The following is a 288,358-nucleotide window of genomic DNA, read 5'->3' as shown; positions in this document are numbered from 1 at the left end:
CAGTGTAAATGGTCCCGATGCTTCCTGCTAGTCGGTGGAGTGCTTTTTCTAGGGCATAGAGCTCACAGACCTGAGCTGACCAGGTTGGTGGCAATCTGCCCTTTTCTAGCACACACATTTGGTGTCCATCGACCACTGAATAGCCAGAGCATCGCTTTCCATCCACCACTCGAGATGACCCGTCAATGAAGAGGATTTCCCCTTCATTGAGGGGACAGTCCACCAGGTCCTCTCTGACTTTTGTTTGGATGTCAATTATCTCAATGCAATTGTGTTCAATTTCTTTTTCTGATGGGGTCCCATAAAGAAATTGAGCTGGATTTTGGTGTGTACACACAACTAACCTCAGGTGGTCTGAGTGCATGAGAATGGCTTCATATTTGACTATTCTTGGGTCAGTTAACCACTCTGCAGCCCTGTGAGCTAAAATGGTTTTGATTGAGTGTGGTGTATGCACTGTCAAGTCTCCACCAAAAATGAGTTTTTGACTCTCCGAGACCAGAACAGCTGCTGCGGCGATGGACTGGATGCAGACGGGCCATCCTCTGGACACTGGATCTAGTAATTTGGAAAGAAAAGCAACCGGCTTCCTGACTCCTCCCCACTCCTGGGTCAAGACGCCATAGGCAACTCCCTTCTCCACATTAACAAATAGATCGAAGGGTTTTTCTAGTGAAGGAAGGCTTAAAACAGGTGCTTTTGTTAATTTCTCTTTCAGATTTTGTAATTTTTGTGTATCTGAATTAGTCCAATTAAAAGGTTCTTCTTCTATTAGTTTTTCATATAAAAATTTGGCAGATTGTGAATACTGATCAATCCACAGTCTGCAGTATCCAAATAGGCCTAATAATTGCCGGATTTCTCGTTTTGAAGTTGGAGGTGGTAGATTTAGGATTCCTTCTACTCTTTCAGCACTGAGTTTTTTTGTGCCATGGCCAATTAGATGTCCCAAATACTTCACCTCCTGTAGCACAAATTGTAATTTAGGTTTTGACACCCTCAGCCCGTTCCTCCCTAGAAAATTCAGTAACTGAATTGTAGCAGTTCTTACCGTAGACTCCTGTTCCCCAGAGAGGAGCAGGTCGTCTACGTACTGAGTTACCTGAATCCCTTCGGGTGGAGAAAAGGAACTTAGCAAATCTTCTAGCGCCTGGCCAAAGAGTGTGGGTGCCTCGGTGTACCCTTGAGGCAGGCGAGTCCAGCGCAGCTGCTGCCTCCGTCCAGTGTCTGGATCCTCCCAGGTAAATGCAAAGATGTCTCTGCAATGAGAATCTAGAGGACATGACCAGAAAGCATCTTTAAGGTCAATAACAGAGAACCAGGCATGTGCTGGGGGTACCCGACTCAGGAGTGTATAGGGGTCCTGCACCAGTGGGTACCTGGTTTGGACTCTCTTATTGACCTCACGCAGATCTTGTACAAGCCGGAATGACTTATCTGGTTTCTGGACAGCCAAAATTGGAGTGTTGTAACTGGATTTGCAGGTCTCAAGAATTCCATCTTGTAATAAGTCCATGATAACAGGCTTCAGGCCCTTTCTTTTGTCCTTGGAGAGGGGATATTGTGGTACACGTACTGGCTGGCTATTTGGGAGCAACTCAATTGTTAGAGGTGTGATGTCCATTTTTCCCCGGTTGCCAGGTTTGGCCCACACTACCGGGTCAATGTGTTGCTCATCTACTAAAGATAAAACAAACAATTTAGTGGTCATTTTTCCACCCTGCGGTACCACCCCAACCCTCAGAGGTATTTGGAAGTCACGTCCTAAAAGATTGATCCCAGCTTGAGGTAGGTATAGCACATCCCCTGTATGGGTACGTCCTTGTATGGAAAGGGTTACATTTTTAATTACAGGAACAGCAAAGCTTTCACCATTAGCACCATATATATCTAATGTATCTTGAGAAATAAAACATCCTGGAGGTGTTTCAGTGACACAGGTTCTTTCAGCACCTGTGTCCACTAAAAACTCCACTTGTTGTCTCTGGGGTCCAGCTTCTAATTTTATCAAGGGCTCTTTAAGATGTTTTTGCCCCAGAGAATAAAGCCCCTGACCCCTTCAGTTGTTCAAAATTTGTCCCTCCATTTGAAGGACTCCTTGATCTCTCTGCTTTTTAAAACAGTACCACTGCCCGTGGCCTGGTTTATTACAGTATGTGCAAATTAACCTCTCAGGTCTTTGAACAATTGGGGTAGATTGTTTATTGCAAACACAAACCTGTGGCTGTTGCTGAGAGCAGATTTGGGTTTGCTGTTGTGGGATGCCCCTTTGGGAAGTTCTTTGTGTAGGAGGATTGTGGATTGGAGCATTAGTACTGTTATTCATTATTCGGCTTTTAGCCTTCATCCTCTCTTCATCCCTCCTAACAAAGACTTTTTGGGCTTCCTCCAGTAATTCATCTAGTTCCCTCTCTGGCCATTTTTCCAATTTTTCCAATTTTTTTCTGATGTCAGGCCAGGAGTGAAGCACAAAATGTACCTTTAGCATAGTTTTGCCTCCCTCACTGTCTAAGTCAATGACAGAATAAAGTTGAATGTTATTCCTTAACCGAGCCATCCAAGCTGTTGGGGACTCATCCTTTTCCTGTTCCCCACAAAATGCTTTTTTCATATTATTAACTCGAGGAACAGCTTCTCTAATCCCTTTTATAATTAAATTTCTGTAGTCTTTCATGTTCCTCCTGCCCTCTTCTGAATTTGGGTTCCATTCAGGGTCTGTTAGTGGTAATTTTTGTTCTCCAATTGGGCCTTGATTAGAATTATTTTCTCTGTCCCAGACTGTCACTCCTGCAGCTCTAATCAATTTTCTTTCCTCAATGGTGAATAAGGAGTGAAGGATGGATTGTATCTCTCCCCAATTATAAATATTAGGGCCGAGGAATTGATCAAATTGGTCAGCTAGACCAATGGGGTCAGCCATCAGGCTTTTCATTTCCTTTTTAAATTCCCGTACCTCAGATGAAGCTAGAGGTACAACTACATAACCAATTCCTCCTTGAGCATTTCCCATGGGTACCTCCCTAAGAGGTAAAATTTTAGACTCATGGGGAGTGCTAAGGCAGGTGGGACAGTCAGGTGTTTTAAATGATTTCTTTCTAGTGCAAGATGCTGGGCCATCCTGGCTAGAAGAAATCCTTTGTCCGGTTGTCTTTTTGTGAGAGCAGGAAGGAACAGAATTTTCTTTTTCACTTTCATTCTCATTTTCTGAGTCCCTTTCGATTGGGTGGCTTGAGGAAGGAAGGACCCTTTCTTGTTCAATTTGGACCCTCCTTTCTGGAGGAGTTACTGGAGGAAGGTAGTCTAGGGGGTCCCACTTTGGTTTATTTAATTTAGGTTTTTGCTTTTCCTTCTGTTTGTGTTCTTCTGCAATGGAAAAAATTTGGTTTGAATTTTTATTAAGTCCAATTGAATTAGATTTAGTTTCCTCTTCCAATTCTAATTTTTTGCTTTGGTCTTCATTTTGTTTTTGCCAATAATTTAACCAAATTTTAGCATAGTCTAATTCATCAGAATGTTTTGGAGCTTTGTAATGTACATAAGAATGCAAAGCCTCACAAAGCCATTTTTCAGAAGACCCATACTTGGGCCATCTGAGTCCATCTTTGTTAATTTTATGTTTTGGCCACTTAAAAACACAGTACCTAATCATTTGACACTGGTCTTTTTCTTTAGTTAAAAGATTTTCTTCCCACTTTAGGAGCATTTGCCCTAACGGACTGTCTGGGAAGATTTTGTATTTCTTCATTAGGTCTTTCTTTTTGCTATTCGCTTGTCCCATTTTGTTACTGGGAAGCAAACAAGTAGCTAGTGCAGAAGGAAAATTTTTTTTTTTTTTTTTTTTTTTCTAATTAAATAAACCAAAGTATTGTATTATATAAAACAATTAAAATATTGCATAAGGAAATAATATTACAAAATAACCTAAATTCAATACACTATCACAATAAAAAAATGATAATAAAGTTATAAGCATAAAATACAATACAACTAATATAGAGAAAAGCAAGCAGGGTTAGTAGATATATAAGGGAATGAATGATGGCGAATCTGTGGGAAAATTAAATATGGTAGGCTGGTGAGAAACAAATATGTTGCAAGAAAATATTAATTTTAATTATAAAAAGAATAATTAGTGAATATTTAAATTGGTTAAAGTATAACTGAAATTTAGATAGTTTTATACATATATACTTAGAATTTAAGAAACAAGAGTTGTCTTTATTAGCAAAGGAGAGATAAATTTAAAATATTTATAATCGAATTAAAGGAAAAAGATTATAATGAATAACACAAACAGTAATTCAAAATATCAAAGTAGTGTCTTATGATTAAAGCAGATAAAGCAAATTACAACTACAATCCAATAACCCAAACACTCCAAACTAACAGGAAGTATAAAGGTGCTAGATAGCACTGACCAGAAGAGTGCAGCTAAAACAAGTTCACACATGCACTTAGAACAGCAAAAGGGGTGCAGTTCAAATTAAAAGGACACAAAATGGCGGCCGACCACGTGGCGGCCCGAAATTTCAAAATGGCGGCCGACCACGTGGAAACCCGAAATTTCAAAATGGCGGCCGACCACGCGGCGGCGCGAAATTTCAAAATGGCGGCCGACCACGCGGCAGCCCGAAATTTCAAAATGGCGGCCGACCACGCGGCGGCGCGAAATTTCAAAATGGCGGCCGACCACGCGGCAGCCCGAAATTTCAAAATGGCCGCCGACCACGCGGCGAAAAGAAAAAGAGAGGGGTTTAAAATGAGGTTTCTCCTCAGTTCTAGACCCGAGGAGACTGAGACACTAATAAAAATGAATTTGGGGCTGCGCACACCCCTAAAACGTGGAAACCTCCCCCCAGAAAGGCTGATCACCACACTCGATCTTCCCCTCTGTGTCTCTAAAGGGGTGATCCCTCGTGGTGCCCTTAAAAATGAACCCTTTCAAGCACACTCACACACACACTGGGGGCGGCCAACCCCCCCACACACTCTCTCACAAAAGGAATTCCACTCGGAGGTTCCCCAAAAACTAATAGCCCTTAAAAAGGGTAAGTCCCTAACTAAGTTCCCTTTAAGAAGGGTTCAAGCCTTACCACAAGTCTTTCTCCACCGGAGGTGTCCTTTCTCTGCTGCAGTAATCCTTGTGGGAGCCCAGAAAATCCAAGGAGAAAAAAAAAACAAAAAAATCGCAAAAATTCAAAAATAGTAAAATTAACCAAAATACCTGGATTTTAGGGTAAAAATAGGCTCCCGGACGAGTCCCCAAAAGAGTTGTGAGGAATGAGACAACTCTTTGTAGAAATTAAAACAATTTATTAAAACAGAAAAATTGAAAAATTGCAAAAAAAAAAAAACTAACAAAATATAAAAATTTTGGATCCTGATGGCTCGAGAGATATGCCCCAGGAGCGCAGGGATTCAGGAGCTTTAGGCTTAAGACAGCTCTGAACCTCAGGTAGAGAAAAAAATAAACTTGCAGTTTAGGCTGGTCAAAAAGAAATCTATTTCTAAAAGCCCCTAGAAAGGGGTAGGCTTCTCCAGCACTGCCTTAGCAAGCTGGAGAGGAAGGGAAAAAGAGTGGGCGTGTCTTTTGGATTCCTTTTATAGCTTTTGCTCCGCCCACAGTCCGCCCACAGCCCACCCACAGTCCACCCCCCTGGTTCAAGGCGGTTGGTGTTTTCCCCTTGACAGACCACCTCTGTCCACCAATGGCTCCTCCTGGTCAGAGGGGTGATATTAGTTGAGATAAGGGTCATGTGCTTATGGGGGGCTGGGCTGTTTGTTGCAACTGGGGTTTTTTTAAAATCTGCCTTGAAACCAAGATACAAGTAAAACATAAAAATACATCCAACACATCTTAAAACACTTGTAAAGGTATACAGTAAACACAGGAAGACCATAAAAACTTGATTAGTGTACCTGGACTGATGGATTGATTTTAACATTCAATTTAAAAATATTAAGCTCAAATTAATTAAAGCACTTAATATGCAAAGACCAAGCACAAATAGGGATTTCATGTATGACACTTAACCCTTTTAACTATATAAATACATGCATGACCCGAATTATATACATATATACATGCTGATACTGATACAAGTACAGAGCCATGGGTAGTGCACCCTAAAACAAGGTCCCCTTGAGGTATGCATCGGGTCTCTCCATCCCTTTGCATCACCCACCAGGTGCAACCTGGTCCCTGCGCGAAAACAACCCCACGGATGGGTTTGTCTTCGCTCAAGGCAGAATTAACCCAAACAGTTTTTCCAAGCATACCTCTCATGAGCACCACTGGAACCTTATCTCCATCTGTTGTTTGTAGGGGTTCGGATTGAGCAGGGCCTGCTGGGCTGGTGGAGCCTCGGGTGTTAACTAACCAGGTGGCTCTTGCTAAATGCACCACCCAGTCCCCCCACCCAGTGCTTTCAAGGTGGTTTTAAGCAGTCCATTACACCGCTCAACCTTCCCAGCTGCTGGTGCATGGTAAGGGATGTGGCACACCCACTCAATGCCATGTTCTCTAGCCCAGGTGTTTATAAGGCTGTTCTTGAAATGAGTCCCATTGTCAGACTTGATTCTCTCAGGGGTACCATGCCTCCAAAGGACTTGCTTTTCAAGGCCCAGGATGGTGTTCCGGGCATTAGCGTGAGGCACAGGGTCGGTCTCCAGCCATCCTGTGGTGGCTTCTACCATTGTGAGCACATAGCACTTACCTTGGCGTGTTTGAGGCAGTGTGATGTAATCAATCTGCCAGGCCTCCCCATACTTGTATTTGGACCATCGCCCACCATACCACAGGGGCTTCACCCGCTTGGCCTGCTTGATCGCAGCGCATGTCTCACAATCATGGATCACCTGGGAGATACTGTCCATGGTTAGATCCACCCCTCGGTCTCGTGCCCACTTATAGGTGGCATCTCGGCCCTGATGGCCTGAGGCATCATGGGCCCATCGAGCTAGGAACAACTCTCCTTTATGTTGCCAATCCAAGTCTATCTGGGACACCTCTAATTTCACGGCCCGATCTACCTGTTTGTTGTTACGATGTTCCTCATTAGCCCAGCACTTAGTGACGTGAGCATCTACATGACGGACCTTCACGGATAGCTTCTCTACCCAAGTGGCAATGCCTTTCCACTCCTCAGCAGCCCAGATTGGTTTTCCTCTGAGCTGCCAGTTTGCCTTATTCCACCTTTCCAGCCAACCCCACAGAGCATTGGCTACCATCCATGAATCAGTGTAGAGGGAGAGCTTTGGCCACTCCTCTCTTTCACCTATGTCCAGAGCTAATTGAACAGCTTTGATTTCAGCAAATTGGCTCAATCCACCTTCTCCTTCAGTAGCCTGTGCAACTTGTCGTGTAGGGCTCCATACAGCGGCTTTCCATCTCCAGCTAGCGTCTACAATTCGGCAGGAACCATCAGTGAAGAGGGTGTATTGTCTTTCACTCTTGGGTAGATCGTTATATGGTGGGGCTTCTTCGGCACTGTGGCAGGTTGGGTTTGAAACCGGGCGGAAACACCAATTTAGTGTAGTGGTTTGGTCTAAAATACTCATTACTGTTTATCTTCTGTGAGATAAGAATTAGGAGAAATGCAAAGCAGGCACCAACTTGAAAGAATATAAAGAAGTTTATTAACAGACCTAAAAGAAGAAAAGAAAAAAAAATTATACCACCTTTAGAACTCTCCTCCTCCCCCCACCTTCCTCCCTTCTCCCACTGACAATGTAAAGACAACCCTTAAGATGTTCAGTCTGTTTACCACTTCCATAATAACCTTGTTCAGTCCATTTAGAAAGAGAAGTCTCTTCTTGCTCGTGCAATGAAAACAGTATCACAACGAGACAGCCGCCCACTTCCAAATATTGTTCAGTCCATTTAGGAAGAGGAGTCTCTCTGCTTGCGATGTGAGTCCCTTCCCCCGACTTGCAGCTTTTCCCGCAACTGCTTTCGAGGGTCCACTCTTGAAAGTTTTCTGGGGTACAATTTTAAGGTTGAGCTGTTCAGAAACAAAGAAAACAGAGGCCCTTCTCCTTCCCTGGGAGCAAAGGGTCATCTTCATCTTTAAGACTATCTCTGGAAGCATCTCTAGGAATTGAGGTTTTTCTCCTTTCCTCTTTGGAGCAAAAGTCCTCATCTGGTTCATCTCTCTCTGTCCAAACTTCTCATGAAATTACAGCTGCGGCAGCATCTGCCTATTGCTTACGAGTTGAACACTCCACCCCCCATATCTTCATGAAATTACAACGGGATACTCTGATATATCATAGCTTCACAACAGACTTTCAGCTTTAAGCATCTCCTCTCTCTCTTCCCTCAGGTTTTCAGCTCTTCACAGCAATAAAAGGGTTAATCTCACCTCAGCCTTGCAGCTGGAATGTGGCTTATCGCTGTCGGTCACCTGACCTCTGCCGGACAGAGGTGCCGCTTTGCTGAATCTCGGCCGCAGTGGAGGGGGGGCGGTTCCGAGCCGCTCCAGCTGCCCACGGCAAGGCAGTGGGGGGGGTTCCATGGCTGGAACAGGCCCATGGCTCCAGGCTGGCTGTGGCCCGGCCCGGCCTGGCCCAAGCAGGGCCTGGCCGGGCCTGCTGGCCCCCGCACTGGGCCTGCAGCCACCTGTGCCAGCGCCGGAAACGAGAGAGAGCTGGGGTGGGAGTTTGTCTATTCTTAAGTGTGGATCACAGAGGCGGTCACAACTTTAAGTGGCTTAAAGAATTGTCCATATTCAAACTGGCCAGCTGATAGGTTCTATCAGGTCCCAGAGGAAGCTGTAAGCACCCCTTAGCAAGGATATCCCTTCCGGGACTATGCTTGCTAACCTATGACAGGCACGTTCCACCTCCTCCTCTTCTTCTTCAGAAGATAATCCAAAAGTCTCACCTTCTGGCCAGTTCGTAATTATTTCCAAGATCCCAGGGCGACTTGGGTTTCCAATTCGGGCGCGCTGCGTGATGAGGGCGATCCATTTGCTCCAAGTAGCATCAGTGGCGTGATGCATGGAAGGAACCTTTCCCTTGAACATCCACCCCAGCACTGGAAGTCGGGGTGCCAGGAGGAGTTGTGCCCTTGTGCTGATTACTTCTGAGGCAGCTTGGACTCCTTCATAGGCGGCCAAGATTTCCTTCTCTGTGGGAGTGTAGTTGGCTTCAGACCCTCTGTAGCTCCAGCTCCAGAATCCCAGTGGTCGGCCATGAGTCTCGCCAGGCACCTTCTGCCAGAGGCTCCAGGACAGGCCATTGTTCCCGGCTGCAGAGTAGAGCACATTCTTCACCTCTGGTCCTGTCCTGACTGGGCCAAGGGCTACCGCATGAGCGATTGGCACTTGTTGCTCTTCCACTTTCAGGAGCCCAACTGCAGAAGGATTCTCTGATTGTCCAGGCAGGGTGTTCAATTGCCTAATGCCCTCTGCCTCCACAGCAGCAATCCAAATGCCCACCTGAGTCCTTTTGGGTCTTTGTAATAGCCATTCTGGAGGATGTCTATGCCCTGAATACACGGGGCGTCTGCGCCGGTCACAATCGGATCCTTTTCCCACTCCTTCCCAGTCAGACTCACCTCAGCTTCCAAAAGGGTCAACTGCTGTGATCCCCCAGTCACCCCAGCGATGGATACAGGTTCTGCCCCCACATGTCCTGATGGCATTAAAGTATACTGTGCCCCAGTATCAACCAATGCATCATATTTTTGTGGCTCTGATGTGCCAGGCCATCGAATCCACACCGTCCAGAAAACGCGGTTCTCCCGTGCCTCTTCCTGGCTAGAGGCAGGGCCCCCCTAGCCCTGGTTATCATTGTTTCCCTGGGCGTACATGCTCGAGGTCCCTTCAAGGGGATCCAACATATCATCCTCCCTTCTGTAATACCTGGCAGCTCGGTCACGGGAGGCTGAGGCTACTTTCACCTTAGCGGAACCCCGTCGGTTAGTGCCTCCCTCCTTGAGTTCACACACCCTCGCTGCCAGGAGAGAGGTGGGTTTCCCATCCCACCTTCTCATGTCTTCCCCATGCTCACACAGGAAAAACCACAGCTCAGCTCATGGGGTGTACCCTCTCTCTCTAGCAGGGGGACATTGGGCTCTGACTTGGGGCCCTGTGACTCGCACTGGTGCCACACTGACCTTCCTCATCTCCTCCCTTATCTCCTTTATCTCCTCTTTGAGGTCCTGGACCACAGCAGAGACATGAGCTTTCAGCGGACCATTGACCATACTGTCATAATTCCTGAGCTTGTTGGCAACAGAGCCCACTGTTTCTCGGGTATTGTCAGCATCAATCGTTGCAATGAAGGTGGTGTATTGCAATGGCCCTAGCCTTGCCAGGTTCCACATCATCTGTCCTGGGCACCTGACCTTATCGGGGTCATTACCGTGCTGTCCATCCCTCCCAAATAGTACCTCTAATACTGCCACCTCTCTTAGCTGTTGGATCCCTTCCTCGAGTGTCTTCCACTGCATTCTATGATGGTACTCTTGCATTCTTTCTTTATGAATGAACCTTTCTCTCACACTCATTAAGAGCCGCTCCCAGAGAGAAAGGGACCCTGGCTCCCACACAAATATCTGGTTCACACCTGGGTCCTGGGTCAACGATCCCAGATACCTTGCCTCACCACTATCCAGTTGCACACTTGTGCCCATAAGGTCCCAAACCCGAAGCAGCCAGGTGGTATAAGGGTCACGCCCCCTTCGCACAATGTTGTCTCGCATACTACGGAGACTGTCGTACGACAGGGACTCAGTAATGATTTCAGGCTCTGGCTCTCCTGCTGGTTGGGAGGGCCCTGGTTCCCCATCATCATTAACTGGTCGTGCTGATTTGGTCTTACACTTCCTCCTTTGCACAGGGGCGACTGCTGCTGGCTGTGGTTGTCCTTGTGGTTCAGCTGAAACCTGGATGGTTGTAACATCTGTGGGTTCCACTGCTGCACCATCGGACTCACCCTCTTTGGGGCAGGGAGAGGGTTTTTCACTAGCTGATGAGGTGTATTCCCTTAGCAATTGGCATATCTCCTGGCGCACCTGGCCCATCTCCTGGCACATCTCCATGCGCACCTGGCCCATCTCCTGGCATATCCCCTGGCTCACCTGGTCCATCCGCTGGCACATCTCCTGCATCCCTTTCGCCAGTACCCCCACCCAGTTCGGGTAGTCCATTTCTGAGGTGGGCTGTTGGGCGGTATCAGGCTGTGGGGCAGGGTCACTAGTGTCTGGGGCCGTGTCAGGCTCTGGGGCTGAATCAGTCTCTGGGGTAGGATCTCTAGTGTCTGGGGCCGTGTCAGGTTCTGGGGCAGGATCAGGCTCTGGGGTAGGATCTCTAGTGTCTGGGGTTGTGTCAGGTTCTGGGGCAGGATCAGGCTCTGGGGTAGGATCTCTAGTGTCTGGGGTTGTGTCAGGTTCTGGGGCAGGATCAGGCTCTGGGGTAGGATCTCTAGTGTCTGGGGTTGTGTCAGGTTCTGGGGCAGGATCAGGCTCTGGAGTAGGATCTCTAGTCTCTGGGGCTGGTGTCTGGGTAGTTATCCAAGCCAATCTCGACTTATCCTTGAGTGCTAAATAGAGTAGGCCTACCAGCAGCAGATGGTTAGTATTCAGAGGGAATATAGACCCTTCGAAAATTGATGGGGTGGGTCCAAAGAACTGGTTGAGGGGTTGGGGGAAAACTTCCCCTGGTGTCATTTCCTCACAGAAGGTACCATTGTTGGCATAACCCCAAAAACATGAGCTCAGTGTGTGATAGCCGTTTATCCACGTGTCCACATTCCAGAGGAAGTTCAAAACCCATGAATTCCTCACCTTCTCGACCCATAGTGCAAACTGGATAAGAGCAATGGCAGCCTTAGTCAGAGGACCCATATTCAAGTAAGGAGCTGCAAAGGGGAAGAATATAGCCACGGCCACATGCCACCCGAACCAGGGTAAACTAGACCACATAGTGCTGCCTAAAAAGATTCCTATATCCAGCACACAAAATTAAGTTATCCAGGAACTGTTATTCCTTTTTCACCTCTCTCTCTTAATGCCCTCAGGCCTCACGGTTGGGCGCCAAGATCTGTCTCGGTTTTGAAAGACAGGTGTCTGCTAAGGAAGGCAGAAGCCTCCCTTGAAGTGGCAGATATAACCCCTGCCGTTGTGTCCTCTGGGAACTGTTCCCACTCAGCCCGGTCAGCTCGGGACACAGCAGGCAACGGGGGCCAGCCTCTGATATCGGAGTGGTCAAAGGTCTGGCTCGTGGGTCCTTCCAAGGGACCGCGGCGATAAAGGCAGACGGCGGAGGAAAGGGGGCAGGCTCAGAGTTGGGTTAAATCCAGAAAGTTTATTGGTCCTCCGAACGGGGGGACCTCAACCACCAGGGGTGCCCAACCCAGAGCACCTGCAGATCGCGCGCCAGGGCATTTTATGGCGGGGGGGGCATGGGGGGGGGGGTGTACAGAACAACCAACCAGGGAAGAGAAGGGTGCGGCAAGCAGAACGAGGGACACATAAGGGAACCAACTATAACAGGGGAAGGGAGGGACTCCTTTCCCAGGACTAATCACCTGGCCCCCCGGCTAGAACTTTCCAGAAGCCCGGGAGGGGTGGCAGAGTGACAGACAGGGTCCTGGGAGGAGATAAAAATGACAGACAGGGTGATTTAAATAAAACGGGGCGGGTGCCAACTGGGGTACACCAAACTTACAGAACATAGGGGGGAGACCCGGACTGAACTAAACAAACACACTCCCATATCTCCTCCTTTTTTGTTTTTTTTAAGATGACATGAATCCGGGTTGGGGACAGTACTCTGAGTCTGGGTACTGGTCCCCGAATCACGTCATCTCCGGTGTCTCCAAACTAAAACACAACTTAGAAAAATAAGGTTAAAACTGGGGATAGCAACTGGGATAAACTTGGGGCTTAGGGGTCAGAGAGGCACACGACTAACCTACCCCGGTCTTGGGGGGTATTTGATCTCCCTTCCTGACGGTCTGGGAGATACACGGTTTCACCCACTTTGATGGGATCCACCTAGGGCCCTCGGGGGTGGATACACATGCGTACCCTTTCCCCCAGGTAACTAGTTCATAAGGCCCTTGTATCTCCCTAGTCTCCGGGTCTTTAACCCACACCGGAGGCCTTTCTTTCATTTGCAACTGCTGAGACCACCCAAAGTGCCGCACGATTGGTGGGTTCAGGTTCTCAAAGGCACAGTTGAGGAAATTCAGGGTGAACAATGCCTTTGAGAGCCTGACAGCAGGTGACTCTAGCTTTTTGGAGGAGCACTGGCGCTGGAGCATTCTTTTGATGTTTTGGTGGGCCCTCTCTACAATGGCTTGACCTGTTGGGGAATAGGGGATGCCAGTCTTGTGTTCTATTCCCCATTGCTGCAGGAAGCTCCTGAACTCCTTGGAGGTATACGCTGGGCCATTGTCCGTTTTGATGACTTTGGGGATGCCCAGGGTAGCGAATTCCTGCACTAGGTGCTTTTGGACATTGCTAGCCTTTTCCCCTGTGTGGGCAGAGGCAAAAACTGCTCCCGAGAAGGTATCAATTGACACATGTACGTACTTCATTCTGCCGAATGAAGCAACATGTGTCACGTCCATCTGCCAGACTTCACAGCTGTTAAGTCCACGGGGGTTTGCACCAGTACTAATGGCAGGAAGAGCTAGCTGGTGGCATTCTGGACATGCAGCCACAATCGCCCTGGCCTGGCCGTGCTTTAGATTGAATTGACGAACCAGGGCAGGAGCGTTCTGATGGAACAGCTGATGGCTGATTTTGGCCTGCTCAAACACGTTTGGAGTCGGGGCCATCGCAGCTGGCGCAGCGAGGGCATCTGCCCTCCTGTTGCCTTCTGCGATGAACCCGGGCAGGTCCGTGTGTGACCTGACGTGCATCACGTAAAATGGTTGCTCTCGGTGGGAGACCAGGTTTATTAACTTTGAGAGCAACTCATACAAGGCCATGTTGGAGACTTCACGCAAAATGGCGTGCTCGGCTCTGGAGACTACCCCTGCAACATATGCAGAGTCTGTTACCAAATTTAGGGGTTCGGGGAACCTTTCGAAAGCCCTGACGACTGCGTCCAACTCAGCAACCTGGGGCGATCCTTCCACCTCTTTGATGTCAGTCTCCCACCGCTGAGTTTGGGGGTTTTTCCAAGCCACCACGGACTTATGGGACCCGGACGCGTCAGTAAAAACTGTCAAGGCCTTTAAAGGTTCTTTGCTCCGAACACTTTTTGTATTTAATTCTAATTGAATCTCCAAATTGAAAATTTTGTGGGCTGGCCTATGCAAGGAAATTTGGCCTGTGTAGCCCTCCAGAGCAAACTGCAATGCTTCACAATCTTGAAGCAGACTCTCCAACATCGCCTTAGTAATTTGGCCCGTTTTTGTCCTAATTGGCACGTGGATGCAGTCGAAGTCACATCCTGATAACTCTCTGATCCGGATCCTAGCCTTCCGGATCAGTTCAGCCATCAGCTCTTGTGGCTGTGTCATCCTCTTGGACCGATGATGGCTGAGAAATACCCACTCTATGATTAAGAGGGGATCCCTCCGGTCCTGGTCCTTTTTACTCTTCTTTTTGTTGTCTTCCCATTGGAAGACAATCCCGTGCAAGTGTGGCAGGTTACCCAGGATGATGAATTTGAATGGCAAGTCAGGCCTATACCTGCTTGCCTGCCTGGTGGACATTAGATGTTGCACCCTCTCCAGAGCTGTTTGCGCCTCTGGCGTAAGTGTCCGGGGAGAACTAAGCTCCTCTCCCCCTTTTAGTAAATCAAAAAGGGGGGCTAGGTCTTCGTTGGACAGACCCAGCCACGGCCTCACCCAATTTAAAGACCCACACAGCTGGTGGACATCTGCCAGAGTCTTGATGTTAGTATTGATAGCCAATTTTTGCGGCACAATGGTCCGCTTGGTAATTTCTAGGCCCAGGTACTTCCAAGGTGGCATCCGTTGAATCTTTTCCTCTTGAAGCTCGAACCCTGCAGCAACCAATGCATTGATTGTCAGGTTGAGCACACTGGCAAGCATGTCATTGTCGGGGGCACACAAGAGGACATCATCCATATAATGGAAGATGATGGCCTCTTTTGCTGCTGCGCGAACTGGGGCAAGCAAGGAAGAGACATACCATTGGCAGATGGTCGGGCTGTTCTTCATACCCTGTGGCAACACCTTCCAATGGTATCTTTTCCTTGGGGCTTCTCGATTGATAACAGGAATCGAGAAGGCAAAACGCGGGGCATCGTCATGGTGCAGGGGAATTTGGAAAAAGCAGTCTTTAATATTAATTACTGCCAGATTCCAATTTTGAGGGAGCATCGTTGGGGATGGCATCCCTGGTTGGAGAGAGCCCATGTCTTCGATAACATTGTTAATTTGACGAAGGTCCTGCAGGAGCCGCGATTTGACTTTGTTAGGCTTTTTGATAACAAAGACAGGGGAATTCCAGGGGCTGTTGGATTCCACGATATCCCCCTTTTCAAGTTGCTCATCCATGAGCTTCTCGAGCGCCTTCAACTTCTCACCATGGAGCGACCACTGTTCTACCCAAACGGGCTGATCAGTTTTCCAATTTAATTTTTGAGTAGGGCGCTCTTCAGTGGCCACAACCCAAAAATTTTTCGGGGGGTCAGGTAGGTCAATTGTGACTCCCCACTGCTGCATGAGGTCTCTCCCCAAGAGGGGTTCCTTGTAGTCTAATACGAACGGACGTATGTTTGCCAATTGTCCGCTCGGTCCCTTGATTTGCACGATGCTCTTTGATTGTCTAGCCAATTGAATGCCCCCAACACCTTGCACGTGTCCAGCCATGTTCTGCAGTTCCCAATGTGCCGGCCATTCTCGTGTGGGAATGATCGTCACATCTGCCCCTGTGTCCAGAAGCCCTCTGAGGTGCAGGACTTCCTCCCCTCCCTTGACTTCGCAGCCTACCCGAGGCTTCTCTGTCCCTATTACATGTGTGGCACACACCGTTGGGGGTGGCCTTTCTACAGGGATAGCCTGGGCGACTGTCTGCCCTCTGGGCAGGAACAGAGGTGGGTGGACACAGCGCAGCCAGAGAACGGGTCCTTTGGGACTAGATGTCATTAGTCCCGGAGCGACTTCGATCTCTTGTGGTGTGCAGGTAACATCTCCGACTATGACATACCTGTCAGGGCCTTGGTCTCCTGCCCACAGCTCACCACCAGTGCTCACCGGTGCGGTATGCCACTCACTGGTCTTTAGGTGGAGCGGTGTCAACAGCTGCAACCTGAAAGAACCATCAGAAAAAGAAGTCAAGTCTGGTTGTAAGGTCGTGTCCAGTATTTTGGTCTCTAAGTTCTCCCTCCCCCTTGCGTCCCGTCCCTTTTTTGTCTTCACGCGGGGCGGGCACGCGCTCCCCATTCAGTTTTTTCGTTGCAGTTGGCCCTCCTGTCCCCCAGGTTCATGTTCTTTTTTAAATTGCTGGAACTGCCACTTGAGAGGGCAGTCCCTTGTCCAATGTCCAGGCCGGTCGCATAAGAAGCAGGTGTTTCTGGCCTGCGGGGTTCGCCTGTGGCTGTTCATGGTTGGAGGTGGTTTGGTGTTCGGGCCCGTAGTCCTCCTCTGGTCCGCTGCAGGGCGATGCGTTGCTGTTCCCATTGAAGCCATTCCTCTGGGCCACTGTCTCTCCGAGCTGGCAGGTTGCAGGTGTGGTGCCTTTGCAGCACAAACTTCTAACATGTCCTGTATGGTTGGCGGGGGGTCCAGGGGGAGGCTCAGGATGGCTGCCTTGCACTGAGGGTTAGCATTCACCATGGCCATCTCTGCAATGACCTCTTCCCTGGCCGCCGGCTGCTTAACCTGCAACTCTACAGCTCGGGTTAGTCTCTCCACAAACTTCAGGAATGACTCGGTGGGTTCCCGCTGGACTTGCGAGTAAGATTCTACAGGCATATCAGGCCTCAGACCAAGGAATGCCTTACTGGCCGCTTCCTTGATCTGTTGCAGAACCTCCAAAGGCAAGCCTTGAGCCTGCTTTGGTGCCAGAGCCCAATCCCCTTCGCCGCTCAGATGGTCCAATGTAAGCCCCTGATTGTCGGCATCAACGCCCATATCAGAACCTTGCAAGAGCGCTGGAAGGAGTCTGCGGAGCTCCCTTTCCCATGCTGCTTTCCAGAGCAGAAACTCTGCTGAGGAAAGCAGGCATGAGAAAAGCTGACGTAGATCAAAAGGTGTCATGACTGCTCCAGATAGACTTGCCTTTAAAAGGCCACGGAAATATCCGCTTTCTCTCCCAAACTCCTTCTGCGCTTTGCAGAGTTCCTTTATTGTTTGGTGGGAGAGGGGTTCCCAGCTGACATGGGTTGTTCCTCCTCTCCGGGACCTGTGATAATAAACCGGAGCGGCGGAGGGAATGGGATCCAGTTCCGGGTTCCGGTCCTCGGGCCCCCCCCCTTCCGGCCAGACACCGTGGGAACCAGAAGGACAGGCGTGGGAACCAGAAGCAGGAAGTGGGTGGCAGCCGGGCATGGAGCCGCGATTTCTGGGGGCGGAGCACGGGGGCGTGCACTGGTGGCAGGTAGGAGGGGTAAGAGGGGTGGATCCAACTTGGGAGTAGGAGGGGTCGGGGCGAAAGGGGTTGGGACTCGGGAGAAAGGGATTTCTGGTGGAAAAGCGCGGGGGAAGGCAAGAGGGGGTTCCTTCCACGTGGCGCCCGCCATCTTGTCTTCCTCGGGCAGGGAGGGCATTTTCTAAACTGTCTGGATCACTAAACTGAACTCAGGGTCTGATAACTGGGGAAGTCGGGGAACGGGATAAGCCTAGGGCAGTCTGGCCGGGACTGTCCGAGCGGGGACTCCGAGAACCCCGAGGAAAGCCAGGGAGACGGTAGCAGCCCTGCGCATTGCGGGTTGCTCTCCTCAGGATGCCCGTTTGAGGGGACACGGGTTTGGGAGACGGGTTAGGGGTAACAACTGGGGAATTCGGGGTTGTTTGTCCTTCCCTCTCCCTTTTTTTAGCTAACGCCGATCGAATCTGCAAATACAGAAAAGAGAAATCTTTCTCTTTGGCAGAATTCGATCGTGCTAGCTTCTCTCCCGCGGCATTCCAAAAAGGAATGGTCAAAACCGTATCCTGAGAGCACTGAGGGAAGTGCAGAAACAGCCACCGAATAAACCGTTTTAAACATCCCTTTGAAAAACTTATCCCCCCCCCCTGAAGGAGTCCCGCAACTTGGAGAAATGCCTCCTTCTGTGCTGTGGAGAGTTTAGCGCCCATAGCCGACAGCACAGCGTCTGGAGCTGAATCTTTAAAGCCTAGAACGCCGGTCTCCCAAAAACCAACCGGAGACAAGCGAACCGCGCTTGTTCCGGGGCTGCGCAGCCTACATTCGGCTCTTCGAGAGCCGGGGACCGTCCTGCGTTCGGCTCTTCGAGAGCCGGGGACACTGGTCCCTCCGAAAGCCTTTACCGGCTTTGAGGCAAGTTTTTCCCCCCCCGGGGAAAAATACTTACCTGACTGGCGTCCAGGTTAGCTCCAAACGGCTGATTCCTCCGCCGAGAATGACATCGCGGCGCGGCGAAGCTACCGTCCTCACCCCCAGTAACGCAGTTCACTAAAACGGAGCGTACTGCAGCTGGGGTAGCTTGACGTCCCGAGGACGCACTTGCCAAAACAATCAGTCCCTTCTGTGGGGTCCGATGGAACGAGGAACCACACGCTCGGGCGCCACGCTGTCTTTGCGGCCCGATGGAACGGCAGCCCCACGCTTGGGCGCCAAATTGCCATTGTGTCCTCTGGGAACAGTTCCCACTCAGCCCGGTCAGCTCGGGACACAGCAGGCAACGGGGGCCAGCCTCTGATATCGGAGTGGTCAAAGGTCTGGCTCGTGGGTCCTTCCAAGGGACCGCGGCAATAAAGGCAGATGGCGGAGGAAAGGGGGCAGGCTCAGAGTTGGGTTAAATCCAGAAAGTTTATTGGTCCTCCGAACGGGGGGACCTCAACCACCAGGGGTGCCCAACCCAGAGCACCTGCAGATCGCGCGCCAGGGCATTTTATGGCGGGGGGGGCATGGGGGGGGGGGTGTACAGAACAACCAACCAGGGAAGGGAAGGGTGCGGCAAGCAGAACGAGGGACACATAAGGGAACCAACTATAACAGGGGAAGGGAGGGACTCCTTTCCCAGGACTAATCACCTGGCCCCCCGGCTAGAACTTTCCAGAAGCCCGGGAGGGGTGGCAGAGTGACAGACAGGGTCCTGGGAGGAGATAAAAATGACAGACAGGGTGATTTAAATAAAACAGGGGGGGGTGCCAACTGGGGTACACCAAACTTACAGAACATCGGGGGGAGACCCGGACTGAACTAAACAAACACACTCCCACAAACCCCTTTCCCTCTGAGTTATTATAATTTAGAAATCAGGGGCCTTTAGGCAAAGATGTGGGAAATAGGAATAACAGTTCTTTACTATATATATATATAGATATATAACCAGTCAAACAAAACAACAACAACAACTATGACAGTAACAGCAAACACAAACCCAGTCCCAGCCTTCTCAGCTGTCAGGCTATTTCCCCTTGGGTGCAGTTCCGCTCGCAGCCGGCAGGGATCGCTGGCGGCTCCCGGTGAGCAGGGAAGGTGCGATGGTTCCCCCGCGGCTGCAGGGGGCGCTCCGGAGCGAGCTCGGGGAGCACGCAGCACTGGTGGCCTGGGACCCCGGGGAAGGGTGGAGCAAAAGCTTCACAAACCCCTGGGCAGCCGATCCCGGACTCTCGGAAACAGCAGGCTGGAACAGCAGGCTGGAGTGGCAGGCACAAACACAAATCCCGGGTGGCAGACAAGATGTATCCAAAAGGGGAACCTCCCAGAGGTCCAGGCAGGCAGGGCGAGCACGGCTACAGCGTAGTGAAGGCTCGAAGCAGCAGCGGGGCAGGGCGGCCACAGCCCAGGCTCCAGCAGGGCAGGGAAAGCAGCTTTGGGATCCCGGCGTTGTTTCCAGCAGGAAGAAAAAAACGGCAGAAAAAAGGAACCAGCAGCTCCTCTCTCTGGGGCTCCTCTCTCCAGACGAGAGAGAACTGAACTCACAACCAGGTGAAAACAAAAGCCTGGCCCGGCCCTTTTGTCTTTTCTTAACTACCGCCATTTATCTCCTAGCAACAGGCATATGGGAAAAAATTCCTTTAACAGAAAAAAACTAGGACTAAACTAAAACCCCAACACTGCGCCACTCTCTGGGGGAGTGACTGCATCGGAGAGCAATTCCCCCTCCTTGCACCCCGGCGGAAGTTTCCTGACAAAGGCCGACCATCGGCATGAGTATGGGATCTAGAATAGTCCAAGCAATGCCCTGGCCTGCCACACCTCTTGCACTGGGGGATCGGTGTGTTTTCTTTTTGGCTCGGCTTAGGCCGCTTCCGTTTCTTCACCTGTTTTGGTGGCTTTGGTTCACGACCAGAAGATGTGTGAGCAGGCTGCAGGAACGCAGCCAAAGCAGACCTTTTCTGGTTCCCAGATCCCACCTTAGCACAGGCTTCGACCATGTCTGTTACCTCAGGATCCCCTGGTAAGGCATCTATGATTTTTCTGCACTCCTCGTTTGCGTTATCTCTCACTAACTGCCTTAACAACGACTGTCTTAACCCGTCATCCTCAACCTGCTTCTCAAGAGAAGCAGCGACTTTCTCTACAAAAGAGAGGAATGACTCTGATTTCCCTTGAGCTATTTCAGTATATCGCTTTCTGGGTGCAGACAACTCTATGGTTTTCAACAGGGCAGCCATGCCGACCTGCTGAGCTTGCTGCAGGATGCTAGAGGACAAGGTACCCTGTAGGCTGGGATCAGAGAAGGGACCAGTCCCCATCAAAGCATCCACTCTTGCTGTCCGTCTAGGATCAGCAGCAGGGAGCTGCATATTCCCTAATGCAGTCTTGCCGGCCAGCTTTCTCCGGGTTTTCTCAAAAACTGTAAATTGTACAGGTTGAAATAGAATTTGACCTAAGTGTCTGATATCAAATGGAGAAAGCAAATCTGTATTTATCACCCTTATTATCTGCATAACCTCAGCAGAACCTAGCCCATATTGTGCCACCTTGGATTGGAGGTCCTGGGCAACTTTCCAAGCAATTACCTCATGCTTGTCATGCTCCCCTGAATCTGGGAGAGCCTTATACAGTGGGAAAGCTTGGATCTCCCCTTTAGGGGAAGCACTACCATCCTGAACTTCTGGCACAGCCTGTGGATGGAGTGTAACAGCTCCCCGGTTATCCCCAGAATCCTCAGATCTATTTGGCATTCCAAGGATTTCTAATAACCTCCAGTCACCCTCCTCCAATGCTCGCATCTTAAGGGACTCTAAGAAGCGATTATAATGCGTCGGACGCACTGTTACTGTGCAGTCCTGAAAGGTCCAGGGGCGAGACTGGCGCAGCCTTTTCCTTCACCGCATGGCTACAGACACCTGACGACCTGGGGCCAGAACCTCATCTGCCTCACTGCCTGACGAGGAATCATCAGGCAAAGGCAACTTTGGGGTGCTGGAAGTGAACAGAAATGTACGTGGAGGGGCACTTTGGCTAAGTTCGCTAGAGGCAGAACAGACAGGACAGACTACAGCTGCTCTCGGCGCCTCTGCCTCTGGCACAGCAGCTGCGTTCGGCGCGGTCGCCACTGGCCCGTTCTCGGCGGTCGTGCTGGGTGCTGCCGCCCCTGCCCGCTGCTCCGCAGCTGCCATCTCTGGCTGCGTCTCTGCAGCCGCCTCCGCGTCTGGGTCTTCCCGCGGCTGCGACGCTTCCAGGTTCACCGCCGGCAGCGCCATTTCTTGGCTCGGAGCCGCATCTCCCGCAGATGGCGGGGTGGGCGCGGGCGGCACGGGCTGTGCCGGTGGGGGGATCGTGGGCGGCACGGGCGGCGTGGCCGGCGCGGGCTCAGGCATCTGCCGGTCTAACAGGCTGAGCAGGTCCTCCATCCTTCGGGATAGGTTCAGTAGCTCTGTCAGCAAAGGCAGATGCTGCATTAAGAGGTCGATGGCTTGGTTCTGCGACTGTGCAGAACAGTCCAGCGCCAGGGAGGGCAGCGGACCACACCCAGGGAGTCTAGGTGCACGCACGCCCCGCGCTACGCCGGCTAAGAAGTTAGATCCAGGTCCATACGGAACCGAGCTAGGAGCCTCTCTGGGCATCCAAGTGGCTAAGCCGCTGATCTGCGGCCCTGGATAAGCCATGGCCGCCGCCCAGCCGAACGGCAAGGCAGGCTGTGTGCCCTCCCGCTGCCCCGACCCCTCCGCCTCTGGCAGCGCGGGGTCTCTGGGGGCTGCAGAGTCCTGCGATTGTGCAGGGTGAGCCGGCGCAGGCTCTGCCTGTGGAGCCGGGGGGGGTTTTCCGAATCCACCATCATTTGCCCCGGAAGCCCAGTCAACGGGGTCCCCGTCGGACATTCCTCCGTCACTCATCATCGAGATAGGCGATCCAGCCCTGCTGTCACAGTCAAGATCTGTCAGCAGAATAAATAACGAACGCCAGGTTTTGTATAATTCTAACGCTGTTGGGCTCCCAGTCGGGAGCTCCTGTTGGACAGCGCATCCGAGTTCCTGCCATAAGGCAAAGTCCAGGGCACTATCTCTGTCCATGGAAATCCCTTTTAAAGTAGCCCAGTCTAATAATTCCCGAACTGAGTTCTCAGGAATGGAGGTGCGCAATATGCTAAACACACCTTTCCAGACTATGACCGCAGCGTCATTCTGTGAGCCGCTGTTCTCCATTTCTCAGTTCTGTCGGACCTCCTGGTCCCGGGGGGGAAGGGGAACAGCGTACCTCTAGAGGAATTCGGCTTGGTTCGCAGCAGCAGGACATGTCAGAGAGTGCAGATCACGTCGGGCAGCACCAAATATTACCGCTGGCCTGGTTCCTACGGTATATCACCGTGTCCTGCAGCCATAGGGAGGAGGAGGAGGAGAAGATCCAGCAGGCAGGAATTGTGCAGCAAGATTGATCTATTTAATTATTTTACAAACTCTTTTATAGACTTTTTTCTTCTTAGTCTAATTGGACAAAGGGCCAACCACCCCTTGGGGATGATTGGCTAAATCCTAAAACATCCATTGTCAAAATATTTTTCTACTATAACATAAACAAGACTTTTCAAGGTTGCAGGTGTCTTGGTTGCTTACATTCCCTGCTACCTCTTCTGTGAGAGAGAAAAGTCTCTCACGGACTTAGAAAATAGCAAGAAAATCCTCGCTAACAGCATTTTTGTACCTACACAAGGGGATTTGATTTTTTGCTGAGAACCGCCTATAATGTTGAATTGTATAATATTGATTGCTGAATGACACTGCCACTGTGTGCCATAACTACCATGGACAATAAGGATCAATTGCTCCAGATACACCAGTCATGAGCTCCTGATGCAGCTTGCAACCAGCCAACAGCACACCAGCCCTCCTCCTCTGGAAGGCATCCAGGACAGATAGAACCCACAGTCATGGACTAAATGAACTCAACAGACATCTTGGAGGGATGGCCATTAACTATGGAAATGATATCTGTGCTTGTATGTATGTGTAGTTTTATATATATATATGGGTGTGTGTGTGTGTATGTGTATATGTATAGTTGAAGGTATAGGATCTGGGCATGAACTAGATGGTATAGAATAAGGGATGGATAATGTCCTGGTACCAGCCAGGACAGGGTTAATTTTTGCAGTAGCCAGGAGGGGGCATGGGTAAGACCCAGAGGTTATTCTATACCACCTCAAGTTATTGCCAGGGGCAGGGGGAATGGAATCTCTTCTGCAGAGAAGGGGTTCCTTCTGGTCGAGTAAGTGTGGCACTGGTTCCGAGCCAGAAGGAGCGATCAAGGTGGTGTGGCTGAAGTCAGGTCAAGTTCTGTTGCGGTTCCTCCCCCCTGGCGTGGGGTCTGGGGGGAGGGGGACCCTGGGGTGGAGGCACGGGGTCTCCCTACTCCCTGGTCAACCTCGTTCCCCATTGGTTGTTTCGTGTTCCCCTGCCTGGGAAGACCCTGGTTGTCCCGTGATTGCTACAGTTCCTCGGCAGTCCACGGCCATGCGGCTGGAAAATAAACACCTCTGAAAACATCTACCAAGAATCGGTCCATATTTCTTTTCCACGGGCCTCGTTGTCTTATACAAGTTGCAGTAATTTCCTGCTGCAAAATGGTAGAGAATGTGGGCAAAACAATCCCTTGGAGACAGCGCCTGTGAAATAACTGAAATTCTGAAGACCCCCGAAAATTCGTGAGTAAAGGACACTCTGGGTCTCTCTCTTCTCGCCTTGGTTTGGCTGTTCTCTCTGGAATATGGAGAAATCTTGGGAAGTGTGGCTGTCTAAGCTGCAGGAAGAAATGTATCTAGAAGTTAAAGGAATCCTGGCACAGCAAAACAGGAAACGCTCTGGAAGATCTAGAACATTTTTTTGACTGGCTTTTCAAAAATTTCTTTTATATTTCTCCTGACTTACTTTTTGATATTAATCCTCCTGGAATTGGTACCTTGGATTTTTGGTCTGAGATCTTGGGTGAGAGATTGGCTCAATCAAAACATGGACTACTGATAGAACTTCTCAGTGCATCTCCTGTAATCAGTGAAGCTCTTCAGGAGCATTTGCATGGCCCCATTACCTCTGTGGCGGAAGATGACCGTCATCACATGGCTGGGTGGGACCATGCAGCGGCCATCCCAAGGGCGCATGACTGCAGCCACAGAGTCTCCTCTACCCATGCCGGTGGACATGCCTGCGCTGGATACGCCCAGCCCCCTCGGGAGCCCGCGCCTTATCACGGACCCCATCCCTGTCTCGGAGTCCCCTGCTGCACAACCGCGAATGAGAGAGAGAGATGCCGCAGGCGCTGCGGATGCCGTGGGTCACGTGCAGCAGAGAGGCGACCCCCGTGAGCAGCCAGAGACGGGGGGGTCAGAGTGGAAACCTGCTCCGAGCACACGGCTCAGAGAGCTTTGTAGAGTGAGATGCGGATGTTTCCATAGCGACACAAGAAGCCGCGCAGTGCAGCACGGAGCCGAAGCAGCTCCGCTCAGAGGGCGAGGAGCAGCAGCAACATGGGCGCCTGACTGAGACGTTGGAGTCGGTGAGGCAGCAGCCTCGCAGGACCAGCAGCCACGACACAGACACAAGTACGTAATAGGAGAAGTTCTAGCAATGAAAATCACAAGAATTGTGAAATGGTAGAATGTCAAAAACAACTATGGCTTTATAACGAGATGCAACAATGAGATGCGACAACAAGGAAGATGTATTCATCCATAGAACTGCCATTAAAAGGAATAACCCTGAAAAATACCTCCAAAGTGTAGGAGATGGAGAAGTTGTACAATTTGACATAGTTCAAGGAAGAAAAGGCCCACAGGCAGCCCACGTGACAGGGCCTAGGGGTATTCCAGTCAAAGGCAGCCGTTATACACAAAATTATAAACAATATCCATCCCAGCAACTTCCCTACCTGCAGCCTACTTTCCCCTTCTACCCTATACCCAATATAAACCCTTTCCTAAGTTTACCCCCTCCCCAATTTATCCCTAATCCATTTTTCACCCCATGGCTTCCCTATACAATTCCCTTTCCCTACAACTCCTCTCTGCTGCCAAGGGGGGGATGAAAAAGGGGAGGGAAGAAATTAACTATTTTTGTTTAGAGTTCCAACAGGTACAAATGGAAGAAACCTTCTCCTGCCTCAGTTTCCCCACAAAGTATGCTCAGACAGTCCTGTCTAAGCTGTTCCAGAGAAAAAATCTGTTTGGACATTGAGAGACTCAGGAGGGTGGCTTGTTTTCTTTTGAAACTGTTCTTGTTATCTTATGTTTATCCAGTTGTTTCCAATGTAAAGTTTTAAATCTCTTTTAGTTAAAACAAAAGGGTGAAGTGTTAGAGAATGGTTAGAGGAGCAAGGACATGGCTCATTGATAGAATTATTAGATCAATAATCCAACTGTACAAGTAAAAAGGCCTGTGTGAGAAACCAGGCTGGGAACCAGAAGGGAGTTTTTGAGAGGTGCAGCTGTGCTGATAAGATGGACCATCCCTAAGAAGGGAGGAAGATCTTTGATCTCTCAAGACAAAACATAAACAATAAGAAGCTTGCCAAATGTAGTCTTTTATTTAACCCAATTATGTAGAAGTCAGAATGTGCTTTTATAAGTTTCAACTAATTAAAGAACTGATAAGCTTGTATTCAATACTCTATATAAGTGCCATTGTATTGCTAATAAATGGAGCTTGCTTATATCAATCGTATCGGTTGCCTGCAATGTCTCTCCTCACCTAAGTCGTCAATTCATTTTGCAACAGTGAAGTGTTGGGGTTCCTCCCCCCTGGCGTGGGGTCTGGGGGGAGGGGGACCCTGGGGTGGAGGCACAGGGTCTCCCTACTCCCTGGTCAACCTCATTCCCCATTGGTTGTTTCGTGTTCCCCTGCCCGGGAGGACCCTGGTTGTCCCGTGATTGCTACAGTTCCTCGGCAGTCCACGGCCACGTGGCTGGAAAATAAACACCTCTGAAAACATCTACCAAGAATCAGTCCATATTTCTTTTTAATGGGCCCCGCTGTCTTATACATTGTGCTAGTTTGAAAACAAACCAGTGGGAGGCACCAAGTCAGAATAACAATTTAATGGAAATTAAAGGAAAGGCAAAGAAAGTAAAAGAAAACACTGACAGAGTCAAGATACAACCTGAGTCCCTGTTAGGCAGGGTCGTGATAGCAGTCTGGTAGAATGGTGGCTGCAGTCCTCTGAGGTGGTAATCCTGTGGTAGAAGGGGTCTGCTCTTCCTCAGAAAGTCCAGTGGTGGCTACATAGCTCCTGTCCTCTGGAAATCCAGTGGAAAGAGTGTCTCTGGTTTTCAGAGTCCCAGATTATATCCACGATGGGATGCTTGGTTCCTCCCTCTGGGTGGAGCATCTCACAATGGGGTAATGAGTCATGAGGCCAAGTGTTGATTAGGCTCATTACCAGAAGATAGTCTGGAGGCAGTTATCTCTGAGTCATGCAGCAGGACAATGATGGGCCATTAACAGCAAGATAGTCTGGGGGGAGGAGGCAAGGAAACACTGCCCCACCTGATTTCCACAGCTCATGAGGATGGTAATAGAATACACCTCAACCCAGGACATACATGTTGCAAGAATCCCCACTCCAACAAAGTTCTGGGGTGAGCATTTTTGCATGTGAATCATTCTGTTTTGTACACTTTTGTTAATATTTTTGCTGTTGCTGCTACTGTTTGTTTTCTTATCTCATTGCTGATTCCAGTAAATTGTTCTTATCGCAACCAGTGATCTTTGCCTTTTGTGCCTCTCGTTCTCCTCTCCAGCTGCCTCAGGGGAGGGGGAGCATGGGAGTGAGCGAGTGGCACATGATTTCAGTGGGAGCACTTCATTGGAGAATATCATTCCTAAACCACAACACACAGGTTTAGAGAAAAGGAAGAGTAAAAGAGAGAAAACTTGGAGTTTGACATAAAAATTATTTAAGAAGCAAAGAAAAAGTAGAAAAAAATAAAAGCGATACAAAGGCATCACCACCTTCCACAGGTCGACCAATGCCCAGACAGTTCCAAGGCAAAAGATGAATAACCTCCCTAAATCTCCTCTTTTCCCTTTTTATTGCTGAGCATGATGTTATAAGGCATGGAATCTCCCTTTGGTTTCTTTGGGTCATCTGCTTTGTTGTGTCCACTCCTAACCTCTTGCACAAATCCGTAGTCTATTCACTGAGGGGACAGAGTGAGAACCAGAGAAGGCCTTGATGCTTTGCAAACACCATTCAGCTATAGCTAAAACATTAGTGTGTTTTAGTCACAAATCTAAAACAAAGCACCCTATGAGCTGCTCTGAAGAAAATTCACTCTATGCCAGACAAACCCAGTACCTGCACATACTTCCTTTCTTTAGTGCTTGCCCCCCCCATGCTAGCTTAGCTTTGTCTCTCTCTCTTTCATGTGCTCTCTTGCATTTGTTTTCTCTTGCATGCTCTTCCTTGCCTGTCTCTTACGTGTTCTCTCACATGCTCTCTCATGCTCTCTTGCATGTGTGCTCTTTCTCAAACGTACTGTTCTGCATTGTCTCTCATGTTCCCTCTTCACACACGTGCTTCCTTGCATGTGCTGTGTTCCATCTTTCTTCCTCTTTCCCCTCCCTTGCATGTGCCAGCTCTCTTGCATGAGTTTCTGCTCTCTCACATGCTCTCTCCTGCATGCTCTCTACCCTGTTTGCTCTCATGTGCTCTCTTTCATGTGCTCTTGCATGTCTCCCATGCTGTTCATGGCTGTGGCGGCAACAAACTCCCCTTGTGAGAGATGATGCTGGTTTGGTTTTTGCTTTTTTTCTTTTATATGTTCTCTGTATTCTTCACACATATATTTGTAGCTCTGTAGCCTATTGTATTAGTAGCTAGTTTTCCCAGTAATTTTCCATGACCTTTCCCTAGGCAGAAAGACAAAACAAATTCCAGAGCTCCAAGCCCCGGGGGGTACAAGGCCCCTATGCTATCTTGGTTCTTCCTGGCTACCAAGGTTGAGAACAACTCTTCAAGATACCTTTTCAGGGACAAAGTACAGCTAGTGCTGAGGGGGGGGGTTCCAGAGAAGGGGCTTTGACACTATTGTGCCATAAATTGAGTCTCTCCTGATGGGAGAGAATTTGCTGAAAGTCCTTGCAAGGAGTTTAAAAGATAAAGCGAGACGTCTTCTGTAGTTTCAATGCTTCTGGATAGTTGTTTATTAAGTCTTATCAGAGGAACTGAGCCACTAGCGTGACCCAGGTACAGCATGGAAGGAGGAAAAGTAGGAGTGAGAGCGAGAAAGACCAATTATCAAGATTTACACAGCCTTTTAAAGACATTTTAACCATAGTTACTAAAAATGTACATTATTTTTACTTTCTTACCAATTATTTAGTAATACGACTAGGAACTGTGGAATTTTCTATCCAATCAATCCAAACTACTTTTACTGCAAAATATGGAGTAATAGAAGAAGGAGAAGAAGGTCTAGAGAACAACAACAATCCTCCATTTTGATATTTTTTACTCTTATCTATTTACTATAAAGAGAAGCCTAAAACCTCTAAGTTTTTCACCATATGACAATCTTACATAGTAGTCTGTTGGGAAATGGTTAGAGGATCAGGGACATGGATCATTGATAGAATTATGGGATCAATAAAAGAACTATAGAAGCAATAGGCCTGCAAGCAAAGGTTAGTGTGAGAAACTGTCTGCATGAGAAAAATCCCTGTGTGAGAAACAGGCCTGGGAAACAAAAAGGGAGTTTTGAAGCTTTGCAGCTGTGCTGATAAGATGTGCTGACTGGGAGAGAAGGGAGGATGAACTCTGAATTCTTTTAATCATAACATAACTGTAGAAGCTTGCCAATGTAAGTCAAATTATGTAGAAGTAGAAATGCGCTTTGATAAGTTTTAAGCCACTTAAGAGTTAACAAGCTGGGATACTATATAAGTGCCTCTGGATTGCTAATAAACGGAGCTTGGTTTTATCAACCATATTGGTATGGACTGCAATTCCTCCCCCCGCCGGAGTCCACGGACCTCAATTCCAACAGTAGTCTATCACCTAATTCACACCACTGTATTTTCTAGTTGTTGTCTGACTGTTGGTAATTTTTTCCAAGGTTTGAAGCTAAAACAGTGTTGTTCAGGGGGGTAAAAACCCTTAAAAACAGGCAGAGAAATATTCTCGGCACTCTGGGTTCCTACAGGGCTTGACCTGGGGGGGGGATTGCATCACCACTTGTCCTCCTAATTGGTGCCTTTTATTAATTATGCTGATTTGCTGAACTTATAAAAACTGTATTCACCCTGTGTGAGTGGGCTTTTGTGGACATTCTCCATAACTTCCCCTGGAGGCTGCCAAATAAAGATCCAGTTTTAAATTACCTGCTATACTAAAATTATCTCGAGTTTCATTTCTAGGTGTAAAAAGGCAACAGGGACATCACATAGTAGGAGTCAAAGGTGCACGAGGGAAATAGCAAATTTGTAGGTTAGATTTGATGCACTTCAATTCCTCACTAGTGTGTGATTGATATGTTTTCCCCTCCTCTGTTGTTTTTTTCTTTTGGTAGCTAAAGGAATACATTCAGGTGTTGGATCAGGAAGATACATGTATGTGGAGTTACAGAGGAAGCCACTGCTGCATTGCATGCCTGGATGGAAGGCCACGGGGGCAAGGATGCTGAGAAGCGTGGAAGAATGTTGACCACACAAGATTCAAAAACAGGAAAGGCATCCTGTTTTCTAGCCGATGGTCCTGAGAAAAGAATAACAAACTGTCAAGATGACAGATTTATTAGGGAACTGTAACTGGCTTTAGGAGGGCAACTAAAAACAGCCTTGTCACAGTTGAGACACGACACTCACGAATCACACACACCAACTCCGTTCAGAAGGCAAAAAACATCTTTAATTCCACAAAGCCTCTTTTATACAGTTTCTTGGCACTCGTGCTGTGTCCCCATTAGCTTCTACGTTAACACCCTACAAAACTACTGGTTACTTGCAACTAACACCCATCTAAAACAATCTAAAGCAAATAACAGCCTCCCTAGAGCAAGTTGTGCTTTCTATATCTGTTGTTTTGGATTCTTGCTTCTGTTGATGTTAAAACTTCTCAGGGGTACAAGCCAAATTCTCAAGGGTACAGAGTAATTGTGCTCAAATCAATGTCTGTGAAACTTTCTGAGCAGCTTGTCCGTTTCCACACAGCTTCTCAAGCTAAAAAGTAGAAATGCTGTCTAACTTTACAATAAACCAGATTCACTTGCTTCAGCTTGTCTCTCACATTCATATGCCACAAATGGTGCCCGAACAACAGGGACTTCATTACTTCTGACATGATCCAGTCTGGTGGCGTACCCTGACCGAACCAATGGTGGGTGTGTTCAGCTGATCACCAAGGAGCTCCTTTCATCACTGGCTATAGAACAGGTTAGCCTTTGCGAGCGGTTGGGAAGCATTTCTTATAATGGGGCAAAGTGCAACGAAAGACCAAAAACTGCATAAAGACTGTCTGTTGTGCATTACCAGGGAACAAGGATATAAACTCCAACCCCAAAGACTTATACAGCTACTTATATGGGTCAGACAATTTTGTCCCTGGTACCCATCAGATGGCTCCTATGACCTTACTCACTGGCAAAAGGTCCATGAATGTTTACAAACCCACCAAATTACTCATCACAATGTCTACCCTCATGATATTATTACTTGGCATATGGTATACTCTGCTTTGCAACAGTTTAAGGAAGCGGATTGTGTCCTTGCAGATGGTCCCCCTGCACCCCCATCAGATATTGTCATTTTTGTTAATGAGACTTCACCTGAGAAGAATGATCCTGAGAGAGAAGATCCTTTTGATCCTGGCCCAGTTGACCCTGAACAAGAACCAGATTTATATCCTCCTCTAGCTCCAGTATGTGCTATGGCAGCAGCTTCTCCTAGAGTGGAAGAAATATTACAAACAGCAGGCAAAAAAGCTGTGGCAAATATTTCACAAACTCGACCACCTTATGCCACCTCTTATTCCTCTAGCGACTATGATGAGGAAACAATGCCACCTATAGGACCTGAACCAGAAAGATTTATACAGAAATGCTGACTACGGGCTTTGGAGGAGGGTGATACTGAATTTTTTTCAAGCAATGCCTGTCATATATTGCAATTAAAACACACATCATGGACAATTGTCCTATGAAATGGAAAAGGAACTGAGGAAATCGGTGAAGGAAGATGTGTGGTGATATGTTTACCCACTGCTTTTCTAATCCCATATTGTTCCCCCCACTTTCCCCTGCCCCTAGCCCTGGACACTCCCTTGGGCTCTCCCTATTGGTTCCTGTACCCCAACTCCACCCATGTACTGCCCTTGAGCCCCTGAAAAAAAGCTCCTGCGCCCGGATCATGAGGTCTCTCTGACTCTGGGGATCACCGGGACAAGATGTAACTATTAAAGGTCCTCTGAAACCCTTATGGAGAGACCCTTCTCGCCTCCTTCGCCATCACTGTGTTGTAGAGCTGATAGCTGCTGGAGCAAAACTGCGGAGCCGTCCAAAATGGACTACAGGAGGACAGAATGGCTGTCCTGTCCTAAGAAGCCCTGCTGAGCTCCCATATTACCGCTGGCCTGGGTCCTAGGGTATATCACCGTGTCCCGCAGCCATAGGGAGGAGGAGGAGAGAAGATCCAACCGGCAGGAATTGTGCAGCAAGATTGATTTATTTAATTATTTTACAAACTCTTTTATAGACTTTTTTCTTCTTAGTCTAATTGGACAAAGGACCAGCCACCCCTTGGGGGTGATTGGCTAAATCCTAAAACATCCATTGTCAAAATATTTTTCTACTATACCATAAACAAGACTTTTCAAGGTTGCAGGTGGCTTGGTTGTTTACATTCCCTGCTACCTCTTCTGTGAGAGAGAAAAGTCTCTCACGGACTTAGAAAATAGCAAGAAAATCCTTGCTAGCGGCATTTTTGTATCTACACTCCCAGGGAAAGCTGCAGCTTGCTAAACTAAATCTAGCACTACAACAAAGATGGTTTACAATCCTCTTTTACTATGAATTTATTAGATACAATTGTGGAATCACATACTATGTTACCAGTGGATTGGAAATCTCTTTTTAAAACAATATTAACAGGAGGGCGATACTCTGTCTGGTGGACGGAATTTGTAGATTTGTCTCAAATTCAGGTGTTGAATAATGGTAATCAACAACCACCAATCAATATAATGGCCCCCCAACTTTCTGGTACGAGCATGTATGCTACTGCCCGTGCACAGTTACAAATTCTCCCATAGGCATAGGAACAAGCTACTGTTATCGCTCTGCGTGCACTACGAAAAGCACCTGATACAAAAAAATTAGACTCCAATTTGGCTGCTGTTTGGCAGGGTCCTCAGGAACCATATATTACCTTGATTGATTGATTGCAATCAGCCATTAGGTGGCAAATTGATATGCAGGAAGCAGCTGATGCTGTCTTAAAATCTCTTGCTTATGAAAATGCTAACAATGACTGTAAAAAAGCCCGGGACCCGATACATAACTATGTTGATGTTGAACTTTCTGATTATATCAAGGCATGTGCTAATATCAGCTCCGAACAATTTAAAGAAGAACTGATTGCTACTGCAATAGCCCAACAACTGCAAGTGGCCAGAGCAGCTATTAAGTGCTTTGAATGAGGGAAAGAGGGCCACATTAGAAAACAATGCCCGAAGGGACAAAAAGGCAATAAAAAGCCCAACAAACCTTGTCCTCCCTGACAAAAAGGGTTTCATTGGAGCAATCAATGCTGGTCTAAATATGACAAAGACTGCAACCCTCTCCCAAAGCAGGGAAACTCGAAAGGGGGCACACAGTCTGGTGCTCCCAATCCAATGGGACCCCACTCAAACTCCAATACAAGCACAAACCTTGCAAGGGGCACCCCCAGGAGTGCTGGCTTCGAGCTGGCCGTCAGCGCTACAACAGTCCTAAATGATACCTCTGTTCATCTGCTGCCCACCTCTGTGTATGGGCCATTGCCATTTCAAAAACATGCTTTACTCCTGGGACACTCCTCTACCACCTGCAGAGGACTCATTGAATCCCAGGAATCATTGATGCCGACTATAAAGGGGAAATTAAAATCATGGCTTGGACTCCCAATCCTCCCTGTACAATGGCACAGGGAAGCCTATTGGCACAATTAATACCGCTGCCAGCAATTCCCTGTTCAGCACAGATCTTACAGCAACAACACAATGCAGGAGGATTTGGGAGCACAGGTACTCCACAAATATATTGGTCAAAAATCATAGGGGTACAACAACCATTACTCACTTGTCAAATAGAATCTAAGTCTTTTACAGGTTTAGTCGACACTGGTGCAGATGTTTCCATCATAGCCCGAAAGGAGTCGCCTCCTGAGTGGCCTCTGGCACCTTCAACTGTGATGGTAGCAGGAGCCGGTGGACAACAAATTCCCTGGCAATCAGCAAAAGAACTGCAGATCATCGGACCAGAGGGCACGACTGCCACCTTGTGGCCATATGTACTACCAAGCCCAGACCCTTTGTGGGGGCAAGACCTAATGACGCAATGGGGTTTGATCATTTCAACATATTTTTTATAGGGGCCACCCATGAAATGCTGCTGCTCAAACTAACTTGGCTCACAAGTAAACCTGTTTGGGTAGATCAGTCACCCCTCAAAGGCGAGCAGCTTCATCAAGCCCAAATCCTCATACAAGAACAATTTCTTTTGGGTCACATAGTCCCTTCCACCAGCCCATGGAATACACCTATTTTTGTTATTCCTAAGAAACTGGGAAAGTGGAGGCTTTTACAGGATCTCAGGGCAGTCAATGCAGTCATGTTACCTATGGGGGCATTACAACCAGGAATACCTAACCCCACAATGATTCCAGAACATTGGGAACTAGCGATAATTGACTTAAAAGACTGCTTTTTTACAATTCCTTTGCATCCTGACAACATACCTTAATTTGCCTTTTCTTTACCATCTGTCAATCATGAGACCCCTATGGAACGATACCACTGGGTTGTGCTACCTCAAGGTATGAAAAACAGTCCTACTACCTGTCAATTCGTGGTTCACTCAGTGACACAACCAGTACGGCAAAAAATACCCATCTGTTTTGATGTATCACTACATGGACGATATTTTAATTGCTTCCGACAGCTCTTCATTGTTACATGATTGCCTCGCTGCTTTAAAAATAATGCTTACCAGCAGAGGCTTGTGCATAGCTACAGAAAAAATCCAAACAGAACCTCCTTGGAAATACCGGGTGTCATAGGTTAGCAAGCATAGTCCCGGAAGGGATGTCCTTGCTGAGGGGTGCTTACAGCTTCCTCTGGGACCTGATAGAACCTATCAGCTGGCCAGTTTGAATATGGACAATTCTTTAAGCCACTTAAAGTTGTGACCGCCTCTGTGATACACACTTAAGAACAGACAAACTCCCCCCCAAGCTCGCTCTCATTTCTGGCGCTGGGACAGGTGGCTGCAGGCCCTGTGGGGGGGGCCAGCAGGCCCGACCAGGCCCTGCTTGGGCCAGGCCGGGCCAGGCCACAGCCAGCCTGGAGCCATGGGCCTGTTCCAGCCATGGAACCCCCCCACTGCCTTGTCGTGGGCAGCCAGAAAGGCTCGGCACCCCCCCCCCCCCCCCCCTCCACTGGGGCCAAGATTTCAGCAAAGCGGCACCTCTGTCCAGCAGAGGTCAGGTGACCAACAGCGATAAGCCACACAGCTGCAAGGCTGAGGTGAGATTAACCCTTTTATTGCTGTGAAGAGCTGAAAACCTGAGGGAAGAGAGAGAGGAAATGCTTAAAGCTGTAAGTCTGTTGTGAAGCTATGATATATCAGAGTATCCTGTTGTAATTTCATGAAGATATGGGGGGTGGAGTGTTCAACTCGTAAGCAATAGGCAGATGCTGACGCAGCTGTAATTTCATGAGAAGTTTGGTCAGAGAGAGATGAACCAGATGAACCAGATGAGGACTTTTGCTCCAAATGCGAAAGGAGAAAACCTCAGTTCCTAAAGATGCTCCCAGAGATAGTCTTAAAGATGAAGATGACCCTTTGCTCCCAGGGAAGGAGAAGGGCCTCTGTTTTTTCGTTTCTGAACGGCTCAACCTTAAAATTGTACGCCAAAAAACTTCAAGAGTGGACCCTCAAAAGCAGTTGCAGGAAAAGCTGCAAGTCGGGGGAAGGGACTCACATCGCGAGCAGAGAGACTCCTCTTCCTAAATGGACTGAACAATATTTGGAAGTGGGTGGCTGTCTCGTTGTGATACTGTTTTCATAGCATGAGCAAAAAGAGACTTCTCTTTCTAAATGGACTGAACAAGGTTATTATGGAAGTGATAAACAGACTGAACATCTTAAGGGTTGTCTTTTTACATTGTCAGTGGGAGAAGGGAGGAAGGTGGGGGGAGGAGGAGAGTTCTGAAGGTGGTATAATTTTTTTGGTTTTTTTTCTTTTCTTCTTTTAGGTCTGTTAATAAACTTCTTTATACTCTTTTCAAGTTGGTGCCTGCTTTGCATTTCTCCTAATTCATATCTCACGGAAGAGAAACAGTAATGAGTATTTTAGACCAAACCACTACACCTGGGCTCTAAATTATTAGAAGCAACAATCACCCCACAGCCAGTAACTTTAAAAACCCACATACGCACATTGACTGTTTTGAAAAAGCTATTAGGCACCATTAATTGGATTCACCTTTTATTAGGAATCACCACAGAAGAATTATCCCCTCTATTTCAATTGTTAAAAGCTGACCCACATTCTTCTTCCCCTAGGCAGTTAACAAAGATTGCCTGAGAGGCTTTGGCACATGTAAGTGACAAAATTATTAAAACCTTTGCCACACGTCGGAACCCAAATTTGCCTTTGCGATTGTTCCTAATTCTACAATCTTTTCAACCTTATGCTCTTATTGGTCAATGTGATGTACAGGAACATCGTGTCTGACTATTAGAATGAATTTTTCTGCCACACACTTTTGCAAAAACTATAGCCACTCAACTTGAGACACTTATTCGACTGCTGTCGATGGGACTACTCTGATGTCAGAGCCTGACAGGACATGATCCAGCAGTAATACATCTTCTTATTACAGTGACAGAATTAGAGAATCTATTCAGGGATTCAGTCATTTCAAATTGCCCTTGCTGACTATGATGGACAGTTTATCCACTCGATGCCTTGACATGCACTGTTGTGCAATCCTTCAAAGAACTTCCCTTCCAACTGCCTATCCCTGATGCAAAAACTGTTTTCACTGATGAATCAGGAAAAACACATAAAGCTGTCACCCTGTGGAAAAAGGATATGGGACAGTGGGAACATTCGATAACCTTTCAACCTGGATCAACCCAATTAGTCAAACTGGTGGCTGTGGTAGAAGCATTTTGCCTTTTTTCACAGGAACCTAATAACATTCTTTGTGATTCCCTTTATGTTACAGGAATCAGTGAGAGAATTGAGCATTCATTTCTGAAGGAAGTCTCTAACAAATATCTTTTTGTGTTATTAACCACTTTATACAACCTTTTACTTCACAGGTCTCACAAATATTACATTCTGTACCCTAGGTCACATATCACTCTGCCTGGACCTATAAGTAGAGGGTAATGCGACAGTGGATGTTCTCACCAGGACAGTCACTATGCCACAAAAGTTAGGGCAGGCAAAAATTTCTCATGATTTCTATCATCAAAATGCCCAAGCACTGGCAAAACAATTTGGTTTAACTTTGTCACAAGCATGGGATGCAGTGAATACTTGCTCACAGTGTCAACAGACTCTTTGCCACAGATGTTAGGTACAAACCCATGAGGGCTGAAACCTAATGACATTTGGCAAACAGATGTAGCACACATATAGAGCTTTGGGACTTTTAAATATGTCCATGTTTTCATTGATACCTTTTCAGGATTCATAGTAGCAACAATACACAAGGGTGAGAAATCAAGAGATGCCACCTGACATTGGCTACATGCTTTTACTATGATGGGAATCCCTCAACAGATAAAAACAGATAACAGACCCACATATACATCTCATAAAACACAAGAATTTTTCCACACTTGGGGTATCAAAGGCGTTGCAGGTATTGCCCATTCTCCAACAGGCCAAGCGATAGTGGAAAGGGCACATTATACATTGAAAAACATGCTACAGAAACAAAAAATGGGGAACCTGGTAGTTATGCTCCCTCAAGAGCAGCTTGACAAAGCAACCTATGTTTTAATTTTTTTGACTCTCTCCACTAGAGATGACCTAACAGCACATCAGAGACTCCTAGGTCAGACCGCTGATGGAGAAGGAGTTCACCCAGAACTTACATTCAAAGATGTACATAGCAGTCAGTGGAAAGGTCCAGTTTCACTGTTAGCTTGGGGGAGAGGTTACAGATGTGTTTCTCTACCCACAGGACCATATTGGCTCCCAGCGAGATGCATCAAACCCAGCCAAGGACAACCATGAATTGTGTTGTCTTTCTACTGCTATACTGCCATCAAGTGGTGGAAGGAGGAATCTACTGGGCACATATTCTTGAGCCATCATTGTTCCGCCCTCTGACCTGGTGGGATCCAGAGCCTCCCCTCAGCAACAATGGAACAGAATGGGTAAGAGGAACTTGGCTTCCTCCCCTAGATCAGGATATTGTAGATACGTATATTAGCAATGCTACTTATGTTACTGATTTACCACCTATATGCTTAATGTGGAATCAAACAAGTACCTCTTTACCTTGTGTGAGTGACCGAGACACGGACCCAGACCAGCAGGGAATCCGAATCGTTTATTCAAAAGAAACAAGATGGTTTTAGACACTTTTTCAAGGCACAGTATTTCCTTACATAGTAATTCTCACTATGTGACCTATCCCATGTTGCCGCGTCAGCAACACGCTTTCTAAATGTCCTTCTATGGGGTGATCACGCAGTGTTCACCCATCTGTCAGCTTCCAGCAGGCTTCTCTCCATAGGGGTCTGCCGCCTGACACCTCCTCCCCCCAGGGTCTGGCAGAGACAAGCCTCTCTGTGCTGCCATGTGTTCCTTTGTACTGCCATGTGCTTGTTTGTGCTGCCATGTGCTTCTGCAGCTCAATTCTATCTTCTCTCTCCCCACAACCTTGTGCTAATTCTTCTATGCAATTTCATTTAATATATGTACACTCGGAGAATGCAAGAAAATTGACTGCTATTATATTGCCAACCATTCTATCTCCAACAAATCTGTGGATGCCACTCTACCTCATTTCCCCAAATGTAATTTTATACCCATTTCCAATATACAGCATTTGGAATGGACATCATGTATAGGACAACAGCCACAAAATCAATTCTTACAGTATGGGAGGGTAATTGATTGGGAGCCAGATGGTATCCTTAGAGAAAATGGGACCAATACAACCATTCTCCCATCCCAAAAGGCGAACTGCAGTATTGTTTGGCATGATGGTGGGATGGCCAGACCATTAATTCAATATTATTTAGGTAATAATCAATCCCATGTGTATAAACATTTGTGGAAAATGTTGTTACCTGCTTTTGGCAATAGGATATACCAAGTAAAATTGAATGGGAGTGCTACAATTGCCAATTTAATGTTGCTGAAGGACCAATTACTAATGACTTGTACTTCACACCTGTATGCTTTTGCTTTAGCTAATGATTTTTTGATATAGAAATAGTTTGTATTTTTAATCGCTGATTCTTTTGTTTTCAAATCATGTGTAACTTATGAGGATATGCGTAATTATTCTGTCCTTTTTCCGTTTAAAAGAAGATCTGAAATTTGGGTACCTGTAAATCTGACTCGGACTTGGGAAGGACAAGATGGTCTTTCACAATTGGCTCGACTATTCCAAGAGGAAATCCAAATGAGTAAGAAATGGGTTTGCAAATTTCTGGGTTGGCTAATGTTGGGGTTTTAGGAGTTCTCCTGTGTCGCTGGTTGGGTTTGTAACCGGGCAGAAACACCAATTTAGTGTAGTGGTTTGGTCTAAAATACTCATTACTGTTTATCTTCTGTGAGATAAGAATTAGGAGAAATGCAAAGCAGGCACCAACTTGAAAGAATATAAAGAAGTTTATTAACAGACCTAAAAGAAGAAAAGAAAAAAAACCAAAAAAATTATACCACCTTCAGAACTCTCCTCCTCCCCCCACCTTCCTCCCTTCTCCCACTGACAATGTAAAAAGACAACCCTTAAGATGTTCAGTCTGTTACCACTTCCATAATAACCTTGTTCAGTCCATTTAGAAAGAGAAGTCTCTTCTTGCTCGTGCAATGAAAACAGTATCACAATGAGACAGCCACCCACTTCCAAATATTGTTCAGTCCATTTAGGAAGAGGAGTCTCTCTGCTCGCGATGTGAGTCCCTTCCCCCGACTTGCAGCTTTTCCTGCAACTGCTTTCGAGGGTCCACTCTTGAAGTTTTTTGGGGTACAATTTTAAGGTTGAGCCATTCAGAAACAAAAAAAAAAAAGAGGCCCTTCTCCTTCCCTGGGAGCAAAGGGTCTTCCTCATCTTCATCTTTAAGACTATCTCTGGAAGCATCTCTAGGAACTGAGGTTTTTCTCCCTTCCTCTTTGGAGCAAAAGTCCTCATCTGATTCATCTGGTTCATCTCTCTCTGACCAAACTTCTCATGAAATTACAGCTGCGTCAGCATCTGCCTATTGCTTACGAGTTGAACACTCCACCCCCCATATCTTCATGAAATTACAACAGGATACTCTGATATATCATAGCTTCACAACAGACTTTCAGCTTTCAGCATCTCCTCTCTCTCTTCCCTCAGGTTTTCAGCTCTTCACAGCAATAAAAGGGTTAATCTCACCTCAGCCTTGCAGCTGTGTGGCTTATCGCTGTCGGTCACCTGACCTCTGCCGGACAGAGGTGCCGCTTTGCTGAATCTCGGCCGCAGTGGAGAGGGGGGGGAAGCCAAGCTGCACCAGCTGCCCACGGCAAGACAGTGAGGGGGGGCTCCATGGCTGGGACAGGCCCATGGCTCCAGGCTGGCCGTGGCCCGGCCCGGCCTGGCCCAAGCTGGGCCTGGCCGGGCCTGCTGGTCCCCACCCACAGGGCAGCCACCTGTCCCAGCGCCGGAAACGAGAGAGCTTGGGGGGGAGTTTGTCTATTCTTAAGTGTGTATCACAGAGGCGGTCACAACTTTAAGTGGCTTAAAGAATTGTCCATATTCAAACTGGCCAGCTGATAGGTTCTATCAGGTCCCAGAGGAAGCTGTAAGCACCCCTTAGCAAGGATATCCCTTCCGGGACTATGCTTGCTAACCTATGACATCCTGGTTTTTTTCTCTTAAAGAATTTTCCCCGTACATGTTGCTAGGAGATAATAACAATTGGATACTTAAGAGAGATAAAAGACCTGGCCACAGCTTGGGGAAGGGGTCCAGCTGGCTACTTTCTTTTGCCTGGGGTTTTCTCGTGTAAGGCAGAGAGGCTGCGAGATCTGGACTGGGAAAATGGGTTGGGTGGAGCCCCTAGCTCTCTTGTTCTCTTGGCGTTCGGAGGGGAGAATTCATCACCACTGGGGGGTTCTGCCTTCTGCTGCCTTTCTTCTACCACAAGTGGAGCTTGCTCGCTGGAGCAGCTGTTGCATTGGGACCCTATTTAACACCCTACCTCACTAAAAGAGGGACTTTTTCACCGTCTGCTCGGGTGCCTCAGGGGAAAAACCCCGGGATCCTGAGCCTGCTTTTCCCTACCATGCTGGGAGCTGGGCTGCCTCTGCCCTGCCCTTGCCGTTCCTTTTCCACTGCTCTGAGTCTTCGCTACACTGTAGCTCCTCACCTCCTGCCTGCCGAGACATCCCAGGCTTCCCACTACAGCTGTGGAGTTTGATACATCTCGTCTACCACCTGGGATTTTGTGCTCATTCCTGCTGTTCCAGTTTGCTGCTCCCAAGAGTCCTACTGAGGCACCAGGATTGTCTGTCCCAGGGGGGTTTGTGAAGCCAGCCTTTCTTCCATCCCTTCCCAGCTCGCCCAAGCCGCCATTTCCGTGTGCTCCCCTAGCTCACACCAGAGCGCCCGCTGCAGCTGTAGGAGAATCATCGCACCTGCCCTGCCTACTGGGAGCCACCAGCGCCCCTGCAGGCTGCGACCATCACTACACCAAAGGGGAAAGTGCCTGACAGCCGAGAAGGCTGTCACTGGGTTTCTGGTTTTGTTTGTTGTTACTGCCATAGTTATTGTTGTTTGCTTGCCTTATTTTATATATCTGCCTTAGAAAGTGCTCTTTTATGGGTAGGCGAAAGAGTTGAGGCCCAAAAAACTCTTCTATCCCTACACTGTGATTTGGAACATATCCATAATTCTTTATGTGTCACTCCTCTTCCATGGAATGACACAGAACAAAATTGGCAGACACTTAAAAACCACCTCCAGGGGGCTTTTGATAAAACTTTATTACAAGATATTCAGTCATTTCACACTCAATTAAAGGATCAACTCAGAACTTTACAAACTCCGGAGGAACAAAAAGTGTTGACAGATCTAAAAAATGATCTCTCTTGGCTAAATCCAAAAAATTGGTTTTCTGGAATAAATTTATGAGTTTGGGTTTTCATTGGATTGGGTTGTTTGGCAGTGATATCCTTTTTAATCTTTTATCTTGTTCTTTTCAACACAGACCTGTTAAAAGCACACAAAAACAAGTCATGGTTACCTTAGCCTTATCTATGACCTCAATAAAAACAGAGGGGGAAGGTGTGGAGTTACAGAGGAAACTGCCGCTGCATCACATGCCTGGACAGAAGGCTGCAGCAGCAAGAATGCTGAGAAGTGTGGAAGAATGCTGACCACACAAGATCTGAAAATAGAATCCTGTTTGCTAGCCTGTGGTCCTGAGAAAAGAACAACAAACTGTCAAGAAGATGGATTTATTGGGGAACTGTAACTGGGTTTATGCAGGCAACTAAAAACAGCTTTTCAGGCTAAAAAGTTTAAATGCTGTCTAACTTTACAATAAACCAGATTCACTTGCTTCAGCTTGTGTCTCTTGCTTTCCTACGCTACACACACTCTTTTCTGGCAAAGCAAATTAACTCATGTAAAATGAGCAGAAAGACAACAGTAGAGATTCCCTTGATAATGACAAAATTTTAGAAAATTTTTTTTAAAAGAGTCATGATTCAAAAACTGCTATTAAACTCTCGAAGAAAAGAGAAATATATAACTGTATGTCGCGGGTTGGGTTTGTAACCGGGCGGAAACACCAATTTAGTGTAGTGGTTTGGTCTAAAATACTCATTACTGTTTATCTTCTGTGAGATAAGAATTAGGAGAAATGCAAAGCAGGCACCAACTTGAATGAATATAAAGAAGTTTATTAACAGACCTAAAAGAAGAAAAGAAAAAAAAATTATACCACCTTTAGAACTCTCCTCCTCCCCCCACCTTCCTCCCGTCTCCCACTGACAATGTAAAGACAACCCTTAAGATGTTCAGTCTGTTTACCACTTCCATAATAACCTGGTTCAGTCCATTTAGAAAGAGAAGTCTCTTTTTGCTCATGCTATGAAAACAGTATCACACCGAGACAGCCACCCACTTCCAAATATTGTTCAGTCCATTCAGGAAGAGGAGTCTCTCTGCTTACGATGTGAGTCCCTTCCCCCGACTTGCAGCTTTTCCCGCAACTGCTTTTGAGGGTCCACTCTTGAAAGTTTTCTGGGGTACAATTTTAAGGTTGAGCTGTTCAGAAACAAAAAAAACAGAGGCCCTTCTCCTTCCCTGGGAGCAAAGGGTCATCTTCATCTTTAAGACTATCTCTGGAAGCATCTCTAGGAATTGAGGTTTTTCTCCTTTCCTCTTTGGAGCAAAAGTCCTCATCTGGTTCATCTGGTTCATCTCTCTCTGTCCAAACTTCTCATGAAATTACAGCTGCGTCAGCATCTGCCTATCTCAGCGCAGGTGCTTCTGCTTATGAGTTGAACACTCCACCCCCCATATCTTCATGAAATTACAACAGGATACTCTGATATATCATAGCTTCACAACAGACTTTCAGCTTTAAGCATCTCCTCTCTCTCTTCCCTCAGGTTTTCAGCTCTTCACAGCAATAAAAGGGTTAATCTCACCTCGGCCTTACAGCTGGAATGTGGCTTATCGCAGTTGGTCACCTGACCTCTGCCGAACAGAGGTGCCGCTTTGCTGAATCTCGGCCGCAGTGGAGGGGGGGATTCCGAGCCGCTCCGGCTGCCCACGGCAAGGCAGTGGGGGGGGGTTCCACGGCTGGAACAGGCCCATGGCTCCAGGCTGGCCGTGGCCCGGCCCGGCCTGGCCCAAGCAGGGCCTGGCCGGGCCTGCTGGCCCCTGCACGGGGCCTGCAGCCACCTGTGCCAGCGCCGGAAACGAGAGAGAGCTTGGGGGGGGAGTTTGTCTATTCTTAAGTGTGTATCACAGAGGCGGTCACAACTTTAAGTGGCTTAAAGAATTGTCCATATTCAAACTGGCCAGCTGATAGGTTCTATCAGGTCCCAGAGGAAGCTGTAAGCACCCCTTAGCAAGGATATCCCTTCCGGGACTATGCTTGCTAACCTATGACACTGTATTATATAACAAGTTGACACATGTGACAGACAGGATGCCATCCAGAGGGACCTGGACAAACTCGAAAAGTGGGCCCATCAAAACCTCGTGCGATTTAACAAGGCCAAGTGTAAAGTGCTGCACCTGGGTTGGGGCAAACACTGCTATCAGTACAGGCTGGGCAGAGAATGGATTGAAAACAGCCCTGCCAAGAAGGACTTGGGGGTGCTGGTGGATGAGAGTCTGGACATAACCCAGCAATGTGTGCTGGCAGCCCAGAAAGCCAATCATGTCCTGGGGTGCATCAAAAGCAGTGTGGCAAGGAGGTTGAGGGAGGGGATTCTGCCCCTCTACTCTGCTCTTGTGAGACCCCCACCTGGAGTACTGTGTCCAGCTCTAGGGTCTCCATCACAAGAAGGACATAAACCCATCAGAGTGAGACCAGAGGAGTACCATGAAGATGATCAGAAGGGTGGAGCACCTCCCCTATGAGGAAAGTTGGGATTGTTCAGCCTGGAAAAGAGAAGGCTTCAGGATGATCTTATAGAAGCCTTCCAGTACCTGAAGGGGGCCTACAAGAAGGCTGGAGAAGGACTTTTTACAAGGGCATGGTGAGAGGACAAGGAGGAATGGCTTTAAAATGAAAGAGGGGAGGTTTAGATTAGATATTGGGAAGAAATTCTTTACTGTGAGGGTGGTGAGGCACTGGAACAGGTTGCTGAGAGAAGTTGTGGATGCCCCATCCCTGGAAGTGTTCAAGGCCAGGTTGGACAGGGCTTTGAGCAACCTGGTCTAGTGGAAGGTGTCCCTGCCCATGGTGGGTTGGAGGGTGGGGTGAGACACTGAAATATTAAAGGTTAATGACTCAAACTATCAGCCATTTGCAAAAGCAGTAGGTGCTTTGCTAAGGCCAGGTTTGCACCCCCTAACCGAAGGGGAGGAGGAGAGATTTTGGGTGTGGTGGTGAAACCTCTGATCTGCACAACAGCCCAGGTGTTGCCCACCGACCACAAACACAAACCAACAGAGAGTCAGTTTATGCGGTGCTTTATTCAGGGCCCGGGGACCTGGGGACTAGTGTCCCAAATCAGGCTTCCCAAAGGCCTATCGTTTCACTCAGCTCTTTATACAGTTTCAAACATTGGCACACATACAAGATTTAATCTTCAAAGTAAAACATATATCACAAGGATTAACAATTGATAATCATACCCTAAGCCATATATCTTCATGGTTGTCTAGTCTTAGATAATGCTCAACGAGCTCCTACCACTGAAATCCCCCTTGCATGCAACATATATCAACCCAGAACAATTTACTTTTAGACAGGTTCACCATGCCCAGCTAATTCACTAACAGGTTCACCATGCCCAGCTAATTCACTATTCCTAACCTCCCCACCCAGTACATTCCATTCCTGTTTCCCCAGAGAACTATTTCTACACCTGAGGCCTTACAGCCTAGCAGAGCCTTAGCCTTACTACTTCTAAAATCCAATATCCTATCCTTTTGTAACACAGGTGCAGAGGGAGTTTGCACCCAGCACAGGAGGATGACCTTTGTTTAGCAACAAGCTGTTTTTTGAGCCACATGGGGGAGAAGGCTGATAAGAAGCAGATCCTTTGAGGTGGGATAATGCTTTTTATCATGCCAATGTCTTCCCTTACACAACTGGCTCAGGTGTAAAACTCTACCCCCAGGGGAGGTATCTTGAAATTCCCACATAGGCCTGAAGGTATTCATCCCTTCTGAGATTATATGACTGGCTCAAGTACGCTGGTGTGAGAAACAGCTGTCATGTCTTAGAAGGTGTCATAAACCATCAAAGACCTCCTTAGTGCCCCCACACTCATTTCTGGGGCCTTCCACCAGAGGACTGCGCATGATTCACAGTGTTACATCAGCCGGGTTAAAACTCCCCCCTCAGGGGAGGTATCTGGGCCTTCTTACCTGAACCCATTGAACTTTATATTGTGTGAGCTTCCCCCACCCCGACAGATCAAGACCGCAACCATCACTTCGACCAACAGGCATCTAAATTTTGGACAATGCTGTCAGGCACATGGTGTGATTCTTTGGGTGTCCTGTGCCGGGCCAGGAGTTAGACTCAATAATCTTGATGAGTCCCTTCCAACACAAACCATCCTATGATCCTATGAACTTTTCCAAACATTAATTTTAAAGATAATCTCAGAATTAAAGCCAACTACCAGTTCCCCCAGTCAATCTTATGGACTGTCATGGTAAAAAACAAAGAAACAAAAAACTAAAACCAAACAAAAACCCCGAATACTACCTTCCAGAATCATTCAGTTACCATCCACCTCCACCCAATTTGCAACCAGTCTTGTATCTTCTGTGAATTAACACTCATGGGAGTTTTCATCAACATTTCTTCACTCCACATGTAACATATGCTTTCTTCCTCAAAACATATGAGCACCTTTGTGGCCCCCAGTGCAAGGGCTTGTTCAGAGCCCTGATTAACACTTGTATTCATTTTAAACTTTAAACAAAAAATTGCAAGACAAATTAAGACAAGAGAACTACTTTTTTTTAAAAAAGAGACTAGATGTGCATTACCTGACTCATGTTAAACTGCCTCTGTATGCATTGCTAATTTACAAGAAATGAAAGGTAAGTTTTAAGAAATTCTGAGCAAATTAAATCACTTTTTGTGTGTGTGTGTGTGTAAAATAAGGACTAGCACATGTTTAAAAATAAATATAGGAATTGCTAAGAATCTCATTTTTTCCTTCCAACCCTAGATGCTAAAGGATTCTGTTTGGCAATTTCAAGACGTATGATAGCCAATATATCACCTAGTCACATAGCTACAGACCATACCCTGAACACTTTATGATATGCTGACAGGTAGGTGATAAAGCATATTCTTGTCAATGTGAAAAAATACAAAGAAAAAAGTTTGTCATTACATTTTATTTTGGTTGCATTGGAAATGTTGATTTAGGCAAGAAATGCAATTTTCACAATGCAAATAACATCCTTATCTGTTCCAACTCTTGTATTTGGTCTTGAAATTCTCTGGATCTTGCTGATCTTTTTTGATGGCAGCTTTCAGTGATGAAAATATCACTGTGCTCCCTGTAACTGCCAGATTATTAACCTCAGCAATTAAAAGGTTTGGTTTAATTTTCTCTTGTAGTTCTGTCTATAATGTGTGCAAGTCCCTCTGATGCCATGAAGATTTTTGCCTTTTCTTTTATACCCCTTTATACATTTTTACAACTTCTGTACTCTTAGTGCTTTTTGCCTACATTCTTGGACTTGTGTCATAGGTTAGCAAGCATAGTCCCGGAAGGGATATCCTTGCTAAGGGGTGCTTACAGCTTCCTCTGGGAGCTGACAGAACTTATCAGCTGGCCAGTTTGAATATGGACAATTCTTTAAGCCACTTAAAGTTGTGACCGCCTCTGTGATACACACTTAAGAATAGACAAACTCCCCCCCAAGCTCTCTCTCGTTTCCGGTGCTGGGACAGGTGGCTGCAGGCCCCGTGCGGGGGCCAGCAGACCCGGCCAGGCCCTGCTTGGGCCAGGCCGGGCCGGGCCACGGCCAGCCTGGAGCCATGGGCCTGTTCCAGCCATGGAACCCCCCCACTGCCTTGCCATGGGCGGCCAGAGAGGCTCGGAACCACCCCCCCCCCCCTCCACTGCGGCCGAGATTCAGCAAAGCGGCACCTCTGTCCGGCAGAGGTCAGGTGACCGACAGCGATAAGCCACACAGTTGCAAGGCCGAGGTGAGATTAACCCTTTTATTGCTGTGAAGAGCTGAAAACCTGAGGGAAGAGAGAGAGGAGATGCTTAAAGCTGAAATTCTGTTGTGAAGCTATGATATATCAGAGTATCCCATTGTAATTTCATGAAGATACGGGGGGTGGAGTGTTCAACTCGTAAGCAAAAGCACCTGCGCTGAGATAGGCAGATGCTGACGCAGCTGTAATTTCATGAGAAGTTTGGACAGAGAGAGATGAACCAGATGAGGACTTTTGCTCCAAATGCAAAAGGAGAAAAACCTCAATTCCTAGAGATGCTCCCAGAGATAGTCTTGAAGATAAGAAAACCCTTTGCTCCCAGGGAAGGAGAAGGGCCTCTGTTTTTTTTGTTTCTGAATGGCTCAACCTTAAAATTGTACCCCAAAAAACTTCAAGAGTGGACCCTCGAAAGCAGTTGCGGGAAAAGCTGCAAGTCGGGGGAAGGGACTCACATCGCAAGCAGAGAGACTCCTCTTCCTAAATGGACTGAACAATATTTGGAAGTGGGCGGCTGTCTCGTTGTGATACTGTTTTCATTGCACGAGCTAGAAGAGACTTCTCTTTCTAAATGGACTGAACAAGGTTATTATGGAAGTGGTAACAGACTGAACATCTTAAGGGTTGTCTTTACATTGTCAGTGGGAGAAGGGAGGAAGGTGGGGGGAGGAGGAGAGTTCTGAAGGTGGTATAAATTTTTGGTTTTTTTCTTTTCTTCTTCTAGGTCTGTTAATAAACTTCTTTATATTCTTTCAAGTTGGTGCCTGCTTTGCATTTCTCCTAATTCTTATCTCACAGAAGATAAACAGTAATGAGTATTTTAGACCAAACCACTACACTAAATTGGTGTTTCTGCCCGGTTACAAACCCAACCAGCGACAACTTGTTTGTCAAGCTAGGAGACTAAACATTTTAGAAGCTTCGTAGTTAGGGATCAGTGTGCCCCAGACCCCAAGGTCCTCTCCAGAACACATTCTGTAAACCAAGATAGAACCATCCAGGGGAAGGTTCCTTGGGGAGGGGGGCTCACTTGAGCCTCTCATTGGGGAATCTTTGATGGATATGCTAATTAGTAAGACCTGTAATGTTATACCAGATCTTTTGTGTGGTGTGCACTGCGGTGTGCATTGAGGTGTATTTGACCTGGACGTAGTGCACCTAAGGATCCTTAAAATAAATACCAAGGTAAAATCCCTTTTTCCCTTCTAACCATGTTTGACTCTTGACTTTAAGACCAGGGAAAGGCATCACCTCCCTCCTACACAGGAGGCTGTAAATTATAGGCTGTTCAATGCCAAGGTTAAGAGGATGAGATGCTTAAGGGGAAGAGGGATAAAGGAGACAATTGAGGGGATAGGGTGATACCAGATAAGAAGCTCTTCACAGTTACTGAGTCTGATCTAAGAGCAATGTAGCCCTGTACACATATCACCTGAGACAATAAGCCCCACTGCAACTACTCCAAAAGCCCTACTTTGTGTCTTGTGGGTGGAACTCTATGATGTGCTGTGGAGAGTACTAGGCATGTCTTGAGCTGGCAGTGTGCCATGCTGCATTATAAAGTGTGGAAATGCAACCCCCTTGCACTGAAACAGAGGCCTTCTTCACTCATTTGACCTGTTCCACACTGTTCAAGGAAGCACTTCGAAAGACCTTTCCAGAAATTCAAGCATTTTGGCAGAAGGGTTTTGATACATGTGTAGATCACTGACAATTAAAACAGAAATCATGACACTAAATTTAGTATTTAGCCTAAATATCTGAAAGCATGACATCTGCTAGAGAAGCAACACAGCAAAGCACAAACAGTCCAGGAAGTTCCTGAAAAGCATTGAAGACAACTTCCTGTCAGAGGTGGTGGAGGAACCAATGAGGAATAGTATGCTGCTTGACCTTATACTAAGAAAGAGGGAAGGCCTTATTGGAGATGTGAAGGTTGGGGGCAGCCTTGGCTGCAGTGACCATGAGATTGTGGAGTTCAGTATCGGGCAAGGAGGAAGCAGGGCAGCACATAAGATAGCAAACACAGACTTCAGGAGAGCTGACTTTAGCCTCCTCAGGGATCTTCTTGGAAGAATCCCATGGGAACGGACATGGCAGGGAAGGGAGGTCTAAGAGAGCTGGTCACTATTCAAGCACCACTTCCTCCAGAATCAAGAGCAACACAACCCAATGAGCAAGAAATCAGGCACAGAGGGCAAGAGACCTGCATGGATGAATAAATAACTCCTGTCACTACTCAAGCATAAGCAGGAAACACACAGGAGATAGAAGCAGGGTCAGGCCACTTGGAATGAATATAGAGAGGTTGTCAGAGTAAGTAAAAATGAGACGAGGAAGGCCAAGGCCTATCTGGAATTAAATCTGGCCAAGGATGTTAAGGACAAGAAGAGCTCCTTCAAATACAACAATAACAAAAGGAAAACTAAGGATAATGTGGACGATTTACTAAATCCAGGGGGGAGCCCGGTGACAGAGGATGGAGAGAAGGCAGAGTTACTGAACGCCATCTTTGCATCAGTCTGCACTGACAAGAACAGCCCTCAGGGATCTCTGACCCAGGAGACCAGGGTAAAGGAATGGTGGGAGGAAGACATTCCCTTGGTCAAGGAGGATTGGGTCAGAGAACACCTAGGCAAACTTGACATCCACAAGTCCATGGGCCCTGATGGGATGCATCCAGGAATGCTGAGAGAGTTGGCAGACACCATAGCGAGGCCACTCACGATCATCTTTTAAAGATCATGGAGATCAGGAGAGGTGCCTGAAGACAGGAAGAAAGCAAATGTCACCCTGGTCCTCAAAAAGGGAAAAAAGGAAGACCCAGTGTAGCGGGTTGGGTTTGTAACCGGGCAGAAACACCGATTTAATGTAGTGGTTTGGTCCAAAATACTCATTACTGTTTACCTTCTGTGAGATAAGAATTAGGAGAAATGCAAAGCAGGCACCAAACTTGAAAGAATATAAAGAAGTTTATTAACAGACCTAAAAGAAGAAAAAAAAATCATACAACACCTTCAGAACTCTTCTCCTCCCCCCACCTTCCTCCCTTCTCCAAGTGACAATGTAAAAAGACAACCCTTGAGATGTTCAGTCTGTTTATCACTTCCATAAAAACCTTGTTCAGTCCATTTAGGAAGAGGAGTCTCTCTTGCTCATGCTATGAAAACATTATCACAACGAGACAGCCACCCACTTCCAAATAACTTTGTTCAGTCCATTTAGGAAGAGCAGTCTCTCTGCTCGCATGCAAGTCCCTTACCCTAACTTGCAACTTTTCCCACAACTGCTTTCGAGGGTCCACTCTTTTGAAGTTTTTTGGGGTACAATTTTAAGGTTGAGTTGTTCAGAAACAAAAGTTCTCTTCACTCATCTCTGGGAGCATTTTATCTCTAAGAAATCTTTGGGAGCATCTCTAGGAACTGAGGTTTTCTCCTTTCCCATTTGGAGCAAAAGTCCTCATCGCTTCCATCTCTCCCTGTTCAAACTTCTCTTGAAATTACGGCTGTGTCAGTATCTGCCTATCTCAGCGCAGGTGCTTTTGCTAACAAGCAGGAGTTGAACACTCCACCCCCCACATCTTCATGAAATTACAATGGGTACTCTGACATATCATAGCTTCACAACAGAATTTCAGCTTTAAGCATCTCCTCTTTCTCTTCCCTCAGGTTTTCAGCTCTTCACAGCACTAAAAGGTTTAATCTCACCTAGGCCTTGCAGATGGAATGTTGCTTATCACTGTCAGTCACATGACCTCTGCTGGGACAGCTGAAATCTTGGCCGCAGTGGAGGGGGGGGGGGGGAAGCCGAGACGCTCTGGCTGCCCACAGCAAGGCTGTGGGGGTGTTCCGCGGGTGGAACAGGCCCATCGGATCCAGGATGGCCGTGGCCCCCCATGGCCTGGCCCGAGCAGGGCCTGGGCCAGGCCCGCTGGCCGCCCCACGGGTCCAGCAGCCACCTGTCCCAGCACCGGAAACAAGACAGAGAGGGTCTGCCTCAGAGTTTCCTATTCTTAATTGTGGATCACAGAGACGGTCACAACTTTAAGTGGCTTAAAGAATTGTCCATATTCAAACTGGCCAGCTGATAGGTTCTATCACGTCATAGAGGAAGATGTAAGCACCTCTTTGCAAGAACATCACTTCTGGGAGTATGCTTTGCTAACCTATGACACCCAGGGAGCTACAGGCCAGTCAGCCTCACCTCAGTCCCTGGAAAGGTGATGGAGCCCTCATTCTGGAGGCCATCTCTACCCACATGGAGGACAAGAAGGTGATCTGGAGCAGTCAGCATAGATTCACTAAAAGGTAATCATGCTTGACCAACCTGATTGCCTTCTACAATGAAACAACTACATGGATGGATAAGGGGAGAGCCATGGATATTGTCTACCTGGTCTTCATCAAGGCTTTTGACACTGTCTCTCACAACATCTTCATGGGCAAGCTCTGGAAGTGTGGACTGGATGAGAGGACAGTGAGGTGGGTTGAGAACTGGCTGAATGGCAGATCCCAGAGGGTTGTGATCAGTGGCACAGGGTCTAGTTGGAGGCCTGTGTTGGGGTTTTAGTTTAGTCCTAGTTTTTTCTGTTAAAGGAATTTTTCCCATATGCATGTTGCTAGGAGATAAATGGCAGTACTTAAGAGAAGATGACCATACTTAAGAAAGACAAAAGGGCCTGTCCAGACTTTTGTTTTTCACCTGGTTGTCAGCTCAGTTCGCTCTCAGCGTCTGGAGAGAGAGGCTGCAGAGAAAGGAGCTGCTGGTTCCCGTTTTCGGTGTCTTTCTCTCTGCTGGAAACAACGCCGGGATCCCAAAGCTGCTTTCCCTGCCCTGCTGGAAGCTGGGCTGTGGCCGCCCTGCCCCGCTGCTGCTTTGAGCCTTCGCTGCGTTGTAGCCGTGCTCACCCTGCCTGCCTGGAGCCCCGGGGGGTTCCCCTTTTGGATACATCTTGTCTGCCACCCAGGATTTGTGTTTGTGCCTGCCGCTCCGACCTGCCATTCCAGCCTGCTGTTCCGGGAGTCCAGGATTGGCTGCCCAGGGGTTTGTGAAGCCTTTGTTCCACCCTTCCCCGGGATCCCAGGGCACCAGAGTAGCCGCGTGTTCCCCAAGCTCGCTCCGGAGCGCCCCCTGCAGCCGCGGGGGAACCACCGCATCTACCCTGCTCACCGGGAGCCGCCAGCGATCCCTGCCGGCTGCAAGCGGAACTGCACCCGAGGGGGAGTAGCCTGACAGCCGAGAAGGCTGGGACTGGGTTTGTGTTTGCTGTTACTGTCATAGTTGTTGTTGTTTTGTTTGACTGGTTTTATATATATATATATATATAGTAAAGAACTGTTATTCCTATTTCCCACATCTTTGCCTAAAGACCCTTGATTTCAGAATTATAATAACTCAGAGGGAAAGGGGTTATATCTGCCACTTCAAGGGAGGCTTCTGCCTTCCTTAGCAGACACCTGTCTTTCAAACCGAGACAGCCTGTCACTAGTGGTGTCCCCCAGGGTTCAATACTGGGCCCAGTATTGTTTAACTTATTCATCAATGACTTGGCTAAAGAGGCAGATTCCTCCTCAGCAAGTTTGCTGACAACACAAAGCTGGGAGGAGTGGCCGATACTCCAGAATGTTTTGCAGCCCTTCAGAAGAACCTCAACAGGTTGGAGACATGAAATTCAACAAAGGGAAGTGCAGGATCCTGCACCTGAGGAGGAATAACCCCATGCACCAGCACAGGCTGGGGGCCAACCTGCTGGAAAGCAGTTCTATGGAGAAGGACCTGGGGGTCCTGGTGGACAATAAGTTGTCCATGAGCCAGCTGTGTGCCCTTTTGGCCAAGAAGGGCAATGGGATCCTGGGATGCATTAGGAAGAGCACTGCCAGCAGGTCAAGGGAGGTGATCCTGCCCCTCTACTCAGCCCTGGTGAGGCACATCTGGAGTTCTGTGTCCAGTTCTAGGCTCCCCAGTACAAGAAAGACATGGAGCTTCTGGAGCAGGTCCAGCAGAGCACTACAAAGATGATTAGGGGACTGGAGCATCTCTCTTACGAGGATAGGCTGAGGGACCTGGGCTTGTTCTGAAGTGTGCTAGTTTGTTCTGAAGACACTGTTATTTATCTGTAAACATGACATCTTCTAAAGCCAGTCTCATTTGCAGGATCAAAGAGCTGAAGAAAGGGATTAAATGTTCTACCCTGTCACAAACAGGTATTGGACAGCTGGAAATGTATCTCCAAAATGTGTCCAAAACATTCCCTCTTTGCCACCTGGGAAAAAGAGTTCTCCAAAGAAATTGAAGCTAGGCCTCCAGCATCCCTCAAATGCTACAAAGGCATGTCCTGCAGCACTCCAGCCACTGTGTTCCTTTTACCTCTATCCCCAGGGGAATCAACAAAGAACATGTTTTCAGAGGAAATCCCAGCTCATCATAGTTCCAACACACTAGCCCTACAGCTAGAACATCCCCTGAAGAAGAAAACTGATGATCTGTCTCCCCACTCTGAAAAGAACCCCACTGCAAAGGATTTCATCATCAAAAATGCTGCCATGGCAGAAACAAAAGAGAGTGGCCAGAAGTACAAGTATACACAAGACAGATCACCTGTCCACTGCCTGAAAGTCCAGACAATGCAACCTGTTCAGAAACAGCTTGTTTCTAAGAGATGATATTTCCTTTGGAGATGGAAATCTGCCTTCTGACAGCACACAGGAATGGGGAAATGCCTTTGTTAAACAGTGTGTTGAAACCTGGACAAATCTGCCTCCATTTCAGAAGGAAAGGGAAGAGCATTTATGTCCTTATCACCAGCAGTTTCAGCAGACACCTACTCTACAGCAAAAATTGAACTATCAAACTCTTGAAAGGTTTTTAATGCAATACAAGTCCAAGGAGATTCAAGTGAAGCAGGAGCTGAACCTTACTTCCACAGAAGTACAGAGCAAAGAGGGGATGCAGCTGGAAGATCTGGATGACTGATTTCAGTGAAAATTCTTTCTCACCTGCCTGCAGTCAAAAGAGTGTGAAAGGAAGAAACACCAACAAATGCAGTTAACATTAATTTTTTCCTTCATCAACAAGAACAAGGAAATGAGGAAAAGCAAAAAGGCCAAAATCAAGGGGATTTATTTTTAAAATATGCAATACCCATTCAAGAACATGAACTAGATGACAGCTGGGATTGTAGTGAGGGCAGCCCAAAGACAGGGGAATCCATTAAAAATGCAGGCTGCAGCAAAACTCCATCAGACTGGAGCTATGACTTAGCTATTGAGTCCTCTCCAAGCAATACTGCAGAAAAACCTTACTGTCTGCAAGATCCTGCTTGTAACTGGAAAAATGGCAAATATTTCCTAGCTGATCACAAACAGTACAAATCCAAACACAGATGTCTCATTTATTCCAGTGAAGTCACTTTGACTCCAGAAAAGGATGCTTCAAACCTATATGTTTCTCCTGTACCAAAATCAGGAACTCCAGAGGGCAGAGATACACCTCCAGCATGAAGAGAAGGAAGAATCCACTTTGGATAGACAAGCTGCCCTTGCAGGAGATGTAAAATGGAAAGCTTGAAAAAACTGAGTTAACCATTCCAGACTATCCAGTTGTTCCTCAGAATCCACTTCTGAGCTAATGGCCTCTCTCATGGTGTCCCTTCTTGACTACGAGGAAACAACTGATACAGAGAAAATGTCTTCTAAACAAGAGAAGCTGACCTGTGGACAAGAACATACATGGTTCCTAGAAAAGGTCTGAGGAAGAGAACTGGCAGTGTATGAGAAGCAGAGCTCTGCTGGACAGCATGCTGTACCTGGGGGAATAAATGCATTGTGGAGGAACACACTGCACCCTTCTGCATTTCCCACAAACAGGGGTCAAGTGGCTTTCACCCACTTGTTGTGATGTGAAGCTATGCTGCTGCCTTCTGGGCTTGGGTTCATCAAAGTAAGGAGTCATTCACAGTCCATTTGTTGGACACGACCTGACAGAAATACCTGCAGCTGAATCCACGGGCTCCAGGTGTGCTGGTTTTGGCTGAGATAATTTTCTTCCCAGTGGCTGGTATGGGGCTGTGTTTTGGATTTGTGCTGAACACAAGGTTGATAATATAGAGATGTTTTTGCTATTGCTGAGTGCCACTTGCACAGAGCCAAGGCCTTTTCTGCTTCTCTTACTGCCACGCTGGTGAGGAGGCTGGGGGTGCATGGGAATTTGGGAAGAGACACAGCCCAGACACATGATCCCAACTGATCAAAGGGATATTCCAGACCATATGACATCATGCTCAGTATATAAGCTGGGGGGAAGAAGAAGGAAGGAGATGTTCCAAGTTATGGCATTTGTGTTCCCAAGTGTGAGGAATGAGACAACTCTTTGTAGAAATTAAAACAATTTATTAAAACAGAAAAATTGAAAAATTGCAAAAATTAACAAAATATAAAAATTTGGGATCCTAGTGGCTCAGGAGGTATGCCCCAGGAGCGCAGGGATTCAGGAGCTTCAGGCTTAGGCAGCTCTGAACCTCAGGTAGAGAAAAAAAACTTGCAGTGCTAGGCTGGTCAAAAAGAAATATATATATATTTCTAAAGGCCCCTGAAAAGGAGTAGGTTTCTCCAGCACTGAACTTAGCAAGCTGGAGGGGAAGGGGAAATGAGAGGGCGTGTCTTTCTTTTGCTCCCTTTTATAGCTTTTGCTCCGCCCACAGTCCGCCCACAGTCCGCCCCTTTGGTTTAAGGTGATTGGTGTTTTCCCTTTGACGGATTATCTCTGTCCACCAATGGCTCCTCCTTGTCAGAGGGGTGGTATTAGTTGAGATAAGAGTCATGGAGCTTACGGGGGTATGGCTATGGGGGCTGGGCTGTTTGTTGCAACTGGGGTTTTTAAAATCTGCCTTGAAACCAAGGTACAAGTAAAACATAAAAAAATACATCCAACACATCTTAAAACACTTGTAAAAGTATACAGTAAACATAGGAAAGATAGCTCTTATGGTGTACAAGTGATAAATGTTTGAAAAGGGATTTTAACTGGGGAACTTTTAACTGGGGATTTTTACTGGGAAGGGCACAAATGAACAGCTTGGAACAAGTGAAAACCAAAATAATAAAACTTGATTTGTGTACCTGGGCTGATGGGTTAATTTTAACATTCAATTTAAAAATATTTAACTCAAAATTAATTAAAGCACTTAATATGCAAAGACCAAGCACTAATAGGGATTTTATGTATGACACCAAGTAAACATTACACATGATGAAGCCCTGCTCCACTGGCGATGGCTGAACACCTGCTTGCCCATGGGAAGTAGTGAATGAATTCCTTGCTTTGCTTGTGTGCATGGCTTTTGCTTTCCCTGTTAAACTGTCTGTATCGCAACCCACGAGTTTTTTCGCTTTTACCCTTCAGATTCTCTCCCCCATCCCACTGGGGGGGAGTGAGGGAGCAGCTGCGTGGGGCTTGGTTGACAGCTGGAGTCAAACCATGACACCAGGGAAGAGAGAGAGGGTGGTTTGTTTCTCAGTAAGTCAACATGCAAAGAATACTGAGGTGGCAGAGAGTGATGCTGATCTTAAAGATAGTACTGGTAATTGAAACAAAGAACTTTAAACCCAACAACAAAAGGTGGGTGGACTGAACATTCCTAATAACAACATTGGCCAAGGTTGGGGATGCATGGGAATTTATTCGCCAAAATATATGCCACGAGAGATGACTTCCAGAGGTTTAAATACACGACAACACCCAGAAACACATTCCCCCCCAGCCTCCAAATCCTGCCTTAGTGCATTATGTCATAAAATTCCTTCTCTAATTTAATTTTGCCATTCTTTCGTGGAGTAAGACTACTATCTAGTGTCCTTTTTTGGTAATTTTGAATAGGGGGGCTTCTCACTTCATCAGACAGTCATCATCATTTTATCCTTTAGTTGACCTTTTATGCTGGCAACTTCTGATTCATGCATGGTCTATTTCTGCTGAGTCCCAATTTTTTATCATATTGTTTTAATTACTATTAGACACTCTGTGGGATATGCCCAGCCCTTGCCCTGGAGGGATCTCTGCTGAGACAAGAGATTTCATAAACGCCCAGCAGGACTCCCTGGAAAGGCAACCACTTCTTGGGTCATGGCGAGGAAAGGTGGACCCACAATCTTTTGAGAGACCTTATGCAGATCGTTCTGTAACCCATTGGTCTGTCCCAGACCTTCTGTAACCCATTGGTCCCCCACTGATCCCCTGTATCCCTATAAAAGGAAGCCCCCTGGCTCTGTGGGAGAGAGAGCTCGTCCCTGGCTTTCCCCTTCGCCGGAGGGGACCAACAATAAAGCTACCTCTGTGCGGAACCAGCCACACGGGCCTTCTCGTCTCTCTCTGGTCTGGTTTGGCCTGGAGGTGCCCTGCAGAGCTGAGCTGAAATCACGATCTGACAATCACTAAAGAGCTGACAGCCTCTGCAAGGGCCCCTCTGCCAGCAGCTGAGAGGAAGACGCTGGGCCTCGGGAAGGCGACCCCTTTCGGGACCATCTCTCCGGACCGGTCACTTCTTCCTGGGTCAGAGCCGCTGACCCCACCCCCAGCTGTAATAACTGGCGCCCGAACAGCCTTGGACCAGCCTGAGCTGCATCTTGATCGCCAAGACAGAACCAGCCGTTCGTGTGCTGATCCTCTGAAGATAGACCTACGTTTTAGCAGGCCTTTTGGACGGGGACAGTTCAAGACCCTCACCTCCCACCAAGGACTGAAGTCCCTGAGGATCAAACTGCCAGACCACCCCTCCAGCAGACCTTTCCAGGAGCCAGCCCCACCATAAAATGGGATTTGTAAGTTTAAGTTTGGGGCTCTCCTTCTCTTGCGCGCATTTTACTTTTGGTTTGGTTTTTTTTCTCTTTTTCTGCTGAGGGAGGAACTAAGATGGGACAAAGGCAAGCTAAATCCAGCCTTTCCCAAACTGAGAGAGACCTATACCCCTTTCTTCTGACCCTTCTCTTAAAATCTGACTTTAAATTCTCTAAAGGTATTCTTTCTAAGAAAAATCTTAAATCTTTCAGTAATTGGATATCTCAAAATTTCCCTCATGCTACTACAGATTCTGTCCTTTCTGATTCATTCTGGGTCAGTGTGGGGAACAAACTGTATTCCTCTCAAGCCTCGGGAAACCTCTCTGTTTCCAAATTCATTCCTTTATTTCATTTACTGGTTAAAATGTGTTGTGGGAAAACCCCCCCTCAGCCAAACCCCTTCTCTGCCCTTCCCCCCTCCCACCCATCCCCTCCGCCTCAGGCAACGGCCAGTCAGAGCGCAGACTCGGCCAGCCGCCCGGACCCTGGCCCGGCCGGGGCGCCGGCCCCCCCACTTCCCTTCCCCAACCCCCTGTTCCCGGAGGTCCTCCCGTGCCCGCCCCCCCGCGTTCGCCCCCTCGGTTCCGCTGCCACCCCCCAGGCAGCGTGCGCGGGATCCATCCCAGACCCATCCCCCCTCCCCGGGATGGATGCCTCTGAGCCGCCCCCAGCCCCGTCTCCCTGTGCCCCTGGTATCTCGCAGCCCTCCCCGCACGACACCACCCTTCCCCCTCTCGCACCGGCCCGCGGTGCCTCCGACCCCCCCCACCCCACCGCGTCCCAGCCTCCTGCCTCATCCCTGCCACACACGGCCCTGTTCCCCCCCCACCCCTGCGCGGCGGCCCCGTCCCAGCGAGCCGCCCCGCCGCCGCTGCCCCCCCCTGCACCCACGGAGCAGCCATGGTACAACACGGGGCCGGTCCCGCAGAGCCCCGCGCACACACTGTGGGGCCCGGAACAGGCGTCACACCCCCCGCCAGCATCTGCCCCTCTCGCCGCTGGCGGAACGCAGCTATCGGCGGCACTGCCCCAGGCTATCACCCATAGACCCTGGCAGGCGCCGGCACACCCGCTCCCCCCCTCCCCAGCTGCATCTTGCGCAATCCCGGCTGATGCTCCCCCTCTCCCTGCACCCCCCCCTCCCCCTACCACGGGTTCTTGCGCAATCCCCATTCCCCCCGCTGCTGCGCTAGAGCCCACCGCCCCCCCCCCCACCCTCCTTTAGCCGCTCCCGACTCCACATGGAATTGCGAAACCGGCACTACCTGTAACCCGACCTCCCCCCAAACGACCTGCTGCTGTACAGCCTCTCCACTCCCATGCTGCCATAACAGGACCCCTTCCCATGCCTCAAACCACCCCCGACCCCCCGCTATTCCCGACCTAGGTAAAGGAAAGTCGGCATTTCAAAAACCCCGAGCTACGCCCCCTGTATCCCAGCCCCGCCCTGCCACAGCTTATCCCTCCTGTTCAGATGACAGTAGCAGCAGCTCTGACTCTGAATCGGAGGACCGGTGGGCACAGACACGCAGGGAAGCGAACCGGGAGGGAGATTGGGAATTGGCTCAGAAAATCTCAGCCTTCCCAGTCATTATAGGGAGAGGGAGGAGGGGTGGTCCAACTACAAAAACATGGGAACCTATCCCCTACAAAGAAATCAAAGAGCTTTGCAAGGCAGCAAAAGAACATGGGAGAGGGTCACATTTCTTTAGAAACTTATCGGAAGCCACTTTCTCTGCCTATACATTAGTACCACATGATATTAAAAACATTATTAACTGCATCCTTTCCCCTGCTGAATATATGTTATGGGAAAGGCATTGGAAAAGACATTTAAAAACATTGTCTGACACTTATGCTAAAGATGCAAATCTGACAGATTGGACAATAGAACAACTGGCTGGAGAAGGTGACCTCCAAAAACCCTCAGATCAAGCTACAACCTTACCTGAAGTAGCATTACAAGACATAGCTATTGCAGCTAAGACATCACTGCTCCTTACTCCTGATGATTCTGTTCCTACACAATATTTCTCTAACACCAAACAGTCAGCAAATGAAAGCTTCATTCAGTTTGTTGATCGTTTAAAAGCTAGCTTAGAAAAACAGATAGAAAGTCCAGATGGATGAAAGGAACTTTTGGGTAAACTTGCCATGGTAAATGCTAACCAACAATGTAAGAATATCTTGAGGGCCCTACCCATGGACACAGAACCCACAATAGAACAAATGATAGAAAGCTGTACACGACACACATCTGCAGAAAACACAATGACCCAAGCAGTTGTAAAGGGCATCACAGAGGGAGTTTCTGGTGCATTTGCTGCAGCAGTCTCTAAGGAGAATGCCCGCTGTTTCTATTGTGGTAAACCTGGACACTTTATAAAGGACTGCCCACAAAGGTCACCCACCCAGGACGGTCGTGCCACCTACCAAAGGCACCAGAGGCAGAAACAGCACCAGCAGCGTCCAAAAAACTGCTATCGGAGCGCGGTGTCAAGGCCCCGTGCCCAGACAACAAATCAAAGGCCATACTACCCCGCCCCAGCTGTGAACTCCACATCGGACCACTGACAGCAGACAACTGGACCTCACCTGGCACCATCATCCCAGATGATCCCAGAACACATGAGAAGGATCCAACACACGGAGCGCTACCGATCGGAACCAGGCGCCAACTGGTAACATCACTGCCATTTAACTTTGTTGACAAGCGTTTTTATCGTATTCCCACAGGAAAGTACGGACCGCAGAACGGCCCATGGGACATTCTTATCCTAAGCGATACCATCCATGGTCCAGAACAACTCTTTGTATTACCAGAGATACAAACAGTGCACCCTGGACAAGAGATTCTTGTCCAGCTTTGCTGCACGGACACACCTTTCTTTCTCCCACAGGGAACACCGATTGCTCAAGCTTTTTTACTTCCACAGAACCGCCCAGAACAGCTTCCTCTCAATCCTACAGCAATGTGGATGGAGATTGTGGGCTCAAACAAACCAACCATCTAGTGCAGCTTGTTCTGTAAAGGAGAGAGGGTCTACCGCCCAGGGATGCTGGACACCGGAGCAGATGTGACCACCATCGCCCGCTCTGAGTGGCCAGGGAATTGGGAACTGGAGCCAGTGGCAGGTATGTTCTCCAGGATTGGTGGAGTTGCAGTACCCATGAGAAGCAAACGAAATGTTGTCATTGAAGGACCTGAGGTAAGATAGCGACCACCCGACCATTCGTGGTAAGAGCCCCCATCACCCTATGGGGCAGAGACCTTCTATCTCAATGGGGTGCCACTCTTACCATTCCCAGCCAGGATTTCTGACTGGGGCCACTGAGAAACGCGTGCTGCCATCTACTCCCCCGCTCACCTGGAAGACTGACAACCCAAAATGGACAAGGCAGTGGCCCCTCGAAAAAGAAAAACTCAGCGCGCTGGAATCCCTGGTGGAAGAGCAACTTGCCAAAGGTCATATCACAGAAACCACAAGCCCTTGGAATTCCCCTGTCTTTGTACTGAAAAAGCCTGGCACAAACAAATGGAGACTACTCCATGACCTACGAAAGATCAATGAGGTCATTGAAGACATGGGCCCCCTCCAACCCGGCCTGCCATCCCCATCGATGCTGCCCGGAGACTGGCTGCTGGCCATCATCGACATAAAAGACTGTTTCTTTAACATCCCGCTCCATCCTCAGGACGCACCACGGTTCGCCTTCTCCATCCCCTCTCTTAATGATGAAGCCCCACTCAGAAGATACCATTGGCTCGTCCTCCCACAAGGCATGAAGAACAGCCCCACCATCTGCCAGTGGTACGTTGCCCACATTCTGTCCCCCATCAGGAGCCTGTTCCCAGAGGCAATCATTTACCACTACATGAATGACATACTAATCTGTGCATCAGAAAAAACTTACTTGGTCAGAACTCTTAAAAAGACAATTGAGGCCACAGAAGAAGCAGGGTTTGAGATTCGTGAGGACAAAGTGCAGCACTCCAGCCCATGGACTTTCCTCGGCCTCCAGATCCGTGAGAGAACCATCGTACCCCAGCAACTCGCCATCAAAAAGGACCCTAAAACCCTAAGGGACTTACACAGCCTGTGTGGATCCATAAATTGGATACGCCCCCTACTGGGAGTCACAACAGAAGACCTTGCTCCCCTCTTCAACCTCCTCCTCGGCAGCAAAGACTTGGACTCTCCATGCGCCCTCACACCTGAAGCCCGAGATACCATCACCAAAGTCCAGGAAGCCCTGTCTTCACGCCAAGCCCATCGCGTCGAACCCAGCCTGCCTCTCTAGTTTGCAGTCCTGGGTAAGGCTCCCCATTTCCATGGACTGATCTTCCAATGGGACCCTCAACTCAGAGACCCTTTGCTGATACTTGAATGGGTCTTCACAAGCCATCAGCCTACAAAGACATTAACCACCTTCCAAGAAGTAATGGCACATTTAATAAAAAAGGCCAGAACTCGTCTCCGCTCTCTTGCAGGGTGTGAGTTCACATGCATATACTTGCCATTGACCACTGGAGATCTAAAGCAGTTGCTCCAGACCAATGAGAGCCTCCAGTTAGCCCTAGCTAGCTACACAGGCCAAATTTCCATTCACATGCCAAAACATAGATTTTTCTACCGTGATGCAGCTTTTCATTTAATTCCAAAATTAATCCAAAGTAGAAAACCTCTTAAAGCTCTGACCGTCTTTACCGATGGGTCGGGTTCGTCACATCGGTCTGTCATGACATGGAGACAACCCAATACCCAAAAATGGGAATCTGATATCCAAATAGTAGAGGGAGCTCCACAGATTGCTGAGTTAGCAGCTGTTGTCAGAGCCTTTGAGAAGTTTAAAGATGAACCTTTTAATTTGGTCACAGATTCGGCTTATGCCACTGGCATAGCTATGAGGGCTGAACATGCTTTTCTAAAGGAGGTCTCCAACCAAAAATTATATCAATTGGTTTCTACATTAATCCATTTAATCTCACACAGAAAACAGCCTTACTACATTATGCATGTGAGGTCACACACCGACCTCCCTGGTCCCATTGCCGAAGGGAACAGGAGAGCAGATGCACTGGCCATGCCAGCAGAGACTGCAAACGTCCCTGACATCTTTGCCCAGGGAAAGTTGTCACATGCACTTTTTCACCAAAATATTCCTGCCCTCGTCAGAATGTTCAAGCTTTCAAAAGATCAAGCAAAAGCTATCATTGCAACGTGCCCGAACTGCCAGAACTACCAAATACCATCTATAGGTACCGGAGTCAACCCCCGTGGTCTGAACAGCTGCCAATTGTGGCAAACTGATGTAACACACTTCCCATCCTTTGGGAGATCCAAATACGTGCACGTATCAGTTGACACATTTTCTGGGGCAGTGTTTGCATCAGCCCATGCAGGGGAAAGTGCCGTCCATGTCATCAAGCATTTCCTCCTTGCCTTCGCCACCCTGGGAGTCCCTGAAGAAATCAAAACAGATAATGGGCCTGCCTACACCTCTCATAAGCTAAAAGATTTCTTCAACCAATGGGGAATAAAACACAAGACAGGCATACCTAGCAATCCCACAGGACAATCCATAGTAGAAAGGACCCACCAAACCCTCAAAAGAGTCCTCAACCAGCAACGGAGAGAAACAGAAATCTTGTCTCCTGTTGAAAGACTCTGTAAGGCTCTCTATGTCATTAACTTCCTAAATGGTACATCATCAGAGCCTGACCCCCCAGTATTCCACCACTTCTCAAATTCAACTCAAGCTAAGCTCACGGAGAAGCCACCAGTGCTGGTGAAGGACCCAGAATCACACCAGGTCTCTGGGCCTTTCCAATTGATTACCTGGGGGAGAGGCTACGCCTGTGTCCAGCTACCATCCGGCCCAAAGTGGTTCCCAGGAAAAAGTATTAAACCATACTTAGACCCTACAAACACTGCTACCACAAACACAAAGAACTCTCCTGAGTCAAATACAGGACCTCCCCAAAACCAGACCAGCTCTGCATGGAGACGAAAACGTCGCCGGATGCCCACCAACCAGGAAAAAGATCGTCCCACCACACGGCAGCAGATGACACAGAAAGCTGAACAAGAAGCAACAGCAAAAAGTCAAGCTGTAGGCCAGACACAGCCTGAAAAAACTGATCCTTAGTTTATATGTTATCACCCCTTGTTACCCCAAAATATCCCCTTCCCTCAACCCTTGTCAAACCTCCCTAAACACCAAAACCTCCCCTCTCACCACAGAGCTAACAAATCTTGCATATTCCCTCTCAGAAGCCCTACCCCTGCCCAAAGACGAAATGTATCTACGTGGATGCTGTCCTCACCACAGCCTCTATGACCTAAAAGTAGACAATGACCTTTTTGGTCGATGGGGAATAACGGGATGGATTGCATCTTTGATTAAGGGGGTTTTGTGGTTATTCATTGTAATTATTACTGTGTTACTTATGTTCTCTTGCCTCCTACGTTGCTGCAGAAAGGCTGCTGGGAATGCCTTTTTAATAAATACAGAAGGGGGAGTTGTGGGATATGCCCAGCCCTTGCCCTGGAGGGATCTCTGCTGAGACAAGAGATTTCATAAACGCCCAGCAGGACTCCCTGGAAAGGCAACCACTTCTTGGGTCATGGCGAGGAAAGGTGGACCCACAATCTTTTGAGAGACCTTATGCAGATCGTTCTGTAACCCATTGGTCTGTCCCAGACCTTCTGTAACCCATTGGTCCCCCACTGATCCCCTGTATCCCTATAAAAGGAAGCCCCCTGGCTCTGTGGGAGAGAGAGCTCGTCCCTGGCTTTCCCCTTCGCCGGAGGGGACCAACAATAAAGCTACCTCTGTGCGGAACCAGCCACACGGGCCTTCTCGTCTCTCTCTGGTCTGGTTTGGCCTGGAGGTGCCCTGCAGAGCTGAGCTGAAATCACGATCTGACAATCACTAAAGAGCTGACAGCCTCTGCAAGGGCCCCTCTGCCAGCAGCTGAGAGGAAGACGCTGGGCCTCGGGAAGGCGATCCCTTTCGGGACCATCTCTCCGGACCGGTCACCTCTTCCTGGGTCAGAGCCGCTGACCCCACCACCAGCTGTAATAACACTCCATCTATCTTTGGTTAAATGATAACTCATAGTTCCTCTAGCTAAACAATACTTCATTAAATGTGCTGCCCTAGCTAAACAATTCCTATTGATTAAGCTTTTTGGGGTGTATAGGTCCATGGAGTGACTCCCCACTGCAGGTGAAGCAAGGATACTCCTTAATTTTCTCAGGGTGTTTTATCATGTTCTACTGAAGCTAAACTAAACACAGATTTAAACCTAAAACAACTAAAATAAAAAAACATAAATTCTTTAGCTAACTATGATACAGCTCTTTGTAAAAATTCAGAGGACCACAAGATTCCTGCCTAAATAAAATATAACTCCTTTTCATAATTCAGAAAAATCTAACTCAAATCAAGGACCCATTGTTGAGCCCATGGCTCAAGAAATAAATGCTGATATACCTGCAAAGAGCTATTTTTCAGATGCTCCATGCTTTCTCAGTGTGGGGCATATGGATTACACAGCCCAGTTCCCCTCTCAGGAAAGCATCCTGGTGTTGCAGTCCAAGTCAGAACTGAGAAATGAGGATTTCAGTCATTCTGAAGATCCAAGCAAGTCAGCGTTCAGCAATGAGGAAATAGGGTTGCTAAAAAACAAGTTAATGCACAGTATTTTTACACAAGAGACTTTTGCTGTGGATTCAGGATCTGCAAGCAAAGATAATAAGCAAATGCAAAGAGCCCCTTAGGCAATGAGTTTGTACCTGTGAGAATTGCAGAAGCAAGAAGATAAACAACAGAAAGAAGTTGTAACAGCTGCAAAAGGGAGGATACTGGCCGATGTTTAGCAAAGAATGTGTGTACACTATAAACAACCAATAGTATTGTATTGTAGAAAAATAATAGCCAATGAACATGTAGCTAAGAAAGTGTATAAAAGAAGTTCTGTAATAAACGTGCTTTTTGCCTTTGCTCGGGGCTGAGAGTGTGTGTGCCATGACCGTCTCAACAGCAACAACTGATAATTTATCTAAAGCTTCTGAGCTGACACAGCTGGCCCAGAAACATATGACTGACAGTCAAACACTTTATGCTATAAAAGCCCCATCCCACTTTTTAACGGCGGGGGATCAGGTTGGGTTGGGTCATCTTGTCTTGTCTTGTCTTGTCTTGTCTTCTAACATATCCTTCTTGGAGTACATGTGGAGATTCCTCCCTTGAGTGGGGATGCCCCTCAAGGTCACTTCCTGAGGCTGAGCAAAAGTGATTTGTCCATGGTCATTGGTATGAGCAAGTAACATCAACCTCTACTTAATAATCGTTTTTCTAGCTTTAATATAATTGTTTCAATATTGCTTCAATCAATAGTGCCACTATATTAGTAGTTATAGATACCTATACTGTGCAGTAAATAATACTGATGAAGGCTTTTTAGCCTAATCATTATCATAATCATAATCATACTAATCAATCAAAATTTTTTATTTTATTTATATAAATATATTTGGTTTGCCATCCTTAATCTAAAGTCATATAAGGCTCAATTACATCTGTATAGTCCTTTCAACATAAACCATTGACCAAGTCTAGAACTGGATCCAGATGCACCCAAACTATTAATATTTCCCAGTGAGAGCTCCTGCCTTTCAAGTTCCTTCATCTTATCAATAAAGCCAAGCTCCATTACCAAAGTTTATTGGGTCTGGATGAGCTGGAGTTCATTTCCCCACAGCAACCCTCCCAGTGTTGTGCTTTGCATTGGGAGCTGGAAAGGTGTTGAGAACATACCAGTGTTTTGGTTACTGCTGAGCAGTGCTGGCACAGCATCAGAGCTCTCTCAACATTCTTCCCCCATCAATAGGCTAGGGGAGGGCAAGATCAGGGGGAGGGACACAACCAGGCCAGCTGACCCAAACTGACAAAAGGGATATTCCATTCCATATGACATCAGCTCAGATATAAAAGCTAAGGGAAGGAGGAGGAAAGGGGGGGGGCTTTGTTATTTATGACGTTTTCCTTCTGGAGCCATCGCTCCGCATGCTGAAGCCCTGCTTCCCGGGAAGTGGCTGAACATAGCTCACTGATGGGAAGTAGAGAATATTTTTTTTTATTTGTTTGTGTGTGCGCAACCTTTCACTTTTGCTTTAGTAAGCTGCCTTCTCTCAGCCTATGAGTAATTTTTCATCTTATTTTCTCTCCCCTGTTCAGCTGGGGAGTGATAGAGTGGCTTGGGCAATTTCCAGCTTCATGTGGCATGTTACCAGATAATATATAGAAGTTCACAAAGCAACATGAGCCATAAATGCCATTAGTTTTCTTTTTGACAGAAAAGGCAGTGATGCAAAACAATCTTTTCTTAAATTTTTTTTTTGATGTTGTGAGATTGTTCATCCTAAGTCTGTTGGTCATTGGACACCAGCCTTCCCCCCCTCTATTTATTTGCCCCTTGCAGCAAGCAATCATTTTCTGGCTAGCAGAATTATGGCAAGCTTGCCAGGCCTCCAAGCAGTGTGTGAATAATATATCCTGTAGTGTTATTTCACAACATGACCTTTCTTTGTGCAATGAAATTCACTTGGATTTCCCATATCAATTTTTCCCCTTCCACTTTCAGATGGTTGCAACTTCCCCAGCCTTGAAACTTTGGCCACAGGAGATGTTCCTGCCAAGACCAGGCACACTGAAACAAGCAGTATTTAAAGTGCATAAGAAAAATATGCTACAGCAGCTGGGCTTGGCTTCATTAACATCCTGATGTCCCTGCAAGACACAAGATACAGTGCACAAGATAGCTGAAGACCTGCCAAATAAGCTTTTGAGTGAATAATTTTCATGCGTAGCAGTTGAAGTCCCTAGCCCTGGGGATACTGACTTCTCCCAGCTTCTTAGACACTGACCTGTTAAGAGGCACCAAACTGCTCTCAGCTGGACAGCAGAGTGTTATGAGTGTATTGTGATGTTGGCTTTTTGCATGTTACTTAATGTTAGAAAAACTTTACCTAGATGATATAGAATGTCTATTGTTTATGTAGTCAAATTAGAAAAGATAGGCAGAGAAAGTCTTCACATTCCTGGAGTATCTTATCAGAGAAGAAGAAAAACCAGAAACCAGAGAGAAGAATTTATGGAGGGAGCAGAGACGGAATGGAGCCAAGGAGGAAGATAAGGCTGATGGGATGATACATAGAAACTCCAAAGAATTTATGAATCATGCATGATTGTGATGAATATGCAGTAAGAGATGTACTTTTAAAGACAATCTTTTGGATGTAGAGGTGTGCCTTTGGATCTCTGCCAAAGCACCCGGCCGTAATACCCTTTTTGCTATTGTCTCCTAGTTGTCCTTTTTATTAAACTTTCCTTAAAATTTATAAAGAGTGAACCTTGTTTTTCACAAGAGCAAGCCTTTGTGTTCCGTTATTAATACAAGCCCTACTTAAAAATAACTGCCTCCATTTCAATTTTAATCACAGTTTCATATGACTTTTTATCCATATGGCAGGTTGCTATGGCAGGTAGAGTTCGCCTCAGTCGTGGCTATATACACTGCTGGTATTTCTCATGTCAGACCTAGTGGACCTGTAGACATGCTGGAGTTGGACTGTCCCTTTGACCTGATGTGATATAATCCCTTTCATCTGCCAAGAATGGACTATTATGTCTGATGAATGTCTCAGCTCACCATTTATTTTCATGATTGCTAGATCCAATACAAGAGGTATCAGGAACAGATTTCTGTCCATTGTAAAACTGCACATAAGATGAACTGTCCCTTTACTAAACCTTTGAAAAGATAACCTGTGTAGAAGGGTGACAACAGGTATGTCCTGGAGTGATCTATAATGTTATTGTATTCCATATCTATCTGTACCCAAAAATTGTTACTGCCTCTTTAAGACCCTGCAGCCAGGGGCTGGGGGGGGGGGGGAGGGGTGCTATCCGGGCTGCTTTTTGCCACGTGGTGTTTGCTTCATGGGCTGTTTGGTCTTTGCTTTAGCAGAGGTATTTTTTTTCCTTCCCTTTTTGGGTTCTCTCTTCACTTGTTTGGGCTTTTCCCCTTGTCTCGGAGAGACTGCAGTTGGTGATTTTGGGCTGTCTTGGGGTGAATTCCACAGGCGCCCGCTTGTTGCCACTGAATGGGGCAGCCCCCGCTCCAGTCTGAGACAACTAGGGAAGCAGAGTCTTTCGTGGCAGCTTTGGGTTTGCAACTGCAGCCACTCATAGAAACTGCATTTTGCAATTAGAAACTGTTTTGAAGTGACCTTTGCAAACTCTCCCAGCAGTGGAAAAATCAGTGGAACTCAGCAACTCCAGCGGCAGAGCCCACGACTGGCAGGAGGAAGTGGCAACAGCGGCACAGACCTCACATGAGCTGGCAAGTTTTTCATCTGTCTCTAGAACTGCTCTGTAGGCTCCTGCCTTCCCGGAAGGAGTTGACATCATCTTGTCTCTTTGTTCCTGGGAGCAGCCAGTAGCCTGAGAGGAGCCATGTTGGAAGGGGAGGGTGTGATATCATCTTCCCTTTGTCCTTCAGCTACATGGCCGCCTCTGGCTGGTACCATTTTGGGAACAGATATTTCCAGCATTTTGTGTCTTTGTTCCCATGAGGTTGTGAGATTTAGCAGTTTGGTATCCAGAAGTTATTTACTAGACTGAAGAATGGAAAACACGCATTTATGTACTTCTGCAGTGCATAAAATATGCTGATTTTCTCCAACCTGCTGCTACTGTTGTTCCCAAAACTTTCATTTTGCCTTCCTCAACAGGATTTTCAGAATTTCATGACCAAGTTGTGAGGAAAGGGCAGTCAATAACTAACTCATGTAAGCACAAGTTAACTATTGGGAGACAGCAAATGTTAGTTCAGACAGCAGATGTTAATTACAAAACCTAAGAAGCCGAATTCACCCTAATCTTGTCAAGACAGAGGGGACAAGGATTATCCCAGAGAATGCTGAATCATTCCCCAAAGGACTACACATGACCAGGGAGAAAGGTGAAAAGTGCACTGTGAGGAAGACTACTGGTCTTCATCAGTGTCGTGGGTTAGCTAGCAGAGTCCCGGAAGTGATGTCCTTGCAAAGGGTTGCTTACAGCTTCCTCTAGGACCTGATAGAACCTATCAGATGGCCAGTTTGAATATGGACAATTCTTTGAGCCGCTTAAAATTGTGACCGTCTCAGTGATACACACTTAAGAATAGTAAACCCCGAGGCAGAGGCTCTCTGTCATTTCCGGCGCTGGGACAGGTGGCTGCGGGCCCCATGTGGGGGCCAGTGGGCCCGGCCCAGGCCCTGCTCAGGCCAGGCCGGGCCAGGCCACTGCCATCCTGGAGCCAACAGGCCTGTTCCACCCGCGGACCCCCCCCACAGCCTTGCTGTGGGCGGCTTGGTTCCCCCCCTCTCCACTGCGATAAGCCACATTCCAGCTGCAAGGCTGAGGTGAGATTAACCCTTTTATTGCTGTGAAGAGCTGAAAACCTGAGGGAAGAGGAAGAGGAGATGCTTAAAGCTGAAATTCTGTTGTGAAGCTATGATATATCAGAGTATCCTGTTGTAATTTCATGAAGATATGGGGGGTGGAGTGTTCAACTCGTAAGCAATAGGCAGATGCTGACGCAGCTGTAATTTCATGAGAAGTTTGGACAGAGAGAGATGAAACAGATGAACCAGATGAGGACTTTTGCTCCAAAGAGGAAGGGAGAAAAACCTCAATTCCTAGAGATGGTCCCAGAGATAGTCCTAAAGATGAAGATGAGGGAGACCCTTTGCTCCCAGGGAAGGAGAAGGGCCTCTGTTCTTAGAGATTAAATGCTCCCAGAGATGGGTGAAGAGAACTTTTGTTTCTGAACTGCTCAACCTTAAAATTGTACCCCAAAAACCTTCAAGAGTGGACCCTCGAAAGCAGTTGTGGGAAAAGCTGCAAGTTGGGGTAAGGGACTCACATGCAAGCAGAGAGACTGCTCTTCCTAAATGGACTGAACAAAGTTATTTGGAAGTGGGCGGCTGTCTCGTTGTGATAATGTTTTCATAGCATGAGCAAGAAGAGACTCCTCTTCCTAAATGGACTGAACAAGGTTATTATGGAAGTGGTAAACAGACTGAACATCTCAAGGGTTGTCTTTTTACATTGTCAGTGGGAGAAGGGAGGAAGGTGGGGGGAGGAGAAGAGTTCTGAAGGTGTGGTATGATTTTTTTCTTCTTCTTCTAGATCTGTTAATAAACTTCTTTATATTCTTTCAAGTTTGGTGCCTGCTTTGCGTTTCTCCTAATTCTTATCTCACAGAAGATAAACAGTAATGAGTATTTTGGACCAAACCACTACAATAAGAAAGACCCCCGAGGAAGAAGGAGCCTTCCTCAGTGCGACCACCAGGACACACAGCACATGTGTGACCCATATGCTAATGGTATTAATGACTTCCGAGAAATAATTTGTATAACCACACCTTTCCCAAGGAATGTGATGAATATTCATCATTTAACCCTTAATACTGTGTTGTAGGGAGCACCAGTGTGCGTGTTTGGAGGAGCGATCTCCACACACCCGGTGCGCCGAATAAAGCAAATACCCACTTCTCTGACTCCGTCTCTGAAGTGTCTCCTGGCCCGGTTGGGGCGCAATTCAGTTGGATGAAATCTTGGTACTGAAGTCAGAGTGTATCCAAATGATGCTTTCACAGCATCAGCTCTATTTAGCCTCTCCTTGAAACCTAAGTGGTATGTAACAAAAGGTTAACTGTTGCTGTTGAGACGGTCATGACACACACACTCTTGGCCCCGAGCAAAGGCAAAAAGCACATTTATTATTTACACAACTTCTTTTATACACTTTCTTAGCTACATGTTCATTGGCTATTATTTTTCTACAATACAATACTATTGGTTGTTTATAGTGTACACACATTCTTTGCTAAACATCGGCCAGTATCCTCCCTTTTGCAGCTGTTACAACTTCTTTCTGTTGTTTATCTCCTTGCTTCTGCAATTCTCACAGGTACAAACTCATTGTATCAAGGGAAATGTCTGCGAGGCCTTCAGACCAGCTGTCAGTTCCCACAGTTAACCACAAGTAATATTGTAACAAGATGTGCAGGTAAAGCAAGCAAGATAGCAGAGCAAGCAAAATAGCAAAGCAAGTGAGATAACATGTGCAAGCAAAAGCAAGATAGCAAGTTTTAATGGAACTTGCAAACTGCAAAATTAGCTAAAAACAAGTTAGAATGAAAAACAAGAAGCACAGAGCATGTGTTGAAGACAGAGGTAAAAAGTTCAAACATCAGGAAGACTACAGAAGTCTTCATCAAAAGACCACCATAAGACTGGTAACCACCACAGAAGAAACTGACGCATGCGCGAAAGCAACACTGTTATAAAACCATGACACAGCTTTATGCAAATATGAGTATGCTAATGATATGCTGTAATTATGACGTTGCGTGGAAGGACTTTTAAAATGTAACTGAAGGCTAAAGGAGATTGAGTGAGTTTTGTGGGGGAGAGATCCCCCTCACTCCCAGCGCCAAATAAACAAATAGTTTTATTTTCTTGCCTAGTTTTGGGCATCAGTTTGGGGAGCCAGGCAGAAGGAACTCTCTGCCCAGCTGCGAGGAGCTGCAGACTCCCTTGGCACGCCCCAAGAATTTCTCGGAGGGGCTCCGCACTTCACCAGCTCTCTGCAGGGGTAGACAAGGACCAACTGCAGGAAATTTAAGGTATTTGTTGATTGTTTTGAATTTTGTTTCTGGTCTTGGTTAAGTAACTCTCATAAGACGTGTGTGACAACTCATGCAGGGCGCTGTGTCATGGGTGAAATTCCCGACATTGATACATAGGGGGTTAGAGTCCCCTAAAAGGAAGTCTAATGACTAAGTATTGGGCTAGGTCTTGGAATTTTGGGTTTGATTTTTGTATCTGTCATTTTGAGTCTTGTATATAAGAGTAATGGTTCTTGTCCATGTGTCTGTTAATAAGTTTTCATTTCTTGCCTGTGTGTCTGTCAAAAGGTTTTTGGCTTATGCCACATTGTACTCTGTTACCTTGTCTGTTGTGTGGATCAGGACAGTGTAGATTGTGCAGGAGTGGACCACGTGATACTTTCATGTTTATTGCTTGTCAACATTGTAAATGCGAATACTGGTGCAGGTCGAAACAAAGATTCTTAATTTGTGGTCAGCGCAGTATCCGCAGAATAAGAGTAATGAAAGGAACACAAGTGTTAATTTTCGCTGTAAAGTGCAGGCATCTGGATAGCACCAGGAATAGGTAGCACCGACAGTAAGGAGATTGTCAAAGAGTCCATTGGGGTGTGTTTTGGCTCATTGGAAGGATTTAGGAGGGATCCCTGGAGACAAGTTAGAGAAAAGTGATTTAATTAAATATTGTAATCAATGGTGGCCACTACATAAATTAGAAAATGAGGAAAAGTGGCCTGTAAATGGAACCTTACAATATAATACTGTATTGCAATTAATGTTTTTTAAGAAGAGAGGGCAAATGGCATGAGGTAATGTACCTGGATATGTTTTTCACTCTGAGAAACAAGCCTGAGTGGCAGAGAGGGTGTGGTATTAATTTACCCCCACAAGATCCCTTAGTTTTGGCCCTAGAAAAGGATGGAGGTAAAAGAAAAATGAGAAGGTGGTGTTCTGCATGTAGTATAGGTCAGAGATGTCTTAAACTGAGACATAGAGAAGAAGAAGATAGTGAGGTTAATCTTTTAGAATTACAATCTAATCTCCTCAGGAGAGTCCCCGGGGCCCCTCAGTTATCACCTAGTGGTAGTAGATTAGAAAGTGAGAAAGGAGATGACTCAGATGACCCAGATGAGGGAATGAGCTCAGGGACTCCAGTGACAGCTCGCACTAGAAGCAAGACTAAAAATGTTTTACCAGTAATTGCTCCTTTGAGACAAGTGGTAGGTCCCACAGGAAATGCCATGAGAGTAAAAGCATCTTTTTCCACTAGTGATTTGAATAGTTAGAGAGAAGAGATTAAATATTTCCAGGAAGACCCCAGTAAAGTGGGAAAACTATTTGAGTTGATAGTCAAGAACCAGGACCCAGTTTGGGGTGATATCAATTTAATGCTGAAAGAATTAACAGAAACTGAAAAAGAATTAGCGATTAAAACAGCTAAAGCACATGTGCAGGGACAAATTTCTCGTGGAGCCCTACAGGGTAATGTGGACATTGTCTTGGGGTGACTTTATGATGTTGTATCCCATATTGCTGTTCTATGCCCAGAAATTAATTTTGTGCCTTTCTATGCCTTTAAACTGAGCCTGAGAGGGGAGAGAGAAAAAAACGAGCAAAACTTTCAAAGCAGTTTGCAGTTTGTTTTCATGTTTCAAGGACACAGAGATACAGACACCTCCCTGCGTTCTGTCCGCGAGAGGAGCAGGAGGAAGCACTGCTTGCTTTCCAGCCAGCTTTCAGCTTTCTTTTTCTCCGGAGAGACACAGAGAGTTGAACTTTTGTTTTCCTGGGACTTCGTTTTTTTCCCTTTTTCTCTGCTGGACTTTTTCAACATCAGAATACATTGGGAGGACTTTCCACTGAGGCCATGGCCCTGGAGGTGGGCCCACCCCGTCCCAGCTCCGAGGAGGAGAGAGGCTACCTATGGAAGGACTCTGAAATTTTCCCAGGTTTTTCTCTCCACAGCGAGAGGTTTTATTATTTAGCATTATTATCCTCTTCCAGTGTGTTTGTTAAATAAATAGTTTTTATCTCTTTCACTTTCCTTTGAGGAAAATTTATTTCTTCCTGAACCTGGTGGGGGAGGGGTGGTTGTAACCTGCCTTCTCTCAGAGGATATATTTCCAAATTTGTCCAAAACAGCACAAATAATTAGTGGCGCCCAACTGCAGGGCTGAAAGGAAAGTGAAAAACCTTTAGCAATTACATTTTGGTTTGAATTTACTTATTCTGTGTTGGGGTAAAGTAGTCACCATGCTGGTTGAGTTCATAATGTCTCTCTGGCTTGATGTACTCATGTCTTTCAGGTCCTTAGGCTTCATTGAGGTACTAGTGCCTTTCTGGTCCCTAGGCTTATTTGCCTATCCACAACTTGCTCCGATTTTATCCCTGATACGTAAATTTTACAGAGGAGGGGAACGAATCCAGATTTCTATTTTGCTGTGCTCTGTGATAATGATTTATAGGAAGTTAACAGAGGTACAGGCAGTTGTACAAAGTGTGTATGATATGTGGTTTCTCCATCCTAATCCCAGTCCTAGTTTCAGTAGCCTGTTTTGGGAATTTATTAGTAATTGCACCCAGTTTGTTAGAAGCGGAGGAGACGGGGTTTCCCAGTCTTTCATGTCCCTTCCCTTTAAATTTAATACATTATCTTTTGAGAATGTTCAGTATCCCCTAGATGTTAAAGAGACCACCTTCCTGGTATTTCTGGTATTTTATCTGGTAATCTTCCTCTATGTGCTTTGCAGCTTGTCTAGAATAAGAGCTCAGATTTCCAGGGTGACTGATGAGACACCTGACCCGGAGGTGAAAAATCCTGAGTGGTGTGGGGAATGGGAGGACATCGGCCAAACCCTGAAGAATTTCTCTGACCCAACAGCTTGGAATTTCCCCCTGAACAAATTCAGAAACCAGCTGAGGTGGGGAAATATCTGAAAGAGAAATACCATGACAATTCTAATAAGAAAAAGCTCATTGTAATATGTTGGGCCTTGGCATATGCCTATTGCATGCTGCTAGATACTGTAGAGCAACAGGTAAAGGTAGAGGGGCAGAAAGATAAATCAGCAGACACCCCAGTAACTCAGACTGCAGACAAACCAGACAGCAACTCCAAACCAGATGGAGAGTCTAAGCCATTGACAGTGGCTCCTGTCACGAGGAAAAAGCACACAACCAAAACTGATCGCCCAGTGAAAGATGATGATGATGCAGGGGAAGGAACCTCAAAACCATGAACTGACTCAGGCACAGAAACCATTACTGAGTCCATGTCCATAAAGAACCTTCACAGCCTAAGAAAGGACTACACCCGACAGTCTGATGAATCCGTAACAAATTGGATGGTCCGTATTTGGGATGCTGCAGGTGATGATGTGATGCTGAACGGTGCTGAAGCGAGGCATTTAGGATCCCTGTCACATGATCCAGCTATCAACCAAGAGATAATAAGGAGGGCTGAGTCTGACAGTCTCTGGAGATGGGTCGTGAATGGCGCAAGGGATAGATATCTGTGCGGAGATGATGTCTATGCAGCAAACCCAGGGGAAGACCATGGAACAAGGGATCCAGTGCCTGAGAGAACTAGGGGTGCTAGAGATTGACTTCACAGATGACCCAGGATTGAGGAGTCCAGATCGGGCCAGAGTTAATCCATATATGTGGCGAAAACTCATACAGCTTGGGCCACAAGAATATGCTTCTGCTTTAGCAATAATGAAACCAGACTATGGTGCCAATGAGCCCGTGCAGGATGTGGCAATGAAGCTCCGAGCATATGCAGATGCCATGCATGGCCCAACACATGCAAGAATCACAGCTGTGGAAACACGTATGCAGAAAGTGAAAGATAAGATAGAGAAGATGCACCAGGAACTCAAGAAGGAGATCAAAGAGGGCCTTCTCCAAATCTCTGCAGTACAGATCAGAAATTCTGATACCAAACGTTCCCCAGAGAAAGAGAAAAGGTACAACCCACGAAGTGAGCTGTGGTATTTCCTGAATGGTAGTGGGGAAGACATGAGGAGGTGGGAAGGACAACCTACTTCTGCTCTGGCAGCACGAGTGCGTGAATTGAAGGAGCGCAAGTTTCAGAAAGGAAGTTCTACCAAAAAGGAAATAGCTCCAGTTGCCAGTAGCCAAACTGCCAGAAATGATGGAAAAGACGATGACATGTCCGATTCCCATGAAGGAACCTCTAAGATGCAGGCCCAGGGAAAGAAGGATAACCAGGCATAGAAGGGCCCTGCCTCTAGCCAGGTAGAGGCCAGGGAAAACAGTGTTTTTTCGATTGTGTGGATTCGTTGGCCTGGTACATCAGAACCACAAAAATATGATGCCTTGGTTAACACTGGTGCACAGTGCACAATAATCCCATCGCAACATGTAGGGGTAGAATCTGTTTCTATTGCTGGTGTAACAGGTGTATCACAAGATTTGACCTTGGTGGAAGCTGAGGTGAGCCTGACTGGAAATGAGTGGAAGAAACATCTCATTGTGACTGGCCCAGAGGCCCCGTGCATTTTGGGCATAGACTTCCCCCAGAACAGGTATTTCAGAGACCCAAAGGGACTCAAGTGGGCTTTTGGAATAGCTGCTGTGGAGACAGAGGGCATTAAGCAATTGAACACTTTGCCTGGGCTATCAGAGAACCCATCTGCAGTAGGCCTTCTGAAGGGGGAAGAACAAAGAGTACTGTCATAGGTTAGCAAGCATAGTCCTGGAAGGTATGTCCTTGCTAAGGGGCGCTTACAGTTTCCTCTGGGACCTGATAGAACCTATCAGCTGGCCAGTTTGAATATGGACAATTCTTTAAGCCACTTAAAGTTGTGACCGCCTCTGTGATACACACTTAAGAATAGACAAACTCCCCCCCAAGGTCTCTCTCTTTTCCGGCGCTGGGACAGGTGGCTGCGGGCCCCGAGTGGGGCCCAGTGGGCCCGGCCCAGGCCCTGCTCGGGCCAGGCCGGGCCAGGCCACAGCTCCAGGATGACCCCCCCAGCAGGGCTGTGGGCAGCCAGAGTGACTCGGAACCCCCCCCGCCCCTCCACTGCGGCCAAGATTTCAGCAAAGCGGCACCTCTGTCTGGCAGAGGTCAGGTGACCGACAGCGATAAGCCACACAGCTGCAAGGCCGAGGTGAGATTAACCCTTTTATTGCTGTGAAGAGCTGAAAACCTGAGGAAAGAGGAAGAGGAGATGCTTAAAGCTGAAATTCTGTTGTGAAGCTATGATATGTCAGAGTATCCTGTTGTAATTTCATGAAGATATGGGGGGTGGAGTGTTCAACTTGTAAGCAATAGGCAGATGCTGACGCAGCTGTAATTTCATGAGAAGTTTGGACAGGGAGAGATGAACCAGATGAGGACTTTTGCTCCAAATGGGAATGGAGAAAACCTCAGTTCCTAGAGATGCTCCCAGAGATAGTCCTAAAGATGAAGATGAGGAAGATCCTTTGCTCCCAGGGAAGGAGAAGGGCCTCTGTTTTTTTTGTTTCTGAATGGCTCAACCTTAAAATTGTACCCCAAAAAACTTCCAGAGTGGACCCTCGAAAGCAGTTGCAGGAAAAGCTGCAAGTTGGGGGAAGGGACTCACATCCCGAGCAGAGAGACCTCTTCCTAAATGGACTGAACAATACTTGGAAGTGGGTGGCTGTCTCGTAATACTGTTTTCATAGCATGAGCAAGAAGAGACTTCTCTTTCTAAATGGACTTGTCTCGGTTTGAAAGACAGGTGTCTGCTAAGGAAGGCAGAAGCCTCCCTTGGAGTGGCAGATGTAACCCCTTTCCCTCTGAGTTATTATAATTTTGAAATCAAGGGTCTTTAGGCAAAGATGTGGGAAAATAGGAATAACAGTTCTTTACTATATATATATATATATATATATATATATAACTAGTCAAACAAAACAACAACTATGGCAGTAACAGCAAACACAAACCCAGTCCCAGCCTTCTCGGCTGTCAGGCTATTTCCCCTCGGGTGCAGTTCCGCTCGCAGCCGGCAGGGATCGCTGGCGGCTCCCGGTGAGCAGGGCAGGTGCGATGGTTCCCCCGCGGCTGCAGGGGGCGCTCCGGAGCGAGCTCGGGAAGCACGCGGCTGCTCTGATGCCCTGGGATCCCGGGGAAGGATGGAACAAAGGAGCTTCACAAACCGGTGGGCAGCTGGTCCCGGGTTCCCGGAAACAGCAGGCTGGACTAGTAGGCTGGAGCGGCAGGCACAAACACAAATCCCGGGTGGCAGACGAGATGTATCCAAAAGGGGAACCCCCCGGGGCTCCAGGCAGGCAGGGTAAGGACGGCTACAATGCAGCGAAGGCTCGAAACAGCAGCGGGGCAGGGCGGCCGCAGCCCAGGCTCCAGCAGGGCAGGGAAAGCAGCTTTGGGATCCCCGGTGTTGTTTCCAGCAGAAAGGAAAGACGCCGAAAACGGGAACCCGCAGCTCCTTTCTCTGCACCTTCTCCCTCCAGACGCTGAGAGCGAACTGAACTGCCCGCCAGGTGAGAACAAAAGCCTGGACGGGCCCTTTTGTCTTTCTTAAGTATGGCTATCTCCTCTCAAGTATGGCCATTTATCTCCTAGCAACATGCTATGGGAAAAAATTCCTTTAACAGAAAAAAACTAGGACTAAACTAAAACCCCAACAGGACTGAACAAGGTTATTATGGAAGTGGTAAACAGACTGAACATCTTAAGGGTTGTCTTTTTACATTGTCAGTGGGAGAAGGGAGGAAGGTGGGGGGAGGAGGAGAGTTCTGAAGGTGGTATAATTTTTTTTTCCTTCTTTTTGGTCTGTTAATAAACTTCTTTATATTCTTTCAAGTTTGGTGCCTGCTTTGCATTTCTCCTAATTCTTATCTCACAGAAGATAAACAGTAATGAGTATTTTAGACCAAACCACTACAAGTACCAATTGCCAGCTTGACTGTGCATCTCCGGCAGTGTCGGACAAATCGAGAGGCTGTGATCCCCATCCACAAGATGATCCGTGAGCTGGAGAGCCAAGGGGTGGTCAGCAAGACCCACTCACCCTTCAACAGCCCCATCTGGCCTGTGAGCAAATTGAAAGGAGAATGAAGATTGACTGTGGTCTATCGTGCCTTGAATGACGTGACTCCACCATTGAGCGCTGCCATGCTGAACATGTTGGAGCTCCAGTATGAGCTGGAGTCCAAACCAGTGAAGTGGTATGCCACTCTTAACATTGCCAATGCATTTTTCTCCATTCCTCTGGCAGCAGAGTGCAGGCCTCAGCTTGCCTTCACCTGGAGGGGCATGCAGTACACCTGGAACCAACTGCCCCAGGGGTGGAAGCACAGTCCCACCATCTGCCATGGACTGATCTAGACTGCACTAGAAAAGGGTGAGGCTCCAGAACATCTGCAATACATTGATGACATCATTGTGTGGGGGAACACGGCATCGGAGGTATTTGAGAAAGGAGAGAAAATCATCCAAATTCTCCTGGAAGCTGGTTTTGCCATCAAGAAGAGCAAAGTCAAGGGACCTGCCCAAGAGATCCAGTTCCTGGGAGTAAAGTGGCAAGATGGACGACATCAGATTCCCACAGAGGTCATCAATAAGATCACTGCAATGTCTCCACCAACCAACAAGAAGGAAATGCAAGCTTTCCTAGGTTTGTTACGTACCCTAACATAACTAGTCCATAAGTAAATGGAAACCAAGGCAGGACAAGAAGTTCTGTCACTTTCAGAAGGAGGAAGGTTATTGTTGCATTAGTTCTGTGCTTGGGACAAATACTCCAGAGCTCCTGAAAGAGGTGGCTTAAGTCACAGGCAACAAGTGGCTTAGTAGGGACTTTGTACCAAAGGTTCATCTAGTGTGTTAATAAGCATGTGGGTTCCATACTGCTGCCAACAGTTCGAAGCCAACAGCTTACCTGCTGCAAACGATGTCTGATGCACTGCAGCACAGCTGTAGAGTGCTCATCATCTGGATTTACAGAATTGATTTTTATTGGTGCCTATCCTCAGTGCTTTCACCCCGTCAGAGTGCTTATTAAAGAGAGATGGGACTATGCAATTACTCAGGATTTATTGCTTAAAATATCAAGCGAGGCATCAGTCTCGAGGCGTGAGATTTGCAATACATCAGAGTAATGGCGAATAGTCACAAGACAAAGGGCTACACAGCAGTTTATAACTTTCTAATCCAATAGGCACTTAAAACAAAACTTTGTTTTGACTTTACGACCTACCACCTGTGGAACTTCTCACCACAGTGCGGTTGTGTCTTACCCAATAGCCTGTCATATCATGTCCACACAGAGACTACTTTTACAACATCTAAATTCTTAACCTATAAAATCACATTATTATACTTAAAACCCTTCACCATAACACCCAGTGCATATTTTTACTTATAACTATAAAAATAGAGGTTTGTAGTTCTCTTGCTTAAGGTCTATAAATCTCTGTCAATTATGCCAGACCTAATCTCTTCCAGGGTTGTAAATCAAAACCACCACTAAGTGCAAGAGTCTTTACTCCTCTGTTTCCCACAGATTTTCTCATCAAAAAGGGGTCTGCTTAGAGGTAGTGGGTTTTCAGAAGCTGATAACAGTGCTTTTATGTGCAGCTGGTATTTGGTTGGGGATTAGGATTTTTCCTTTTATTTCTTTCTCTCATGGAATTTTGTCCCATCTGTTGCTAAGAAACAATAACAACTGATACTTAAGAGAACAAAATATGTAGCTGGGAGGAGGAGGAGGAGGGGGAAGGGTGCAGCTGGCTACTCTCCTTACCTGGGGGGTTTTCTCTTTGGAAGGGCAAAGATACTGAGAGATTTTTGGCCGGGTGGTGAGGGTCTGGGCTCGGGTCCTCTTGCTATTTTGCAGTCAGCATCAGAGAGGAGACAGGCTGTGGTTGCTGTGGGGAGAATTCGCCACCACTGCGAGCTCTGTCTCCTGCTGTCTTCTCCTACCATGAATGAAGCTCTGCTCGTGGGAGTGGCCTTTGCACTGGAACCTTATTAACAATCTACCTCACAAGAAAGGCCCCTCACCATCTACTTGGGTGCCTCAGGGGAAACCCCGAGACCCCGAGCCTCTCCCGGCCGTATTCGGGAGCCAGTCTGCCTCTGCCCAGCCACGCCATTTCTCTGCCACTGCTCTGGGGTTTTCACTACACTGTAGCTCCACACCCCCTTGCCTGCCGGGACTCCCCGCGGCTCCTGCAACAGCTGAGGAGTTTCTGATACATTTCATTTACTACTCCAGGATCTGCTTGTCCCTGCCGTCCCAGCTGCCCCTCCAAGGTTCCTGCTGCAACCCGTTTTCGCCATCCAGCCCACCCACCATTACCAGGTGAGGGAGATGCAACTGAACTTGCGCCAGAGTGCCCCCTGCAGCAGCGAGGGAATCATCGCACACGCCCTGCCTAGCCAGGGAGCCAACAGCGCCCCTGTCGGCTGTGACCATAACTACACCGAAGGGGAAAGTGCCTGAAAGCCAAGAGAAGGCTGTTACTGGGTTTCTGGTTTTGTTTGTTGCTGCTGCCATTGTTGTTTGTTTTCCTTGTTATACATACTAGTAAAGTGTCGCTGTTGTGTGCAGGGATGGCAAAAAATGACATGCATTCAGGTCAGAGAAGATATGGTTGAAGCCGACCGCTTAATGCCAAAAACCCATCTTTTATAGCATGGATCGCAAAAGAGAAATTACATGATTGGCCCCTGGGTTAGCCACCCACCACAGTGAGTGGCTGAGCAGTCGTTGGGGTTTTAGGAGTTCTCCTGCTTTTTTTTCTGTTAAAGGAATTTTCCCCATATGTGTTGCTGGGTACTTAAGAAAAAAAAAAGACTTAAGAAAAACAAAAGATCAAGTCACTGGGGGGGGGGGGGGGGTGCATCTGGCTACTCTTTTGTTTCACCTGGGTGTGTGGACAGTCAGTTCCCAGCGTTTAGACAGAGAGCGAGGCTGTTTGTTCGGCTGCTTTTTCCTTCTGCCAGAGAAACCCTGGGATCCCAAGTTCACCTTTCCCTGCCCCCCGGGAGCCGGGCCGTGGCTGCCCTGCCCCCGCCTTTGCTTCGAGCCTTCGCTACGTTGTAGCCATGCTCGCCCCACCTGCCAAGACCTCCAAGGGGTTCCCACCGCAGCTCCACAGTTTGGATACATCTCGTCTGCCACCAGGGATTTGTGCTCATCCCTGCCATTCCAGCCTGCTGTTCCAGCCTGCTGTTCCAGCCTGCTGTTCCTGAGGGTCCAGCCGGACACCGGGATCGGCTGCCCAGGGGTTTGTGAAGCTTTTTTTTCCATCCCTTCCCAGGATCCCAGGCCACCAGTGCTGCGTGCTCCCCAAGCTCGCTCCGGAGCGCCCCCTGCAGCCACGGGGGAACCATCACACCTGCCCTGCTCACCGGGAGCCGCCAGCGCCCCTGCCAGCTGCGACCAAAACTGCACCCGAGGGGAAAGGGCCTGAAAGCCAAGAAGTCTGGCACTGGGTTTGTGATTGTTTGCTGTTACTGCCATAGTTATTGTTGTTTGTTTGACTGGTTATACACATATAGATATATGTAAAAACAGTAAAGAACTGTTTTTCCTATTTCCCACATCTTTGCCTAAAAGCCCCTTGATTTCAAAATTATAATAACTCGGAGGGAAGGGGGTCACATCTGCCATTCCAAGGGGGGCTCCTGCCTTCCTTAGCAGAAACCTGTCTTTCAAACCAAGACAGATCTTGGTGCCCAAGGTGGGGCCTGAGGGCATTAAGAGAGAGAGGTGAAAAAGGAATAACCGTTCCTGGATAACTTAATTTTGTGTGCTGAATATAGGAACCTTGTAAGGCAGCACTATGTGGTCTAGTTTACCCTGGTTCTGGTGGCATGTGGCCGTGGCTATATTCTTCCCCTTTGCAGCTCCTTACCTAAACATGGGTCCTCTGACTAAGGCTGCCATTGCTCTTATCCAGTTTGCACTATGGGTCGAGAAGGTGAGGAATTCATGGGCTTTGAACTTCCTCCGGAATGTGGGTACATGGATAAAGGGCTATCACACACTGAGTGCATGTTTTTGGGGTTATGTTAAAAATGGTACCTTCTGTGAGGAAATGACACCAGGGGAAGTTTTCTCTCAAGCCCTCAACCAGTTAGTTGGGCCCACCGCACCAATTTTCAAAAGGTTTAGATTTCCTCTGGGTACTAACCAACTGGTGCTGGCAGGCCTACTCTACTTTGCACTCAGGGATAAGTTGAGATTGGCTTAGATAACTACCCAGACACCGGCCCCAGAGACTAGAGATCCTACCCCAGAGCCTGATCCTGCCCCGGAACCTGACACGGCCCCAGACACTAGAGATCCTACCCCGCAGCCTGATACTGCCCAACAGCCCACCTCAGAAATGGACTACCCGAACTGGGTGGGGGTGCTGGTGAAGGGGATGCAGGAGATTTGCCAGGAGATGGGCCAGGTGGGCCAGGGGATATGCCAGGTGCTACGGGAATACACCTCCTCAGCTAGTGAAAAACCCTCTCCCGGCCCCAAAGAGGATGAGTCCGATGGTGCAGCAGTGGAACCCACAGATGTTACAACCATCCAGGTTTCAGCTGAACCACAAGGACAACCACAGCCAGCAGCAGTCGCCCCTGTGCAAAGGAGGAAGTATAAGACCAAATCAGTATGACCAGTTAATGATGATGGGGAACCAGGGCCCTCCCAACCAGCAGGAGAGCCAGAGCCAGAAATCATCATTGAGTCCCTGTCGTACGACAATCTCCGTAGTATGTGAAAAGACATTGTGCGAAGGGGGTGTGAGCCTTATACATCCTGGCTGCTTCGGGTTTGGGACCTTATGGGCACAAGTGTGCAACTGGATAGTGGTGAGGCAATGTATCTGGGATTGTTGACCCAGGACCCAGGTGTGGACCAGATATTTATGAGGGGGCCAGGACCCCTTTCTCTCTGGGAGTGGCTCTTAATGAGTGTGAGAGAAAGGGTCATTCACAAAGAAAGAATGCAAGAGTACCATCATAGAATGCAGTGGAAGACACTCGAGGAAGGGATCTAGCACCTAAGAGGTGGCAGTATTAGAGGTACTCTTTGGGAGGGATGGACAGCATGATAATGACCCTGATAAGGTCAGGTGCGCAGGACAGATGATGAGGAACCTGGCAAAGCTAGTGCCACAGCAATACACCACATTCATTGAAGCAATTGATGCTGACAATAACCGAGAAACAGTGGGCTCTGTCGTCAACAAGCTCAGGAATTATGACAGTATGGTCAAGGGTCCGCTGAAATCTCAGGTCTCTGCTGTGGTCCAGGACCTCAAAGAGGAGATGAGGGAGGAAATGAGGGAGGAGATGAGGGAGGAGCTGAGGAAGATCAGTGTGGCACCAGTGCGAATCACAGGCCCCCAAGTCAGAGCCCGATGTCCCCCAGCTAGAGAGAGAGGGAACAGCCCACGATCTGAGCTGTGGTTTTTTCTGTGTGAGCATGGGGAAGAAATGAGAAGGTGGGATGGGAAACCCACTTCTGTCCTGGCAGCGCGGGTGCGTGACCTCAAGGAAAGAAGCACTAATGGAGAATGTTCAACTAAGGTGAAATTAGCTTCAGCCTCCCGTGACCGAGCTGCAAGGTATTACAGAAGGGAGGATGATATGTCGGATCCCCTTGAAGGGACCTCGAGCATGTACGCCCAGGGAAAGAATGATAACCAGGGCTAGAGGGGCCCTGCCTCTAGCCAGGAAGAGGCACGGGAGACCTGCGTTTTCTGGACGGTGTGGATCCGATGGCCTGGCCCATCAGAGCCACAAAAATATGATGCATTGGTTGATACTGGGGCACAGTGTATTTTAATGCCATCTGGACATGTGGGGGCAGAACCTGTTTCTATCGCTGGGGTGACTGGGGGATCACAGCAGTTGACCCTTTTGGAAGCTGAGGTGAGCCTGAGTGGGAAGGAGCAGCAAAAACATCCAATTGTGATGGGCCCAGAGGCCCCGTGTATTCTGGGCATAGACTTCCTCCGGAATGTCTATTACAAAGACCCAAAAGGACTCAGGTGGGCATTTGGGATTGCTGCTGTGGAGGAAGAGTGCATTAGGCAATTGAACACCCTGCCTGGACAATCAGAAAATCATTCTGCACTTGGGCTCCTGAAAGTGGAAGAGCAACGAGTGCCAATTTCCACCTCAACGGTGCACCGCCGGCAGTGTCGGACAAATCGAGAGGCTGTGATCCCCATCCACAAGATGATCCGTGAGCTGGAGAGCCAAGGGGTGGTCAGCAAGACCCACTCACCCTTCAACAGCCCCATCTGGCCTGTGAGCAAATTGAAAGGAGAATGAAGATTGACTGTGGTCTATCGTGCCTTGAATGACGTGACTCCACCATTGAGCGCTGCCATGCTGAACATGTTGGAGCTCCAGTATGAGCTGGAGTCCAAATCAGTGAAGTGGTATGCCACTCTTAACATTGCCAATGCATTTTTCTCCATTCCTCTGGCAGCAGAGTGCAGGCCTCAGCTTGCCTTCACCTGGAGGGGCATGCAGTACACCTGGAACCAACTGCCCCAGGGGTGGAAGCACAGTCCCACCATCTGCCATGGACTGATCTAGACTGCACTAGAAAAGGGTGAGGCTCCAGAACATCTGCAATACATTGATGACATCATTGTGTGGGGGAACACGGCATCGGAGGTATTTGAGAAAGGAGAGAAAATCATCCAAATTCTCCTGGAAGCTGGTTTTGCCATCAAGAAGAGCAAAGTCAAGGGACCTGCCCGAGAGATCCAGTTCCTAGGAGTAAAGTGGCAAGATGGACGACATCAGATTCCCACAGAGGTCATCAATAAGATCACAGCAATGTCCCCACCGACCAACAAGAAGGAAACACAAGCTTCTCTTAGGCGCCATAGGTTTCTGGAGAATGCACATTTCAGAGAACAGCCAGATGGCGAGCCCTCTCTACCAGGTTACCCGCAAGAAGAACGACTTCGACTGCGGCCCTGAACAGCAGCAAGCCTTTGCCCAGATCAAGCAGGAAATTGCTCATGCCGTAGCCCTTGGCGCAGTCAGGACAGGACCAGAGGTGAAGTACATGCTCTACTCTGCAGCTGGGACCCATGGTCTGTCCTGGAGCCTCTGGCAGAAGGTGTCTGGTGAGACTCGGGGCCGACCACTGGGATTTTGGAGCCGAAGCTACAGAGGGTCTGAAGCCAACTACACTCCCACAGAGAAAGAAATCTTGGCAGCTTATGAAGGAGTCCAAGATGCCTCAGAAGTAATCAGCACAGAGGCACGACTCCTCCTGGCACCCCGACTACTGGTGCTTGGTTGGATGTTCAAGGGAAAGGTTCCTTCCACGTGTCACGCCACCAATGCCACTTGGAGCAAATGGATCGCCCTCATCACTCAGCGCGCCCGTATTGGAAACCCAAGTCGCCCTGGGATCTTGGAAATAATTATGAACTGGCCAGAAGGTGAGACTTTTGGGTTATCTTCGGAAGAAGAAGAGGAGGAAGTGGCACGTGCCGAAGAAGCCCCACCATATAACGATCTATCCGAGTGTGAAAGACAATACACCCTCTTCACTGATGGTTCCTGCCGAATTGTATGTGCTAGCTGGAGATGGAAAGCCGCTGTATGGAGCCCCACACGACAAGTTGCACAAGCTACTGAAGGAGAAGGTGGATCGAGCCAATTTGCTGAAATCAAAGCTGTTCAATTAGCTCTGGACATGGGTGAAAGAGAGAAGTGGCCAAAGCTCTCCCTCTACACTGATTCATGGATGGTAGCCAATGCTCTGTGGGGTTGGCTGGAAAGGTGGAATAAGGCAAACTGGCAGCACAGAGGAAAACCAATCTGGGCTGATGAGGAGTGGAAAGGCATTGCCACTCGGGTAGAGAAGCTATCCGTGAAGGTCCGCCATGTAGATGCTCACGTCACTAAGTGCTGGGCTAATGAAGAACATCGTAACAACAAACAGGTAGATCAGGCCGCGAAAATAGAGGTGTCCCAGATAGACTTGGATTGGTAACATAAAGGAGAGTTGTTCCTAGCTCGATGGGCCCATGATGCCTCAGGCCATCAGGGCCGAGATGCCACCTATAAGTGGGCACGAGACCGAGGGGTGGATCTAACCATGGACAGTATCTCCCAGGTGATCCATGATTGTGAGACATGTGCTGCGATCAAACAGGCCAAGCAGGTGAAGCCCCTGTGGTATGGTGGGCGATGGCCCAAATACAAGTATGGAGAGGCCTGGCAGATTGATTACATCACACTGCCTCAAACACGCCAAGGTAAGCGCCATGTGCTCACAATGGTAGAAGCCACCATGGGATGGCTGGAGACCTGCCCTGTGCCTCACGCTACTGCCTGTAACACCATCCTGGGCCTTGAAAATCAAGTCCTTTGGAGGCATGGTATCCCTGAGAGAATTGAGTCTGATAATGGGACTCATTTCAAGAACGGCCTTATAAACACCTGGGCTAGAGAACATGGCACTGAGTGGGTGCACCACATCCCTTACCATGCACCAGCAGCTGGGAAGGTTGAGCGGTGTAATGGATTGCTTAAAACCACCGTGAAAGCACTGGGTGGGGGGACTTTCAAAAACTTGGAAGTGCATTTAGCAAGAGCTATAACAGCTGGGGATGGGGTCAGTGGCTCTGACCCAGGAAGAGGTGACCGGTCCGGGGATATGGTCCCAAAAGGAATCGCCTTCCCAAGGCCCGGTGTCTTCCCTTAGCTGCTGGCAGGAGGGCCCTTGCAGAGGCTGTCAGCTCTTTAGTGATTATCAGCTCGTGATTCCAGCTCAGCTCTGCAGGGCAGCCTCCAAGCCAAACCAGACCAGAGAGAGAGACGAGAGGCTCGTGTGGTTGGTTCCGCACGGAAGGTAGCTTTATTGTTGGTCCCCTCCAGCGAAGGGGAAAGCCAGGGACGAGAGCTCTCTCTGAGTCCTACAGGGGTAGAGGGCTTGCTTTTATAGGGATACAGGGGATGGGTGAAGGCCAATGGGTTACAAAGGATCTGCATAGGGTCTCCTAAAGGATTGTGGGTCTGTCTTTTCTAGCCGTGACCAAAGAAATGGTTGCCTTTCCAGGGAGTCCTGCTGGGCGTTTATGAAATCTCTTATCTCAGCAGAGATCCCTCCAGGGCAGGGGCTGGGCATACCCCACAACTCCCCCTTCTGTATTTATTAAAAAGGCATTCCCAGCAGCCTTTCTGCAGCAGTGTAGAAGGCAAGAGAACATTAGTAACACAGTAATAATTACAAAGAATACCCTCAAATCTCCCTTAATCAAAGATGCAATCCATTCTGTTATTTCCCATCGTCCAAAAAGGTCATTGACCCTGTCTAGGCTCTTATCTACTTTTAGGTCATTGAGGCAGTGGTGAGGACAGCATCAACGTAGATAAATTTCATCTACGGGCAGGGCTGGGGCTTCTGAGAGGGAATATAAGTGAGATCTGTTAGCTTTGTGGTGAGAGGGGAACTTTTGGGGTTTAGGGAGGTTTGACAAGGGTTGAGGGAAGGGGATATTTTTTGGGGTAACAAGGGGTGATAACATATAAACTAAGGATCAGTTGTTCAGGCTGTGTCTGGCCTACGGCTTGACTTTTGCCAGAGCTTCTTGTTCAGCTTTCTGGTTTTTTGCTGCCGTGTGGTGGGACAATATTTTTCCTGGTTGGTGGGCATTTGGCGACATTTTCGTCTCCATGCAGAGCTGGTCCGGTTTTGGGGAGGTCCTGTATTTGACTCAGGAGAGTTCTTGTTGGTGTTTGTAGAAGCAGTGTTTGTAGGGCCTAAGTATGGTTTTATACTTTTTCCTGGGAACCACTTCAGGCCAGATGGTAGCTGGACACAGGCGTAGCCTCTCCCCCAGGTAATCAATTGGAAAGGCCCAGAGATCTGGTGTGATTCTGGGTCCTTCACCAGCACTGGTGGTTTCTCCGTGAGCTTAGCTTGAGTTGAATTTGAGAAGTGGCAGAGTACTGGGGGGTCAGGCTCTGATGAGGTACCATTTAGGAAGTTAATGACATAGAGAGCCTTACAGAGTCTTTCAACAGGAGACAAGATTTCTGTTTCTCTCCGTTGCTGATTGAGGACTCTTTTGAGGGTTTGGTGGGTCCTTTCTACTATGGATTGTCCTGTGGGATTGCTGGGTATGCCTGTCTTGTGTTTTATTCCCCATTGGTTGAAGAAATCTTCTAACTTAGGAGAGGTGTAGGCAGGCCCATTATCTGTTTTGATTTCTTCAGGGACACCCAGGGTGGCGAAGGCAAGGAGAAAATGCTTGATGACGTGGACGGCATCTTCCCCTGCATGGGCTGAGGCAAACACTGCCCCAGAAAATGTGTCAACTGACACGTGCACATATTTGGATCTCCCAAAGGATGGGAAGTGGGTTACATCGGTTTGCCATAACTGGCAGCTGTTCAGACCACGGGGGTTGACTCTGGTACCCATAGATGGTATTTGGTAGTTCTGGCAGTTCAGACACGTTGTAATGATAGCTTTTGCTTGATCTTTTGAAAGCTTGAACATTCTGACGAGGGCAGGAATGTTTTGGTGAAAAAATGCATGTGACAACTTTCCCTGGGCAAAGATGTCAGGGACGTTTGCAGTCTCTGCTGGCATGGCCAGTGCATCTGCTCTCCTGTTCCCTTCGGCAATGGGACCAGGGAGGTCGGTGTGTGACCTCACATGCGTAATATAGTAAGGCTGTTTTCTGTGGGAGATTAAATGAATTAATGTAGAAACCAACTGGTATAATTTTTGGTTGGAGACCTTCTTTAGAAAAGCATGTTCAGCCCTCATAGCTATGCCAGTGACATAAGCCGAATCTGTGACCAAATTAAAAGGTTCATCTTTAAACTTCTCAAAGGCTCGGACAACAGCTGCTAATTCCTCAATCTGTGGAGCTCCCTCTACTATTTGGATATCAGATTCCCATTTTTGGGTATTGGGTTGTCTCCATGTCATGACAGACCGATGTGACGAACCCGACCCATCGGTAAAGACGGTCAGAGCTTTAAGAGGTTTTCTACTTTGGATTAATTTTGGAATTAAATGAAAAGCTGCATCACGGTAGAAAAATCTATGTTTTGGCATGTGAATGGAAATTTGGCCTGTGTAGCTAGCTAGGGCTAACTGGAGGCTCTCATTGGTCTGGAGCAACTGCTTTAGATCTCCAGTGGTCAATGGCAAGTATATGCATGGGAACTCACACCCTGCAAGAGAGCGGAGACGAGTTCTGGCCTTTTTTATTAAATGTGCCATTACTTCTTGGAAGGTGGTTAATGTCTTTGTAGGTTGATGGCTTGTGAAGACCCATTCAAGTATCAGCAAAGGGTCTCTGAGTTGAGGGTCCCATTGGAAGATCAGTCCATGGAAATGGGGAGCCTTACCCAGGACTGCAAACTAGAGAGGCAGGCTGGGTTCGACGCGATGGGCTTGGCGTGAAGACAGGGCTTCCTGGACTTTGGTGATGGTATCTCGGGCTTCAGGTGTGAGGGCGCATGGAGAGTCCAAGTCTTTGCTGCTGCGGAGGAGGTTGAAGAGGGGAGTGAGGTCTTCTGTTGTGACTCCCAGTAGGGGGCGTATCCAATTTATGGATCTGCACAGGCTGTGTAAGTCCCTTAGGGTTTTGGGATCCTCTTTGATGGCGAGTTGCTGGGGTACGATGGTTCTCTCACGGATCTGGAGGCCGAGGAAAGTCCATGGGCTGGAGTGCTGCACTTTGTCTACACGAATCTCAAACCCTGCTTCTTCTATGGCTTCAATTGTCTTTTTAAGAGTTCTGTCTAAGTAAGTTTTTTCTGATGCATAGATTAGTATGTCATCCATATAGTGGTAAATGATTGCTTCTGGGAACAGGCTGCTGATGGGGGACAGAATGTGGGCAACGTACCACTGGCAGATGGTCGGGCTGTTCTTCATGCCTTGTGGGAGGACGAGCCAATGGTATCTTCTGAGTGGTGCTTGTTTGTAAAGAGAGGGGATGGAGAAGGCGAACCGTGGTGCGTCCTGAGGATGGAGCGGGATGTTAAAGAAACAGTCTTTTATGCCTATGATGGCCAGCAGCCAGTCTCGGGGCAGCATCAATGGGGATGGCAGGCCGGGTTGGAGGGGGCCCATGTCTTCAATGACCTCATTGATCTTTCGTAGGTCTTGGAGTAGTCTCCATTTGTCCTTGCCGGGCTTTTTAAGCACAAAGACAGGGGAACTCCAAGGGCTTGTGGTTTCTGTGATATGACCTTTGGCAAGTTGCTCTTCCACCAGGGATTCCAGTGCGCTGAGTTTTTCTTTTTCGAGGGGCCACTGCCTTGTCCATTTTGGGTTGTCAGTCTTCCAGGTGAGCGGGGGAGTAGATGGCAGCGCGCGTTTCTCAGTGGCCCCAGTCAGAAATCCTGGCTGGGAATGGTGAGGGTGGCACCCCACTGGGATAGAAGGTCTCTGCCCCATAGAGTGATGGGGGCCCTTACCACGAATGGTCGGGTGGTCGCTATCTTGCCCTCGGGTCCTTTGATGACAACATTTCGTTTGCTCCTCATGGATACTGCAACTCCACCAATCCCGATCATACCTGCCACTGGCTCCAGTTCCCAATTCCCTGGCCACTCAGAGCAGGAGATGATGGTCACATCTGCTCCGGTGTCCAGCATTCCTGGGCGGTAGACCCTCTCTCCTTTACAGAACAAGCTGCACTCAATGGTCGGTTTGTTTGAGCCCACAATCTCTATCCACATTGCTGTAAGATTGAGAGGAAGCTGTTCTGGGCGGCTCTGTGGAAGCAAAAAAGGCTTGTGCAATGGGTGCTCCCTGTGTGAGAAAGAAAGATGTGTCTGTGCAGCAAAGCTGGACAAGAATCTCTTGTCCAGGGTGCACTGTTTGTATCTCTGGTAATACAAAGATTTGTTCTGGACCATGGACGGTATCGCATAGGATAAGAATGTCCCATGGGCCGTTCTGCGGTCCGTACTTTCCTGTGGGAATACGATAAAAACGCCTGTCAACAAAGTTAAATGGCAGTGATGTTACCAGTTGGCGCCTGGTTCCGATCGGTAGCGCTCTGTGTGTTGGATCCTTCTCATGTGTTCTGGGATCGTCTGGGATGATGGTGCCAGGTGAGGTCCAGTTGTCTGCTGTCAGTGGTCCGATGTGGAGTTTGCAGGCGGGGTGGGGTAGTATGGCCTTTGATTTGTTGTCTGGGCACGGGGCCTTGACACCGCGCTCCGATAGCAGTTTTTTGGATGCTGCTGGTGCTGTTGCTGTCTCTGGTGCCTTTGGTAGGCGGCACGACGGTCCTGGGTGGGTGACCTTTGTGGGCAGTCCTTTATAAAGTGTCCGAGTTTACCGCAATAGAAACAGCGGGCATTCTCCTTAGAGACTGCTGCAGCAAATGCACCAGAAACTCCCTCTGTGATGCCCTTTACAACTGCTTGAGTCATTGTGTTTTCTGCAGATGTGTGTCGTGTACAGCTTTCTATCATTTGTTCTATTGTGGGTTCTGTGTCCATGGGTAGGGCCCTCAAGATATTCTTACATTGTTCGTTAGCATTTACCATGGCAAGTTTACCCAAAAGTTCCTTTCGTCCATCTGGACTTTCTATCTGTTTTTCTAAGCTAGCTTTTAAACGATCAACAAACTGAATGAAGCTTTCATTTGCTGACTGTTTGGTGTTAGAGAAATATTGTGTAGGAACAGAATCATCAGGAGTAAGGAGCAGTGATGTCTTAGCTGCAATAGCTATGTCTTGTAATGCTACTTCAGATAAGGTTGTAGCTTGATCTAGGGGTTTTTGGAGGTCACCTTCTCCAGCCAGTTGTTCTATTGTCCAATTGTCTGATTTGCATCTTTAGCATAAGTATCAGACAATGTTTTTAAATGTCTTTTCCAATGCCTTTCCCATAACATATATTCGGCAGGGGAAAGGATGCAATTAATAATGTTTTTAATATCATGTGGTACTAATGTATAGGCAGAGAAAGTGGCTTCCGATAAGTTTCTAAAGAAATGTGACCCTCTCCCATGTTCTTTTGCAGCCTTGCAAAGCTCTTTGATTTCTTTGTATGGGATAGATTCCCATGTTTTTGTAGTTGGACCACCCCTCCTCCCTTTCCCTATAATGACTGGAAAGGCTGAGATTTTCTGGGCTAACTCCCAATCTCCCTCCTAGTTCACTTCCCTGCGTGTCTGTGCCCATCGATCCTCAGATTGAGAGCCAGAGCTGCTGCTACTGTCATCTGAAAAGGAGGGATAAGCTGTGGCAGGGCGGGGCCGGGATACATTTTTGCAATTCCGACTTTCCTTTAGCCAGGGCAGGCGTAGCGGGGGGTCGGGGATGGTTTGAGGGATGGGAAGGGGGTCTGTTGTGGCAGCATGGGGGTGGAGAGGTTGTGTGTCGGGGTCTCCTCCCCCCGCCATGTAGCCCTGGGAAGAGGGGCCCTGAGGGCACAGACACACGGGGCTTCCCTGCCCCTGGTCAGCCTCGTTCCCCATTAGTTGGTTTGTGTTTCCTGCGCGGGCAAGGGACCCTCGGGTCCTGACTGTAGCAGTTCCTCGGCAGAGCCCGGCCATGCGGCTGGAGAAATAAACATCTCTCTGAAACATCTAGCAAGAATCTGTCCGTATATATTTCTTCTCCACGGGACTCCTGGTTTGATATAGGCGTGTTACAGCATCCCCACTGTAACAAATGGTGGGGAATTGTGAGCAGAACGATCCCCAATCCCTAAGCGACTGATTTGTGTGAGTAAACCCTGGAAACTTTGGATCCCTCTTCTTGGTTTTGTTTTGCTATTCCATATCTAAACTATGGAGGAACCGTGGGAAGACTCTTGGCTTTCAGAGCTGCATATGGACATTTATCTTAAACTTAAAATGATTCTTGAACAACGATTTGTAAATTTTAGCTTGATTCAAGCTCAGAAAGAACTGAAACACTTCCTGGCATGGTTGTTTAAGAACTTTTTCTATGTTTCTTGGGATTTAATTCTTACCAAGGGCTTTTGGAAGACCGTTTGGACCCAGTTAATATTTGAGTCAAAATATATGCCGATGGAAGAATATTTTCGTGAATACTATTTAATTACCGAGACTGTTGAGCAATGTCAGCTGTGTCCTGGTGAAGAGAAGCCTGCCTCAGGGACCGTGCGACCCAGGCCACGTGCACCGAGCGCTCTGCGAACAGCAGCGAGACAATTCCCTAGCGCGGGCGGAGCCACGCGAGCCGCAGTGTCAGTGGCGGAACGAGGCGCGGCAGGAGCGGCGGGACCCTGCAGTGCCCGCCCGGCCCCGCGCAGCGCGTGGTGGAGCGAGCCCTGTGAACGCCCGAACGAGAGTGGCGGCGCGCGGGCGGCGGCTGGCGGCGGTGGCAGAGTGGAGCCGTGCCCAGCCGAAATGCATGCTGGAGCAGGGCGCGGGGGGGTCATCGCTCGGGGGCCCAGCCGAGATGCAGCGCCTGGCAGTGGCAACGCAGCTGAGAGCAGAGGAGGCGACGCACGGCGAACGGAGCGACCCTGGGAAGAGCGCACCGGAACCAGCAGCGCCGACAGTTCCAACACGGGAACTCCTGGTTTGATATAGGCGTGTTACAGCATCCCCACTGTAACAGTTGTGCAGCAGCAGGTCGTTTGGGGGAAGGTCGGGTTGCAGGTAGTGCCGGTTTCGCAATTCCGCGTGGAGTCAGCATGGGCTGTAGGAGGGTGTGGTGGGGCCGTGGGCTCTAGCGCAGCAGCGGAGGAGTTGGGGATTGAACAAGAACCCGTGGTAGGGGGAGGGGGGAGTGTAGGGAGAGGGGGAGCATCAGGGATTGTGCAAGATGCAGCTGGACGGGGAGAGAGTGGGTGTGCCGGCGCCTGCCAGGGTGCCAGGGCCATTGGCGGTGGGGGGAGGGGGGAGGGAGATTGTATTCTTTGGGCGGTAGCCTGAGGCGGTGCCACGGATAGCTGGGTCCCGCCAGCGGCGAGAGGGGCGGACACTTGTTCCGTGCCCCACAGTGTGTGCGTGGGGCTCTGCGGGACCGGCCCCGTGTTGTCCCATGCCTGCTGCGTGGGTGCAGGGAGGGGCAGCGGTGGTGGGGTGACTTGCTGGGACGGGGCCATCGCGCTGGGGTGGGACGCGGTGGGATGAGGGGGTCAGAGGCACTGTGAGCCGGTGCGAGAGGGGGAAGGGTGGTGTGGTGCGCGAAGGGCTGCAAAATACCAGGGGCACAGGGAGATAGGGCTGGGGGCGGCTCAGAGGCATCCATCCAGGGGAATGGGGATGGGTCTGGGATGCATCCCGTGCGCGCTGCCTGGGGGGTGGCAGCGGAACCGGGGGGGTTGGGTATGGGAGGACTGCTGGAAATAGGGGATCGGGGTAGGGAAGTGGGGGGGCCGGCGCCCCAGCCGGGGCAGGGCTGGGGTGGCAGGCGGGGACCGCCATCTGGCTGGCCATTGCAGGAGGCGGAGAGCGGGAGTGGGAGGGGGGAAGGGCAGAGAAGTGATTTGTCTGAGGGGGGGTTTTTGCACAGCACATTTTAACCAATAAATGAAATAAAGGGATGAATTTGGAAACAGAGAAGTTTCCCGTGGCTTGAGAGGAATAGAGTGTCTTCCCCACTCTGTCCTAAAACGGATCAGAAAGGACAGAGTCTGTTGTAGCGTCAGGAAAATTTCGAGATATCCAATTAGTGAAAGATTTGAGATTTTTCTTAGAAAGAACACCTTTAGAGAATTTAAAGTCGGATTTTAAGAGAAGGGTTAGAAGAAAGGGGTATAGGTCTCTCTCAGATTAGGAAAGGCTGGGTTTAGCTTGCCTATGTCCCATCTTAGTTCCTCCCTCAGCAGAAAAAAACCCCAAAATTACTTTAAGTTGTGCGCAAGAAAGAGGAGGAGAGCCCCAAGTTTAAACTTACAAATCCTGATTTCTGGTGAGGCTGGCTCCTAGAAAGGTCTGCTGGGGGGATGGTCTGGCAGTTCGATCCTCAGGGACTTCAGTCCTTGGTGGGACGCGAGGGTCTCGAACTGTCCCGGTCCAAAAGGCCTGCTAAAATGTAGGTCTATCTTCAGAGGATTAGCACACGAATGGCTGGTTGTGTCTTGGCATGGTCAAGACGCAGATCAGGCCAGGTCCGGGGTCCAATGGCTGTTCGGGCGCCAGTTATTACAGCTGGGGATGGGGTCAGGGGCTCTGACCCAGGAAGAGGTGATCGGTCGGAGGAGATGGTCCCAAAAGGAATCGCCTTCCCAAGGCCCGGTGTCTTCCCTTAGCTGCTGGCAGGAGGGCCCTTGCAGAGGCTGTCAGCTCTTTAGTGATTATCAGCTCGTGATTCCAGCTCAGCTCTGCAGGGCAGCCTCCAAGCCAAACCAGACCAGAGAGAGAGACGAGAGGCTCGTGTGGCTGGTTCCGCACGGAAGGTAGCTTTATTGTTGGTCCCCTCCGGCGAAGGGGAAAGCAAGGGACGAGACCTCTCTCTGAGTCCCACAGGGGCAGCGGGCTTGCTTTTATAGGGATACAGGGGATGGGTGAAGGCCAATGGGTTACAAAGGATCTGCATAGGGTCTCCTAAAGGATTGTGGGTCTGTCTTTTCTAGCCGTGACCAAAGAAATGGTTGCCTTTCCAGGGAGTCCTGCTGGGCGATTACGAAATCTCTTATCTCAGCAGAGATCCCTCCAGGGCAGGGGCTGGGCATACCCCACAAAGAGCCACCTGGTTAGTTAACACCCGAGGCTCCACCAGCCGAGCAGGCCCTGCTCAATCTGAACCCCTACAAACAACAGACGGGGATAAGGTTCCAGTGGTGCACATGAGAGGTATGCTTGGAAAAACTGGGTTAAGTCTGCCTAGAGCAAAGACAAACCCATCGGTGGGGTTGTCTTCGCTCAGGGACCAGGTTGCACCTGGTGGGTGATGCAAAAGGATGGAGACACCCGATGCATACCTCAAGGGGACCTTGTTTTAGGGTGAACTATCCATGGCTCTGTACTTGTATCAGTATCAGCATGTATATATGTATATAATTCAGGTGATGCATGTATTTATATGGTTACAAAGGGTAAAGTTTCATGTAACATGTTAGCATGGGAAAAATTCAGGGTGGATAACGTTGGGGTTTTAAGAGTTCTCCTGTTTTTTTTTTTCTGTTAAAGGAATTTTCCCATACATGTTGCTAGGGGGACAAATGGCTGGGTACTTAAGAAAAACAAAAGAGCTGGCTACTCCTTTGTTTCACCTGGATGTTTGGGCAGTCGGTCTCTGGCGTTCAGACAGAGAGGGAGGCTGTTTCCTTCGGCTGCTTTTTCCTTCTTCTGGAAAAGCCCCGGGATCCCAAAGCCCGCCTTCCCTGCCCTGCTGGGAGCCAGGCTGTGGCCGCCCTGCCCCGCCGTTTCTTCGAGCCTTCGCTGCGTTGTAGCCCTGCTCGCCCAGCCTGCCAAGACCTCAGGGGGGTTCTCCGTTTGGATACATCTCGTCTGCCACCAGGGATTTGTGCTCGTCTGTGCCGTTCCAGCCTGCCGTTCCAGCCTGCTGCTCCTGAGGGTCCAGCCTGACACCGGGATCTGCTGCCCAGGGGTTTGTGAAGCTTTTTTGTTCCATCCCTTCCCAGGATCCCAAGCCACCAGTGCTGCGTGCTCCCCGAGCTCGCTCCGGAGCGCCCCCTGCAGCCACGGGGGAACCATCACACCTGCCCTGCTCACCGGGAGCCGCCAGCGCCCCTGCCAGCTGCGACCAAAACTGCACCCGAGGGGAAAGGGCCTGAAAGCCAAGAAGTCTGGCACTAGGTTTGTGATTGTTTGCTGTTACTGCCATAGTTATTGTTGTTTGTTTGACTGGTTATACACATATAGATATATGTAAAAACAGTAAAGAACTGTTTTTCCTATTTCCCACATCTTTGCCTAAAAGCCCCTTGATTTCAAAATTATAATAACTCGGAGGGGGGGGGGGTCGCATCTGCCATTCCAAGGGGGGCTCCTGCCTTCCTTAGCAGACCCCTATCTTTCAAACCAAGACAAATCCCCTCAAATAAACAAAATAACGAAACAAAAAAGCCGTTTTCCAAAGTCTGATAATGTTTTTTAAACTGGAGCCATCGAGCCAATGCACAAGACTATATCTTATAAAATTTGAGATTTTATAATCAGTCTGTTCTCAGAATTTAATTTTTCTCTACTGAATGTGAGACTTGACTGAGCAATAAAGAAAAAGATTAAGCAGCCCTGGATGCGAAAATCCACCCATTCTTTGCAATAAAGGGACTACAGACATGCTTGAAGTGTTGCATACCCAAGAGATACCAAATGTGGGCTCCCAGTATGCAACAGAAACTATCAAAGCTGTTGTCAAAAATGGTAATGTTCTCTTCTCCGCTCTTAAGCTTCATACCCCGATGCTACTTTAATTCTTGTGTGAAAATCTGCTAAATAAGCATTTTAAAAGTGTCATCCCCTTCCTGTTTGATATTATACTGACAGCTGATATGAAAGGTTTTTATTTCAACTTGAGGAACGTATGTGAAAGTGTGTCATTACAGTAGTCTAAGAGATTGACAGAGCCTGGCTGTCTTGGGGTGATTTTATGATGATACTTTATTCCCTAATTATCTGCTTTATGCACAGAAATAGCTGCTGTATCTTTAAGACAGACCTGGGGCGTGGGGCGGGGAGCTTTGGGCTCCTGTTCAGTTTGGTTCAAACTCAGTCTCCGATGCTCCAGACAGCGTGGACCAGGGATGCTACATTGTTCCTTTTGTCGGATTAGTTTTTTGCTAGCTTGAAGCAAGAAGGATTTTTTCCCTTCCCCTAGCCTGGAGGCTGTACCAGGAATCCTCTCAGCAGCTTTTTGGTTTGTTTTTTTTCCCTTGAACTGTTTTGGCTTGCCTTGTTTTTCTTTTTGGCCGGTCCGGGGAGCCAGCAGGGGATCACCCCAAACCCAAGACCTCGGAGGAGCTGAACCAGCATGAGAAAGGACATTAAAATCCACCGACTTCAGCTGCTGCGATGAGGAGACCCATGCCAGAAATCCAATGGGTTCCCAGCTGCTGCGTGAACTCTTTTCTCCCCCCTTCTCAGAGACAAAGAAGGGCAGCCGCCATCTTTGCCTCTCGGCCACGCAGCGAGTTGGGGGTAGGGTGTAAGGTTCAATTTTTTTTTCCTGTGCTTTGTGGGTATCTTGCTTTGTCAATAAACAGTTTTACCTTTCTTTCACTTTCATCCCCTGGTATCCATTTCTCTCATTGGCAGAAGAAAAGGGACCTATTGAAGCCCTTTCCCTTTAGAGGAAACACTCATTCCAGGGCGTTTTCTCCTGAAATTTGCCTCCAAAACCAAAACACTGGCCATGTACAATCAAATAAATACCAAACTAAAATGGGTTCATTTTTGTATTCAGATACAACAAAGACTATTAATGCTTATGGCAGATGCTTGATACTTTATTTGAATAATTGATATAATTTAAAATAAAATTCAGTTTATTACAGAAGACTGGTAACATTTGTTTTAAAGCAAATATTTTCAAAATACCTGTAAAAATGTTTGATTGCAAAAGATTAACTGTGGCTGGGAATCAGTACAAGATCCCCTTCACACCTGGCCTGATGACATAGCTGGTATTTCAGAAGCTGTCCTCCAACCCCCAGCCACATGTAGCTGACCAGAATAGCCTGTGGCAGCAGCAAAATGACCCTTGCAACAGGTTTTGCTGCATTGCTGGCAGAAGCCTGCAGTCTCCCCAGCATGGAAAGCTGCCTAGCCACATACTGTGCAGAAAAACTGCTGACACGGGCTCTGGGGTTGGCAACCTGCACTGCCCAGGGGTATTCCAGCTGCTGCAGGAGCCACAAGGCCAGCTGAAGAAAGTCTTGAGGCATGCTCCCACTGTCTGACAGACTAGGATCTCTAAACGAAGTTACCCTCAAAACAAGGCAACAACCACAGCAGCATACCTCACCCCACCAGATCTCCGGCCTTACGCAGAGCGGGAGCTCTCAGCTGTCATGTGGATGATTGATGGCTCTTCAGCGTCAGAGTCCTTACCAAGCTCCTGCTGTCCAGAACCATCAGGAAACATCTCAGGGGGTGTCTGGCTCAAAGCACAACCACCAATTTTAGCTCTGCCTCTACACTTCTCACAAGCCTTCCCACCAAGGCACCCAGACCTCAGTATCTGGCAGCAGCTAGCACAAGAAGGCAAAACAATGTCTCATAACATACAGCCAGGTACATAAATCAGGTACATAAATCAATCTGATCCAAGAACCTAAGGAAAAGCCCTAAGGCCTCAAGTGTCACTGGGGATGCAGTCGTGTTGATTTGGCACAGGCTGGTTTTTTGGTAGCAGGGGAGGGCCACAGAAGCGGTGTAGCGGGTTGGGTTTGTAACCAGGAGGAAACACCAATTTAGTGTAGTGGTTTGGTCTAAAATACTCATTACTATTTACCTTCTGTGAGATAAGAATTAGGAGAAAAGCAAAGCAGGCACCAAACTTGAAAGAATATAAAGAAGTTTATTAACAGACCTAAAAGAAGAAAAGAAAAAAGAAAAAAAAATTATACCACCTTTAGAACTCTCCTCCTCCCCCCACCTTCCTCCCTTCTCCCACTGACAATGTAAAAAGACAACCCTTAAGATGTTCAGTCTGTTTACCACTTCCATAATAACCTTGTTCAGTCCATTTAGGAAGAGGAGTCTCTCTTGCCCATGCTATGAACACATTATCACAACGAGACAGCCGCCCACTTCCAAATAACTTTGTTCAGTCCATTTAGGAAGAGGAGTCTCTCTGCTCGCGATGTGAGTCCCTTCCCCCAACTTGCAGCTTTTCCCACAACTGCTTTCGAGGGTCCACTCTTGAAGTTTTCTGGGGTACAATTTTAAGGTTGAGTCGTTCAGAAACAAAAGTTCTCTTCACCCATCTCTGGGAGCATTTAATCTCTAAGAACAGAGGCCCTTCTCCTTCCCTGGGAGCAAAGGGTCTTCCTCATCTTCATCTTTAGGACTATCTCTGGGAGCATCTCTAGGAACTGAGGTCTTCTCCTTTCCCATTTGGAGCAAAAGTCCTCATCGCTTCCATCTCTCCCTGTCCAAACTTCTCATGAAATTACAGCTGCGTCAGCATCTGCCTATCTCAGCGCAGGTGCTTTTGCTTACGAGTTGAACACTCCACCCCCCATATCTTCATGAAATTACAATGGGATACTCTGATATATCATAGCTTCACAACAGAATTTCAGCTTTAAGCATCTCCTCTCTCTTCCCTCAGGTTTTCAGCTCTTCACAGCAATAAAAGGGTTAATCTCACCTTGGCCTTGCAGCTGGAATGTGGCTTATCGAAGTGGAGAGGGGGGGAGCTGAGCTGCTCCAGCTGCCCACTGCCCTGCTGTGGGTGGGGGGGGGGGGGGGGGTTCCTTGGGTGAAACAGGGCCCATCGGATCCAGGATGGCCATGGCCAGGCCCAAACAGGGCCTGGCCGGGCCCACTGGCCCCCCCACGGGGCCCGCAGCCACCTGTCCCAGCACCAGAAACAAGACAGAGAGTCTGCCGGGGGTTTCCTATTCTTAAGTGTGTATCACAGAGGCGGTCACAACTTTAAGTGGCTTAAAGAATTGTCCATATTCAAACTGGCCAGCTGATAGGTTCTATCAGGTCACAGAGGAAGCTGTAAGCACCCCTTTGCAAGGACACTTCCGAGACTATGCTTGCTAGCCTATGACAAGTGGCTTCTGTAAGAAGCTTCTAGAAGCTTCCACCATGTCCGACAGAGCCAATCTCTGATAGCTCTAAAGATTGACATGCTGCTGGCCCAATTAGAGAGGTTGGTAACGCCTCTGTGATGACATATTTAAGAAGAAAATCAAAACAGCCCAAGGCCAGTTTTTTCCAGGGGTGGCGAGGCGCCACCGCTGGGGCCATCTCGGTGAGGTCCACAGCAAGCCTTGCCTGCCTGGCCACCCCTAGCTAGCCACACCACAGGCAAAAGGGCAGGGGCGGTGGCGGCAGCTTCTCCTTCCCAGCACCCCGCATGAAGAGAGGCATTAAATAGTGCCAGCACTGTGGCGGCCACCACTGCCCCCCCAGTGGTGGTGGGGCCTCCTGGCTGACAGCAGAAACACGGCAAGTGACTCTCTGACGCAGAACGTAAATGAGATCAACCTCTCAGCACTACGGGATCCTGAAAAAATCTTTGAATTGGTGGAACTTGTTTGCAATAGTACCTATGGGCAGCAGTTTTTCTTCTAGTCGGAGAAGAGGAGGAAGTGAGGACATTTGAGGGAGTACAACATGGTGGCACCAAAGTCAATGGAAAAAGAGGGGGAGGAGGTGCTCCAAGCGCCGGAGCCAAGATTCCTCTGCAGGCCGTGGTGAGGACCATGGTGAACCAGGCTGTCCCACTGCAGCCCATGAAGTCCATGGGGGATGAAGAGATCCACTCGCAGCCTGTGGGAGAAGTGCTCATGCCAGAGCGGCTAGATGCCAGAGAAAGCTGCAATCCAGTGGGAAACCCGAATAGAGAGAGGGCCCCTGCTTCCAAACTAGAGCAGCCTATCCTTAGAGGACTGCACCCTGTGGACAAGTTACTCACGCCGCAGCAGCTTTGGCAAGATTGTTTGCCTGTGGGGGGAATTCATGTTGCAGCAGTTTTGGCAGGACTGCTGCTCGTGAAATTAGAGCCACGCTGGAGAAGTTCACGGAGAACTGTCTCCCATGGGAGGGACCCCACGACATAGCAGAGGACAGACTCCTCTCCCTGAGCAAACAGAAGAATATCTCGAGTGACGAACTGACCAAAACCCCCATACCATGTCTTCCTGCACTGTCAGTGGGAAGGAAGGAGGGGTTGGCAGGAATAAAGTGTTTTAAAGGCTTATTTTACTTCTCATTATCCTCCTCTGACTCTATTAATAATAAATTTACTTTATAGCTTTAAAATTGAACCTGTTTTTCCCTTAGAGTATTTTCTCCCAGTCCTCATCTCAACTCATGAGCCCTTCGTTAATTTTTTTCCCTCTTCTGTCCAGCTAAGAGCAAGAGAGGGTGAGCGAATGGCTTTCATGGATGCCTGGTGTTTGGCCAGTGTCAAACTACAACAAGTCATCATCTGTGATTCTGTGATCTCACGAGCTAGCAGCAGGGCAGAGCCCAGCCTCATACCAGTTATCAGCAGGACCTCCCCACATCCAGGCTGAGTTTTGTTCAAAACTTGACAGGAGAGAACAACAGTATTAGAGTAACTAACAATGCACAGTGCCCAAAACAACATTCAAGTCTCATTACATTGTGTCATTTATTACATGTTTCTTCAGAACTGCCTCTCCCCTAAGCCACCAGGTTAATCACCCCCAAGCTGCTCTATCATTCCCCCTCTTCAACAGAACAGGGCAGGAGAAAATACAACAAAAGACTCAAGGGCAGAGATAAGGACAGTGAGATCACTCAGCAATTACTGTCACAGGCAAAACAGACTTGACTTGAAGACATTATTCATTTTATTGCCAATCAAATCAGAGTAGACTAGTGAGAAATAAAAACAACCCTTAAAACACCCTACCCTTCTTCTCAGGCTCAACTTCACTCTCAAATTCTCTACCTCCTCCCCTCCAATCAGCTCAGGGAGGAAGGGGGTTGCAGTCAGTTCATCACATGTCATCTCTGCTTCTCCTTCCTCCTCACTCTTCCCCTGCTCCAGCATGGGGTCCCACTCATGGAGACAGTCCTCCACAAGCTTCTCCAGCATGGGTCCTTTCCACGGGGTGTAGTCCTTCAGGAACAGGCTGCTCCAGCCTGGGTCCCCCATAGGGTCCAGAAAACCTGCTCCAGTGTGAACTCCTCTCCACAGGGTCACAGGTACTGCCAGGAGCCAGCTCCAGCGTGGGCTTCCCACAGGGTCACAGCCTCCTTTGGGCATCCACCTGCTCTGGCATGGGGTCTTCCACAGGCTGCAGGATGGATATCTCCTTCACTGTGGCTGCAGGGGGACAACCTGCTTCACCATGGTCTTCACCACAGGCTGCAGCAGAATCTCTGTGCCAGCCCCTAGTGGACCTCCTCCCCCTCCTTCTTTACTGACCTTGGTGTCTGCAGAGTTTTCTCATATATTCTCAACTCTTTTTTGGCTGCTGTTCCAGTTTTTTTCCCCTTTCCAAATATGTTATCACAGAAGTTATCACCATTCCCAATTGACTCAGCTTTGGACAGCAATGGGAACATCTTGGAACCAGGTGGCATTGGCTCTAGGGGACATGAGGTAAGATTCTGGCATCTTCTCACAGAAGCCACGCCCATAGCCCCTCTTCTACCAAAACCTGGCTGTTGTAACTGCTAGACTCTGCCTAGCAGGCTGCTGCTCCCTGAGAGTTCAGCGAGGGTTTCCTAGGGCCATGCGACTAGTCGCATCCCGGAGTCCATTTCAGACAGCCTTGCGATCTGGCTCCAGCAGCTAGCAGTTACAATGCAGTGGTGGTAAAGAAGGTAGAGAAGGACCTCTCATGAGGGTTTGAGATGGCTTTAATCACATCTTGTCCCCACGATGTTCAGAGGTAGAGAGAAAATGTGGCCTGGGTGTGGGGTGGTTTTGTCAGGGGCCCAAGGGCGGTCCCTGGGCGGGGTTGGGGTACAGGAGCAAATAGGGAGAAACCGAGGGAGTGGCCAGGGCTAGGGCAGGGAACGGGGGGAACGTGTGAAATAGGAAAAGCAATGGATTAACAGATCCCCACACCTGGCCATGCAAACCTAATACAGATATAAATCCAGAAACCTCACTGACAAAGCAAGAGCAGCATCACCAGGGAAGACACAGAGGGGTACATCTTTTTGGAAGACCACCAGCTTTACAGGTATCACTTTCCATCTTTACCTCTCGGCTCTCACCTCTACAACAGTCTCCATAGGCAGAGTGGTTACTGTAGTGGGGAGACCAGAAAAACTTAACACACATTAACAAAATTGAAGAGATTATTTTATTCAGAAGTTTGGTCTAAATAGTTGTTTCATTGCTGGCAAGACTTTTTGCCCTTTCAGGATTGTCTAGTACCAGACAGATTTGTTTGGATATTAATTGTGAGAAAACTGAAACAAGCAACACAACTGAATGCTCTCAGCAGTGACAGTAAAGCAGTTCAAGTTTGATTTTCCAGCTTTTCTGATTAATCAGGAACCCCATTTCTTAATTTCAAACTGTCACATTTCTCACCTGGGAAGGAAAGCTGGACAACTGCTTTACCTGCACCCACAGAGGCAGCAGCTGCTGATCCACCAGCTGCTGAATGTCCTTCTTAGATAAGTTTTAATTTCAGTCCCAGTAATAGAAGCTGGTGAAGCTCAATACTATGGGATACGTGCAAGGCAATCTGTCCTGGTCCTATTCATCATTCATCTCCACACCTCCTAGATACTTACCAGGTACATATTTTCTCAGCATCATTTTGTTTTAAGTAAAGGTAATTAACGTAGTTGAGACCCTCACGGACAATTCCAGGACTTAACACTGGACCCAAATTACACGTTTTGGTCATATAAAGTTAACAACATAATAGAGACAAATGGCATCTCCTTCAGGATCCTGATGAACTAAAACCTCCTACTGAAAAACTTAAACTGAGGAAATGAGCCAAGTAGTTTTTCCCTGCCTAAGTTCTCAATGCTCCCAGCTCCATGCTGTAACACGAGTTTGGATCCCTAGACTTAGTTTTTGCACCACTGCAGCCATCTGCCTGGAGACTTCTGGTTGTTCTGCCCAACACACAGTATTCACATGTGCCTACAGGAGCAGGCAGCACCTGGGCAGGCAGGATCCAGCAAGTCATTCAGTTGTTGAAACCAAAGAGCATGAGAGATGGGAACCATGACACTGGGAGTTATATTGAGGATTTTATTAGTTTTTCTTCTGCAGAATCAAAATATTTAATGAATTACTTTAAAGATTCCTCAAGACTGTTGATATTTTAAGTATTTAGAACTTTGTCAAAACCAACCCCAAACCTGATTTCTAGTACTAGATGTTATTATGTAATTTTATAGAAATGTGAGAAATGGAACTAATGCAGTGAGTATATATATTTTAAAGAAAGTGCTTGAAAGGAACATCCTGCATCACACTGAGTATTATTTAAAACAAAAAGAGAACTGATTTCCTAGCAGAGCATTGCCTTAAATATCCTACAAACCTGGGGGGTTAAGAATTCTAAGCTCCAGCTCTCTGCCTTCAGGTTCAAGAACCAACATAAGTTGCAGGTCCAGATAGAATTCACAGCTTACCTGTTTCAAGGGAATTTACACACCACTCAGCATTGAATGCTCATGTCTGGCAGAAGTGTTGGATACATGGGTAAAAATAACCAAGAGGAACAGGTTCTCTATGCATAGCAACAGTTTCTGAACCAGTGTTTTACTAAGCTGCAGACTAACTTTACCCCCCCAAAATAAAATTCCATTGCACTAAAGGTCAAATTTAACCAGTTAATCTGGACTATGACACAATCAAGTAATTCAGTACAAGCAGACACCATGAAAGCAGCTTCAAAGAACCAAAGCATTCTAGTTTCAGAACCAACAATGTTCTTCTGTTCAACTCCAGTGCAAAGGTGAGTGGGAGAAATCACCCCATCTCTACCTATGTACAATTCCAGTAGAGGCCGGGCAGTCTAAACTCTCTGTGGCCAAGCTGGAAAAAAAGGAAACTTAGGAAAGGACACTTAAAAAATTTAAGTTAAGAAAGAAAGTTGGCTCTCAGTGGAAAGAGAAATGCTGGAGTGATGCACATGGGCAGGCTTGCTCAGACACTCTCCCTTATATGCAAAAAGCCAAACTCCTTGCTGAGATTAAGTCACCCTGGATGTGAAGGTGGTGAGGCTGATCCTGTTCTGTTGCATGACGAGAATCCAGGAATGTGTCTTCAGCTGGCTCCTGCACGGGCCATCAGATCTTCCAAAGCCTTATGTTGGTCATTGTTATGTAGTAATAAGACCTCCTTAATGTCTTTTAGTTCAAAGCCCATTTCTTTAAATTGATTCATTAGTTGGAGAAGCTCTGTCATCTGAAAGACACAGACAGTCCATTATTTGCAAGAGAAAAGAGGGTCAGTCCTCAGTGGAGGTTTAGCACACAGCCAGTCTTCAGTGACTGGGCACCCCATAGGGTGGATTTCTACACCCCAAGTACAGCCCATTCCAACGGTTGGAGAAAGTCTGCTCACACCACAGTAGGCAGAGCTCTGGGTGCAGTAGCCCACGGAACCTCACCTTCAGTCCTGTGTTTGCAGTCCTGCATTTCCAAAATCCTCTTCAGCAAGGGCACCAAAGCTCAGTCTGTGGGGGTGTCTCTCCCAGTAGGAAATTTATCAGCCTGGCCTAACAGACTGATTAATGTCACCCTGCTTCCCCACATCTACCAACTACTGTTCTATCTGAATTTTTTTAAAGTTACATTGACTTTGGGAACAGCACAGCAGTCCTTGATATCAAATGGCTCTTCAGATCTAGGACAAACTTGTGGGATTAGCACAAATGCTATTGGACACACTGTGTACAATACTACCAACATAAACCACAAATCCTCCCTGAATTAAAAAAAAAAAAAAAGTAACAAGAAGTGAATGACTGATCAGACTTTTATGAACCCTCTGCACTTTACAGGACCTTCGCTCCACTTTGGGGGAAGGCATGACAAATGATGACAAAACCAAACCAAAACAAAATTGGTTGAGATGGACAATCAGGAGATTAGCCATTTCTAGTTTTGGGGTTAAGCCAGTAGCAAATTCATTTACTAGACTACATCACTGCTCCCATTTTCACACTGTTCCTCTGTTCGCAAGCTCATCACCAAGTCCAAGAAAGGCAGGAAGGCATATATATGGTGTCAGTAGCGACTGACATAATCTACCTGGACTTGTGCAAAGCATTTGACACTGTCCCACACGACATCCTTGTCTCTAAACTGGAGAGACATGGATTTGATGAGTGCACCACATGGTGCATAAGGAATTGGCTGGATGGTCACACTCAAAGAGTTGCAGTCAAGGGCTCAATGTCCAAGTGGAGACCAGTGACAAGTGGTGCTCCTCAGGAGTTGGTATTGGGACTGGTGCTGTTTAACATCTTTGTCGGTGACATGGACAGGGGATTGAGCACACCCTCAGCAAGTTTCCTGATGAGACCAAGCTGTGTGGAGCAGTTGACACACTGGAGGGAAGGGATGCCATCCAGAGGGACCTTGACAGGTGGGCCTGTGCAAACCTCATGAAGTTAAACAAGTGCAAGGTCCTGCACCTGGGTCAGGGCAAACACTGGGATTAATCCAGGCTGGGGGATGAATATATTGAGAGCAGTTCTGCTGAGAAGGACTTGGGGGTGCTAGTGTATGAGAGGCTGGACACGACCCAGCAATGTGCACTTGCAGCCCAGAAAGCCAAGTGTATCCTGGGTTGCATCAAAAGCAGTGTGGGCAGCAGGTCAAGGGAGGTGATTCTCCCCCTCTACTCTGCTCTGGTGAGACTTCATCTGGAGTACTGCATCCAGATCTGGGGTCCTGTCATAGGTTAGCAAGCATAGTCCCGGAAGGGATGTCCTTGCTAAGGGGTGCTTACAGTTTCCTCTGGGACCTGAAATAACCTATCAGCTGGCCAGTTTGAATATGGACAATTCTTTAAGCCACTTAAAGTTGTGACCGCCTCTGTGATCCACACTTAAGAATAGACAAACTCCCCCCCCAAGCTCTCTCTTGTTTCTGGTGCTGGGACAGGTGGCTGCGGGGCCGGAGCGGGGCCTAGTGGGCCCAGCCCCTGCTCAGGCCAGGCCGGGTTGGGCCATGGCTCCAGGATGAGCCCCCCCCCCCCCCCCAGCAGGGCTGTGGGCAACCAGAGCGGCTCATAACCACACCCCCTCCACTGCAGCCAAGAGCCAAGATTTCAGGATTTCAGCAAAAGCGGAACCGCTGTCCAGAAGAGGTCAGGTGACCAACAGCGATAAGACACATTCCAGCTGCAAGGCCGAGGTGAGATTAACCCTTTTATTGCTGTGAAGAGCTGAAAACCTGAGGGAAGAGAGAGGAGATGCTTAAAGCTGAAATTCTGTTGTGAAGCTATGATATATCAGAGTATCCCATTGTAATTTCATGAAGATATGGGGGGTGGAGTGTTCAACTCGTAAGCAAAAGCACCTGCGCTGAGATAGGCAGATGCTGACGCAGCTGTAATTTCATGAGAAGTTTGGACAGGGAGAGATGGAAGCGATGAGGACTTTTGCTCCAAATGGGAAAGGAGAAGACCTCAGTTCCTAGAGATGCTCCCAGAGATAGTCCTAAAGATGAAGATGAGGAAGACCCTTTGCTCCCAGGGAAGGAGAAGGGCCTCTGTTCTTAGAGATTAAATGCTCCCAGAGATGGGTGAAGAGAACTTTTGTTTCTGAACGATTCAACCTTAAAATTGTACCCCAGAAAACTTCAAGAGTGGACCCTCGAAAGCAGTTGTGGGAAAAGCTGCAAGTTGGGGGAAGGGACTCACATGCAAGCAGAGAGACTCCTCTTCCTAAATGGACTGAACAAAGTTATTTGGAAGTGGGCGGCTGTCTCGTTGTGATAATGTGTTCATAGCACGGGCAAGAAGAGACTTCTCTTTCTAAATGGACTGAACAAGGTTATTATGGAAGTGGTAAACAGACTGAACATCTTAAGGGTTGTCTTTTTACATTGTCAGTGGGAGAAGGGAGGAAGGTGGGGGGAGGAGAAGAGTTCTGAAGGTGTGGTATGATTTTTCTTTTCCTCTTTTAGGTCTGTTAATAAACTTCTTTATATTCTTTCAAGGTTGGTGCCTGCTTTGCGTTTCTCCTAATTCTTATCTCACAGAAGATAAACAGTAATGAGTAGTTTGGACCAAACCACTACAGGTCCCCAGCATAAGAAAGATGTGGACCTGTTGGAACGAGTCCAGAGGAGGCCATGAAAATAATCAGAGGGCTGGAGCATCTCTCCTATGAAGACAGGCTGAGAGAGTTGGGATTGCTCAGCCTTGAGAAGAGAAGGCTCTGGGGAGAACTTTTAGCAGCCTTCCAGTACCTAAAAGGGCTACAAGAGAACTGGAGAATGATTTTTTACAAGGGCATGGAGTGATAGGACAAAGGGGCTTTAAGCTGAAAGAGGGTAGGTTTGTGTTAGATATTAGGAAGAAATGTTTTACTATGAAGGTGGTCAGACACTGGAACAGGTTACCAAGAGAAGTTGGGGCTTTGAGTACCTTCGAGGTGTCCCTGCCCATGGGGGAAGGGGGGAGGAGGGGGGGGTTGAACTAGATGATCTTTATGGCCCCTTCCAACCCAAACCATTCTATGATTCTACATCTGGGGGGTTAGGTTGCACCTCTAAAGATTTCGTATAATAATTTGACACACAACAGACAGCCAAACTTTCAAAGATCCTGCTGTCTTCTGAGCTGGCTACTCACTCCTGCCTCTGTACTTTTGGTGTTTGTAAAACAGACAAACAATGAACCAGACCCCAAAAAACATTTTCCAGCTTCTTTCAGGGAGAGCACTAACCCAATTTGCTGAGCAGCCAGGCAGATGCATTTGTACAAGGGAGAAAATTCACAGCCAGGGGATGCTGGCAGGTTTTGAAAGATAATTTGCTGCTTCTGAAATTAACTGTCTGTACCAAGCATCTCATCCACAAGAGAACTCTGGGTTCAAAACATTACAACCAGAATAAGCAGGGTCTTGAAAAAATCCTGTCTTCATAAAAATACATGCAAGTGAGAATGATAAAGTAACACAGTATAATTCTAATGCTTTAACACATATTCACTTTATCACCACAGGGATGTCCTTCAGCAGTCAATTTTGGAAACAAGGCACCATTACCACAAAAGCCAGAATTACATCAGCCAGAGGAACTGCACATTCTCTCTATTCCTGCACACATTGTGCCCTCACCTTCTCCTCTGAACACTGGTGCATTTCCAAAGCTGCTTCAACAAGAAGTGGATCAAAGCCCTTCTCACAAAGCTGTCCGTGTACAAACAGGTAATCCAAAACCTGTGGGGAATGAAGAAAAGAAACTAAGCTTGCAGAGCAGCATTTGCAGCATATGGCTGAATACCATCTTTGTACATGCAGAGGGGCTCAGCACGACTTTACCCCAGGCTTCTCCAGGGACTCAGATAAAGTCCTTCCTAGTAGATCTGAGACGGTCTTTATGCAAGAACTTGTTCAGAGAAAGCAGATGAGCCCTTCTGTCCTCCTGTGTTCTCCCACCAGCTCTGAACATCATCTTCTGCTCTAGTCAAAACACTCTCACAAGCCAATCTTTAGAAGTTTAACTGTGCTTTTTATACTACAAGTTTTTAAGATGAAACTGTGGATTCAACAGTCAAGATGTCTCAGCTTTTAGCTTCCTCTCAGCCAGCCACAAGAGCTAATGCAATCTGAAAGCATTCAGCCTTTAAAGATCAACTCAGCATACTGGTGAGTGAGCTGCAAATCCCAGCTCACATGCACAGAAACCACTGCCAATTTTCTTATCTGTCCTCAGTTTTGAGAGGTAAGGGGAAAGGTCTGATAGGTAATGCTAGGTACACGAACACAGCTTGCAAATACAGCAGGATTTAAAACCACCATCCTAAGGGACATTTTTTTCATTTCATACTACAGTTCACTCCAGCACACAGCTTAAATCGTTCTCGATGTGTAGGTAGTGGGCAAGCAGATCAGCTCCACAAGGAGTCACTGGGACGCTCTTCCTCCCCAGGCAACAGGCACAGTCCTGCCAGGCAATGCTCTGCACACAGTCCACCTAGGGTTTCCCACACAGAAAGCTTGGCCACGCTCTTCCTGCTTTAAAATGTTTGAAGTGGATCCAAGACAGAGCCATGCTTCACCCTGCAGCACTTAATGTTCAGTGACCTGGTTTTAGCAAGTGTTTGAGGCAACACATGAGGCAGGAAGCAACACAGCACACAAAAGAAAGTTGGTCAGTGGTGCCTTGCAAGAGCTTTTCAGGGATGTTGTAAGCCTGCAGGGGCAAATCCCTCTCTACATCAGCATTGCAACCCATGCTCAGAACAAGGGAAGTTGGCTGGCTTTTTGTCACACGGCACTAAGCATGGCATAGAGACATGCTAAGCTTTTGTGGTTTTGTGGCTCCTGGGAAAGCCCAGTACCTCTCCCAGCTTGACGTGGAGCTAAGAGCCCATCCCAAACTCAGTGCAGCTCTGACCCAGCACCCACAGGTATGGCTGACTCAGTCTCTCATCAGAAAAAAGTGTGGACACTCTTTTCTTTGGTTTCAGGAGCTTTTACTACCAGTTGACAACTTCTCTAGTGGTTAACATCACAGCACTTACAGGCTGCAACCCCTTGTTAGAAGAAATATATTACCCCTATACATTTTGCAAACCCAGGTTTGTTTCTCAGCAGAATCAGCATCCAATCAAGGGTTTCTTCCCCATTGCACAAGCTCTTACCTGGTCTATGTTCTCCCCCTTCTTCTTCATGGCTTTCAGGACGTCCTCAGGTGCATATCCCATGTTGACGACTGTCTCTATGCACTGCCTCTCACTAGCAGAGAGGGCCTGATGTAGTTCAGGTGCGGGATCACCTGACTGCTTTGTGCAGCTGGTATTATTGGGCACTTTAGACAGTGCAAAATTTTGGTGTGTTACCTAAAGGGGAAAATCCAGAGGCTGAGGTGGTGGTCGTCTTCTTCATCCCCACATCCTGTTTCTGGCTAGTGCAGAACCAGGATACCCCATGTAATTAATCCAAGAGGCTTTCTAGACTGCCCTTAGGAAGTTACTCACTGTTAGGATGAAACCAAGCAGTGCACAGTCTGATTCCCACCATACTTTTTTAACCCTCAAAACAACAACCGACAACTCAGATTCTTTCCAATATAGTCCCGGAAAGGGATATCCTTGCTAAGGGGTGCTTACAGCTTCCTCTGGGACCTGATAGAACCTATCAGCTGGCCAGTTTGAATATGGACAATTCTTTAAGCCACTTAAAGTTGTGACCGCCTCTGTGATACACACTTAAGAATAGACAAACTCCCCCCCAAGCTCTCTCTCGTTTCCGGCGCTGGGACAGGTGGCTGCTGGCCCCCGTGCGGGGTCCAGCAGGCCCGGCCAGGCCCTGCTTGGGCCAGGCCGGGCCGGGCCACGGCCAGCCTGGAGCCATGGGCCTGTTCCAGCCATGGAACCCCCCCCCCACTGCCTTGCCGTGGGCGGCCAGAGAGGCTCGGAACCCCCCCCTCCACTGCGGCCGAGATTCAGCAAAGCGGCACCTCTGTCCGGCAGAGGTCAGGTGACCAACTGCGATAAGCCACATTCCAGCTGCAAGGCCGAGGTGAGATTAACCCTTTTATTGCTGTGAAGAGCTGAAAACCTGAGGGAAGAGAGAGAGGAGATGCTTAAAGCTGAAAGTCTGTTGTGAAGCTATGATATAACAGAGTATCCTGTTGTAATTTCATGAAGATATGGGGGGTGGAGTGTTCAAGTCATAAGCAATAGGCAGATGCTGCCGCAGCTGTAATTTCATGAGAAGTTTGGACAGAGAGAGATGAACCAGATGAACCAGATGAGGACTTTTGCTCCAAAGAGGAAAGGAGAAAAACCTCAATTCCTAGAGATGCTTCCAGAGATAGTCTTAAAGATGAAGATGACCCTTTGCTCCCAGGGAAGGAGGAGGGCCTCTGGTTTTTTTTGTTTCTGAACAGCTCAACCTTAAAATTGTACCCCAGAAAACTTTCAAGAGTGGACCCTCGAAAGCAGTTGTGGGAAAAGCTGCAAGTCGGGGGGAAGGGACTCACATCGTAAGCAGAGAGACTCCTCTTCCTGAATGGACTGAACAATATTTGGAAGTGGGTGGCTGTCTCGGTGTGATACTGTTTTCATAGCATGAGCAAGAAGAGACTTCTCTTTCTAAATGGACTGAACAAGGTTATTATGGAAGTGGTAAACAGACTGAACATCTTAAGGGTTGTCTTTACATTGTCAGTGGGAGAAGGGAGGAAGGTGGGGGGAGGAGGAGAGTTCTAAAGGTGGTATAATTTTTTTTTCTTTTTTCTTTTCTTCTTTTAGGTCTGTTAATAAACTTCTTTATATTCATTCAAGTTGGTGCCTGCTTTGCATTTCTCCTAATTCTTATCTCACAGAAGATAAACAGTAATGAGTATTTTAGACCAAACCACTACACTAAATTGGTGTTTCCGCCCGGTTACAAACCCAACCCGCGACAAAATGGTGCTGAATGCGGGCAATTGATGAGATCTGTGAGATAAAGCTAAATTAGGAGGAATACTGGGCAAAGCAAGTATTAGGTCATAAGTTAAGTAGCATGATAGTGAGAAACTTATATTGTAATTGTACTGAACTACCTAGGGGTGGAATATAGCAGAAGTTGAATGTAATTTTGATAATAATTCTTAAATGTGTCTTCACAGAGGCGAGGGGTGGAGAATGTCATAGGTTAGCAAGCATAGTCCCGGAAGGGATATCCTTGCTAAGGGGTGCTTACAGCTTCCTCTGGGACCTGATAGAACCTATCAGCTGGCCAGTTTGAATATGGACAATTCTTTAAGCCACTTAAAGTTGTGACCGCCTCTGTGATACACACTTAAGAATAGACAAACTCCCCCCCAAGCTCTCTCTCGTTTCCGGCGCTGGGACAGGTGGCTGCTGGCCCCCGTGCGGGGTCCAGCAGGCCCGGCCAGGCCCTGCTTGGGCCAGGCCGGGCCGGGCCACGGCCAGCCTGGAGCCATGGGCCTGTTCCAGCCATGGAACCCCCCCCCCACTGCCTTGCCGTGGGCGGCCAGAGAGGCTCGGAACCCCCCCCTCCACTGCGGCCGAGATTCAGCAAAGCGGCACCTCTGTCCGGCAGAGGTCAGGTGACCAACTGCGATAAGCCACATTCCAGCTGCAAGGCCGAGGTGAGATTAACCCTTTTATTGCTGTGAAGAGCTGAAAACCTGAGGGAAGAGAGAGAGGAGATGCTTAAAGCTGAAAGTCTGTTGTGAAGCTATGATATAACAGAGTATCCTGTTGTAATTTCATGAAGATATGGGGGGTGGAGTGTTCAAGTCATAAGCAATAGGCAGATGCTGCCGCAGCTGTAATTTCATGAGAAGTTTGGACAGAGAGAGATGAACCAGATGAACCAGATGAGGACTTTTGCTCCAAAGAGGAAAGGAGAAAAACCTCAATTCCTAGAGATGCTTCCAGAGATAGTCTTAAAGATGAAGATGACCCTTTGCTCCCAGGGAAGGAGGAGGGCCTCTGGTTTTTTTTGTTTCTGAACAGCTCAACCTTAAAATTGTACCCCAGAAAACTTTCAAGAGTGGACCCTCGAAAGCAGTTGCGGGAAAAGCTGCAAGTCAGGGGGAAGGGACTCACATCGTAAGCAGAGAGACTCCTCTTCCTGAATGGACTGAACAATATTTGGAAGTGGGTGGCTGTCTCGGTGTGATACTGTTTTCATAGCATGAGCAAGAAGAGACTTCTCTTTCTAAATGGACTGAACAAGGTTATTATGGAAGTGGTAAACAGACTGAACATCTTAAGGGTTGTCTTTACATTGTCAGTGGGAGAAGGGAGGAAGGTGGGGGGAGGAGGAGAGTTCTAAAGGTGGTATAATTTTTTTTTCTTTTTTCTTTTCTTCTTTTAGGTCTGTTAATAAACTTCTTTATATTCATTCAAGTTGGTGCCTGCTTTGCATTTCTCCTAATTCTTATCTCACAGAAGATAAACAGTAATGAGTATATTAGACCAAACCACTGCAACCCTCTCCTACCAGTGGATGAAAACTTTTCAGTGCCCAACCATATGATATAGTCAAACCCTGTACCTCAGCAGAAGTATGCAGATTGCTTCCTTTACCCCAAATTTGCTCATCATCTATGATTTTCTGTACTCAAAGGAACACTACTTCTGGAGATTTTCAGAAACATGATCCAATGCAAGCACACAGGTATTTGGGAACTTACCGTAAGTATTTCTGTTTCCTTGTAGTCTGGGTGCACCTGTTGGACAACACACAAATAAGATGACTATAAACATTATGCACCAGTGAACAGAATTTGCTACAGCTGGGGAGGAAGGGTTTTATGGGAGAGATCTGGGAATAAGTCTACTATACTAGGGAGACTTGTGGTCTGATCAGGCTTCCACATGTGAGATGCAGACATTACACAGTTATGTGAAGTTATAGAATATACATCATAAGGATAATTTCTTCTTTCAGCACTCTATAAAAACAGATTATATGTCAAGAAGGATGTCTCTGTGTAAATAATTCTAAATCAATTCTAACTTGATTTTCGTTTGTATGTTTCATCCATGTAGTAAGTAATAGAGTGAACCTTGCCATCCAACTTTGTTAAATCGCACTTTTATAAATTCATATTAAAACCACTTTTGCTAATACTTTTGATGGTGATTCTTTAAGTGACCTAAATCACTTATCCACACCACCACCATATACAAGCAACATGGCACACTGGCTAAAAAGAGCATGTGATTTTTCTACCAGTGCCCAACACTTGGTCCGATTCTCAGTACACCAACAAGGCTGGATAATGTTCCTTGCTGTACACATGCTCCATTTCTGCAGAACCAGGTGGCCAGAGGGAAGAACCGACCCTCCACTTTATATTACATTACCCAAGATAACAGCAGTGCAAAGTCAGAACTCTGCCCTTTTCAATTCATCCATTTTAAAGTCTTCCTGCATTTTAAACCAAATTAAAAAAGACTGCAAGAAATTACTTTGGACCAAGGGCCTACGTTTATTGCCTTTCCTTAATACCTTAAGCCAACATAGATTGCTTGAAAGCTTGTCTACCTCTTTCAGAAAAGCCTTCTTTAGGCCCAAACTGAAAAAAGCAAGCAAACAACCAAAAAACCAAACCAAAAAACCACCACAACAAAAAAACCCTATTAATAGAAAAACAATTTTGAGAATATATGTTAGGATTTTGGCAAATTCCATCTACCGGGGGAGGGAAGAAAGGCGGGGGGGGGGGGGGGGGGGGGGGGGGGGAAGGCCTTGTTCTGCATTTCTACCCAGTTTCATCTCCAGGGTAAGAATTTATCTTCTAGGATTCAAAACCTGAGAAAGAATGTTTGTTCTGATGGACTGGTTTATGCAAGAACCTCTCCTCATGGTGGTAGAGGGGTTCAAAGCTCTTCACACATCCCCTTCCTCCAGGCACTTTTGCTAAAGCAAAAAGCAATAGAATATGGGATACACTGAAGTGAGGTTCTGGAGTAGCCCTGAAATCAGCTGGTTATCAAACTGAAGAATGATGCTTTGTTATCAATGCTGCAGCCAGGAAAACCAAAACTGCTTCTTAGACTAGGGATTCAAGAGTCCAGGACCAACTCCTCTTCCTCAGTGTACTTGAGCTTGACAACCTGTGTTTGTGGTCAGCAATTTCCAGTGGAGGAGGGAAACACCTAAAGGAATTTTGGAGGACAAAGCTAGGACTGGTCATTCAGCAGTCGTGCCCCCTTACATGTCAAACTTGCATTTCAGGGCCCTTCAAGAAGCAAGCATACATTGCTTTCAGTATGTGCTTGTACACTGCGCCTACTTTTAGGGACTTTATAGGCCAGGAGCCCTGTCCGCAGCTGGTGTGCCTGCATACATCATGCTACTGCAGCAATATATATTCTGAATGGTCTACCAGGAGTGCCCCATCCTCCTGCAACCAGATTTCTTTAAATGCATCATACTAATCAGGTCTCTGATCAGCTTTGTTTAATTCGAACCTGATGACTTCACTAATAATTTCTCCCTTCTGCTAATGCTGCAAAAAGCAAACTAGTGAGCTTCAAAAAAGAAAAAAAAACCAAACAAAAACAACCAACCAACCAAAACAACCCCCCCCCCCCCCCCCCACCATAAACACACTGAGGAGAGGGGACCACCCAGAACAGAATCAGTGCAGTCTCAGAGAAATCACAAGTTTATTTCCATCCAAAGAACCCTAGATCAAATTCACTGGTAAAGCATAAACTCCAGTGGTAACTCCAAATCCAAAGCTACAATTTCTAGTCTTGTGAGAAAAAAATGTCTATATAAAAACCACTGTGAAATACACTGGGACATATTGTTCTGAGGCTTTTTAAAAAGGACAGGCTTATTCTTGTGTAACCTTGAAGGGAGACATGCCCCTTCTGCTCCCAGTCACAGAGATGACTGTGACTTCCTTCTATCATTTTCACATTCTGAAGACTTTTGTTACATTTAATTCAATTTCAATTTCAAAATTTTGTTACATTTACAAATTGTGTCCAAGGAAGAACTGGACATGGCACTCTATGACAATATCACTCTATGTCAACTCTGGTCTAGTTGACAAGGTGGTGATCGGTCAAAGGTTAGACGATCTTAGAGGTCTTTACCAACCTAAATGATTCTGTGATTCAATTTCTTGCAACTCGGCTGTCCTTTTCCAGCCACTGGGACCATATTGTGGAAATATGAAACAAGTACATTCTGAAGTCTAGTTCTGTTGACATACCTATTTTTTGGTTTGCTACTTCCAAAGTAGAAACAGTTTCAAATGAAGATCTTTATTACTTCTCCTAATAAGACTATTTTTTGTTTGTTTATCAGTTTGTATATTTCCTTACAGCATTCTTGAGAATATACCTTCCCTCTTAATCTTTAATAAATTTTAATCCAGCATAGTGATTTGAATAGTCAAGAGTGAAAATGTGGTCATCTAGTTGTAAGTGATCTTTCATGTTAATCCCTAGAGATGTGTCATACTTCAAGGTTTCACCTCTGATCTACATACGATGATAGTCGCCTCTCAAACCTGTGATCTGTAGCAGTGAGCAGTTGCTCAGCATGCTGCTGCTTCTGCCAAAGTTTAGTATATTAAATTTGTTCTAGTGATCAATAAACAGCTGTTCTGTGCTGACAAATACACTAGTTATCAGGATACTGTAATTCACAATTAATAATGCATTTACCTAAGTCTGAAAAGAGATGAGAGGAGAGCAGCAGTGTCACTTGTTTCAGAGCACATGGTGTCACACAAAACCCTGTAGTATGTCAGTAAGACCACAGAATCACTGAAGCATCATTTACATTGGACAGAAGCAGCCAGATTATTTTAGAGCCAGCTAGAGGATTTGACCATACAGCTTTCACAAGGCTTCATGAGTACTGGTGTCCAGATCTTAGGTCCTTCGGGGAAAAAAAATAACAAGCTTGCTGATGTGCTGGTTTTGGCTGGGGTAGTTAGCTTTCTTCACAGTACCTAGTATGGGATTGTGTGCTGGAAAGACTGTTGATAACACAGAAGGGTTTTTTATTATTATTGCTGAGCAGGGCTTGCACAGTTGTATTGCCCTGCCAGTGAGGAGGATGGGGATGCACAAGAAGTTGTGAAGAGACACAGCTAGGACATCTGACCCCAAGTGACAAAAGGGATATTCCATACCCTATGACATCATGCTCAGTATATAAAGACAGGGGAAGAAGGAGAAAAGGGGGAGACATTTGGAGTGATGGCACTTGTATTCCCAAGTAATTGTTATGTGTCATTTCACAGCTGTGAAATAGCTGAACACCTGCCTACCCATGGGAAGTAGTGAATTAATTCCTTGTGTTGCTTAGCTTGTGCACACAGCTTTTGCTTTCCCTAGTAAACTGTCTTTATCTCAACTCACGAGTTTTCTAGCTTTTACCCTTCCAATTCTCTCCACAATCCCGCTGGCAGGGGAATGAGCAAACGGCTGTGTGGGGCTTGGTTGCTGGTTGGGGTTAAACCACAACAGTCCTTTTTGGCACCTAACATGGGGATCAAAGGGTTCAAGATAACAGATTTGATTGGAATGTGCTAGGTAAAATTTATAGCTGTTAGTGTTATTTATTAATTGGCAGGCTCCTGCACTTGCCATGGGCTTGCTTGCCCCACTGTATATTAGTCTAGTGCTCACTAGTGGCTGGTTTTTGCTTTTGCTGCTTGCTGTAGTGCTGTGCTGCTCATCACCTCACTGTATTCTGCCTGGGAATGTTTAGATAACAGCAATGGTGATGTGCCTGGGCTGGCAGATGGCCAGGGCACTGCTGCTGTACTGGACAGGCTGGAACTCCAGTGTGAACTCGAGTTGAAGGGACTGTGACCTATGAATGAGTTCACACAGGAGCAGAGGTCCACCTGCAGCCTGTGGAGGAGCCTCACACAGGAGCATGTGGATACCCAAAGGAGACTGTGATCCCATGAGAAGCCAGCACTGGAGCAGGCTCCTGGACGGACTCGTGGAGAGAATAGCCCATACTGGAGCAGGTTTGCTGGCAGGATTTGTGAGCCCATGAGGTACCCACAGTGGAGCAGTTTGTGAAGAACTGCAGCCCATGGAAAGGACCCACATTTGAGAAGTTCATGGAGGACTGTCTTGTAGGTACAAAAATGCTGTTAGCGAGGATTTTCTTGCTATTTTCTAAGTCCATGAGAGACTTTTCTCTCTCACAGAAGAGGTAGCAGGGAATGTAAACAACCAAGACACCTGCAACCTTGAAAAGTCTTGTTTATGGTATACTAGAAAAATATTTTGACAATGGATGTTTTAGGATTTAGCCAATCATCCCCAAGGGGTGGTTGGCCCTTTGTCCAATTAGACTAAGAAGAAAAAAGTCTATAAAAGAGTTTGTAAAATAATTAAATAGATCAATCTTGCTGCACAATTCCTGCCTGCTGGATCTTCTCCTCCTCCCTATGGCTGTGGGACACGGTGATATACCGTAGGAACCAGGCCTGCGGTAATACTGTCTCCCATGGGAGGGACCCTACGCTGCAGCAGGGAAAACAAGGATTCCTTGCAGTCCGTGGTGCAGACCATGATGAGGAAGCTGTTCCCCTGAAGCCATGGAGGACTATGATGGGGACTCTACTAATGGTGGACTAGCAGGAAACCCCTTGTTGCAGCCAGGCTGGGGACAAGGGGAGTTCATTGCCATGTTAAACACTATAACCTGGCCCAAAAGGACCAGGGGTGGAGATTGCAATGGATATACCTTTAAATTGTTGCCAGACATGATTTGTATGTTACAGGAATTACTATAACAGTGTCATGGTTTAAGCCCAGCTGGAAATTAAACACCATGCAGCCATGCGCTCAACCCCCCACTCTCCCATCCCACCCCAGTGGAATGGGGAGAAGAATCAAAGTAAAACTTGTAAGTTGAGAAAAGAAGACTTTAATAATTGAAAATAAAGTAAAATACAGCAATAATGGTGTCTTGGTTTGAAAGACAGGTGTCTGCTAAGGAAGGCAGGAGCCCCCCCTTGGAATGGCAGATGCAACCCCCCTTCCCTCCAAGTTATAATTTTGAAATCAAGGGGCTTTTAGGCAAAGATGTGGAAAATAGGAAAAACAGTTCTTTACTATTATATATCTATATGTGTATAACCAGTCAAACAAACAATAACTGTGGCAGTAACAGCAAACAATCACAAACCCAGTCCCAGCCTTCTCGGCTGTCAGGCCCTTTCCCCCTGGGTGCAGTTCTGCTCGCAGCCGGCAGGGGCGCTGGCGGCTCCCGGTGAGCAGGGCAGGTGTGATGGTTCCCCCCACGGCTGCAGGGGGCGCTCCAGAGTGAGCTCAGGGAGCACGCAGCACTGGTGGTCTGGGATCCTGGGAAGGGATGGAACAAAAGCTTCACAAACCCCTGGGCAGCCGATCCTGGTATCCGGCCAGACCCTCGGGAACAGCAGGCTGGAACGGCAGGCTGGAACGGCAGGGACGAGCACAAATCCCTGGTGGCAGACAAGATGTATCCAAATGGGGAAGCCCCTAGAGGTCTGGGCAGGCAGGGCGAGCAGGGCTACAATGTAGCAAAGGCTCGAATCAATGGCAGGGAAGGCCGGCCACAGCCCAGCTCCCAGCAGGGCAGGGAATGCGGGCTGGGGATCCTGAGGTTTTTCTCCGCAGAAGGAAAAGCAGCCAACGAGAAACAGCCTCCCTCTCCGGCAGGCAGTCAGGGACTGACTGCCCACACACCCAGGTGAAACAAAAGAGTAGCCAGATGCGCCGCAACTCTTGGCCACCTCTTTTGATTTTCTTAAGTACCCAGCCATTTGTCCCCCTAGCAACACGTATGGGGAAAATTCCTCTAACAGAAAAAAAACCAACAGGAGAGCTCCTAAAACCCCAACATTATCCAGCCCGAATTTTTCCCATACTAACATGTTACATGAAACTTAACCCTCGTAACCATATAAATACGTGCATCACCCGAATTATATACATATATATATGCAGATACTGATACAAGTACAGAGCCATGGGTAGTGCACCCGAAAACAAGGTCCCCTTGAGGTATGCATCGGGTCTCTCCATCCTTTTGCATCACCCACCAGGTGCAACCTGGTCCCTGAGCGAAGACAACCCCACCGATGGGTCTGTCTTTGCTCAAGGCAGACTTAACCCAGACAGTTTTTCCAAGCATACCACTCATGTGCACCACTGGAAACTTATCTCCGTCTGTTGTTTGTAGGGGTTCGGATTGGGCAGGGCCTGCTCGGCTGGTGGAGCCTCGGGTGTTAACTAACCAGGTGGCTCTTGCTAAATGCACCTCTCGGTTTTTGAAAGTCCCCCAGCCCAGTGCCTTCAAGGTGGTTTTAAGCAATCCATTACACCGCTCAACATTCCCAGCTGCTGGTGTATGGTAAGGGATGTGGTACACCCACTCAATGCCATGTTCTCTAGCCCAGGTGTTTATAAGGCCGTTCTTGAAATGAGTCCCATTATCAGACTTGATTCTCTCAGGGGTACCATACCTCAGAAGGACTTGCTTTTCAAGGCCCAGGATGGTGTTACAGGCAGTAGCGTGAGGCACAGGGTAGGCCTCCAGCCATCCCGTGGTGGCTTCTACCATTGTGAGCACATAGCGCTTGCCTTGGCGTGTTTGAGGCAGTGTGATGCAATCAATCTGCCAGGCCTCTCCATACTTGTATTTGGACCATCGCCCACCGTACCACAGGGGCTTCACCCGCTTGGCCTGCTTGATCGCAGCGCATGTCTCACAATCATGGATCACCTGGGAGATACTGTCCATGGTTAGATCCACCCCTCGATCTCGTGCCCACTTATAGGTGGCATCTCTGCCCTGATGGCCTGAGGCATCATGGGCCCATCGAGCTAGGAACAACTCTCCTTTATGTTGCCAATCCAAGTCTATCTGGGACACCTCTAATTTCACGGCCCGATCTACCTGTTTGTTGTTACGATGTTCTTCATTAGCCCAGCACTTAGTGACGTGAGCATCTACATGACGGACCTTCACGGATAGCTTCTCTACCCGAGTGGCAATGCCTTTCCACTCATCAGCAGCCCAGATTGGTTTTCCTCTGCGCTGCCAGTTTGCCTTATTTCACCTTTCCAGCCAACCCCACAGAGCATTGGCTACCATCCATGAATCAGTGTAGAGGTAGAGCTTTGGCCACTTCTCTCTTTCACCTATGTCCAGAGCTAATTGAACAGCTTTGATTTCAGCAAATTGGCTCGATCCACCTTCTCCTTCTGTAGCCTGTGCAACTTGTCGTGTGGGGCTCCATACAGCGGCTTTCCATTTCCGGCTAGCGCCAACAATTCAGCAGGAACCATTAGTGAAGAGAGCATATTGTCTTTCACTCACGGGTAGCTCGTTATATGGTGGGGCTTCTTCGGCATGCGTCACGGGCTCCTCTTCTTCAGAAGAAGATAGCCCAAAAGTCTCACCTTCCGGCCAGTTCGTACTTATTTCCAAGATCCCAGGGGGACTTGGGTTTCCAATTCGGGCGCGCTGCATGATGAGGGCGATCCATTTGCTCCAAGTAGCGTCAGTGGCGTGATGCGTGGAAGGAACCTTTCCCTTAAAACTCCACCCCAGCATGGGCAGTCAGGGTGCCAGGAGGAGTTGTGCCTCTGTGCCGATTATTTCTGAGGCAGCTGGGACTCCTTCATAAGCTGCCAAGATTTCCTTCTCTGTGGGAGTGTAGTTAGCTTCAGACCCTCTGTAGCTTCAGCTTCAGAATCCCAGTGGTCAGCCCCAAATCTCACCAGGCACCTTCTGCCAGAGGCTCCAGGACAGACCATGGCTCCCGGCTGCAGAGTAGAACACGTTCTTCACCTCTGGTCCTGTCCTGACTGCGCCAAGGGCTATGGCGTGAGCGATTTCTTGCTTGATCTGGGTGAAGGCTTGCTGCTGTTCAGGGCCCCAGTGGAAATCATTCTTCTTGCGGGTAACCAGGTAGAGAGGGCTCACGATCTGGCTGTACTCGGGAATGTGCATTCTCCAGAAACCTATGGCACCTAGGAAAGCTTGTGTTTCCTTCTTGCTGGTCGGTGGGGACATTGCTGTGATCTTATTGATGACGTTGGTGGGAATCTGATGACGTCCATTCTGCCACTTTACTCCAAGGAACTGGATCTCTTGGGCAGGTCCCTTGACTTTGCTCTTCTTGATGGCAAAACCAGCTTCCAGGAGAATTTGGATGATTTTCTCTCCTTTCTCAAATACCTCCGATGCCGTGTTCCGCCACACAATGATGTCATCAATGTACTGCAGATGTTCTGGGGCCGCACCCTTTTCCAGTGCAGCCTGCATCAGTCCATGGCAGATGGTGGGACTGTGCTTCCACCCCTGGGACAGTCGGTTCCAGGTGTACTGCACGCCCCTCCAGGTGAAGGCAAACTGAGGCCTGCACTCTGCTGCCAGAGGAATCGAGAAAAACGCATTAGCAATGATAATTGTGGAGTACCACTTTGCTTCTTTGGACTCCAGCTCATACTGGAGCTCCAACATGTCTGGCACAGCAGCGCTCAATGGTGGAGTCACTTCATTCAAGCCACGATAGTCCACAGTCAATCACCATTCTCCTTTCAATTTGCTCACAGGCCAGATGGGGCTGTTGAAGGGTGAGTGGGTCTTGCTGACCACCCCTTGGCTCTCTAGCCCACAGATCATCTTGTGGATGGGGATCACAGCATCTCGATTTGTCAGGTACTGCCGGCAGTGCAGTGTCAAGGTGGAAATTGGCACTTGTTGCTCTTCCACTTACAGGAGCCCAACTGCAGAAGGATTTTCTGATTGTCCAGGCAGGGTGTTCAATTGCCTAATGCCCTCTGCCTCCACAGCAGCAATCCCAAATGACCACCTGAGTCCTTTTGCGTCTTTTTAATAACCATTCCGGAGGAAGTCTATGCCCAGAATACACAGGGCCTCTGGGCCTGTCACAATTGGATGCTTTTTCCAGTCCTTCCCAGTCAGGCTCACCTCAGCTTCCAAAAGGGTCAACTGCTGTGATCCCCCGGTCACCCCAGCAATGGATACAGGTTCTGCTCCCACATGTCCCGATGGCATTAAAGTACACTGTGCCCCAATATCAACCAATGCATCATATTTTTGTGGCTCTAATGTGCCAGGCCACTGAATCCACACCGTTGTACTAGTTTGAAAACAAACCAGTGAGAGGCACCAAGTCAGAATAACAATTTAATGGAAATTAAAGGAAAGGCAAAGAAAGTAAAAGAAAACACTGACAGAGTCAAGATACAACCTGAGTCCCTATTAGGCAGGGTAGTGGTAGCAGTCTGGTGGAATGGTGGCTGCAATCCTCTGAAGTGGTGATCCTGTAGTAGAAGGGGTCTGCTCTTCCTCAGAAAGTCCAGCGGTGGCTGTGTAGCTCCTGTCCTCTGGAAATCCAGTGGAAAGAGTGTCTCTGGTGTTCAGAGTCCCAGATTATATCCACGATGGGATGCTTGGTTCCTCCCTCTGGGTGGAGCATCTCACAAAAGGGTAATGAGTCATGAGGCCAAGTGTTGATTAGGCTCGTTAACAGAAGATAGTCCGGAGGGAGTTATCTCTGAGTCATGCAGCAGGACAATGATGGGCCATTAACAGAAAGATAGTCTGGGGGAAGGAGGCAAGGAAACACTGCCCCACCTGATTTCCACAGCTCATGAGGATGGTAATAGAATACACCTCAACCCAGGACAACCGTCCAGAAAACTCGGTTCTCCTGTGCCTCTTCCTGGCTAGAGGCAGTGCCCCTCTAGCCCTGGTTATCATTCTTTCCCTGGGCGTACATGCTCGCGGTCCCTTCAAGGGGATCCGACATATCATCCTCCCTTCTGTAATACCTGGCAGCTTGGTCATGGGAGGCTGAGGCCATTTTCACCTTAGCGGAACACCCTCGGTGAGTGCTTCCCACCTTGCGTTCATGCACCCGCGCTGCCAGGACAGAAGTGGGTTTCCCAGCCCACCTTCTCATGTCTTCCCCATTGTCACACAGAAAAAACCATAGCTCAGCTCGTGGAGTGTACCCCCTCCCTCTAGCTGGGGCATGACGGGATCTGACTTGGGGGCCTGTGATTCGCACTGGTGCCACACTGATCTTCCTCAGCTCCTCCCTCATCTCCTCTTTGAGGTCCTGGACCACAGAAGAGACATGAGCTTTCAGCGGACCCTTGACTATACGGTCATAATTCCTGAGCCTGTTGGTAACAGAGCCCACTGTTTCTCGGTTATTCTCAATATCAATCGTTGCAATGATGGTGGTGTATTGCTGTGGCCCTATCTTTGCCAGGTTCCACATCATCTGTCCTGTGCACCTGACCTTATCGGGGTCATTATCATGCTGTCTATCCTTCCCAAAGAGTACCTCTAATACTGCCACCTCTTAGGTGCTAGATCCCTTCCTCGAGTGTCTTCCACTGCATTCTATGATGGTACACCTGCATTCTGTCTTTGTGAATGACCCTTTCTCTCACACTCTTTAACAGCCGCTCCCAGAGAGAAAGGGGTCCTGGCTCCCTCACAAATATCTGGTCCACACCTGGGTCCTGAGTCAACGATCCCAGATACCTTGCCTCACCACTATCCAGTTGCACACCTGTGCCCATAAGGTCCCAAACCCGAAGCAGCCAGGATGTATAAGGCTCACGCCCCTTTCGCACAATGTCGTGGTGCATACCACGGAGACTGTCGTCCGACAGGGACTCAGTGATGATTTCTGGCGGTGGCTCTCCTGCTGGTTGAGGGCCCTGGTTCCCCATCATCATTAACTGGTCGTACTGATTTGGTCTTATACTTCCTGCTTTGCACAGGGGCGACTGCTACTGGCTGTGGTTGTCCTTGTGGTTCAGCTGAAACCTGGATGGTTGTAACATCTGTGGGTTCCACTGCTGCACCATCGGACTCACCCTCTTTGGGGCAGGGAGAGGGTTTTTCACTAGCTGAGGAGGGGTAATCCCTTAGCACTTGGCATATCTCCTGGCGCACCTGGCCCACCTCCTGGCACATCCCCTGGCGCACCTGGCCCATCTCCTGCATCCCCTTCACCAGTACCTCCACCCAGCTCGGGTAGTCCATTTCTGAGGCAGGCTGTTGGGTAGTATCAGGCTGTGGGGCTGGATCTCTAGTGTCTGGGGCCGTGTCAGGCTCTGCGGCAGGATCAGGCTCTGGGGTAGGATCTCTAGTCTCTGGGGCCGGTGTCTGGGTAGTTATCCAAGCCAATCTCAACTTAGCCCTGAGTGCTAAATAGAGTAGGCCTACCAGCACCAGTTGGTTAGTACCCAGAGGAAATCTAAACCCTTTGAAAAATGGTGGGGTAAGCCCAAAGAACTGGTTGAGGGCTTGAGAGAAAACTTCCCCTGGTGTCATTTCCTCACAGAAGGTACCATTTTTAACATAACCCCAAAAACATGCACTCAGTGTGTGATAGCCCTTTATCCAAGTACCCACATTCCGGAGGAAGTTAAAAGCCCATGCATTCCTCACCTTCTCGACCCATAGCGCAAACTGTATAACAGCAATGGTAGCCTTAGTCAGAGGACCCATGTTTAGGTAAGGAGCTGCAAAGGGGAAGAATATAGCCACGACTACCTGCCACCGGAACCAGGGTAAACTAGACCACATAGTGCTGCCTTACAAGGTTCCTATATTCAGCACACAGAATTAAGTTATCCAGGAACTGTTATTCCTGTTTCACCCCTTTCTCTTAATGCCCTCAGGCTCCACCTTGGGCACCAAGATCTGTCTTCTTTTGAAAGACAGGTGTCTGCTAAGGAAGGCAGAAGCCCCCCTTGGAATGGCAGATGCAACCCCCCTTCCCTCCAAGTTATTATAATTTTGAAATCAAGGGGCTTTTAGGCAAAGATGTGGAAAATAGGAATAACAATTATTTACTATTATATATCTATATTTGTATAACTAGTCAAACAAACAACAATAACTATGGTAGTAACAGCAAAGAATCACAAACCCAGTCCCAGCCTTCTCGGCTGTCAGGCTCTTTCCCCTTGGGTGCAATTCTGCTTGCAGCCGGCAGGGGCGCTGGCGGCTCCCGGTGAGCAGGGCAGGTGCTATGGTTCCCACGCCACTGCAGGGGGCGCTGTGGAGCGAGCTCGGGGAGCACGCGGCACTGGTGCCCTGGGATCCCGGGGAGGGATGGAACAAAAAAGCTTCACAAACCCCTGGGCAGCCAATCCCAGTGTTCAGCCGGACCCTCGGGAACAGCAGGCTGGAACGGCAGGCTGGAATGGCAGGGACGAGCACAAATCCCTGGTGGCAGACAAGATGTATCCAAAGGGGGAAGCCCCTAGAGGTCTGGGCAGGCAGGGCGAGCAGGGCTACAATGTAGCAAAGGCTCGAAGCAACGGTGGGGCAGGGCAGCCACGGCCCGGCTCCCAGCAGGGCAGAGAAGGCTGGCTGGGGATCCTGAGGTTTTTCTCCGGCAGAAGGAAAAGCAGCCAACGAAAAACAGCCTCCCTCTCTGGCGTTTGGGGAGCAACTGCCCACACACCCAGGTGAAAAAAAAGAGTAGCCAGATGCTCTGCCACCTCGTAGCCACCTCTTTTGTTTTTCTTAAGTACCCAGCCGTTTGTCCCCCTAGCAACACGTATGGGGAAAATTCCTTTAACAAAAAAAAACAAAGCAGGAGAGCTCCTAAAACCCCAACAAATGGTAAATGAGTATAATAATGATAAAAAGGGAAAAAACAAGTGATGCAAATTGCGATTACTCACCACCTGCTGACTGGTGCCAGAACCCCCCTTCCTGAACCCAGATTGGCTGCCCTTCTGGGTAACTCCCCACAGTTTACATACTGGGCATGATGTTCTAAGGTGTGAAATATGCCTTTGGTCAGTTTGGGTCACCTGTCCTGGCTGTGCTCCCTCCCAGTTTCTTTTGCAAACCTCCTCACTGGCAGAGCATGAGACAAGGAAAAAAAGAAGTACTTGACTTAGGATAAACATGACTTAGCAAAAACCTAAAACATTGGTGTGTTATCAACACCATTCTCATTCTGAATCCAAAACACGTCACTGTAACAGCTGAGAAGAAATTAACTCTACTCCAGCTTAAACCAGGACAAACAGGAACCATATGAACAAATGGAGGAGAGAAGCCTTACAAGCAGCAGTGTCCTGACCTGCAGACTAAGGGAATGATATCTGTGTATTATATCAAAGAATGGGAAGGAGTGGGGTGATTAATGAGGTTGTATCGGATAGTGTAGGACCTGTACATGATGTAAATACTGTGGAATAAGGGGTGGAATGTGCTGGCTTTGACTAGGGTAGAGTTAATTTTCTTCACAGGAGCTAGTATGGACTAGTATGTTTTGGATTTGTGCAGAAAACAATGTCGATGCCATAGAAATGTTTTTGTTATTGTTGAGTAGCGTTTGCACAGCATCAAGGCCTTTTTTGCTTGTCTGCTTCTGATTGTCTCCCCAATCCTGCTGGCAGGGGAGTGATCGAGTGGCTGCATGGAGCTTGGTTGCTGGCTGGGGTCTAACCTCAACACTTACTCAAATTTCTGCTCTTATTCACAAAGACCAGCATGAAGTTAAGTGTCCCCGAAATAATTTTGGAACTTGCTACAAGTTTAAAGAAATGAAACATCAAATTCCTGTCTCAGGGCTGTACAGCAACCAACTGTAACATTAGTGATCCAAGATGATCCTCAGGACTGCTTTTAGTATCCAGAAAGCAATTCTCCCCCCCTCCTTTACAAGGAAGAAGATAAATACCAGGTTTCAGACCACCATAATTTTCATCCTTTTAAAAGGTTAGATTTTAAAATATCTCACAAAGAAAATAAATAAATTAAACATTAAAAAAAAAAAGACAATTCTTTCACTCCAGGTTAACTGCAAGCACTTTTTCTCTCCTGAATGACAAAGCACGTGTTTTTAAATCTGATTGCTTCTATTCCTTGAAAAGCCACCGCTTCCATTATTTCAAGGAAATATATAAGAAAACCTAGGAACAAATCTAGAAGAGATTTAATTCAAAACCTAAGAGCAGTTCAGAATCTTATCTTAGTTGGGTAAGACAAAATACAGGACTGTACAAAGATCTCATATGCTTAGCTCAATGGTGTGCTGTGGATACAAAAATGCTGTTAGCAAGAAATTTTCCTGCTTCTTTCTAAGCCCGTGAGATACTTTTCTCTCTAACAGAAGATATTTGCAGAAGTTCTGTAAACTATGAACACCTGCGACCTTGTAGAACTCTGTTTATGGTACAGTAGAAAAATATTTTGACAATGGATGTTTTAGGATTCTAGCCAATCACCCCAGGGGGGTGGCTGATCCTTTATCCAATTAGACTATGAAGAAAAAAGTCTATAAAAGAGTTTGTAAAATAATTAAATAAATCAATCTTGCTGCACAATTCCTGCCTGCTGGATCTTCTCCTCTCCTCCCTACGGCTGCAGGATACAGTAATAGTGTGCAACTATGAACAAGTACCAAAAAGCTGAAAGAAAAGTCACCAGAACTGGTCTAAAAATATCAGATTTAGGGGAACGTGTGAAGTAATAATCTGAGGTTCAGAACTGCCAGTATGAAGACTGGTTTAATTGATCAATTTGCAACATAAATGAAGAAGTACCACACGTGATCTACACATCTCTCCCATTAAATGAACCTAAAACCACAGGACATTTAAGAAACAACATCTCTCTCTGCACCTCCACAACTCCACATCTCCCCAGCAACCCCAACTCTAATCCACTGCGTGTTTACCATAATTGCTGTGCTTTGAGATAATTCTTCTTCTGTACAAACTGTTGACGCAGCCAGGGAAGGCAGTCTGGATGAAGAGGATAATGTTGATGTCTCCATGCCACTGTTCTCATTTAGAGCAGAAAGACCAACCATATGGTGTCCATTCAGTTCACTGGTTTTACTCTGAGCACAGGTCTGCAAAGAGCTGAGCAAAGTGCCATTGCGGAGACAGGTAGTGCTGTGGAAAGTGCTCATAAGCTTTGATGATTTTTGATCACTCTCATCGGAGTCAAGTTTAGGAAAGGACAGGGATTTGATGTTACTCACTGAAGTGATAGGGGGCAGGGAAGACAAGGACATATTTTCACAGTTTCCCAACTGTGGTAAAGTGATAAAGCCATTTGGTTTGTGAAGGGGTTTGAAGTCCAACGTAGCCCTTTCTATGGATGTCAGAACTTTCTCATCTTGCAACACAGACTCAGACTCTCCTTTGGGCAAAGTATTATCTAATAGCTGGGCAACAATTGGCCCAGTACTACCAACATGAATTTCAAGGATATTTTTTAATTCTTCCTTATCATTGATAGTTTTTAATTCCAGTTTGTCAAAAGGGTCTTCTTCACATTCAAAATCAGCTGGGTTGAAGTCTGTGTTTGGATGAGGTGGACTGAGAACCTTTTGCTTCACAGCACTGCTGTTGGCTGGTGTGGGAGTAAGAATATTATTGTGCTGCAGGCTAGCGAGGATGGGGTTAATAGGAGGAGGCATGACTTCAGGGCAAGGTCCCTCTGAGAACCCCATTTTGGTGATGTCCTCTGAAGCTGCTTTTGAGTTTGCTAGTGCTTCTTCTGCCTTGTGTTCAGCTTCTCTCTCGGCCTCTTCAATTTTTTTGATATCTTCAGCCCACTCGATTGTTTTCTTTTCCAGTGAGAAGTCATACTGGCCAGGGGTGGAGGGGAAAGGAAAGGAGAAAAAGATAAATTATATAAGGATCATAGCCACTACTTCTAAAAGCAACATAAGTAACAGAATAAGAGCTACATGAATTACCATGGACAGGCATCAATTTTTCCCAGCACCTCTTGTTTCCCAGCATATCTTGTCTGTAGGTTTACAGACTGTCAAAACTAAAAGACCTCAGAAACAATTCATTTTGTCTCTAGCACTAAAACCTGTCTATAGTCTAGATTAAAGTATCATATTTTGTCTCCCTACACTTAGTTTTGCTATAGAGCTACTGATCATCTGTTGGAGGCTAAGGTGTTTTCTTTTTTTTTTTCCTTTCTCTCAGGGAATTTTCTCCCATCTGTCACCTAAGAGGTAATAACGACCAGTACTTAAGAGAGACAAAAGGAGTGGCCAAGGTGGGGGGAAGGGGTGCAGCTGGCTGCAGCCTCTTAGCTGAGGGGCTTTTTTTTTGGAAGGGCAGAGATACCTCGAGATTTTGGCTGGAGGGTGAGGGGCTGGGCTCAGCTCCTCTCTCTCTCTCTTGCTCTCAGGATCAGAGGGGAACGGTCGAGTTGCTGCTACCGCGGGAAGAATTCGCTGCCACCGTGGAGTCCAGCCCAGCACCGCTTCTTTTTTACCGTGGGTAATCCTCTGCTTGTAAGAGCAGCTGGTGAACTGGGACCTTAGTAACACCCGATCAGACTGGAAAGGACCCTCACCATCTACTTGGGTGCCTCAGGGGAAAAACCCAGGACCGCGATCCCTTCCCCCTTCCCAGAGGGGCGCGTCTCCCCGGCTGTGTGTGGCAGATGCTATGGAGAAGCCTGGCTGCCACTGCCCAGGCCCGCTGTTTTTTGCTGCCGCCGCAGGCTTTTTTCTACACTCTAACCCAACATCCCGTGTCTGCCCGATGAGGAAGGGGCAGTCAATAACTAACTCATGTAAGCACAAGTTAACTATTGGGAGACAGCAAATGTTAGTTCAGACAGCAGATGTTAATTACAAAACCTAAGAAGCTGAATTCACCCTAATCGTGTCAAGATAGAGGGGACAAGGATTATCCCAGAGACTGCTGAATCATTCCTCAAAGGACTACGCGTGCCCAGGGAGAAAGGTGAAAAGTGCACTGTGAGGAAGACTACTGGTCTTCATCAGAAAGACCCCCGAGGAAGAAGAGGAGCCTTCCTCAGTGCGACCACCAGGACATACAGCGCATGCGTGGCCCATATGCTAATGATATTAATGACTTCTGAGAAATATATTGTATAACCACACCTGTCCCAAGGAAAGTGATGAATATTCATCATTTAACCCTTAATACTGTGTTGTGGGGAGCACTGGTGTGTGTGTTTTGGAGGAGCGATCCCCACACACCCGTCGCGCAGAATAAAGCAAATACCCACTTCTCTGACTCTGCCTCTGAAGTGTCTCCTGGCCTGGTTGCGGCGTGATTCAATCTGGCACCCCGAGATGGGACCCTCTCTGCCCAGCTGCTGGATCCATGGGTAAGCAGACCTCCCAGTCGTGACCCTGAATTTTTGGGGGGAGCTCAGCTGTCCTTTGGCTCATGGCAGGGGCAGACAAGGACCATCTGCACCAAATTAAGTTATTTGCTATTCCTTTTAAACACAGAAATACCTGCAGGTCCAGGGTTCTAGTCCCTGAGGGTGGGTTGAAAGTCCCGAGGAAGACTCGGTCTCTCAAAATTAGTCCTGGGCAAGAGGAAAAGTACTTTAAGGGGTTGGACTCCGACTTTTAAAGGGGTTGGACCCCCAGGTGTTGGACCTCACTGTGAAAGGTACCTTTAAGGGGTTGGACCCCGCTGTCATGTGCTGTTGTACTGCTATTCTTGTTTTGTCTGTTGCTATTCTGCTGCTGTGTGAGTGAGAGTGGATGAGATGTGCTGTCAAAGTGCGAAGCGAGTGAGGGGCTCTATCTGCGGTTCCGTACCCCTGGCGATGGGCTCGGCCAGAGAAAAGCAAAGCGTTTGGCAAAGAGCGAATGAGTATAAATCATATAAACTGTTGGTTTGGAATTCAACCTTACTATCCGAAGGGGGGCAGATTTTAGAGGAGAAAGATTTTAGCTATTGAATTGAAAACATCCAGACCCCCAATGCCTTTCTGATATAGCTCCATCTGATTTCCCTTTTGAAATCCTGTGTTTAGTGTATGAAAACAGTTGTGAAGCTTGTATTTGTGTGCATGTATTAATTGTGAGAGAAAGTGGTATTGTACTTCTACTAGATGGAGTGAGTGGTGTCCAAGATGCCAGAGGAGAGAGCTTGGTATCAGATTAGAAAGAGCAGGAATAAAGAACTTGGCAGAAAATTAAGGTGTAGATAATGTTAGAGTAAGGGGAGAGTGGCAGAGAATAGTGAGAAATTTGAGAGGAACTGGTTAGAAAAGTACAGCAAGTGTATGTAAGAAGAGATGAGGAAAAGGTGAAAGCAATGGCAAAGGTGATGGCAGAAGTTGTAAGAATTGTGGATATTGTGGTTAATAGATTTGGGTGTTTAGTTCCCTTTTCTGCTTGGTGTTTTGTGCGGAGCTGTAAGGCTCCTGTTATGTAGTGCTTGTGCAGAGCTGAAAGGCTCCTGTTTGGAGGGGACCCATGCCCCTCTGCCTTTTGTGTTTTGTTGTGAAAAGCCAAAATTGGCAGGTTTCAGTCCTGAGGTGAATCTGGAGCTCCTATCTTGTGGGGAACCCTCCCCTACCAGTCTGTGGTTTATTGTGGAGAACTAGAATTGGCAGATTCTAATCCTGAAGCCAATTCTGCAGCTGCAGCCTTGTGGAGATGGTGTTGTCCCTGTGCAGGCCCAGGTATTTGTCATGCAGCCTCATCTGCCGGGGCTGTAAAGAAACCTATGGGGAAAATGTTTTGCTGTCCTTCCTTGGTTAATTTGTTAGTCACCTCTCTACTCCTGGGGTGGACTTGGTAAAAAAAAACAAACTTGAGATAAGGAACAATTGGTTACTAAAAGATGATTGATTAATAAAAATGTGATTGGTTATTAAAAAAAAAAAAAAAAAAAAAGGCAACTCAAATGCCTGATTCACAGACTGCAACTCTTGCAAAACTTTTAAAAGCAGTCTCACTCCCTCCACTGAAGGATCAATTGGAAGAAACCCCACTGAAAACCTGGGGGAGACAACAAAAGTGGTGCAACAAGCACTTCATAGAATAAATACTAAAACTCCACTTGAATAAGTTAATGCAATTAAACTCTTGTTTCACTCAGACATATTTTTCATATTTTTTGGGGGGAAGTTTGTTTCTTTTCTCTTTTCTAGGAATGTCAAATGTCCCGACATCAAAGATAAAGAAAGCAGTTTGAGAGCAAGGAAACTGCTAGCAGCAAAATCACACCCAAATGTGATAACCATTGCTTCACTGTCACTTTGTGTTGGCCCCAAAAAGTTTTACTTCTTTTTTAATAATCGGTCTAGTGGGCCAAATTTTCACTTTTCTTTTATAGGAATCTACCAACACATGAGATGGAGCTGTGTGAAAACCAATGAAATGTAAAGTGTCACCATAATTGCTCGCATTGTCAGTCGGTTAATGTTTGTAATTTGTTTGTGTTTTCATTGGAAGTGACTTGGTGAGAGGTCAAATAGAAGTTAAAGCATTCTACCTATTCTTGAGTTTAATTTTTGTCTAACTTCTTTTGTCTTTTTACTGAAAAATGGTGTGGCTAAGGTCTTATAGATGTATAATTTGTCTCAGCCAATATTATCCTGAGAGTTGGTATAAGAATTTATACATATTTGACATCCTACAAATATGTTCTAACCTTCCCAGTTCTGCCTCAGAAGGCTTCAAAATTATTATAATCTGGCTAAATTTTTTGAATTTTCTAATTAGTGAATTAAAGAATCTTGACAAAACACAAGGAAATGCTACATGAGAAATGATTGAATCCCCCTTCCTAAACCAAGAGGGATACAGAAAAGCCTTCTACCAGCTCTCAAACTAATGTGCTGTTGAATCTCATGCCATATGTCTTAATAGGGTATTTTAACTTTTCCTTACCCCTCCTATTTATAGCACATTCTGCAATCTTGGTTGTAGGTGAAGAATGTGATGAAGGCAATTTATTCACTAAAATTAAAAAAGAAAAACCAAAAAACAAAAAACAAACAAACAAACAAACAAAAAAGGCTTCTTGAGGTAAAAAAAAAAAAAAAAACCAACTAAGTTTGAAAGAGAATTCATTTCATTTTTAATCCCACCAAAAGTAAAGTCACAGTTTGTAGTGTGATGTTAAATGACAAGAGTGCTATAATCTGTCTTCTGGAAAACAGAGCATAGCCCTGACATAAAGATATGTTTGCATGAGAACATTTTGTATGGAAATGTTTTGGGTGTTAGTTTTGTATCATGAAAACTAATCCTTCATAATGTATAGAATTATAAAGCAGAGTAAGAATATTATTATAATAAAAACTGTATAAAGAAGCTACAAAGAAGCGTCCTGAAGATACCTGACTAGGACTTTAAACTGTAAGTTAAACCACTAAGATTAGATAAAGGGAAAACCCACTCTTTGATCAATGCAGGCCTAGGGGAAAAAAAACCAACAAAAAAACCCCAGAAAACAAAAAAACCCAACCGACCAAACAAACAAGACTGAAAGAAAAGAAATACCTATAGATAGTAAAATAACAAATCAAGCGATCCCATTAGTAGGAGATGTTGAAATTCCAGGGAGATAAAAACAGGCTACCCCAGTGATTATTGAACTACTGGAAGGGGCACAACCAGTGTCAGTTAAACAATATCCACTAAGGCATGAAGCACAAGTAGAAATAGAACCAATAATTACTAAATTTATTGATCAGAGGTTGTTGAGAGAGTGTAGATCTTCCTACAATACCCCAATTCTACCAGTACAAAAGCCAAATGGAAGTCATTGATTAGTTCAGGACCTGAGGGGAATAAACATAATATCAAAAACACTACATCCCATAGTAGCCAATCCTTACACTTTACTCACAAAATTACAAAGTGATTGGGTGTGGTTTTCAGTTTTAAATTTAAAGGATGCTTTCTTTTGTATGCCATTAGCTGAAAGCAGTCAAGAAATTTTTGCCTTTGAATGGGAAAACCCCAAAACAGGGAGAAAGAGTCAGCTCACATAGACTGTATTGCCCCAAGAATTCAAAAATAGCCCCACGATATTTGGAGGTCAATTATCTCAAGAACTGGAAGCCTGGACACTGCCACTTAGAGAAGGTACACTCCTGCAGTACATTGATGATCTACTAATAGCAACAAGGACCTGTGAAGACTGCAAGAACTGGACCGTCAGTCTTTTAAATTTTCTGGGACTAAGTGGATATAGAGTCTCTCCTGAAAAGGCTCAGCTAGTCCTCCAGAAAGTTACATATCTGGGGTATGAACTGGCAGGAGGGGAGAGAGCCTTGGGAGACAACAGGAAGAAGGCAATTTGTCAAATGCCCTGGCCAACTGCAACCAAAGAACTGAGAACATTTCTGGGAATGACAGGATGATGTAGATTATGGATCTACAACTATGGGCTCATAGTGAAACCTTTATACCAACTCCTAAAAGAGACTGGGGGAACTCACCTATGCTGGACACCAGAGACTAATAATGCATTTGTAACTCTGAAACGTGAGTTGATGCAAGCTCCAGCATTGGGCATACCAGATGTCACTAAACCTTTTCTGTTGTTCTCACATGAGAGACAAGGACTGGCGCTGGGACTTTTGGCATAGAAGCTGGGACCATACAGAAGGCCAGTGGCTTATTTCTCTAAGCAGCTGGACGTGGTCAGCCAAGGATGGCCCGCCTGCCTGGGTGCAGTGGCAGCTGTGATCCTGAACATAGAGGAAGCTTGCAAGTTCACATTGGGACAGCAGATAACTGTTTTTGTCTATCACACAGTGTCAGCAGTGCTCACACAGAAAGGAAATCACTGGTTAACCCCATCTCGCTTTCTCAAATACCAGGCTGTCCTAGCAGAATGAGAGGATGTGAGTATCCAAGTAACTAACATCTTAAACCCAGCAGCTTACCTCCAAGGCAAAGCTACTGAGGAGCCCGTACAGCATGACTGCATCGAAACCACGGAGGCAGTTTACTCCAGCTACCCAGACCTAAAGGACTCTCCGCTAGAAAATGTGGAAAACTGGTTCACCGATGGGAGCAGTTATGTCAAGAATGGTAAGCAGCTTGCTGGGTATGCAGTTACAACCACAGACGCTGTCATTGAGGCAAAACCGTTACCTGTGGGGACATCAGCTCAAAAGGCTGAAATAATAGCCCTAACTCAAGCCTTGGCGCTCGCCGAAGGAAAACCTATCAACATTTAGACGGATTCAAGGCATGCTTTTGGGCGGTACACGCTCACGGGGCTATCTGGAAAGAAAGGGGTTTATTAACCTCACAGAAGAAAGAAATCAAGCATGCTACTGAAATCATACAGTTACTGGAAGCAGTGGTAAAACCTTCAAAAGTGGCTATAATGCATTGTAAGGGACACTCCCAGGGTAACATTATCCCTGAACTGAGAAATGCTATGGCAGACAAAACAGCAAAGGCAGTGGCTGGCGGGGATCAAATTCAAGCCCTAGCTCTAATCCCTTCTAACATCCTCATGGGTGAAAAACCCCCACCATACGACACTGATGATTTAAATTGGGTACAAGAAGGGAAGGGACAAATAGGATCTGATGGGTGGGCTAGAATAAAGGATCTCATTGTCATACCTAGAAAACTGCTAAAATTATTCATCCAAAGCAAACATTCTAAGACACATTGGGGAGTTGATGCTTTATATAACCATTTGAAGGACAAAGTGACAGCATCAAAATTAAAGGAAAGAATTGAGGACATAACTTCCACTTGTGAAATCTGTCTTAAAAACAACCCAAATACCACTGTTAGGCTAAACACAGGAACTATCACTAAAGGAGTTTTACCAAGGGATTTGTGGCAAATTGACTTTTCTGAATTACCTAGGAGGGGGGGATACAAGTGCCTTCTAGTCCTCACAGACACTTTCTCAGGTTGGCCAGAAGCTTTCCCTTGTAGGACAAATAAAGATAGAGAAGTTGTTAAAGCTTTAATACAAGAAATTATTCCACTATTTGGGGTACCCATGATGCCATGAAGATTTTTGCCTTTTCTTTTATACCCCTGCTATACCTTTTTACAACTTCTGTATTCCTAGTGCTTTTTGCCTACATTCTTGGACTTGTTTTTCAAGCTAAGAGACTAAACATTTTAGAAGCTTCGTAGTTAGGGATCAGTGTGCCCCAGACCCCAAGGTCCTCTCCAGAACACATTCTGTAAACCAAGATAGAACCATCCAGGGGAAGGTTCCTTGGGGAGGGGGGCTCACTTTAGCCTCTCATTGGGGAATCTTTGATAGATATGCTAATTAGTAAAACCTATAATGTTATACCCGATGTTGGGGAGGGGGAACGGAACAGAGAGAGAGAGACTCGGCAGGGTGCATCTCGATGCATATGACCTGGACGTGTACACCTAAGGATCCTTAAAATAAATACCAAGGTAAAATCCCTTCTCCCCTTCTAACCGTGTATGACTCTTGATTTTAAGACCAGGAAAAGGCATCACCCAGAGAAATTAATTCTGACAGAGGATCACACTTTGTAGCCCAGGTGGTGCAGGGAGTGAGGCATCTACTGGGCATACACTGGAAGTTAAATACACCATACAGGCCTCAGGCAAGTGGACAAGTAGAAAAGATGAATCACTTAATAAAGCAACAATTAGCCAAAATTTGTCAAAAAACTAATTTATATTGGTATCAGGCTCTGCCCATGGCTTTGCTAAGAATTAGGGTAAAACCACGGCTCAAAGAAAAATTAAGTCCCTTTGAAATTCTGTATGGAAGGCCCTATGGAACAAATGTGATTCACAATGACAGTGTGGCTCTGGTTGGGCAAAGCTACCTAATAGATTATGTAAAGCATTTAGGTCAAAAATTACAATCAATACGCACTACAGTTGTTAATTGTCAACCACCGCCACCTGATAAAGCTTTTCATAATGTGAAACCAGGGGATTGGGTTTATGTCAAGTCTCCTTCAAGGGATCCACTCCAGGAAAAATGGGAAGGACCTTATCAGACACTGCTGACCACTCATACAGCAATTAAAGTACAAGGAAAACTGACCCGGATCCATTATACCAGGACCAAACCTGTGCCAAAACCAGAGTGGGAGGCAAGAACAAGACCTCTGCACCTTCAACTACAAAAAATCAACACAACATGATTTGGACCATACTAGTAGGGTTGGTAATTGGGGCAGGCGCATGGGACCAGAATACATACTTTTGATTGCTCAAAGGTGTTATTGAGAATTTTAATCTGATTGCTGGATATGTTCTCAGCTGCCTGAGAATTCTGCTAGAGGCTTTCCTTTGGTTGGGGCAACATTCCCTAATACAACAACAGTCTGTGCTGCACTTAGTACTAACAGGCTTTCACATTATGTCAACATATCCCTAGATCAACTTCAGTGGAAATTAGAGTTTGAAGAGCCAATAATTGGGTCCTCACCAGTATCCTGAGTGCAGTGGTGCTGGGAAGAATCTGTACCTAAAAACTCAGGAGGGAATAAGACAGACTCCAAATGCGGGAACTTAACATTTATAGGCAGCTATCCTAACTGCTCAGAATTCTGGACCTATGGGGGGGCTAACATGTGGAATAAGAATCAAACAAGATGAGGACCAAAGCCGAAGGGTTGACCAGTGCCCACAGGGTGGGGTTGGTACTGGATATGTGGTCACAACACCTATAAAGTTTTACCCTTGGGATGGCAAGGCCGCTGTGCCATAAGACCAGTATTTCCCCACATTACTGCTGTTTCTCAACTACAAGGCTTACTCTGGACTTTTATACAGAGGACTAAACAGACATCAAACCCTTTAATAGATAGGCCCACTAGATTTCACAGCTTTGCCAGATGGTTTATACCGAGACTCGAAGTGAACTAGAGAAAGCAATAGTGAACCTTTCTGTTACTGTAGAAACCATAATGAATGCCAGTGCAGATGACATAAGAGCACAGCAAATCGAGATTTAGAGCATCTCACAATTAGCCATACAGAATAGACTTGCATTAGATTTTCTGTATGCCAAGGAAGGAGGAGTATGTACAGTTATAAATACAAGCTGTTGCAGCTATGTTGATTTAGACAAACAAATAGAAACAGATTTGCAGACAATTCTGGAAAAAACACGGACACTACATCAGATCACCTTAGATGACACTTCTTGAAGGCTTAAAGAGGTATGGGACAAACGTACACCATGGTTACCCAACTTATCCTGGCTTAAACAATTGTTTGTAACAGCTATTTGTGTTATTGCATTGTTACTTAGTGTTTGTATTAGTAGTTCCTGTTGTATGATATTATGTACTTGGAATCGTGATGCTTATGCTCAGTGGCACAAGCACAAACTTAGAAAGACGATAGAGAAGGGTTCTTACTTTAAAGACATGCAAGATTTGTAAAGAATTACAAATAACCAAAGAAAAGGGGGGATTGAGGAAGGGGCAGTCAATAGCTAACTCATGTAAGCACAGTTAACTATTGGGAGACAGCAAATGTTAGTTCAGACAGCAGATGTTAATTACAAAACCTAAGAAGCCGAATTCGCTCTAATCTTGTCAAGACAGGGGGGACAAGGATTATCCCAGAGACTGCTGAATCATTCCTCAAAGGACTACGCGTGCCCAGGGAGAAAGGTGAAAAGTGCACTGTGAGGAAGACTACTGGTCTTCATCAGAAAGACCCCCGAGGAAGAGGAGAGGCCTTCCTCAGCGCGACCACCAGGACACACAGTGCATGTGTGACCCGTATGCTAACGATATTAATGACTTCTGAGAAATAATTTGTATAACCACACCTGTCCCAAGGAAAGTGATGAATATTCATCATTTAACCCATAATACTGTGTTGTAGGGAGCACCAGTGTGTGTGTTTTGGTGGAGCAATCCCCACACACCCGGCACGCCAAATAAAGCAAATATCCACTTCTCTGACTCTGTCTCTGAAGTGTCTCCTGGCCCGGTTTCGGCGCGATTCACTGATCCCCCCCCCCGGGCTCCTGCTAATGTTGCGGAGTTTTCTGTTACATTTTGTTTGCCACCCCGTGGTGTGCCTGCCTCTGCTGTTCCAGCTGCCGGTCTGAGGTTCCTGCTACAGCCCATTTCGCTATCTGGAGGGGCACTGAGACTGGCTACCCCTGTGGGTTTGTAAAGGAAGCCCCTTTTCTATCTCTCCTGCCAATGCGCCCACCATTACCCACATGCAGAGAGGCGGCTGAGCTCGCACCACAATGCCCCCTGCAGTCGCAGGGGAATCATTGCACCTGCCCTGCTCAGAGACAACAGCGCCCCTGCTGGCTGTGACCATAACTACACCAAAGAGGAAAGTGCTTGACAGCCGAGAGAAGGCTGTTATTGGGTTTCTGTTTTTATTTGTTGCTACTGCCGTTGTGGTTGTTTGTTTGCCTTATTATACATATATATATATTAGTAAAGAACTGTTATTCCTTTTCCCATATCTTTGTCTGAAAGCCCCAAAAATTTCAAAGTTATAACAATTCGGAGGGGGGAGTCACATTTTCCTTTCTAAGGGAGGTTCCCACCTTCCTTGGCAGACACCTGTCCTTTAAACCAGGACATCATCACGAGATCAGTTTCACAGCTTTTCCACCCTCTCCCCCCCCAAGACAACAGATGTAGCAAGCCTACTAGATAGTCATACCCAGATTTGGCATCACTGAACTACCTCCTGTCCACAAGTTCCACAAGTCATTCAAGAGTACAGCAGAGTATTTTTTTCATTCAAAGACCAATACAGTATTACTCAGTTTCCCCTAATATATTTCTAAGGGACTTGATATTATAGTTTTATATCCACTAGTTTAAGAGGCATTGGTATTCTTACTTCAGTGCCAGTGGCTCACCAGCAAAGGGCATGTACTGGCTACACCAATGGTGACAACTACCTACAGTAGCAAGTTTTGATGCAGTTACTGGCATGACAGGATCTCACAAGCTTTTCTCATTTAACATCAGCTCCTTCAGGGTCAGGTTAGCACAGGAAGGCATTTTTAAGCTACTCACTATCAGTTTACTGGTTATAGTAGTGGCCTGATTGAAAGGACAACATTCTGAACAGACTAAATTTACTTAAAGCTTTCATATCTTAGTAAGAATAAACAACCTCAAATGCTCTTTAAATAACCAAAAAACGTTCAGAAAACACAGCCTACAAGTTAAGTCTACGGTATAACCTGAGATTCACAAGAAGTTATAAGATACCCTTGCCATGATAATGGCACATAACTGAACAGGAGTGTTCTTGCCATGAGACTGCTAGGTCATACAAATTCCTGTCTCTAAAGAGCAACAAACCAGCAAGGCTTGCTAGGCCTCTACTAAGCTTTTCTGGGACTTGCTATGTGTTGCACCACATCCTATCCTATAGCAGGCTCCAGTGAGATCCTGGAGACCTGTTGTCTCAACTGCACAACAGTTTTCCATTCCCTTAGCTCTAAGACTCCAAGAGACATGATACACAATTTATCAGCAAGGTGACTTTGAAAAACAAATCGCTGGCAGAAGTGCTGAGCACTACTCATTATACACTCTTTGCTATCCGAGCAGCGCTATCAGGGATTTTTTTTGTGTGTGTGTATATGGCTATATACATAGACAAAAACGGATCAAATATTTTTTTTATATTAAAAAAGGAGGTATTTCCATAAAAATATATAGCTTTGGGCAATTTTGCTTCCTTGCACTTTTATTTTTTTAACAGCTCTCACTATAGCTATAAAAAAAGTCAAATTTCACTGCAAGATGCATATTCTACATACATCCTATTATGCAGGGTGCTTCAGTCCAATTGGACATATACTTGATCCTCAGCATGGCAGGAAAATGGAGACATAGCACAATGAAGCCAGCAATAGGACATTAGTCACCTTTAGCTCTTCCACACCAGCTTAACTGGGGGAAATATGCGTATTAGGACAATCAGGTAATCATTTAATGGTTGTAATGAAAAAGCCATGATGTAGGGTAATTGAGATAGTCAGCTCTCCAGTGGATGAGTTGCAGGGCAAAAAAAACAAATTAAAAAAAAAGAAAAAAGGGAAGAAGAAAAGCAGAACTATCTGTCACAACAGAAATGAAAACAATCATCAGTTTGGACTGACCATGGAAAATCATTGATCCAAATGAGAAAATATAGTTCAATTACACTTCTTGTATCATAACCTGCATTTGGAGATTATATTTTCAACATTTATGCTAAAGCCATTGATTTTATGCTACTATGAGTTTATGGTAAGAGAGACCTGCTCCTCAAAGACTGGGAAGCCATCTGAATACCATGCTGTAACCTGTTTACGCTACATCTGGAAAAGAATTACCACTCAGAACTGCACAGAAAACAAGAACTGAAAATTTATTTATTCATCCTACTATTGTGAGAACACATAAAATATGGTTATATAAACACTTGTTACCCTCAAACAAGATTCTGCAAGTATACCATAGCATGGGTGTATCAGTTCTTAGTATTTGTGTCTTAAAAATGCTACTCAAATTCAGTCAGGGTAACATTTAGACCTATAACCACCTGTTAAGGGTTAGGCTTTTCTTTTTTTTTTTTTTTCTTTCTTTCTCTCAGGAAATTTTCTTCCCATTTGTTGCCCTGAAGATGATGAATGGATGGTACTTAAGAGACAAAAGACCTAGTTGGACATCTTGGAATTCCATTGAAATGGTCCTGGGGGAGGAGGAAGGGGTGCAGTTGCTGCAGTCTCTTAGCTGGGGAGTGACCTCTCTGGCTGGGGGGTTTCTCTTGGGAACTGCAGAGATACTGCGAGAGGTCAGGTGGGCTAACCGAAATTTGGCTGGGGGTCAGGGGCTGGGCTCAGCCCCTGCTCTCTCTGCAATCAGAGTGGAGAGTGGCCGCATGTGGTGCGAGGAGTGGGCGCCTCTCCTTCCCTAGACGGGGCTGCATTGTGGTTTGCTGCCGGGGTCTGGGGGGCTTTTTTTGCCGTTTGTACTGGCTGCCGACATCGACTGCTGCCTGATCGGACCTGCCTGCCCCTCGCTGTTTTTCTGTCGCTGCTCTGGGGTTTTTGCTAGACTTTAGCTCGACTGCCCTCCCCACGGATCCCCCTGGCCCCCACTGTTCCTGCCGCTGCACCGGGGTTATTGCTACATTTTGATTCGCTGCCCCGGGTCTGCTCGCCTCTGCTGTTCCAGCCTGCTGCTCCGAGGTTACTGCTACAGTCCAGCTTGCCACCCTGAGTGGTACTGAGACCGGCTGCTCCCCATGAGTTTTGCAAGCCATCTCCCCTCCACCCACTCGCCTGAGCTGCCATTGCCATGATGAGAGGCTGCTGATCTCGCACCACAGCGCCCCCTGCAGCCATGGGGGAATCATTGCACCTGGGCCCGCTCATGCCCTCTACCGGCTGCAAGAGAGTCACTGTAGTCGTCACCTCGCCGGGGCCCGCCAGTGCCCCTGCCGGTTGTGGTCGTAACTACACCAAAGAGGAAATTGCTTAATGGGCGCGAGAAGGCTGTTATTGGGTTTCTGTTTTGTATGTTGTTGCTGTTGTTGTTTGTTTATCTTGTTAAATATATTCTAGTAAAGAACTGTTATTCCTTTTCCCATATCTTTGCCTGAAAGTGCCGTAATTTCAAAGTTATAGTAATTTGGAGGGAAGAGAGTAATATTTTCCATTCCAGGAAGGTTCCCGCCTTCCTTGGCAAACACCTGTCTTTTAAACCAGGACTCCACAACAAAAACGCTGTACTTTTTTGAAATAGATATGCTAAAATAAACGTTATTAGGCTTTTTAAAAAGTAGAAGCTTTTTGCACAGCCTATCATATTTTTATTTTTCTATACATTCTAACAGATCTTCTGCAACTACTGCCTGGCATATGAAATGACACTACAGGACCGTCAAGACTAACATTTGAACACATGTGCAAACTGTGACTACTTGCAGTTTACAGCACCATATGTTGGGGGTCAGGGGGAAGAGAGCAGAAAGGCAAAACACATCACTTACCTGGGCTTCTCTGACAAGCTGAGAAGAATCAGGCAGGCTGAAACCAATGGGTAATCCAACCTTTGCTGGGATTTTGAATTTGTCTCCTATCTTAAATGGGACATCATCAAGATAACTGAAAGGACCTAAGATCAAAAGTAGAAATTGTATAAAAAACCTTACAAGCTTAATGCATTCAATTAAGACTCACATTTCTGGATTTGGGAGCTATTTATCTCTGATGCCCAAGCTATACCAGATGACTCAATACAAAGGAAGTTGCTTGATCAGAAAAACACATTGAATCTGTTTGGATTTCATTGCCTCAGTTTTGGGTTTTTGGTGGTGTTTTGTTTTGTTTGTTTTTAATGTTTTAGCTCATAACTACTAAAAAAAAACCCCAAATACACAACAATCCAACAACTGAATAGATTTTGAAGTCAATACACCCAATGTTTTAGCTTCCCTTGTGACAAGACTATCTCTACAAAACTGGAAGTTGAAGCTCTCTCCTGAACGCTGTATTCTGTCTCTAAAAAGATCCATCTTTTTTATCATATTCAAAACAGGCTTTAAAATAACCCAGCTTTAGAGCAGCTAAGCTAAAGTAAAATCCAAGTATTGGCATACAAGTGAGAAGTCACATTTGTACAGAAGTGGTCACAAGGGCAAAGTGGCCTAAAGTCTAGACAGTCCACTTAAACCAAAACAGTGAAACAGCTCAAGACTATTCAGCATAGCAATTCTGATTTTTGAAACAAGGCAATATAACTTAATTAGCTGTCTAATTTGTGATCACTCCAATGAGAAGCCTCAGACTTATTTCATGGTCCTCCATCTGTTCTTTATCTGCCACTCACATGATATTTTTAAAGTATTTTAGGATTAAACTCTTTCTTCAGGCATCCTGCAAACTCATAAAGCCGAATTAGAGCTCAACCACCTCCAAGCAACCAGACTATAGGTTTGCTTTCCTTGAGCTGTTGTGAAAAAGTATTAGAAAACACACAATATAAATTGCACTCACTTTCTTGGATCTCTGGTCTAAGCTTTTGGAATTACAAGCAAGGTTTCCAGCTGCATATAACAATCTGGAGCATTCCTCTAGCACTCATTTGTAACTTTGTTTTGAGTAATGCAGATCCAAAGACACATGAGTGGCATCACTAAGATGGTGTTCAGTGACTAACCTCTTGTTCAGTGAGCTGCGACTTGCCATTTTTATCTGACTGTAGCAAGGCATCTCACTCCCCACAAGAGCTTTTCTATTGTTTGTTAACCAGTCAGAAAACTCAAACAGGACAAGCTGTCTTGTAGTGAGTTATTTTGGCACCATGGGGTTAACACTGGTCTGGCATCTCCCAACTGCCAATAAACATCTTACTTTTGAAGTGAGATTTGACAAGATAACCTGAATTTCTGACTGACAGACGCTTTACAACTATAAAAGCCACACCAAAGCAGAAATGTTCTAAACATTTTCCTGGAAATGTATGGAGTTTCTCTCATGAGTGGGGACACCTATTTCATGGTTACTTTCCAAGGGATTAAGTGAAGGAATCTATGTAAGTTATTTTCATTTCAGTGGTAAGCTATGTTTGACTCCTAATCAATACTATTTCTTTTGCTAGCTTTAATATAGGTACTTTGATATAGTTTTAGTGTTTTTTATAGTTTACTGTTTTATGTTATACTATAATCTACTAGTAATTCTTTTAGTTTTATACTGTGTAGTAATTCTGATTAAGATCTTTCATCAATTATCTTTTGTCTCTTCATTTGTCTTAATAAATAATTCATTTTATATAAATATATCTGATTTGCCATCATTAGAACTTGCAGGACAGTTGCAAAACGTAAACTGTTGATAGTCTGAGGCTAAGATAAGATCCATCTGTGCTCAGGCTCCTCTCTCTGAGGAGTTTAGAAAGCAAAGGGCTCTTCTTGGCACCTCGTGACTCAGTGGCAGGGCTTCTTTAATAAACTTTGTCTGAAGCTCCCACTCCACTCATGACACTGACCCATTTTCATACACAAATGACAGTTAAGGTACTGTTTGTGTTCCTTCACTATTGAGTCATCTACAAGGCAGTCACAGGCTCCAAAAGGATAAGAAGCTTTCAAAAACAGGAACATCCTGTTAATTTGGAATTCATAGAATCATAGAATAATTCCCTGAGTTGGAAGGAACCCACAAGGATCATCAAAGTCCAACTCCTGGCCCTGCACAAGACAGCCCCAAGAATCCCACCATGTGACTGAGAGTATTGTCCAATCACTTCTTGAAGTCTGTCAGGCTTGGTGCTGTGACCACTTCCCTGGGGAGCCCGTTCCAGTGGCCAACCACCCTCTGGGTCAAGAACCTCTTTCTAATATCCAACCTAAACCTCCCCTGATACAACTTCAGGCCATTCCCTCAGGTCCTGTCACTGGGCACCAGAGAGAAGAGATCAGTGTCTGCCTCTCCTCTTCCCCTCACAAGGAAGTTGTAGACTGCAATGAGGTCTCCCCTCAGTCTCCTCTTCTCCAGGCTGAACAGACAAGTGACCTCGGCCACTCCTCATAGAGTTTCCCCTCAAGGCCCTTCACCATCTTCACAGCTCTCCTTTGGATGCTCTCTGTAGAAGGACTTCCCCTCTGCCACAGAAGAGCTTATCTGTTCTGTCTATCAGCTAGTGCATAACTCAGGGCATTTTCCCCCTCACATGAATTGGTGAGATAACCCAGGCTGGACATCTGTCCAGGAGTGAGTTATCTCTGGTGCCAGGGAGGTGAGATCCCTAGCTGACAATAAACATCTCACCTTGAGAGCAAGATGTAGGAAGATAAGCTGCTGGAATTTCTGACAGACACTTCACTTTACATACTATAAAAGCTACTCAAAACATTCACAAAGCAGAAGTCTTCTGCACACTAACATATAGGCCTGCTCTCCAAAGTTTTGATGCAAACTCTGTGGTTACTTTTCTGGGAATTGAGTGAAAGGACACTGTGTACTCCATCATCATTTCGGTGGTAAGTTACATTGACTCCTAATCTATACTATTTCTTCACTAGCTGTAATAAAAGTACCTTATCCTGCACTGTATTTGTATCTACTAGAAGTTCTTTGTTTTATCCTGTGTAGTAAGTCTGTTTAAAGTCTTCTGTCTGTTAATCTTGTCTATTCAATAAATAATTCATTTTATAATAGACCTAATTGGCCATTCTTAAGAACTTGTGAGTGAGATCAATTTGGGGTGCAGGCCGCCTCTAACAGAGCCACTGCCAGAAATCTAAGCCTAAGGCAGGACTCGTCTAAAAGCTCGTCTCCATTTGTAACACTCTCTAATAGTTTATTATCTTTCTTATACTGTGGTGACCAAAACTGCTAACAATATTCAAGGTGAGGCCACACCAGTACAGAGCAGAGCAGGACAATCCCCTCCCTTGATCAGCTGGCGATGCTTTGTCTGATGCCCCCCAGGACACGGTTGGCCCTCCTGGCTGCCAGGGCACTGATGACTCATATTCAACTTTCCGTCGACCAGGATCCCCAGGTCCTGTCCTTATGTGCTATCGTCACTTAAACTCTCATACTATGCACCAGTGTCTGGTCCCAGAGTCCTGTTGGACAAAAATGGTATTTCTTCCAGCTTTGAAACCATCAGGCCAAATAACCTACATCCTATCTGCACCATCAGGATGAAAAAGTGTTCCAGGGAGAATATAATAGTATTTTCACTGATTCTTACTGAGAAGCAAATATTCGAGCATTGCACAACACAGGGTCCAGATGGCACCTCACTGGCCACCAACACCATTATTTGCAACATGGCATCCAAATTGTATTTGAACTGGCAATTTGAGAACCTGGATATGCCAAAGCATTTGCTTATGTAGAAATAGCAACTGTGACAGCCTTTGCACTGAGAGTGATAAATCATGGCCAGGTCAGAGACCACCAGATCTCTCAACTGCTCAGAGTCTGGTGCGACTGCTGCTACTATGCCCTGCTTAGTCCCACTGGCACAAATTATGCTCTGAGCAGGATGATTCAAGTGAAGCAGGATTACCTCTATGAACCGATCTCACAGCCCAAATTACTCAAGTGTTGCAAATACTCATCTTATTAAACCTATTGACACACTAAGTGGTGTCGTTCACAACACCTCCCCTTGTAAGACACCTCCCCTTGTAGAGACTTCTTGTTTGTCTGAAATAGATACTAGCCACAGAGAATACAAACACACATTGTGGTATTTACATAGCATCACTGTTTTGGTACAGGAAAAAAACAAACAACAAAACCCACTTAGTTTCTTCCCAGTATGCTTTTTTTTTTTTTTTTAAATAATGACCACTGATTTAACCTCATCTTTAATACAACTTTGCTACAAAACCCACAAGCACACATTAAGAAACGCACCAAGTGTTTTAGGACATTTGACAACTAAAAGTCTTTTTGAAGCAAAACACTGATGGTCATAGTATTCACTTTGTTCCAGCCCAATCAGAACAGTACTAGTCTAGTGAAGTGTATTGGGTTTGCATGGCCAAGCTTTGGTAGCTGAGGGGCTACAGGGGTGGCTTCTGGGAGAAGATGTCAGAAGCTTCCTCCATGTCTGGCAGAGCCAATCCCTGGCAGCTCCAAAGACAGACATGCCACTGGTCAAGGCTGGACCAATTAGAAATGGTGGTAAGGCCTCTGTGATAACATATTTAAGAACAAAGAAAAGAAAAGTGATTGCGCAGTTGTAATTGCAGACAAAGAAGAGCAGGGTGAGAACATGTGAGAGGAACAACTATGCAGATGCCAAGGTCAGTGGAGAAGGAGGGGGAGGAGCTGCTCCAGGTGCTGGAGCTGGGATTCCTCTGCAGCCCGTGGTGAAGACCATGGTGAAGTAGCTGTGCCCCTGCAGCCCATGGAGATCCATGGGGGATGCAGAGATCCACCTGCAGCTCCTGAAGGAGCCCCATGCCGGAGCAGGGGGATGCCTGAGAGGAGGCTGTGACCCTGTGGGAGGCCCATGGAGAGAGGCACCCACACTGGAGCAGCCTGTCCTTGAAGGACTGCACCCCGTGGAAGAATGACCCACGTTGCAGCAGTTTGGGGAGGATTGTTGCCCGTGGGATGGACTCACATTGCAGCAGTTCGCAGAGATCTGTTGCTCATGAGATGGACTCACATTGGAGCAGTTCGCAGAGAACTGTCTCCTGTGGGAGGGACCCCATAGTGGTGCAGGGGAATGACTCCTTTCCCTGAGCAGTGGGAGAAACCACTGGTGATAAACGGACCATAACCACCATTCCCTGTCTCCTTGCTTGGCCGGGAAGGAGGAAAGGGTGGGGGGAAGGTGTTTTTAAGGTTTTATTTTATTTCTCATTATCCCGCTCTGATTTTGTTAGCAATAAATTCAATTAATATCTCTAATTTGAGTCTGTTTTGCCTGTGACAGTATTTGGGGAGTGATCTCTTCCAGTCTTTATCTCAACCCAGGAACCCTTTGTTAAATTTCCTCTCCCCTGTGCAGCTGTGTAGGGGAGTAAGAGAGCAGCTTTGGTGGGTGCCTGGTATCTGGCCAGCATCAACCCACTACATGAAGTTAAAATCTGATCCAGAAAGACAAGAATCCTTTTATTTTTATAAACAAATGACCCTTCTGCTTGAACACACTGATGGCTAAGAGTGCAAATTGTTTTTAATGACAAATTCTAAAGCAGTAAGAAAAACCTATGTATAGGAAGTATTATACAAGCCACTGGTGAAGAGTCACATCTTAAAGTGAAGCAATGAAAGGGGTTTTTTTAACTGTTATTTAATATGGCTGTTAGCCATTTCATCCTTCTAGCAGTTAAAAGCATATTGAGGAAGTTGAGAATAGCCCTGGCAAAATTGTACCTGTCAGTCTCATCTCTGACACCATGTACCATATGACCATTCCTGGCCCAAGGTTCCACTACAGGAGTAAGACTTTAGTATACTATGCTGGCCAATTCATAGAAGCGTCCTCCAGTTTGGTAGCTATGAGAGACTGGAGGAGGTTTCTGGCTCGAAAAATTTTGGGTGCATGTGTGTGAGGGAAGGGGCAGGTTGGGCCTTGCCTTTGGTAAGGCAATGCACTGCCCCGTATACCCCATGCCCCCCGGGGCCTGTATCCCAGCCCCACAGTGGCTGCCAATCACTATCACACCAGAGGCAATGCTCCACTCCCCACCCCTGGAGCCCCAGTCTAGCCCCAGAGTGGCCAGATAACCAGAAGTCACACCTGGGGGAAGGACCCAGGAAAGCCAAAGGGTATTTAACCTGAGACACAAGACAAGCACATGTCTTGACCCTACCTCCTCTTGGAACTTCTATTAGCTGAACACCACTGGAACTAGGAGTGGTAGCTATGTTTGGTTTTTTCTCTGTCTTACTCTTTTTCTTCTTCTAATTCCCTCTTCTTGGAATTTTGAGTAACTTAAAATCAGATGGGCTTGGAGTTTGTTAAGTTGAATGGGCTAACTTAAGGCTTTGTGTAATGTTTCATGTTGATTGAATGCTGCTCTAAACCTTTTGCCAAGGTTCTCTGATTTTCTGAAGTCGCCGGTAAAATTTTTCTTGTGTTGACCTCTTGAGAATATCTTGTTGGTATTTCTCCCATGCATGTAACTCAGAGTACATGAAAAAAAACGTAAGCCCTTTTAAATGTCTCATCAAGCGAGGATTTTGTTGTCTTACAGTAGCAAAATGGAAACATTTCAGATAAAACCAGTTACTAGTTATAAATGGGGAACAGTTTTGAAACCAAGTGGAACTTAGTTTTTGTGGTCACAAAACACACATAATTCTCAGAAACTGGAATTAAAAGCTTTCAAGTTATATAGTGACAGTGAGAATACAACAGCAATATTAACATACTGCACTTGATATAACAAACCTTTTGTGTAATAGATGAGAGCTGTATTTCTAGATGGTACTAATTACTGGAACTTAAGCTTGAACTTCCAATTATTCAAATGACGAGATCATTTGAAGTTACATGCTTAGGCATACTTATAGGTGTATGCTAAGAATACCCTCCAAAACAGGAAAAGTGTTCCTTCCTCTCCATCCATACCTTATGTTCCCATCTTCATCTCCATCTGAACACAGTCCTGAGTAGGAGCTTTAGGTGGCTCTGCTTGAGCAGGGTTTTGGACATGACCATCTCCAGAGTTCCCTTCCAACCTCAACCATTCTGTGATTCAACAACAGTCCTCTAACCTCCAATAAGCAGCTCAATAATAAGTACAAGAGATACATCAACTATATTGACTGATTTCATCGGCCTGCCAGAGACACTGAACTGATAAAAAACAGGTAGCTGTTGGACTAGATGCTTTACAGCAAGCCAAAATTCACTTGGTCAAATTAATTCTTAACAAGCCTGGAGAAAACTGAAAAAAATTGCCCTGCTAATTTCTTAAGACATAATAAGCCAAGGAAGTTGCTTTACTATTCCTCAGAAACAATACCATGACAGTGTCACTGGTATTAGGAACAGAAGGTACACAAAAGAGTAGACAAGTTAAGCAGCCAGCTTACAGCACCATTTGTTTTGATTTTGTTATTTTGAAGCCAGAAGCATGTTCCACCACATCATACTGTTTTGAGAAATATTTAAGACATTGAATTTTAGCTCTGAGCAGTGTCTTTGCTAGTCTGGTTTAGGAAGCAAAAGAGAGGGGTAAAAATAGACTCAAAAGACAAGCAGTTCAGAATGTTCATAGATAGAAGAGAACAACTGCTAAAAAGCTGGCAGATAGCAAATAAATAAATTCATTATCTTGCAGCAGGATCACTGGGCCACAAAGGAGACCATATAAAAATTAAGTTTTGATTGGCCATTTTTATTAATCCTTAACCATGTATTTAAGTGAGGCATTTCTTATTCTGTAGTTCAACTTTTTACTTGCAAGACTGAATAAAAAGCTGAAAGAAAAATGGAATTCCCCAGGACCCTCTTATCAGAAAGATTATCCAGAAAGATCAATGCTGAGTTTCTAAAAGCAGAAGTTTCTACAGCATGAAAAATTATGTTAGAAATTTCACATGAACTGCCCAGTACTGCATTGAATGATTACTGATTTGAAGAAGATACATTACATACAACAAACTGAACTTTAATGTTCCACAGAAATATTAATCCTTAAGTAAGCACATATACAGGCAAATAATTTTTATTATACCAATCATCTACATGACACTATGCATCTCAAATGTAGAAGAAATTCTTTTCTTCACTTGCCTGCTGAACCAGATTAGTCCAATTTAGGAAAAAAATTCAATGCTGAGCAAAAAGCAAGCATAGTTCTATGATATATTAAAAGCTTCACTTTCAATCCAGCTGTTCATGTGACTTCCATATAAAGAAGCTACAAATCTAGTGTCCACTTCAGCAAACATCAAATCAGTATCACAACTGCAGTTCAGCTTTGATTTTGAAGGGGGAAGTGGGGGGAAGGGGAAGGTATTATTCTGTCATGAACAAGTAGGAAACAGTCACAGACTGAATTTCAGTTTAGCCAGAGAACAGGCACGGCATCAGCAAGTACCTATGCAAGAAGGAAGGCAAGATACTTCATTTCTAACAAAAAAAAATACTCGGAAGCTAAACAGATTAGTCTCTATGGACTGTCTAGGCTGGGACATGAGTCAGCAGCAATAGTAGGATTCATCCTATTGAAGAGACAGAGACACCAAATTTCACTTACCATGACACTCAGATCCCAACTTCTTAGAAGCCATTTAGAACCTGAAAAACAATTTAAAACAGCTTTAACAACTATGCACATGTAGTACAACATAAGCCTATGCAGTTCTACACCATCTTATCTCTAGATTAAGGGACATGTTTATCCTGTTCCCAAGACAGAGAAGAAAAACTATTTTATAGCTCTGAGAATTGATTAAGTAGACAAATAATCTGGCCCAGGGGCTGACAATCTAACTGGCAAAATGAAGAAGAAAGGACAAACAGACTCAAGAAGCAGCCAGGTTGATCAGAAAGGCAGTTTTCCAGATCACAGTGCTCAGAGGCCGCTCTGTCCCAGCATCACAGAGCATACCCTGCCTCCCCTAGCATTAAGACTAGCCCTTCTTACTGGAAATACCACACTTATCCTCTTCAGTTTAATCCTCGCTGCTCTAAAAAGGGATATTATCATACTAGGTATGCAGTCAGCCAGCATGGCACTTGTCTGGACACACTGGGTAATGCACAATACAGGTATACAATAAATGGTACCATTAGGAAGATATTTTTGGATACACACAAGAAAACAATGCTAACAAGAGGCCTCATTCACTGCCCACAGAATTTTATTAACAACTTAAAATTTGGATGCAAATCCTACATGGCCAAGATGTTAAACACAGAAGCACCTAGCCAGCTTTTAACACAGAGCCAGCCTGTCCTGAGAAAGAGCTGCTCCAGGATGCTCATGATGTGTTCAATAACATAACTGGTTCTTTTGCTAGATTAGAAATACATCACAATATCTTTCTTAAGACACCACAGCATAATTCTTCAAATAAATTATTTTTTTAAGTCCTCCTTGTAGCATTATACATAACAAAGAATCAGTTGCCCTTTGTTTCTGAAGCCCTCCAGCTATATGAAATGCCCAACAGCCATTCTTCAAAAACATGAAGTTATCTGATACACCCCACCAGCAGCAGACAGCACTCAAGGCACAACGTGGAGCAGATCTAACATTCACACCCATCATTCCCCTATCAAGATCTTACTCTTAGCCTCACTGTTTCCATTGCTGATTCTAACTGCAAATGTTACCTTAAAGGGTGTCATAAGGTGAGGATTATACAGACATCTTAGCTATTCCTCCTGACAGCTGCTGACACATCTGGAGGCAAGAAGAGCCAGTTTCAAGTACTTTAGGAAAGCCCCTTTTGCTGTGCTCAAGTCCCTTTCAACATTATGTTGAAATAAATAGGTCAACCAACCATATTGGCTAATGGAAATTCAACACACAGCTAAAGCCAAAGCTGTATGAAGATTACCTGGGTGCAACCAGACTAAAACACAGTGAGCAGACACTGAGCCATGGGCAAGTGAGTCATGCTGGGCAACTCCAGGTGTACCTTGTACATAAAAGTGTCATTCTGCTCGACATTTGTTAGGTTCCTCTCAACACATCTCACCATCTCTGTCAACATTGGCATTATGTCCAAAACCAGTCCACTAAAGCCAGAGAACTGTTTTTGGCACAAGCTGGCAACTGCTTCTCAGAAGCAAAAAAACCATTGCAGTTTTGAAGACAGAAGAAAAAGGAGGTGAAACAGTGCTGAGCCTGCCACCTCAGGAAGGATATCAAGGGCAAAGCCACAAGACCACCCAGTACAGTTGCATGTCAACCACTGGAGATGAATGGGCTTTTTTAGTACCAGTGCCACAGAGGGGGAGATCAGACTGCAGACTACAGCACATGAAATAGGCTACACCTTTCAGACACAGATCACACTGTCAGACAAGCTGCTATGTTGCTAGTTCCTCTGTATGAGAGTAGCAATTAAGATGTCAACTTGATTTGTTATTATCAAAAAAGCCAGGCCACATGTGAAATCATAAAGACTTCATGTACCTCACCGGTCCTCTGTATGTCATTGGAGACTGAGGCACTGTCTGCAAGCATGTACTATAGCTGCCCATAATTCACTACTATTATAGCAGAATTGTACTTGGGAGGCCTCTACACACTTTCTTTAATTTCTCCAAGTTTGTCTTTCTTCTAGTTATTACCTCAGACTGAAAAGCAAGTGCTATTTTTCTAAAGGATTTAAAATTTTTGATGAAAGTAACCTCCTCACTTTGGCAACTCAATTGACAAGGAAGTTTTTTCAATGCAGAACCAGTTATCTACAGGCAATAGAGTTTATGCTGTCTACCTCATTTACCAGAAGCAGCTTACTCCAGACTGTACCTACATAAAGGACATTGAAAAGAAAATTCAAAGATATCATTTTTAGAATTGTAATTTATAACCCCTCTCCAGCAGGCCATTGCAAGGACATATTAAGTTTACCATCTCACACACTGATCTTGGGTAACAGAACATAAAGTTACCATGACAATATCAATTTACTCCAGGGACACTAGTAGCAATGCATAAAAATCCTGCAAAGTTCAAGATGTGCACATCTAGCATCCAAGGAGGTTTTCAGTAGTATATCAATCTGGAGCTGCATAAAGCCTTGGATGCATCCTCAGTGTCAAAATATCCCACATAAACAATAAGTATCTTGCTTTTGTTGGCAATCTTGTAGTAAAATCCTAGTGCAGACCAGGCACCTGCATTAAGTTTAAGGTACAATGGGAAAAATTATTCCTCTACCATATGCAACACCTTATTTTAACTACAGAACTAGCTAAGGCACATCAATAGCAAACTAATCATGAAATGCACCATTTCCAGAGAGACAGTCACACTGTAGATTCAGGTAGCATTTGAGTTTATATCACACCAGATCTTCCTGATGCACTGTGTGTGTGCACTTATTAAGATACCATTACTGCAGAAGGCACTGTCAGAATTGTTAAACACTGCACACAGTAACACTAGAACAGGCTGCCAGCCACATTTCATCACCTTTCAAAAAAACTTTTAGTTAAAATAGTGTCTTGCAACTAATCAGATTTGATAGGCTATTCAGGGACCACTGTTACAAGCATCTTGCTGTTGCTCTGTCTTGCTGGCTTGGAGGGGAAAAGAAAAAAAAAAAAAGATTTGCAGCCAGTTAGAAAGTTACTGATGTTGCTACTATGCTTCTGGGTCTGAACTATATTTGCTTTAGTCAAAGCTGCTACACTGTGCAGTAAAAATATGTTTACATTTGTTACTTCTCTTTTAGAAATTTAAAGGACTTGCTCCCAAAGCCTTACTCCAAATGAGCTAATGGAAGACTGCAGCCCTATCACTGTTGCCTTTGGAGAACAAAGTCCAGAAAAGGATGCTGAAGGGGATCTGTGGGAATGGCACATAGGGGAACAAATTTTGGCCTGATGCTTTACTGCATGCTTTAAATTGACAAAGAACATAAAACGCCTTTCCTGGTCTAGGGAAACAAGTTAGTTGCATAGTACTACAAGGTTTTCTTACAGTCACCTGCAAGCTCACTTCTATAAATGTAGACATCTGTGGTGGCCGGTGAGCCTACGTTACAAGGGACAGAGAGAGTTCTCCGTAAGACAAGTCCCTAGTACCAAAAGAACCTCCTCAGGTTAGGGTGACCAGAAAGACTTCTCCCAGTATGCACTGTTCTGTTATGGTAATCTACCCCAGTTCTGTGTTCATGGTTGGCTGTTGGCCGCTCCGCCCCCTTGCTACCTCATATGTTTCATACCTTAGAAGGCTTTCCCCTTCCTGTTCTCCCCATTGGCCTTTGCCCCTCACCACTCCCCCATAGCTTCCCCATTGGTCCCCATTCCCTAGTCCCGCCTTTGTACTGCCCCCATGCCCTCAGCCCCACTCCTGTACTTAAGCCTGAGTTCCTCATTGTTCTGGGTCTTTGCCTCTAGAACCCTTCACAGTGTGGAAGCAATAAACTGCTCCTATGGAAATCTATGCAAGATCCTTCCTGCCTCTTTGCCGTCGACCCATATTACTGAAGCTATCCGTGTGTTTGTGCGTGCACGCATGTGTGAGTGTATATAGCTGATCCTGCTGAGCGGCTTCGCTTTGGAGATGCCTTTTAGAGATCGCTACACCTCGCACTCCGGCACAGAAGCTGCAGAGCCAGAGATAGCGATAGACATCCTTAGCCTCATTCTCTCATTCTTGGTTCTGACTAATTCTCTGAAGAGGAGATCAGGACTGCAAGTGCCTAAAGTTATAAGCAACTTTTATGTCAGCAGCCACCAAGGCAACCTCTTCCCTTCCTGTATATTCATTTTCCACTTAACACTGAGTCAACAGGGCAACATTTTTAAAACCAAACAGTCAGAGGAACACAGCATAGCAGAGCCCAAGATGAGAGCAGAGGATCTCAAGAGTGATGATGATAGAAGGGGAGGAGGGGGACACATAAAGGGAAACAACCACAAAAACAACAACAAAAAAATACAGTTGAAGAAACAGAGAACTGACAAGACAAAACTGATGACAGAAACAACTGGCACAAAGAGAGAGATGACAAATTGGAAAGGTTTGAAGGGACAACACAGGTAACCAAGTGTCTTATCAAGACAGCCCACCTGACATGTCACCACTTAAACCTGAATGACTATTTACCTGTGCTGCCAGATAACAAGGAGAACACAGAGAAGTGTGACTGGGTGCAGGCAAGCAATACCAAAGGGAGAGTCCCATCAACAGATGAGGAAAACAATTTACTACCGTGAGAAGCTGCTAGGAAGTTGGGGTATTTTTCAATTATCATTTTATTTTGATGTTCCTTCTACTGGTGTTTCCCCTGAAGTTTATACCTACATTCCTTTCCTTCTGAAAGAGCTCTGACTGGTCAAATTGAAAGCATCCTATTGTTAACGGTACCGGAAACAGCTTTCTCAGTGATAACACAAGCCAATTTAACTATTTGTTGAGAAGAATTGGTCTTTTGTTGCTATATCCTTCATTTTTCGGTGCAAGCATGCCTAGATTCCAGACCACGTGAATTTTCCGAAGTAACTCCCACCTTCAGAAAAATGAGAAAAGTATTTCTTATGGGTCAGAGGAAATCAAAATGCCTCAAGTTATCAACTATAATCAGTTTAGCACATCTGTGATTTTCAGAGAAAAAAAATCTTGCGATTTCCATTTTCCCTGCTGTTGGGGTTTTAGGAGCTCTCCTGGATTTTTTTCTGTTAAAGGAATTTTCCCCCATACCTGTTGCTAGGGAGACAAATTGCTGGGTACTTAAGAAAAAAAAAGAGGCGCCTATGGGGGTGGGGTGCATCTGGCTACTCTTTTGTTTTACCTGGGTGTGTGGGCAGTCATTCTCCAGCGCTTGGACAGAGAGAGAGGCTGTTTCTTCGGCAGCTTTTCCTTCTGCCAGAGAAAAACCCCAGGATCCCAAGCCCGCCTTTCCCTGCCCTGCTGGGAGCTGGGCCGTGGCTGCCCTGCCCCCACCGTTGATTCGAGCCTTCACTGCGTTGTAGCCCTGCTCGCCCTGCCTGCCCAGACCTCCGGGGGATTCCCCGTTTGGATACATCTTGTCTGCTACCCGGTATTTGTGCTCGTCCCTGCTGTTCCAGCCTGCTGTTCCAGCCTGCTGTTCCTGAGGGTCTGGCCGGACACGGGGATCAGCTGCCCAGGGGTTTGTGAGGCTTTTGTTCCATCCCTTCCCGCGATCCCAAGCCGCCATTGCCAAGTGCACCCCAAGCTCGCTCTGGAGCTCTCCCTGCAGCCGCGGGGGAACCATCGCACCGGCCCTGCTCACCGGGAGCCGCCAGCGCCCCTGCCGGCTGCGAGCGAAACTGCACCCGAGGGGAAAGAGCCTGACAGCCGAGAAGGCTGGGACTGAGTTTGTGATTGTTTGCTGTTACTGCCATAGTTATTGTTGTTTGTTTGACTGGTTATACACATATAGAGATAGAATAGTAAAAAACTGTTATTCCTATTTTCCACATCTTTGCCTAAAAGCCCCTTGATTTCAAAATTATAATAACTTGGAGAGAAGGGGGGTTGCATCTGCCATTCCAAGGGGAGCTCCTGCCTTCCTTAGCAGAAACCTGTCTTTCAAACCAAGACAGATCTTGGTGCCCAAGGTGGGGCCTGAGGGCATTAAGAGAGAGAGGTGAAACAGGAATAACCGTTCCTGGATAACTTAATTTTGTGTGCTGGATATAGGAACCTTGTAAGGCAGCACTATGTGGTCTAGTTTACCCTGGTTCTGGTGGCAGGTAGTTGTGGCTATATTCTTCCCCTTTGCAGCTCCTTACCTAAACAGGGGTCCTCTGACTAAGGCTACCATTGCTCTTATCCAGTTTGCACTATGGGTCCAGAAGGTGAGGAATGCATGGGCTTTTAACTTCCTCCGGAATGTGGGTACATGGATAAAGGGCTATCACACACTGAGTGCATGTTTTTGGGGTTATGTTAAAAATGGTCCCTTCTGTGAGGAAATGACACCAGGGGAAGTTTTCTCCCAACCCCTCAACCAGTTCTTTGGGCCTACCCCACCATTTTTCAAAGGGTTTCGATTCCCTCTGAGTACTAACCAACTGGTGCTGGTAGGCCTACTCTATTTAGCACTCAGGGCTAAGTTGAGATTGGCTTGGATAACTACCAAGACACCGGCCCCAGAGACTAGAGATCCTACCCCAGAGCCTGATCCTGCACCAGAACCTGATACAGCCCAGACACTAGAGATCCTTCCCCACAGCCTGATCCTGCCCCGCAGCCTGATACTGCCCAACAGCCCACCTCAGAAATGGACTACCCGAACTGGGTGGGGGTGCTGGTGAAGGGGATGCAGGAGATGCACCAGGAGATGAGCCAGGTGCGCCAGAGGATATGCCAAGTGCTAAGGGAATACACCTCCTCAGCTAGTGAAAAACCCTCTCCCTGCCCCAAAGAGGGTGAGTCTGATGGTGCAGCAGTGGAACCCACAGATGTTACAACCATCCAGGTTTCAGCTGAACCACAAGGACAACCACAGCCAGCAGCAGTCGCCCCTGTGCAAAGGAGGAAGTATAAGACCAAATCAGTATGACCAGTTAATGATGATGGGGAACCAGGGCCCTCACAACCAGCAGGAGAGCCAGAGCCAGAAATCATCACTGAGTCCCTGTCGTACGACAGCCTCCGTAACATGCGAAAAGACATTATGCGAAGAGGGCGTGAGCCTTATACCACCTGGCTGCTTCGGGTTTGGGATCTTATGGGCACAGGTGTGCAACTGGATAGTGGTGAGGCAAGGTATCTGGGATCATTAAATGAGGACCCAGGTGTGGACCAGATATTTGTGAGGGAGCCAGGACCCCTTTCTCTCTGGGAGCGGCTCTTGATGAATGTGAGAGAAAGATTCATTCACAAAGAAAGAATGCTGGAGTACCATCATAGAATGCAGTGGAAGACACTTGAGGAAGGGATCCAACAGCTAAGAGGTGGCAGTATTAGAGGTACTCTTTGGGAAGGATGGACAGCACGATAATGACCCCGATAAGGTCAGGTGCACAGGACAGATAATGTGGAACCTGGCAAAGCTAGGGCCACCGCAATACACCACCTTCATTGCAACGATTGATGCTGACAATAACCGAGAAACAGGGGGCTCTGTTGCCAACAAGCTCAGGAATTATGACAGGATGGTCAATGGTCCGCAGAAAGCTCACATCTCTGCTGTGGTCCAGGACCTCAAAGAGGAGATGAAGGAGATGAGGAAGGAAATGAGGGAGGAGATGAGGAAGATCAGTGTGGCACCAGTGCAAGTCACAGGCCCCCAAGTCAGAGCCCATCGTCCCCCAGCTAGAGAGAGAGGGTACACCCCACGAGCTGAGCTATGGTTTTTCCTATGTGAGCATGGGGAAGACATGAGAAGGTGGGATGGGAAACCCACTTCTGTCCTGGCAGCGCGGGTGCGTGAACTAGAGGAGGGAGGCACTAACCGAGGGGGTTCCGCTAAGGTGAAATTAGCTTCAGCCTCCCGTGACCGAGCTGCCAGGTATTACAAAAGGGAGGATGATATGTCAGATCCCCTTGAAGATACCTCGAGCATGTACGCCCAGGGAAAGAATGATAACCAGGGCTAGAGGGGCCCTGCCTCTAGCCAGGAAGAGGCACAGGAGAACCGGGTTTTCTGGACGGTGTGGATTCGATGGCCTGGCCCATCAGAGCCACAAAAATATGATGCGTTGGTTGATACTGGGGCACAGTGTACTTTAATGCCATCGGGACATGTGGGGGCAGAACCTGTTTCTATCGCTGGGGTGACTGGGGGATCACAGCAGTTGACCCTGTTAGAAGCTGAGGTGAGCATGACTGGGAAGGAGTGGCAAAAGCATCCAACTGTGACAGGCCCAGAGGCCCCGTGTATTCTGTGGATAGACTTCCTCCGGAACGGTTATTAAAAAGACGCAAAAGGACTCAGGTGGTCATTTGGGATTGCTGCTGTGGAGGCAGAGGGCATTAGGCTATTGAACACCCTGCCTGGACTATCGGAGAATCCTTCTGCAGTTGGGCTCCTGAAAGTGGAAGAGCAACAAGTGTCAATTGCCACCTCGACAGTGCACCACCGGCAGTACCTGACAAATCGAGATGCTGTGATCCCCATCCACAAGATGATCCGTGAGCTGGAGAGCCAAGGGGTGGTCAGCAAGACCCACTCACCCTTCAACAGCCCCATCTGGCCTGTGCGCAAGTCTGAGGGGGAATGGAGATAGACTGTGGACTATCGTGGCTTGAATGAAGTGACCCCACCATTGAGCGCTGCTGTGCCAGACATGTTGGAGCTCCAGTACGAGCTGGAGTCCAAAGCAGCAAAGTGGTATGCCACTATCGACATTGCTAATGCATTTTTCTCCATTCCTCTGGCAGCGGAGTGCAGGCCTCAGTTTGCCTTCACCTGGAGGGGCGTGCAGTACACCTGGAACCGACTGTCCCAGGGGTGGAAGCACAGTCCCACCATCTCCCATGGACTGATCCAGGCTGCACTGGAAAAGGGTGAGGCCCCAGAACATCTGCAGTACATTGATGACATCATTGTGTGGGGGAACACGGCATCGGAGGTATTTGAGAAAGGAGAGAAAATCATCCAAATTCTCCTGGAAGCTGGTTTTGCCATCAAGAAGAGCAAAGTCAAGGGACCTGCCCAAGAGATCCAGTTCCTGGGAGTAAAGTGGCAAGATGGACGACATCAGATTCCCACTGAGGTCATTAATAAGATCACAGCAATGACTCCACCGACCAGTAAGAAGGAAACGCAAGCTTTCCTAGGTGCCATAGGTTTCTGGAGAATGCACATTCCTGAGTACAGCCAGATCGTGAGTCCTCTCTACCTGGTTACCCGCAAGAAGAATGATTTCCACTGGGGCCCTGAACAGCAGCAAGCCTTCACCCAGATCAAGCAGGAAATCGCTCATGCGGTAGCCCTTGGCGCAGTCAGGACAGGACCAGAGGTGAAGAACTTGTTCTACTCTGCAGCCAGGAACAATGGTCTGTCCTGGAGCCTCTGGCAGAAGGTGCCTGGTGAGATTTGGGGCTGACCACTGGGATTCTGAAGCTGAAGCTACAGAGGGTCTGAAGCTAACTACACTCCCACAGAGAAGGAAATCTTGGCAGCTTATGAAGGAGTCCAAGCTGCCTCAGAAGTAATCGGCACAGAGGCACAACTCCTGCTGGCACCCCGACTACCGGTGCTGGGATGGATGTTCAAAGGAAAGGTTCCTTCCACGCATCACGCCACTGACGCTACTTGGAGCAAATGGATCGCCCTCATCACGCAGCGCGCCCGAATTGGAAACCCAAGTCGCCCTGGGATCTTGGAAATAATTACGAAGTGGCCAGAAGGTGAGACTTTTGGGTTATCTTCTGAAGAAGAAGAGGAGCAGGTGACGCGTGCTGAAGAAGCCCCACCATATAATGAGATACCAGAGAGTGAAAGACAATACGCCTTCTTCACTGATGATTCCTGCCGAATTGTAGGCGCTAGCTGGAAATGGAAAGCCGCTGTAGGGAGCCCCACACGACAAGTTGCACAGGCTACTGAAGGAGAAGGTGGATCGAGCCAATTTGCTGAAATCAAAGCTGTTCAATTAGCTCTGGACATAGGTGAAAGAGAGAAGTGGCCAAAGCTCTACCTCTACACTGATTCATGGATGGTAGCCAATGCTCTGTGGGGTTGGCTGGAAAGGTGAAATAAGGCAAACTGGCAGCACAGAGGAAAACCAATCTGGGCTGCTGATGAGTGGAAAGGCATTGCCACTCGGGTAGAGAAGCTATCCGTGAAAGTCCGTCATGTAGATGCTCACGTCCCCAAGAGCCGGGCTAATGAAGAACATCGTAACAACAAAAAGGTAGATCAGGCTGCGAAAATAGAGGTGTCCCAGATAGACTTAGATTGGCAACATAAAGGAGAGTTGCTCCTAGCTCGATGGGCCCATGATGCCTCAGGCTATCAGGGCAGAGATGCCACCTATAAGTGGGCATGAGATCCAGGGGTGGATCTAACCCTGGACAGTATCTCCCAGGTGATCCATGATTGTGAGACATGCGCTGCGATCAAGCAGGTCAAACAGGTGAAGCCCCTGTAGTATGGTGGGCGGTGGTCCAAATACAAGTATGGGGCGGCCTGGCACATTGATTACATCACACTGCCCCAAACACGCCAAGGCAAGCGCTATGTGCTCACCATGGTAGAAGCCACCACTGGATGGCTGGAGACCTACCCTGTGCCTCAGGCTACTGCCTGTAACACCATCCTGGGCCTTGAAAAGCAAGTCCTTCTGAGGTATGGTACCCCTGAGAGAATCAAGTCTTATAATGGGACTCATTTCAAGAACGGCCTTATAAACACCTGGGCTAGAGAACATGGCATTGAATGGGTGTACCACATCCCTTACCATGCACCAGCAGCTGGGAATGTTGAGCGGTGTAATGGATTGCTTAAAACCACCTTGAAGGCACTGGGCTGGGGGACTTTCAAAAACCAAGAGGTGCATTTAGCAAGAGCCACTTGGTTAGTTAACACCCGAGGCTCCACCAGCCGAGCAGGCCCTGCCCAATCCAAACCCCTACAAACAACAGATGGAGATAAGGTTCCAGTGGTACACATGAGAGGTATGCTTGGAAAAACTGTCTGGGTTAATTCTGCCTTGAGCAAAGACAGACCCATCCGTGGGGTTGTCTTCGCTCAGGGACCAAGTTGCACCTGGTGGGTGATGCAAAAGGATGGAGACACCCGATGCATACCTCAAGGGGACCTTGTTTTAGGGTGCACTACCCATGGCTCTGTACTTGTATCAGTATCAGCATGTATATATGTATATAATTCGGGTGATGCATGTATTTATATGGTTAAAAGGGTTAAGTTTCATGTAACATGTTAGTATGGGAAAAACTCGGGGTTGATAATGTTGGGGTTTTAGGAGCTCTCCTGGGTTTTTTTTTCCTGTTAAAGAAATTTTCTCATACGTGTTGCTAGGGAGACAAATTGCTGGGTACTTAAGAAAAAAAAAGAGGCGCCTATGGGGGTTGGGTGCATCTGGCTACTCTTTTGTTTCACCTGGGTGTGTGGGCAGTCGGTCTCCAGGGGTTGAACAGAGAGAGAGGCTGTTTCTTCGGCAGCTTTTACTTCTGCCAGAGAAAAACCCCGGGATCCCAAAGCCCACCTTTCCCTGCCCTGTTGGGAGCCGGGCCGTGGCCACCCTGCCCCCGCCGTTGATTCGAGTCTTTGCTGCATTGTAGCCCTGCTCGCCCTGCCTGCCCAGACCTCCGGGGGTTCCCCGTTTGGATACATCTCGTCTGCCACCCGTGATTTGTGTTCGTCCCTGCCGTTCCAGCCTGCTGTTCCTGAGGGTCCAGCTGGACACCGGGATCGGCTGCCCAGGGGTTTGTGAAGGTTTTGTTCCATCCCTCCCCGGGATCCTAGGGCACCAGTGCCGTGTCCTCCCTGAGCTCGCTCCGGAGCTCCCCCTGCAGCCGCGGGGGAACCATCGCACCGGCCCTGCTCACTGGGAGCGGCCAGCGCCCCTGCCGGCTGCGACCAGAACTGCACCCGAGGGGAAAGGGCCTGACAGCCGAGAAGGCTGGCACTGGGTTTGTGATTGTTTGCTGTTACTGCCATAGTTATTGTTGTTTGTTTGACTGGTTATACACATATAGATATAGAATAGTAAAAAACTGTTATTCCTATTTTCCACATCTTTGCCTAAAAGCCCCTTGATTTCAAAATTATAATAACTTGGAGGGAAGGGGGGTTGCATCTGCCATTCCAAGGGGGGCTCCTGCCTTCCTTAGCAGAAACCTGTCTTTCAAGCCAAGACACCTTCTAATACACATTGTGTAGCCTAAGAATGCTCAACTGAGGATGCACCAATAACTCTGAAAACTACAAAGATACAAAAAAATCCCCCAACTTTAAAGAGATTAATTTTTGCTGCCTATATTACATTCATGAACTACTACTGATTGTACACTGAAAAGCAGTGAAAAGCAGTTTGATTCAAGTGATTGATTTCTAATGCACCACAGGTATTTCAGATTTAGACAGTGGTTTAAGTTTTTACTATATCTACTTGTTTCAGTGCAAGTAAAAGGCTAAAACCAACATCAGCATTCTGTATATAGTGCAAGACAGAGCAACAACAAGATGCTTGTAAATAGTGGTCCCTGAATAGCCTATCAAATATGATTAGTTGCAAGACACTATTTTAATTAAAAGTTTTTTGGAAAGGAGGTGATGAAATGTGGCTGGCAGCTTGTTCTTGTGTTACTGTGTGCAATGCCTAACAATTCTGTTTGCTGTATATGCAACAAAACCAGAAGTAGAAAGTGCTTGTTGCTAAGATAAAACAAAAGTCAAGGTTCTATCAAAGCTTTCCACCTCTGTAAGCATTCCATTATTGCTACACAATTGAGGTCTCTGAGACTGACAGTAAAAAGCTGATCAGTCTACTACAGTACAAAACGGATTCTGTTTTCATTTATCGCAGTCTCCAAATGGATGACATCACCCCAAAATCTGCAGCAACTGCTTCTGCTTTGTACCTCTAACAATTCTGCAAACAAGTACAGTCATCTGCATGGAGATACTCTCCTTTCATAAAGCACAGTGATATTGAGCCACTGATAATAACTCTTTGGATAAAGTCATTGTACAACTATATTTGACACATCACAACTACACCTCCTGCAGAAAAAAAGAGTAAACATCACTATGACCAGTCTTAACAGAAAAAAAAAGTTTTAAATACATCTACTGAAATCCAGGAGATAAAGTACATTAAGATTCTTGGCCTATTTTAAGATCAACAAGAACAAACCAGACCCTCCTTGAAGCAAACGCTGGTAGGAAGTTTCCATTCAATTTTCAATATTTGCTGGTTAAAACAAATTAATTACATGCCTTCACCTTATGGGATATAAGTACAATTGGTCACCCTACATTTAGGTAAATGCAGAGTAGGGGTTACACTGACAACAGTGGAGGGAGGAAGGGATGAGATCTCTGCAGCATACACACTCCATGGATCAAAAACCCAAGCAACTGTAACAAAAGATCTAAATTTGAAGGACAGCCCATAACATCAAACTAATTCAGTTATTTCCAGTGCAATGACTGAGGAGCAGAAGGACAGGAATCAATAAAACACCACTTTTAAAAACATTTCCAGAATGTGTGAGTAGGAAAGACATGGAGAAAAGAGTCCCTGAAGAGTAGGTCTGCATGCAGATCACATTATTGGATTATGAGACAACACTCTAGCAATGGCAATGACATCCATATATAGGGCTTTACATGCAGATGTTGGATAGCATCTTCCTAGCAGTGACAAACATTAGGAGAAATTGATTTTTCAAATTGTACCATTGTTTAGCATGACATAATGGGCAACTAGACCTTCTGCTTCAGTACATATTAGTCAATGGGAAGTTAAAGCAGAAGGCAGCCCTTCCATACACTCTCAGAGAAGCATGGCATCTCTCACTCTCATTCCATACGGATTTATTACATTAACGTTATACACCTGTAGTTACACAGCTATCTTCATGTCGTGTCCCACTTTGGTCATACTGTCTCTCACAGGATCCTTCTGGACAAACTGTCCAGCACACAGCTGGATAAACACATCATGTGATGGGTGAGCAACTGGCTCACAGGTCAGGCACAAAGGGTTTTAGTGAATGGGGTGACATCAGACTGGTGACCTGTCACTAGTGGGGTTCCACAGGGCTCTATTTTAGGCCCTGTGCTCTTCAACATCTTCATAAATGACTTTGGACACAGGACTGGAAGGGATACTAAGCAAGTTTGCAGATGATACAAAACTGGGAGGAGCTGTTAATTCCCTCAAAGGCAGGGAGGCCCTGCAGAGAGATCATGACAAATTAGAGGGCTGGGCAATAACAAACCATATGAAGATCAACAAGGGAAAGTGCTGGATTCTGCACCTGGGATGAGACAACCCTGGACGTACGGACAGATTGGGGAATGAGACACTGGAAAGCAGTGCCATGGAAAGGGACCTGGGGGTCCTGGTCGACAGAAAGTCAGCAGTGCCCTGGCAGCCAGGAGGGCCAACCATGTCCTGGGGGGCATCAGGTCCAGCATCACCAGCCGGTCAGGGGAGGGGATTGTCCTGCTCTGGTCTACACTGGGGCAGCCTCACCTGGAATATCATGAGCAGCTTTGGCCACCACAATATAAGAAAAATATTAAACTATTAGAGAGCATCCAAAGGAGGACTGTGAAGATGGTGAAGGACCTTGAGAGGAAAACATATAAGGATCAGCTGAGGGGAGACCTCATTGCAGTCTACAACTTCCTTGTGAGGGGAAGAGGAGAGGCAGACACTGATCTCTTCTCTCTGGTGACCAGTGACAGGACCTGAGGGAATGACCTGAAGTTGTATCAGGGGAGGTTTAGGTTGGATATTAGAAAGAGGTTCTTGACCCAGAGGGTGGTTGGCCACTGGAACGGGCTCCCCAGGGAAGTGGTCACAGCACCAAGCCTGACAGACTTCAAGAAGTGATTGGACAATACTCTCAGGCACAGGGTGTGACTCTCAGGGATGGTCCTGTGCAGGGCCAGGAGTTGGATTCGATGATCCTTTTGGGTCCCTTCCAACGCAGCATATTCTATGATTCTGTGATTAAAGACACTGCACTTGCTAAAAACACATACTATTTGGGCTGGTTAAGGATTTAAGGCTCTTAACTGATAATGGACAGCTCTATTCCTCCTTCAAGATATTGACTGTATATTTGAAACATAAGTTCATTTGCTATACATTTCACCCAAAAATAAGGGAAAACACTACAAGGATAAGAAAACACAGTACACTTTTTCAATCACTGAATGACTTACCAGCCATATAAGTTCCCAATGAAGCTGAAGCTTTTATACCACACAAGCCTCTAGAACTACAAGTTTCACAGGCAAGAACATAAGAAAATCAAAAATTACTTATAGACAGTCCTGTGGTCAAGGCAGATCAGTGCAAGCTTTTTCTTTGGCCAGAGACTAATGGGTCAAACAAGAGTCTAGAAGATTTACCTATTCTAAATTCCCATTTAACTGTTGCAGCAAATGGGTGACCTTTTTAAAATGGACCCTTTCCAAAAAGAGAGCCCTGTCACAAGTGAAAAGCATCTGCAACTAACATCTAAGGCTGGCCTGACTTCCAAACATAACATATAAGGAGATAACACAGGTTCTGTCAACTCCAAGAACAGATGTGGGTTTAGTGTAGTTCCTACTATTGACTGCTACCCAAGTTATTAAAAGATCATCTAAATGGATAAGCAGAAAAGAAAAAAAATTGTACATCTTTTTTTGGCCTCAAGATCAGCTTCACTAATGTAGAAGCTACATCACCACCAAGAAAAGGGTGTCATGGTTTAACCCCAACTGGCAACAAGAGTACCACACAGCTGCTTGCTCACTTCCACCCCACCCTAGTGGGAAAGGGAGGGGAATTAGAAAAAAAAAAAGTAAAACTCATGGGTTGAGATAAGAGCAGTTTAATAACTGAAACAAAGTAAAGTTTAAAATAATAATAATATTAATAAAAAGGGGGAGGAAAGTGAAAGATAAACCCCAAGAAAAATGACTGATGCACAATTGCTCTCCACCCGCTGACTGATACACAGCCCATCCCCAAACATCAATCAGCCCCCTTTTGGGTAACTCCCCGTAGTGGGTTGACCCTGGCTAGATGCCAGGCACCCACTAAAGCTGCTCTCCCACTCCCCTCTGCACCAGGACAGGGGAGAGAAAATATAACGAAGGGTTCATGAGTTAAGGACCAGGAGAGATCACTCCCTAAATACCACCATGGGCAAAACAGGCCCTAGAGATATTAATTGAATTTATTAGTAACAAAATCAGAGCAGGATAATGAGAAGTAAAAGAAATCCTTAAAACACCTTCCCCCTACTCCTCCCTCGTTCCCAGCTCTACCTCCTCCCCAAGCAGCACAGGGAGACAGGAATGGGGGTTATGGTCAGTTCATCACACATTGTTTCTCCCACTGTTCAGGGAGAGGAGTCCTTCCCCTGGACCAACATGGGGACCCTCCCATGGGAGACAGTTCTCCGCGAACGTCTCCAATGTGAGTCCATCCCACAGGCAACAGTCCTCCCCCAGACTGCTGCAGTGTGGGTCACTCTTCCATGGGGTGCATTCCTTCAAGGACAGGCTGCTCCATCATGGGCGCCTCTCTCCACAGGCCTCCCACAGGGTCACAGCCTCCTCTCAGGCATCTCCCTGCTCTGGTGTGGGGCTCCTCCAGGGGCTGCAGGTGGATCTCTGCATCCCCCATGGATCTTCATGGGCTGCAGGGGCACAGCCTGCTTCACCATGGTCTTCACCATAGGCTGCAAAGGAATCTTGGCTCCAGTGCCCAGAGCAGCTCCTCCCCCTCCTTCTCCACTGACCTTGGTGTCTGCAGTTGTTCCTCTCACATGTTCTCACCCTCCTCTTCTTTGTCTGCAATTACAACTGCACGATCACTTTTTTTCTTTCATCCTAAATATGTTATCACAGAGGCCTTACCACCATTTCTAATTGGCCCAGCCTTGACCGGTGGCATGTCTGTCTTTGGAGCTGCCAGGGATTGGCTCTGCCAGACATGGAGGAAGTTTCAGGCAGCTTCTCACAGAAGCCACCCCTGTAGCCCCTCAGCTACCAAAGCCTGGCCATGCAAACCCAATAAATTTACCCAGTTTATATACTGAGCATGATGTTCTAAGGAATGGAATATCCCTTTGGCCAGTTCAGATCAGCTGTCTCAGCCATGCCCCCTCCCAGCTCTTTGTGCAGCTCCATCCTGGCAGAGCATGAGACACTGAAAAGCCCATGACTTAGGGTAAGCCCTGCTCAGCAACAGCCAAAATATCAGTGTGTTATCAGCATTATTCCCATACTGAATCCAAAGCACAGCACTGTAACAGCTACTAAGAAAAAAAGAACTCTATCCCAGCTGAAACCAGGACAGGGTGGTAAACTAGACCATTTCCCCCTCCTCGAAATACAATAGCAGCAAGACAGACATTTGCATGATAAACCATGCCAGAAAATATAAATATGCTGTGCAATTCCTACATTCTAGAGGGGAGAAAAAGCAAGAAAATATGATACAACATTCATACCACTGGTGAGGGCTATAATAATTTCACAATGCAGTACTGAAACAAGTCCTAAATTTGATGAGCAGAGCAACTGCTTTTAACTACTATTTTCTTATATCCAAAGTCTTGAATAGCAAATGCCTACCAGTTCTGAGAGTTTAAAACAGTCAAATGGAAAGCATTTAGTAATTATGAACAAATTTTGCTACTTCAACTTAATTAGCATAAGACTTCATACTACTATGAATGAGTCAAATATTTAACAATGCTTTAACAATTTACAGTTGTTATGAATGCATTGTGATGTTGGCTTTTCACATGTTACATAATTGTTATGAATGTATTGTGATGTTGGCTTTTTTTCATGTTCCTTAATGTTAGAAAAACTTTACCTAGGTTCTGTAATGTAATACATGATATAGAATGTCTATTGTTTATGTAGTCAATTTAGAAAAGATAGGCAGAGAAAGTCTTCACATTCCTGGAGTATCTTATCAGAGAAGAAGAAGACCTGAAACCAGAGAGAAGAATTTATGGAGGGAGCAGAGACGGAATGGAGCCAAGGAGGAAGATAAGGCTGATGGGATGATACACAGAAATGCCAAAGAATTTATGAATCATGCATGATTGTGATGAATATGCAATAAGAGATGTACTTTTAAAGACGATCTTTTGGATGTAAAGGTGTGCCTTTGGATCTCTGCCAAAGCACCTGGCCGTAATACCCTTTTTGCTGTTATCTCCTAGTTGTCCCTTTTATTAAACTTTCCTTAAAATTTTACTAAGAGTGAACCTCGTTTTTCACAATTGGTGGCCCGTACGGGGAAAAGGCCTCACCTCTGAGATCTCCCAGGGAACAGAGAGTGGGGGGGCGCTCCTGCCTGCTTTTGGCAGCCCTGCTTTGTGTTTCCCGGCGTGGTCAGGGGGGTTTGCAGGTCAAACACCCGGAGGACAAGAGAGGAGGCAAAGCAAAAAGAAAGGAAAGAAAAGGCTCCCTAAGATACCGCGATAATTAAACACGTAAAATCTTGTGCATGAAAACTCCGAGAAAGGTGAGTATTTTTTCCTTTCCTCTTGTTGGGGGAATACGGGGATTAAAGTGTGTGTATGAGACGTGGGCTGGTTACCCCAGACCTGCAAAGTGAGTGTGGAGTCTCTGAGACTGCAGTTCTGCTCTCCCACGAGGGAAGCAGTCAGTAAACAGGCAAAGCGAAATATAAAAGGAGTGAGAGAACCCCCAGTCTAACTGGGACTGGGTTTCAGGGGAGAGACTAGACTCCTTGAAGGAGGGGAGTCAAGAGTTTCCTAGTATTGGATCCGAGAAATTTAGAGTTTAAGACTGCCCTATTGAGGGTTCAAAATTCAAGAAATCCGGGCTTAACTCTGCTAAATTGGACAGGTTGAAGATTGGATCCGAGAAATTTAGGTTTTAAGACTGCTGGATTGAGGGTTCAAAATTCAAGAAATCCAGGCTTAATTCTGCCAAATTGAGGATTACTCCAAGAAACCTGGAACTTTGGGCCCAGGGGTGAATATTGGCCAACAATTTGAAATTAAAAGGTACCTTAATCTTGTGTGGTTGTGACTGATAGCGCTTGAGAAAGAGAAATTGGAACAATAAAAAGGAGTGAGTGAGAATGAATGAAAATGTATGTGATAGAAATGTTAAACCTTGAAATATAACTTTATTTTCTGGAGGGAGGAATATTTTATTAAAAGGAGGGAACTTTTGTATTCTAGGAGAAGAAAGGGGAAAAAGGTGGTGGGGTTCGAATAGTTGTTTGTTTTGTTGGCTTTTATTAAAAAAAGTGGGAAACAAAGGCCTGGGAAGAATAGATAAGATTCTGAGAAAATGGGATATAAAACTAGTAAGCAAGAGTCAGGGAATAAAAAAGGGAATAGAGGCGTGCCAGGGGAGATACCCCAGGAAAGCCCTTTGGGAGTTATGTTAGCTAACTGGAATACTAACCCAAATACAAAGAAAAAAAGCAAAGTCAAAATGATACCGTTTTGTATGTTTGATTGGGCCGAGAAGGAAATAAGATCCGACCATGCTTTCTGGCCCAGATATGGCTCTTTTGAAGTTTGGATCTGTCAGGCTTTACAAGTATCTGTAAATTAAAAAGAACCCTTTAACACAGAAGAAGGCAAGTATGCTTCATACTGGGTGGGAAACATAGAGTCTAAGGGGATAAGAATTTTTAAGTTGTCAGAGACCCAAGGAAAGGAGAAAAGGGAAAACAAGAAAGAGAAGGACTGGGACCCCCTGGAAGTATTGCCCCCTCCATTCCCGCCTGTCATAGGTTAGCAAGCATAGTCCCAGAAGGGATGTCCTTGCTAAGGGGTGCTTACAGCTTTCTCTGGGACCTGATAGAACCTATCAGCTGGCCAGTTTGAATATGGACAATTCTTTAAGCCACTTAAAGTTGTGACCGCCTCTGTGATACACACTTAAGAATAGACAAACCCCCCACAGCTCTCTCTCTCGTTTCCGGTGCTGGGACAGGTGGCTGCAGGGCCCGAGCGGGGCCCAGTGGGCCCGGCCCCTGCTCAGGCCAGGCCAGGCCGGGCCACGGCTCCAGGATGACCCCCCCCCAGCACGGCTGTGGGCAGCCAGAGCAGCTCGGCTCCCCCCTCCACTGCAGCCAAGATTTCAGCAAAAGAGGCACTGCTGTCCGGCAGAGGTCAGGTGACCAACAGCGATAAGCCACACAGCTGCAAGGCCGAGGTGAGATTAACCCTTTTATTGCTGTGAAGAGATGAAAACCTGAGGGACGAGAAAGAGGAGATGCTTAAAGCTGAAAGTCTGTTGTGAAGCTATGATATATCAGAGTATCCCGTTGTAATTTCATGAAGATATGGGGGGTGGAGTGTTCAACTCGCAAGCAAAAGCACCTGTGCTGAGATAGGCAGATGCTGACGCAGTTGTAATTTCATGAGAAGTTTGGACAGGGAGATGTCAGGGTCCCTCCCCCGCCATGTAGCCCTGGGAGCCCTGGGGGGGAGGCACGGGGTTTCCCTGCCCCTGGTCAGCCTCGTTCCCCATTGGTTGGTTTGTGTTTCCTGCGCGGGCAAAGGAGCTCGGGTCCTGTGACTGTAACAGTTCCTCGGCAGAGCCCCGGCCATGCGGCTGGGGAAATAAACATCTCTGAAACATCTATCAAGAATCCGTCCATATATATTTCTTTTCCACGGGACTCCTGGTTTGATATAGGTGTGTTACAGCATCCCCACTGTAACAAATGGTGGGGAATTGTGAGCAGAACGATCCCCAATCCCTAAGCGACTGATTTGTGTGAGTAAACCCTGGAAACTTTGGATCCCTCTTCTTGGTTTTGTTTTGCTATTCCATATCTAAACTATGGAGGAACCGTGGGAAGACTCTTGGCTTTCAGAGCCGCATATGGACATTTATCTTAAACTTAAAATGATTCTTGAACAACGATTTGTAAATTTTAGCTTGATTCAAGCTCAAAAAGAACTGAAACACTTCCTGGCATGGTTGTTTAAGAACTTTTTCTATGTTTCTTGGGATTTAATTCTTACCAAGGGCTTTTGGAAGACCGTTTGGACCCAGTTAATATTTGAGTCAAAATATATGCTGATGGAAGAATATTTTTGTGAATATTATTTAATAACCGAGACTGTTGAGCAATGTCAGCTGTGTCCTGGTGAAGGGAAGCCTGCCTCAGGGACCGTGCGGCCTCGGCGACGTGCACCGAGCGCTCTGCAAGCAGCAGCGAGACAATTCCCGCGTGCGGGCGGAGCCATGCGAGCCGCAGTGTCAGTGGCGGAGCGAGGCGCGGCGGGAGCGGCGCGACCCGGCAGTGCCCGCCCGGCCCCGCGCAGCGCGTGGTGGAGCGAGCCCCGTGAGCACCCGAACGAGAGGGGCGGCGCGCGGGTGGCGGCTGGCAGCGGCGGAGCGGAGCCGTGCCCAGCCGAAACACGTGCTGGAGCAGGGCGCGGGGGGGTCATCACTTGGGGACCTGGCCGAGATGCAGCGCCTGGCAGTGGCAACGCAGCTGAGAGCAGAGGAGGCGACGCACGGAGAACGGAGCAGCGCGGCCCGGCCAGCGCGCACGGCCCCGAACGCGACCCTGGGAAGAGTGCGCAGGAACCAGCAGCGCCGACAATTCCAACACGGGAGCGACCGAAAGAGGGAGCAAAGATGCAGCAAGACAGAAAACAGCAGCCACTCGGAAAAAGGAAAAGACCCTAGTAGCTAAGAACTTAGGGATAGTGAAATGGTATAATGTTAAACAAAATTATGGTTTTATAACAAGATGTGATAAACAGCAAGACATATTCGTGCATAGAACTGCTATTAAAAAGAATAACCCTGAAAAATGCATCCCAAGCTTGGGAGATGGAGAGGTGGTGGAATTCAAAATCATACAAGGTAGAAAAGGGTTACAAGCATCACGGGTCACTGGGCCTGATGGTGTTCCTGTAAAAGGCAGTATATATGCAAAAAATTGTAGTAATGTTAGACAATATTTCCATTGTAAACCCCCCCTACAGTCTCCCTTTCCTAATCCCACCTTTCCCTTTTACCCTATATCCTATTACCCCCAGTGCATTCCCAATCCATTTTTTCATCCATGGTTTCCCTCACAAAACCCTGTCTTTGCCAATTGTTTCCCCAAAAATCCCTTTCCAATGCTGAGTGGGGGATGAAAAGGGGGAGGGAAGAGATTGAACCCTCTCCTGCCTCAGTTTCCCCATAAATCTTGCTCAGAGAGTTCTGTCTCCCTTCTGTCAGCCCTAAGATGTTCCACAGAATCTGTTTGGACATTTAAAGACTCAGGAGGGTGGCTTGTTTTGTTTTGATACTGTTCTTGTTATGTTTATCCAGATGTCTTCATTCTCCTTTTAATAAAATAAAACGGGTGAAATATCAGGGTCCCTCCCCCGCCATGTAGCCCTGGGAGCCCTGGGGGGGAGGCACGGGGTTTCCCTGCCCCTGGTCAGCCTCGTTCCCCATTGGTTGGTTTGTGTTTCCTGTGCGGGCAAAGGAGCTCGGGTCCTGTGACTGTAACAGTTCCTCGGCAGAGCCCCGGCCATGCGGCTGGGGAAATAAACATCTCTGAAACATCTATCAAGAATCCGTCCATATATATTTCTTTTCCACGGGACTCCTGGTTTGATATAGGCGTGTTACAGTATCCCCACTGTAACAGGGAGAGATGGAAGCGATGAGGACTTTTGCTCCAAATGGGAAAGGAGAAACCGCAGTTCCTAGAGATGCTCCCAGAGATAGTCCTAAAGATGAAGATGAGGAAGACCCTTTGCTCCCAGGGAAGGAGAAAGGCCTCTGTTTTTGTTTCTTTACGGCTCAACCTTAAAATTGTACCCCAAAAACTTCAAGAGTGGACCCTCAAAAGCAGTTGCGGGAAAAGCTGCAAGTCGGGGGAAGGGACTCACATCGCAAGCAGAGAGACTCCTCTTCCTAAATGGACTGAACAATATTTGGAAGTGGGCGGCTGGCTCATTGTGATAATGTGTTCATAGCATGAGCTAGAAGAGACTTCTCTTTCTAAATGGACTGAACAAGGTTATTATGGAAGTGGTAAACAGACTGAACATCTCAAGGGTTGTCTTTTTACATTGTCAGTGGGAGAACGGAGGAAGGTGGGGGGAGGAGGAGAGTTCTGAAGGTGTAGTATAATTTTTTTTTTTTCTTCTTTTAGGTCTGTTAATAAACTTCTTTATGTTCTTTCATGTTTGGTGCCTGCTTTGCATTTCTCCTAATTCTTATCTCACAGAAGATAAACAGTAATGAGTATTTTGGACCAAACCACTACACTAAATTGGTGTTTCTGCCCGGTTACAAACCCAACCCGCTATGCCGCCTGCCCCCCCCAAGCCCAGGCTGCTGTCGCACCACTCGCAGCTGCACTCCCGGTCCTGAAGCCCGAGGTCCCGCCTGTCCCGGCTCTCGTGGCACCACCCATGGCTCCACCTCTTGTCCCAGCGGCGGAGGCTCCGCCTGTGGCCCTGGTGATCCCACCGCCCCCTCCAGCCCCTGAGGGTCCAGCGGCAGCCCAGCCCCCCCGACAGTGTCCCGCCTGTCCCTAGCCCGGGTATCCGCTCTGCGGCAGCCCAGCCCACCGCTTTTGGGCCCCCCCTTTGCCCCTGCCCCGGCCCCGGCGGCGGCCCCAGTCCCGGTTCCGATGTCCGCGGCTGTTCCACCAGCCCCTGCCCCCGCTGCGTTGTCTGCCGCAGCTCCATTGAACCCGGCTTTGGCCCATGGGCTGCGCTGGGCCCGCCGGCAGCTCAGAGTCCTGCCGCCACATCTGCTGTGGACTGCCTGCAGAGGGTCCACACCAGACTCTGGTATCCGCCGGAGGAACTTGTCCCCTTGGCGGTTCCGGTGGCAATCCCCACCTATGCCCCCCCACTCCTGGAGGAATCAGCCTCGGAGAGGACTCCCACCTCCTACCCCCCTTCCCTCGCCTGCACCGTTCCCCTGGCAACGACCGCTTCTGCTGTTCCTCTTAAAGAGGAAGCAAAACACCAAAGTTCAAGCAGATCTCGAGGAACAAGCCCTTTCAGAAGGCAAAATAATATATGTAGACGGTTCTTCTAGATGTGTACAAGGAAAAAGAATGTCAGGGTATGTTTTGGTTGATGGGGGGACTAATGCAAACCATTGAAAAAGGAAAATTACCCTCCAACTGGTCAGCTCAGACTTGCAAATTATATGCCCTAAAAAGGGCACTGGAATATTTAGCACACAAGAAGGGAACTATATATACTGATTCAAGGTATGCTTTTGGAGTGGTGCACGCCTTTGGGAGGATCTGGGAAGAAAGGGGATTACTTGCTTCAGGGGGAAAGGGGTTGATGCATGGGGAAATTGTTTTGGAGGCGTTGGAATTGCCTGAAGAGATAGCTGTAGAAGGACACCAGAGGGGAATGACCTCGGAAATGGGAGAAGATAATTTGACAGATCAGGAGGCTGGGGATGCTGCAGAAAATGGGATAAAAAGGGTTAAGTTAATTTTGACCTCAAAGAATGAAAAATTGGAGACTCCAAAATTCAGTGAAACAGAGGAGAAGGAATTAAGTAAGATGGGGGGGGAAGGCCAGACGAATGTGGAAAATGGAGGCTTCAGGATGGAAGGCAGTTGCTTAATAAGTCACTCACCAGAGAAATATTGGAAGACGTGCATCAGAAAACTCATTGGGGTGCTGGGGCTTTGTGTGATCACTTTCTGAGGAGTTATGTGTGCGTTGGAATGTATGGGTTGGCTAAACAAATAAGTGAAGGATGCATGGTTTACCAAAAAGTAAATAAAAAGGTGATGAGAAAAACAACTCCGGGAGGTCGTGAGTTAGCTCTCCGACCATTTCAAAGTATCCAAGTGGACTTTACTGAACTGCCCCAAGTGCAGAGGTGGAAATTCTTGTTAGTAATAACAGACCATCTTACCCATTGGCTGGAAGCTGTTCCCACTGTCAGAGCCACAGCCAATGTAGTATGTAAAACCCTCTTAGAACAAATTATTCCTAGGTGTGGTATGATTAATAGGATAGACTCAGATAGAGGGACACACTTTACATCAAAAGTTCTGCAGCAACTAACTCAAGCCTTGAGAATAAAATGGGAACTACATAGCCCATGGCAACCACAGAGTTCAGGACGGGTAGAGAGGATGAACCAAACTTTAAAAAGAATCTTAACTAAATTAATAATTGAAACTCAAATGTCATGGGTAAAATGCCTACCTCTGGCTTTATTGAGGGTTTGGACACAACCCAGGTCAGACCTGGGAGTGTCACCTTATGAAATGATGTTTGGTGTTGCAGAGGATGAAAGTTTGGTAAGAAAGTTTCACAGATATGTAGGCTTGGCAGAAAGATCTCTGAATGAAGAAACTGAGGATGAGATAGAAATGAAAGCAAGTTTTGATATAGAATAAAAGATGCTTTGCTGAAACACTGATCACTGAATAACTGAGAAGGCAAAGGTTGGAGATGAGTTGGAAGGAGATTTTTATGATTAGGACAAAGGTATGTGACTACAAAGACATGTTTTTCACCAAGTAAATAAGTCTCAAGAAGAGCATAAGTAAATAGAAAACATGTTTTTACCAAAAAGAGAGATATCGCAGGCAAACAAGAAATGTTGATGTAGCAAGAAGAAGAGAGGTCTGAGAATTTTCCATTGTAAGCTTAAATTGTAACTTACTTACTCTTGTGATTGGATAATAATGACTATAATATGGTGATGGTAGTAGCTATGATAGGCTATAGGCAAATGTAAAGGTGTTGTGTATGGTGCTTATTGGTTGTTATGTATTAAAATACTCAGCAAAGTATATAATGCTTTGTAACTTGAACAGAAAGCAGCTTCAGGTATGCCTACAAGCTGTAGCTGACAGCTGTAGGGCTGGCTCTGGATACCCACTCCCTGAACTGCTGTAACTTTGCCTATGCAATAAACAGCTTTCAAGAGAGCCGCCTGAAGTCCAGACATCCTTCGTGAAACTTTCTCCTATAGTTTGGGTTACCCTTTCTGACCACCCAACATGAAACTGCTACCTATGAATTAGGGGAAATGAGTGTTAAAGGATATGTCAACACAATTGCAAGGACCCTTGAAGAGTTGTGGTTAAAAGGGATAATCCCTCAAACCACACCTTTAGACTTTAAAATTCATAATATCCATCCAAGGCAGTGGGTACTAGTAAAAACAGGGAAAGAGCAGTCTTTAACTCCACAATGGGAAGGTCCTTTTCAGGTGCTACTGACGACTGAGGCAGCGATCCGGACCAAGGAGCGAGGGTGGATCCACGCCAGCAGAATCAAAGGACCCGTGGAAGAACCTAAGGAGTGGACTATAACATGTAAGCCTGGTGATACCAAGTTGACTCTTAAGCGGGAACTGGGTGATAATGCACTGGGAAGACCCAAATGATCCAAGGGATACACCAAGAATCACACCTGATTGGGAAATAAGGCCAAGCTTATATCAGTAGTTTCAAGTGTTGCCTGGACAAGTCCTGAGACACCTCCAATACCCTCCTTGGGGAGGAATACTTCCACTCCAAACAGGAGGATCAGGACTATTTCAGTCTGAGAGTTCTCATATTCTGGCCTTAGCCTGTGACTTATTTAAAAAGGAGGAGGAATTGCTACCTCCAACAGTGCCATACCATATACCCTGTCTGATCCACCCCAATACTGGACATGCTAGCTGGGTTAAATATAAATGTCTAAACTGTAAAAAATATTGGTATTGTAGTTCACTAAAACGACACTCTCATTGCATGAAGTGTCGAATGCCAAATCTATTCCCCATCCAGGTAGAGCAAAGAACAGCTGAAATAGTAACCTTGCTTTGTGGATGGGAATTACTAGTGCCTGTTGAATGGGAGATACCTGAGGAACAGTGGGAAGCTACAGTTAAGAAGTGTCAAAAGCAATTTGCCTGGAAATTAGCGAAAAGGAAGTGATGAGGAAATAGAGGGCAAGACCGAATTGACCACTGTATTTGCCACCAAGATCATATACCCCTGCTGTGGGTAGCAACCCCATAGGCATGGGAGGTGGAGGTATAAGCCATATCGGACCTCTGTTATTCCTTTATCTGTCACTCCTTTTTTTGTCTCTTCCCTCTGGGGATACCGACACAGCCATGCCATAGGTGTTACCGAAAGCTGTATATGGAAAAACACTGAGGTTCCTTTTTCATTGCACATAGCCATGTCAACAGTCACTGTTATAACCCATCCAAAGTAGAAAACTGTATGCAAAATGGGAAAAAGCACTGGATTGCAGAAAACCTAGGAACAAGTGGTAGCAGGTTGGGAAGTAAATGTCCAAAAGGAGAAAGATGGATGTGTTTCACATATATTGTTGGGAGTAAAGTCTCAGACTTAGTAAAAGAACAACTGGTAAATAAGAAGGCAAAGCTAGCACAGCAATCTAACTCTTTATTGACCCCAATTCAAGACATGTATGTGAAATTCAAACAACAATTAGAAAATGAAAAAGATAGCTCAAATTTTGGAAAAAAACTGTTTGTGGAGTTGGGGGAAAGGATAGGTAAGGAGCTTAATGTAACCAACTGTTGGATCTGTGGAGGGCCTCTGATGACAGAGGAATGGCCATGGAAAGGCAGTAGCTTAAGCCAAATAGAATTCCTTAAGTGGAATCGGACAAGGATAAGGGAAGAAAACAGACCAGAAGGGTGGGTACTGAGTTCAACAGTGATAGGAGAGGAGTGTCTCTAGCGTACCGGAAACAATTTTCCTTAACGAAGTAGGAAATACTCCCTGTAAGAGATATAAGGTCAGTAATAGAACTTTTACATGGTGGGTCCCTGAGAAACCAGCTCTCTATTGGACTCAGGAAAAAACAAAGGAAAATGATTGTAAGTACAATAATAAGGTCAAACTCTTTCAATGCAATGATACAAAAAAAAAAAATCCTTATTTTTGGGAACCCAGACATTTTAGAATTTTGAGAAAATATAAGTCAACAAAAATTTGATTGCTGGAAGGCACCAGATGGCCTATTTTAGATATGCGAGAAAAAGGCATATGCATAGCTCCCCTCTCATTGGAAAGGGAGTTGTACCCTGGGGATCATACACCCAGGATTCTTTCTTTTACCAGAACCAGACGGAGATCAACTAGGAATACCAGTGAATGAGGATCTAAAAAGGAATAAAAGAGAATTGATTGGAGGATCTCAAAAATGGGGAGACGAGGAATGGCCCGCTGAGCGCATAATTGAAATGTATGGGCCAGCCACCTGGGCACAAGATGGGAGTTGAGGATATCGAACCCCAATTTATGTGCTGAATCGGATTATAAGACTCCAAGCAGTTCTAGAAATAATAACGAACCAAACCAGTCAGGCATTGGAATTACTAGCTAGGCAACAAAGCCAAACAAGAGCTGCGGTGTATCAGAATAGGTTGGCTTTAGACTATCTATTGGCTGAAGAAGGAGGTGTTTGTGGAAAATTTAATACATCAGATTGTTGTTTGAAGATAGATGACCATGGGGATGCCATCCTAAATATAGCCAAAAATATCAGAAAAATAGCCCATGTACCGGTCCAAAAGTGGGAATCCGCACTAAAACTTAGCTGGTAGGATAATGTATTTGGAAAAGAATGGTGGAAGAAGCTAGGTTTCTTCCTTTTATGTGCCACCGCAGGCTTGATATTTCTCCCTTGCCTGGTCCCCTGTTTCATTCGATTAATGTCTACTGTGGTCCAAGGCATGCAAATAGTACCACTGCCTGTGGAACCAAAATTGGCTACATCTGGAACGGCACAAAAGATCATGGTGTTGAAGAAGCAAAATGATATCAAAGACCCCTTTGAAGAAGCAAGATTGATTTGTGAAAAAATGAGCAAATAATAAAGGCTAGAAAACAAGAGATACTGCTCAAGCCAAATGATCTGTAAAAAAAGGAAAAGGGAGGTATTGTTATGAATGTATTGTGATATTGGCTTTTCAAATGTTACATAATTGTTATGAATGTATTGTGATGTTGGCTTTTTTTCATGTTCCTTAATGTTAGAAAAACTTTACCTAGGTTCTGTAATGTAATACATGATATAGAATGTCTATTGTTTATGTAGTCAATTTAGAAAAGATAGGCAGAGAAAGTCTTCACATTCCTGGAGTATCTTATCAGAGAAGAAGAAGACCTGAAACCAGAGAGAAGAATTTATGGAGGGAGCAGAGACGGAATGGAGCCAAGGAGGAAGATAAGGCTGATGGGATGATACACAGAAACGCCAAAGAATTTATGAATCATGCATGATTGTGATGAGTATGCAATAAGAGGTGTACTTTTAAAGATGATCTTTTGGATGTAAAGGTGTGCCTTTGGATCTCTGCCAAAGCACCTGGCAGTAATCCCCTTTTTGCTGTTGTCTCCTAGTTGTCCCTTTTATTAAATTTTCCTTAAAATTTTACTAAGAGTGGACCTCGTTTTTCACACAGTGTCTATAAATGTTGGGGTTTTAGTTCTCCTCCCGTTTTTCTTTTTCTCTTAAAGGAATTTTCCCCATACATGTCGCCAGGGGGATTAATTACTGGGAGCTTAAGGAAAACAAAGGACCTGGTCATAGGGGGAGGGGTGCATCTCTTTCACCTAGGTTTGTGGGCAGTCAGTCCCCTGCTTCTTTGGCTGCCTTCCTTCTACCGGAGAGACCCCGGGATCCCAAGCCCACCTTTCCCTGCACCACTGGGAGCTGGGCCGTGGCTGCCCTGCCCCCGCCGTTGCTTCAAGTCTTCACTATGTTGTAGGCCTGCTCGCCCTGCCTGCCCAGACCTCCGGGGGGTTCCCACCGCAGCTCTGCAGTTTGGATACATCTCATCTGCCACCCGGGATTTGTGCTCGTCCCTGCTGTTCCAGCCTGCTGTTCCAGCCTGCTGTTCCTGAGGGTCCGGCCGGACACTGGGATCGGCTGCCCAGGGGTTTGTCAAACCTTTGTTCCATCCCTCCCCGGGACCCCAGGCTACCAGTGCCGCGTGCTCTCTGAGCTCGCTCCGGAGCGCCCCCTGCAGCCGCGGGGAAACCATCGCACCTGCCCTGCTCACCGGGAGCTGCCAGCGCCCCTGCTGGCTGCGAGCAGAACTGCACCCGAGGGGAAAGGGCCTGACAGCCGAGAAGGCTAGCACTGGGTTTGTGATTGCTGTTACTGCCATAGTTATTGTTGTTTGTTTGACTTGTTATACACATATAGATATATAATAGTAAAGAACTGTTATTCCTATTTCCCATATCTTTGCCTAAAAGCCCCTTGATTTCAAAATTATAATAACTCGGAGGGAAGGGGTGTCGCATGTGCCATTCCAAGGGAGGCTCCTGCCTTCCTTAGCAGACACCTGTCTTTCAAACCAAGACAATAAACTAGAAATCTAATTTTAATTTAGCGTTCAGAATTGATTAAGCAAATCAAGTTAAACAAGCACAATCGCTATGTCTAATTAAGCATGCTGCTAACACTTAACATAACTGGTCATACGCATACTCTTAGAAATCGAACCTCACAAATTCAGGGAAACAAACTTCACCAGTCATTTCAGTCAACTTCATCTGCTGCTAGCCTAGAGATGCCAAATGGTGCAAGCACAAACATACATTTGGAAAGGGTTTAAATCAAATCTTTCACATAATCTAGTAAATAGTTATCATGAATGCTGATCTTCAGCAACATAAACCAGACTAACCAGGAGCTCACAAGTCTTCACTAGCTTCCATGAAAACATCTCCCAATAGCTAAGTAGCTTAAGTATATTCAGACCATCTTCCAGCTGAAGAACTGATTGCTTCTTGTATAGGACTTATGTTCTTCTGATATGCCCACTTAAAATGTTACTCTGGTGTAAGAATTTCCGACACAAAATGCAGTTGAGAAAATGTAAGCTCAGAATTTCCATTTTAACTCAGTTAAAAACTGTAACACTACTAATGCAACACTGGCATTTTGAACCCATCTGCATTCCCTTCCAGAGAAGATTTAAACCAAAGTCAGAGAAATTATATTCTGCTTCCCCTTTTGTATACTTCTGTGTTTCAAGTACATTGCAAGCTTAAAGGATTCCAAAAAGACCTTGTAGCCTTACAAAGAAGGGAAAACAAACAAAAAACCTCCCACCATTATCAAGTCTGGACACAGAAGCTGTTCTTTCAAAATTTCCCAACCACAGGAAAGACAGTATTTCTTAACATTAAAGAAAATGCCTTCCCTCTGCAAGCAAGGATTTGGAATACATCTGATAATTTAATAGAGGGAAAAACCCCAATACTCAGTTTCTCTTAGGAGACCTCATACAAGACTATACTGACTGCAAAAGGTCATTAGGGACACAGAACATGAGGTTATTCAAACCAAGTCATGGGGTCAAAACATGAAGCGATGCACTTGCATACCAGAGAAGATTACCTACCTAAGTAGTTAACACACAACAACTGTGAGCTCACCCTTCTTTACCTTTTCTTTAAATAATCGTTTTCAAAAACCTCTTTCAGAGCTTTTCAATTACAGCTCCATTAGACCTTCTTTACACTGGCATTGATCTGAATTGCACAGGTCAGTTTTAAATAGATAGTCATGCCTTTAGGCATCCTTGTAAAATGACAGCTGAAGCTTTGGAATTTATGATTGAAAAGACTGGGAGTTATTATGTTAGAAACAAAATGCCAGAGAAGGCTGGATAGCAGTTTTGTCTAATAAGTAAAACTAAATTTCTTATACCTAAGATTTCCTTGGTTTTCCTTTTGAAGTTTCAAGTATTATAATGATGATGATGAAAAAGAGAAAGGAGAATAAAACCCAAGAGAAAAAAGTGTTGCACAATTCAATTACTCACCACCCACTGATTCATGTCCAGCCGGTCCCCGAGCAGTGATTGGTGGCTCCCAGCCAACTCGCCCAGTTTATATACTGAGCATGACATTCTATGGAATGGAATATCCCTTCGGCCAGTTCAGATCAGCTGTCTCAGCCATGCTCCCTCCCAGCTCCTTGTGCACCTGCCCACTGGCAGAGCCTGAGACACTGAAAAGCCCTTGACTTAGGGTAAGCCTTGCTCAGCAACAGCCAAAACATCAGTGTGTTATCAGTCTTATTCCCATACTGAATCCAAAGCACAGCACTGTAACAGCTACTGAGAAGAAAATTAACTCTATCTCAGCTGAAACCAGGACAGTCTAAAAAGTTAAAATCACCTAATTGCAATGGTGATCTAAAGTATCACTGACACCTTTGAATCACAGCTCTGCATGTACAAAAACCCGAAGTCGGTACAGTTGTGGTACTGCAACGTAACACCATCCTGGCATATGGCCTTGAAGAAATCGGTCCAAGTTTTATATGTTATTACCACACATACCATCTCAGTCTCATTCCCTTCCCCCTAGCTAGTACAGCACCTCTGTTAAACGGTACCTTCAAAAGCAGTACTGAGAGGCCATGAAGGCGGAGCAAGGCCATGCAGAAACGCAGCGCTCACAGGCTCGCTCCCCTCCACAGCCGGGGGAGCAGCCCCCAAACATGCGAACCCCCGCCCCCGAGAGGCCAGCGGCCCCGCAGCCGCCCCGCCGGCACGTCACATCAGCTGAATCACAGTGGGGGCGCGGATGGTCCCTCGCCCCGGATAAGCAGAAGCAGCAGCGACGTTTAACCCGGCAGCGGGGCGGAGGGCCCGGGGAGCGGCCGGCTGCGCCCCCCACCTAGACCAGCATCTGCATTCCCATTCCTTACCGGCCCGCTCGTTACCTGCACAGCACCTGGAGGTTCCTGCTATCCCCGCGGTCACTGCCCACCACCCGCCGGTACGAAACGCACACCATATCACCACCCCCAACCCTTCAACCAGGAGAGGCCATGTTATCTACCTACCTTCCACCTCGCCTCCCCAACGACGCGCTGACGTCACGACGCAAGGTCACCTACTCCCGCTGAGCCAATCAGGAGGTGCTTACGTTGACATCACCTCAGCGGAAGAGGGGTGGGGCGACGATACTTACACTTCCTTCTACCCGGAGTGGAGGTGTTTGGGTCTGTCTCTGCCTGTCTCGGTTGTGGGCCTTTTCCTGGCTCCGGCCCTGCCCGGGGGCTCCTCTAGCACTTTCTTCCCCTCTCCTAGCTGGGCACAGCGACAGACTCCTCCGGACTGGATGAACGTGGCGAGCCGGGCCCAAAGGGGGCATTTTGCCTCATACGTCTCAGCCTATTCCCTTAGCAGAGATGCCTGCCTCGACACCTGCCCTTGGTCCCCTCACGAGGGGCTGCATGCCCACCCAGCACAGCTGAGGAGGCACTCCTGCTGGATGCCCTGGAGCATGGCACTTTCTCCCAAGAGCAACTTTGGCAGCAGGTTTTCAGTCTTTTGAGAGGGCCTTCTTACAAAATTAAGGTGTTTTGTCCAAAATGGAGGTGGTAGCTATGCATGTGAGGGAGGATGTAGAGATGAGCATTAATCATGGTAAATCACGACTGAAAACAGCAAAAGACTATTATCCCTTGGGCTTTTTATCCTCAGGGGAAGTTGGAAAGCCTAATAGGTTCTTTTCTAGGTTTGGGTTTGTTTTTTTTCAATTTGGCTTTTCGCAGCACCCTTGTTTTTGAGGTTTGTTAGGTGAAAAGACACCAAAAAAAAGCATAAAAGAAATGCCATCGTTTTCTGGAAAATAGTATGTTTACTGATTTTGTGTGACTTGAGAAACCAGAGGGTTTCAAGTGGTCAGGAGCTGGCTTTCTTTTCAGTCTGCCTGTACATCACAGTTGCTTTTTTTTCCTGTCTTCCTTTTTCTTTTCTCTACAATGTTACTCATTGGTGATCTATTGGTTTGGGTTACTCTTAATTTTTGCCTCTATAAGCATAGGCAAAAGTTCATGTGAGCCATGTGAACATAAGGAAAAGCACACATCCATCCACATCAGTTTTAAAGCAGCATAATCACATACAAATATTTTTATGTCCTTTATTTCCCCTATAATAAGGGAGTTTTTTGGTGGAGAAGAGTACCTGAAAGTTTGACTAAGCACCTCATTGTGCACTAGGCTCTTGTATTCATTCGGAGAAGCCAGGTGATACAGCCAAGCTAGTTAAAAGGGTCTCTCTAAGGGAAACCTGCGATGAAGTTTTGCAAAGTGAAGCCAGTGCCAGGCATTATTTCCTCTGGTCTAGCGGTGGAAGGGGAGGAGGTGGCGTTTTATGCTTGTTGTATGGAAAATCACACTATGAAAAGCCAGTGTCCATAAAGGAGACTGAGGAGTCCTGCAACTTTATTCGATTAAAGGGAGAGAGTCCACTGGGGCACATGCCCACAGGGTTTTCTCCCTCTCTCTCTCTCAGCTTCAGAGAGTGCAGCCTCCTTTTATCCTAAACTCCCGGCCGCATGTTGCCCTCTTCCTTTCCCCATTGGCTGAGGTACTAGGAAGGTACAGCCTTCCTGAACCACTTACCACATATTCCCCCCTTGAACCTGTCATTTTACCCCAAAGTTCAGAAGGTCAGGCTTGTGCAGACTCACTTGTCTGTTTCAGGAGTCAAGCTGTCTGGGATCTGCAACAAATCTGCTGCTTGAAGTTAGTAGAGACACCCAGACCCGTTTCAAAGACTTTAACACCCATACCTTCACCCATAGAATTGTTTGTAAAGACATTAGCACACATCTTTCCTATCATTGTGGTCAGATTTTCCCACAGGACAGATGTAGAACTTCAGTATAGATTGTGCATGTTACAATCAACAGGAATACGTTCACAGGCTGTCTCGGTAAAAGATCACTGTGCTGGTTTGGGCTGGGGTAGAGTTAATCTGCTTCACAGTAGCTGAAGGTTTGTATTTGTGCTGGAAACGGTGTAGATAATACAGTGCCTCTCCTATGCTTAAATTGACGGGCCCGGGGAGGCCGCCAGCCAGCGCCGCCGATCCGTGCAGGGCAGCGGGGAACAGACAAGTGGCGAAGCCGGGAAGCTTCGCTCCGAGCTCCGCTGGCACTGCCGCCAGGGAGCGCCGCCCCGCCCCCGACGGGGCTGCGCTGCTTGGCAGCCGCAAAGAGGGTGGGCCAGCTCGCCGCCCGCCCTCCTCCAGTTGCTAGGAAACGAGACTCGGGCGGGGTGGGACTGTCGTAAAAACATCTCGGAGAAAATGTCGTGAAGCGCAGTCGGTGGGGCCTGTGACGAAGAGAGTGACCGGGCCTGGCTCCCCGCACTTATTTGCCCCGTACCCCGGTGGCCCCCTCCCCCTCTTGCTCCATGTGGGGCCCAGGTTGGGCTCTCGGCTTCTCCTCCTTCTCCTCCTTCTCCTCCTTCTCCTCCTTCTCCTCCTTCTCCTCCTTCTCCTCCTTCTCCTCCTTCTCCTCCTTCTCCTCCTTCTCCTCCTTCTCCTTCTCCTATGGCCCGGAAAACAGTTAGCAGGAAGCGGAAAGCGGCGACGGCTGCCGCCGGAGGGCTCCGGGGGGAGCAGGTAGGCTGGGAGGCGGGAACGGGTGTATGAGGGCAGAAGCCCACATGCCGGTGCCTGGGGTAACCCTGACTGGGGATTGCCGTGTCCCGGTGCCCGGTTGAGGTAGGGGGAAAGGGCGTGGTCTTTCAGTGCCTCGGGAAGGTGTCCTGGGGGGGGAGATGGTGGGGAGGAGTAGTCCCGGTCCCGGTGGCTGTCGATGCGATACAGCAGGCAGCTTCCCCCTGTCCCTGCTCCGGTGGTGCCGGGAGCTCTCTGTTCGGCCCGTAACCGCCGAGTCCCCGCCGCCCCAGAGCTGACCGTTACTGCGAGGCGACCCCAGGCCGGGCCGGAGGAGGCCGATGAACGGTGCGGTCAGTATTAGATGACCCCCGCAGTGTCACCTCCAAACCTGCCGAGCTCACGCCGGGAGGCTGTCGGGGCTGCTTTTCCGTTTAAAGTGCTTCTTGTCTTCCTCTTGTTTCTATAAGCTTTTGGTGTCCCAACAGTGCCGAACCGGGGTGGATTGTTTTCAGTATTATGGTAGTGTTGCTTCTTTAGCAAATATTTATGTTTAATTTTATGTTGCTTGAAGGCTTTATCACCATTTCTGAGTTAATCTTCGTGTATGGTATTCTATGGGTAGTTTGTAAGGCTTCAGTATTTTGCTGAGAATATCTTTGAATTTAGAAGGCTTGTGTCTTAAGTTTGTTCTAGTTGCTTTATCTAAGTTTAATGCTTCTTTTCCACAGTATGGGTGGGATCACTCAGTTCACAAAAGGAAAAGACTCCCCCGAGTGAAAAGGTCTGTTGTGTACTACCTGAAAGGTAGAGAGGTCAGGATGCAGAATGAGTCCAGCTATCACCACTTGTTGCATGGATACGCAGCCCAGCAGCTTCCCAGCCTCTTGAAGGAGAGAGAATTTCACCTTGGAATCCTTAATAAAGTATTTGCCTCCCAGTGGCTGAACCACCGGCAAGTGGTGTGTGGGACAAAATGCAACACAGTAAGTGCCACCTATCTTTTGCTTCTCACTGTTAATTATTCCACCCCAAATGGCGCTTACCATAATTGAAGTATGTAGATAGCCAAGGAATATATTAGGAAGTAATTAGGTGTGGATTCCAAATTGTGCACAATTAATTTTGAATGAAGGTAATGCTTAACGATCACATAATCTGAAAACATGGTACTATGCAGATGGCCTGAAACCTGAGGCCTATACCTCATGCAGCATCTATCTAATCCACATAGAGAGTTTTACATCTATTTGCAGGATGGTAAGCAACAGTGGGGTTCGATCTTTCTTCCTGTCCTGCAAATGTAAAGTTAATGAATGATGCTAGCTTTGCTAAATGGTAGCTAACATGCCTGGTAAAACTTGCTAGTAAGACTCTATTTTTGTTGCGCTCAGTCTTTTACTGTTTGGTTTTATGTATGGTTCTGTGCTGCTGACTTGGGTCTGGAGCATCTCTCATGAGGAGAGACTGTGGGAGCTGGGCCTGTTTAGTCTAGAGAAGAGAAGACTGAGAGGGGATCTCATTAATGCATATAAATATCTCAAAGGCAGGTGCCAGGAGGATGGTGCCAGACTCTTTTCAGTGGTGCCCAGCAACAGGATGAGGAGGAATGGCCATAAACTAAAACACAAGAAGTTTCACCTCAGCATGAGGAAGAACTTCTTTACATCGAGGATGGCAGAGCACTGGAACAGGCTGTCCAGGAAGGGCATGGAGTCTCCCTCTCTGGAGACATTCAAGACCCACCTGGACACATTCGTGTGTCACCTGCTCTGGGTGGCCCTGCCTTAGCAGGGGGTTGGACTGGATGATCTCCAGAGGTTCCTTCCAACCCTAACAATTCTGTGATTCTGTGATTTCAAAAAGTTGCTACAAAACTAAAAACTATGGTTAAACTCCAGATATTCTTCAGAGTAGCTAGAAATGTTCCAAGCTGAAAAAAATTAATTTCACATCTTCAGGATTATCCTTTGCTTTTCCAGTTTGTAATTTTTTTTCCACTCTAAATCTATTTTCAGTGTTTAAATAACTTTTCTTGCTTATGTACCTTTACATGCTTTAGCAAAATCTGAAATCTCGTCAGACTCTGTCATGTTTCAGATTTCATATTTCCAAAGCATCCCTTTATAGGAAAATATTAAAATAATGTCCTATGTGATTAATAAATGGAGGAGATCATACTTCTTAGGTAATGCTCTCTCTGCTGGAGTTAGTGGCCCAACTTCATTGGCTGAGGTTTCAATGTCATATATGAAATTCTGATTGAATTAGTGCAAAATCCCAAACCTGTTCTTTGCAGGTTGGTAAGTGCTATAGAAATGAATTGAGCATTGTAAAGAATGTATAGATCAAGCAGCTCTAAAACCTCAAAGTATATCACTAGGTGTGGTTGTTTCTTTACCTCAAGATTTTTTTTTTTTTTATTTGCAAAAGCCACACTCAGTGATCTGACCTGCAAGGGACAGTGTTTTTTAGTTTGGTTTGGTTTGGTTTGTTTTTTCATTTCAGATGTTCTGTTATTATTCATAGTTACGTAGCAGGAGGCTTTCATGCAGTAGCTCTTAAGAAGCAAGGCCTATCTGTATAAACAAAACAGTCTTTTAATAGGAATTAAGTCTGAAATAGAATCTCTCTGCCTTCAGTTTCCATGTGTGTTCATTGCCTCAGTCTCAAGAGTATTTGGTTTTCTGTGAACTGCATGTGATACCCATGTCTGTCTTCAGAGTCTAGTAGTTTCCATGCCAAGTATAGTGTGGGTGGTAGAGATGCCCTTTAGCAGGCAAAGTCTCTCACTTCTCCATCCTTTGTCATCTGTCAACATGTGCTGTCTCCCAACTTCCTGAAATTAAATGTGGAGGGCAAGACACAAAAACTGACAAATATGATTTTGGCACTGAACAAATTCAATTACATCAAAGTGTGTGCCCATTAGATAGTGCTTCAGAGTTTCACATCAAGATGGATTGCCTGATTGTGTGGTCTTGTCTCTGGAAATGTAGTTCAGTCAGTCAACTTGTTACCAAATCTCTGAAAACCAGAATAAGACACCTTAACACCAGCTTTTTGTGTTAAAGAGGGCATCATTTATTCAGGTGCCTGGAAGGGCATGGGGGATCACTCCTTCCTAACATGCCCCCTGATTTCTACAAACGTGTTGCTAATATACAATAGCCAGAGATCTGCCGGGATGAACCACACTTCTCATAGAGATATGATGGAACTCCATTTATTCTATTGTCAGACCCATAGTTATACCCTAATTCCCCAAGCACACATAAGCAAGCTCCATACTATTGGATTACAGCTACTGTTCACGCGGCCTTTAATAGCAAGTGATTGGTTACAGATTAATATGCACGCGACTAACTAACATAAGTTTTTCTCTTTCTATGGTCAGCATCCCCCTCCGCAACATCCTGTCGGCTTGCCACATCAGCATTGCTCCTCTCTTTTTTCCCTAGTCAAGGACAGTTCACTAATATAGCTTGGACTGTGCACATACACATGTCCCTGTTCACTCAGCCATTTCTCTACAATATACAGTCACTACATGCATATTATAAGTTGTCCATTACCATAAACCCCCCCCCCCCCCCCCCCCCCATGTTCCTTAAGTTCCCAAACTCAGTCCTTGTTTTGGCTGTAACTACATTCCTAAGCCAGATGTCTCCTCTTAATCTTCCAACGTCCTTACTTGGAGAACAATTTCTGCATGCCTTGCTTCTCTGCCAAAGGTCCACAGACACAGTGTCTTTCTACTAAAAGCTCACAGTTACAGTAGAAATTGAATTAACCTTTTTGGTATCAATTCCTCCCTTTGAAACTTTTCAAATTCCTTAAGGCCATTTGATAAGTTTCAACTTGATGTTTATCTATAGTAGCATATATTCCTGCAAGGTTACGATTGATCATTTTGCGAACACAGCCAATAGCAAGACCGATAATTACTACGATTACAACTATGATGGTTTCCAGTATTCCAGCCAGCCATCCTCTCAGGGACCATCCCCCAATTCCTTGAAGAATTTTATTGAACCAATTAGTTTCAGAGGCCTTTTGGATAGCCTTGCTATCCTTAGCAACTTGCTGCATTTCATTAAACTGTTTTTGTAGATCTTCTGTTACATTTGGGATGCATACACAAAAGTGTTCTCTATCCAATTTTAAATACCCACAAAGCCCTTGTTCTTTGGCCAGCAATAGATCTAAGGCCAGCCAGTTTTGTAATGTCAATTTAGTATTTGCCTGTATTTGCCCATTTATGATTTGAAATCCCTTTTCTGTAGCTTCGGATAGTTTCCTTAGTTGCCAAGTTAGATTTTCTAACAAAATACTGTTTTCTAGAGCCATGGCTCTTGGTAAGAGAAAACTCTGTAGGGCCCATTTAAATTGTGTGGAAGCTGAAGGCCCTGTCTATTCATCCTTGGTGTCTTGTTTTACCTTACTCCAGTATTGGGCTTTTATGGGTCTTCTTCTCCAAGTTGGGCACAAGGTTAATAACTCTAAGGTAACTTGCCAGGTGGTTGGTCCAAGCAGGAGTCGGGTGGTCCAATATCCATCTGAAGTAGCCCAGACAGTGTAACCGGGGGAAGGAACTTGCAGAGATTTAATGTAATTTAAAGGTTGGTTATTGCAATTTAGAACTAATTTGGCCATCTAGCTTATGGTGCTAGACTGACTTTCATAATTTTGTTTTTCTCCACACCTCCATTGACTCTTATTTAGGTTATACATAGGTGTGATTCCCCAATCCAGACACCACTCTACCTTCCCCAAGTATTTCCATTGTCCTTCTAAGGAATTTGTCCAGGTATGAGGCTTGCATCGGAGAGTTTGACACTGGCAAGTCTGAAACATTTTGGGTGTGATTCTTAGTAACACATAAATCAAATAACCTGGCTGCCTGGCCTCTTGAGGCTGCCAAGGCAAAATCAAGAAAATATTGGTCGAGACTATGGGACCCTGTTGGATGCTCTGTACCTCCTTTGTTCCCAAAAATAGTTCTATTGTCTCCCGGCCTCCAAGCTATCAGATCCTCAAGAATACAATCTCCTCATTGCCTACATCTCTCCTTCTCATCCAAATAATTGGTGATGTTTGCTTTTGCTATTGCATTAGTCATTATCATATTGAATTAGCATTGACAGATCTATAGGGATAATTCCTCAAGGAATAGGTTCCCCTGCTGAACCGGGGATAGGAAGGCGGGCTGTAATGTTGGACAGATTACACATTTTACCAAACCCTTGGATTAAAGTTAATACTAAATTTTCTTCAACCCCTCCCCCTAAAGACAAAAGGATTCCTATAAGCATTAGCCTATACATTTCACTACTTGTCTACAGATGTCTTCAAGATTTTCAGCTGCAGGGGTCAGATGTTTTCCACTGTTCACTCTGAGTTGAGAGCCTTCTTAATTCAGGTGCAGTGAATCCAGGAGTTAAATCCTTTAACATTCACTGCTGTTCTTGTAGTCAACAGAACTCGATAAGGTCCTTTCCACTGCTCCTGAAGTGGTTCCAATTTCCAGGTCTTGATGTATATGTGATCCCTGGGCTGAAATGAATGAACTGGGGTGTCTAGGGTAAGAGGTTCTGAACGAATGACAAACCTTTTTAGTTCATTGAAAGATTTTCCCAATGAAACGAAACATTGTTCCATTTTCTGTTTCTGTATTTGTTCCTCGGATCCAGGGAAAGTTGTAACAGAATACGGTCTCCCAGACATCAACTCATATGGGCTCACCCTCAGGTTAGTTTGGGGTTGGACCCTAATTCGTAACAAAGATAATGGTAATACCTGTGGCCATTTCAAGGAAGTTTCCTGACACATTTTGCTAATTTGTCTCTTTAAAGTTTGATTCATTTGCTCAACCCTTCTGCTAGATTGCAGTCTCCATGGCGTATGTAAATCCCAACTTACACTTGTTGTGGTTTGACACTGGCCAAATGCCAGGCACCCATAAAAGTCGCGCACTTGCCCTCCCCTGCCACAGCTGGGCAGAGGAGAGAAAAATTAACCAAGGGTTTGTGAGTTGAGATAAGGATCAGGAGAAAACACTCCAAAGGCAAAACAGGCTCAACTTAAAGTTACAAAGTGAACTTATTACTAACAAAATCAGAGGAGGATAATGAGAAGTAAAATAAGCCCTTAAAAACCACCTTTTTTCCCCCCAGCCCCTCCTTCCTTCCCACCGACAGTGCAGGGAGACAGGTTATGGGGGTTTGGTCAGATCATCACCTGAGGTTTTCTTCCATTGCTCAGGGAGAGGAGTCCTTCCCCTGATGCACCATGGGAGCACAGTTCTCCATGAACTTCTCCAGCATGGCTCCAAATCTCACAAGCAGCAGTTCTTCCAAAACTGCTGCAATGTGAGTCCCTCCCATGGGCACACAGTCCTCCCAAAATGCTGCAGCGTGGGTCACTCTTCCACAGGGTGCAGTCCTCCAAGGACAGGCTGCTCCAGCCTGGAAGCAAGGGCCCCCTCTCTCCACTGGGTTTTCCACTGGACCACAGCCTCCTCCAGGCATCCACCCACTCTGGCGTGGGTACCTCCCCCATGGGCTGCAGGTGGATTCTCTGCATCCCCCATGGACTCTATGGGCTGCAGGGGGACAACCTGCTTCACCATGGTCTTCACCACGGTCTGCAGAGGAACCTCAGCTCGGGCACCTGGAGCAGCTCCTCCCCCTCCTCCACTGACCTTGGTGTCTCCATGTCATTTTCCCTCACATGTTCTCACCTCCTCCTCTTCTCTGGCTAGAAGAATATCTGTGTGTGCCCACTTTGTTTTGATTTTCTTCTTAAACATGTTATCACAGAGGCATTACCAACCTCTCTAATTGGCCCAGCTTTGGCCAGCAGCATGTCCATCTTCAGAGCCATCAGGGATTGGCTCTGCTGGACATGGTGGAAGCTTCTAGCAGCTTCTCACAGAAGCCACCTCTGTGGCCCCTCCCTCTACCAAAAACCAGGCTGTGCAAAACCAACACAGGGCCATTTGCCAAAATGACTTCGCACTGCTTCTGCAAACCAAAAGAAAAATACACATACAGCTAATAATCTCATGGGGTATGCAAAGTAGATCCAGATCATAAAGATTCATGACTATGACAACTGTAGTATCTAGCCATGCCTGTCTACCTTGGTCCTTGAGTGATAGCACTCTTACAAGCTGTACATCTGAATCACTTTAAAAAAAATAGGAGGGGAGATGGATTTCCCTTTGTTTCATCATCCAGCCTGTTTGCTTGTTATAACAAGGTTGTCCTGCAGAGAACATGATAGCTGAGATTGCTGTTTCTCACAGATGAAGTGTGGTCCTTGGACTTTTGGCAGATGGCCAAAGCAATCCTAACTTTGAAAATCCAGGATGTCAAGTTATTTGGCACACTATGTTTTACTATCAGGAAGAACCAAATTATATGCAAAGCTTAAAATCAAGGGACAAATATGCACAGTTCACTGTTTATGGGTTGGTGGAGTTTACTGCATCCAGAAAAAGGTTTTGTGGTTGTTTCTTAGTTTCTATTTAATGACTAGCGGGAAAATAAGTTCTTATTCCTGCTTGAGATAAAGGAAAAAAATGTAGTTCAGCTATCAGGACTTTGTCAAGACTCTTAGAGGCCTGGCTGCTTTGGAGTTATTTGCAGATGTACTTATTTCAAGAGTAATGAAGCTACCAGTTTGCTTGGAAGTAGGCCAATTTCTGTATTTTCATTGGATTTATGTCATTGTATGTTGTGGTTTTGGCTGCACTTGCACAAAATATATGACTACCTTTAAACTTTTATTGTCGTGTCTTTAGAACTCTTAAAATGGTATTCAAAATTTCTGCATTCTTAGCTGTGTGCCTATCTTCTTTCTTAATATTTATCCCTTTTTTGCTTTAGAAGTGTCTTAACAACTGGCTTCTCTTGGCTTCTGTTTGCTGCATTTACAGGGAAGATTTCTTGGCAGTCAGTGGTGCAGCTTTCAAGAGTGATCTTCTGTCTTCCTGTGCTGCCCCAGGTGATGCAATAGTTCTAGCATATGCAGACAGTGCTTGCTTATTTTACTCTAGGGAGGTGGTGGTTTTTAAACTACCCACAACATGCCAAGTTCCTTATCAAGCAAGGGAAGAAGTTACTACTCAGACCTTTACAGCTGAAACTAAAAAGCCTGTCCCTTAACTGTGCAGTTTCTTGCCTTAAGAGCAGTTGCTGTTCGGGTTATGGTAATACTGTGCAAGTGGAAGAAAAAGTGAGAAAATGACAAAGCAATTCAAGGGCTGACAGTGGATTAGACTTGGGTACAAGCAGATGAAAGCACTGCAAGAAATATGTTCTGTTGCTGCTTCTGAGAACATATTTATTTGGAAGCTTGCTATGAGAAAATGAGGTTGAAGATCTGGGGTAGAAGTGTGAGAGTGATGCTTCAGCATTGTCTCTTTCTAAGGTGTTTACCTTTTCAGCCCAATTAGTTTAGAGTTTAGCTAAAGGAATTTTGCATTGGAGTAAGCCTTTATTAACCTCCTATCAAACACAAATCTATGACAGTGGTATCAGACTGGAGAATGTAAACGGTTTTTAATTTCAGTCTTCATACCTTTTGAGATGCTTTTTGAAATGTGAATCTGTTACAGCTAAAGCACAGTTTTCCTGAGTTTGTGGGCATCCTGAGTTGTGGATGTGTTTTCCTAAATAGTACTTCTGGTGCCAACTTCAGGACCTGCAGATGTCACTTGCAAGCCTTAATCTTAAGTACTTAACTGTTGATTTTGATTTTTTTTTTTCAGTAATTGAAGGAGGATAGGGGAAGGAATTGGGTGTTTCTGTTGGAAGGAAATATTGAGGAGGAAAAAAGAATATGTGTTTATAGGGGAAGGACAAGGGAGGATGAGAGGAAAGGGAATTACTGGTCCTGATCCTATAGTGCAGGTGTTAATTTTCAGGAATGTGGTTAGGGCAGAGAGGCTGCTGTATGCATTGTGTTTTTACCAGCTGTCTTGGGCAATGAAGTCCATTGTAATATAAGGCTTGGGAGAAGTGAGGACTGCCTTCCTCCTATTCAGCTGTTGCCTGACCCCACACCTGCATGCAAAATAAAGAACTAAATATGAAAATTCAGTCCCTGTAGGAACAGTCATCTGTTTGTGCAAGACTGCTGCCTACAGAAGAAGATCAGTTGGGGGTTGAAGATGATGCATAACACACAAATAGTGATGAATGGATTTCAGCTTTTTCTGCAGAGTGAGTTTAATGTTCCATACTTTATCAGGTTTTGATTAATACTCTGCTACTTCAGTACATCACGAATAATAGATAAACTGCTAAATTTTCTTGTGGTTTTGATGCTTATTAAAGAACAGACCTACAGTCTGTGAGAGTTCACCAAAACCAACTTGTATGTATAACTCCTGAGAACCTCTAGATTCCTCTTCTGTCCTTCTAGAAATGTCTGACAAATGATTTCAGAACAATTTCCTTGAGGTGTGTATTCTTTAAATTGCATTGAGTTCTCTTGGGATTTTGTTGTTTTCTCCATCTTCGGTTTACTTCCAGAGGCTTTGAGACAATGTTATTTGGTTATACAAGGAACAAACTTAAAAGAATATGGGATTTAATTATCCCAGACTGTGATTCTGCATCACTTTCCCCAGTGCCAAGTCATCTTCAGATCCTCCATTTCCTTGCTTCACTCATGTTCCCTCAGGGCTTTGTCTGCTCTGTTACGCCTATTTGACTGTTAGCACAGCTGCCCTCTGAACAACATCTGTGAAATGATCCAGTATAAGAGCCTCGCAAATAAAGGTGCACTTTGGCAGGTGATGTAAACCTTTGTTCTAGTTCAGACTGTAATGGTTGTGTATATTTAAACTGTATCCCATCCAAAACTAGGACAGTATCTGCCCCTTATTCCATACCATTTATATCATGCTGGGTCCATGCTTTCTACTATGCCATCACCTTTCCTCTCTTTTGATATATACACACAGATATCATTCCCTCAGTCTATGGGCCATCCCTATAAAAGTTTGTTACATTCATTTAGTCCATGACCTTGGGCTCCATCTGTCATAACAGTCTTCCAGGGTAGGAAAGATGGTGTGTGTTGTTGGATTGTTGCATGCTGAAGCTTTTCTGATTCCATCACTGCTGTGCTTGTCTGGTTTTATCAGAGGTCATTCTTCATTAATGTGGCAATCAAAAGTGAGTTGGGTTCAGATACCTTTGGTGTTGACTAACCAGGTGGTCTTTGCTAAATGTGTATCCCAATGTTTAAAGGTTCCACCACCCATTGCTCTCAGTGTAGTCTTTAACCATCGTTTGCATAGTTCAATCTTTCCAGAAGCTGGTGCATGATAGGGCCTAACGCAACCGGGGGCTTGTAATCACAAGCCCCGGCGTGCCCTCGGGCAGAGGGGACGCAGCGTTAGCCTCCACAACGTCCTCGCTGGACGGCTCAGTGGAATCGGTGTGGGATGTGTGCATGCGCTGGCTCCTCCTCAGAGGAAGCACGTCGGGCGGCCGATGAATTAGGCTCGCGTTAGCCCGGAGGCAAAGAAGGCGGGAGGGGCTTCTGGTGTGAGTTCCAACAGGTTTATTTGCAGGAGGGTCCAGGGACCAGAGCAGCCTCGAGGAGACGAGGGCTAGCCCCTTTATGGGGGAGTGGAGCAAGGCAGGGAAAGAGAAAACAACCAATGGGGTACAAGCAGAGGGGAGGATACAATTTTCAGAACAAATGGAGAAAACAGGGAGGCAGGAGTCATAACAGGGAACCAATTAATAACTAAAAAAGGGAGAACTTTCTGGAACAGGGGGAGGTAATTTAGGATTGGGAGCCACCCAGGGGGAGGTAACCTAGATCTCAGTGATCTCTTCTGGTGACTGACATTTGATGGTTTCAGCCCTAGACCAGGCTGAGCCACCCCAACAATAGGGAATGTGATACACCCACTCAATGCCATGTTATTTGGCCCAGGTGTCTATGAGGTTGTTTTGGAAATGAGTTCCATTGTCTGATTCAATTCTTTCTGGAGTACCCCATAAGACATGCTTTCCAAGGCCCAGGATAGTGTTCTGAGCAGTGCCATGGGGCACAGGGTATGTTTCCAGCCATCCTGTGGTTGCTTCCACCATCAGAAACACATGGCGCTTGCCTTGGTGAGTTTGTGGGAGCATGATAAAGTCAATCTGCCAGGCCACCCCATATTTATATTTCAGCCATCATCCTCCATAGCAAAGAGTCCTTAACTGCTTGGCCTGCTTAATTGCAGCATGTTTCACGTACCTGGATAACCTGTGCAATAGTGTCCACAGTCAAGTCCACCCCTCGATCACAAGACCATCTATTTGTTGCATTTCTTCCTTGATAGCCTGAGGTGTCATGGGCCCACTGAGCTAGAAATAATTCACCCTTATGTTGCCAATCCAGATCCACCTAAGCCACTTCAATCCTAGCGGCCTGATCCACCTGCTGGTTGTTCCGATGTTCTTCAGTGGCCCAACTCTTGGGTACATGAGCATCTACGTGATGTACCTTCACAACCAGGTTCTCCACCTGGGCAGCAATATCTTGCCATAATGCAGCAGCCCAGATGGGTTTGCCCCTGTGCTGCCAGTTTTTCTGCTTCCATTGCTGCAACCACCCCTACAGGGCATTTGCCACCATCCGTGAATCAGTATAGAGACAAAGTATTGGCTGTTTCTCTTGTTCAGCAATGTCTAAGGCCAGCTGGATGGCTTTCACCTCTGCAAATTGACTTTGACTCACCCTCCCCTTCAGCAGTTTCTGTGACGTGTCATGTGGGATTCCATACAGCTGCCTTCCATCTCCAATGCTTTCCCACAAGATGGCAGGACCCATCAGTAAAAAAGGCATATTGCTTTTTGCTTTCTGGTAATTTATTATATAGTGGGGCCTCTTCAGCACATGTCACCTCCTCCTCTGGTGACATTCTGAAACCTTTGCCTTCTGACCAGTTCATGATCGCTTCCAAGATTCCTGGATGACTGGTGTTCCCTATTGGAGCTCATTGTGTGATCAATGCGACCCACTTACTCCATGTAGCATCAGTTGCATGATATGCAGAGGAGACCCCCCCTTTGAACATCCAGGCCAGCACTGGCAGTCGGGGTGCCAGGAGGAGCTGTGCTTCAGTGCCAATCACTTCTGAAGCAGCTCAAACCCCTTCATAAGCTGCCACTATCTCCTTTTCAGTTGGAGTATAGTGGGTGTCATGGTTTGACACTGGCCCAACGCCAGGCACCCACAAAAGCCGCTTGCTCACCCTCCCCTGCCACAGCTGGGCAGAGGAGAGAAAAAAAAATTAATGAATGTCGCTGTTGTACCGAGAACGGTGAAAGACGACACGAGTCCAGTTTCAGGATAAGTGGCTAAAAGGCTATATTTAATTATATAAATCAGTTTATATAGCTTTGTTCGCAAGGGTGGCATGACACCATTGGTCGCTTGACCATCCACCTCTCAGGGTGATTGGTGGAATGCTCTGACACCCATTTCAAAATATTTTCTCTGGTGTACCATAACAACTTGGAAAACAAGTTTGCACCTGTGAGATAAAGCCTTGGTTTACAAAAACCTCAAGCTGTTTCTCAGTTAGCTTGCATGAGAAAGAAAAACTTCACAGGATGCTGCAGCAGCTGGAAAATTCCTCTGCTCCTAGCTTTTTAGTATCCACAATTAACAAAGGGTTCATGAGTTGAGATAAGGATCAGGAGAAAGCATTTCAATGGCAAAACAGGCTCAATTAAAATTACAAAGTGAATTTATTACTAACAGAGTCAAAAGAGGATAATGAGAAGTAAAATAAGCCCTTAAAACACTTTTTCCCCCCAGCCCCTCCCTCCTTCCCACCGACAGTGCAGGGAGACAGGGTATGAGGGTTTGGTCAGCTCATCACCTGAGGTTTTCTTCCACTGCTCAGGGAGAGGAGTCCTTCCCCGGATGCACCATGGGGTCCCTCCCACAGGAGACAGTTCTCCATGAACTTCTCCAGCATGGCTCCAAATCTCACAAGCAGCAGTTCTTCCAAAACTGCTGCAATGTGAGTCCCTCCCATGGGCACACAGTCCTCCCAAAATGCTGCAGCGTGGGTCACTCTTCCACAGGGTGCAGTCCTCCAAGGACAGGCTGCTCCAGCCTGGAAGCAAGGGCCCCCTCTCTCCACTGGGTTTTCCACTGGACCACAGCCTCCTCCAGGCATCCACCCACTCTGGCGTGGGTACCTCCCCCATGGGCTGCAGGTGGATTCTCTGCATCCCCCATGGACCCTATGGGCTGCAGGGGGACAACCTGCTTCACCATGGTCTTCACCACGGTCTGCAGAGGAACCTCAGCTCGGGCACCTGGAGCAGCTCCTCCCCCTCCTTCTCCACTGACCTTGGTGTCTCCATGTCATTTTCCCTCACATGTTCTCACCTCCTCCTCTTCTCTGGCTAGAAGAATATCTGTGTGTGCCCACTTTGTTTTGATTTTTTTCTTAAACATGTTATCACAGAGGCATTACCAACCTCTCTAATTGGCCCAGCTTTGGCCAGCAGCATGTCCATCTTCAGAGCCATCAGGGATTGGCTCTGCTGGACATGGTGGAAGCTTCTAGCAGCTTCTCACAGAAGCCACCTCTGTGGCCCCCCCTCTACCAAAAACCAGGCTGTGCGAAACCAACACAGTGGGCTTCAGATCCTCTGCATTCCCAACTTCAAAACCCCAGGGGTCAACCTTGAGTCTTCCCTGGTGCTTTCTGCCAGAGGCTCCAGGAGGGATCATTCTCCCCAGCTGTGGTGTAGAGCACATTTTTTACATCTTGCCCTGTCCTGGCTGGCCCGAGGGGCTACAGCATGAACTGTCTCCTGTTTGATTTGCTCACAGGCTTTTTGTTGCTCAGACCCCCCTTGGAAATCATTCTTCTTCCCGGTCACTTGTTAGGGAAGTCTTATTATAATTTGGAATATACATTCTCCAAAATCCCACAATGCCTAAGAAAGCTTCTGTTTCTTTCTTGTGAATTGGTGGAGAAATTACTGTTATTTTGTTGAACACATCCACTGGTATCTGGCAATGCCCATCTCTCCATTTTATTCCTAAAACCTGTATCTCTTGGCCAGGTCCCTTGACCTTACTTTGTTTTATGGCAGAACAGGCTTTCAGAAGGATTTGGACTATTTTCTTACTGTTGGGGTTTTAGGAGTTCTTTTGTTTTGGTTTTTTTTTTTTTCTCTTAAAAGAATTTTCCCCATACATGTTGCTAGGACGCAAATTACTGGGCACTCAAGAGAGACAAAAAGGCCTGGCCACAGGGGGAGGGGCTCAACTGGCTACTCTCTCTCACCTGGAGTTTTCTTGTGTAGGTCAGAGATGCCGTGAGATTTGAACTGGGATAAAGAGGTTGGGTACAGCCCCTAGGGCTCTTGCTCCCTCAGCTTTCGGAGGGGGAGAAAGGCTGCTGTGGTTGTGGAGAGAATTTGTCGCTGCTTCGGGTTCCTGCCCTCTGCTGCCTTCCTCCTACTGTGAGTGGAGTTTGCTTGCTGGAGCAGCTGTTACACTGGGACCCTAACACCTACCTCACTAAAAAGAGGGACCTTTTCACCATCTGCTCGGGTGCCTCAGGGAAAACTCCGGGACCCCAAGCCCACCTTTCCCTGCCCTGCTGGGAGCCTGTCCGTGGCTGCCCTGCCCCTGCCGTTCCTTTGCCGCCGCTCTGAGTTTCACTACACTGTAGCCCTGCACCCCCCTGCCTGCCGAGACGTCCCGGGGTTTCTGCTGCAGCTCTGGAGTTTGATACATCTCATCTGCCTCCTGGGATTTTGTGTTCGTCCCTGCTGTTCCCAAGGGTCCTGCTTGGGGCACCGGGATCAGCTGCCCCAGGGGGTTTGTGAAGCAAGCTTTTTCGTCCGCCATTACCGCATGCTCCCCCAGCTCACTCCGGAGCACCCCCTGCATCTGCGGGGGAATTATCACACCTGCCCTGCTCACTGGGAACTGCCAGCGCCCCTGCCAGCTGTGACCGTAACTGCACCAATGGGGAAAGTGCCTGACAGCCGAGAAGGCTGTCACTGGGTTTCTGGTTTTGTTTGTTGTTGCTGCCATAGTTATTGTTGTTTGTTTGCCTAGATATATATATATATATATATATATATATATATATATATATATATCAGTAAAGACCTGTTATTCCTATTCCTCATATCTTTGCCTGAAAGCCCCTTAATTTCAAAATTATAATAATTCGGAGGGGAGGGTGTTGCATTTTCCATTCCAAGGGAGGCTTCTGACTTCCTTAGCAGACACCTGTCTTTCAAACCAAAACACTTACCTGTCTCAAAAACTTCTACTGTATTGCCCCACACAATGACTTCATTAATGTATTACAGGAGTTCCGGAGCTTCATCCTTTTCCATTGCCGTCTGGATCAGTCAATGGCAGATGGTAGGGCTGTTTCCACCCCTGGGCAGTTGGTTCCAGGTGTACTGGATGCCCCTCCAAGTGAAAGCAAACTGTGGCCTGCATTCTGCTGCCAGAGGGATTGAGAAAAATGCACTGGTGATATCAGTTGTGGCACCACTTGGCTGCCTTTGACTCCAGCTCATATTGAAGTTCCAGCATGTTCAGCACGGCAGCACTCAGTGATGGTGTGACTTCATTCAGGCCATAATAATCCACTGTCAGTCTCCGTTCTCCATTAGACTTTTGCACTGGGCATATGGGGCTATTAAAGGGTGAGTGGGTCCTGCTGATCACTCTGTGGCTCTCCAGTTCACAAATCAGCTTATGGGTTGGAATCAGGGAGTCAGCTATCGCAGTATTGCTGCTAGTTCACTGTTGTGGTAGCGATCTGCACCTGCTGTTCTTCAACCTTCAGTAACCCCACAACTAAAGAGTTCTCCAAGAGACCGGGCAGGGTAGACAGCTGATAACTTTCCTCTGTCTCCAGGGCAGCTATACCAAAACCCCACTGGTACCCTTTTGGATCCTTGAAATACCCTCTCCTGAGGGAATCTATGCCAAGGATGCACAGAGCCTCTGGGCCAGTCACAGTGGGGTGCTTTTGCCATTAATTCCCAGTCAGGCTGATTTCAGCCTCCAATACAGTCAGCTGTTATGATCCCTCTGTCACTCCAGAAATGCAAATAGGTTCTGCCCCTCTATAGCTTGATTTCATTAAGATACACTGTGCACTGGTATCTACTAGAGCCTTGTACCCCTGTGGGTCTGATGTGCCAGGCCATCGGATCTACAAGTCCAGTAAACCCAGTTGTCCCTCTCTTCCACCTGGTTGGAGGCAGGGCCCCTCTAGTTCTGGTCATAGGATTCTCCACTTATTTCTTGTAGAAATGGATTAGAATTTTCTTCTGTAGGATCAGGAGTAAGATCAATCCTTCCATTCTGCCTGAGAAACTGCCCACTGTAGCTTGGAGCAGCAGCTTTCCTGCAAGAACCCTCTTTTGTGATTGGTTTTCCCTGCAGTTCCTCTACCCGTGCCTCTAGGATTGAGGTAGGTTTTCCATTCTACTTCCTCATGCCCTCTCTGTGGTCCCACAGGCAAAACCACAGGGTACCCCATGGTGTGTACCTTCTATATCCTCGTTCTTGAGCAAGAGGATGCTTAATATTAATAGCTGAGAGGCTGATCCCTACAGGTGTAGAGTAGGGCATATCCTCTTTGAGTTCCTGGAACTCCCAGGACAGTTTTTCCACAGCCAAGATGAGAGAGGAAGAGAGATTGTCTTTGTATTCCCAGAGCTGGTGTTGTGGGTTTGGGTTCTTCAGGGAAATTTTTTCCCATCTGAAAGGAGGACCCTGTGAGGGGAGGGGGTTTCCCGGGAAACAGCAGAATAGGCAGCTGGAACGACCATCACAGACTCCAAAAACATCCTATGACTCATAGGACTACATCATTCCATTGTGAAACTCCCCGCCCTGGGGGAGGTACCACCTGAACCTGACCACATATAATCTCGAGGTTTGGGGGCTTGGGACACCAGCACCACCACTGGACAGATCCAGAGGAGAACCCGAACTTCCACAGGAGGACCAGACCTTCCACAGGACCACCACTTTTGACAAGACTGTGTACGGAAAATCACACTATGAAAAGCCAGTGTCCATAAAGGAGACTGAGGAGTCCTGCAACTTTATTAAAGGGAGAGAGTCCACTGGGGCACATGCCCACGGGATTTTCTCCCTCTACTCTCTCCCTCTCTCTCAGCTTTAGAGAGTGCAGCCTCCTTTTATCCTAAACTCCCGGCCGCATGTTGCCCTCTTCCTTTCCCCATTGGCTGAGGTACTAGGAAGGTACAGCCTTCCTGAACCACCTATCACATATTCCCCCCTTGAACCTGTCATTTTACCCCAAAGTTCAGAAGGTCAGGCTTGTGCAGACTCACTTGTCTGTTTCAGGAGTCAAGCTGTCTGGGATCTGCAACAAACCTGCTGCTTGAAGTTAGTAGAGACATCCAGACCCATTTCAAAGACTTTAACACCCATACCTTCACCCATAGAATTGTTTGTAAAGACATTAGCACACATCTTCCCTATCATGCACTTGTTCGGGGGTGAGGTTCAAAAACACTGGAGGTACCCACTGTCCTAGGCACTTGCCCATACTATCCTACACACCCCATCACTCAGAACTATTCAGCCTCAGGGCAAATCTCTGGGTGATGTTCTTAAATAGTTGTTTAATCTGAAAGAAGACCTGAACCATATGCAGCAACATGCTGACTCCTAGTAAAGGGCCAGGTTGGTTTCAAGGGTATTGAAAGGATATTCAAAATCTTAAAAATTCTCAAGTACTACTGTAATCCTCCTGGAGGAGAAGGAAGGCAGGAAGGCAGGCAGGCAGGAAGGAAGGAAGGAAGGATGTTGGAAGATGTATTCAGGGAGAAAAGGCAGAAGATCTAACTGTTAATAGTTCCCAATAGATGGCTCCCGAAGTACAGATAGGATGGCAATGCTGAGGACACATACCAGGTTAGTTTCACGACCAGCATTCTATTATATTATATCATGGGCCAGTATTATGAAGTACAACAAAATTATAACCTTGGTCCAGGCCTCAAGGATGATGAACATCACCATAGGCAACACATACTGCAAATAAAGTGTCACACAACACAACTCTGAGAACAAGTGCAACAACTTTGAGAGTAAATAAATCAACATTGTGACCAATGACTGTTAAACTAATATAATGAATGCATATTAAAAATTTGTTTTAACATGCTCTGGTCAGATCTGTCATTGTCTCAACCCTTTGAGCCCCATTTTGGGTGCCAAAATGGACTGTTGTGGTTTAACCCCAAATGGTAACTAAGTACCACTCACTTCTCCCCCCCTTCCCTGGATGGATGGGGAGGAAAATTGGAAAAAATGTAAAACCTGTGGGTTAAGATAAGAACAGTTTAGTAATTGAAATAAAGTAAAATGTTATTATAATAGGAAAAAGAGAAATAAAATCCAAAAAACAGAAGTGATGTACAATACAATCGCTTACCACCCACTGACCCATGCCCAGCCCATCCCCCGGCAGTGACTGGCAGCTCCCAGCAAATCCCAACCTCCTGCTTTATATGCTGAGCATGATGTTCTATGGTATGGAATATCCCTTTGGCCAGTTTGGGTTAGCTGTCCTGGCTATGTTCCCTCACAGCCTCTTGTGCACCTGCTCGCTGATACAGAATGGAAAACTGAGAAGTCCTTGATTTAGAGTAAGCACTATCAAGCAACAATTAAAACATCAGCATGTTATCAACACTATTCTTGTACTAAATCCAAAATACAGGACTGTACCAGCTACTAAGAAGGAAGTTAACGTTATCCTAGCGAAAACGAGGATGGATGATTAAAGTAAAACCCACAGTTATTTAATTGAGTTGTTTTAGGAAGGAATGTATGCATTTTTCAACTATATTTGCAGCATTTGTGGATTCTACATTTAAAAGAATGTTAGTTCAAAATAGGGAGGATATTTGACCATCTTGGTTTTCTTATCTGTGTGATAATGACTTGAATCTGCTTTTTTCCCCCAGTTATTTGTAATAGATGTCCAGACTGGTCAAATTACCAAGATTCCTATTCTGAAAGATCGTGAACCTGGCATGGTGAACCAGCAAGGATGTGGTATTCATGCCATTGAGCTCAACCCCTCAAGGACCTTTCTGGCCACGGGTGGAGACAACCCCAACAGTCTTGCAATTTATCGTCTGCCTACACTTGATCCTGTGTGTGTGGGAGATGTAAGTGGGAGTATTTGGGGAAAGTTTATTCTGTCCCAAGAATAACTACTTTGAAGTGTGTAAGATCAGAACAAGTTTAAAATATGGGAGTTTTGTAGTGGAGAGTGAATTTCTGAAAGCTTGAAAGTATTCCTGATCAAGTAGTCTTTTTTGACAAGATATCTTAAATATGAATGAGTACATAAATATATGAGAGGATTCTCAGGGTTTTAAGTCAGATTTCTTCTTCCTTACCCTCATTCAGGTCTACTTCAGATTACTTTTAAGTGTTGAAAATGTAACAAAATCTTAACTGTTAAAGTCTAATTGAGGTGATGATGATCTCTTGAAACTAGCTTTAGTGAAAAAGCTCTTTTGAGAAGTTGTAAAGATGATTCAAGGCTTTCCCTTCTCCAGAGCAGCTTATATATGTATAATTTCTCAGGTGGAACTTGGCTTTAAGGATTAGTTCTAACCCAGTGGCTTGTGACAGTTTGATAGACTTTGGTACTGTTTTTATTTTTGAAACATCATGAGGCCTTTTTAAAACAGCCAATCTTAAAAAGAAAATGGCTGAAACAAGTATAGTGGTGTCCTGTAAGCACTTCGCTCTTATTTTTCCTTTTTGATTCAGGACTTTGCATAGACATTAACTACAACAGCAGAGGTTGGGTCAGAGTTTCTGCAGTAGCAGATAACCAGCTGCAGAAAGGCTCGACTCTGAAGATTTGCATGACTTGTTATTCATTTGTGTGCCACTGTGACTGCAGCTTTTCAAACAGAACTAGAGCCTTATGGTCTTTTTTTTTATACACAGGCTTCTCACCTGCTGAGTAAAAGATTTTTGAAAAATTAATCTGCAGGTCATATATTGTAAACATAATGTTTTGGTTTCTTTTTAGGGATGTGCATTTGAGGAAATAAAAGTATGCAGCTACTTTATAGAAGTAATGAACACTGCTTTCAAAATGGAAAAAATCCAAGTCTTTAGAATTGAGATTAATTTGTCCTTGGTCAAAGATTTGTTTTTCTATCGCCTAATTGCTCTCTATTAATTATACATGTCAAAATCAATAAAAGTAAAAATTACTGTTAGGTACTTAAACTGCTTCAGATTGATAGTAGAATATTATTTATATATTTTTAGCATAGGTCTGTCTTTCTGAGTTTGCACTTAAGTATCCTTCACTTTGATATTTTTTTTGTCTGCCTTGAGACCACTGCAGAATATAATGGCACAGAAAATCTCTTTTTTTTCTTTTTTTTTTTTCTTTTAGGATGGACATAAGGACTGGATATTTTCAATTGCATGGATAAGTGATACTATGGCTGTTTCTGGTAATGTTAATTTTTAATTTTTTTTCCCAGAATTTTATACTGATGTACAGCACTTGATAGGTCTTAGGGAAGCACTTTTAGAAGACATTTGAAACCACTTGGAACTACTTTGCCTATTTAAACCATTCTTGGTCTTAGTACAGTGCTTTACTTTTTTTTTTTTTTAATTTGTAGAGCCCTGGTCTAGATTGTACTTTTTGTTTTTTTCTAGTATTAGGGGGAATACTGCTGTCTTTATAGTAGGTGTTGCCATGAGTGGGTGTCTAAACACGGTAAGTTCAAGGGAAGGATTCTACACAAGAATAATTTCACGAGGGATGTTGGTTGTCAGTTAATAACTTTGAATACAGCTGAACAGTACTGGTTTCCTGAAATCCTATGAAAGACTGATTAATGAAAACTCAGTTTGTTTTATCAAGCTATCAGTAAAGTTGTGTGTGTATGTATATATATATATATATATATGTACACATACTATGGTAATTAATACAGAAGGTTATAATGGAAAAGGTCAATTACTGACTTTTTAGTCAGTGTAGTTGGATAATCAGTGTAACTTCATAAAGTATTACTTAACTTGGGTAAAGGCAGAAATATGCCACTGAATTAATGTATTAGTCTACTGTCTTTCTGTGCTGAGAGGGTTTAGTATTCTATACAAGGAGATGTCAACCTGCAGGTGACAGAAAATCTTAGCTGTCTCATATAAAAATCAAATGCTTCAATCGATAATTCAGTAATATTAAAAAAACAAAAGCTAATCCTTGAGTTGATCCCTGCAATTCTCTAACCCAAATATCTGCATTAAAAAAACCCATTAAGTCCCATTGTGTAGGGAAGAAATGGAGGTACATGTCAAATCTATCAGAGCTGACTTAGATGGAAGTGAGTTGCCTAAACACCAGAAGGTGTATACAGTAATGAGTATTTTAGACCAAACCACTACAGATGGGTATAGGACCTTGGATTAAGCCTGTGTTGGTCTTTGATCCAAAGACATTTAGCTTTCTTCATCCAGTATTGTTGCTCTTACTGATTCATATTTTGTATAATTATCTTCAAATTCAGTAGAAAAATAAAATGAGTTCTTGCTTGTTTGGCCTCAGTTCCTGTGTTACATTCTTTAAACAAGAGGTTGAATGAGTTTAAAAAAAATTAAAAATAGATTTGATTTAAATTGGTGCAAATTGTGGTTTTAAATATATGTTTCTGTTCAGTTCACTAATGTGTGTGTACATATCCATAAGCATACTGTCAGAAGTCAAACTATCTAAAATTGGTATAAACCAAACTGAGTTTTCTTGGAGGTTTTTGTACTGGTTTAACAGACTGTCAATCTTGGCCTTCATAAGCCAGGCTCAGGCTGAACACAGGCTATTCAGTTGCCTCTGAGTTTATTCTACATGTGAATCTCTAATGGTGATTGTTGTACAGGATGGTGTTTTTTTAATGCATCCTAATCAGTTTGAAAACAGGTGAGGGGATCTAGCTGCTTGGAAACCATGTAGACAAACCAGTTGACAATAAGTTCAAAATGTAATGAACTTAACAGCTCAGTAAAATCATGATTTTGTTAATAATAATTAATATATAGGCACCAACAGTGTTCAGTTAGATTAAATTAATCTAAAGTATCCTTTCTTTCTTTAAGACCTTACTGTTTATTGCAGTTCATTTTTTAAAAAAAGAGGAATTATGAATATGTGAAATGCTGTTATGGACTACTTATTCAGGTTCCCGGGATGGTTCAATGGGTCTCTGGGAAGTCACAGAGGATGTGTTGTCCAAAAGTGATGCCAGGCATAATCTCTCTCAAGTTCCTGTCTATGCCCACATAACACACAGGGCTCTGAAGGATATCCCTAAGGAGAACACCAATCCTGACAACTGCAAAGTCCGAGCATTGGCTTTCAACAATAAGAACAAGGTCAGTAAGATAAGCAAGACAGTTGAGTAGTCCTAAAACTGTCCATATGTATTTGAAAAAAAAAAAAGTAATCTAAATCAAATATACTGGAGAAGCAACCTGGAGTGTGAGTTTGTAAGGACATCTATAATACAGAAACTAACTCTTACTGTTTTCTTTTTTGTTTTTTGGTTTTTTTTCATAATAGGAGCTGGGAGCTGTGTCCTTGGATGGGTATTTTCATCTTTGGAAAGCAGAGCACACACTATCAAAGGTGCTTTTCTGTTGGTGTAAAACTTTAAAAATGGCTTTGCATTTAAGGCTGTTCACTATTCTTTATCTCCTATAAATGCTTGAAGAAAGAGCAGCAGTGTTTGTAAAACACTGTCCTGGTTCTGGCCAAGACAGGGTTAATTTTTGCAGCAGCCAGGAGGGGCACAGCCTGAACCCTGTGGTTATTAAATATCACCTCACAACAAGTGCAGAGGGGACGGAGGGGGTGGCATTTTTCCAGTTTTGCTGGGATGTATGGTTGGGTGGTGCCAGGTTCTGCATAGTGAGCAATCATGTGTGAATCATTCGCTTGTCTTGTACACACTGCTATCAGTATTGTTCTTGTTTGGGTTTTTTTATTTCATTGCTGTTTCTAGTAAATTGTTCTTATCTCGACCTGTGATCTTTACCTTTTTTTGCCTCCAATTTTCCTCCCCATCCCACCACAGGGGGAAGTGAGCAAGCAATGGGTGGTCTGGGGTGATTCAGTGGGAACACTAAATTGGGGAATACCATTCCTAAACCACAACAGTCAATTTGGCTCCTAATGTGAGGCACAAAGCATTGAGATAACAACAGATCTGACCAGAGCAGTTTGGAAACAAATTTGATCTAAGCATTTGTATTAGGTATGGAGCCACTGGTCACAACGTTGCTTGGTCTGTTCACATGGTTATGGTACCTAACCCTGTATATGTTCCTCTATGTGCTCCTCACGGTGTTCTTTTTCAGAGCAGGGAGAGGGATCAGGATTGCTTTATTGCTGTACTGTGGAATATCAGTTTATGACATGTTAACATCAAGGGCAATGAGGGTCATTTGGGATGTGTCTTGAGTGCTGCTCTCCTGCGTTTGCCTCAGGTGCTACCTCTGGGAATTCATTAATAATCATACCGAGCCTGTGGGGGAAACAGGGAAGGATGATTTTCCCCAGCTTTTCACACCCTTTTCCTTCAGGTTTATTACAACAGCTTGTGAGAATTTTGAATTTCCTTGGGATGTTAAGGAAGGCGCACATTCTTGTTGCTATGTCTACTCAGTACCATCCACACCATGTTTAGAATTATGAAAGAGACTTCTAGGATGGTCATTCAGAGATCTGCCCCGAGGGTGGATAGTCATGAGTGGCATGGAATGGGGGAGAAAATGGGACAGTTTTGGAGGACTTTTGTCCTCCAATGGTTTGGAAGTTTGCCCCTGAACAACTACAGGACCTTGATAAAGTGGTAGAATATCTGAAAGGAAAATGCTGTGGGGATTCCAGAGAGGCACAAAGTAATGCAATGTGCTGGGTCCTGGCTACTCTTTATCCGACACTGCTCGTCACTAGACAGCACCCTCAAGGGGAGGAGGAGGAAAGCAGAGCAACTGCCACTGTGGCCACTCAAACTGCAGCTGAACCAGAGGAACAACCCATGCCAGTAGCAGTCATATCTATACAGAAAAAGAAATCCAAGACCAAATCAGTTTGTGTAGTGGGGGATGAAGAGGAAGTAGGGGCCTCAGAACAGGAGGAAGAGGCAGGGCCAGAGATAATCACCCAATCCCTATCCCCAGGTGAGCTGCAAGATATATGAAAATATTTCAGCCACCAGTAGGGTGAGCTCCTGGTGACCCGGCTGCTCCGATGCTGAGATAGCACAACCCACAGTTGGAAATTAGAGGGTAGTGAAGCCAAGCAACTGGGATCCCTGTCCAGGGATGCAGGCATTGACAACAGCATTGGGAAAAGGACAGAAATCCTCAGCCTCTGGAGGCGACTCCTGTCAAGTGTGAGGGAAAGGTATCTTTTCAAGGAGGATCTATCAGTGCACCAAGACAAGTGGAACACCATGGAACAAGGTATCCAGTACCCGAAAGAATTAGCTGTGCTGGAGGTACTCTATAAGGATTCAAGTAACAAGCAGTCCCCTGTAGATACAAATGAAGTCCAGTGTACACAATCCATGCAGTGGAAGTTCCTATGGAGCATGCCATTGTCATATGCCAACTCATTGGTGGTGATGTCACGGAAAGGAGAACAAACGGGATAATTGGGTTGCTCAACTCTGGCAATATGAGGAAAGTCTCTCTTCCTCCCTGTGGGCCTGCATCTCAGCCACAGAAAGACTGTCCAATGACTTCCAGCAATTTAAAGAGGAAATGTCCTGTGCCCTGCCAGTACAGGCCAGAGTCTCTGCTATTAAGAGCAAGCACCCCCCTGCTCAAGAGAGAGAGGGAACACACCATGAGGTAGGTAACTGTTGGGGTTCCTTCCCCCTGGAGTGGGGTCCTGGGAGAGGGGACCCTGGGGTAGAGGCATGGCCTAGGCATGGGGTCTCCCTGCTCCCTGGTCACATGTACCCTAATCCTGTTCCCCACTGGTTATTTTGTGTTCCCCTGCCCGGGGAGGACCCTGGTTGTCTGGTGAATCCCAGGTCTTTGGGAGTCCCCCTGGCTGGAAAATAAAGATCTCTGAAACTTCTATCAAGAATCGGTCCCTATTTCTTTCCATGGGCCTCGCTGTCTCTGGATGTTGCAGGAGACCCCACTGGAACAGATGGAGAATGCGGGCAACATAACAATTCCCTGGAGACAGCGACTGTGAAACAATCAAGATTTTGAAGATCCCAAAAAGTTCGTGAGTAAAGAAACTCTCTGGATCTCTCTTCTTGCTTTTGTTTTGCTGTTCCATCTCTAAACTATGGAGGAACCGTGGAAAGACTCATGGCTGTCCGAGCCACAAAGGGACATTTATCTTAAACTTGAAAAGATTCTTGAACAGTGATATGTAAATTTTACCTTAATTCAGGCTCAAAAAGAACTGAGACACTTCCTGGCATGGTTGTTTAAAAATTTTTTCTGCGTTTCTTGGGACTTGATTCTTACCAAAGACTTTTGGAAGAATGTTTGGACACAGTTAATTTCTGAGTCAAAATATATGCCGATGGAAGAATATTTCCATGAATATTATCTAATTATGGAGACTGTTGAACAATATCAGCTGTGTCTCTGCTGTTATAAACATATATTATAATATTGGCTTCTTGCAAGTATAAAGGTAGATATTATATAATGTTAGAAATGCTTTTTGCTGTGTGGATGTAGTTTTTTCTCTTTTTAGCAAGAATGTTAGCAAGTGTGAGCAAGTAAGATAACCTCCAAGCGAACAGAGGATGAGGCCCAAGAAGCTGCTAATCAACACTTTGTCCAGAGAACAAAAGGGCCCAAAGGCTACTCCGCCCGGAGAACAGCAGCCAGGAGAGCCCAAGAGTCATTATCACCGCTCTGCCCGGGGGAGGCAAAGAGGCCAAAACTGCAATCAGCCCTGACTGTCTGGAGAATCAAGACATCCACCCTACCATCAACTTTTACCTAGTGAGCCCAACCCCAATAATCAAAAGAAATAAAACCGCAAGGCAGAAGAATACGCATGCTCTAAAAAGGCGGAACCAAGGAGTGGCCATGCAGAACAGCTCCTGGAAAAGTTTGAATATGCACAGAGAACAGACAGTAAAAATGGTATAAAAAGGACTCACCTCAAGCATCAGGTGTGCTCTTGGCAGAGCGCCAAGGCACCCAGCCATTACCTCTTTGCTTTATTTTATGTGTCTCTTATTGTCTTTATATTAAACCCTTTAAATTCTCACAGGAGAGTGAACCTCATTTTTCACACTGTGAAGGGAAACGTCCCTTTCCTATCCCAGCAGCGGACAATGGAGTCCACTGCGGGGCCACATGGTTGAACAGCGCGCGCATTACAACAGGCTCCCCCGCTACCTCAGAGACTGCTCGGCCCCAGCCTTGTGCACCGAGTGAACTGTGGGCGGCGGCAAGGCAGTTCCCGCGTGCAGGCGAGCCAGCGTGAGCTGCGGAGTCGGCGGTGGAGCCAGGCACAGCAGAAGCAGCGTGATGGAGCGGACCTGGCGGTGCTCACCGGGCCTCGCTCCGCGCATGGTGGTACGAGCCCCATAAACGCCTGGCCGAGAAAAGTGGCACATGGGAGGCGGCCGGCGGCGATGGCGGCGGAACGGAGCTGCGCAAAGCCCAAACACGCGCCGAAACAGAGCTGCTTGCAGGGCACAGGGGAGCCGCTGCGCGGGGGCCCAGCCAAGACGCAGGCACAGTGCCAGGCAGCAGCAGCGCAGCTCTTGCCAGAACTGGTGCTGGCAGTGGTGGTGGCGCATGGGGAACTGAGTGGCGCCGCCCAGCCCGGCCCGTGTGGTCCCAAATGTGATCCTGAGAAGTCGGGACCCCGCGGCAAGAGCACGCAGGCACGGGCAGCCCCGGCGGCCCTGGTGGCCCCAGCAGCCCCAACGCAGAAGCGAGCAAAAGCGAAAGTGAAAGCAGGAACACAGTGAGACAAAAAACGGCAGCAACATGGAAAAATGAAAAAATTATCGTAGCTAAAGTTTTAGGAATAGTAAAATGGTATCATGTCCAACAAAATTATGGTTTTATAATGAGATGTGACAACAAGGAAGACATATTCATTCATCGTACTGCCATTATGAAGAATAACCCCAAAAAATATATCCCAATCTTAGGAGATGGAGAAGTGGTAGAGTTTATACAAGGAAGGAAAGGCCTGCAAGCAGCAAATGTTACCAGGCCTGGTGGTGTTTCTGTGAAAGGCAGTATATACGCTGCAAATCGTAGTCATCCCAGACAATATCCCCATTATAAGCAACCCATACAGTCTCTCTTCCCCAATCCTACCTTTCCCTTTTATCCTATATCCTATTATCCCCAGTGTATTCCTAATCCATTTTTTCACCCATGGTTTCCCTCACAAAACCATGCCTTTACGAATCCGTTTCCCAAAAATCCCCTTCCAATGCTGAGTGGGGGATGACAAGGGGGGGAGAAAGAATTAACTATTGTTGTTTAAAGTTCCAACAGGTACAAATAGAAGAAACTCTCTCCTGCCTCAGTTTCCCCACAAGGCATGCTCAGAGAGTCCTGTCTCCCTACTGCCAGCCCTAAGATGTTCCAGAGAAAAAATTTGTTTGGACATTGAGAGACTCAGGAGGGTGGATTGTTTTCTTTTGAAACTGTTCTTGTTAACTTGTGTTTATCCAGTTTTTTCCAATTTTAAGTTTTAAATCTCTTTTAGTTAAAACAAAAGGGTGAGGTGTTGGGGTTCCTCTCCCCTGGAGTGGGGTCCTAGGAGAGGGGACCCTGGGGTAAAGGCATGGCCTAGGGGTGGGGATGCTCCCTGGTCACATGTACCCTAATCCTGTTCCCTATTGGTTATTATGTGTTCCCCTGCTCGGGGAGGACCCTGGTTGTCCGGTGATTCCCGGGTCTTTGGGAGTCCCCCGGCCATATGGCTGGAAAGTAAAGATCTCTGAAACTTTGTCATAGGTTAGCAAGCTAAGTCTTGGAAGTGATGTTCTTCCTACAGCTTTCTCTATGGCCTGACAGAACCTATCAGCTGGCCAGTTTGAATATGGACAATTCTTTAAGCCACTTAAAGTTGTGACCGCCTCTGTGATACACACTTAAGAATAGACAAACACCCCCCAAGCGCTCTCTCGTTTCTGGTGCTGGGACAGGTGGCTGCGGGGCCCGAGCAGGGGCCAGTGGGCCCGGCCCCTGCTCGAGCCAGGCCAGGCCGGGCCCCGGCTCCAGGATGACCCCTCCCAGCAGGGCTGTGGGCAGCCAGAGTGGCTCGGAACCACCACCCCCCCCCTCCACTGCGGCCAAGATTTCAGCAAAAGCGGCACCGCTGTCCGGCAGAGGTCAGGTGACCGACAGCAATAAGACGCATTCTAGCTGCAAGGCTGAGGTGAGATTAACCCTTTAATTGCTGTGAAGAGCTGAAAACCTGAGGGAAAAGAATGAGGAGATGCTTAAAGCTGAAAGTCTGTTGTGAAGCTATGATATATCAGAGTATCCCGTTGTAATTTCATGAAGATATGGGGGGTGGAGTGTTCAACTCGCAAGCAAAAGCACCTGCGCTGAGATAGGCAGATGCTGAAGCAGCTGTAATTTCATGAGAAGTTTGGAAAGGGAGAGATGGGCCAGATAAGGACTTTTGCTCCACACGGGAAAGGAGAAAACCTCAGTTCCTAGAGATGCTCCCAGAGATAGTCCTAAAGATGAAGATGAGGAGGACCCTTTGCTCACAGGGAAGGAGAAGGGCCTCTGTTCTTAGAGATGAAATGCTCCCAGAGATGGGTGAAGAGAACTTTTGTTTCTGAACGGCTCAACCTTATAATTGTACCCCAGAAAACTTCAAGAGTGGACCCTCAAAAGCAGTTGCGGGAAAAGCTGCAAGTCTGGGGAAGGGACTCGCATGCGAGCAGAGAGACTCCTCTTCCTAAATGGACTGAACAATATTTGGAAGTGGGCGGCTGACGCGTTGTGATACTGTTTTCATAGCATGAGCAAGAAGAGACTTCTCTTTCTAAATGGACTGAACAAGGTTATTATGGAAGTGGTAAACAGACTGAACATCTTAAGGGTTTTATTTTACATTGTCAGTGGGAGAACGGAGGAAGGTGGGGGGAGGAGGAGAGTTCTGAAGGTATGGTATAATTTTTTTTCCTCTTTTAGGTCTGTTAATAAACTTCTTTATATTCTTTCATGTTTGGTGCCTGCTTTGCATTTCTCCTAATTCTTATCTCACAGAAGATAAACAGTAATGAGTATTTTGGACTAAACCACTACAAACTTCTATCAAGAATCGGTCCCTATTTCTTTCCACGGGCCTTGCTGTCTATGGATGTTGCAGGAGACCACACTGCAACAGGTAACCTGTGGTTTTACATGCATGACCACGGAGAGGACATGAGGAAGTGGGATGAAAAACCCACCTCTGCCCTAGGAGCCATGGGTATGTGAGTTGAGAGGAAGAACAACCACCATGGGAAATTCCTCAAGGATAAATGCTGCTTCAGTTTCCAGTGGGCAGGTCCTCAGACAGAATAGAAGGGCTGATGTTACTTCCAAACCTCTTGAAGGGACCTGTGGTTCATCATATTTACAAGAAGTGAGCAACGAGTACCATGACCAGAACCAGAGGGGCCCTGCCTCCAACCAGGTGGAGGAAAGGGACAATCGGATCTATTGGACTGTGTGGATCTAATGGCCTGGCACATCAGACCCACAAGAGTACAACGCTTTAATTTACACCAGTGCACAATGTACCCTGATGCCATCAAGATATAGTGGGGCAGAATCCACCTCTTTTTCTGGGGTGACAGGGGGATCTCAACAGCTGACTACTGGAAGCTGAACTGAGCCTGGCTGGGAATGAATGGCAAAAACACCCCATTGTGACTGGCCCAGAGGCCCCACGTATCCTTGGCATAGATTACCTCAGGAGAGGGTATTTCAAGGACCCAGAAGGGCATTGTTGGGCTTTTGGGATAGATGCTGTGGAGACAGAGGAAATTAGGTAGCTGAATACCTTGCCTGGTCTCTAAGAGGACCCTTCTGCTGTGGAACTGCAGAGGGTCGAAGAACAACAGGTACTGATCCCTATCACAACAGTGCACTGTCGACAATACTGCACCAGCCATGATTCTGTGCCCCCCATCCATGAGATGATTCATGAACTGGAGAGCCAGGGAGTGGTCAGCAAGACCCACTCACCTTTTAATAGCCCCCTATGTCCAGTGCGTAAGTCCAAGGGAGAATGTAGACTGACAGTGGATAATCGTGGCCTGAACGAAGTCACACCACCACTGAGTGCTGCTGTGCCAGGCATGCTGGAACTTCAGTACAAACTGGAGTCCAAGGCAGCAAAGTAGTGCTGCCATCGACATTGCCAATGTGTTTTTCTGCATTCCTTTAGCAGCAGAGTGCAGGCCACAGTTTGCTTTCACCTGGAAGGGCACCAGTACACCTGGAACTGACTGCCCCAGGGGTGGAAACACAGCCCCACTATTTGGCATGGACTGATCCAGACTGCACTGGAAAAGGGTGAGACTCCAGAACACTTGCAATACTTTGATGACATCTATGTGTGGGATAACAGCAGAGGAAGTTTTTGAGAAAGGGGAGAAGATAATCTGGATCCTCCTGAAGGCTGGTTTTGCCATAAAGCAAAGTAAGGTCAAGGGACTTGCCCAGGAAATTTAGCTTTTAGGAGCAAAATGGCAAGATGGACAATATCAGATTCCAATAGACATGATAAACAAAATAGCAGCTATGTCCTCACCAAGCAGCAAAAAGGAAACACAAGCTTTCCTAGGCACTGTGGGTTTTTGGAGGATGCATATTCCAGATTACAGACATTGATTGTAAACCGTCTTTATTACATGACCTGGAAGAAGAATGATTTTAAGCAAGGTCCTGAACAAGAACAAGCTTTTGAACAAATTAAACAGGAGATTGTTCATGCAGTAGCCCTTAGGCCAGTCAGGACAGGACAAGATGTGAAAAATGTGCTCTACACCACAGCTGGGGAGAATCATCCTTCCTGGAGCCTCTGGCAAAAAGTATCCAGGGAGACTCAAGGATGATCCCTGGGGTTCTGGAGTCAGGATCCAAAGGATCCAAGGCCTGTTACACCCCAACTGAAAAAGAGATACTGGCAGCTTATGGAGGGGTTTGAGCTGCTTCAGAAGTGATTGGCACTGAAGCACAGCTCCTCCTGACACTCCGACTGCCAGTGTTGGGCTGGATGTTCAAAGGGAAAGTCCCCTCCACACATCATGCCACTGATGCCATGTGGAGCAAGTGAATCGCTCTGATCACACAATGAGCTCGAATAGGAAACTGCAATCACCCAGGGATCTTGGAAGTCATCACAAACTGGCCTGAAGGCAAAAATTTCAGACTCATTTCAGAGGAGGAGGAGAAGGTGACATGCTGAGGAGGCTCCACCATATAATCAAATACCAGAAAATGAAAAGCAATATGCTCTCTTTACTGATGGTTTCTGCTGTATCATAGGGATACATCAAACATGGAAAGCTGCCATATGGAGTCCTACATGGCGAGTCACAGACGCCACCAAGGGACAAGTTAGATCAAGTCAGGTTGCAGAGCTGAAAGTCATCCAGCTGGCTTTAGGTATCACTGAATGAGAGAAGTGGCCAGCACTCCACCTCTACACTGACTCATGGATGGTAGCAAATGCTCTGTGGGGGTGGCTGGACCGACAGAAAAAGACCAATTGGCAGTGTAGAGTGAAACCCATCTGGGCTTCTGAATTGCACCAAGACATCGCTGCTCATGTAGAGAAGTTGGCTTTTCAAACATTGGTATACACATTTAGTGAAGTCTACCTGGTTAGTTAACTCTAGAGGCTCTACCAATCAAGCTGGCCTTGCCTAACCAAAACCTCCATGTACCACAGAAGGGGATAAAGTCCCCATGGTGCATCTGAGAAACATGTTGGGGAAGACAGTTTGGATCAGTCCTGCCTCAAGCAAAGGCAAATCCATCTGTGGGATTGTTTTTGCTCAAGGACCTGGGTGTATTTGCTGCATAATGCAAAGGGATGGGGGAAGGTGATGTGTACCTCAAGGGGATTTGATTTTTTGGTGAGAACAGCCTGTAATGTTGAATTGTTTAATATTGGTTGCTGAATGCCACTGCCACTGTGTGCCATAACTACCATGGACAATGAGGATAGACTGCTCCAGATATACCAGTCATGGGCTCCTGATGCAGCAACCAGCTGACAGCACACCAGCCCTCCTGTCCTGGAAGACATTTTGGATGGACAGCCATTGACTAAGGGAATGGTACCCATGCTTGTGTGTGCATATATATATATATATATATTTTTTTTTTTTTTTTTTGGTAGGTGTAGGATCTGGCTGTGATTTAGATGGTATAGAATAAGGGTTGGATAATGTCCTGGTTCCATCCAGGACAGGGTTAATTTTTGCAGCAGCTGGGAGGGGCACAGCCCGGACCCAGGGGTTATTCAATACCACCTCATGCCATGTGCAGAGGGGACGGAGGGAGGTGGCATTTTTTTATTTTTTCTGGGGTGTACAGTTGAGTGGTGCTGGATTCCATGTAGTGAGCAATCGTGTGTAAATAGTTCACCTGTCTTGTACACTCTGCTTTTAGCATTGTTGTTGTTACTGTTCATTTTCTTATTTCGTTGCTATTTCTAGTAAATTGTTCTTATCACAACCCATGATCTTTACCTTTTTTTACCTCTAATTCTCCTCTCCAGCCACTGCTGGGGGAGGTGGTCTGGGGTGATTCAGTGGGAACACTAAATTGGGGAATACCATTCCTAAACCACAACAAACACATAAATCTTTAAGTAAAATGCAATGTACTAAAAATTAGAACTTGGGGAAAGAAACTTCCCACTCACCTTATTTTTAAGGGTGAGAGGTGCTCTTAACTTTCTGCCATTTCTGGGTGAGCTGAAGTGAACTGTTCCATAGAGAGTATAATTGATACTTGATTAGCAGCCTTCATAAAGGAAGTTGCACTTATTTAAGTGTAATTGTAGATCAAACCCACAAATATCTATACTATTGTATGAAGTAAGCTTTTTCAGCTGAGAGATGATGTCTGTGTACACCTGCTGAAGAAATAACAGCAGTTTAGAAAGATGTAAAACAATATACCAAAATGTCCATTGTTCTTTTCATAATACATGGTTCAGCCTTTATCATCTCAGTTTTGTTCAGATAAGGCATCTAATTTTCAGGGGTTGTTTTTTCTCTGGGTCAGGTTGCTTTTCTCTTAAACTTCTATTATTGTGATGAACTTAATTTTTAGCTGCATTTTGGTTTTTTTTCACTGCAACTTCCTTGAGCATAGTTTACAGAATTGTTCTATTAGTGTTTTGCTCTCTTTTCATGTGTTGATTTGTCTTTTCTTTGTTTCTAGTTACTTTCCACAAAGTTGCCATACTGCAGGGAGAATGTGTGTTTGGCTTATGGTCAGGAGTGGTCAGTGTATGCAGTAGGATCACAGGCACATGTCTCCTTTCTGGATCCAAGGCAGCCTTCTCACAATGTTAAATCCGTCTGTTCCAAAGAACGAGGCAGTGGTAAGAAACTTGTCAAAGGGTCCTTCAAATGGTTTGCTTGCAGAAGTAGTTATTAAGACTGCAGTAAGATAAGCTTCCAATAAATATGAACGTTTTTTATGTGATAGACTAAATTATTAATAGCATATATAGGTTTTGCTTTTAGGACATTATTCCTTGAGCAACCAACAAACCAAATGTAAAAGCAACTCTGAAATCTAATGGACAACATCAGTGTTTTTATGATCAACTAAATTGCACACCATCCAAATATCACTGAACTTTTAAAAGTATGCATTTTACTTATTACTGAACTTCACTGTGCACTTTATTCTGCTTATTTTTTTACTGTGTCTTATTCTGTTTTACTTCATTTCAAAGCAAATCCAGTCTTTGTACCACTATTAATACTGTCTATTCTTGCATTTTTCTCTGGGGACAGAAAAAAAAGCATGTCTGCTCTGTCCTATCATATTGGGAGTCAGAGCTGTGAGTGAATGCTTGCTTTGTAATTTTAAAGTCATGAGTGAGACGCTTAATTGTCAGTGTGTATTTATTTAAGTATACAAAAGCTTACTCTTAAAAAAAAGTTTGCAGATTTTGGTGCTGTTTTCCTTTTCTGATGTGAATGTAGTATGTCCAATTGAACCTTACACCTGGGCCAAGCCTGAGAGTTTGCAGGGCACATGGTCCCATAAGCTTCTTCCCATACCCTTTATTTTCAAGCATGAGAAGACACTGCTGTGATGCCCATTTGAAACCATATTAAACCCAGAGTAATAAATTGCAGTCCTTATTTAACTTGACTCTAGGCATTCATCTCTTCATTGGGCAAGTTTTAAAAAAAAAAATGTATGTAGGCAAGGATTAGGAAATTTTTCTTTATGTGGTTACTGGACATTGAACAGTGCTGTCTAGATAAATGTCAGGGTCTGCTTCTTTCAGATACAGAAGTTTCTATAATATGAGAAAAGGTCATTTACCAGCTCATGTTTGTCATTTGAACATCTTTCGAGCAACACCTCTTGTCTTGACCCACTGTCAGTGAGGGCTCTGTGAAGGTCCTGACATTGTCACCCCTCAGTATCTTAGAGAAGAAATACCAAGACACTGGAGTGTGGTGCCCAGTGGTGACTGGTGGCTAAAAACTTCTATCTTGAATTATGTGATCATCCCTGCTGAGGGGATGATCTATGTGTAGGGAGTATCTCTGGGGTGCTAGTTCACGTCTAGAGAAAACCTTTGTTCAATACTATTTTCAATTCTGCATAGTAGATTTTTTTGTGTGGGTGGGTAGTGGTGGAGGCACTTATGTAATATTAATTCTCAAGATACTGAGTGTTTCAACTTTCTATTGATCTCACTGGGACTTGGAGTGGTGCAACACCTCTAGAAAGTAGGCTGTCTATTGATTTGCAGACTAAAATCTGGATTGACTTTTAAGTGCTTTGAAGTGTTACTTGAATGTGCTTTCAGATTCTAAGTGCACCTGCTGGACATGGTAAGTCTGTATTAACTTCAGTTCATTAGTATTGTTGTCTTGGTTTGAAAAACAGGTGTCTGCTAAGGAAGTCAGGAGCCTCCCTTAGAATGAAAAATGTAACACCCTTCCCTCCAAATTATTATAATTTTGAAATTAAGGGGCTTTCAGGCAAAGATATGAGAAATAGGAATAACAGTTCTTTACTAATATAGATATCAAAGCAATAATACAGAAATACTGTCTTAACCTGACAGAGTCAGGATATAACCTGACACCCTGTTGGTCAGGGTGGTGGTAGCAGTCCAATTAAGTAGTGGCTGCAGTCCTCTTTGAAGTGGTTCTGTTGAAGCGGTGACCCTGTAGAAAGGTCTGGTCCTTCTCTGAAGGTCCAGTGGTGGTTATGTAGCTCTTGTCCTCTGGGAATCCAGTATGTAAGGGCTGACTGTGGTGTTCCAAACCTCAGATTATATCCAAGTAGGAATGCTTGTTTCCTCCCCCTGGGTGGAGCATCTCACAATGGGATGATGTAATTTTATGAGTCATGCAGTGAGGCTAGATGGCCCATTAACAGAAGATATCTCTCTGGAGGGAGTTATCAGGGATGTGTCATGAAAGATATAAAGAACACTGCCTCACCTGGTTTCAACAGATGGTGATAGAATACATACTTTTGGTTATACCTTACATTGTAACCTAAGACAGTTGTATACAAAAGGAGATCACAGAAATGTCACTTAGTAAGACAAACTGGGAGTGTGTTTTACCTAGTATATATATACCTACCTGTCTGCTCTATGTGAGAAGGTAGCTAATGCTTTTTAGTGCATCTTGTAAGAGTTGCTTTTCTTAGCAGCTGTACGAGAAAGTGCAGGCCCTGGACTGTAGTTCTTGATCTGTGAGAGTGACTGCTTTCTGCTTGACTGGCCTGCAGAGCAATGTTGTGTGCCCTTGACTTTATAATCCTGAAGGTGATGCCTTGAAGTGGCTACCTGAAAACAGAGGCTAGACAAGATTAAGAGAATAAAAGCAGGTATTTATTGAGGGCCTTCAACAGGAAGCATCAAAGGCAGCAATGTTAATGCAGTGGACAGAGCTTGCGCAGCACAGACTGTCTACTCTTTGTGTAGGACATGCTACTGCATCTTCATTTCCTTCTGAGATTTGTAGAGCTCCCTGCCTCTCAGGAGCAAGACTCAATTTGTTGACCCAAATAGTCCAGGCCTACAGGTGGTAGAGTGCTGGGAATGTAGAAGAGCTTACTGCGATCAGTTCTAGGCACAGGTAGTGCTTTTAGTTTGATGGGAATGATTAATCTGAGGTACTTCAGCCCCTTAGGAGCCAATTTGAAGTGCTGTTCTTGAAAGCCTGTTCTAAACATCCACTTAGTAGTGTGTACATCATGAATTCCTTCAGTTTTCCTTCAATTTTTTTGATTAGAGAAAGATTCACAGTTGTTCTGTATTTTATAGATTTTTATTAATTAGTTGCATTGAAAAGTATATGCCATCTCTTTCATATTCCATCCAAAGCAGTTAAGCAATAGGAGCAATAACCATGGGAATATAGAAGACAGAAAATTCATGGCCTAAGTCCTTGAAGAGGGGGGAAAACAAAGAAGATAATACCTTTCTTATCCAGGATGTTTAATGATGAGCCAAGAAACCCCCAGTTTTGACTGGTTCTGTGGTGAAAACTTGCCCTAGTGATGAACTTTGCTCATTATAATATTAAAAAACACACCCCTAGCTCAGGCACCCTCTACTCACAAAAAGACCACTACTCATCAAGCATGTGCTATGATTTCTTGGGACACTATGCATTTAAATTGAAGCAGAGAAAGGCTAAGCCAATAGAAACTTAGGCAAGTAGTGACTTAAGATATGCTAATAGCCTAACATTGTAACAGTATAAGTAGGCCTTTGTGTGCCTCAGTGTGCTGGTTTTGTGGATCTACAACCCAGCACCCCTTTCTGATTAGAGCTGTAAATAAATCAAGTACCTTGACTCTGTGGGGATCAGCTTCTTGCACACCAGGTGAAAGAACCTGGTTCGGGACAATGAAGGGGAAGAGGTATCTCCCAACTTGCTCAGATGCATTTGTAGTTCTCTGAATTAGAGATTCAGCAGGTGTGAGACTTGCACAGTGGTTTCCCACCTATTAAGCCTGCAGCCAAGACTTCACCTCATATTTAGAACACAACAATGTGGCCTTGCCTGTTCTAAGTGTGTTTAACAGATGCTGGTGGCTGTGGATGTAACATCAGGTTGCGGAGGTAGAAGAATGAGGATGTGGTTTTAGTTAGGACTCTGTACAGAGGGGAAGGGTAAACTGCATCTACACCTCTTGGATGTCTGCTGTCACATGTACTGCTGGGTGTATTCCAGTATGTCACAAGTTTTGTGACATTCAGCCCCACTTGGTACAGGGACAGCAGTTGACACGTGGATGTAGCTGGCATAACTCACTCTTTTCCCCTCCTTGTTTAGGCTGCAATTCAGTGGTACTTTAAGGAGGGCTTAAAAAGCTGTAGGGTTTATAACCTGCCTTCATGTTGTGAAGCAAAATGAAGCATAGATGTGGTGGGGTTTAATCTGCTTAAAGGAGTTGTTTGTGTTAGAGTACTTATACAGAACAAACCTTTTGCACAATTATGACAGCTTCTGAGGGGTCAGTAGCTCTGACCAAGGAAGCTGTGACCGGTCTGGAGAGATGGTCCCAAAAAGAGACCGTCTTCCCAAAGCCCGGTGTCTTCCCTCAGCTGCTGGCTAGGAGGGCCCGTGCAGAAGCTGTCAGCTCTTTAGTGATTGTCAGCTCGTGATTTCAGCTTAGCTCTGAAGGGCAGCCTCCAGGCCAGACCAGGGAGAGAGAGACGAGAGGCCCGTATAGCTGTTCTGCACAAGGTAGCTTTATTAGTTCGGCAAAGGGGAGCCAGGGACAAGCATCTCTCTGCCCTCGCAGGGGCAGGGGGCTAGCTTTATAGGGATACAGGGGGTGGGTATCAGAGGGTAAGGGCCAATGGGTTACAAAGGATCTGCATAGCGTCTCCCAGAGGATTCTGGGTCTGTCTTCTTCTCTGTGGATGGTATCTTTTCAGCTTTATACCGGCTAGCGCTTGTATTTCAATGCCTTAGAAAGCCTCGAGCAACCCAGAGAGGCAGCACAGGCGATCTAGCACTTTAATAGCTCTAAAATCGGTACCTGTATCAGCTGCAGAGTAAATACCATCAGCAGAAGCAAAGAGGGAGAAATATAGCTCCCTGCCCGCTCAATTCCCTGCAGTTAGAAGCCTTAAAAAAGGAGAGAGACAACTACAGATGTTCACAGGAAAAGCTGAGCCAAGAGAGCGGAGCCTCCCCTCGACTATCCTTTATTCGGAGAAGGGGGAAGGGGAGGACTGGGGGCGGACCCGGGGTGAGCGGCCAATCAGACACTGCTGAAGAGTTTGAGTGACATTGGTTTTGCCAGCGCTTCGAACAAAGGAGCTCGGAGCATGTGGCAGGAGCACGTGTCTTTGGGAGGGGGAGGGGAAGCTCAGAACAGGCAGCAACAATTCCCTATTTTTTTTTCTTTAAAGCTGGGTTGTAACTCTTAGTAACTTAAAGTGCATAGAACAACAACAGAACAACAGTGCAAAACATAATTGGAATCTATCATCCCTACAACTTGATAGTACCTAGGATGCCTTTAAACTAGTTCCCCAGCAAAACTCAGGGGTTAGTCAGGACATCTATGGTATGGAGTATCAGGACGAAGACTTACAGAATACAGTGCAGAACCTGAGTGCAAAACAGTGCAACTTAACTTAAGGGATTAACATCAAAATTTGCAGTAGGGGATTTACATGAGGGTGCGAAATCAGGGTCCTTTTTACGGCGTCTCTTCCAGGAAGCTGTTTTAACCTCCTTAATTTTTGAGGAAGTGACATAAGGTTTTACCCATTTCCCTGGGATCCATCTCAGCCCTTGAGGGGTAGATACACTGGCATACCCGCGTCCCCAAGTTACAAGTTCGTATGGTCCTTGGATTTTTTGAGTCTCTGGGTCCCGGATCAGGACTTCTGGATTCTCCTTCAGTTTCTGTCTCCCGGTGTTCTGGAAATGACGATAGATGGGAGGGTTTGGATCCTCAAAGGTACCATTCAGGAAGTTTATGGTAAACAGTGCTTTGCTGAGTCTGAGGACAGGTGAGTTGAGTTTGGTGGTCCCTGACTGTTGTAGCAGCATTCGCTTGAGGGTTTGATGGGCACGTTCAACAATGCCTTGTCCAGTTGGGGAGTGAGGAATACCTGTAACATGTCGAAATCCCCACTGCTGACAGAAGTTTTTAAACTCCTGAGAGGTGTAGGCAGGTCCATTATCAGTTTTTATCTCCTCAGGTATACCAAGCACAGCAAAAGCTTGGACAAGATGTTTTTCAACGTCCTTAGCTTTTTCACCTGCATGTGCAGAGGCATACATAGCACCAGAGAAGGTATCAATAGAAACATGAACGTATTTTAATCTCCCAAATTCAGGGAAATGTGTGACGTCCATCTGCCACACTTCACCACTATTAATGCCTCTGGGGTTGGCCCCCATGCCCAGTGATGGAAGCTGTAGCTTCTGGCAGTTGGGACATGTTGCCACTATTGCTTTTGCCTGCGTCCGCGACAGATGGAACATGCGGATGAGAGCAGGAATATTTTGATGATACATGGCGTGGCTCAGTTTTGCCTGTTCGAAAACTTGGGGGAGCTTTGGTAAGTTGGCTGATAGAACTATGTCTGCTGGCATAGCCAGAGCATCAGCTCTACGATTACCTTCTGCAATAAATCCTGGCAGGTTTGTATGTGACCTCACATGCATGACAAAATAGGGGTGCTCTCTGTGGGAAACCAGATAAATTAATTTTGAGAGCAAATCATAAATTTTTTTGTTTGAGATTTCTTTTAGGAGAGCATGCTCAGCTCTAACAGTTACTCCAGCTACATATGCTGAGTCTGTGACCAAATTAAAGGGTTCTTTGAACCTCTCAAATGCTCTAACGACAGCCGCTAATTCAGCTACTTGTGGTGATCCTTGGATTACCTTGATGTCAGATTCCCACTTTTGCGTCTTTGAATTTTTCCATGTGACCACGGACTTCTTACTTTTCCCTGAAGCATCAGTAAAAACGGTAATCGCATCGAGGGGTTTTCTGCTTTGAATCTCTCGAGGGATGAAAGAGAATGCCAGATTAAACAGGTCATGCTTTGGGTAATGATTGGAGATTTGGCCTGAGTAACTATCTAATGCAAATTGTAAATTTATATTATTTTGGAGTAGGTGATCTAATGCGTCTGTTGTTACCGGTAAGTAGATGCATGCAAAGTCACATCCTGCCAGGGTGCGGAGCCTTTCTCTACCCTTCATGATAATTTTTGCTATTAATTCTTGTGGCTGTGTGATGGTTTTAGGAGGCTGGAGTGGAAGGAAAACCCATTCAATTATGGTGAGGTGGTCCTGCTCTTCGTCCCACTGAAATATGAGGCCGTGAAAGCGTGGTGCCTTCCCTAGAATGACAAGCTTAAAGGGTAGGGAGGGCTGATATCTGTGTGCTTGTCTGGTGGAAATGAGCTCTTGTATCTTTCTGAGAGACTGCCTTGCCTCTTCTGTCAGGGATCTGGGGGATGCTGGACCGCCTTCCCCTTTTACTAGGTTTGCAATAGGAGCTACATCCTCTGTGGTGAGTCCTAACCAGCGTTTTAAATAGGTCAGTGTCCCACAGATCTGTTGCACTTCCTCTAATGTTTTCGGGTTATTATTAATGGTGACGGGTGTTGGGGTGATAGAGGTTTCTGTGATTTTGAGTCCGAGGTATTTCCAAGGGCTTGTTCTCTGCATTTTTTCAGGTTGTAATTCAAAGCCCTTGGCCTCTAGGGCCTCAATCACCATGTTAAGTGCCTGCTCAAGATACTGATTATTGGGAGCACACACCAGTACATCATCCATGTAATGTAGGATGATGGCTTTCTCTGCTTTGGCACGGATGGGAGATAGAATTTTAGCAATATACTCTTGGCAGAGAGTTGGGGAATTTTTCATACCTTGGGGGAGCACAAGCCAATGGTAACGTTCCATGGGGGTTTCATGATTAAGAGAGGGTACAGAAAATGCAAATCGAGGGGCATCTGCAGGATGGAGTGGAATATGAAAGAAGCAATCTTTAATGTCAAGAACGGCTAAATGCCAATGTTGTGGAAGCATTGAAGGTGATGGCATACCTGGTTGAAGGGGTCCCATGTCTTCAATAACTTTATTAACTTCTCTAAGATCTTGGAGTAGCCTGTATTTGTCCTTTCCCGGTTTTTTTATTACAAACACGGGTGTGTTCCATGGGCTGTTAGTTGGAACTATATTTCCTTTAGCCAATTGTTCAGCTACTAATGTTTTGAGTGCCTCTAAGTTTTCTTTTTTTAAAGACCACTGTTTAACTTGCACAGGTTCATCTGTTTTCCAAGTTAATTTTTGTGGATGGCACTCTGCTTCAGTGGCCTGCAAGAGAAAATTTTGATCTCTAGGGGTGATATCAATTTTTGTTCCCCACTGAGACATGGCATCCCTTCCCCACAGGGTGAATTTGGTGTCCAGGACATACGGACGAAGAGTTGCTATTTGTCCTTCAGGACCTTCAATTTGGATGGTGTATTTGGATTGCTTTGCAATTTGGGTACCTCCAATCCCTTGTATGATGCCCTGAGATTGCAATTCCCATTGCTCAGGCCACTTATCAAATGGAATGACAGTCACATCAGCACCTGTGTCTATCATTCCCATTATACTGATTTTTTGTGATTTGTGACGGAGCTTACATTCTATTATAGGTTTGTCATTTCCCAAATCCTCAGTCCAACAGATGGCTGGGATATGACCATCTGTGGGCAGGTATTTGGGCAGTGGAATGGCCTGTGCAATGACTTGACCCTTTTGCATAAAGTACGGCGGATATATACATTGTACAACTAGGTTAGAACACCCATTCTGATCCACTTTCATGAGTGTGGGTGTAACCTCTATCCCAGCAGGTGTTACCCGAGTGTCCCCAATAACAAAAAGGTATGTAAAGTCTTGCATGTGGTCCACATTCTGGAATGAGATGGGTATTACAGTCTGTTTGTTGTTGTTGAAATGGTGTGTTTCAGCACAGGTTACCTTAAACCTGAGTCCAGAAGTCCAAGTTGCTTTGTCTGCAGCCCTATTTTTGTCTGAACGCGGAGCTGTTAGGACGCGTTGAGTCACTAGTTTCCCTGCTGTTGACCTGGGGAAACAGTCTTTGGAGAGTTTTTATCAGCAGTTATAATCGCTCTGCAATTGCGAGCTACATGTCCCTTTTTCTGACAACGATAGCATATAAGGTTACCACGCGATTGAGTTTCTCCTGTACCCGTAACATTCTCTACAACTTCCCCAACCATCCCCACTTTTTTTTAAAAGGGGAGCAGCTGTGTTCAGCTGCACCTTCTTTGTACAGACTTCGAGGATGGATTCAACAGTAGGAGGAGGATGAAGAGGGAGAGTGAGGATGATCTGTTTGCAAGCATCATTCGTATTTACTTGGAGAAGTTCGAGTAGGAGCGCTTGTCAGAGGTCAGGATTAGGGACCTGGGAAGAGACAGCTTCGCACAAACGGTTATAAAAGTGAATAATATTTTCATTTGGCAATTGCTTGATGGTGGTATAATGAGAGTTAGGAGTTTGAGATGGTAATAATGTTAAGGCCTTTTCAGCAGCACGTGTGATTTCAGTAAGAACTGGACGAGGGATAAGCATTGCTTGTTTTTGAGGATTTGCCATATTATTGTCACCAGATAAAAGGTCTAATGTGATATAATTATTCTCAAGGTCCAGGTAATTATCTGGAGTTTGCCACAAAATTTTTAGCAAATCAGATAAAATTATTTTCCATTGCTTTTTCCACATCATAAAATCACCAGCTGTTAGAAGAGTTTGCATCAATGTAAGTAAATCATGAGGTACTAGTAAGTGAGTTGCAAAAGTAGCACTTAAAAGGCTCTTAAAATAATTACTATGCATTCCAAACTCCTTAATGGCCTTGCACAAATCCTTAATATTAGAGTAAGGTAAGGGTTTCCAGTCAGGGTTTGCTACATTGCTAGTAGGAGAGAGTGTAGTAGAAGCAGTTGGAGTTACTTCCTGGTAGCCATGGGTTCCCGGATTTAAAAAGGTATTTACAGGATTGTGGGAACCAGGGACAGGACAAGAGGAAGCAGGGGCGGGGAGTGGAGGCGCAGGGGCGGGGAGTGGAGGCGCGGACACGGCCGGAGGAGGGGAGGGGTTGGGGGCGGGGTTGTGGGAGGCAGGGGCGGTACTTGAGCCATGGGCGGGCACAGAGGGAGGGGTGAAACACGACGCTGTGGGGGCGGGGTTAGGGGCGGGGTCAGGTTGTGACGCGGGAGTGGGAGGAGATGGGGACAAGAAGGGGTTTGTGGGGTGGGGGAGAAAGGGATTGTGGGAGGTGTAGTTTGGAGAGGAAGGAACATCGGGGCCGCCATTATTGGAGACAAACAAACTCGAAGAAAAGGGGTTGGGGGGAGGGGTTTTTCCCCGGGCTGCGAGCACATGGCAATGGCTCTCCCTGGGAACAAAGAGATCAGGGTAGAAGGGGTTTTTTCGCGCGCTTGAAACATGAGGGCTAGAAACTGGGGACAAGGGAGTGGAGAAAAGGGGTTGGGAAGGTCCTGGGACGGGCTCCGGATTCCCGTCCGAGGCAGGGTGCTGAGGAAACACGGGTGAGCCAGGAGGACGATAGCTCTCCTGTGCTAAAAAGCAGTCTGCTCGAGCTGTGTTTACCAGCGTAGGGGAAGAGGGGTCCGGGACAAAGGGGTTGGAAGAGGGTATAAGGGAATTAACAGGGGTTTCTTGCAGAGGCTTTTCATGTACTGCCTTTTTCTCAGGCAAAGTATAACTTAGTAACAGGAGAGGAAAGAATTTTGAAACTGTTTCATCTCCTGCACGCCTAAGAGAGGAAAGTTTTCTCCCCACCTTATCCCAAAATTCAGCAGATCTTATGTCTTCGGAGGTAAGATTAGGAAAGTACTGAAAAAGCCATCCTACAAAAGATTGAACTAGATTTTTAGGGTATTTATGCCCAGTTAAGGAAAGGTAGCTTTGAACTTGGTGGTATATTTCTCTATGGTGTGCAGAAACTTCAGATCCCATTATGAAAGCAACACCACAAACCTCAACCCAACTCGCCCAAAAGGAGGAAAAAAAGAGAAAGTTTGAACCGGCACCAGCTTAAGACAGGAGCCCCTAAACTAGCAGGGAAATACTCACCAGAAATCTGGATTTTACCACAGGAAAGCAGGTCCGGAGAAAAAAAACAGGCGAGAAGGGTCTTCTGCTTTCCAGCCGTTTCCTCGCCACGTGGTGTGGGGGAGGTACAGGCTGAGGCTCTGGGCTCACTGTTACGCAAAAAGTAACAGCTCGCTACACAGAGCTGGCACAGCACGACGTGCAGAGCTAACTCCAGCAGACACACAGCTGCCGGGACACCCTAAAAGTCTCTCAGAACCGGAGTTCAGAGATAGCACGTTGGGCGCCACATGTGGATGGTATCTTTTCAGCTTTATACCGGCTAGCGCTTGTATTTCAATGCCTTAGAAAGCCTCGAGCAACCCAGAGAGGCAGCACAGGCGATCTAGCACTTTAATAGCTCTAAAATCGGTACCTGTATCAGCTGCAGAGTAAATACCATCAGCAGAAGCAAAGAGGGAGAAATATAGCTCCCTGCCCGCTCAATTCCCTGCAGTTAGAAGCCTTAAAAAAGGAGAGAGACAACTACAGATGTTCACAGGAAAAGCTGAGCCAAGAGAGCGGAGCCTCCCCTCGACTATCCTTTATTCGGAGAAGGGGGAAGGGGAGGACTGGGGGCGGACCCGGGGTGAGCGGCCAATCAGACACTGCTGAAGAGTTTGAGTGACATTGGTTTTGCCAGCGCTTCGAACAAAGGAGCTCGGAGCATGTGGCAGGAGCACGTGTCTTTGGGAGGGGGAGGGGAAGCTCAGAACAGGCAGCAACACTTCTCGCCATAACTGAAGAGTAGCTCCCTTTCCAGGGGAGTTCTGCTGGGAGGTTTAGGCACTCTCCTTATCTCAGCAGATGTCCCTCCAGGGCGGGGGCTGGGCATACCCCACACACAATAAATAGAGATGACAGGACATTTTGCAAATTGCAAATTCCTACATACAGAATCTCCTCAAGACTGTTTCCAAGGGAAGGAAACTTAATCTGAATCTTAATCTGAAGATGAAGCTTCAGATTAAGATTTTGTGAAAACAAAATGTATTCTTTTGCTCAATCTAATGGCATAACTGAATTGTGTTAGAATGTTTTGTTTGGATTGGAAACTTGTAGCTTCCCATGTGCTGGTGTAACATGGTGGTGCTTTGCTTGTAGTATTCTTAGTCTGTTTTTATTGTTGTGTGAAGTGCTAAAAGTACTAGCTATGAGGTAAGGTGTGCTGGTATTAGAATATTTGAGCAGCGACAGCCTCAAAATTATTTAAAATCCTGATCTGTCTTAGCAGCAAAGTGACTAGTGCTTATACTTGCTTACAGCTAGCCTCTTGACCAGCAAAATGCACTTGATAGCAGCTGGGACTGTAATTTTTCTCACATAGTCACTTATAGCTTGGCAGATAGCTGGATAGGTTGTGAGCTTGTTGAGGAAACCAATGTGATGTTCTTTCCTCTGTCTGCTGCCCACATACTCATGGTGTGTTTACTTAAAAGCTTGTGAACAGAACAAAACTACTCTTGATCCTAAATGGCTTATGATCTTTGTTTATCTGTCAGAGCTGGGGCCTGCTGAGTATTACCGCAGGCCTGGTTCCTACGGTATATCACCGTGTCCCACAGCCATAGGGACGAGGAGGAGGAGAAGATCCAGCAGGCAGGAATTGTGCAGCAAGATTGATTTATTTAATTATTTTACAAACTCTTTTATAGACTTTTTTCTTCTTAGTCTAATTGGACAAAGGATCAGCCACCCCTTGGGGGTGATTGGCTAAAATCCTAAAACATCCATTGTCAAAATATTTTTCTACTATACCATAAACAAGACTTTTCAAGGTTGCAGGTGGCTTGGTTGTTTACATTCCCTGCTACCTCTTCTGTGAGAGAGAAAAGTCTCTCACGGACTTAGAAAATAGCAAGAAAAATCCTTGCTAGCAGCATTTTTGTATCTACAGCTGAGAATTAAGCTTCTTACTGTGCCTCATTAGTGTAGCTGATGGCATCAGAGGAGAAAGGAAGTAGTGTATGTAATTGAAGCTGCTGTTTCAATAGCATCAATGAGATTTGTCTGCACTGCTCCATAGCAGTGTGTGGTCCAAACTTGTGTGTTATGGAAAATACTACTAGTAGGTAGTTCCTCTTAAAGAAAATTTTAGACATCAAGCAGCAGCACTGCAGAGCCAAAGCATCCATTTTCCTTACTGCATTGTATGTCCCTTCTCTTTTTGACAGGTATTCGATCGGTGAGCTTCTACGAGCACATCATCACAGTGGGAACAGGACAAGGTTCCCTATTGTTTTATGATATCCGAGCCCAGAGATTCCTGGATGAAAAGCCCCCACATGCCTGCTATGGACAGAAGCAGAAATTAGGAGGAAGTGACATTTTAAAGTTGACTACTGGGAAAGGTTGGCTGGTGAGTAGCTTGTAGTTGTAGGAAACCCTTTACACAGGAGTTTACACTGGTTCTTTTTGTAGTAATGGAAGCTATTGTATGAAATGTGTCCCAGTCAAACAGTGATCATGTAACTAATAACTGTAATCTTGAAAAGCAAGAAGTGCTGCAGTATTGTGCTCTATAAAAGCTTTATGAAAGGGTATTGAATGGTTGGTTGCTCAAGTGTAAGGCATACTAACTACTTTTCTTATGCACTGATTCATAAATTTTTATAGATTTTATATCTTTATATTTTCTAATGTAATCTAACTTCTAGTTTTCAAAACCTCAAACACAAATTCATTGTCTTCCTTTAAAAATGTGTTACTCTAATATGATACTCAAAGCCAGAGAGATTTAATTTAATTGTGTGCAATGTTAGAAACTGTCCTCCTGAGGTAATGCCATGGCAGGCACTTGAGTTCAATTTTCTGTATATTATCATAAAGCAGTTAATGGCTTTGTCTAACTTCTCTCCATTATCCTTTGTATCATTGTGATGTAACTTTAAAAACAAATGAAACTTGATAGCTTCCCTACCCTTCATCTCCCCCCTCCAATGTTTGGCCCCAATGTCCCCAGAAAAAGATTCAGGACAACTTTGTTATTGATCTGTCTGAAGCTTCAGGAGTATTAACAGAGAAGGTCCCGTTTTAGGCTCTGGAAACTACCTTTGCTTTTGTGAAACAAGGTTTTGGGGTTGTTTGGCAGCAGTAATAATTTAAACTTTCCTTTAACAGAATCACGATGAAACCTGGAGGAATTATTTTTCTGACATACGTTTCTTCCCAAATGCTGTTTATACCCACTGCTATGACTCATCTGGAACGAAACTCTTTGTGGCAGGAGGCCCCCTTCCATCAGGACTTCATGGGAATTATGCTGGTCTCTGGAGCTAATGATAACTCTTCAGAAATGCTGATCTTTACACAGATTTCCACTTTTCTTTACCATTTTAAAAACAAAATTGTGTGATGCCATTGATTTCTGGTTTAAATGCAAGTTATTTTTCGGCAGAGTTTTCTGTTGGTCTCCAACAGTCTTGTACATCTTTTTGAACCATTATTTTTGCTTTAACCTCCTTGATCTTTTATATGAAGGTTTTTTAAATCTTTTTTTAATTTTATTTACTTCAAATTACTCTTCCCCCACATTTAGGCTGTCTTGGCCATGTGCCTCCTCCTCTTTGCTATGAGGTAGGATTCCTTTCTTATAGCGTGGTTGCTTCTGGACTTTCTGTGAAAGTCTAGGGGCTGTGTGTCTGCAGATATTTTGTGTCAGTTCCATTACCTGGAGTGAGGACTACTTGTAATTTTAAAATATTAAAAATATTTGTAAGAGATAAAGTAGTAGCTTATCTGTAGAGTCTGGACCTAGTCTGGGTTAATCTTATTTTTTAAAAGTACAAGTCTAATGACACTTTATACATAGAGGAGTACAGTCATTTTAATATGTACTCATTGGAGCCCAGGGACAGATTCCCCAGGAATATTGCCCCTCAAGCCCAAAGTGCAGGAATTTTAAAAAATGCATTTGTATTTGAATTGTAGTTTTCAGCAGTGCCAAAAGAAAATTTCTCCACTGTTCATTTTCTGCTTTTCCCAGGTATCAGCTTGCACAACTGGAGTTTGTATAGGCTGTTCTGCAGTGTGGCTATTGCAGGATGACATTACATTGAGGGCCTGAAGAGGTGCTGAGAGGAAATGGGGGCTAGGGACATGAGTGTTCTTGTCCTTCAAAATGAACTAAATCTATCAATTTTCCAGATGAGTCAAGATTCCTTAGTATGCTGCTGTGGTAGCTCATTGGTTCTTCATAAACTGCCTAAAACCCAGGACCTCATTTTGTCCCAGGTTGTGGAAACTTTTCCCATTTTACCTGTTCTGGTTGGCCATCTCCTCTAATAAGCCAATGGAATAAATAAACTGGGTTTTTTTTCTCTGAGGTTAAAGAGTGCATCTTGGACTTGTCTAATGCAAGCTGGAAGCTTTCCATGTAGCAAGATAACTTGCTGTTAGCTCACATTGAGCTAGCAGCATCTGTTGTCATCTTGCTTGCTGTAGGAGAGGCTCAGGGTTTCCTCGAATCCCCTGCTGCCTTCTGCAATCAAACTCCCACAAACTTCATATGGGACTGGGTGGGGAGAATAGGTCCAATGCCCTTCAGGTCCAGCCATGAAGCATGTGCATTCCAGGGTAATGGTCTTACCTAATACTCACTAAAATGCAGGACTCAAGGGTGCTCCTCCTAGCCTTTTGGCAGACACCAAGCTTGGCTTGTTACTGACACCTCTGTTCTCTGCTGGGATGAATGCCTTTCCCATGCCCTGGTCACTAGTGGAGCAGTGTGCCTGTATCTCACTGCTTTGGTGCCAAATTGGTAGTTGGCCGAAGCTGAGAAGAATGACAAGGCTAGGACATGCTCTGTTCTTCTGTGTCTGCTGGAGATCACAGCCACCACTGTAGAGTAGCTCTAGTCCCATATGCAGTTCCTGCCAGATTGCCTAGAGCTAGTCTGCATATGTCTTTGTGGTCCCTCTCATCTTTGTATTCTATATCTTCATCAGTAATGCCAAGCAGTGAGACTTGGGCTTAATTTCTGGTTGGTAGTGGACACTTGGATGAAAATTCTGCAAGGAATGCAGTTCCTTCCCATCCTGGTGAAAATCCTGTTAAGATAAGATGTCTCCCAGACATGTACCTGTCTCAGAAGTATAATTTACTCACACTGAGCACCGAAATGGGTACTTCACAAACAGATCTTTTTGTGGTGTTTCATAATTCTACTTCCCTTGTGGGTTGGTTGCTTAAACTGAATCAGTTCATGGTGAAATTATAAACTCTGGAGTAGCAAAGGAGTGCTCAAATTTTATTTAGAGTTGTTCATTGTTTTTTAAAGATGTAATGGTGCCTGTGTTGTTCTGATGGCAACTTACTGCTTTGGTTATTTTAGGGGTTTTGAAAAGTGGAAGTATACAGAGAAAAACAAATCTTGGTGAAGTATGGCAGGATGTGTATTTCTAGGATTATTCCTCCAGCTACCATGTAAGATTGCTCTGTCACAGGGAACAGTTTCTGGTTAGTTGTTTTGTTGGGCTTGGTTTGAGGTGCCTTTTTTCCCCCCTCTCCTCTAAAGAAACTAGACACTTGACTCTAAGTGTCCTCTAATTCTGCCGAAACAACTAGTTAGGCGCTTAGCGTCATCACTGCCAAAGGAACACTGATCTGGAAACCCTACCCCTGATGTTAATCTATAAATTTGAAGCATATTCCAGGTCTGGGTGAGGGGCCAAAAAGGGTATTTTTATGGACTAAGCTTTAGCCTCTAAACATGGAGGCTGATCTTTCTGCAGAGTCAGCAGTCTCTAGGTTATTGAAGAGGTCACCTTGGCACCCCTGGAAAGTGTCCCTCTCTGCCAACTCTGATTTCCACAAATACCTCAGTGTGCAGTCCTAAAGCCTGGTAGTGTGAATACCCTTTTCCTCACTTTTTTTCTGCGTAGGAAGCTTTGGACAATTCTCAGAAGAATCTGATCAATGATGTAAAATTTCTCAAGTTTCATATGCTTCTGTGTATTCTGCTTTCATGGTGCTTTCTTGCAAAGATAACTTCTCATGGGGAGGGAGCCATCCTTGTTGCTGTATGAAAAGCCCCCCAAAAAACTGGGAACAAACTAGATATAGTGCTGCAAGAACACAAATTGGGCCAGAGAGAACTTAATTTATAGCCTGTTTCAGTGATTTTAAATGCTTGTAGCAATATAGCATTATAGATGTTACGTTTCAGAATATTTTGTGGTTGGCCATATGTTACTTTTGGTCCAGTCAAGGTTAGAAAAAGAGGCAGAGAAAGGTGATGATATGCCAACTGTCCAAATATAAGTCATAGGAGAAATAGGATAAAAAGCCAGGTTTTCTTACTTGAATTGATTTTATTGCCCTACTGGTTTAGAAATCAGTTGAAATCCAGGATCATGGTGAGAGAAGCAGTGGTTTCCCACTGAAGTGCAGGAACGACTGTACAGCAGGGAATCTCTCATCTCTTCATGGAGGCAAGTTGAGTGCACCCTGGTGTTCAAATAGCAGATATACCCCTGATACATGAAATTCAGTCTGGTGACTGAGTTGTGCTCACTGTCTTGATGTGCTCTGCTGAGACCCAGTGTCATTTGCATTTTCAGGTTGTCTTTTCTAATGTTTCTTATCAAGTTCCCTCCCTTGCTCTTTCCTGCCCATCTGAATGGTCTGTTTGGGGTTGCCTCCTCCACCCCAAATCATCCCAGTCTTTACTGTAGCAATATTGTACTTGCAGAGGTGACCTCTGTTGAGCAGAAATGGGCTTGCTGGCATTTTGTCAAGCCATGCTTGAGACCTTTCATTTACTTTATTTTAAACTGGGTAGACCTTTGAGGCTGGCTCAGATGGGAGAACTGGGTAGTTGCCCTAGTACATGCTTCACTAATGGGAGGATTACACAGTAACAGTCTATTTCTGGGGGGGAACAGACTCTGGTTTATCTCACATTAGGCACTTGAAGCAGAGAAAAGAACTTTAATTATAACAGACCTTTGGACTTTTCTTCCTACTGTTAATTTTTCCGTCATGTGGGATCTTCTGTGCTGCCAGTGAGTGTAGGAACTAGTTAATTTTATCACTCAGCTCTTTACAGTAGACTACCATGTTAATTTGGGTATCTTTGGATATTGCATTTTCAGTATTCATAATCACAGGTAATCAAACCCAGTGACTTAATTATGGGTTCAGTAATACAATTCTCTCTGGCTGACTTGACTGTACAAGGGAGAAAGCTGGAGGAATTACCAGGAATGAGGTGAAGAGTAGAATCATAGATTCAACTGGGTAGCAACATCTCAGTAACAATTGGGTGTTATGTGATAGACCTTCCTGCAGTGTTGGCTTGAGCAGAGAAATGAGGGTGGTGCTCACCCTCTTCACCTTATTTCTGGTAATTCTTCCAGTTTTCTCCCTCGTACAGTCAAGTTTTTTAGGGAGAATTGCTAGTGCTCTCCTTGGGCGCTTTCTGGGATTGTGATAAAGAAGTGAGTCCATTTGCTTGATTCCCTCATCTGTGCTGCTGGTTAGTCCAAGGTGAATAAATTACCAAAGAACAGTTAATAGGTGTTTGTTCCTAGTCTCAGTTGTTCATTTTCCACATAGATCCATTTTTAAGATCATAGCAAGAGTACCCAGTGATCTTACTGGACTGTCTGTCCACAAAGGTTACATTCGCATTGTGGGTGACTCTTGTGACTTCCTAATGAGGGTAACTCCTGAACTGCATTATGGAGATATATTTCCTGCCTCTATTTTAAGTCTTTGGCTACTTTAGGTATCTTAATCCTTAAGATACTTATGTTCAGTTATTCTTCTCCAGAATTTCATCCTCTTCGTTCACCTGAGCACTTGCTTTGTGTATAGCTTGCATCTGCAGAGTTAACAGATTAAAGTTATGATCCAGCTATGTCAAGTGGTGGTTTGGTGTCTTAATTTCTGCCCCTCAGATGAGAGGCACTTACTGACCTTGTGAATTAATATCCCTCACCTGGTGCAGATGTGAAATAAACCAGGCTTTGATGGAGATCACCTGTTCCCTTTGCTTGCAAGAAACCAAGAATAGATGGGCTGTCGCTTACTGCATTTTGGCAAAGCAGCAGCATCTTTCAGTAGCTAGGTGGGAGCTCTGAGATCTATTTGTGGTGGTCTGATAACCTTATTTTCCATAAACCCACTTTTCCAAGGTGTCTGAGAGGTTCTTAGCTTCTATTCCAATTGCTGCTATGAATAAATTACTGAACTGAGGTACAGCTCATTCCTAGGAACACTGTTGCAGAGCTATGCGTGATTCAGGTGGAGCTGATCCTCTGTCCAGCCCATGCTGAGCCCTGGACTCCTGTGCTAGCCAGGCATATGCTCTCTAGCTTAAAGCAAAATGAAAATCCCTGTGTGCCTCGCTGGCCACCCCTCACCCAGAACCTCAACTTAAAATGCATTTCTGAGTATTGCAGTACCTTCAGTAACTTAAGTCTCTGAAGCACAGACACCAGGAATTTGTCTGTGTTGCAGACAAGGGAGAATGGAAAGGAGAATATAGCCACATCTTGTCTGAAGGAATCTCCTGTTTATGCTCCCCCTTGCTTCTGCAAGTGGGCACTTCAGTGCATGTTGAGGATGGGCAAGGGGCACAAGAAAAATGGTGAAAGTCCAACAGTGTTTGGTATTGCTCTCAGAACTCTTGAAGAATTAAAAAATATAGAGGGGATACTTATTCATTGCTCAGGAGGTACTTGTGAAAGGGCTTAATCAGAAGCATTTTCAGAGAAATCAAGTAGATATCCCTGTCATTCTTGTTTCTTCATGTTAGTTTTCAAGGATTTAAATTGGGAAGTATCTTTTGGCTTGTGATGCTGGGTTTCTTAATGTGGTACTTGTGGTACTTGGCTAATTAGAAGAATGCTCTTGATAGAAAGGAATCTTCCCAATTAAAATTAAGTGCCATTTTCTAATGGTCTTTCCCTCTAGTATCCTGCTTACAGCAGTGTCTTGGTTTGAAAGAAAAGTGTCCGCTAAGGAAGGCAGGAGCCTCCCTTGGAATGGAAAATGTAACCCCCTTCCCTCCAAATTATTATAATTTTGAAATTAAGGGGCTAAGATATGAGAATAGGAATAACAATTCTTTACTAGTATATATAACAAGGCAAACAAACAACAATAACTATGGCAGTAACAACAAACAAAACCAGAAACCCAGTGACAGCCTTCTTGGCTGCAGGCACTCTCCTCTTTGGTGTAGTGATGGTCAAAGCCAGCAGGGGCGCTGGAGGCTCCCCGGTGGGCAGGGCAGGTGTGTTGATTCCCCTGCAGCTGCAGGGGGTGCTCCAGCGCAAGCTCGGGGAGCATGCGATAATGGTGGCTTGACCGAGATGGGAAGGGATGGACAAAAAGCTTGCTTCACAAACCCTCAGGGGCAGCCGATCCCGGTGCCCCAGCAGGACCCTTGGGAGCAGCAAACTGGAACGGCAGGAATGAGCACAAAATCCCAGGTGGTAGATGAGATGTATCAAACTCCACAGCTGTAGTGGGAACCCCGGGACATCTTGGCAGGCAGGGGGTGCAGAGCTACAGTGTAGTGAAGACTTGGAGCAGTGGCAAAAGAAGGGTGGGGGCGGGGTAGTGGCAGCCCAGCTCTGAGTGGGGCAGAGAAAGGCGGGCTCAGGATCCTGGGGTTTTTCCCCTGAGACACCTAAGCAGATGGTGAAAAGTCCCTCTTTTAGTGAGGTAGGGTGTTAAATAGGGTCCCAATGCAACGGCTGCTCCCACAGGAAGAGCTCCACTCACGGTAGAAGAAAGGCAGCAGAAGGCAGAACCTCACAGTGGTGACAAATCCTCCCCACAGCAACCGCAGCCTCTCTCCCCTCCAAATGCCGAGAGAACAATAGAGCTAGGGGCTGCACCCAACCCGTTTTCCCAGTCCAAATCTCGTGGCATCTCTGCCCTACGCGAGAAAACCCCAGGTAAAAGAAAGTAGCCAGCTGGACCCCTCCCCTGAGCTGTGGCCATGTCTTTTGACTCAAGTATCCAGTTGTTATTGTCTCCTAGCAACAAGTATGGTGGAAAATTCCTTAAGAGAAAAAGAAAAAACAAAAGAACTCCTAAAACCCCAACAGAGTGTTGTGGTCTACGAAAGCACACACAGATCTAAAACGGGGTGCCAGGGTTGGCAGAGTTAAGAAAATCTGGTCTGCCTGACCATTTCTGTACCTAAAAAAACACCAAGTAAAATACTTGATTATATACAAATTGTGGTCATTGTACTGAAACTGAGAGGGTGTATAAAACCCTTGCAACATAGTGTGAGGTCTCTATAGTCCTAGAAATTGATTATTTGACCTCAGAACAAAGATGTAGGAGTCAATATGTTGTTTTCTTAGGAACTGCTTTTCTAGATTCCCTTATTAAAAGGGAAAATTCAGGTGCTGAATCTTAAAATCTCATTAAACTTGTACTTTTTATTTGCCCATTCACCTGGTCTCCTTTCCTTTTCAAGGCCTCCCACAGTCTCAGGGTATATAAATCACTATGACTCATCCAAATAATGCCAAAACAGTCTAACCAGAGGTTAATGTGCCTTCCTCTTCTGGTACCTTGATCTTTGTAAAGTTATCTCACAAACTCATCACTATCTTAGGGTTGGGTACATGCACTGTCTTTTTCTAAGATCTATGTGTTGAAGTTGCAACAGGTTTGTACTGTTACTTGTGGCTTGTTCCATTTGTGTTAGGATGTGGTGTAGGCACAAATCAATACACTGGTTTTTCTTGGTATCAGTCTTACCTGACATCTATCAGTGCTTGCTTGTATGTTAGTGTATGCAAATACTGGATCTTCCCCATTGCCTATGATGTATATGATGCACAAACTACACGAGATGTTTTAAAATGTGCAGTGGTCACAACTTGTTGCCTGAGGGTGTGATGTCTTACAGTGAACTGTTTTTAATGTTTTTTCCCCAAATATATTTAATAAGATCTAAAGCCTTGGAAAAAAAAATCAGGGTTTGCTGATACTTTTTGGCTTTTGTTCTGAGTCCAGGGTCTGATGTTTATTAACAAATCCTGCAAATCCACCCATATAACAGAGCTTTTCTCAGCTTGATGTTTCTTTCACGAGCTGTGTCAGAAACAGCACTGGATCCTGAACTATCACAGAAGCTGTAAAGTGAAATAGTAACAACTCTCTTCAAATATTACAGTGCACATTTTTAACTGTCAGGTAAAACTGTTCAAAATTAGTGATGCAACTTGCAAATGGAACAGTGGGAAATTGCAGATATGTGAAACCAGTTTGTCTGCACATGGGGCTCAGTGTTCAATTACCTTGTAAATTGTTTCTTCTCTCTGAAAAGCGGGGGTTGGTTTTTTTTTAGTCTTTATTTTTCATACAAAGACATTACACATTTGGCTTTGTTTTCTTAATTGGCAAAGGATATCTTTGTTCTTAAACTGACATCTGGAGTTTGGGCTAAGTTTCTGTCTCATGCAGATAAAGGATGGTGTGATTGATACAGAATGTCTGTTCCCAGCTGTAAGGGTACTTCGTTCATAAGAGCATAGAAACAGGAACACTTCTTCATTTACCGTGGCCTACAATGGACATGTATATCCATAATTAACTGAAGTACATTACCACACTCTGTTGATCCATGAGACTACCTTTGTATTTAGAATCAGCATGATTAGTCATCAGTGTACTGACATTAATAAATTGTCATGGAGCTCTAATGTATGTGTATTTCCTGTGCTAACTGCATCTGTTTTCCCTGTACCCCAGTGCAGACTTAATCTGGAGTTCTCTTTTTAGTTCTTGCTAACTTTGGAGTTTCTTCAAAATCAGTAAGCTCCTGGTTTTATCATAGTCCCTTTTCAGAGTAGAACAGATTGGTTTAATTTTGTTTTCTAATCTTTAGCACTTTCCTCTCCTCCCATTTCTTCTTAGTTCACCTTTAACAGTAATTTCAAAGCTGCTTTCCTAGTCTGAAAAATATTGAGTCATAATAAAAAGAAAACCTGTAGCCCACTGTAGAAAGATCACTCTGTGCTTTTACCATAAACTTCAGTGGCTGGCTGCCTACCTTGGAAGGGGAGACTCCACTCTGCATAGTCTACAGAAGCTGAAATTCTCTTGCATCCATATTATACAGTGGATGTCAGCAGATCAGGAAGTGGATGTGCCCTGCATCTGCACCCAGTTTGTTAATCTGATCAGTGATGCTTTAGTCAACTAGAGAACTGGCATCTTTGGCTGCTACTCAGTGTTATAACTAAATTGAAAGCAAAATCGAGGGTGCATTGGTGACTTTTTTCTGACTTGGTCCCATTTAAAGACTTTCTCCACAGACCTTTTTGTCTTTTGCATATTTCATGGATTATGAAAAAACTGTGCTATCGTAGGGCTATGAGCTAAACTCTGTGCTCAAAAGGCAAAAGTTATGAGCTTTGGCCATCAGTAATGCCAAAGGCTGGCTATGCTCAGAGATGAGCTGGTAATGGAGTGTTTGAGCAATAGAAGCCTTGAGAGTTCCACAACAGTCCTTGCTGGACTTTCCCAAGCACCGTTCGGCACTATCCCTATTTAAAACCAAAACAGGGATTGCATTGAGCAGTGGAACCTGAATTTCATAGGTTTGAGAGAGACACTGGAGAGAAGAGTTCAGGTTCCATGTATTTTAAATACAACTTAAAACCAATGCAGCTATACTCAGATCAGCACCACTTCCTACCTTTCCCTCCATTTAGATGGGAATTCAAAAGTAAACTCAGCAATACATGATCTGGTTGTGTGCTTGCAGGTGGAACATGGGATTCTTGAAATTTGAGAATTGAAATTTCTTATGTGGAAGAACTCTGTGTGGGTGCAAGAGCTTGGATCTTGGATTACAGTTCTTCTGCCAGCTTGATAAATGCAATTAAGTGCTCTGGACTCTTCTGAAGAACTGATCATTTTAGGTCATCTGTGTGTTGCTTGACCACATGCACAATGTAACAGTGATTTTTACAGCTTGCTTTCCACGTCAGTCACAAATAACTCTTAATTTGCCGTGTGGAGGAAAACTGTTAATTTGATCTGGAAATGTGGGCATGGACGCAACATGGACTGGGATTGAGGGCACCCTCAGCAAATTTACTGATGACACTGAGCTGTGTGGTGCAGTCAACACGCTGGAGGGAAGAGATGCCATCCACAGGAACCTTGACACACTTGAGAGGTGGGTCTGTGCGAACCTCATGAAGTTCAACAAAGCAAAGTGCAAGGTCCTACTACTGGGTCGTGTCAATCCCAGACACACCGACAGGTTGGGGGGAGAAGTGATTGAGAGCAGCCCTGGGAGAAAGACTTGGGGGTGATGGTTGATGAAAAACTCACCATGAGCAAACAGTGTGAGCTCGCAGCCCAGAAACCAACAGAATCCTAGGCTGCATTAAAAGTAGCATGGCCAGCAGGTCAAGGGAGAGGATTCTCCCCCTCTGCTTTGCTCTTGTGAGACTCCACCTGGAGTACTGTGTCCAGCTCTGGGGTCCCCAACATAAAAAGGACATGAAACTGTTGGAGCAAGTTCAGAGGAGGCCGCAAAATTGATAAGAGGACTGGAGCACCTCCCCTACAAAGACAGGCTGAGAAAGTTGGGGCTGTTCAGCCTGGAGAAGAGACGGTTGTGTGGAGATCTCATAGCAACCTTCCAGTGTCTGAAGGGGCTACAGGGAAGATTGAGAGGGACTCTTCATCAGGAACTGCAGTGAGAGGACAAGTAGTAATGGGTACAAATTGAAAGAGGGGAAATTTAGGTTAGATATTAGGAAGAAATTTTTTACTGTGAGGGTGGTGAGATACTGGAACAGGTGGCCCAGGGAGGTTGTGAATGCCCCAACCCTGGCAGTGTTCAAAGCCAGGTTGGATAAGGCCTTGAGCAACCTGGTCTAGTGGGAGGTATCCCTGCCTATGGCAGGGGAAGTTGGGACAAGATGATTTTTAAGGTCCATTCCAACCCCATAACATTCTGTGATTCTATGTCTCTATTAAGAGCCTAATTTTCCATCTTGCATTAACTGGGTTACTGTGTTCATATACCAGAAAGGTGTTGCTCTTTGAAAAAGCATGTTAATGTATGTGGCAATGCCCCATGCACTTTTTAAATACCTAGATCTGTCCATTCTCATCTGAGTATCGTTAAACATGCTGTAGTCTGGCATATAGGTCTTTTACTACTGTCCTGTTACATAGATAATTGTAATTAACTGCAGTTTGGTTTTTTCCACTACTTGAGGTTGCGTGATCTGAAAATTGGTGAACAAAAAGTATTTGTGCCTCTTATTGTGTATCTCTAAATAAAATGTATTTATATAGTGTGTTGTCTTGGCTGATGGTTTCCTTTATTTTGTAATCATCCCACTGCAAGTAAATCCAGGGCAGTTGGGTTTCTCCTTGTAACAGTCCAGCTTCTGTGTGGACACAACTGATTCAAAGGAAACAAACTGTTGTTTTTCCTTTACCAGTGAGTGGATTGATATCCCAAGGGCACGTTCTCAGTTTATTCCTGTTTTTCATAGCTTAAACATCAGTCCTCTTCTCTGTATAGCTGCAGTAACACTCCTTGCTTCTAATGTCAGAGTTGGGACTGTTACACTCTTCAAAGCATCTCCTTCTTGTTCTTTTCTTCTGGTACCTAATTTGTTCTGAGGCAAGTTTCCTTTTAACCATGTTTTTTTTTCTAAGAAATACTGTACAGCACAGATACCTACAGGTGGATTAAGGGTTTTAGGGACACCTTACGTACTGAAAGTGCAGCTGTAGCACTAGATCTTTCACCATATTTTCATTGCATAGGAGAGTGAGGCCTCTGTCCAGCTGTCCTATTTCCCTGCCTCCTCTTGCCTGCCTAAAATTGGGAAGGTTATTTTTTGGAGAGGAGGAATGTCCTTAAAACATCGAAGCTTTATGTTGAAGGTTAAAATCACATGCCTAAAAGCAGCTCCTGCATCCCCATCTTCTTCACACGACCTCACCCTGTGGTGCTAATTTCCATGGTCATGGACAAACTGCAACTTTGTATGCAAGCTATGGGAGACCATGTATCCAGATTTGCCATATCTGCTCTCTGTAGTATTGTAGTAGGCATTACAGAGGAGAGTCTAAAAGGCATGTGAATATTATCCTGTCATCCTACTGAGCCTTATACCAAAACTGAGAGATGCAAAAAAAGAAGTATTCATAGCCCTGGAGACAGACAGGAGATGATGGGTTAGATGTGTGGTGGGATGAAGCTAGAAGGAATTGGTAGTAGTGGTTCCTGGCTTGCGTCCTGTCACAGCCATGGATTTGGACAAGCTTGTGCCAATCCCTCAGTGTGGAAGCTGTATCTGAACTGATTGAGCTGTGCTCTATTCCTAGAGGGTTATTCTTGCTGCTGCTTCTCTAACACAGAACAGGTCCTCTGCCAGGCTGATGCTTTTCTTTATACCCCTATACATCATAAGAAACTGAGAAGAGGGTGAAGGTACAGTTTAAGCTATAGAAAAGGCCCTGGCCATCAGGGTTACTAACTCTCCAGTTGCATCGGATGATCCATCAAGTACAGCATTCAGATGATGTGGGCCTTTCAGCTGACTTGTGGGACCAAAAAGGATTGGGGATGGCTGAGGACCTCAGGAAGTATCAAGACAGTCAGTACTCCTCAAACTCCTCATTGATGTGTGTCTAGCTTAAATCTCAGCAATAAAGAGTCCAAATCTTCCCCCAGCAGCTAATTCTAGCATTCATTTATTTTGTACCATCCCCTGTCTTGCAGGTCCCCTTGTTTTCCTATTCACTGTGTAGATTAAGCAGTTTGTTTCCTTCTGTGGGGCAGCTCATCTCTCTTGAAAGGGATTTTTAAGTGTTTCATGGCAATGATCTTCACTTCTTATACTGAACAGTCCAGATTCCCTCAGCATTTTCTCACTGGCCATGCTTGGCACGTACGTGTGTGGCCATTGTCATTTCTGGCTGTGGAACCAAAATCCAAGGTACTCCTTGGCCTGGAGCCTACAGCCCATCTATGTTGCTATTGACAGCTTCTTTTCCTGTACGCTACAAATGCGGTGGCAGTGGACATTATCCCTTTCAACATTCAATCTGCTGCCTGCCTCCAACTCCCAGCCCAGCTGCTGCAGGTTTGCTTGGATGTCATCACTTCCCTTCTTGGGTGCATTTTGTTTCTGATCTTTTTGATGAGATCTCAGCTCTTGTCAGCTGGTTTCACCAATGTTGCAGAACAAGGAAGCCAAAACAAGATAGCACTGTGGGAATAGTTTTACACTGTTCTGTTAGTTCTTCCTAGCCATAGCTGTACTCATCCTGTCTGCTTCTGAATGGAGGATCAGGATAATCTTTCTCAATTCAAGGTGCTTTCAAGGTTCAATAAATGGATTAATAAATGAAAAGATGTCAGGAACACAGTGCTTGAACTGTTCTTTCGACAAGGGCAGCCCGTTCTGTCAGAGACTGAAAGTGAGCAAATTCAGAGTGTATTAGAAAACAAGTACCTTTGTGCTTTGTCTCCCAACCTCCTCAGTCCCTCCCAAGCCTTCTCATCTGGCAAAACAAATGACAGGATGGCTTCAGCCCCCTGCAAGGCTCAAGGGACCATGCAGCTAACATCGCATTTGGGACCTACGGATCAGCTGCTCCAAAGTACCACCCTACATGGAGCGTCTTACCGTTCCCTCTTCATTAAGGTATACTAAGAGCTGGGAGTGGTAAGAAAGAAGCCACAGGCCTTAAAGTGCTGAACTGCAGTCAGAAGGTCAGACTGATGGTTGCTTGAACTGTTTGTGCCAAAAACATAAACAAAGCATGGGTCGTATTCCAGGGATGCTGAAGTTTCAGCAGAAAGATTTGCAGCTCCTGTAATTGGTGCCTGTGGGTTTTTTCCTGTGTCATCAAGTTTCCCTGTTCCAGGGCTTTCCTCTCTCTACAGACCCACTGCAGTGCCTGGTGCATGTTGAACATTAGGCATATGGACTCATCTACAATAGATATTTCAGAAATTCTAGATAACTGGAAAGGTTGTAACTAGATTTAAGGTTGCCTTTGGGGAGACACAGACTGGCACTATTGCTATAAAACTCCTCCCCATATAGCTGCTGTATTCTAGGTAAATATTCACCTAGGGAGCAAGGCTGGCCAATTTCTAAATGTATATGAGCACTAAAAGAGGTCTCAGAGCCTAGAGGGTGAGGAACAATTGGAAAAACACCTGGGAAAGCACAATCTATTTCTTCATGTGCTGTGATGGCAGCCTGCATCCTACTGCTGGACACCATACAGCAACCAGGCCAGCAAGGATGCCAGTAGAACTATATTCAGCTATAGCAACTTCTGATCTTGTTCTCTGATGAAACTACTTCATGAGAGACTTTTCCAGGAAAGAAATTGTAGGAGTAATGATGACTTTCCATGTGTATTTATAAGACCATCTCTTTCCTGTTAATTACAGAAAGACAACTTTAGCTTTTTACCTGTATAAACAGGATTTTACAAAAAAAAAAATTTCCTGTGAAAGCTGGAGACCTTTTACATGCAGTAATAGGACAAGGGGTAATGGCTTCAAACTGAAAGACAGTAAGTTTAGATAAGATCTTAGGAAGAAATTCTTTACTGTGAGGGTGGTGAGGCATTGGAACAGGTTGCCCAGAGAAGTTGTGGATACCCCATCCCTGGAAGTGCTCAGGCCAGGTTGGATGGGGCTTGGAGGAACCTGGTCTAGTGGAAGGTGTCCCTGCCCATGACAGGGGGTGGCGGAGACTGAAATGTTATAATTTATGGTTTAAACATCTTCATGAAGGACTTGTGCCTATTATAGCAAAACTGTGCAAAAGCTGCAGAGAAAACCACCAAAACCCTGAATGGGACCCTGGGCTGCTCTTTGATGGAGATAAGATAAAGTAACTCTGGGGAAGAAGAATACGTTCACAGAGGGATCTGTTGGGAGATAGTTAAAAGATCAGGGGCATGGATCATTGATAGAATTATGGGATCAATAAAAGAACTGTAGCAAGAGCCTGCAAGCAAAAGGCCTGTGTGAGAAAGACTCTCCATGAGAAAATCCCTGTGTGAAAAACAAGCCTGAGAAACAAAGAGGGAGTTTGAAGATGTACAGCTGTGCAGATAAGACCTGGAGAGGGGAGGTGAACTCTGAATTCTTTTAATCATAACATAACTGTAGAAGCCTGCCAATGTAAGTCCAATTATGTAGAAGCAGAAATTCACTTTGATAAGTTTAAAACCACTTAAGAGTTAACAAGCTGGTATACTATATAAGTGCCTCTGGATTGCTAATAAACGGAGCTTGCTCTTATCAACCACATTGGTTCTGGACTGCAATTTCTCCCTCCGCCGGAGTTCACGGACCCTTTCAATTCCAACAGGGATCAAGCTTAGCACCTTTGGGGTGGAGACCGCTCCCCCGGGGCTATCAGCTGCCAGGCTTGCAAAGGCCCTCACACCAAAGGGTGGGGGGAGGAAGAGAGATTTTGGGTGTGTAGGGAAAAAGCCTCTGGTCAGAGGCAGTGAAGTCACATCCTCCTCTGTGCAGAGGAGCTCAGCTGTGGGGCCCCTTCACCCCGGGAAAAAACGCATCCATGTGAAGGACAGCAGAGGGGGTTTCATGGCCCATCAAAGCCCCCCCCCCAAGAGGTCCCCAGACCCTACACCAGAGCACTGCAGCGTGATGCAACAGGTCCACAGTGTTGCAAGGGACAGTGTCAAACTTGCCCTCCCCAGGAGAGGCATGTGGGCATTCCCACCTGGCCCAAATGTGTATTAATCCATTGGCTTCTATCCTTTTTGGCAGTGAGGTGGCAGGCGGTGGAGGACCCTGTTATAAATAAAGTATGTAATTCATGCTATTATGTATAAAACTAGAATGTAATCAGACCCTACAGAGACCGAGTTTCAAAATCCCTTCACCAGCCTGGCTGAGAGAATAATTTCACAACACTAAAAGTATTTCTTTCACAATAAGTGAGGATTCCACCTAGGTGGGGTTGGATCTTATCACCGGGACATTTGCACCATGACGACTTGATCACCACACTCTGATATCTACATCGCATCTGATAAGGAATCGGACATTCCAGGAACTAAAAATAACTGTTCCAGGAACCAGAGATGGCCCATCTATCAGCAGAAATGACCCACTCATCACCCAGGATGGACAATTCATCAGACCCAGTGTTGCTGCCTGTTCTGAGCTTCCCCTCCCCCTCCCAAAGACACTTGCTCCTGCCCATGTGCTCCGAGCTCCTTTGTTCTAAGCGTGGGCAAAACCAAATGTAACTCAAACTCTTTAGCAGTGTCTGATTGTCCGGTCACACCGGGTCCGCCCCCAGTCCTCCCCTTTCGCCTTCTAATAAAAGAGATCTTGGCTCAGCTATCTTCCTGTGAACACCTCTTGTCGTCTGTCTCATTTGAAAGCTTCTAACTGCAGGAAATTGAGTGAGCAGGGAGCTATATTTCTCCCTCTTTGCTTCTGCTGATGGTATTTGCTTTGCAGCTGATACAGGTACCGATTTTAGAGCTACTAAAGTGCTAGATCGCCCATGCTACCTCTCTAGGCTGCTCGAGGCTTTCTAAGGCATTAAAGTACTAGCCTAGCCGGTATAAAGCTGAAAAGATACCTTCCACAACCCAGGAAAGGCTTTGTGCAGCCCAACTCTGGGACAAGAAAACTTCATGAATACTAGAAGAATAGAATTAATTCGGACTCTACCCAAAAACTGTATAAGAAGGGACCAGCCAAAGCAGCATTCATGAACTTGGGAGGTCTGGTGCAATAGAGGTCAGATCTATGCGTGTTCACCCAACTCCGACCCCGGGCTCGGTGCTGCTTTTCCCGATCGTGGCTTTTGAAACCGATATTTCGGTCGCATAATAAATGTAATTTCTTTATAAATTTTGATTGGGCAATTCTGTTTATCTTAACCCTCACCACCAAGAAGACCAGATGGAAGGGAACAATGAGATGTCAGTGGGACCCTCGGAAGGGTGATATGTTTCTACCTAACCCCTGTCACTCTCTCCCTGTCCCCCCACGCACACCTCTTTTTCTATTTCTTTCTTTTCTCTTTCTTTCTCTTTGCCTCTTTTACTATAAAATAAAATATATCAAGGTTTTTTTTGCTCCAACATCTAACCTTGTTTGGTTTTAATCATGTTTTCTGGTTATATTTCGAACCTTTCTGCGTTCAATCCATTTTATTCACAGAGACTTAGTTTTCCTTACTTTTCTGTGTATAAACCGGTTCGTAACAGGGGGGTTGGAAATAGATGACCTCTGAGGTCCATTCCAACCCAAACCATTCTATGACTCGTTGATATTGGTGCATATACAGTAGGCTGCTGCTGTTGTACTTTGAGTGCATTTGGTTTTGGGGAAAGCTTTTAGTCCTGCACCAGGCTGCTTCACTTTGCTTAGGGGAAGAGAAACATCCAGAGCTTCAATATTCTGCACAGAGCAATAGAAAGTGACTACAGGGACAAATGTGGCTCATATGACATGGATTTTGCTGTCACCTTTCTCAATTTACTAACACACTCTTGGAATAAGAAATAGTCAGAGAGGTAAAGTCATATCCCCGAATGCTCGGTTCCTGTATTCTCCGAATGAAAGAATAGTTGAAGTTGAAAGGGACCTTTGGAGATCACCTAGTCCAATGCCGTGCTCAAAGTAGGGTCAACTAGGGCAAGCTGCCCAGGACCATGTCCAGTCAAGTTTTGAATATCTCCAAGGATAGAAACTCCACAACCTCTGTGGGCATCCCGTGCCAGTGTTTAACCAACCTCACAGTAAGAAAAGTTTTATGTTTAAATGCAATTTTCTGTTTTTCAATTTGTGCATCAGCACTGGGACACTGAGAAGTCTGGTTTCATCTTCTTTAGTCACTGCCATGAGATAAAGGACTGATAAGAACGCCCTGAGCCATCTCTTCTCCAGGATAAACAATTCCAGCTCTCAGCCTGTACCTGTATGTCAGGTGCTTCAGGCCCTTAATCATCGCAGTGACCTTTCACTGGACTCCCTCCAGTATGCCCATGTCTTTCTTGTATTCTGGAACTCAGAAGTGGACACAGCACTCCAGATGTGTCTCACCAGTGCCAAAATGGTGAGAGGGATCACCTTCCTCAATCTGCTAGCAGCATTCTTCCTAATGCAGATGTCTTGGTTTGAAAGACAGGTGTCTGCTAAAGAAGGCAGAAGCCTCCCTTGGAATGGCAGATGTGGCCCCCCTTCCCTCCGAGTTATTATAATTTTGAAATCAAGGGGCTTTTAGGCAAAGATATGGGAAATAGGAATAACAGTTCTTTACTATTATATATCTATATGTGTATAACAAGTCAAACAAACAACAATAACTATGGCAGTAACAGCAAACAATCACAAACCCAGTGCCAGCCTGCTCGACTGTCAGGCCCTTTCCCCTAGGGTGCAGTTCCGGTCGCAGCTGGCAGGGGCGCTGGCAGCTCCCGGTGAGCAGGGCAGGCACAATGGTTCCCCCGCGGCTGCAGGGGGCGCTCTGGAGCGAACTCGGGGAGCACGCAGCACTGGTGGCCTGGTATCTCAGGAAGGGACGGAACAAAGGTTTGACAAACCCTTGGGCAACCGATCCCCGTGTCCAGCTGGACCCTCAGGAACAGCAGGCTGGAGTGGCAGGCTGGAACGGCAGAGATGAGCACAAATCCCGGGTGGCAGACGAGATGTATCCAAACTGCAGAGCTGCGGTGGGAATCCCCCGGAGGTCTGGGCAGGCACGGTGAGCACGGCTACAATGTAGCAAAGGCTCGAAGCAACGGCAGGGGCAGGGTGGCCACAGCCCAGCTCCCAGCTGCGCAGGGAAGGCGGGTTTGGGATCCCGAGGTTTCTCTGGCAGAAGGAAAAGCAGCCGAAGAAGCAGCCTCTCTCTCTGTCCAAACGCTGGGAACTGACTGTCCACACACCCAGGTGTAGTGGTTTGGTCTAAAATACTCATTACTGTTTATCTTCTGTGAGATAAGAATTAGGAGAAATGCAAAGCAGGCACCAACTTGAATGAATATAAAGAAGTTTATTAACAGACCTAAAAGAAGAAAAGAAAAAAAAATTATACCACCTTTAGAACTCTCCTCCTCCCCCCACCTTCCTCCCTTCTCCCACTGACAATGTAAAGACAACCCTTAAGATGTTCAGTCTGTTTACCACTTCCATAATAACCTTGTTCAGTCCATTTAGAAAGAGAAGTCTCTTTTTGCTCATGCTATGAAAACAGTATCACACCGAGACAGCCACCCACTTCCAAATATTGTTCAGTCCATTCAGGAAGAGGAGTCTCTCTGCTTACGATGTGAGTCCCTTCCCCCCGACTTGCAGCTTTTCCCGCAACTGCTTTCGAGGGTCCACTCTTGAAAGTTTTCTGGGGTACAATTATAAGGTTGAGCTGTTCAGAAACAAAAAAAAAAACAGAGGCCCTTCTCCTTCCCTGGGAGCAAAGGGTCATCTTCATCTTTAAGACTATCTCCGGAAGCATCTCTAGGAATTGAGGTTTTTCTCCTTTCCTCTTTGGAGCAAAAGTCCTCATCTGGTTCATCTGGTTCATCTCTCTCTGTCCAAACTTCTCATGAAATTACAGCTGCGGCAGCATCTGCCTATTGCTTATGACTTGAACACTCCACCCCCCATATCTTCATGAAATTACAACAGGATACTCTGATATAGCATAGCTTCACAACAGACTTTCAGCTTTAAGCATCTCCTCTCTCTCTTCCCTCAGGTTTTCAGTTCTTCACAGCAATAAAAGGGTTAATCTCACCTCGGCCTTGCAGCTGGAATGTGGCTTATCGCAGTTGGTCACCTGACCTCTGCCGGACAGAGGTGCCGCTTTGCTGAATCTCGGCCGCAGTGGAGAGGGGGGATTCTGAGCCGCTCCGGCTGCCCACGGCAAGGCAGTGGGGGGGGTTCCACGTCTGGAACAGGCCCATGGCTCCAGGATGGCCGTGGCCCGGCCCGGCCTGGCCCAAGCAGGGCCGGGCCGGGCCTGCTGGCCCCTGCACGGGGCCTGCAGCCACCTGTCCCAGCGCCGGAAACAAGAGAGAGCTGGGGTGGGAGTTTGTCTATTCTTAAGTGTGTATCACAGAGGCGGTCACAACTTTAAGTGGCTTAAAGAATTGTCCATATTCAAACTGGCCAGCTGATAGGTTCTATCAGGTCCCAGAGGAAGCTGTAAGCACCCCTTAGCAAGGATATCCCTTCCGGGACTATGCTTGCTAACCTATGACACCAGGTGAAACCAAAGCGTAGCCAGATGCAGCCCTCCCTCAGTGGCTAGGTATTTTGTTTTTCTTGAGCACCTAGAAATTTGTCCCCCTAGCAACACGTATAGGGAAAATTCCTTTAACAGAAAAAAAACCCCAGGAGAGCTCCTAAAACCACAACATTATCCACCTCAAATTTTTCCCATACTAACATGTTACATGAAACTTAACCCTTTTAACCATATAAATACATGCATCACCTGAATTATATACATATATACATGCAGATACTGATACAAGTACAGAGCCATGGGTAGTTCACCCTAAAACAAGGTCCCCTTGAGGTATGCATCGGGTCTCTCCATCCTTTTGCAAAAGCCACCAGGGGCAACCTGGTCCCTGAGCGAACACAACCCCACGGATGGGTTTGTCTTTGCTCGAGGCAGAATTAACCCAAACAGTTTTTCCAAGCATACCTCTCATGTGCACCACTGGAACCTTATCTCCATCTGTTGTTTGTAGGAATTTGATTGGGCAAGGCCTGCTCGGCTGGTGGAGCCTCGGGTGTTAACTAACCAGGTGGCTCTTGCTAAATGCACCTCCCAGTTTTTGAAAGTCCCCCCACCCAGTGCCTTCACGGTGGTTTTAAGCAATCCATTACACCCCTCAACCTTCCCAGCTGCTGGTGCATGGTAAGGGATGTGGTACAACCATTCAATGCCATGTTCTCTAGCCCAGGTGTTTATAAGGCTGTTCTTGAAATGAGTCCCATTATCAGACTCGATTCTCTCAGGGGTGCCATGCCTCCAAAGGACTTGCCTTTCAAGGCCCAGAATGGTGTTCCGGGCAGTAGCGTGAGGAACAGGGTAGGTCTCCAGCCATCCAGTGGTGGCTTCTACCATGGTGAGCACATAGCGCTTGCCTTGGCAGGTTTGAGGCAGTGTGATGTAATCAATCTGCCAGGCCTCTCCATACTTGTATTTGGACCACCGCCCACCATACCACAGGGGCTTCACCTGCTTGGCCTGCTTGATAGCAGCGCATGTCTCACAGCCATGGATCACCTGGGAGATACTGTCCATGGTTAGATCCACCCCTCGATCTCGTGCCCACTTATAGGTGGCATCTCTGCCCTGATGGCCTGAGGCATCATGGGCCCATCGAGCTAGGAACAGCTCTCCTTTATGTTGCCAATCCAAGTCTATCTGGGACACTTCTATTTTCGCGGCCCGATCTACCTGTTGGTTGTTACGATTTTCTTCATTGGCCCGGCTCTTGGGGACATGAGCATCTACACGGGACCTTCATGGATAGCTTCTCTACCCGAGTGGCAATGCCTTTCCACTCCTCAGCAGCCCAGATTGGTTTTCCTCTGTGCTGCCAGTTTGCCTTCTTTCACCTTTCCAGCCAACCCCACAGAGCATTGGCTACCATCCATGAATCAGTGTAGAGGTAGAGCTTTGGCCACTTCTCTCTTTCAGCTATGTCCAGAGCTAATTGAACAGCTTTGAGTTCAGCAAATTGGCTCGATCCACCTTCTTCTTCAGTAGCCTGTGCAACTTGTCGTGTGGGGCTCCATACAGCGGCTTTCCATTTCCAGCTAGCGCCTACAATTCGGCAGGAATCATCAGTGAAGAGGACGTATTGTTTTTCACTCTCTGGTAGCTCGTTATATGGTGGGGCTTCTTCGGCACGCGTCACCTGCTCCTCTTCTTCTTCAGAAGATAACCCAAAAGTCTCACCTTCCGGCCAGTTCGTACTTATTTCCAAGATCCCAGGGCGACTTGGGTTTCCAATTTGGGCGCACTGCGTGATGAGGGCGATCCATTTGCTCCAAGTAGCGTCAGTGGCGTGATGTGTGGAAGGAACCTTTCCCTTGAACATCCAACCCGGCACCGGTAGTCGGAGTGGCAGGAGTTGTGCCTCTGTGCCGATTACTTCTGAGGCATCTTGGACTCCTTCATAAGCTGCCAAGATTTCCTTCTCTGTGGAAGTGTACTTGGCTTCGGACCCTCTGTAGCTTCAGCTCCGGAATCCCAGTGGTCGGCCCCAAGTCTCATCAGGGACCTTCTGCCAGAGGCTCCAGGACAGACCATGGCTCCCGACTGCAGAGTAGAACACGTTCTTCACCTCTGGTCCTGTGCTGACTGGGCCAAGGGCTACGGCGTGAGCAATTTCCTGCTTGATCTGGGTGAAGGCTTGCTGCTGTTCAGGGCCCCAGTGGAAATCATTCTTCTTTCGGGTAACCAGGTAGAGAGGGCTCACGATCTGGCTGTACTCAGGAATGTGCATTCTCCAGAAACCTATGGCGCCTAGGAAAGCTTGTGTTTCCTTCTTGTTGGTCAGTGGAGACATTGCTGTGATCTTAATGATGACCTCAGTGGGAATCTGACATTGTCCATCTTGCCACTTTACTCCCAGGAGGTGAATCTCTCAGGCAGGTCCCTTGACTTTGCTGTTCTTGATGGTGAAACCAGCTTCCAGGAGAACTTGGATTATTCTCTCTCCTTTCTCAAATACCTCCGATGCCTTGTTCCCCCATGCAATGATGTCATCAATGTACAGCAGATGTTCTGGGGCCTCACCCTCTTCCAGTGCAGTCTGGATCAGTCCATGGCAGATGGTGGGACTGTGCTTCCACCCCTGGGGCAGTCGGTTCCAGGTGTACTGCACACCCCTCCAGGTGAAGGCAAACTGAGGCCTGCACTCTGCTGCCAGAGGAATGGAGAAAAAATTCATTAGCATTGTCAATAGTGGCATACCACTTCACTGCTTTGGACTCCAGCTCATACTGGAGCTCCAACATGTTCGGCACTGTAGCGCTCAATGGTGGAGTCACTTCATTCAAGGCACGATAGTCCACAGTCAATCTCCATTCCCCGTCAGATTTGCGCACAGGCCAGATGGGGCTGTTGAAGGGTGAGTGGGTCTTGCTGACCACCCCTTGGCTCTCCAGCTCACGGATCATCTTGTGGATGGGGATCACAGCATCTCGATTTGTCCGATACTGCCGGCGGTGCACTGTCGAGGTGGCAATTGGCACTCGTTACTCTTCCACTTTCAGGAGCCCAACTGCAGAAGGATTTTCTGATAGTCCAGGCAGGGTGTTCAATTGCCTAATGCCCTCTGCCTCCACAGCAGCAATCCCACATGCCCACCTGCGTCCTTTCAGGCCTTTGTAATAGCCATTCCAGAGGAAGTCTATGCCCAGAATACACGGGGCCTCTGGGCCAGTCACAGTCGAATGCTTTTGCCCCTCCTTCCCAGTCAGGCTCACCTTGGCTTCCAACAGGGTCCACTGCTGTGATCCCCCGGTCACCCCAGCAATAGAAACAGGTTCTGCCCCCACATGTCCCGATGGCATTAAAGTACACTGTGCACCAGTATCTGTTACAGCAGGGATTACTGTAACACGCATATATCAAACCAGGAGTCCCGTGGAAAGGAAATATATATGGACAGATTCGTGGTAGATGTTTCAGAGATGTTTATTTCTCCAGCCGCATGGCCGGGGCTCTGCTGAGGAGCTCATCCAGTCACGGGGCCCGAGGGTCCTTCCCCCACAGGGAAACACAAACCAACTAATCAGGAATGAGGCTGACCAGGGGCAGGGAAACCCCGTGCCTCCCCCCCAGGGCCCCTCTCCCAGGGCTCCATGGCAGGGGGAGGAGACCCCAACAAGTATCAACCAACGCATCATATTTTTGTGGCTCTGATGTGCCAGGCCATTGGATCCACACCATCCAGAAAACACAGTTCTCCGTGCCTCTTCCTGGCTAGAGGCAGGGCCCCTCTAGCCCTGGTTATCATTCTTTCCCTGGGCGTACATGCTCGAGGTCCCTTCAAGGGGATCCAACATATCATCCTCCCTTCTGTAATACCTGGCAGCTCGGTCACAGGAGGCTGAGGCTGCTTTCACCTTAGCGGAACCCCCTTGGTTAGTGCCTCCCTCCTTGAGTTCAGTACAGAAGTAGGACTCTCATCCCACCTTCTCATGTCTCCCCCATGCTCACACAGAAAAAACCATATCTCAGTTCGTGGGGTGTACCCCCTCTCTCTAGCTGGGGGACGACCGGCTCTGACTTGGGGGCCTGTGACTTGCACTGGTGCCACACTGATCTTCCTCACCTCTTCCCTTATCTCCTTCATCTCCTCTTTGAGGTCCTTAACCACAGCAGAGACAGGAGCTTTCAGGGGACCATTGACCATACTGTCATAATTCCTGAGCCTGTTGGTGACAGAGCCCACTGTTTCTCGGTTATTGTTAATATCAATCGTTGCAATGAAGGTGGTGTTGATGCCTTTTCCTGGTCTTAAAATCAAGAGTCATACATGGTTAGAAGGGGAAAAGGGATTTTACCTTGGTATTTATTTTAAAGATCCTTAGGTGTACACGTCCAGGTCATATGCATCGAGATGCACTCTGCCGAGTCTCTCTCTCTCTCTCTGTTCCGTTCCCCCTCCCCAGCATCGGGTATGGCATTATAGGTTTTACTAATTAGCATATCTATCAAAGATTCCCCAATGAGAGGCTCAAGTGAGCCCCCCTCCCCAAGGAACCTTCCCCTGGATGGTTCTATCTTGGTTTACAGAATGTGTTCTGGAGAGGACCTTGGGGTCTGGGGCACACGGATCTCTAGCTACGAAGCTTCTAAAATGTTTAGTCTCTTAGCTTAACAAGCAAGTCCAAGAATGTAGGCAAAAAGCACTAAGAATACAGAAGTTGTAAAAAGGTATAGCAGAGGTATAAAAGAAAAGGCAAAAATCTTCATGGCATCAGTAATTGCAATGGCCCTAGCTTTGCCAGGTTCCACATCATCTGTCCTGTGCACCTGACCTTATTGGGGTCATTATCATGCTGTCCGTCCCTCCCAAAGAGTACCTCTAATACTGCCACCTCTCTTAGGTGCTGGATCCCTTCCTCAAGTGTCTTCCACTTCATTCTATGATGGTACACCTGCATTCTGTCTTTGTGAATGAACCTTTCTCTCACACTCATTAAGAGCCACTCCCAGAGAGAAAGGGGCCCTGACTCCCTCACAAATATCTGGTCCACACCTGGGTCCTGGGTCAACAATCCCAGATACATTGCCTCACCACTATCCAGTTGCACACCTGTGCCCATAAGGTCCCAAACCCGAAGCAGCCAGGTGGTATAAGGCTCACGCCCCCTTCGCACAATGTCTTTTCGCATACTACGGAGACTGTCGTACGACAGGAACTCAGTGATAATTTCTGGCTCTGACTCTTCTGCTGGTTGTGAGGGCCCTGGTTCCCCATCATCATTAACTGGTCGTACTGATTTGGTCTTATACTTCCTCCTTTGCACAGGGGCGACTGCTGCTGGCTGTGGTTGTCCTTGGGGTTCAGCTGAAACCTGGACGGTTGTAACATCTGTGGGTTCCACTGCTGCACCATCGGACTCACCCTCTTTGGGGCAGGGAGAGGGTTTTTCACTAGCTGAGGAGGTGTCTTCCCTTAGCACCTGGCATATCTCCTGGCGCATGTCCTGCATCCCCTTCATCAGTTCCCCCACCCAGTTCGGGTAGTCCATTTCTGAGGTGGGCTGTTGGGCAGTATCAGGCTGTGGGGCAGGACCTCTAGTGTCTGGGGCTATGTCAGGCTCGGGGGCTGGATCAGGCTCTGGGGTAGGATCTCTAGTGTCTGGGGCCGTGTCAGGTTCTGGGGCAGGGTCAGGCTCTGGGGTAGGATCTCTAGTCTCTGGGGCTGGTGTCTGGGTAGTTATCCAAGCCAATCTCAACTTATCCCTGAGTGCTAAATAGAGTAGGCCTATCAGCACCAGTTGGTTAGTACCCAGAGGAAATCTAAACCCTTCAAAAATTGATGGGGTGGGTCCAAAGAACTTGTGGAGGGCTTGAGAGAAAACTTCCCCTGGTGTCATTTCCTCACAGAAGGTACCATTTTTAACATAACCCCAAAAACATGCACTCAGTGTGTGATAGCCCTTTTTCCCTGTGCCCACATTCCGGGGGAAGTTAAAAGCCCATGCATTCCTCACCTTCTGGACCCATAGTGCAAACTGGATAAGAGCAATGGTAGCCTTAGTCAGAGGACCCATGTTTAGGTAAGGAGCTGCAAAGGGGAAGAATATAGCCACGACCACCTGCCTCCCGAACCAGGGTAAACTAGACCACATAGTGCTGCCTAACATGGTTCCTATATCCAGCACACAAAATTAAGTTATCCAGGAACTGTTATTCCTTTTTTACATCTCTCTCTTAATGCCCTCAGGCCCCATGGTTGGGCACCAAGATCTGTCTTGGTTTGAAAGACAGGTGTCTGCTAAGGAAGGCAGGAGCCTCCCTTGGAATGGCAGATGCAACCCCCCTTCCTTCCGAGTTATTATAATTTTGAAATCAAGGGGCTTTTAGGCAAAGATATGGGAAATAGGAATAACAGTTCTTTACTATTATATATCTATATGTGTATAACAAGTCAAACAAACAACAATAACTATGGCAGTAACAGCAATCACAAACCCAGTGCCAGCCTGCTCGGCTGTCAGGCCCTTTCCCCTCTGGTGCAGTTCTGCTCGCAGCTGGCAGGGGCGCTGGCAGCTCCCGGTGAGCAGGGCAGGTGCTATGGTTTCCCCGCGGCTGCAGGGGATGCTCTGGAGTGAGCTCGGGGAGCACGCAGCACTGGTGGCCTGGGATCTCAGGAAGGGATGGAACAAAGGTTTGACAAACCCTTGGGCAGCCGATCCCCGTGTCCAGCTGGACCCTCAGGAACAGCAGGCTGGAGTGGCAGGCTGGAACGGCAGAGATGAGCACAAATCCCGGGTGGCAGACGAGATGTATCCAAACTGCAGAGCTGCGGTGGGAATCCCCCGGAGGTCTGGGCAGGCACGGTGAGCACGGCTACAATGTAGCAAAGGCTCGAAGCAACGGCGGGGGCAGGGCGGCCACAGCCCAGCTCCCAGCTGCGCAGGGAAGGCGGGCTTGGGATCCCGAGGTTTCTCTGGCAGAAGGAAAAGCAGCCGAAGAAGCAGCCTCTCTCTCTGTCCAAACGCTGGGAACTGACTGTCCACACACCCAGGTGAAACCAAAGCGTAGCCAGATGCACCCCTCCTTCAGTGGCTAGGTATTTTGTTTTTCTTGAGCACCTAGAAATTTGTCCCCCCTAGCAACACATATGGGGAAAATTCCTTTAACAGAAAAAAAACCCCAGGAGAACTCCTAAAACCTCAACAGCAGACCAGGATGTTTTTGGCCTTTGCTGCAAGGGCACATGGCTGGCTCATGTTCCATTGTCCACCAGGACTTCCAGGTCCTTCTCTGCCAAGCTGCTTTCCAGATGGTTTGATCCAGCCCACACTGGCATATGGGGTTATTCCTTCCCAGGTGCATGACTTAATATTTCCCTTTGTTGAACTTCATGAGATTCCTGTTAGCCCATTTCTCCAGCCTGTTAAGGTCCTTCTGAATGGCACCATAACCATCTAGCACATCAGCTACTCATGGGTTTGTGTTATCTGTGAACTTTGAGGCAACGCTGCTCCACTGTCCAAGTCATAAATAAAGATATTCAACAGCACTGGTAGCAGGATCAAACCCTATAGTACACCACCAATGACTCCAGCTAGACTCTGTGCCACTGATCACAACCCCTTGAACCCAGCAGTTCAGCCAGTTTTCAATCCACCTCACTGTCCATTCACCTAGTCTGTTGTACTGGGTTTTCATGACAAAGTTTTGGTAGTGGGGGTTACAGAGGTGGCTTCTGTGAGAAGCTACTAGAAGCTTCCATGTCTAAAAGAGCCAATGCCAGCTGGCTCCAAGTTGGACCCACCACTGGCCAAGGTTGAGATAATCAGCAACAGTGGTAGTGCCTCTCTGATTTAAGAAGGGGAAAATGCTGCGCAACAGCAACCAAAAAAGAGAGGAGTGAGAATATGTGAGAGAAACGGCTCTGCAGACACCAAGGTCAGTGAAGGAGGGGGAGGAGGTGCTCCAGGTGCCAGAGCAGAGATGTCCCCCCTCAACCCATGAAGGTCCAAGGTGGAGGAGTGTAGATACAAAAATGCTGCTAGCAAGGATTTTCTTGCTATTTTCTAAGTCCATGAGAGACTTTTCTCTCTCACAAAAGAGGTGGCAGGGAATGTAAACAACCCAGACACCTGCAACCTTGAAAAGTCTTGTTTATGGTATAGTAGAAAAATATGTTGACAATGGATGTTTTAGGATTTTAGCCAATCACCCCCAAGGGGTGGCTGGTCCTTTGTCCAATTAGACTAAGAAGAAAAAAGTCTATAAAAGAGTTTGTAAAATAATTAAAGAAATCAATCTTGCTGCACAATTCCTGCCTGCTGGATCTTCTCCTCCTCCCCGTCCCAATGGCTGCGGGACACGGTGATATACCGTAGGAACCAGGCCTGTGGTAATAGAGGAGATATCCACGTGCAGCCCATGAAGGACCCCACACCAGAGCAGGTGGATGAGCCCAAAGGAGGCTATGACCCCATGGGCAGTCTGTGCTGGAGCAGGGTCCTGGCAGGACCTGTGGCCCTGTGGAGAGAGAAGCCCACACTGGAACAGGTTTTCTGTCAGGACTTGTGACCCCGTGGGGGACCCGTGTTGGAGAAGCCTGTTCCTGAAAGACTGCACCCCATGGAAAGGACCCATGCTGAAGCAGTTCATGAAGAACTGTAGCTCATGGGAAGGACCCATGTTGGAGAAGTTAGTGGAAGACTGTCTCCCATGGGAGTGACTACACACTGTGCTTTGGTTTGAAAGACAGGTGTCTGCCAAGGAAGCAGGAACCTCTCTTGGAATGGAAAGTATTACTTCCTTCCCTCCAAATTATTATAACTTTGAAATTATGGGGCTTTCAGGCAAAGAGATGGGCAAAAGGTATAACAGTTCTTTACTAGTATGTATATGTATAACAAGGCATACAAACAACAACAGCAGCAACAACAAACAAAACCAGAAACCCAGTAACAGCCTTGTCTCAGCTGTCAAGCACTTTCCCCTTTGGTGTAGTTATGGTCACAGCCGGCAGGGGCACTGTTTGCTCTCAGCGGGCAGGGCAGGTGTGATGATTCTCACGCAGGTGCAGGGGGCGCTGTGGCATGAGCTCAGCCACCTCTTCACGTGGCTAATGGCAGATACGCAGGCGGAAGAGATAGAAAAGGGGCTTCCTTTACAACCTCACAAGGGCAGCTGATCCTGGTGCCCCTCCAGGGGGCCAAATGGGGTGTAGCAGGAACCTCGGAGCAGCAAGCTGAAAGGGCAGATGCTGGCACATCTGGGCATGCCAAACAAAAGGTAGCAGAAACTCTGGGGCGTGCCCAAAGCTGTTGGGTGTCCGGGTGTCGGGTTACAGTGTAGCAAGAAGCCCTGAAGCAGTGGCAGAGAACAGTGGGGCTGAGTGGGGAATTGCTCTCCTGGGTAGTTCACTGGTGATGGCTGGTTGTGAGCTATCTCTGTTTAATGGGCAATCAAGGACCCACCGCATGACTCATAGAATTACATCAACCCATTGTGAGATGCTCCACCCAGGGGGAGGAGCCAAGCATTCCTACCTGGTTATAATCTAGGGTTTGGAACAGCACAAGCAGCCTTTACTTATGGGACTCCTAGAGGACAAGAGTTACACCACTGGACCTTTAGGTGAAGACCAGACCTTTTTCTACAGGATCACCGCTTCAACAGGACCACTTCATCTAGACTGCTACCACCACCCTGACTAACAGGGTGTCAGGTTGTATCCTGTCTCTGTCAGTGTTCTTGTACTATTGCATTTATTTTAATTTTCCTATTTAATTATAGCTCTGACTTGTGATCTCCCACTGGTTTGTTTTCAAACTAGTACAACCTCTTAAAGAACATTTCCTAACAATTGTATGGCCCCACTTGTAGACAGTTTTAAAAGCACCAACAGGTCATTATAAAAGTAGAGGTGTTCCAAAAATATCTGCTTAGTGTTCCACTAAGAAGCAGGATGTTCTAGTAGTGCCACAATGGGAAGAGAAGAAATAGCTGGCTGTTAGCTTATGGACTGACTAGTGCAAAGTAACATTTGACAGTCAGAAATGGTTTTCTATCATCAGCCCTGAGACGTCTACACTCAAGAGTTCATAGAACCATAGAATGGTTTGGATCAGAAGGGACCTGTGGGTTGTAAGGGACCTTTAACAATAATCTAGTCTATCCCACACAGCCCCAAGTTCCTTAAGAGCTGGCCAGGCAAACTTCTAGATTCTTTATCAATTATCTGTTTCAGAGGATCAAGTGCACCCTGTGTAAGCTTGCAGATGACGCCAAGTTGGGCAGGAATGTTGATCTGCTGGAGGGTAGGAAGGCTGTGCAGAGGGCTCTGGACAGGCTGGATTGATAGGCCAATTGCATGAGGTTCAATAAGACAGAGTGCTGGTTCCTCCACTTGGGTCACAACAACCCCCTACAGGGCTCCAGACTGGGGGCAGAATGGCTGGAAAGCAGCCCAGTGGAAAAGGACCTGGAGGTGTTGTCAGAACATGAGACAGCAGTGTGCCTAGGTACCCAAGCGTGTTGGTTTTGAAAGACAGGTGTCTGCTAAGGAAGGCAGAAGCCTCCCTTGAAGTGGCAGATATAACCCCTTTTTCCTCCGAGTTATTATAATTTTGAAATCAAGGGCCTTTAGGCAAAGATGCGGGAAATAGGAATAGCAGTTCTTTACTATATATATATAACCAGTCCAACAAAACAACAACAACTATGGCAGTAACAGCAAACACAAACCCAGTCCCAGCCTTCTCAGCTGTTGGGCCCTTTCCTCTCGGGTGCAGTTCTGCTCGCAGCCGGCAGGGATCGCTGGCGGCTCCCGGTGAGCAGGGCAGGTGCTATGGTTTCCCCGTGGCTGCAGGGGGCGCTCGCGGCACTGGTGGCCTGGAGTACCGGGGAAGGATGGAACAAAGGCTTCACAAACCCCACACGGCTGGCTTCAGTGTCCGGCCGGACTCTCGGGAACAGCAGGCTGGAGTGGCAGGCTGGAATGGCGGGCTGGAACAGCCGGCTGGAGCGGCAGGGACGAGCACAGACCCCAGGTGGCAGATGAGATGTATCCAAAAGGGGAACCCCCCGGAGGTCCAGGCAGGCAGGGCGAGCACGGCTACAGCGTAGCGAGGCTCAAAGCAGCAGTGGGGCAGGGCGGCCACAGCCCAGCCTCCAGCAGGGCAGGGAAAATGGCTTTGGGATCCCGGCGTTGTTTCCAGCAGAAAGAAAAACGGCCGAAAAAAGGAACCAGCAGCTCCTTTCTCTGCAGCTTCTCTCTCCGGATGCTGAGAGCGAACTGAACCCACACCCAGGTCAAACAAAAGAGTAGCCAGGCCCTTTTGTCTTCTCTTGAGCACCCAGCGATTTATTGTCTTAGTAACAGAATGGGGGAAAATTCCTTTAACAGGAAAAAAACTAGATCTCTTAAAACCCCAACACCAAGAAGGCCAATGACATCCTGGCTTGTATCAGAAATAGAGTAGCCAGCAGGACTAGGGAAGTGATTGTCCATCTGTACTGGACACTGGTGAGGCCACACCTCAAATCCTCTGTTCAGTTCTGGGCCCCTCACTGCAAAAAAGACATTGAGGTGGTGGAGTGTATCCAAAGAAGGGCAATGAAGCTGGTGAAGGGTCCGGAGCACAAGTTCTATGAGGAGCTGTCTTGGGGTGACTTTATGATGTGTATCCCATATTGCTGCCCTATGCCCAGAAATTAATTCTTGTGCTTTTCTATGCCTTTAAACTGAGCCTGAGAGGGGGAAGCAAAACTGAGCAAAGCTTTTTCAAAGCAGTTTGCAACTTGTTCAAGGTCACACAGAGATAGCGACTTTTTTTCCAGCTGTGGCAGGGGAGTGAGGAGGCACCCGGCTTGTGGCTGCTCAGTCAGCTTTTGGCCAGTTTTTCAGTTTCCTTTCTCTGAAGAGAGACTGAGAGTTGAACTTTTTTCCTTCCCTGGAATTTCAGATTTTCTCCCTTTTCTGCTGGACTGCTTCAATATCAGAACACATTGGGAAAACTTTCCACGGGGCACAGAGGGCCTGGCCCTGGGCCAAGCCCCAGCTCCGAGGAGACCAAAAGGAGGACTCTAACACTTTCCCAGGTTTTTTTCTCCACAGTGAAAGATTTTATTATTTAACATTATTATCCTTTTCCCGTGTGTTTGTTAAATAGTTTTTATCTCCTTCGCTTTCCTTCGAGGAAAATTTATTTTTCCCAAACCTGGTGGGGGAGGGGTGGTGACCTGCCTTCTCTCAGAGGATATATTTCTAAATTTGGCCAAACCGGCACAGGAGCAGCTGAGGGAGCTGGGGTTGTTTAATATTGAGAAAAGGAGGCTTAGGGGGGACTGTTGTGGTGTAGGTATGGTACTCCCCAATTCAGTGTCCCCACTGAGACTCTCCAAACCACATAGCACTCCCCCTCCCCCCTCCAATTGGAGGCACAAAAGGCAAAGATCACAGGCAATGAGATAAGAAAATGAACAGTAACAGCAACAATATTAATAACAAAGGGTATAAGAAAAGAAATTATTCACAAGGACAAACATCCCCTACAATAAACAATACCAGACAGCTCGGTCCTCCACGTTTTCTTGACTGGAAGGAACCCCTTCTTCCTGGAAGAGAGAGTCCCTTTCCCCTGCCCCTAGAAGTGATGAGGGATGATATAGATTAACCTCCATGTCCTAGCCACACTCCCCTCATGGATACTGCAAAAAATTAACCCTGTCCTGGCTGGAACCAGGACAGGGACGGGACCTTCTCACTCTCTTCTGCTACCTGAAAGGAGGTTGTAGCCAGGTGTGTGTCGCTGCTGTACCAAGGACAAAGAGAAGAATGACATTAGAGAGATCGGGTCCAGGAGAAAATGGCCGATTATTAATGAATTAAATCCATCTTTTATAACTTGGTTCGCAATAGAGGAATGATATGATTGTTCCATTGATCAACCACCTACCAGAGTGATTGGCTGAACGGTATAACACCTGTGGGAGTGTGTTTGTTTAGTTCAGTCCGGGTCTCCCCCCTATGTTCTGTAAGTTTGGTGTACCCCAGTTGGCACCCCCCCCTGTTTTATTTAAATCACCCTGTCTGTCATTTTTATCTCCTCCCAGGACCCTGTCTGTCACTCTGCCACCCCTCCCAGGCTTCTGGAAAGTTCTAGCCAGGGGGCCAGGTGATTAGTCCTGGGAAAGGAGTCCCTCCCTTCCCCTGTTATAGTTGGTTCCCTTATGTGTCCCTCGTTCTGCTTGCCGCACCCTTCCCTTCCCTGGTTGGTTGTTCTGTACACCCCCCCCCCATGCCCCCCCCGCCCATAAAATGCCCTGGCGCGCGATCTGCAGGTGCTCTGGGTTGGGCACCCCTGGTGGTTGAGGTCCCCCCGTTCGGAGGACCAATAAACTTTCTGGATTTAACCCAACTCTGAGCCTGCCCCCTTTCCTCCGCCGTCTGCCTTTATCGCCGCGGTCCCTTGGAAGGACCCACGAGCCAGACCTCTGATCCCTCCGATATCAGAGGCTGGCCCCCGTTGCCTGCTGTGTCCCGAGCTGACCGGGCTGAGTGGGAACTGCTCCCAGAGGACACAACAGCAAACACCCATTTCCAAAATATTTTTTCCAGTGTACCAAAACAATCTCCACAACAACCTGTACCTGTGAGATAGTTTACAAAATCTCAAACTGTTTCCCAGCTAGTCTGCGTGAAAAAGGAGGCTTTCACAGGCAGCTGTAGAAAGCTAGAAAATTTCTTTGCTAGCCTTTTAGTATCCACAGGTGTGGGTCAATCTCTTCTCCCAGGTAACAAGTGACAGGATGAGAGGAAACAGCCTCATGCTGTGCCAGGGGAAGTTTAGATTGGATAGAAGGATGTGTGAACTGAATATATGCAGGTGACACCAAGGTGGCCATGATCCACAGCTGAAGTGTGAAGTGTTCAGTAACAACAGGAGTTAATAGATCCTTTTCATCCACTAATAAGTGAATAGATGCAGCACCACCTCTCCAAGCTTGTAACATCCGTGCCAGTGTGCTCTCCCCGCTCTTCTGCCAATAAGTCTCTAAAAATTCCCATAACTCTTTTGGGGTATAGGTCTGAGTGACCTATGCCCCTCCAACCAGCAAATTCTGCTGCCCCTCCATTTGTATGAGGGGTTGTGCTTCTACCACCTCTTTATCTGCCAAGTCTGGCTCAAACTCAATCTCAGTCCAAGGACCCCATCCAAATATTTCCATTCCAAGCCACAGGATTCCATGAAGGGTTCTTAATAAGAGCACGAACCTGAGAAGATGAGGAATTACTTTTCCCATATTTTTGCCTATGTTTGTTAGCAATGTGTGCCACCAGACATTGCTGCTTACAGCAGTGTCTTGGTTTTGAAAGACAGATGTCTGATAAGGAAGTCAGGAGCCTCCCTTGGAATGGAAAATGTAACCGCCTTCCCTCCAAATTATTATAATTTTGAAATTAAGGGGCTTTCAGGCAAAGATATGAGAAATAGGAATAACAGTTCTTTACTAATATATATAACAAGGCAATAATACAGAAACACTGGCTTAACCTGACAGAGTCAGGATGCGACCTGACACCCTGCCAGGCAGGGTGGTGGTAACAGTCTGATTAAGTGGTGGCTGCAGTCCTCTTTGAAAAGATAGATTTGGTTTTGTCGAAGTGGTGATCCTGTAGAAGAGTCTGGTCTTCTTCTGAAGGTCCAGTGGTGGTTATGTAGCTCTTGTCCTCTGGAAATCCAGTATGTAAGGGCTGACTGTGGTGTTCCAAACCTCAGATTATATCCAAGTAGGAATGCTTGTTTCCTCCCCCTGGGTGGAGCATCTCACAATGGGATAATGTCAGGGTCTCCTCCCCCCTGCCATGTAGCCCTGGGAGAGGGGCCCTGAGGGGACAGACACACAGGGTTTCCCTAGCCCCTGGTCAGCCTTGTTCCCCATTGGTTGTTTTGTGTTCCCCTGCGGGGGCAAGGACCCTCAGGTCCCGCGACTGTAAGAGTTCCCTGGCAGAGCCCAGCCATGTGGCTGGAGAAATAAACATCTCTGAAACATCTATCAAAAATCTGTCCATATATATTTCTTTTCCACGGGACTCCTTGTTTGGTACATCGTGTTGCAGTATCCCCGCTGCAACAAATGGTGGCTAATGCAGGCAGAACAATCCCCGATCCCTAAGCGACTGATTTGTGAGTAAATTCTAGAAACTGTGGATTCCTCTTCTTTTCTTTTGCTACTCCATATCTAAACTATGGAGGAACTATGAGAAGACTCTTGGCTCTCAGAGCCGCATATGGACATTTATCTTAAACTTGAAAAGATTCTTGAACAACGATTTGTAAATTTTAGCTTAATTCAAGCTCAAAAAGAACTGAAACACTTCCTGGCATGGTTCTTTAAGAACTTTTTCTATGTTTCTTGGGATTTAATTCTTACCAAAGACTTTTGGAACACCATTTGGACACAGTTAATTTCTGAGTCAAAATATATGCCGATGGAAGAATATTTTCGTGAATATTATTTAATTACCGAGACTGTTGAGCAATGTCAGCTGTGTCCTGGCAAAGGGAAGCCTGGCTCAGGGGCCGTGCGGCCTCGGCCATGTGCACTGAGCCCTCTGGGAGCAGCAGCAAGGCAGTTCCCGCGTGCCGGCGGAGCCACGTGAGCTGCAGTGTTGGCGGTGGAGCGAGGCGTGGCAGGAGGGACGGGACCCGGCGGTGCCCCCCCGGCCCCGCACAGCGCATGGTGGAGCGAGCCCCGTGAATGCCTGTCTTGGGGTGACCTTATGATGTGTATCCCATATCGCTGCCTATGCCCAGAAATTAATTTCTGTGTCTCTCTATGCCTCTAAACTGAGCCTGAGAGGGGGAAGGAAAAAACTGCGCAAAACTTTTTCAGGGCAGCTTGCAGCTTGTTCAAGGTCACACAGAGATAGCAGGGTTTTTTTCCAGCTGCGGCGGGGGAGCAAGGAAGCACCCGGCTTGCTGCTTTTCCAGTCAGCTTTTGGCCAGTTGTTTCAGTTTCTTGTTCTCTGGAGAGAGAGACTGAGAGTTTGGACTTTGTTTTTCCTTCTCTGGAATTCCAGATTTTCTCCCTTTTCTACTGGACTGCTTTTCAACCTCAGAGCACATCGGGAGGACTTTCCACCGGGCACAGAGGGCCTGGCCCTGGCCCAAGCCCCAGCGCCGAGGAGACCAAAGGGAGGACTCTTAACACTTTCCCAGGTTTTTTTTTCCTCCACAGTGAAACATTTTATTATTTAGCCTTATTTTCCTTTTTCCCGTGTGTTTGGTAAATAAATAGTTTTATCTCCTTCACTTTCCTTTGAGGAAAATTTATTTTTTCCCGAACCTGGGGAGGGGGAAGGGGTGGTTGTGCCTTCTCTCAGAGGATATATTTCTAAATTTGGCCAAACTGGAACAATGCCCAACCGAGAGGGGCGGCGCGTGGGCAGTGGAGCGTGGGCAGCGGCGGCGGTGGAGCAGAGCGGCGCCCAGCTGAGATGCACGCTGGAGCAGGGTGTGGGGGGGTCATCCCTTGGGGGCCCGGCCGAGACGTGGGTGCAGGGCCGGCATCGGCAGCGAAGCTGTGACCAGAGGAGGCGACGCACGGAGAACTGAGCGGCCCAGCCTGGCCCGCACGACCCTGAATGCGACCCCGGGAAGAGCATGCCGGCACGAGCAGCCCTGACAATTCCAACATGGGAGCGACTGAAAACAAAAGAGAAAGCAAAAAGGCAGCGAGACAGAAAACAGCAGCCACTTGGAAAATGGAAAATACCACCATAGCTAAGATTTTAGGAATAGTAAAATGGTATAATGTTAAACAAAATTATGGTTTTATAACAAGATGTGACAACCAGCAAGACATATTCGTGCATAGAACTGCTATTAAAAAGAATAACCCTGAAAAATGCATCCCAAGCTTGGGAGATGGAGAGGTGGTGGAATTCAAAATTATACAAGGTAGAAAAGGGTTACAAGCATCTCAGGTCACTGGGCCTGATGGTGTTCCTGTAAAAGGCAGTATATATGCAAGAAATCGTAGTCATGTTAGACAATATCTCCATTGTAAATCCCCCCTACAGTCTCCCTTTCCTAATCCCACCTTTCCCTTTTACCCTATATCCTATTACCCCCAGTGTATTCCCAATCCATTTTTTCAGCCATGGTTTCCCTCACAAAACCATACCTTTGCCAATTGTTTCCCCAAAAATCCCTTTCCAATGCTGAGTGGGGGGATGAAAAGGGGGAGGGAAGTAATTAAACCCTCTCCTGCCTCAGTTTCCCCACAAAGCATGCTCAGAGAGTCCTGTCTCCCTTCTGTCAGCCTTAAGATGTTCCGGAGAATCTGTTTGGACATTCAAAGACTCAGGAGGGTGGCTTGTATTGTTTTAAAACTGTTCTTGTTATGTTTATCCAGTTGTTTTCAATGTTAAGTTTTAAATCTCTTTTTGTTAAAAATAAACGGGTGAAATGTCGGGGTCCCTTCCCCCCCTGCCATGTAGCCCTGGGAGAGGGGCCCTGAGGGGACAGACACACGGGGTTTCCCTAGCCCCTGGTCAGCCTCGATTCCATTGGTTGTTTTGTGTTCCCCTGCGCGGGCAAGGACCTTCGGTCCCGCGACTGTAAGAGTTCCTTGGCAGAGCCCAGTCATGTGGCTGGAGAAATAAACATCTCTGAAATATCTATCAAGAATCTGTCCATATATATTTATTTTCCACGGGACTCCTTGTTTGGTACATCGTGTTGCAGTATCCCCCCCGCAACAGGATGATGTAATTTTATGAGTTTTGCAGTGAGGCTAGATGGTCCATTAACAGAAGATATCTCTCTGGAGGGAGTTATCAGGGATGTGTCATGGAAGAGACAAAGAACACTGCCTCACCTGGTTTCAACAGATGGTGATAGAAGACGTACTTTTGGTTGCATCTTACATTGTAACCTAAGACAAGCAGCATTTCTTTTGAGCAGTAAATGCTTCTTGCACAAATTCCTTTGCATCCTTTAAAGCACCGTTCTCTTTTAGATCTCCCACTGTAAGGTTGTAACCTCACGGTCGAGAGCTCTGAGACCAGTGACTAACAACCATCCCAGTCTCCCTGCTGACTTGCAAGCAGACTTCCATGCTGCTTTCCATGGTAATTAATGCATAATCAATCTGATTGTCTGCAGAGTAACCATTGCTGTACCATCAGCTCCAAGCCATGCCTCCAGTGGAGCCATTGTCGCTAGGAAAGTGGCCACAGGAGTCCAATGCTCAGTGCTGGGCCATCCCAAAATGGGGGAGAGTCACTGTCACGGCCTCCCCAGTCCCCAACTTTTTCCATGGACATGGCATGGTCATTCTTGGCAGTCACTGACTACGCCCAATGTGTGAACTGAATATATGCAGGTAACACCAAGATGGCCACAATCCACAGCTGAAGTGTGAAGAAAAGATTTATTCTATCATTTTGCTGGCAAAACAGGGACACATACACTGCTAAGCTTATGTCATTTTAGCAGGGGGGAAAAAGCACTTGAACCATTCCTGGCTCACATATCAAAAAGGTCTGGCACAGGTGCAATTCTTCACAAGGCTGTGTTTTACAATCTCCAAGCTTCTTATCTCCCTTCCCCCCTTGTTTGACAGGCCTAGGCCAATGAAGAATGCTTTTCAGGTCTTTTACAGTATTCTGTTATCTTCTACACAAATTCACTTCTCAGGACAGACTGAAAACAACATGAAATTTCCCAGACTGAATATTCTTAGCACTCCCCAGCTGCAAGGTCATCTTGAGCAAAAACAATTCTAAAAACAACTCTTTCGCCTCACCAGTGTTCTGGTTTTAGCCCTTTCCTCCCCACAAAGGAAATATTTCTTCACTGAAAGGGTGGTCAGGCATTGGAATAGGCTGCCCAGGGAAGCAGTGGAGTCACCATCCCTGGAAGTGCTCAAAAAGCATGTGGATGTGGCACTTGGGGATGGGGATATGGTTTAGTGGTGAACATGCTGGAGCTGGGTTAACAGTTGGACTTGATGACCTTGGAGGTATTTTCCAACCTTAGTGACTTTATGAAAATAATGGAAAAATGACAAGGGACTTGATTAATAGAGAATTCAAGGCTAGATATACAGTTGATTCCAAGAAACAGGGTCATGTGGAAAATAAATATGTTTATCAAAAGCTTATTTAATTCTTAGAAATTGTTTGGCTGATAAACATAACAGTGATCATATCACAGGATTAAATCAGGGAGTATGACAACAAACTCAGCACTCCATTAGCAGAGCATGCACTACACAGGTTAACAACTTCCAACATCGTCCCTGAAACAGGTGTTTGTAGCAAGGTTCTGCAGGATCAGATGTGTTGAACTGTCTCAGCAATCTGGAAATAAGTACAAAGTCACAGCAGATAAAGTATTTTGTGAAAAGGGTTAGACAAATGGAAGATAACACTGGGATTAAGGTGGTTGTACAGAGCAATTTCAGATCCTGGTCACATGAAAATGCATCAACTTTTTCATACAGCCAATTTACCGTGTTGTCTCGGTTTTGAAAGACAGGTGTCTGCTAAGGAAGGCAGAAGCCGCCCTTGAAGTGGCAGATAGAACCCCTTTCCCTCTGAGTTATTATAATTTTGAAATCAAGGGCCTTTAGGCAAAGATGTGGGAAATAGGAATAACAGTTCTTTACTATATATATATATATATAGATATATAACCAGTCAAACGAAACAACAACAACTATGGCAGTAACAGCAAACACAAACCCAGTCCCAGCCTTCTCGGCTGTCAGGCTATTTCCCCTTGGGTGCAGTTCCGCTCGCAGACGGCAGGGATCGCTGGCGGCTCCCGGTGAGCAGGGCAGGTGCTATGGTTTCCCCGTGGCTGCAGGGGGCGCTCCGGAGTGAGCTCGGGGAGCACGCGGCACTGGTGGCCTGGAGTACCGGGGAAGGATGGAACAAAGGCTTCACAAACCCCTGGACAGACGATCCCGGACTCTCGGAAACAGCAGGCTGGAACAGCAGGCTGGAGCGGCAGGCACAAACACAAATCCCGGGTGGTAGACGAGATGTATCCAAAAGGGGAACCCCCCGGAGGTCCAGGCAGGCAGGGCGAGCACGGCTACAGCGTAGCGAAGGCTCGAAGCAGCCTCCAGCAGGGCAGGGAAAGAAGCTTTGGGATCCCGGCGTTGTTTCCAGCCGGAAGAAAAAATACGGCCAAAAAAAGGAACCAGCAGCTCCTCTCTCTGGGGCTCCTCTCTCCAGACGCTGAGATCGAACTGAACTCACACCCAGGTGAAAACAAAAGCCTGGTCAGGCCCTTTTGTCTTCTCTTAAGTATGGCCATTTATCTCCTAGCAACATGCATATGGGAAAAAATTCCTTTAAAAGAAAAAAACTAGGACTAAACTAAAACCCCAACACATGTGGACCAAGGGCTGCAGGGGGAACCTACAGAAGAGGATCTGTCTCCAGGCGCACACCGACTCTAAAGGATGATCAAGCAGCCCAACATGAATTCCCAGGATGATGCTGAGACATGAGGGACTAATGCAGCCCATGGATTTTAGGAATTTTAATGGCTGAGGTTGTATGAAGGCTAGACAATTATATCATTACCCTTCCTGTCTTCAATATTGTGAATGGCATCTATAGCAGAAGGGCTTGCTACCACAATGGAAATGGCAACCCTTTCAAGTACAAATGTTGCTGGAGCCTTGCTTCTGTGTGCATATTAACACAATCTAAAATGCATTGGATCCCATTTCTAGAAAGAATCTTTATGAGTCTCACCCCAAAACTAAATGCAGCAGCAATTCCTGGTATACCCAAGGATAACATCTCTTGAGACAACCCCACTTCACATCCAAGACTTTCAATTGTTCCACTACAACTAGAGAGAATTCCTAATGACCTGCAAACTCAACTGAAGCCTGAAAATCAAGCTTGATTTCTTTGTACAGAACTTCTTCCTAACAGAGTCTGAGTATGACTGGATTTGTTGTCTCTCTGAGGCTATTGGAGTATATTTTGGAAAAAGGTAGTGCTGTTGATGCAGTAGTCATGGATTAAAGCTGTAAGAACAGTTTGCAGAGAAGAGCAGTATTTTTATTAGACCAAGTGATGCAACTGGGGGCAAAAACAGGCACAAAGAAAATACAAACTTCAGGCTAAATAGTAAAAAACTCCTCTGAACTTTAGCTCACTTGGACTAGTTGTCCAATGAGTCTGAGGGACAAGGGTTAGTAGTCTGGAAAGTATAAGAGAGCGTTAGTGAGAGGAGGGAAGATATACTGCAGCCTGAGCCTGTGAACAATAGATTATTTTCATTTCTGTAACACAAAAGTAGAGCAGACTCCTGAACCAGGAACGGGGTGATATTCTTTACACAAGTGGTTTCTCCCTGTTGAAAATGATATAACTTGCCTTAATTTGTTTTCTAATTATTGCTTTTAAGTAACTTTTTAATTGATTGTTTTAGTTGGTCATGGGCGGTGTCCACCTTTGCCAGTGAGTGGCTGGGTTTTTTTTCACAGATTTTGTTGTTGGTTTGTGTCCTAGGTGACCCAAAAAAAAGTGTATTCCATATTTCCTCTACATAAATCCACATGGTCTGTTTTGTCTGTATTGGGTATGGCTGAGCTGGAGTTAATTTTCCCTTAGCAGCCCTCACAGTGCTGTGCTTTGCATTGGGAGTTGGAAAGGTCCTGATAACACACCAGTGTTTTGGCTACTGCTAAGCAGTGCTGGCAGAGCATCAGCACTCTCTCTAACATTCCCCCCCGCCATCAAGGGGCTGGGAATAGGCAACTGTAAGGCCCCAAACAACTTGCTGAAAGGGGTTTACAGAGGTTCCTGTATTCTGGGTTAGATGCACGGGAGAAATAGCGACCAGATATTCTCAAGAGGTCAAAATTACTTTACTGGCAAGCTTAAGAAAATCAGGGAACTTTGGTAAAAGATTTAGTTCAACATCCAATCAACGTAAAACACTTCTCACAGCATTAATTTGGCCCATTTAACTTAGCAAACTTTAAACCCATTCAATGTTAAGTTACATAAAATGTTCCAAGAAGATGTAATTAGAAGAAGAAAGAGAGAAAGACAGAAAAGATATAGAAAAACACATATAGCTACCAACTCCTGGGTTCCAGCAACGTTCAGATACAGACTCCAAGAGGATGATAGGGTTCAGACATGGGTGCAACTCATGCTCAGGCTTAAATACCTCTGGGCCTTCATGGGCCCTCCCCCCAGGTGGGATTTCCGATCATTTGGCCGCTCAGAAGCTGGGTTAGGCAAGAGTGGAGCCCTGCCTCTGGTGTGCCAATGATTGGTAGACACTGTAGGGCTGGGATGCTCTAGGGCTGGGTAGTGTGGGGCAGTTCACTGCCTTGCCTGGGCAAGGCCTGACTTGCCCCCTCCCCCAGGCACAGTCATCCCAAAATGTCTAAAGACATCAATGTTTCCACTCTCTGACAGCAAGATCCTGGGAGGGGACACAACTAGTCCAGCTGACCCAAACTGACAAAAGGGATATTCCATTCCATATGACATCAGCTCAGATATAAAAGCTAAGGGAGAGAAGACGAATGGGGGCATTCGTTATTTTACAAGGTTTGTCTTCCAGAGGAACCGCTCCTCATGCTGAAGCCCTGCTTCCCGAGAAGTGGTTGAATTTTGCTTGCCAATGGGAAGTAGAGGTTAATTTTTTTCCCCTTTGCTTATGCGCATGTGTAGTGGGTTGACCTTGGCTGCGTGCCGGGTGCCCACTAAGTCACTCTATCACTCCCTTTCCCTTTGGGACAGGGGAGAGAGTAAGATGGAGAACAGCCAGCAGGGTGAGATAAAGCAGTTTTATTACAGTAAAAGAAAAAGAATAAGCAGATATTTGCGCGCACAAAAGCTAAAGGGAAAAAAAGGTCAATCTCTACTTCCCATTAGCAGTGATGTTTGGGCACTTCCCAGGAAGCAGGGCTTCAGCATGCATAACGGTTGCTCCAGAAGGCAAACATTGGAAGCTCATGAATGCCCCCCACTTCCTCCTCTCTCTCTCAGCTTATATATCTGAGCTGACATCATATGGTATGGAATACCCCTTTGGTTGATTTGGGTCAGCTGGCCTGGTTGTGTCCCCTCCCAGGACCTTGCTCACTCCCATCCCCTTTGATAGGGGGAAGGAATGTTAGAGGGACAGCGCTGCTCAGCAGTAGACAAAACACTGGTCTCTTATCAGCACCCTTCCAGCTACTAATGCAAAGCACAGCACTGGGAGGGCTGTGAGCTTTACCTCAGTCAGACCCAATACAGCATGCAAACTTTCGCTTTTCTATTTCTTTGCTTTAGTAATGAAAGGAATGAGAGGGATGTGTCTTTACAAACAAACTGTGGGCCTGCTGGTAGATTGTACTAGTTTGAAAGCAAACAAGTGAGAGGTTCCAAGTCAGAACTACAATTTAATAGGAAAATTAAAATAAATGCAATAGTACAGAAACACTGACAGATTCAGAGTACAACCTGACACCCTGTTGGTCAGGGTGGTGGTAGCAGTCCAATTAGATGGTGGCTACAGTCCTTGCTGGAGTGATGGATGTGGTGCTGTCAAAGCGATGATCCTGTAGAAAGATCTGGTTCTTCTCTGGTAGTGATTGTCAACCTCTTGCCCTCTGGGAATCCAGTGGTAAGGCTGCTCCGGTATTTCAAACCTCAGATTATATCCAGGTAGGAATGCTTGGTTCCTCCCCCTGGGTGAAGCATCTCACAAAGGGATTATGTAATTTTTTTGAGTCATGCAGTGAGACCTTGATGGCCCATTAGCGGAGATAGCCTTCTAGAGGGAGTGATCAGGGATGAGTCATGGAGGAGATAAAGAACACTGCCCCACCTGTTTTAACAGCTTATGAAGATGGTAATAGAATACATACTTTTGGTTACATCTTACATTGTAACCTAAGACATTAACCACCCCTTATTCTATTATCATCTACATCATACCCTAATCAATACCCTCTTTAAACTCTACTTATATATATACACAGTGAAGCCTTACACACAGTTCTCACTTAAGATTAGGTCTCCTTGTGGTACACAACGGGTTTCCCCATCTTCCTGCATTACCCACCAAGTGTAACCAGGTCCTTGAGCAAAAACTATCCAACAGATGGGTTTGCCTTTGCCTGAGGTGGAACTAATCCAAACAGTCTCTCCTAAAATACCTCTCATGTACCACAGGGACTCTATCTCCATCCACTGTATGCAAGGGTTCGGACTGGGCAGGACCAGCTCGATTGATGGACCCTCGGGTATTGACCATCCAGGTGGCCTTTGCTAAATTCACTTCCCAATTTTTGAAAGTCCCCCAGCTAAGTGCCTTCAGGGTGGTCTTAAATAGTCCATTGCAGCGTTCAACTTTCCTGGAAGCTGGTGCATGGTAGGGGATATGATCTATCCATTCAATACCATGTTCTCTGGCCCAGGTGTTTATAAGGCTGTTCTTGAAATGAGTCCCATTGTCCAACTCGATTCTCTCAGGGGTGCCATGTCTCCACAGGACTTGCTTTTCCAGGCCCAAGATGGTGTTACAGGCAGTAGTGTGAGGCACAGGTTTATGGATGCTGAGAAAGGCTAGAAGAGAAATTTTCTAGCTTTACAGCCTCCTGTGAAAGTCTTCTTTCTCATTCAAACTAGCTGGGAAAACAGTTTGAGAATTTGTAAACTATCTTGCAGGTGTCGGCTGGGTGGGAATGTTTTGGTACACTGAAGAAAATATTTTGAAATGGGTGTCATAGCATTCAGCCAATCACTCTGAGAGGTGGATGGTCAAGCGACCAATAGCCTTAGCCGTTCTTGCGAACCAAGTTATATAAACGAGTTTGTAATTAATTAAATAATCCCATTTTATCCTGGACTTGAATTCTGTGTCCTTCTTTTCACCCTTCTCGATACAACAGCGACACAGGGTAGGTCTCCAACCATCCAGTGGTGGCTTCCACCATGGTCAGCACATAGAGCTTGCCTTGGCAGGTTTGGGGAAGGGTGATGTAGTCAATTTGCCATGCTCCCCCATACCTAGACTTTGACCATCGTCCACCGTACCACAGAGGCTTCACCCACTTGGCATGCTTGATTGCAGTGCATGTCTCGCAGCTGTGGATGACCTGTGAGATACTGTCCATGGTAAGGTCCACCCCTCGGTCACAGGCCCATCGGTATGTTGCATCTCTCCCCTGATGACCAGAGGCATCATGGGCCAAATAAGCTAGAAATACTTCTCCCTTGTGCTGCCAGTCCAGATCCACCTGTGATACTTTCACCTTGGCAACTTGATCCACCTGCTCATTGTTACAATGCTTTTCATTAGCCCGACTCTTGGGTACATGTGCATCTATGCGTTGAACCTTCATAGTCAGCCTCTCTACCCAAGCAGCAATGTCCTGCCAAATCTCAGCGGCCCAGATGGGTTTCCCTCTGAGCTGTGAGTTGGCCCTTCTCCAATGATCCAGCCATCCCCACAGAGCATTAGCTACCATCCATGAGTCAGTGTAAAGATAGAGCCTTGGCCACTCCTCTCATTCGGCAATATCCAAAGCCAGCTGGACGGCTTTAAGCTCTGCAACCTGACTCGATCTACCTTGTCCCTCGGTAGCTTGTGCAACTCGTCGTGTGGGGCTCCATACTGCAGCTTTCCATTTCCAGTTAGCGCCTACAACTCAGCAGGAACCATCAGTGATGAGGGCATAACGTCTTTCAGTCTCTGGTATCTTGTTATATGGTGGGGCTTCCTCGGCATGTGTCACTTGCTCCTCTTCTTCTTCAGAAGATAATCCAAAAGTCTCACCTTCAGGCCAGTTTGTTATGATTTCCAGAATCCCAGGGCGACTAGGATTTCCAATACAGCCGCACTGTGTGATGAGGGCAGCTGGCCCCAGTGTCCGGCTGGACCTTCGGGAACAGCGGGCTGTACCGGCGGGCTGGAACGGCAGGCTGGAGCGGCAGGGATGAGCACAAATCCCGGGTGGCAGACGCGATGTATCCAAGCGGGGAACTCCACGGAGGTCTAGGCAGACAGGGCAAGCATGGCTACAATGCAGCAAAGGCTCGAATCAGCGGCGGGGCAGGGCGGCCACAGCCCGGCCTCCAACAGGGCAGGGAAGGTGAGCCGGGGAACCTGGGATCTTTCTCCACAGAAAAAGAAGGAATGGCAGAAAAGAACCGGCAGCTTCTCTCTCCGAACGCCGAGAGCGAACTGACCCCACACCCAGGTGAAACAAAGGAGTAGCCAGGCCCACCCCACCTCCAGTGGGCATCTCTTTTGTCTTTCCTTAAGTACAGAGCGATTTGTATCTTCGTAACAGTATGGGGGAAAATTCCTTTAACAGAAACAAAACTAGAACTCTTAAAACCCCAACAATCCCTGACTCCAAAACCCAAGCAGTCATCCTTGAGTCTCTCCAGGTCCTTTCTGCCACAGGCTCCAGGAAGGATCATTCTTCCTGGCTGCAGTGTAGAGCACATTCTTCACATCCTGCCCCGTTTCTGATTGGCCCAAGGATTACTGCATGGGCAATCTCCTGCTTAATTTGTTCGAACGCCTATTGTTGTTCAGGGCCCCATTGGAAATCATTTCTCTTTTGTGTCACGAGATAAAGAGGGCTTAAAATCATGCTGTACTCTGGGATATGCATCCTCAAAAAGCCCATGTCTCCTAGAAATGCCTGGGTTTCCTTGTTGTTGGTAGGTGGGAACATAGCGGTGATCTTGTTGCTTACCTCTGTCAGGATCCGGTGACGTCCATCTTGCCACTTGACTCATAGAAACTGAATTTCTTGAGCAGGTCCCTTAACCTTACTTCACTTCATGGCAACACCAGCTTTCAGAAGAAACTGGATAATCTTCTCTCCTTTCTCAAATACTTCCCCTGCTGTGTTCCCCCATACGATGATGTCATCAATATACTGCAGATGTTCTGGAGCCTCGCCCTTTTCCAGTAGAGGCTGGATCAGTCCATAGCAAATGGTGGGACTGTGCTTCCTCCCCTGGGGCAGCCGGTTCCAGTTGTATTGCACACTCCCCCAGGTGAAGGCAAACTGGGACCTGCACTCTGGTGCCAAAGGAATGGAGAAAAAGGCATTGGCAATATCAATGGTCGCATACCACTTTGCTGCCTTGGATTCCAGCTCGTACTGAAGCTCCAGCACGTCTGGCATGACAGCACTCAGTGGTGGCATGACTTCATTTTGGCCACAGTAATCCACTGCCAGTCTGCATTCTCCACTGGACTTACGCACTGGCCATATAGAGCTGTTAAAGGGTGAACGAGCCTTGCTGACCACCCCTTTGCTCTCCAGTTTACGAATCATCTCATGGATGGGAATCACAGTCTCTGTTGGTGCGATATTGCCGATGGTGCACTGTTGCTGTGGCGATTGGTACCTGTTAATCTTCAACTCTCAGCAGTCCCACAGCAGAGGGGTCATCTGAGAGATCAGGCAAGGTATTCAGTTGTCTGATGTTTTCTGTCTCCACAGCAGCTATCCCAAAAGCCCAATGATGTCCTTTTGGGTCTTTGAAATATCCATTTCTGAGATAGTCTATGCCGAGGATGCATGGGGCCTCTGGGCCAGTCACGATGGGGTGTTTCTGCCACCTGTTCCCAGTTAAACTCACTTCAGCTTCCAGTACAGTCAGCTGCTGGGATCCTCCTGTCACCCCAGAAATAGAAATGGATTCCGCTCCCACATACCTTGATGGCATCAGAGTACATTGAGCGCCGGTGTCAACCAAAGCTGTGTATTTTTGTGGGTCAGACATGCCAGGCCATCAGATCCACGCAGTCCAATAGATCTGATTGTCCCTTTCTTCTACCTGGCTAGAGGCAAGGCCCCTCTATTCCTGGTTGTGGTACACATTGCTCTCCTCCGGTGAATATGCTCCCAAGGTTCCTTCAAGAGAATCAGTCATATTATCGTTCCTATACCATCTGGAGTTCTGTCCATGAGAGACTGGATGTGCTAGTTTGAAAACAAACCAGTGGGAGGCACCAAGTCAGAATAACAATTTAATGGAAATTAAAGGAAAGGCAAAGAAAGTAAAAGAAAACACTGACAGAGTCAAGATACAACCTGAGTCCCTGTTAGGCAGGGTGGTGGTAGCAGTCCTCTGAAGTGGTGATCCTGTAGTAGAAGGGGTCTGCTCTTCCTCAGAAAGTCCAGTGGTGGCTGTGTAGCTTCTGTCCTCTGGAAATCCAGTGGAGACAGTGTCTCTGGTACTCAGAGTCCCAGATTATATCCATGATGGGATGCTTGGTTCCTCCCTCTGGGTGGAGCATCTCACAATAGGGTAATGAGTCATGAGGCCAAGTGTTGATTAGGCTCATTAACAGAAGATAGTCCGGAGGGAGTTATCTCTGAGTCATGTGGCAGGACAATGATGGGCCATTAACAGCAAGATAGTCTGGTGGGAGTAGGCAAGGAAACACTGCCCCACCTGATTTCCACTGCTCATGAGGATGGTAATAGAATACACTTCAACCCAGGACACTGGAGCAGCATTGACTCTAGATGATGTTCTTGTGGTAGATGTTCCTCTTTTTAGTTCATGTACCCGGGCTGCTAAGGAGGAGGTGGGTTTTCCATCCCACTTACTCATGTCTTCTCCACGTTCCTGAAGAAAAAACCAGAGGTTACCTCGTGGAATGTATCCTCTCTCCCTGGCTGGGGGATGTCTGCTCCTAATGGCAGAGACTCTTGTTGGTTCTGGTGAGATGTGGTAAATTCCTTCCTTTTTCAGTTTCTAATGGCCCTCTTCAATCAAGCTCTGGACGTACTCAGCCAACTTTATTTCCACGGAGGAGTCATGGGTGCAAAATGGGGCGGTGACAGTGTTCTCGTAAATTTGCAGTTTGTTGACCAACGTGCCCACCTTGTCCTCTCCTTCCCTCCATTGCAGCATCACTAGGTAACGGGAGTATATCTCTGGTCCAAATAGTGCGAATTTCGACCACATTTGCGATGTGCACTGGAAACCATCTGGGCTCTTAGGGAATCTCTTGTTTT

The 288,358-nt window shown here is 46.4% G+C and overlaps 2 protein-coding genes and 1 pseudogene across 5 annotated transcripts; 2 read left to right on the top strand and 1 right to left on the bottom strand.

The window, feature by feature from the left end:
- Positions 1–24,606: 24,606 nt before the first annotated feature.
- LOC138102853 (kinesin-like protein KIF24) lies at positions 24,607–55,604 on the top strand (annotated as a pseudogene).
- A 50,687-nt stretch (positions 55,605–106,291) lies between these two features.
- Positions 106,292–189,060, bottom strand: LOC138102852 (ubiquitin-associated protein 1-like). 4 transcript variants are annotated; one of them, XM_069000601.1, is made up of 9 exons: positions 189,039–189,056; positions 188,008–188,195; positions 156,126–156,166; positions 147,429–147,553; positions 132,384–133,304; positions 117,333–117,368; positions 113,818–114,015; positions 112,289–112,390; positions 106,292–108,399 (listed from the first exon to the last, which is right to left on the bottom strand). In XM_069000601.1, exons 3-9 carry the CDS (start codon positions 156,157–156,159, stop codon positions 108,259–108,261), a joined length of 1,557 nt encoding a protein of 518 aa, XP_068856702.1. In that variant the 5' UTR covers positions 156,160–156,166; positions 188,008–188,195; positions 189,039–189,056; the 3' UTR covers positions 106,292–108,258. The 4 variants fall into 4 exon arrangements, with proteins under 4 accessions (XP_068856702.1, XP_068856701.1, XP_068856703.1 ...); XM_069000600.1 differs by lacking the exon at positions 188,008–188,195 and having other exon boundaries at positions 189,039–189,060; XM_069000602.1 differs by lacking the exons at positions 188,008–188,195; positions 189,039–189,056 and adding an exon at positions 188,916–188,953.
- A 2,216-nt stretch (positions 189,061–191,276) lies between these two features.
- Positions 191,277–250,440, top strand: LOC138102861 (DDB1- and CUL4-associated factor 12-like). Its single transcript, XM_069000612.1, has 9 exons — positions 191,277–191,613; positions 192,342–192,596; positions 210,642–210,848; positions 212,105–212,165; positions 213,899–214,092; positions 214,280–214,345; positions 225,142–225,304; positions 238,274–238,458; positions 239,220–250,440. Exons 1-9 carry the CDS (start codon positions 191,542–191,544, stop codon positions 239,376–239,378), a joined length of 1,362 nt encoding a protein of 453 aa, XP_068856713.1. The 5' UTR covers positions 191,277–191,541; the 3' UTR covers positions 239,379–250,440.
- The last annotated feature ends 37,918 nt before the right edge of the window (positions 250,441–288,358 follow it).

This window comes from Aphelocoma coerulescens (genome assembly GCF_041296385.1).
Source record: "Aphelocoma coerulescens isolate FSJ_1873_10779 chromosome W unlocalized genomic scaffold, UR_Acoe_1.0 ChrW_unloc_scaf_3, whole genome shotgun sequence".
NCBI classification, from domain to species: domain Eukaryota; kingdom Metazoa; phylum Chordata; class Aves; order Passeriformes; family Corvidae; genus Aphelocoma; species Aphelocoma coerulescens.
Note: the sequence above shows the minus strand (reverse complement) of the source record. Positions and strands in the feature narration are given on the sequence as shown.

Excerpts from the sequence above, each read along its gene's own strand:
- LOC138102861 (XM_069000612.1), top strand. The coding sequence starts at position 191,542 with ATGGCCCGGAAAACAGTTAGCAGGAAGCGGAAAGCGGCGACGGCTGCC. Across the intron at positions 191,614-192,341 it reads GAGGGCTCCGGGGGGAGCAG|TATGGGTGGGATCACTCAGT; the intron begins GTAGGCTGGGAG and ends TCTTTTCCACAG. Across the intron at positions 214,093-214,279 it reads CTTTCAACAATAAGAACAAG|GAGCTGGGAGCTGTGTCCTT; the intron begins GTCAGTAAGATA and ends TTTTCATAATAG.
- LOC138102852 (XM_069000600.1), bottom strand. The coding sequence starts at position 156,159 with ATGGCTTCTAAGAAGTTGGGATCTGAGTGTCATG. Across the intron at positions 117,369-132,383 it reads CTCAAAGCACAGCAATTATG|GTGCACCCAGACTACAAGGA; the intron begins GTAAACACGCAG and ends GTTGTCCAACAG. Across the intron at positions 108,400-112,288 it reads ACCAGTGTTCAGAGGAGAAG|ATGACAGAGCTTCTCCAACT; the intron begins GTGAGGGCACAA and ends TGTGTCTTTCAG.